The following is a 272,666-nucleotide window of genomic DNA, read 5'->3' on the forward strand; positions in this document are numbered from 1 at the left end:
AAATACAGTGGCACCCAAAAGTATTTGAACACTTAAGCCACAATCTATTGTTCAAATTAAGACACTTTTGGACAATTTCCAGTTGTCGAAGTTTGTGGAACATGTCCATGTTTGATGAAATACACCTGTGGTTACTCTGTTAGGACACTTGTGTGAACTTGAGGGGAACTGATTCCACACATCCACTAAAAATAACCTCGGGAGCAGCTGGTTAAAAGTAATAGCAAAAAAGTGAGGTTATTTCTGTAGCATCATTTGTTTGCAGATACCAGTCGGTTTGATATTTTGGTTTTAATACAATCAAATTCATTTTGAAGTGGAACTTAAGTGTTTAAATTATTTTTAGGCAGCACTGTATTTAAGGAATATATTTAACAAGTAATGCATTCAACAGCGTGTTTGTGTTTCTATGACTGTGGTAGTGCTGAGTGTGTGTGTGTGTGTGTGTGTGGGAAGGATGTGCTGATAGGACAGTTTGTCCTACTGTAACAGTTTGCTACAGACTGGACAACCCTGTAGGAAATACATAACTTGTACCACCTTGTGTCAGCAGTCCTGAGTAGCTTCAGAGTGGAACAACCGTAGATGTGTGTGTGTGTGTGTGGGCGGGTTTGGGTGTTTTACGAGGAATTTTTTTTAGGATACAAACTGGTAATTACAAGGGTATTATGCTATAAATGTGATTTATGAGGACATTTCTAGTGTCCTCATAATTCAAATCGCTGAAACAACATAATAAACAATGTTTATTTGAAAATGTAAAAATGCAGAACGTTTTTTTGTGAGGGTTAGGTTTAGGGGTTGGGTTAGGGGATATAATCTATAGTTCGTACAGTATAAAAATCATTATGTCTATGGAGAGTCCTCATAAGAATAGCCGCACCAACGTGTGTGTGTGTGTGTGTGTGTGTTGAAAGGCTTTCGAGTTAGACATGTCCATTTCAGAATGACACAACTATTCAGATCAGATCAGCTCACCAAAATGGCTGACACAACAACTCAAGTTATTCAGACTGCTTAAACTCCTCTGAAACTTGTGTGTGCATGTATTTCAAGCTGGTCTGTATTAATGAGAGAAATTACACAAGTTTTAGATGTCAGAAAAAAAAAAAAAAAAAAAAAGGATTTGCAAATTGGAGAAAAACACAAAGGTGTAATGAGTTCACCAAAAAATGAAAATGCTATCATCATTAACTCACCCTCATGCCATCCCAGATGTGTATTACTTTCATTCTTCTGCTGAACACAAATATTTTTAGAAGAATATTTCAGCTCTGTAGGTCCATACAATGCAAGTGAATGGGTACCAACATCTTGAAGCTAGAAAAAGCACATAGGGGTAAAGGCAGCACAAAAGTAATCCATAAGACTCCAGTGGTTAAATACATCTCTTCAAAAGCGATATTATTATTTTTTTACTATCAGTCTCCACTTTCACTTTCACATTCTTCTTCTTTTGTTTTTGGTGATTCGCATTCTTTGTGCATATCACCACCTACTGGGTAGGGAGGACAATTTATAGTAAAAAATTACTTAAATATTGATCTGTTTCTCACCCACACTTATAGCATTTCTGAAGATATGGATTTAACCACTGGAGTCACATGGATTACTTTTATGCTGCCTTTATGTGCATTTTGTTGCTTCAGAATGTTGGTACACATTAACTTGCATTGTATGGACCTACAGAGCTGAAATATTCCCACGAAGCATTGTGAATGATGTAATAAAATTAAAAATGATGGAAAAACATAAAACTATCTAAAGTTGTTGATTTTAAGTATATAATCAATATGTCCATATTATATTAAAAATATTGAGATATATGCAAATATATATAATTTGCATTGCATAATGGTATTAGCACAACCATGTCAGATCATATGCACTACACACCAGGCCACATTTCCAAAAGAGGTTACAAATGTTGAATTCACATGCTATAACTATGTGATTACATGTAATAGTGTATTAGTAGTTAGAATGTAGTAGTAATGTCAGTTACAATGGTTATTATCACAGATATTACACATTTCACCAGCCTGATCTCATGAAAATGACATGACTGTGGCAACGTTTTAACAAAATGATATTATGTGGTTCATAGAGCTGTTCAGCTTATAGTCCAAAAATCTGGAAGAGAATTCACCGATACTTGGACATTTTGTTCCACAACATAGATTACACATAGTCACATATCAAACATGAATTTAAAGCCATACTGAAAAAATAAAAATAAAGAAATAATTAGGTATGAAAGTGTGTAATTGATGTTGTAGAACAAAACGTCCACATATTGTCAAGTAATGTTTACCACAGACCTTATTTTACTCATAAGTTCAGAAACCCCATTATAAAAACCCATAGAAAAATCCAGAGTGAACCCAAGGCGAACTAGAACAGCTCTATTACACATATCAATGCAGTTTCAAGGTGAAATATCCACTGAGGGGCGCTAAAAGAGAGTTTAATGTTTTCCCAAAAAGATGAGGTTTTTAAGGTTAATGCTCTATGGAGTTTTAAATGAATAAAATGTACCTCCCTAACCTTAGACCTTTACCAGAAACATAACCAATGGTGTCATAAAAAGCAAATGCGAGATTATATTTTTTCTATTTTGAAATTAACAAAACCGACGTCCCTAACTTAAATGCTACATCTAAACCTTAACAGTAGTGTGATAAAAGCAAATATGAGGTGAACAAAACAGACATCCCTAACCTAAATCCGATACCTAAACCTTACCATGTCATAAAAGCAAATGTGAGATGAAAAACGCAACAACTAAAGCAACCACGTAATTTAGTGAAGACTGCAGCGATAACAAGGCATGTAAAAGTGATTTTGCTCAAATTTAGTTATAGTAACATTTTTACTATGAGATCAGGTTGCATTTCACCTTTAGGGTATCCAATGTCTTTGGAGAGAGATTCAGTTAGGCCTGGCTGGAACTCTGCTACTGATCCAAACAGTAACCCAAGATCGCAGAGACTGCAGATCCCCTGAACTTAGCAAAGGGTCACGACCTCTGAGAAAGCCCAGTGTGTGATGCCAACACCAAGAACTGTCACGTTTACAAAACAATGAGCAACATTTCTATGGCTCTATCACTCACACACACACTAATCTGCTGATGATAGACGACACGTTGCTATCAACACTCTGAGTCTATGCATGCACTGTGAGACAGCAAGGGTCACGGCTTGAGGAGTCATCTTACACACACTATGTCTGAATGAAAGTTTGTGATCCAGTGACTTTCCCCACATCTCTAATAGCCAGTGCAAAGTATAGATGCTTTATCAGTTAGGCTAATGCTGATGGGACATGAACAACACTAAATGTCCTTGTGCAATGTCAACACCCCTCCCTGTGATAGTCGCAAGCAAACATGTAGGCGGGCATGTGAGGAGAGGGCATATTTTCAGGAATAGCAACTGCATATGTCAAAAATATCAGACATTTTTCACAGAAATTTGTTTGTTAGAGGAACAGTTCACCCCAAAAATGAAAATTCTGTCAATTTTCTCACCCTCATATTGTTCCAAACTCATATGACTTTCTTTACTCTGTGGAACTCGAACGGAGATGTTAGGCAGAATATTAGCTTCAAACAATTCAAATTTAATTGCATCTTTTTTCATACAATGAAAGTGAATGGTGACTGAGGCCAACATTCTGTCTAAAATCTTCTTTTGTGTTCCACAGAGGAAAGAAAGTCATACAGGTTTGAGTGAGCAAATAATGATGAAATGGATCTTCATTTTAGAAGAAATATCCCTTCACAGAACATCGCCATGGATGCAGCACTCAGACTTTCCCACCGATGAAATGTGAGAATGAGACCACACCCTCAAAAATCAAACTCCCCAAGGTCTCTGTTATCGATTCTGTGCTCTCTGATGTGAGAATTGAGCTTGGCTGCCAATCAATAACAGGATCAGAGCTATAATACCCTTGTTAAATCATAAATGACAGGGAGTTAGGTCAAAATAAATAACCAAAAATTGCTTAGTAAATTAATTTATTTTGCTCATTTAACAGGGTCAAGCCTTGGTCACACTACACTTCACTCTCCATTCACTCACATTCAAACACATCTGAATGCAGGAGAACGCAAATGCAAGATCAAGCGAAAAAATATCACGATTGCAGCGGAATGTCACCATTAACCTCTTGGCTCAATACAAAGAAAACATTTATCAAATGAAAAGTTATTATACAATATATTTTAACATTACAGTGCCAACTAGAGCTCTGCGCATGCGTCAAGCATTAGGAAGTGTAATCCAGCTTGAAATCGTGATCACCAAGGAAACTGCTGTCAAGATGTACAGTGAGAAAGGAGTTACATTTTGGTGTTTGTCACCCAAGACCATACGGATCACTTCAGAAGACATTGATTAAACCACTGGAGTCTGAAAGATTACTTTTCACCATTCCTGATCCCCATTCACTTGCATTGTATGGAACTGCAGAGCTGAGATATTCTTCTAAAAATCTTTGTTTGTGTTCATTTTACGCAGTGGCGGATTTAGGCTTGGGCAACATGGGCAGCTGCCTAGGGCGACCACACAGAGAAGTGGGTGCCCTGAAGTCCACCAGCCATCTCGTGGAAGTTCCAGAATGACAAAAATATCTTAAATATCTTTAAAAATGTCTTAAAGCACCTTTAATGTCATGATACTCTTAGGCTTGCTGCTCAATTGACTTTCCGTGACCGCTGAAATTTTAAATGGGAAGCTTCCACGTTTTTTGATCACTCTTAAATGTGCATTTGTGCTATATGCAGACGCCGGTATGAAATTTATCCGCAAATATACACGCTCAAGTTGTTTGATGTTGTTAAATGCCATTTTATGTATATATTGTTGAATTATAAATCAAGAATAGAGATAAACCATCTTAAAAAGATCTATCATGCATCCTTAAAATATATCAAACTCAAAACGGTAAAAGTACATTGTAAATGTTCTATTTTTCTGCAGGATTAAATGGACTTCAAAACAATATAACTTAGAATAATGCAAGTACATAATGAAGTTTTTAGCCTAAAGGACCCTTTTGTGCCAAAGGGTTCTTACTTTTTAAATAGAACCTTTTTGGCTAAAAGGGTTCTTTGGAGTAGAGTAAAGAATCATTCTATGTAAAACCCCAATTAACCCCATTAAAGTGAGTTCTGGGTGGTTGCTGACTACCCCAAGTCAAAAGAGACTACCTCCAAGTCTCTGTGTCTATGATATTCTGATCCCTTGATGTAGATTGGGTAACTCCTTCAGTGTAAGCCTAAATGTTTTTTATTCTTCAAGCACCACAAATGAATGATTAAAATGCAAGTTTATTCCATATAATGTAAATAAAATGATAATAATTCCATAATTGTGTGAGCCTAATTTGGGGAGCTCAACATCTATGTATGTACCATTCACACAGTTCAATGGTCAGATAAATGAAACCCCTCAGCCTGCTCTTAATGCACAGTGATGCTCTACAACAGCAGAAGAAAAGCCCTCAGATATACACTGGTCAAGACTAGTCAAAAGCACTGCTGTAGCGTACAGATGTACAGACATCAGAGGAATTATCCTGTCAGTAAAGGCTCATTAAAGTTCAACTTGCTCCTGACACAGATCAAAGACCCAGTGAGTGACTGTGCTGGGCTGTTTACAATTTACGGCTCTCTACAGCGCGAATGAGCCAAAGACGTCTCTGGGGACGTAAACAATCTGGAACACACTAAAACACACCTCTTTAATAATAACCAAACTCTTTCTGCAGCTCTTTTTCTGTTCTCAAAAACCTCCCAGAAGCCTCCTGGGTGTGTGGCCCTTCCAGTAAAGAAGCAAGCTGCAAGCATCATTAGTTTGAAGCAGGCTAGTAAGTGCATTAAATTATTCACCCTCTACATTTCCCACCTCACATCCTTCTCTCCCCTAGCGTCACGTGAGCAGCACCGATGCAGTACATCAGGACAACACTTGTTCTTTTACACAGGTGTTGTGCCGATCTGACTCCCCGCCAGATTCTTATTCCCCGCTCCCTGATTGGTCCCTATCCCTAAAGCCCACCCCAACCCTAACCATAGTAGGAAGTCATTGGTCCATATCCCTAAAGACCACACTTACAATTACCTCTAACCATTACCATACTAGGGAGTCGAAAATCGGCATGACACCGGCAGTGTTTCTGCTGCAGAAAATGCTCTGCTCTATTAAAAAAATTAAATGTTTATCAGGAGTGAACTATTGATAAGTATTACAAAATTGATTGTCATGAAATCGTATTTACATGATGCTGGTGTAATCTAATGTAATCCGTCTTGTAGAATTCTTTCATGTGGTGACAGCCAACACAATAAGCTCTGCGCATTTCAAACATCATCATTCAGTGGAATGGGGAGGGGGAGGACGATGAGCCTTTGAATGTTGTTTTGCACAACAGAGGATGGTTTGATCACTCGGTTTGACTCGATCACTCTTAATATAGCTTAATAATATAGTATTAAATAAGTAATTACGGTATGTACAAGCATTGAATAGCGATATCTCTTTGCTCAAACACCAGCTAAAACTATTAAATGTTTAGTTCTTTCCTCTCAAAAAGGACGCACTCCCAAAAATGTGTGTAATCTAACTATCTGCAACAACAGCCGATGTAACTGCATCCCACGTTTATTCCTTAGTTTATTAATCCTTATAAAAAGTAAGTTGAGGCCCTATTCTGTGCAAAATCTGCTTTCAATATAAATACTCTTAAATGTGAACATGAGCACTGAAAAAAAAATATGTGCTGCTTCTGCTCTGTTTCTAGTTTGGTGTGCAACATATAGGCCATGTCATTAATTTGCTCTTCAGAGGCAGTTGGCCTGGTGCTGTCTTTACAGTGTTGTTCTTTCTGCTTGTGAGCTTTTGGACCTTCATCAATCTTTGAGAGCTTTTTAAAGGTATTCAACCATGCTACAAGTCAGGGAAACAGTCAGCTCATCTAACATACATGAGCTTAGCTGAGCAGGGTGTATGAGGAAGTACAGTATGTGTGTGAGAGAGATGAAAAGGAATTAACCGGAAAAAGTCCGGTTTAAAACATTGTATATGCAAGTATGTGAACGCAAATGCTTACAGATACTTAAGCTTGATTTCATATGTCATTGAGTTTTTAAAAGTGTCAGAAAAGAATTATTAAGACCTGAACCATACTCTGCAAAATTATGTAAATGCAAAAGCAAGCACTTCTTACTACTTTAGTTCCATTGCACATGTCGATGAGATCTGAAAATTGTCAGAACAGAATTCACATGACCTGAAACATACTCTACGCAAGTATGTGAATGCAAAACCTTTCTAGCTATTCAAGCTCATTTTTACATGTTGTTGAGTTCCGAAAGGTGTGAAAACGGTATTTGCAATGCCTGAAACATACTCTACGCAAATGTGTGAACGCAGACACATCTTGAAACTCAAGCTGGTTTTTACATCGTGGAGTTTCAAAAGGTGTCACATTGGAATTCAGAAAACCTGAAACATACTTTACAAAAGCCTGTGAACGCAAAAGCTTCTAGCTATTCAAGCTCAATTTCACGTTGTTGAGTCCCGAAAGGTGTCAAAATGGAATTTATTAGGCCTGAAACATACTCCACGTGAGTATGTGAATGCAGACGCATCTTGACACTCAAGCTGGTTTTCACATCGTGGAGTTGAGAGGTGTCAGAATGGAATTCAGAGGACCTGAAACATACTCTACAAAAGTGTGTGAAGACAAATGTTTCTAGCCACACAAGCTCGATTTCACACTTCAAGTTCCAAAATGTGTCAGAGGATAATTCAAAATGCCTGAAACATACTCTATGCAAGTATGTGAATGCAGACGCATCTTGACACTCAAGTTGGTTTTCACATCGTGGAGTTCCGAAAAGTGTCAGAATGGAATTCAGATGACCTGAAACATACTCTATGCAAGTGTGTGAAGGCAAATGCTTCAAGCTATGCAAGCTTGATTTCACACGTCGAGTTCGCGAATGTGCCAGAGTGCAATTCATAATGCCTGAAACATACTCAGTGCAAGTGAATGCAAACGTCTCTTGCCACTCAATCTCAATTTCATTCATTGCTGCATCCTGAAATGTGTCAGAATGAAATTCTTAATGCAAAACAAGTGCACGTTACAAACTGTCTTCTTCTATCATTGATTCTTGAGATAAGGGACAAACATGTCCTATGTACAGAAGTCCTCTTTATGTCAAGAAATTCATAATAATAAAAATACTAAAAAAAAAAAAAAAAGTTAAATCTAAAGGAAATGTGTATTTGTTACTTATATTTTTAAATAATTTCATTATTTTTATTCTTCTAAATGCATGCTCTATACTTGGAAGCACATGTAAATTAACCTGTCCTCAGCAAGATGTCACAATGTTAAACTGCCAAAGTGTTTACAAATGCAACAAATTCATAAATATAAATATCTACTGAAAGGTAGTGATCTGTAAGATATCAAACAATAGGTAAAGTAACATTTTTATTATATTTTCCATAAAAAAACTGCCTATCAAAGTGGTGTCCTCACTTTGCATCAACTCAGATTTATTTTTTATAATCCTGAATAAATCAGACAAGGTCATGGTCAGCTCTAACTCTGAGTACCCCTTTCCCACTTCCTGCTCATGGTAGATACAACAGTAGGACACATGGTCTGGTAATTTTTATATATTTCAAACAAACAATTTTTAAGTCTCTGCGGTCACAGCTTCGACATGTCAACACCGTCATCCCATTTTGATAATTTCTGTTAAGACTTGTGGAATAATTTTGACATTTTAGTTTAGGCTGTAGAGGAAGCTTCAACTGAGGAAAAAACCAAAATGGCTCCAGCTTACAATACCCTATGTTGCATCGCATCATGCAAGATCTTAACAGCAAGACTAAACCTCTGCAACTGATGCAATATCAGACCCTACAGAAATACAGAAAGAGAGACAGACAGAATTGAATGTTCTGTCTATTTATTCTATTTTATTGTACAGTATATTGTATTGATTACTATTACAGGTACCTTTTTCCCACAAGTCTCTTTTTTTGTGTGTGTACTAACGCTTTGGTAATATTGCATGCAAAACAAGCATGCCAATAAAGTACTAACAACTTCAAAAATTAATGCAATTAATGCGGTTTCTGTTTTTTCACTTCCTGAAACATTATTAATGTTTTCCCCCACTTCCTGTGGCTAAAATTGGCATATATAAATTTCCATGAAGTACATGCTCGACTCAACTGCACATCCTAGCACAGAAATTATTTTGTAGAGCAGTGCATGCATTGGTGTGTGTGCAGTGCATGCATATTCATTACCTATGTCATATGTCTCAGGCATAATAAACAAGAAGCGGATTTACTGTACAAAGAACAGAGACATCACCCTCAAGTGGTGAGCCAGGTGTGGGAGAGATACGGGCAAGATAATTTGTTATGACTTGCAGAATAATTTTGGCATTTTAGTTTAGGCTGTAGAGGCAGCTTTAACTGAGGGAAAAAAACAAAATGGCTAGTGTACAACACACGATTAAGCTGGAAAAATATTCAATTTTGTCAACTCCGTCAGAATTTTCAGAATAGTGTGAAGTGTATTTTATCACTTAATTCCTTTACTGAACACCATTTTTAGATAATTAAAGACAGTCTTGTTTGATAGATCAAATTAAAATAAGCAAGCTTTTAGTGTGTCTGATGGAGTTGACAGATATTACACTAAGATGTAAGTTATAAAGTGAATAAATGTCAATTTTCAGAAAAAAAGCGTTTTTATTATAACCTGTTCCCTTACATGGCTCGTTAGCTGAGACATCTGTCTACAAATATATCAATTTCAAATTAATATATTAAAAAATATAAACTCCGATTTTAAATGTTTTGTCCCTTATCTCAAGAATCAGTGCTATACTAGTGAATACAAAGGTTTGTGCCATTAAACCAGATATGTAGTTGACCTGAACGTAACTATTGCGTCCTGAGAACGGAGGTTTGTTACCAAAGTTACGCAAGAATGCATAAGTACAATGGAACTGCATGCTTGTAAAGCATTGGCCAAGAATATGTGTCTGTGTTGTTGTGTAGAGAATGCTAACACTTCACTATCACCAATTTTGTTTTAAATTACTGCATGTCGAAAGGGAAACTAATACCGTTGCATAAAACAGATATTAGAGAGAAAACTTTGTGGTGGTTGATATGATCTCTGACAATCAAACCGTAGCTGTCCTGAAGTAAACATTGAAACCTGGGAGGAAAAAGCCGATGACAGAAAAAGATAAACACTTAATTGGATCAAGTATTGTCTCTACATAAAAAGCATAACCCCTTTTTTTCAATTAATCATTTATTGACATCATAAAACAACTTTTTCCAGTTGTGTGTTTGGCCCTGTGCATGACATGGTAAGACTTGAACACATATACAGTATTTATCTTTCTTTCACATGGGTGAAGTCCCTCTGACCGTTATGAAGGAAGTGTCTGTATCGGAGTTGTGAGAATTATGCCCATCTGTAACAGTCAAACACCCTCCATGTTCTTCCCTAAGGTACACACATCATACACATACGGAATATATGTCTTCATCTGTCTAACACCCAGCCACGGGACACAGATAAATAAACATATAACACATCTCTGTTAAATCAACAATATAAATCTGACCTCTGAATCATGATACAAGTGGAAAAATAAACAAAATGAAATGTCCAAAACTATATTTTTCTTCTCTTTTAACTAGAGAATCAAGGTAAAACATTTGCTTTTAAATTAGTTGTGTTCTATTGGCATCCATACCATTTGCTTAAAGCGATTCATTTGTACATACAGTATATAAACAGTGTTTGATTTAGAGGGGGATGTAATGTGTCTCTTTGAGTCATATCATGGTTGACATACCTGACCTCAGGAATAACAGCATAGAAACACAATCTTTATTACTTGTGGGATCAACTGTAACAGTGTGCAGTAGAGCATTCCATTCAAAGTAAACACACACACACACACACACACACCAGGCCATCACCACATATAAACAAAACACATACTCTGTCCACTTAAATCCACACAAACGCATGCGGCACACTTAAACACACTTAAAGAGATTCACCCAAAAATGAAAATTCTGTCATCATCTTCTCACCTTCATGTTGTTCCAAACCTGTATGAATTTGTGGAACACTGACAGCTTTAGTCACCATTTACTTTCATATTCTTTTCTATTCCACAAAAAAAAAGTCAGTCATACAGGTTTTTTGAACAATATGAGGGTGAGTGTATAACGCCAGAATTGTATTTCTGGGTGAACTATCCTTTAAAGATCGCCTCTGTTTCAGTTTTATTACTTATTCTTATAACACACACGTACAATAATCTCAAGGATGTAGATTTCAGGATGTGTTTTGGGAAAAAGGAAGCACCATGATTTGATGACAGCTCTGCATCAATTACCTGCTTCACCCTCACAACAGCTTGTATAGGTGTCACATTGGTCCAATCTTACAGTAATGTGAAACCGACAAGGCCCACAGGCCAATGAGAGTTCTGGAGGGGGCGGAGTTTTGAGGGTGGGCATCACCACCTGAGTGTATAGAAGCAAGAAGAAATAGAGAAAATACTAGCAGAGAAAGAAGGAAGAGGGAAGAAAAGATCACACTGATAACAGCTGTATTGTGTGTCGTTGCAAAGTCTATTGGTCGGAGTTCTCTCACTCTCGGCACATAACGAGGGGTGAGAAAGGCATTCCAGGACAGCAGAGGAATTTCAGGGTGTACATTGCGTGTAAGGGCTGTAGTTCATGCATGACTCTAGGACAGAGGTTATGTTGGTAATGAGGGCTAAGAGTGTCTCAGAGGCTGCGGGGTATTATGGTGAAGGGTAAGATGGGGCAGCTGGCCTCCAGCTCCAGGGCAGTGAGGAAGCATTCGGTTGCTGCTGCGTCGTTGCCCTGCGCCTGCAGAACTTCACCCAGACTGTTCCACACGTCATGGGCTGTGCTGTTCACCTGCACCGCATCACGCAAGATCTTCTCGGCAAGACTAAACCTCTGCAACTGATGCAATATCAGACCCTACAGAAATACAGAAAGAGAGACAGACAGAATTGAATGTTCTGTCTATTTATTCTATTTTATTGTACAGTATATTGTATTGATTACTATTACAGGTACCTTTTTCCCACAAGTCTCTTTTTTTGTGTGTGTACTAACGCTTTGGTAATATTGCATGCAAAACAAGCATGCCAATAAAGTACTAACAACAACAAAAATTAATGCAATTAATACAGTTTCTGTTTTTCTCACTTCCTGAAAATTTACTAATGTTTTCCCCCACTTCCTGTGGCTAAAATTAGCATATATAAATTTCCATGAAATACACGCTCGACTCAACTGCACATCCTAGCACAGAAACTGATTTTGTACAGCAGTGCATGCTTATTCATTACCTATGTCTTATGTCCCAGGCATAATAAACAAGAAGCGGATTTACTGTACAAAGAACAGAGACATCACCCTCAAGTGGTGAGCCAGGTGTGGGAGAGATGCGGGCAAGCTGCTGTATCTCTTCGCACTGGTTCAGATGAAAGGGAGAGTATCGTTTTTGACAGTGCCTGAAAACGCTTAGAGAGTGCATGCGATGGACATTTTAACATATATTTAAATAAATAAAATAAGTGATGACTAACCAATTTCTTGCAATCTGTTGAAAAAAAGTATAAAGTAAATATATTTATGATTAAATCTATTTAATGTATGTTGTAATGTATCATGTACCATGATTTATCGCGATTAATGAAGTTACATTTTTTTTAATCGATTCACAGCCTTATACATATACATATACACACACACACACACACACACACACATATACATATATATATATATATATATATATATATATATATATATATATATATATATATATATATATACACATACACACACACACACACACATACATACATATGCACACTTATCAGCCACAACATTTAAACCACCTACCTAATATTGTGTAGGTCTTCCTCGTGCCACCAAAACAGCACCAACCTGCATCTCAGAATAGCATTCTGAGATGCTATTCTTCTCACCACAATTGTACAGAGCAGTTATCTGAGTTACCGTAGACTTTGTCAGTTCAAACCAATCTGGCCATTCTCTGTTGACCTCTCTCATCAACAAGAAGTTTCCGGGGGCCTGGGTAGCTCAGCGAGTATTGATGCTGACTACCACCCCTGGAGTCGTGAGTTCGAATCCAAGGTGTGCTGAGTGACTCCAGCCAGGTCTCCTAAGCAACCAAATTGGCCTGGTTGCAAGGGAGAGTAGAGTCACATGGGGTAACCTCCTCGTGATCACGATTAGTGGTTCTCACTCTCAACGGGGCACGTGGTAATTTGTGCGTGGGTCGCGGAGAGTAGCATGAGCCTCCACATGCGGAGTCTCTGCGGTGTCATGCACAACGAGCCACGTGATAAGATGCGCGGATTGACGGTCTCAGAAGCAGAGGCAACTGAGACTTGTCCTCTGCCACCCGGATTGAGGTGAGTAACCGCGCCACCACGAGGACCTACTAAGTAGTGGGAATTGGGCATTCCAGATTGGGAGAAAAGGGGATTAAAAAAAAAGGTGTTTCCATCCGCAGAACTGCCGCTTGGTGCCAGATGGGCTGGTTTGAGTATTTCTGTAACTGCTGATCTCCTGGAAATTTCACACACAACAGTCTCTAGAGTTTACTCCGAATGGTGCCAAAAACAAAAAACATCCAGGGAGCGGCAGTTCTGCGGATGGAAATGCCTTGTTGATGAGAGAGGTCAACAGAGAATGGCCAGACTGGTTTGAACTGATAAATTCTACGGTAACTCAGATAACTGTTCTGTACAATTGTGGTGAGAAGAATAGCATCTCAGAATGCTATTCTGAAATGCGGGTTGGTGCTGTTTTGGCGGCCCAAGGGAGACCTACACAATATTAGGCAGGTAGTTTTAATGTTATGGCTGATTGGTGTGTGTGTGTGTATATATATATATATATATATATATATATATATATATATATATATATATATATATATATATACACATATATATATATACACATACATACATACATACATACATACATACATAAACACACACACACACACACACATATATATATATATATATAAATAACAAAAACAGATTATAGTTAGAATGCAATAGAGTAGAGTGGATACATTTACGAATTATGATACATACATACTAAATATATACTATCACATTGTATTCCTATTCTATTGTATTTTATTTTGTCTCTTTCTTCCATTTCATTTCCTGTAATTATTTATTTACATCACTTTAATTTTCTGTATTGTCTATTTCAGTACTATAAATGATGTATACATTTCCACAACATTGCAAATGTTAATTATCATGCCAATAAAGCTTTGCTAACTCAAGAACCAAAGCAAGATGGGCAGGAATGCCAGATGCCAGTAAATATAATCAAGGTTGTAATTAATTTTGATCTTGTATGAGCAGCGTTTAATCTTGCTTAAAGGGTTCAGACAGAGTCCACTCTCCTACTGTTAGAACAGTGTCAGACACATAAACAGACACACACACACACAAAAGAAGGTCTGAGAGAGAGAGAGAGAAAGACAAGTTTGACAAAGACAGGGGTAATACTTCCCACTGCTGCTGCTGTCTAACTAAAGGGGAGTTCTTTTATAAGACATGACATTTCTGCTTACTATTAAGAGACACACACACAAAACCTGAGACCGCAGAACGTGATCACACTCAAACACACACATACACACTATCACACTCTCTCTCTCTGACAAGCTTATACATTCTGGACTCATTGTCTGCTATCTACTAACACTGGATGGAGGTCTCCTATCTTTCCCCCATCTCACTGTCACACACACACACGCTGGTGCAGCTATCCTTATGAGGACTCTCCACAGACAATGATTTTTATACTGTACGGACTATAGATTCTATCCCTTAACCCTCACAAAAAACGTTCTGCATTTTCACATTTTCAAAAAAACATAGTTTAATATGTAGTAGGCGATTTTAATTATGGGAACACTAGAAATGTCCTAATAAATCACATTTATAGCATAATACCCTTGTAATTACCACTTTGTAAGCTAAAAAACTGTGTGTGTTTACATGCTCACCAGTCTCTGCATGGTCTTGACGTGGGTGGGACTGATGGACAGCGCCTCTTCATACCAGCGCTTGGCCTCGTCCAGGTTCCCCCGTAGCTCTGCCACCTGACCCTTCATAAATAACACATTATGGGACATGGGGACCAGGTTGGCTGCTTCCTGTGTACACGCTGTCGCCTCCGCCGCCTTCCCCATTCCAATATACACCTCCGCTGTAGAGACAGAGATGATAAGAGATAAAGACGTGAAGGAGTGATAAAGAGGAAATATAGAAAGATTTATTGTTGGGGGTAACTGATCATATAGACGATTATCTGATCTGAAGTCAAACAGGAAATGAGATTCTCAAACAAGCTTTAAGGCTTATATCACACCTCAAAGCTCTAATGGTTTCTCTCAAATTCAGGTCATAAACAGCAATGAGCAAGTGATGACAGAGGGGGACTGATTGGAGACAAATGATGGAGGTGTCTCTTCCCTCTTCAGGTTTCAGCCAACAAACACAATCATCAACAAGGGAAAATGACTACTAAACGAGCTTCACTCTTGACACCTATTTAACCCTGCCAAGCTCTGCCAGGGTTTCCTTACTTGGCTTGGTGACAGGCAAGCCGATTAAAGAATAATTAGTCTTAACTGAGTTGACTGCATTATCCTGAGACAACAAATTAAAGCATCCACACAGTGAAATACAGAATTAGTGGTGGGTGTAATGATGCAAATTGTATTTCACAGTTTGAGTAATTTTATATCACAGTAACATTTTGTAAATTGATAAATTGTATATATCACAATACAGTTATTTTTTCTGGAAATTCAACCCCTAAATGTTTTATCTATTACATGTCTTCTTTTTAACTTAAATATTTCAAAAACTAAAAGGAACTTCATCTCATTTTATGTTTGGGCTGTATAACAAATCAATAATAATGGCATCATTATAAAAAGCTATACATTATTTAACACGAGTAACAAAAGACTAAAAACAGTAATAATAATCATAATACATTGTAAATATTCTAGTTACAATTACATTATAATACGCAACACGTCAAAACTAAATTGCTTCGATTATACTTAGTGCTGTCAGTCGATTAACATTTTTAAATCACGATTAATCGCATAATTGTTCGCGATTAATCGCAGATTTTGAAAGTGCTGAAATTTGACTCTAAATATACTTCTTTTCTTGTCACAATGCATTTATTTCCTTCTTAGGAGAGAAAACAAAACAAAATGTAACAATATAATGCTTTATTAAAATTTTCCAAACAAAGCCTTCCACAATATAAAGATAGAAATGCACTAAAATAACACCAATTTAAGTAATATTAAACATTTCCCAAAGTCTAAGTGGGAGTTTCACCTATTGAAAGAAATAATCCCCCCATAGGTTGCATTTTCATTACAATGAGCATTAAATCTCTTAAACTCTCATCCTCTACAATATCAATCTTCTGGTAGATTTTGGCTATACCCTTTGTTAAAGCAATCGTGAAGCCACGTTCAAGCGTTTTGGTGATAGTTAAGACTTGGCGTGCTTCTGTGGTAATTAAAATGCACCTTACTTGGGCTGAAAAATGCTTGACTGTCCCATCTGGGCTAGTTTTGTACAACAAATCGAGTCATGAGCTCCTTTAGTTATCATTTGATCACTGAAACAGCTGTTGTTGTGTGTGTTTGTGGTGTGTACGTTAGTGTAATGACTCCGGGCGGACACATCACAAAGGTTCCGCCCTTCTAACCAGTGTTTATGCTGTATTAACGGTAAATGCGTTAATCGCGATTAAGAAAAATGTATGCGATAAACCTTTTAAATTAACCGTATGCATTACCGTGTTAATTTTGAAAGCTCTAATTTGTAATTAATTAAGATGTCTATACTGGAAGTGATAATCTGTGCCACAGTATGCAGATTAGACTATGGTTTTCAGATTTTCTACTTCACACTGCAGATATACCATGGAATAAGCAGTACAGCAGAATCTCCACCTGTTGACACATTTCTACCATAACACACAATGTATACCATCATACTGCCCAGCCCAAACTGTAACTGTTTTGAAAATGCAATGAAATAAGCATAGGATCCGCATGGATATGTTTGGAAAAATGTGAAGCTTTGTCTGCAATCAGCATCTCCGTATAGGCAACGCAAAGTGCAAAAGCATCCAGTGTAATTTCACCCTTTAGATGTTGACATGTATTTTCCAAGACAATGGCAGCTATTAATAACAACATTGGTTCACTAAGGGTACAGTGAGGAACATTCTGTCTATTTTTAAAAATGGCTTGCTTTTACCAGTGAGCCAGTTATTTTACAACAACAGTATTTTTTTCCTTCATAATGTATAGCACAAAAAAACAAACAAACAGATGAACTTTTTTTTTTGTGAGTTGTTGCAACATGGACACGGTTGTGGGCATGAGGTTCAAATTAGGGTGGAAGGTATGGCATTTACCTGCATGAAGCCAGATCTGGGCGAGGGTCATCCAAGGGTGGAGGGGTCCCTGTTTTGGAGCGCTGCTCTGCAGGGAGGAAGCCACCTCGGACAGCGCCTGCTCCACCCGTGAGGCTGCAATGGAGGTGGCGTGGATGGAACCTGCAGTGGAAACACAGACAGTGAGCAATGACACATCCATTGGAGCTTCTCTCTATTTAGGGTTTGACTCTATATATCCACAACACACCACAGATTAGGGGTCATGTTTTTCAGGACTCTCTGACTGAAAATCACCAGATAGCTAAACTCTGTCCTCACATATTTAATACAGAGGGGCCGGCTCTGAAATTTCTTGATTCCATAGGGTTTGAAGGCTTCATGGAGACAAAGAAAAATGATTTCTCATCTCAATATTCAAGATTGCAGAAAAGTGGCCCTCCAGGTGCAGGGATGAGAACCTGAGCTTAATTTAAGAGATGAAATATCATACAGGCTTGAGGGTCTGAGACATTTTCTAGAATCTGAATGCATGAAAAAGATTCAGAAAACTAACATTGTGGACTCTGCTCTCTAAGTTTCAAAAATGTGGACAAAACTTGAAGGGTGCTTTCACACTTAGTTTGATTGCTTGGTCCAAACCAGAGTTTTATTTCTACCCTCTCCCCCTGCAGATTTAGTTTTATTGTATTATTTGGGTCTGAACTGCCGCACAATTTCGCCATCAATACGGCAACTATTTACCACTGTAACTAGGTAATGGCCTAGTAACAGGAGAAGACGCCAGTTTCACTGTGTTATTGAAGTTTTGTATATTGGATTTACAATCAAAACTTTACATGCACTGAATGTGCAAAGATGTGAAGACTGTTAAGCATCTGTCTGCCATGGGCTGACAAAAGATATTTGAAGAAATGTGAGTGGATAGATTTTGGGAAACAGTGTTCATACCAACCAAATGAAAATTTGACATCAGACAAACCCGGCTGTGCATCAAAAGCACTAGTGTGAAAGCACTCTTACACAAAACACATATGGATGTCCAGCACAAGTATGTTCATAGTAGATAGTGAGCATGTTTAAATGCACACCAATATGCTGATAACTTTTAAAAATTAGTTTATTCCAAAAATCTGACCACGCAAAAAAAAAAAACAAAGTAAACAATCACGTTCAGAACACTGGTGTACATTGGACAAGCTGGTAAAAATGCCGGTAAAGGTGCACTGCAAATTCAGGGTAACGGGCAAAAATCTACCATGTCAATCAGTTTATGCTAAAACGGATTTCCTTTATACAGTTTATAAGGTCATAAACAGTTTAAGGCATTTACACACACATCAGCTTATTAAGCATAAACGGTGTAAGATTGTGAATGAAGCTCTAATAAGTTTGAGGAAAGCAGCAGCAAATATGTAAAGGGTTAGTTTACCCAAAAATGAAAATCCTCTCATCATTTACTCACCCCCATGCCATCAAAGGTGTGTTTGACTTTCTTCTGCTGAACACAAACGAAGAATATCTCAGTTCTGTAGGTCCATACAATGCAAGTGAATGGTGATCAGGCCTTTGAAGCTCCAAAAAGTCAGCACAAACATAATCCATCAGACTTCAGTGGTTTAATCAATGTCTTCTGAAGCGATCCAGTTTGTTTTGGGTGAGAACAGACCAAAATGTAACTCCTTTTTCACCGTACATCTTGACAGCAGCCTCCTTGACAATCATGATTTCAAGCTCTTCCTATAGTGCCATCTAGCGCTCTGCGCATGCATCAAGCACTAGGAAGTGTAATCAAGCTTGAAATCACGATCGTGCCTAGAGACTATAATGGCAAGATGTACAGTAAAAAAAAGGAGTTATATTTTAGTCTGTTCTCACCCAAAACAAACCGGATCACTTCAGACGATATTGATTAAACCACTGGAGTCATATGGATTACTTTTATGCAGACTTTATCTCCTTTTTGGAGCTTCAGCGGCCTGATGACCATTCACTTGCATTGTATGGCCCTTCAGAACTGAGATATTGTTCTAAAAATATAAGTTTGTGTTAAGCAGAAGAAAAAAAGTCATACACGTCTTAAATGGCATGAGGGTGAGTAAATGATAAGAGAATTTTCATTTTTAGGTGAACTATCCCTTTAAACCTTGCATTTGAAGCACTGGCGGCAACATACAAATTTCAACCAGAGCAACAGACCAATGAAAATGTAGCATGTCTTCCTGTCTGAACTGTTTGAATACAACTGTATTCTAACAGGGGTGTAGATTCCAGGGGAGATAGGGGGAGGTAACCCCCACAATAATCAAAACAAGCAAGAACAATGCCCCATTATTTATACCATAATCAATGTAAACATGTATATGCTTCACGCTGCAACCCACTGAATATTCAAGCCAAATCTACACCCTTGTCTTCTAATAAAATTTACCAATATATTGTCCAGACTTGGCCTTAGTTCATTTTTAATTTGCCAGATTCAGGAGATGAACTGCAAAGAATGAACTAAAGACACCATACAAGTCTCCTGCACTGAGTGAACTGAAATGAAATTGCCCCCTGCGGTTCAGCAATCACATCTGTCTGGACATGTGGCTGCCCAGCAGAGCTCTAGTCAGGGCATCAGTGTGGTCATTAAAGTCTCTGAAGATCCTAATATGTTCCTCTGAACCCCGACAGAGTCTTCATGAGTCATAGGCTGACTTTATCGACCAGACCAGTGGGATATAAAACACATTCAACCTGAAATCGATCCATGTACATCCCAGTTTCTCTTTCTTTTCTCTTTAGCAATGAGCCTGTTGAGTCAAATCCATGGCTGCTGCTCCTATGTTTAGCGTTTCTATAGTGACTGTGGACAAAGGCATGGATCACTGGACTAAACACCAAGGCTATGAGTTTAAAAGGCTTCCAGGGGATCTCTTCCTGAATGTCATATACCATAGCCTTAAAAACCCATGCAGGCCACAAGAATGAACAAATATGAGCCATAAAATAAAACGTTTGGTACATGAGTGTTCCTCAACAATGGATTTTCAAGGTCATATAGAAGTCTTATACTATACTTATACTACTAGACCGATAATGGTTGACCCAGTTAATGTTTCACACAAACTACTAAAGTAAAGGAAACCATCAGGCAGGTGAGGGGTCACAGAGCTGGTGTCACTCTTTAGGCTGAGTTTCATGAGAAGTACTTTCTAGATAAAGACATTTTATTAAGAGCTCCAATTTTCTCTTAAGCACATGCGTGTACACACGCAAATTCAAACAGACCCTCATGATGCATCAGATCAGGCTGTAGGAAGAGCATGACTATGGAGCCCCATGCTAACAGTGGGAGGAGCTTTTAAGCATAATCACACAAACACAGAAAAGCAGATATGTTTTTAAAGAGACAGTACTCTTTTCACCAGAACCTAAATATTCAGTGTGCATTTATTTTTCCATACTTTTTCAAAACATATTTTATATGAACAAGCAATTAAGTTCATATAGATATGATTTTTACATTTCAGTGGTGTTTATAAATGCAAACATTGTTGCCACAAAGTTAGTATGTTTTGGGTGACAGTTAAAGTATTCTGGGTTGTTGTTATGTGGTTGCTTACTGGACCAAGTCTATGATATTCTGATCCCTAGATGTAGCTCCTCCAATAAAGTTCAAAGTCTATGAGATGTTTTCGCTGTATTGTCTGACAAGTAAAAATCGTTAGTCTGATTGCATAGAAAAGTAATAGCACACCTCTCCTCAACAAGCTGCACAATTTGAAGCATAATTAAAAGTCCATACCATAAACGGTGTGAGATGAGTTACAGTTCTGTTCCAATCCCTGATCCTAAATATAAACAACTGTAATTGTGATCTTTGCCTTGGATCAAAGATCAAGCCAAGACTTTCCCAGGCTAAGATTCATTTTGGACCTCATGTTCATCCTTCTTGCCTCTAAATGAGCACCTCTCAGTGAGATCTTGAAATCATTACAACGCTCCTGTACTCTGAAAAGTTTCATTGCTCTGTTAACAGAGCCCATACATGGAGGAGCTGCTAAACTTGAGACACTAAAGGAAATAAGAGCTTTTGGTCTATGCTCCAGAGACCTGGGTGCTATTCCATCAGATATCTCCCACTTTATATCAAGTGTCCTTAATGACAAATAATCAATATTTAAACAATATCTTGTTTACACGATCAGTAAAATTCCCTCCTTAAAACCCTTTTGGTTGATTTTACTCTTTGGATATAAAATGAAACCATAAACTTAAACATGGATTAAACGGCAGACTGTCAGATGGAATTAAAAAGGCTTATGTCTAATTTTGGATTAATGGATGAAAAATTAAAGTGCTTTTTAGACAAGGTCACTGCTTCCCTGAGGCAACAAATCTATTTAGATTTGATGCTGATAACAAGAGACAAGTAGCATCTGCCTATCCTTAACTATGAGTAATAGTAATAGTGATGCATGCATTAGCATGCACAACTAATGATTAATAGTAATAAGTCAGAATACAAACAGATCTGAAAGTGGGTTGTGTACACATTTTTTGTGTATTAAAGTGTCTGGATTTGTGCAGCTGTGTGTGTTACACCCCATTTGAAAGGCCTGGAACAACAATACTGTCTCTTTAATTATTAAGAACTGAGGCCAAACGAGTGCATTTACGTCTCTTTCCAGCACAAAGAGGCCTAGGAACACAAAACGCCAGGAGAGGACACACAAAAAGAGGGCAAAACAAAGGTAAGAGGTAACGCATCCACTAAACACACAATGTGGGAGTGTGTTAACAGACAAGGTGGTGGGTGCACTCTGCCAAGGGGAGAAGGCCAGCAGGGCAATGAAGCAAGTGTATGTATGTGTGCATAGAGGCAGAGCAATAACAGCAAGAGCTACTTACAAGCCCCAATAAAGGAGTCAAAACCATGAAAGAAAGCATCTGGAAGGTTGCCTTGAAAATCAAAAGAACAACATAAACACAAAAAAAGGGGGCAATTACTCACCAAAATTTTTAACAAAAATAACAACAACAGAAATTGTACTGAAAAAAAAAGAAAAAAAAAAGAAGATAAATATAACGCAAACCCTGATGGTAAATCCAGCTTAAGCTTGTAGCTGAATTTTGGAACAAGCTGGTCTAAACTGGTCATTAGCTGGCCCAAACTGGTAGCCAATAGGCTTCCAAGCTGGTTTTGGAAAATGGTGGCTGGTTGACCATGCAACAACCAGCTTAAACCAGCCAAGGACCAGCTTGGACCAGCCAATACTCAGTTTGAGCCAGTTTGAACCAGCCAGTGGCCAGTTTGGACCAGCCAATGACCAGTTTGGACCAGCCAATGATCAGTACAAACTAGTCAGTGACCAGTTTGGACCAGCTAAGTACCAGCCAATGACCAGCTTAGACCAGCTTGGACCAGCTTGGACCAGCTTTGTGCCAGTTTGAACCAGCCAGAGCCCAGTTTGTACAAGCTAATGGCCAGCTTAGACCAGCTTGAACCAGCCAAGGACCAGCCTGAACCAGCCAATAACCAGCTTTAACCAGCCAATGACTAGTTTGGACCAGTTCGAACCAACCAGTGCCCAGTTTTGACCAGCTGATAACCAGCTTGAACCAGCCAATGACCAGTTTGGACCAACCAATGACCAGTTCGGACCAACCAATGATCAGCTCAAACCAGCCAGTGACCAGTTTGGACCAGCTTGGGACCAGCCAATGACCAGCTTGAACCAGCAAGTGATCAGCTTGAACCAGCCAATGACCAGCTTGAACCAGCAAGTGATCAGCTTGAACCAGCAAGTGATCAGCTTGAAGCAGCCAATGACCAGCTTGAACCAGCCAATGACCAGCTTGAACCAGCAAGTGATCAGCTTGAACCAGCAAGTGATCAGCTTGAACCAGCAAGTGATCAGCTTGAACCAGCAAGTGATCAGCTTGAAGCAGCCAATGACCAGCTTGAAGCAGCCAATGACCAGCTTGGACCAGCTTAAAGCAGCCAATAACAAGCTTGGACCAGCTTAAAGCAGCCAATGACCAGCTTGGACCAGCCAATGACTAGCTTGGGCCATCTTAGACCAGTTAAAAACCAGCCTTCATATTGAAAAATAGAGCTAGCAGCTTAAGATGGATTTTCCATTGTGAAAAGAAAATTGCTTTTTGTCTCTTTATACCACAAACAAAAGATATTGAAGGATTTCGGTCCTGAGCATTGAGCAGGAAATGGCCTTGTAAACCTAGTATCTGTGATTCCCACGATCTGCAGACACAGACTGGCAGATGCCAAGTGTGAAACATTGTGTGTGTGCATGCATGTGTGTAAATAAAATGCTTTGAATCTACACACAGCATAGTGAGTAGTGTTACAGTAGTTGAGAACAGTGAATCAGATGCAGAACATTCAGGAAGACAGAGATAGCGAGTATTTACACTTGGTCAATTCATGCGTTTTACTGTTTGGACAGCTATTTGATCATGAATAGACCATGTGTACTTAAATGCCCTCTGGAAGCCCAAAGACAACAAAGAAAATGTGGCACATAACAGCTTTTGCCTTTTGTACCATAATCAGTGAAGCTATTTTTACTATTTTAGCCACCTCCTGTTCTTAGTTTTTATGTGCCACATCAAGTCCAGAAAAAAATGTGTTGCTCGGATTTGGATCTTCATAAAAGTGAACTTCATTATATATTTGCATATAACACTGGAATAGTAGATCACATTATGTGGCCAAGTGTAAATGGAATGTGTATAGCCAATTGGATAGCAATATGGTCGATTGAGACACAAGTGACTAAGTGTAAAATGTAGAGCGAGAAAAAGAGAGAGAAAGCCTTAGATGAGGAGAAAGATGGTATGAGTGAGTTTTAGAAGAACACATGAAATCTCCTGATGAACACACTTGTCTCTCTCTCTCTGAAGATAACATTGTGGTGGCTCAGTGCTGGATATGATCCGGGGTCTTAAACGGCTAGCTGATAGCAAGTGTCACTCTTTCTCTGTCTTTCATTTCCCCAGGAGCCTCTCAGTGGAGATTAAGAGCTTAGCGTCACTCTCACGGGCCACTGAATCCCTGAACCCACACCATCACAACACCATCACGTTATCCAGCCAGAGGCATTTAGAGTCTTAAAACAGCCCTGTACTCACTGAATGCCTCTTGCAGCTGATCTTAACCATAACTGGACAAATCATGGAAGTGGGAAGGCTACATTTACACCCTCCAGAGATCTTGATACCTGGACACAATTTTGAAAGTAGGCTATTTTTGAAGACTGCTCACTTTGCCCTCATCATGTTAGGGTCATGTCACAACTATCAACTGTTGTCGGTAAAAACTCACCACTGAGGGGTGATCAACTAACTAGTGCCTCTAATTTTTCTCAATGTCTCCTTGTCACATATTGCATTGGCCCATTTAAGCAACCAATTATAATGAAGCTTCATGTAATTCACTCAATCAAATATTTCTTCTTCTATAACTTCTGGACAAACTTCTCGGAGTACACTTTCAGCACACTTTTAACTACTAACAGTTATTAACTGTTTGTGGAGCTGTTTGTGCAAATGTATAATTACTGGGCTAACAGGCTTCCTTTATTTTGGCAAAAATTATCACAAAATGACATTTTTGTTCTGCTAAGGTGTTTGGTGATATTTCTCCTGTTTGCACACATCCCTGAAATACTTGACCAAGGAGAACTTGGCTAGTTGAAGAGTATTGATGATTGTTCACTTGAACAAGACATTATTTATTTATTTTACTCAACAAACTAAATGTAAAACGTTACCGGGTAGTATTAAACACTGGGTGTTTTAGTTTGTTCAGGAGAAAAATGTTCAGCTTTTTCCATTGTATAGATTAGGCTTTAATGTTCACCCACTGACAGACACAGATGCATGCATAATCTCCCTCAATATTTCGAAGGCTTATGTAAATGTGACCTGAAAACATCTGAAAAAATGTGTACAAATTGGTTATTGGGCTAATTAACATCACCACATTACCAGTGTTGGGTATAATCTGATTACAAAGTAATTTGTTACAGTAATCAAATTACTTTTTAAACTCTGAAAGTAGATGTAATTCATTGCATTTTAAATTCTTGTAATCAAATTACAGTTACTGACTTTCAATTAAGGTCATTACTTTTAAGTACATTACTTGGGTGACACATATCTCTAAAATAATATTATTTATGTTTTATACATTTAAAATATTAATTATGAACATATGTACATCAGTTAGCACTTTTGTGACAGCCGAGGCGCACATGACAGTGGACAAGCAGGAAATATAGAACTTGTTGAGCGGGAAAACAAACTTCTCTATCAAAAGTGTTTTAGACCACGTTTAAACCTGGTATTAAGATGTGTCTCGGGTGATCCTATCACATGTGGTCAGGTGAGACACATTGCTTTTCACCCCTCTTCGCTAAATGCGTCTCCTGTGACCAACTGTGTTCGGATTTGGAGGGGAGGGTCTATGATTTTCATGAAGACATACATCAGTGACTTTGTCAGTATGTTACTGCATGATTATAAATCAGCTTGTAAAATTTTCTGATTGGACGGTTATTTCCTATTAAAGCCGCTTGTAACCGGCAAAGTTTCAACTCTTATTGTAGTGTAATGATTGATTCATTGCTGCTGTACAGGACGGATTAGCGTTTACACCTGGAATGCGATGTGGTCACATGTGTTTTTATGATCTGATCACAAAACGTTATAGACCTCGTTTAAACCTGTGGAAAATAGGGTCTTTGAAAGCAAGTTAAAAGTAACCAGCAATGTGATTACTTTTTTCTGAAGTAATCAGCAAAGTAATTTGATTACAATTTTAAATAATTAATTAGTAACTTGAAGTGGATTACTTTCTTTGAGTAATGTACCCAACACTGCACATTACAAAGTTGGACTTGTCAGTGCTTGATGGTCTTTGAAGACTGAAGTCTTCAATAAGAGGCCTGCAAAGCTCATGCACTGTCTACAGCAGCAAACAAGTCACAAATCCCACTCAATAAAATTACACATAAATTGGGCTACTGGGCACGGGATTAGGGCAGAGCAGTGCGGTTAGTGGCAGGGGATTGGCTGGTGAGCAGAAGGTCATGCCAGATTATTGGCCGAACCCCCCCAACCCCAAAAAAAAACAACAACAAAAAAAACACAAGGTGCACAGTGCATTACTGGCTGAGGAGAAGTGCTGGCGGGGGGCGTGGTCACAGAAAGCATGGCTGCCGCGCCTCTGGGTGGATTCAGTCTTCGGTGGAGATGGAGAATAGAAGGATGGAAAAGGAAAGAGAGAAGAGACAAGTTCTGGCCCCGAAAGGGAGGAAGAGGTGTGAGAGCTAGAAATGAAAAAAAGGTGAGAACAAAGTGACTTTTGGGGAAACAAAGTACAGATAAATAATCTGGCCCAGTGAACACAAAAGGAAAGACAGAAGATAATGGAATGATAAAAGGAATAAATAACCAGAACTGTAATGCTGGAAAAGGGCAGGATAAGGGTACAAAGAGGACTGATGAATTACAGAGGCAGGACGACGTGTTTACTGTCCGCATACACAGCACAGAATCCTCCACCATCAGTGCTGTGCAAACACAGCAAATCACCACCTGGACTAATTTCAGCCCCTCTTTATCTAATTACCTTACTCAGTGCTCCAGATACTGGGAAAAATCCACTCGTAAATTTAGATGAAACAGAAATGACTCAAAGCAGTTTTTTACATAGTATTTGGTGAAGATCCACAGCTTGTTTGATTTCAAGGGATCATATCATACTTTATTTTTTTTTTTTTTTTTTTTTTAGGAATAATAGTAATAATAGTATTTATTCTATTTCCTCCTAACTAAATTACCACCACTGGGCAGGCAAGATGCAGCTTTGTTTAGATGGTCTTTTTGAACTGGGGAGAAAGTTTTGAGTTCTGAAAGTTACAGTATGTTTTCATAGCACATCAAACTCCTTTATTTCAAGAGATTAAAGAAAACTAGATTTTCCATGATATGACCCCTTTAAAGATTATAGCATAGAAAATGTAAAAACATAGACTGCATGACAAAGTACAGTATCTATAAAGGTCATTCATTGTAATTCTAGTTAAAGAAATATGCCAGGTTCAATTCAAGTTAAGCTCAATCGACAGCATTTGTGGCATGATGTTGATTACCACAAAAAAGAATTTTGATTCGTCCCTCCTTTTCTTTAAAAAAAGCAAAAATCAAGGTTACTGTGAGGCACTTACAATGGAAGTGGATGGGGCCAATTTTTGGAAGATTTAAAAGACAGAAATGTGAAGCTTATAATTTTATAAAAGCACTTACATAAATTATTCTGTTAAAACTGTAAAGTTGTTTAAATCGTGATTTTAATAGTCATTTTAGTTTTTTTTGTTGTTGGGATTTTTTCCCTTTTTCTCCCAATTTGGAATGCCCAATTCCCAATGTGCTTTTAAATCCTCATAGTCACGTAGTGATTCGCCTGAGTACGGGTGGCGGAGGACGAATCCCAGTTGCCTCCGCGTCTGAGATCGTCAACCCGCGCATCTTATCACATAGCTTGTTGAGTGCGTTGCCACGGAGACATAGCGCGTGTGGAGGCTTCACGCCATCCACGCTCAACTCACCACGCGCCCCACTGAGAATGAACCACATTATAGCGAACACGAGGAGGTTACCCTGTGTGACTCTACCCTCCCTAGCAACCGGGCCAATTTGGTTGCTTAGGAGACCTGGCTGGAGTCACTCAGCACGCCCTGGGATTCGAACTAGCGAACTCCAGTGGTGGTAGCCAGCATCTTTACCACTGAGCTACCCAGGCCCCCCCATTTTAGGGTTTGTTGAAATTAAGTCATCATGGCAACAAAGTTGTAAAATTAGCTATAACTTTCAACAGAAAGGTTAGTAAGTGATTTTATCACATTAAAACCAGGTTTACAAGCATATATTTTATGTCTTGTGGCTGTACTTTTGAAATAGTGAGTATTTTAATGTTTACGGATTGGCACCATTCACTTCCACTGTAAGTGCCTCACTGGAACCAAGATTTTTGAAAGAAGTTAAAATTAAGTTTTGTGGTAATCAATATTATGCCACAAATGCTGTAGATTGAGCTTAACTTGTATTGAACCCACAGTATTCCTTTAAGTGTGTATGTGAGAGAGAGAATGAGTGAGCGAGAGAGAGAGACATTTGGAGGAAATACAGATAAAATGACAATAAGCTAATGTCTGATGTCATACTAAAGTGAGGCAAAAAAGAAGTTTCCACAATAAATATAGAGATATAGAGAATGTGATGGTAGTATGCATGTAAGTGTGCTCACCTGTTTCTGGATCACTGAAGTCAGGTAGTGTCATGGCGCTCAGCTGGCGACGGTCAGCGATAGCTCTGTCTAACAGACTGCTCCCCCTCCCAGAATCACTACACACACACACACACACACACACACACGGTGCGGTTATCCTTATGAGGACTCTCCATAGACATAATGATTTTTAAACTGTACGAACTATAGATTCTATCCACTAACCCTTCCCCTAAACCAAACCCTCACAAAAAACTTTCTGCATGTTTGCATGTTTTTTTTTTTTTTTTTTTTTTTTTTTTTTTAGCGATTTGAATTATGGGGACACTAGAAATGTCCTCATAAACCACATTTATAACATAATACCCTTGTAATTATCAGTTTATAACCTAAAAAAGTCCTCGTAAACCACCCAAACCCGGCCACACACACACACAGCGCGCACACACCACGAACACACAGAATGATGAAACCCTCAGAAATTTCACATCTCACACAGTTAGACAGATCTCAAAATCTCATGACACACTACTGCAGCACACACATACAATGACAATGCTTCTGTAACTGACATTATTCTAAAAATAAAAAATAATGCCATAATGCAAGGGTGTTGTGGATGATTTGCTGGAGTGTAGCTATGCATTTGTGTTCTTAGTGTTTCTTTAGCATGTTGCTAAATGCCATTCTGATTTTAGGCAGAATGACAACCTCAATCATCATTCACTTTCATTGTATGGAAAAAAAGATGCAATAAAAGTGAATGGTGACTGAGTCTAAAATTCTGCCTTATATATACTTTTGGAAGAAAGAAATTCATACAGGTTTGGAATAACATGTGGGTGAAGAAATGACAGAATTTTCATTTTTGGATGAACTATCCCTTTAATAAAATACCAAGAAATCCAAGAGAAAAAAAATAAATAAAAAATAAATAAAAATAATAGATGGGTAGAAATACAGACACAGAGCTTAAAAAATGTATGATTTGGTTTCTGTTTCATTTGTTATACTGGACTAATTTCTCTGCCGCTCTTGTGTTTCAAGAAAACCCCTAATCACAGAAACGCTAAACCTGACACAGTCTCTTAAAAGCACACTGTCCATCCACTTCCCAGCAACAACACACCAGCTACCAAGCAGTCTGCTGAGAACTGTACTTCTATGGTGACTGAAAAGTAGATGTAGGAGGGGCTTCAGCAACCTCGGATGGAGTGGAAACTGCTCAAGGTCTGAGGAGGACTATGAATATGAGGGAGTGGAAGGGTTTAGGGAAGAAAGACCTGAGGGGTCCTGGCATATTGGCACTACCCAGGGTTTGGAGGGGGACTCTGAATATGAGGCAGTGGCGAGGTTTGGTAACCGTGTCCAGATGCTAATTGGTCTCTAGTGGGCTGTCACTGGGTTCTGAGTTCAGGACAGTTTGGCAGGAAAAGCTGGAGTGTTTTGACAGGAGGGGGCTGCTATTCAAGCCATTAGCACAAGAGAAAAAGAGAGAAAGCAGGACTGAATCCTGGTATGCTGCACTGGTACGAGCTGTGCTTTTATTTATTTTTAATGAATGTGTGGTGAGATCCTCACAGTCAGAGAGACATGCTGTGCCGTCTTATGTGTGATGGTGAGTGCAGACACTTGAGTTTCTAGCATTCATGTGTCAACAGCTGGAGCGTGTGTGTGTGTACCTGGGGTTGGTGAGGTTGTAACAGGACTTCCAGATCTGCAGCATGCGTTTGCAGGTGAGTAATGCCTCTTCGGGGCCTCGACATAACGTCTCCAACTTTACCTTTGTGAATAAAAGACTGCAGAGAGACAAAGAAAGGTTCAACTCAAACTTCTGTCTCATCTTCTCACATTATATTTTTCACCCAATCATCTCTCCTTTCTTCCTGAATATCTAATAAAGTGTTTTAAGAAACAGAGTGAAGTGAAGAGAGAAGAGTTGAGTTTATTGAACACAGATTAAGGTGAATCAGTCACTGGATTTTTATGGAAAATTGTAACCACTGTCGAGGAGATTCAGCGTTTTCTGCAAATAAATAGAATTAATAATTTCAAATAAACATCGACAGTGCTCATCACTAGATTTATCTCTTAATATATGATATAAATATATGAGCAATGAGAGATAAAAAAATGATAATATGAACACCAAGTTCAGATTTGAGGATATGTTCAGACTATGGCTGAAACGATTAGTCGACGTTATTGACAAAAATTTTCATTGTCGAATAGTTGTTTGATCTTAACGTAACATAAGATCATATGAAACTCTAATGATTGCACACAAGAGCAGCACTGCAGCTCACGCCTGACTGAGGAGAGGAAGAAAACACAGCTCACAGTTCAGACGCACTCTAAATTTTCCAAACAGCTTCAGGTGATGTAGATCGCAAAGTATGAGGGAATTATAATGCAAAAATACAAAATAAGTAAATACAGAAGCACTCTTGTTGTGGAATAAGCAGAGCCGGATCTGACGCTCAGCTTAAGCAAAACTTGCGTGTCGAGCATCTTTAAAGGAAACACCCCAGTGTTACATCTTTAATGCAGTTATATTTAATGCGTTATAGCTTTATTAAAGTTAAAATAAGGAAACTGGCATTTCTCTGTGCGGTCAGCGCCTCTTCTATGAGTTGCGCGAAGTGTCCCGATCTAAGGGTGAGAGATTGAAACTGCACCCAGCTGAGGTACACTCTGTTGCGGGGACGCTCATCCCTCGAGTGCGTGCACGCTTAATGCAGCTAGATTATAACGCGATGGCAATTTATTGAATCATAATATGTCACTGTGCATTTCTTATCGTGAAGAAAATTGGCAAAACGCAGTTTTATTAATAAGAGAGAGTTTGTTTTTTGGTGAGTTAAAGATGGATTGAAGTGAATAGAAAGGTGAGAGAGGGCAGTCTTCGCCCCATTATACACTGCAAAAAAATACATTTTTGATTAGTTTTTGTTTTGGCTTGTTTTCCAATATAAAAAACTCCTTTAAAACAACATACATTTACTTCAGCAGCTATAATGCAGAAGATTTTTTTTTTTATCTGAGAATGTTGAATATAATATTAAAAATACAAATATTTTAAAATATCTAAAAATCCTTTAAAAAAAGATGCATTCACCTGAGAAGTAGTATATAAGATATAAGACTTGCTTTTAGAGAATAGATCTTCAATATAAGTGTATTTTGTCTTTACTGCACTCACAGAAGTATAAACAAGTGGAAGAAAATACACTTATATACAAAATACACTTATAAGATACATTCTCTTAAAGCAAGTCTAAATATCTTATGTTACTTCTCAAGTAAATGTATCTTGTTTTAAGGATTTTTAGACAATTTTAAATGGAAAAAATACAAATACACTTGATAACAATAGGATTTTTTTTGTAGTGAAATTTTTATTAAACATAATAAAAAGTATTTTTTCCCTTTAATTCAGTGAATGTCATTTAGAGGTATTTTTAAAAGATGATTTTGTCCTCTTTATTGTTAGCAAGCATGTTTAATACAACCTTTTAAGTCGGGGCACAAGCTGAATAATCGGTTTAGAGCTAATTATTAATTATTGCAATAATCGCCCAAATAGTCGAATAATCGTTCTAATAATCATTAGATTAGTCGATTATCAAAATAATCGTTTGTTGCAGCCCTAGTACAGACTGCATTACATTACATTTCCATGTATTGCAGTGTATATTCATGTGCTGTATATTGCATTTTTGTGTGTAAATTGGTATTGGTAAATTGGTTTGAATAATTGGTGTAGTCTTGTATATTGTTCTGGGTGTTCTGTGTATCAGTGTTGTGTTGTGTTCTATAATGTGTCATGTAGTTGTGTTATATTGTCTGTGGTGCTGCATATCGTGTGTAAGTGTTGCATATTTGTAGTATATTGTGTGTTATATATTGTGTTTATGTATTTGTTGATTTTGTTCGATGTTGTGTATTTGTTATAATGTCTGATGTGTTGTATATCCTGTGTATGCATTGCATATTTGTTGTATATCGTGCGCTGAATTGTGTACTGAGTTTGTGTATTGTGTATTCGTGGTGCATTGTGTTTTATATTGGGTATACGTTGTGTTTTTGTGTTATACTGTCTGTTGTGTTGTATTGTGTTGAATATTGTACATGTTGTGTTGTATATTTGTGTGTGTTGCATATTTGTAGTATACTGTGTGTTGTATATTTTGTTTGTGTATTTGTGGTATGTTGTGTTTAATATTGTGTGTTAGTCTGTATACTTTGTGTCTTGTATATTGTTTCTGTGTTTTATACTATTGTATACAGTTTATGTATCATTGTTGTGTTCTATGTGTTGTGTATTTGTGTTATGTTTGTTGATTTTGTTCTATATTGTGTTTTTGTTATATTGTCTGTTGTGTTGTATATCGTGTGTATGTATTGCATATTTGTAGTATATCGTGCGCTGAATTGTGTAATGAGTTTATGTATTGTGTATTTGTGGTGCACTGCGTTTTATATTGTGTATACTTTATATTTTTGTGTTATATTGTCTGTTGTGTTACATGTATGTGTTGTATATTTTGTTTGTGTATTTGCGGTGTGTTTTGTTTAATGTTGTGTATGTGTTGTGTTGTACGTGTGTTATATTTAGTGCAAAATTCATTTAACGGCACTACTTTTTTTTAACGCCATTAACGCGTAATATAACCCTTTGAATAAACCGTAGTTCATGAGAAGCGAGTCAATTCGCGCAAACGTCACTAATGTCACATGCATTGCCGTCAGGAAAACAGATGGGAGACATTATGCTGAGACCTGTGGCAAGCATTTTATCAATGTAACATAGCAGTAGAACATGCCCGCAAAGGACAGATAGAGCTCCTAACACTGTAACATCATTGCAGCAGCAAGACAACTGCCATTTGAACACCAGCCTTGAACTGCGAGGCAAAAGTTGCGAGGTGCGGTGCGAGCACGAAGTGAAATTGTTAGCGCGAGGCGATCGTCTGTGTTCCACAACTGCTACTGGGTCCTTGAATAAAATATAATGTGCGAGTAAGGGCAGCTGGTTGAGTTTCTGGTGCCCCCCAGGGAGTTGGTACCCTACACAGACTGCGTAATATGCGTATAGGGAGCGGCGGTACTGATTACCGGCTAAAGGAAACCCTGCTGATGTCTCCAAGGTTATGTCACAGCATCTCTGTTTGATAGTGCACTAGCCAATGCTGAAGTTGTAGACATTGCTGGAACCCTTCAGGTAATCTACACTGTCATTAACCTATTTAATCCCACCGGGACTGTCAATTGTAAATGACAAACTTTTTTGCATGTTTGTCAAAACTCCATAAAAGAAGCAAATAAATCCTGTCATAATACACTTACAGCTACCATATTTTGTAAAAAAAAAATTTATTGAGTTTCTGTTGTTCAACTCTGTTGGTCGGGTAGGTTTTGTGTGAATGACTGAAAAATACATCTGGATGAAGCATATTTAGTCCACTCATGTTTATAAAGATATTGCGATTAATCACGATTAACTTGGTTGGCTTACTGTGACAAGATGGTACCTGCGTTTGTGGCTTGCCTTCTGCTGCCCTCTCTGTCTCTACCTCTGGCATTTGCTATCTTTTTGTTTATTTAACATTTGCACTTGTCAAATCCTCAGAAATCAATCCATAGTTTGCTTGTCTCATACCTTTACTTCATGCTCCAGTGAAGAGTTTTCTGCAGCATACTATGAAGTATGGGATTCTTCAGTAATGGAATCTACTCTACACAACTTGGATGCTGACAAACATCTCAGTTACTTCAACTCTACATGTGTCTCTATTCTGGACACCATTGCTCCATTGAAGCTTAAAAATAATAAGCCGGGGCCTGTTCCCTGGCATAATGACACGACACGTTCTCTCAGACAGGTTTGCAGACAAGCTGAGCACAAATGGAAAAAGGATAAACTTCAGGTTTCATATGAAATCAGGAGAAATTCTCTCACTATGTTCCAGAGGGCAGCTAAGGCTGCGAAGTGCAAATACCTCTCTGATCTGATTACAAAAAACTGTCATAAAACCCAAGTTCTTTTCTCCACCATTGACTCTGTGTTAAATCCCCTTGTAAAACTCTTTCCTGAGCCTTCTAAATCTCTTTGTGAAAGTTTTGGGAAGTTTTTCACAAATAAGATCACAGCTATAAGATCTCAGTTGTCTCATACTGAGTATACTTTGCCTGACACTCCTTTATACTCTTCTACATGGTCTGTGTTTGAGCCTGTTAATTTGTGCTCCTGTAAGGAAATTGTTGATCAGCCTGAGCCCACTCTAATGCCCCAGGATATCATTCCACTGTGTTTCCTCAAAAAAATTATGGATGCGATTGGCCCGGGTCTGTTATCAGTAATCAATAAGTGTTTATATACCGGTACATTTTAAACATGCTGTGGTGTCACCGTATCTTAAAAAACCAAATCTTGATCCTACATCCCTTTCTAATATTTGGCCTATCTCAAACCTGCCTTTTATTTAAAAAATCATAGAGAAAGTTGTACTGTTTCAATTACAATCTTTCTTGTCAAATAATTCTATCCATGAAGTTTTCCAGTCAGGTTTTAAAGCGTTACATAGCATTGAATCTGCTCTTTTAAGAGATCCATGGCTCTAGTCCTACTAGATCTAAGCACTGCATTTGATTTTGTTGACCATGACATACTCCTGTCTCGCCTGGAGACATGTGTGGGTCTTCGTGGAACTACATTAAAATGGTTTCACTCTTATTTGTCAAATAGGTGGTTTACTGTCCGTTTGGGGTATCATACTTCTTCCAACATACCTCTTGGTTGTGGTGTTCCGCAGGGATCAATTCTTGGTCCGGTGTTGTTTTCCCTGTATTTTCTCCCTCTGGTCTCTATTTTTGAAAAATGTGGAGTGTCTTTTCATTTATATGCCGACAACACCCAAATCTATCTTCCCTTACACCGTAACAATAAAAACTCACTTCAGCTGCTGTTAGACTGCCTAATCGAACTTAAACTATGGCTTTCAAGTAATTTTTTAAACCTTAACGAAAAGAAGTCTGAAATCATTTTGTTTGGCCCTAAGGAAAACAGTGTTTTTGATTATGATCTCGGCTCTCTTGCCTCATATAATACGCAGTGTGCCAGAAACCTGGGTGTCCTATTTGACAGCAGCCTAAAGTTTGATAAACAGATCACTGCTATTTTGAAACCGTAATCCATGCCTTTGTAACATCTTGGCTAGACTACTGTAACTCGCTGTATTACGGAGTCTCTCAGTATTCCATTTCTCGTCTGCAGCTAGTACAAAATGCAGCTGCTAGGCTTCTCAAAGGGAAGTGCAAATATGACCATATAACGCCTATTCTAATTTCTTTGCACTGGCTCCGTCAAGTATAGGATTGATTTTAAAATCTTATTATTTGTCTACAAAGCCCACAATAATCTGGCTCCTCAATACTTAACTGGTTTATTGCTCCCATACACTCCTCCTCGAACCCTAAGATCGTGTGACCATGGCCTACTCACTATCCCTGGAGCCAAACTTAAAAATCGAGATGATCACACCTTCGCTAACACTGGTCCGAAACTTTGGAATAGCCTTCCTCTTTATCTCAGACATGCTCCATCCATCTCTGCATTTAAATCTTCTCTTAAGACTTATTTATTTTTCCTGGCTTTTAACATTCCCTAACTATGTTATTTTGGGGTCTTTTATATTCATAATTGTTTATGGTTTGTCTATTTTGTTTTTCTTTTTTGTCGTTGTCTTAATTTATTCCTTTTATTCACTGTACAGCACTTTGGTCAACCTCGGTTGTTTTTAAATGTGCTTTATAAATAAACATTGATTGATTGATCTACAAAAAATTATACGATTAATCGCGATTAAATATTTTAATTGTTTGACAGCCCTAGTTATATTATGCATATTTGTGCAATATTATGTGTATGTGTGCATATTTGTACTATATTGTGTGTTGTGTTGTATATTGTATTTGTGTTTTGTGAATTGTGGTGCATGTTGTGTATTCTTGTGTGGGGTTTTAACTCTCCTCTAATGAGAGCGGACACATAAATCCAGTGCAGTTGTTTAGAAAAAACAAACAAACAAAAAAAACACCTGCATTTCACACTAATTTCTGCAGGCAGCCAATCTGCTCGCAGGCATATAGAGGCTTGAGTGCGTGCTGAGTCAATGTCCCACCATCAGTGCCACTGTCGAGAGTGCAGATGGGCATATCTATAATCAGATATAGCAGTGTGTGCAGAGATCCAGCCGGTTTGTGTGTGTAAAGCAGACACCATATATAGAGGTTGCTCTTCCACAGCTCACTACTGCAGCTGCTTACACTCCAAACTGAACTGAGATCAGTCTGAGCTTTTAACACACACTGCAGGCTCTGATGGCCATACTGATCTACGTTCAGCTTATTCTGAACGCTGACAGCAACATTATCATCAGCCGTGCTTTCATCTCAGCTGCACGCTACACCACTAGGACGCCCACACAACCACTGAATTAATCTAGTACTGTGTGTGCGTGTTGAATAAGGAGGGCTGGATGTTCTGGTGCATTTCCTTTCAAGGCAATGAAACAAAATGCATGAAGACACACACACACGCACGCACACACACACACGCACGCACACACACGCACGCACGCACACGCACGCACGCACACGCACGCACGCACACACACGCACGCACACACACGCACGCACACACGCACGCACACACGCACGCACACACACGCACGCACACACACACACACACGCACACACACACACGCACACACACATCTATACAGTATATGTGCACACACATTCTGGAATTCACAGAACTGGACAAACCAAAATCCCCCAAGACAAAGCAGGGTGAAAAAAAAGAGAGGCATAGGATATGGGGGAAGAAAGAAAAGCTGTTTTCTTTTTCTATTATGTAAGTGGCTGAAGCGCACAGCCTGAGGAGCGACAAAACAGAGTACACACACACAAACACAGATGGAGGGGACTCAAATCAAATGAGAATGGAATTTGCGTGGGGAGTGCTTCAAACATCCAACACGCGCGCTTCTTCTCACTGCTCTAATTGAAGATGCCAGCAGCAGATATCTACCCATCTATGCCAGCTGCTACAGCAAACACAAACATTCTCATTAGAGTGGGCACTGTGGCATGCCTCTAAATGTCTAAACACTGCCTGAAATTGTGTGTCTGTGTGTATGTGAGAGAGTGTCTTTAAAAATGCTGTTTACGAGAATATCACACCTTCTATGTGCATGTGTAAAATCGACCACTTCTGATTGGTTCTCTGATTCTTAAATAGTCTCCTCCCATTTATCTGATTGGCTGCTGACAACCCTCTTGACTCTGACCGTATTTGTGCACCTCTAATAACATAGTCCATGTGCGTAAAAAAACAACAACCAAATGAAAACTCAAGAGGTTGGATAGCATTTGTGACAGTGAGTGTGTGTGCTGGACTCACATGAAGTTCTCTGGGTATTCGCTGAGGGCCATCTCAATGATGTTGAGAGCATCGTGGTAGTGTTTCTGAGCAGACAGCAGCAAGGCCAGCAAGTGCAGAGAATGAACATCATCCCCCTGTAGTTGTAATGCCTGCCGTACATAACCCAGAGCCTCTGGAATCTACACACACACACACACACACACAAACACACACCAAACACACACAAACACACACCAAACACACACCAAACACACACCAACACACACACACACACACACACACACACACACAGAGTATAGTGGCTTTTATTAGATGAGTGTTTAAAACAGAATATAACGAGAGAGAGAGAGAGAGAGAGAGAGAGAGAGAGAGAGAGAGAGAATAATAGATCGACATTTGGGAACAGAGACAGAGAGGGACAACCCAAAAGGAAAGCCTGGTAAAGTATTAGGCACAGTTAAATGCTAAAGACAAAGCAAACTTTGTCTACAAATAAAAGTGAGATGTGGCCTGAATAAAATTAATTTTGCCATAAGCATCTTTCCACTGGCTGCTATAAGGTGTCACCAAGAACACAATAGATGTTGATTCTCCTACCTGTCGAGATACAGCCAGCTGCAGTGCCAGGTAGAAAACAGCCAGATGATCAGTGGGGGATAGACTCTGTGCCCTGTGAGATAGAGAGTGTGTTTCATTAGTGTTCTTAGTCTGTAGTCCACTAAACATTAAACTCTCTTACATACAGCACAATCATTCCCATCACCACGTATTATATGCCTCTCATTTAACAATGTTATTACAATGTTTAACAGTGAATGCTCAGAAGATCAGTGGATCTCAGACCTTCTTTTAGTTATGATTTACAGGTACCAAGAATAGATAGATAAGATAGATGATAGATAGAAAAAGAAAGACTTTAGACAGAGTCTGAAACTCACCTCTGAAAAGCATTCAGTGCTTTTTTCTGATACTCTTCCTGCATTCCTCGAAGAGATGCTGTACAGACAGAGAGACAGAGAAGTGAGATGATGGCAACAAAAAGAGAGTAAGACCTATAAAATTTCAGATACATTAAACCTTTTGGAAGCCGCAGAGTGCCGATTAAAAAAGAATGAAGAAATAAATGATCAATCTATTAAATAAAAAAAATAAAAACATGGAAAAATAAACCAAATTATAAATGGACAAATAAATAGACACATTTAAATGTTTTTTTCTAAAATCATGTTTAAAATTGTAATTGTATTTAACAAAACTGTGCATTAATAAATCACGTATTTAATTCATGTTTTAAATGCAATTAAATGTAACAATAAAATAGCACATTAATAAGTCATTTTTAAATGCACCTTTTAAATTGCGTTTTAAAAAAGCATTTGGCAATTGCTTTTCTTCATTCAATTGACAGTTGCTTTACTTTGGCTTTTCTTTTTCGTTTTACTTTGGCTTTTCTTTATCCATTTGACAATCAAGTTTAAAAATGCCATTGGACAGTTGACCCGTGGGACCAACCAGTGAACTTTCGACTCAGTTTTAAGACACACCCTCTCTCCCACGTCCCACTCGAAGGAGATGTAAGACGGTCCGTCATTGGACGGCTATTGAAAGAGGTTTACATGCACAATAAAGCCTGTGCAAAAGAAACGGATGAGAGGTGTATCAGAAGTTAATGGTCACTTGTATGAAGTTATACATGTGCCAAATTTTTGCATGCGCAAAATTATATTTTGAGCACACAAAAATGTTCTGTGCGTGCAAGATGATATTTTGAGTGTGCAAGATATTTTGTATGCGCTTGAACTCAATTTTGTAAAGCAAAGTATCTTCTTGCAAAGATTAATACATTTTTTTGTGTGCGCTCGGAACTTTAGGCTGCTCGTTTGCTTTTCCAACCGTATTCTGACAAATCCCACCTCCTAAGTCAGGACTGACTATTAGAAGCTGCTTACAAGCGCTCTGCGATTGGACAGTTGAAGTAGTTACAACAACCATGAACATCTCAGTGTAAATGTAGCAGAACAGCCAACAGGCACAATGCTCCAAGTTCAGTACACACTTTATATACTGTATGCAATTATCATTACAAAAGATATTTACCCCATGGATTATAGACATACCAGGAATACTGTAAGGCATAACTTACTGTAATGTAAGTTTTTCAAAATATAGTAGCCTGGGATCAATCTAATGTTAAATATAATTACAATTTTAAACGTGAATTAAATAAACACATTTAAATGTGTCTATTTGTCCATTTATAAATTGGTTTATTTCTTCATGTTTTTATTTTCAAATGAATAGATTGATCATTTATTTCTTCATTATTTATTAATTGGCACTCTGCGGCTTCTATAAAACCTTAAGGAGAAAGGGAATAGAGTATCAGTAAAGGGATTAAAGCTAGTGGTGCACCGATCAGGAAATTTGAGACCGATACCGATCTCCGATTTTTTAACACTAAGTGCCCTTTACCACACTTTTGCAAGTTATATGCTGCAGTTATACGTTTATGCCCCACACAGTAAAATTACAGTAACACTTTACACAAAGGTTCCATTTATTAACATTATTTTACAACATTAGTTACTCCTGTAGTAAACATGAACTAATGAACTTAATGTTAGTTACAACATATACTAATACATTTTTAAAATCAAAAGTTGTATTAGTTAATGCACATTAATGCACTATGAACTAACATGCACTAACAATGAACAATTGTATTTTTATTAACTAACATTATGATTAATAAATGCTGTCAAATATATATTGTTCATTGTTTGTTCATGATACCTAATGCATGTTAAAGAAATGAAACCTTTTTATTTAGTGCTACCAAAATTACATTAATAATGAATTGCTAACATTTATTTGTATTGAAAGCAGTTGTTAATACTTCTGTTGCCAATATCAATAGGTCATTGTGACATACGCAGTAAAAACCATGAGAGCATCACACACAGCAGAGATACTTTCAAAAATAAGAAAAATATATCCATTACAAGCTCTAAAACTGCTCCAGTGAGAAATAATTAATATCTATGATTTGTTTACTGTCTTTGGCATCTTGTTGTAACACAACAAAATCACTAATTATTAAGCAAATGCGTGAAGATGCGGTGACGTTATTGAAGGTTAAACAGTTACATTGATTTAAATTGGGATCCTCACAGAATAGCGCTGAGATGAGTGACTGATGAGATATTGAGAGCACATGGAGAGCCGCATGTTTGATTGACACCGAGAGCGCTCATGTTAAAGAGAGTAAAGATAAAAGCGCTCATGATTGCTCAATCAGTCTCTATCGCTCAACACAATGTCTGATTGTCACGACTCACGCTACATCGTGTGTACTCAGATTTGTATTTGCATGTTTAATATGTTGTTTAATTCATTTTTATACCCGTTAACAGCCTCTTTATCCTCTTCCTGCTCACTGTGCAGCGAGTCAGAATAACTACCATAATGACTCTAGAAAATGGGCAACTTCATATTCATACACATGTGATTCTTACACATTTTTAAAAACATAACAGCATATTCATCTGAGTAACAGCATGTCTGAAAATTTACATTTGTGAATGCTTACAATTTCCAACAATCCACCCTCCAGAGGCCACTCTGTCATGTATCAAGGGCTGAGAAAACGCACATTCATTAGAGTAGCGGTGTATGTGTGATTCCCTGTGTGCTGCAAAAAAAGATCGGCCCTGATTCTAGGCACAATTGGGCGATTGCCGGTCACGGATTTAATCGATCGGTGCACCCTGAATTAAAGCGATTATAGAGAGGGTATAGAGTGTTCTAGAAAGGGTATAGAGTGTGTTATAGAGGGCAGATAGAGAGAAAGAATTAGAGAAAGGGTATCGAGCATTATAATGGTATTATAAAGAGGGTTTAGAGCAAGGATAGTCAACTGGTGGCCCAATCACTTTTATCTGGCCTTCCTACTGATTTTGATAAAATTGCGTCGCAGTCTGAACATCCCAGCTCTCTGTGCACAAAACTCAGCGGTGAGTTTAACAAAACTCAGTCGCTCGTGCAACACCATCACGGTCATCAGAAGCGATCCTTCTTCCAGTTCCGGTCCAGAGCGTGAGTGTTTAAGCTTGTCTAGGCATAGTTCAATTACACACCTCTCCAAAACATGAACCAGCAACCTTTAGGTGAGCATATTTTATTGTGTCTTATTCAATCAAATGTAGCCTATTTATGCAAATTAACACATAGTGTTAAATGTGTTTAGTTTCATTAGTTGCAATGAAAAAGTTAGATATGAAAAAAGTTTGGCCTCCATCAAATTTTCATCTGGATAATCTGGCTCCCGCAAGAAAGTAGTTGAAAAGCCCTGTATAGCGTGTGTTATAGAAGGTAGAGTATTATGAAGGAATTACTAAAAGGGTATGTTATAGAAGGCAAAAAAGGGTATAGTGCATTAAAAAGAGATTAGAAATAAGGTATAGACTGTTTTTTAGAAGGTAAAGAAAGGTTTTAGAGCATGTTAGAAGTGTAAAAAAGGATATAGAGTGTGTTATAGAGGGGTAAAGAAATATTATAGTGTGTGTTATTAAGGGTAGAGAAAGAATATAGAGCATCATAATGGGATTACAGAGAGGGTATAGAGTGTGTTATACAAAGCACAAAAAGGGTATAGTGCATTATAAAAAGATTATAGAGATGGCATAGTGTGTGTTATACAAGGTAGAAAAAGGGTATAGAGAATTATAAAGTGATTATAGAGAGGGTATAGAATGTATTATAGAGGATACAGAAAGGACATAGAGTTTTATAAGTTTATATGTAGTGTGTCCTGCTTCAGATATACTTACCATCTGTGGCTTTCAGACTGTAGACCAGACCAATAGCAAGATACCCTTTTGCCCTGAATTCAGCCGCCTTCTCACCCATATCAATCACTATTTTAGCAAAGCACTCACCCTCTTCCAACTGAAATGCACAAAAACACATTCCATGTCATCACCACCTCACTGATCATGGATGGTCTGACAGTAGGGGATTTACAGAGCCGTAAACAGGTCAGTGTCAATTCTCTGGTTAAGCTTGCACATATTTCCCATGATTCCGGTTTCATTACCCAATGCAGGTTTCCAATACACAGCTTGACAGCCAGCAGAGGAATAGTGGGATCATCCGGCTTCAGTCTTATACACTCCTTCAGCACCTTCACTGCTCGAGCCGACTACACAAACACACACAGATGAAAATGTACAGGAAAAACACATACATATAGTATGTGTATACATATAGTTTGACGTTTCTTTTGTGATGGTTTAAGACTTGAATAGTTGGATTTGTCTACCTAGGTCACTGAATGAGATTGTGAATACTAGTGATGGGCAGGATGGTCAATTAGTTGACTAGTTGTCCAACAACCGACTAGCTGACTCCTAGATTAGCTCAATTCGTTTTTCAGCTTTATTTTAGCATAGATGCTTTAAACTGGATTTAACATAATTTAAGCAGAATTACAAGGCAACTACTGTCTGACTTGTAAGCAATATCCCCACTAGTATAAATAATCCAAAAGGCTAAGTTATTGAAACTATGATAGTTTTGTAGTAAAGGTTCTAGCTATCGAGTCAGTTATCCCCTTGAATTCCTGGATTTTGTCTGCGCTAATTTTTCTTAAACTTTTGGTCTGTGTACACATGCAGATGGATGTCTTTGGTCATTATAATACATCTTGCTGTGTTTTTAAGCATCTTGCACAATGAGCGTTGCAATTTCAAAACAGCATGTCAAGTTAAAAATAGGTCAATGTTTAAAAACGCACCTCCGTCAAACTGTTTTGAAACACCAGAAAATGTCTTGTGTGAATTTATGATATGAAAGTTGTTTGATCGGGGTCTTGTGGATCCTAATAATTCAGGACTTTCTTTAGACCATCTTGTTGACACATTGTACAGACAAACAAATGATTGTTTGATTTAAAAAAATTCAGTTTTGCACATCTCTAGTGGATACACAGGGGCCGAACTTATCACTGACCTTCCCAGCAGCCATCAGGGAGAGAGCGAGCTGGAACCAGAGATGGAACTCTTCAAAGGCAAACTTCATGGCCCTTTCGAGACACTGAGAAGAGGGGACATTAAAATAACCTCAGAAAAAAAACTGAAAACAATAGCTGTGATGCGCAACATACAAACACATACAATGGTCAAACACAGAGCCAGGCTGTCTCCAGTTGAATATTACCCATAATGCCACAGGGTTTCCAACATATCTCTGAGGCATTACAGTTAATCACACTAGCAGCTTAGCAGAGAGCATTTTTATTGAACAATTAAATCTATATAACAAACAGCCACACACACACACAACCCTGCAAAGGGCATGCACATTAAATATGGCAGACTCTTGGGGCCCTGTGCTTGCACATCTACAAAATCTGAATATAAAAGACACAGCCGAAAGGCCAGCATCAAAAAGTTATGCTGAGTCCAACATTAACAACAACAGCATGATCAACAGATGCTCACTGGAGAGAAAATCTGCACAGGTACACTAATTTAAACATCACACTACAAACCCGAGAGCAAAATATCTCTCCTCTTTGCCTGACTGTTATGCCTTAAACAGGTCATGCTTCTAAAAAAATTATTTAGGCTTGTCCATGGCTAAAAGTAAACTTTAAGTAAAAAATTATGAATAAAGCTGTATACTTTATGATTTGTCCAAATTTGTGACATTAAATCTTCTGCTAAAATACAGAATCTGGTTTAGTTCTTCTGTTAAAGTCTACAATGCAGTTCTGGTCTTGTTACCACAGCAACCACACCAGGAGGTATGAGTGGTGCTGCTGAGGGAGTATTCCTGTATGTTCCCATGGCGACAAGCGTGGGCGGGGTCTCACCTCTGAGAGCATCTCGTACTGTCCGCGACGGCCCAGCGCTATGGTCAACAGGTCGTACACCAGCGAGGCGCTCTGCAGACTGATCATACGGTCGTTATTGTGCTCGGGGATTCGGCTTAATACAGCATCTCTGTTAGCCTGTGATAGGTACACACAAATTACTACATACACACACATCTTGACAGATGAAATTACATTACTCTCAGATAGTATGCAACCAAAAATAGAACGCAAGCAATCAGATTAGATATCTGTATTCACTGACTTATAGAGGTGAGTGTTTGTTGAACGTGACACTAATATAAGTTGGATTTTGAAGTGGAAATCTAACATATGGATTGGTCAATTTTTTAACATGTAGCAGAGCGTTTATTGTGTTATGACATCTTATGTATTATTTACAGATATTTTTGTATTTTATGTTGATTTGAATTTATAATTAACAGTCATAATTGTTTACATTGACAACTGTTTGTTAAATAACTCAATTTATGTATTTGCCATAAATTGACTTTTGAATCTATTGACTTACAGCTAAAAGCATCTCATTATGATAGCCCTTTCATACTGAAGAAACTATGCCGACTCAGATCAAAGTTGCTTCATTTACATGTTCAAAATCCTGTACTAGCAATTTAAACACAGCAATTCAGAGAGTACTATGCTTACTTACCATAGATTCACTGATCAATAACAGGAGTAAGGCCTCCTCTGTGTTCTCCTGTGGACAAAACAAACTAGAGATGGAGAGAGAGAGAGAGAGAGAGAGAGAGAGAGAGAGAGAGAGAGAGAGAGAGAGGAGGGGGAGAGAGAGAACAGAGAGAGAGAGAGAGAGAACAGAGAGAAGAGAGAGAGAGAGAGGCCATCATTAATTTTTCCATCAACTATATCATAAGTGACAAATTTCCATGTGTGAAAAGCAGATCCTTGAAATGTTTAGCCTTGTTTACACCTGGTCTAAACAACACTTGGGGTGAGCTGTTCACAAGTGGTCAGCCGACCAAGATTGCGGTTTAAACCTGGTATGACCTCAAATGTGTTTTCTGTGACCACTCGTGTATTCATCAAGGGGAAGGTCTCTAATTTTGAGAATACCATAAACATGAATTTTTAAGTAGAATGCTACATACATTTTTTTTTTTTAAAAACAATTAGTTGATCAATTGTTTTAACCAAACTTCAATTGTACTTCACATTATCTGTGTAGCTAAATGTTGATATCAAGAATACCGAAAATATTCCACGCACATCTAGTTACATCATGTGCGCTTCTATGATGTAACTAGTTTTACATTACCAACACAGTAAAAGAGTAGTGGGATTTCTTATGGTGCTACAAAGCACCTATTGTTGCCAACAAAATCTGGAGATGAAATCAAAGTCAAATAATATTAAGATAAAATGCATGCATTCAAAGACACTGAATGAGCAATGCATCATTTCACCAAGTGTACTGATAAATTTACTACAATCTCCATAAAAAAACCTTCCCCCCAAAAGTTCTGTATATATATTCCAATTGTACGGCTGCTTTCTTTTAAAACAGTACATAGCTCGCAGTTTTAAACCCTTGTTTTGCTGCAATGACTGATGACCAGAGAAAAGGCAGTTTCTGGGAGGCATCTGGGTGTATTTGTGTTTGCACTACAAAATAGTGGACACATGGGCTTCCAAATGTGGTTTTAGTGATCACAAAATGTTTGGACCTCGTTTACACCTGTATGTAGTGCTGTCTGTTGACAACAGATGTTTACACCAGGTGTACAGTAAACTGGACTTAGAAATGCCATTGCACAGATGTGAATATAAAGAGAGACAGAAGGAGATGGAGAGAGGACAAACGGGCGTGTCCTACTTCTCTCCTGAGTAGATACGTGGGCGGCGGCTGAGGGCGTAGTCCTTGGTATGTGCAGTGTGTCTGAGCGGGTCGTCCAGGGGGGAGTGGTTAGGGGGGTCTTCCAGGGGGTTCCAGTAACTCTGTTCACACATGCCCCTCAGCAGGATCTCAGCAAGCTGCCTGGCAATAGTCTAAACAAACACAAACACATATGGCTGTAACTTATGAAATGATACCTTCAGATTCCATATAGGCCATGTAAACCCTGCAAAGTTTTGGGAGTTAAAACCACAATTACATGTGGAAGTGATGTGTGTACAGAATAGATTCCTTGTTCCCGAAATTGCAATGATTGGCATATATGTCATTCCAAACACGCAAGACATTCGCTCTTCAATGGAACACAAAAGGAGAAATTTTGAAGAGTATCAGGAAAAAGAAAGTCATGTGGTTTGGAACAACATGAGGGTGAGTAAACGATGACAGAAGTTTTATTTTTGGCTTTTCATATAAATTCGATCGTCACTTCCTGAACTTTTTGGGAGTGAATTTGGTTGTAGAATTGTGTTCATCACTCCCGTAAATAAACAAACCCTGTGTGTACAAAACGGCATTAAGCAATCAGAAGAGAAGTGACACAAATATTGAGCAGCGATGCGCACATGGCCAGACAGTGGGCCTTATTCATAAAACATGAGCGGAGCAAATTTGTGTGTAAATAGTTAGTAAAATTATTCTTAAATATGATGTTCCATTCAATTCAATGGGACAATTTATGTAAGAATGCAAAAAATAAATATTTGTTTTGCTCATGTTTCATGAATAATGCTTTACAATAAGATTGTATTTGTTAACATTAGTAAATGCATTAAGTATCATGAACTAGCAATAAACAATATTTTTTACATGTATTAATCTTTGTTAATGTTGACCCTTTAAGCTCTGAGGGTGTTTTTAAATATTTCCTGTTTCAGTGGCATACCTAAAATTAAAGGCTTATAACTCGACAAAAAAAACAAGGAGGGTCAAGTGTTTAGTATCATTGTAAAGAAGACTTTTCACATTTTTTAATGATATATTATGATAAATTCTAAGACTCTCAGCCTAAGAAACTGCTGAAAAAAAATCACAAAAAAAAAACTTGAGCCAATATTTGACTTTTTTCTTATTTTTCAGATTTGACATTATACATCTCTGGGTGTAAATAAGGTGGCTCTGAAAAACTGCTTTTGTTTTGTTCCCAATCATGTCAACTGTAACTGAGAAAAATGTTGTGTTGATTTAACAAAGCAATCAAAAGTTATACCATTACACAAATAATTTATCCTAGTGTTCAAAAATGTCTCCAAGTGTCCAAAAGCCTCTCCAAACAAATAGAACATAATAACTGTACATAAGAACTAATTACACATGCAAACATAACAATGACTAAAGGTTTGCATAGCATGCAGACATGATTTTAGTAATGAGATTTCACAAAACGAGAGCCATTTGACTCGATGAGTCTGCATCGAGTCTGTGTCATTTACTTGCCGCCATCTCCAGGTGGCCATATGTAACAGTCACCAATCACGTCTCTCTGCCCAAATATGGATGATCTGTGCACTGATATGGACCCAATCTGATTAGTTTAGCATTTCATGATGCTACATCATTTCTGATTACGTCATCTGATCCAGGAAAGCTAATTTAAACAAATAGGATGGTTATAATCTACTCATTGAGAGATTTCCAACGACATATGACACATGGCTATTTGATGAGTTTGATGTTTTTACCGATTACAATAATATGTCCAGTGCAAAATTTTTCCTAATTGATCAAAACGAAACACTTCTGATTTGTCCGCAAATTTCAAAGCACTTGTTCAGTTTTGGTCGTAATGCCTACATGCATGTAAAAATGGCACCTCGCTGGCCCAGTGGCGGAATCCAGCGAAGTGGTGAAGGTATTTGCGTGTTCGTCTTTTAGTGTGCGTGTGGCTGTAGCGTCATACTATTTGATTTAGTTAAGACAGAATCTGAATCCATTAATAATTTAATCTGATTCCAATTATATTAGACCTCGAATTTAGGTTGAGATTCCAATTGTTATTGATCATCAATTGAGATCTTATCTAGATTTGTATACTTGATTATTCTAGCTAATTCTATACTTTCACACTGCACTCGTTCATTTGGATTCTTGTTAGTAGAGTCTATGCACCGGCCGGGTTATACGTGATCAATCCACAAACTGGCCAGTTTTGGGACATTATCCAGAGGTAATTGACTAATACTATTCAGACAAGTTGCTCCCTGAATACTTTTATCTGAATAATAGTTTTTTTAAGTCCCCCTTGATCTGCATACACTTAATTAAAGGATTTTACCTTTCCTTTAGTGTGTAATATAGCTGTTTGTGCATGTAAAAGGTCTGCAAAGTTACAAAGCACAAAGCCCACGCCAAAGGGAGTAACTCTCTTCCACAGAAAACACTGCTCCTGAACTGCCTGAAATGCCTGGTTTGCAGTCCAGCCATTACTTCCGTGACTTAGCTATGTCTCTAGGAGATAGAACAGATGTGTAATACAACAATCTTTTTTTCTCAGAGATCATACATTTTCTCTTTGCCTCCCTGGGAAGTTCTGTCCTTTGAATACAAACACCTTGGCACCCGCTTTATGGAAAAGTAGAGCTCCTAAGCTTTTAAACAATACCTACTTTGTGTTGGTGGTCAAGACTGTAGTTATTAATATTTTGACTTTTTTTTTCTAGTGGGCCCGGCCCATCCGAGCCTAAAGGGTTAACTAACGCTAACATATACAACTTGTAATTTAAAAAATGTGTTAATATATTTTGAAATTAACATTAACCAAGATTAAAAATGCTGTAAAAGTATTGTTCATCGTTAGTTCATGTTAACTAATGTTAACAAATACAACCATATTGTAAAGTGTTACCACCCAATGTTCTATGAACACCAAAATACAAAGACACCCAGCTCACCATTCGAAGGTTCTGAGTGGTCCTGGTCTCAACGGCACGGAGAATCTCTCGGAAGCGGCCAACACCACGTGTCAGGTTGCTGCGGCAATGGGGAAATGGAGAGAAAAGAGATCCATTAATTACCATAATTCTGACGGCTGACATCAACAAATCTCACATTAACTCCACTCTTCTGTCATTCTTCTTTACACACACACACACACACACACACACACACACACACACACAAACCTCCAGGCCATGACAGAAATCCTCCATGATTAAATTAACTCTAGCATAAAGCACTCAAACTAAAGCAGTCACTTATCAGTGGACAGGAATTTATCAGGCCTGTAGGGCATTTCGACTACAGCGGCTCAGCATACAATGCAATAAAGCAATAAGCCACAAGAGGCCATGTAACAACACTGTTAAGGGGTGTGCTTCAGCATGACGTGAGTACCCTTACCCATGGTAAAATCACTGTAATGCACAGACTTGAATGCTAATTGCATTTCTATAATGGCAGCAAGAGCAATATGATAAAAGACACCAATGGTCAATAAATACTTTGATTACTAATAATAACCCAAATAAACTTCCACTAAGTAAAATAGTTCATTAAACTAAGTGTAGACTGTTTGAAGTTGCCAAGCAAAGTAGCAACTTAGCACATTCATATACAAAGTGTGGTCACAAGCGCATATTTATAGACATTTTACAACAGCTTAGAACACGGCGCATCCAATCAGAATTCAAAGTCGGAACTATCCGTTTCATAAGTCACCACCTACTATATGAATGGCGCACAGACTGTAAGTGTGTGTGTGTTTGTATGGTCATTCGTGTGAGGTAGTGCCTGTCAATGACTGGGGTCAATATCTCTATCAGACTGCAGTGTTCTCACACCTACTCACAAACTGAAAGCACACAAACACACACACACATCATGAACGAACAAGTGTGTATGTGTGTGAGATCGAAGAGAAAAGAGAACATAGCTCAAGGCTTTGGAAGTGTGAGGCATTACAGTGATGCACATGAATGTAGAGAGACTTGGAAGAGAAATAGCGTAGAAAGGGACAGAGCTAGCACATAAAATGATCCTTTTAAGCACAGTGTCAGAGTCAATATCAGTTCAAAGACTGTCACATGCATTTAACTGATTTTTTAGGGATGTCATAAAATATTTATATATTGATCATTGATCGGCACATTATTCATGGATATATTTTTTAGGCATCGATATATTAAAATTAGCCGACGTTTAAATTAGAAGCCTAATTTGCGTGCTTTCCAATTCACTCAGTTGGCCTCTGTTTAACAGTCTGGCGATAATTGCATTGGGAGACAACAAGAGGGTGATAAAACATTTACTGAAAGGAATAGTTCACCCAAAAATGAAAACTTGCTGATAATTTACTCACCCTCAGGCCATCCAAGATGTATCTGAGTTTCTTTCTTCATCAAAACAGAATTTAAGTCTTCTAGGATTTCATTTCAGGCCGCCTCCTCTAAAAAATGCAAGTGAATGTAATCCATTTTTTGACGGTCCAAAATACATATTTAGGGTGCATCAAAATAATCCACACGACTCCAGTCGACAAATAAAGTTCTTCTCAACCCAAACGATTTATAATTTTTAGAAACAAAACAATACTTGTATACTTTTTAACTACAAATGTTCGCTTCCGTACATCTCTGTGACGTGCGCTCATGAGAGGGATGACGTAAGCTCGTTGGTAAGGTCACGTGTCACGTGGAGGAGGAGTCAGGAAGCGCGTCATTGTTTACAAGAGGAACTTGCACAGAGCACAGACCAAGCACCGTTCACAAACCAAAACAGTCCAAAACAATTTCAAAACAATATAAAAGAAAAGAAAAAATAATTTCCAAATAATAGTAAAAAAAAAAAAAAATGTAAACAATGACGTGCTTCCTGACTCCTCCTCCATGTGACGCGTGACCTTACCAACAAGCTTACGTCATACCTCTCATGAGCGCACGTCACAGAGATGTACCGAAGCGAACATTTGTAGTTAAAAAGTATATAAGTATTGTTTTGTTTCTCAAAATAATCAATCGTTTGCGTTCAGAAGAACTTTATTTGTCGACTGGAGTCGTGTGGATTATTTTGATGCACCCTAAATATGTATTTTGGACCGTCAAAAAATGGAGTACATTCACTTGCATTGTTTAGAGGAGGCCTGAAATGAAATCCTAAAAGTCTTAAATTCTGTTTTGATGCTCCAGCCAGGTCTCCTAAGCAACCAAATTGGCCCAGTTGCTAGGGAGGGTAAAGTCACATGGGGTAACCTCCTCGTGATCGCTATAATGTGGTTTGTTCTCGGTGGGGTGCGTGGTGAGTTGAGCGTGGATGCCGCGATGGGTGGCGTGAAGCCTCCACACGCGCTATGTCTCCATGGCAACGCGCTCAACAAGCCACGTGATGAGATGCGCGGGTTGACGATCTCAGACGCGGAGGCAACTGGGATTCGTCCTCTGCCACCCGGACTGAGGCAAATCACTACGTGACCACGAGGACTTAAAAGCACATTGGGAATTGGCCATTCCAAATTGGAAAAAATTAAATAAAATATGTTTCGATGAAGAAAGAAACTCAGATACATCTTGGATGGCCTGAGGGTGAGTAAATTATCAACATATTTTCATTTTTGGGTGAACTATTCCTTGAAGCCAGTCATGGTCAGGAAAGGCACAGGTATCAGACACACATACACACAGGACGAGCTAATGCAGCGCAGCAGATAGCAGTCCAAAGTTACATGAATGAACAAAGTGACGTTGATGAGTTTGCAGGTTAGTGTATGAAACAACAAAAAGACATAATTGTAACTGAAAATATATTGTGTAGGCTATGGGAAAGATGCATATACACAATACATCATCCAGCAATGACTAGAGCAGTGTTTCCCAACCACTGTGAAAATTATCAAATTCCACAAAATAAATAAATGCATGAAAAAAATAATAATAATAATTTCAGGGATCCAAACTCCTCACCAAATACGCTGTTTTGAAACCATAATCGGTCACTTTTGTGATTGTGAAGAGCAATGATTAATGTGCAAAAGTGACTGATATTTATACGCGTTAAGGGTCTTTCACATGACTCGCGTCAGCGCTGCAGAATACATTAAAGTCTATGAAGTGAAGCCACTTTACACCAAAGTGTTTTTCACACACACGTTTTTGCTCCACCAAAAATGTCTTTGAGAGTACTAAGCAACAAGAAATATTTAAAAACTGTCCAAATTTGTGAAGAGACATTGAATGTCTCATAATTTCTTTTAATTAAATATTACCTTATCATTTACGAATATCAAGAGTCCCCAGTTATTGAACTAATTTAAATTCACCAAGAAAACGCTTTGACCTAAACATAAACGAGTCCTTTTATTACTTTCTGCTATCAAAGCAACTGCAAACTTTTTTCTCTCTTCCAAATACATGATTTCAATGTTTATTGTGCACACCTCCCGCTTTTTTACATGGCAAACTCGTAAAATCGCCCCTCTGTGACGCTTTCTGCAACTCTTGTCATGTGGAGGGCAATGCGGCGCTTGACGTCTCGACTCAACTCATGTGAAATGCGCTTTACAATGACAAAAGAACATTATTGAAACTTATTATTAGACTATTATTGTTGTCTTTTTGGATGAAATATAATGCTCAGACTGAAGGAAGACTATAGATCTGCTTTGTTCTTTTAATGCTTAAACACTATAAAGTCTCTTGGTAGACTTCGGTCATGAACGACTCAAAATGATTCACTGACTCAGTCATAGCACATAAGGTGCTCATTTGTCACCACCTAGTGACATTTCCAGAAGGGGTCACTGAACTAATCAGTTAATAAAATTGAACAAATTTGTGAAACAGAAGCAAGCCTCACCAAAATACTCTTTATTTTGCAGCTAATTCTGCACAATTGTAAACTTGAATAAACTTGAATCACTAAAATACCTGGAATTGGTGCTTTTAGCTTATTCTTTAAAAAAAAAATATCCCCAGAAAAACTTTTCATGGACCAGTGATAGTCTTACCTTTTTCGCCCCTCATGAGTTTGCATCCCTGTAATTTGTTTACAGAACATTATATTGCAAGAACAAATCTACACATTAGAAAAGAAGCAAATTTGTTGTTTTTTCATTACCTATTTAGCACTCTTGCCACCTGTGACCTCACACAGCGTAGCCTACCTATGTGATATTTTTTTTATTTTTTTTGCAAAGCCGAATTTCAAACATTACAAGTAAACACGCTACCAAAATGGACAGAAAACATGGACAAGTTCTTGAAAAGGAAAAATATTGACGATGGTTAGCCTATGTGGGATAGTGGGGTGCCGTAGATTTGTTTTAGTCGTAAAAAGTGTGCCGTGGCAGAAAAAAGTTTGGGAAACACTGGGCTAGAGTAAACCCCCTTTATTTTACCCTGCTGCTCACACCAAATTTGTTGAGAAGTATGTTTTAAAAGACAAAAAATATTGTGTATTGAGCAGCCTTATTTATATCAGAAAAAAACCCCGATATACTGTATATTGATAATCATCGGGAAAATCTTCTGATTATCGATGTGTGAAAAAGCCATCGATCCCAAGCCTATCGATTTTAAACCGATAAGATTCTCTCCGATTGAAAATGGTGCATTGACTAGCAACAGAATATCAGTACATCTATATTTACTTGAATTGTAAAAATAATCACTGTTTTGAAACATATCCCAGAAAACTGCCTGTTTTCCAATTGGTTGTACAAACGGATAGTCCCACCGCTGACTCACACCACTGGTCGAGCCATATTGCTAAATCGTGCTGTTTAGGCCGCTCAAACAAATAAAGTGATGATTGAAAGCGACACTCATAGCTGAAATCAATTAACAAACGGCTTATTTATAGTTGCATATTAAGGTGGGATACTATAAAAAAAAAATTACACACAAAAATACATACTTAACATTTAAAACCAGTCTACAGTGTTCTGACAGCACAAAGAGAGCAGAGAAGTGTACATACATATGTGATCCTCTAAAGTTAGTGTGTGGCGTGAGCTTTAAAGACGTGACTTTGAATCATTTATGGGCCCAACAGATTATAACCCACAATGCACCACTGCAGTGGTAATATTTCAGACTGATGCATTACAAGCACTGACAGATGCTCCACCTGCATCCACAAGGAAGATCCCTACCACACGCTTATTGCACAAAAAAATAATATCGGAGAGATTTTCAGAAACACAAGCTCACAATTGCATTTGTAAGAACATACATTTCACAGTAGTGGTGCCAACTGTTTTAAAAAGGCTGTAAAACAGATAAATGTCCAGTTAGTGGACACTTTGCAGTACACAAGCATGTTCTCTTCAACTCTGTCATTCTCCTCTCCTCTAAGCGAACTTAATTCGATGAAAGGAAGATCACTGACTGGATTGCCTATATTTTACTCCATATCTTTATATTCAGCAGACCTAATAAAGTAAACTAAATCAAATTTTGTCCCAAATGACATACTATACACTACGCTCTCACACTATACCCTCCTGAGACCCAAGCTTGACTGCTGTGTGCATTTTTAATTTCCTTTTTTGGTTTGTAACTGGCAGCCCCTAATAAACATGCAAAAAAAAAAAAAAAAAAAAAAAAAAAAACAGTATAATATATATATATATATATATATATATATATATATATATATATATATATATATATATATATATATAAAAATATATATATATTATAAATATATATATTTTTAGAGCAAATAGTTATCCTAAAAATGTATGTCCTCATATGGGGACAGAGGGTCTAAGTTGTGAAATTTTAAATAATACCAAGTAATAGAAAGTCAGATTATAATTGTTTTTTTTTTTTTATCAAATTGTTTATTATGTTTCCAGGAGTGTTGGTTATGCATGTTTTTAAGATGTTACAGACATTACAACTGATTTTCTGTAAAGCTGCTTAGGAACAATGTATACTGGCAAAAGCACAAAAAAACAACTACAAATAAAATTAATTGGTTTTTACTTTTATGTTACAGTGTTTTTTCTACTTTGGCAACAAAATCTCAATGTTCTCTCTTTGCACTGTTAAACAAACAAGTGATAGTCAGTGCTGAGGAATTTTACCAATCAGAAATTAGCATAAGTAATTAAAAAGTAATGGTCAGCATCTCCCAATCACTGACAACCATGTTAAAATAAAATTAAACATTATTTTGATTACCATTGTTCTGATTACCATTACCTCATGTCTACCAACCATGTTGAGTGGTCCAAACATCTTCTGTAGCCTGAAACAGGCTGTTTAACCCTTTACTGATCAATAAATTATGCATAGCGTATAGCAAAGACAAAACACACAGTCCAAGTAGAAGGACATGGGGTTGCACGAGGATACACTCTGCGATCTAATGTATGAATTTTCAGAGTGTAGTATCGTTTCAAATGCAACAATAACTTTTTTTTTTACTACAAGGAAGCATTCATTGTTTTTCAGCTGTTTAAAATGCATGTGTTGCCGCTAGCTTTAGCCAACGATAGCCAAACTCAGTCTAACACTTACTGTATATCTGAAATAATGTACATATTCACACTGTGTGGGGTGATGGTAAAGCATTCAACTCACATTTGCAAGATGCTTTCTACAATGAAGTTTCAGTAGTTTCCATATTCACCATTAATTATAATTGTTTTGTCAGGCCAGCATCACAGCCAGGTAATGCCACCCCTTCCGCTACGTAGGGAAGGCCTGCGACCGCTGAGTGCTTGAAGTATCCAACATTCCACACTCTTCCACAACAATATGGTGTACAATAGTGCAGAAGTATGCGATTTGGTACGCAGCTAGAAATTCCTTCACCACTGGGATCATCCTTAATTCTTAATTTTAATTTTGTACACAAGTTGTTCCTTCTTTAAACTTGTCACCAACACTATCTATCTAACATACAATAATGTTTTGTTAAAATTTGTGAATGAGTGATGGTCTTGGAATCATCAGTAAGAATGGGTTGAAAATAACAATTCAAACAATAATGTAGACATGACTGTCATGGAGTTACACATTACAGCTGTATAATTTCCAGCTATTACTGCAAATTATAAACTTTATTTTTGTAAAGAAAATATATTTTTTGTGACAGAGCCAGTGAAAAAGTTGACAGGGTAAGTAAAAATCAAGAAGTTCTGGTCAACAGAAAACATCCTTACTTTTGAGCCCTGGACACCCTTCTCTCTTTCTCTACCTTATTCTCTCTCAATGTGGAGCAGCTACTGTAAAAGCAAAGGCACTATTCTACATGAAAAGTGTTGAGGGATACATACGAGTAGTCATTATACACACAGCTCCAGGATGCAAAGGCCGCGGTGCAGGGGGAGAGTGTGACATCAAAACACACATAAGATGAGACACACACACACAAACACACACAGGCTGAGAACTAATGAAGGGTTAATGAAAAGACAGGCAGAAAGTTAGTGTACAGACAGAAAGCCCAGTGGATTCCAAAACTTCTGCTTTTGAAAAGAGGAGGGATGAACGGATAAATGGATATATATGAAACTTAGTCTGGACTGAACATATAAACAAACACACACAGAAATGCACTCACCCATTTTTGAAATGGATAACATGGGCCCTCTGAAGTCCAGTCTCAAGGAAGTAGCCCAGTTCTTGTTCCTGTGTGACTGGGCCGGGCTTTGGACTGCGGTTCTGAATGCCAGCACTGAGGGCCTAAAGACAAGACACGTCATCAATTAATATCGACAAAAGTTACTATAAAGATCTCAAACTTTCATAGCTTCCGATTCCTATTAATCATTCAGCAAATACAAACCACACCTTCAAAAGAAGCAGAATCACACTTGTTTGCTGCATTTACCAGAATACCTTGATGGATAAGATGGCACCGCAGATGGCTGCTTCAGTGTGGAGCTCTCTAGTGTTTTTGTTACTTTTGTTTGTTTGTCATATTTTTTGTCATTCTTTCCTGATCAGTTTTATCAAGGATGAACTGCTGAATATTCGGCAGAGCATACCTGATAATTTTTTGCTGGTGTTTGATTATTCGGACGTTTTATCTTATTTGGAGGCGTAGCGGTGCTCTACAAGCAATCCAAAAGACGCATGTGATGGAAGCGAGCCGGCGCTTGTGAAGCTTCGTCAACACAGCTTTAGGACTCCGCTGCAGAGTATTCATCTGGCGAATGTCCGCTCCCTCGCCAACAAAACGGATGAACTCCTTCTGCTCACTCAAAAAAATAAAGACTTTTATAACTCTGCTGCTCTGTGTTTCACAGAAACCTGGCTGAATGAAGCCATCCTATACAGCGCGTTTCATCTGCCGGGCTTCCAGCTGTTCAGAGCGGATTGCGTTGCAGAATCACCAGGGAAAACGAGAGGTTGTGGAACATGCTTTTACATCAACGAAAGTTGGTGTACAGATGTAACAGTGTTGAAGATGTGCTGTCCTAATTTAGAAGTGCTCATCAACTGTAAGCCTTTCTACTCGCCGTGGGAGTTTTCCTCGTTCATTCTGGTGAGTGTTTATATCCCGCCACAAGCATACATCAAAGCAGCGTTGCAACAGCTGGCTGATCACATCACAGACACGGAGCAACAACACCCGGACTCACTTTATTATTATTCTGGGACATTTTAATAAAGCTAACCTCACCCATGAACTGCCAAAATACAAACAACACATCACATGCCCCACCAGAGACAGAAATATACTGGATCACTGCCACACCACTGTAAAGGATGCATATTGCTCAGTCCCACATGCAGCTTAAGGATTCTCTAATCAATGTCTGGTTCATCTTCTCCCTACCTACAAGCAGAAACTAAAATCAGCTAAGCCTGTAGTAAAGACTGTAAATAGATGGGCCAATGAAGCAGAGCTGGAAGTACAAGCCTGCTTTGACTGCACTGATTAGAGTGTTTTTGAGGCTGCAGCCACAGACCTGGACGAGCTCACAGATACTGTGACATCATATGTCAGTTTCTGTGAGGATATGTGCATCCCTACTAGGACATTTTTATCATTCAATAACGATAAACCATGGTTTACAGGAAAACTCAGACAGCTTCGTTATGCCAAAGTGGATGCTTACAGAAGTGGGCATAAAATATTGTACAACCAGGCCAGGAACACACTGACTAAGGAAATCAGAGTGGCTAAAATAAGATACTCTGAAAAGCTGAAAAACCAGTTTTCAGCCAACGATCCTGCATCTGTGTGGAAAGGCCTAAAAAGCATCACCAAGTACAAGACACCTCCCCCTCACTCTGTAGGGAGTCAACTAATGGCTGATGAACTGAATGTGTTTTACTGCAGGTTTGAAAAGCCCAGTCTCACACCCCTCCCTCACTCTGATCTTCACTTCACACACAAACACCTCCAGGAACCCCCCTCCCGCTACTCAATCTGCACTTATGATCTGTGAGGAGGATGTGTGTCGGGTATTTTGGAAACAAATGACTAGGAAAGCTTCAGGCCCAGATGGTGTTTCACCTACCTGTTTGAAAGTCTGTGCTGACCAACTGGCCCCCATCTTCACACAGATCTTCAACAGATCACTGGAGCAATGTGAAATTCCCTGCTGCTTCAAATAATCCACCATCATTCCGGTCCCCCAAAAAATCCAAAATCACAGGACTAAAGACCTGTCGCTCTCACGTCTGTGGTCATGAAGTTGTTTGAGAAACTGATTTTGGCCTACCTGAAGGACATCACTGGACCCCTGTTGGACCCCCTTCAGTTTGCTTACCGAGCAAACAGGTCTGTAGATGATGCTGTCAATATGGGACTGCATTATATCCTGCAACAACTCGACAGACCTTATGCAAGGATCCTATTTGTGGACTTCAGTTCAGCCTTCAATACCATCATGCCTGATCTTCTCTCAACCAAACTGACCCAGCTCTCCATGCCCACCCCAATCTGTCAATGGATCACCAGCTTTCTGACAGATAGGCAGCAGCTAGTGAAACTGGGGAAACTCACATCCGGGACCCTCACTATTAGCACTGGTGCTCCTCAGGGATGCGTTCTCTCTCCACTGCTCTTCTCCCTGTACATGAATGGCTGCACTGCAAAAGACCCCACTGTCAAGCTCCTGAAGATGACACCACGGTCATCAGCCTCATCTGCAATGGTGACAAGTCTGCATACGGACGGGAGGTTGATCAGCTGGCTGTCTGGCACGGTCACAACAACCTTGAGCTGAACACGCTCAAAACAGTTGAGATGACAGTGGACTTCAGGAGAAATCCCCCCCCACCCCCCACCCCCCATCCTGAACAGCACTGTGGCAGCAGTGGAGTCATTCAGGTCCCTGGGCACTACCATCTCTCAGGAACTGAAGTGGGACATCTACATAGACTCTATTGTGAAGAAGGCTCAGCAGAGATCGTACTTCCTTCACCAGCTGAGGAAGTTCAACGTGCCAGAGGAGCTGCTGACACAGTTCTACTCGGCCATCATTGAGTCTGCCCTGTGTACATTTATAAATGTCTGGTTTGGTTCAGCCACCAAATCAGACAGAAGGAAACCACAGACCTCCATGACCTGTACATCTCCAGAGTGAGGAAATGTGCAGGTAGAATCACTCTGGACCCCACACACCCTGCCCACTCCCTCTATGAACTGTTGCCCTCTGGCCGGTGCTACAGAGCACTGAGCACCAGGACATCCAGGCACAAGAACAGTTTTTTCCCTCAGGCCATTTTCCTCATGAACAATTATACTGCCTCAGGACTCCCCCACAGTGCAATAATGTAAATACATATCTAATGTACATATGCAAATTCACATATTTAACTTAATAACTGTTCATACCCCTACCTTGCACATATATTACCACTTGCACATGTACATACATATGCCATTCTGTTATATGTACTATTATTTGTATGTCTATTTATACTCTTACCTTGTTTATATTCTGTGTCTCACTCTAATGTTCTGTGTGCACTTCTTTCTCCTATCACCCAAAAAAATTCCTTGTGTACGTGAGAACACTTGGCAATAAAGCTCATTTTGATTCTGATTCTGATACTAAACTAGCACTTTGAAGAGGATGTTGGTTTGGAGGGTGAGTTTCACCAACCTGAAGGTCAATTGTAAAACTTCAGCTGCACCCAAAAAATGCAGCATCAACACTGCAGCAGAACACCACCGTTGACTTTCTCCTTTCCTGCCATAACTCACTTTCTCTTTACTCTCCCTCCCCTTTCCACCAGCAGTAAATACCATGCTGGGGGAAGAAATTCACTCTGTGCGAGACTATTCTAAACTATTCTAAAGAGAGACAGAGTGAAATCATTCGACAGGAGAGAGAGACGGGTCTTGAGAATGTTCTAGGTGCGCAACAGACTTGTCTGTGATTGGTTATAATGCTCAACCACTGCAGCAACACATGTTAAATAGAAAATTTTGATGCGACATGAGTAGACCAACATGAACTTGACACTTTTCATAAAAAGCTAATTGTTGCAGCTCTAACTGTAATCTCGATTATTTATGTGATTATTGTGCAGCCATTTTTAAAGCTGCATTACAGAATTTTGGGCTCTCTAGCGACACATGTGGCTGAAACCTAAAATTGCAAGCAAATTGCGGACGGAATTTTACATGAGTTGTGTTTTGGCACTGCTCTTCTGGCAGATGCATATCATGGTTTGAGATCACCTGTTTGCCTGTGATCACTGAGATATTTAGCTCCAGAGCCGGAGTCATAACATGCTATTTTCATGTTGATATTACGTTATTTGTTAAAACATTTATAACCGAGATTACTTGCTTTGAGGATGAGAAACAACACTATTATTTACATATTTTAATATGATTATTAAAGTGATAAAGTGTTTTATCCACTACACATTAATGATTGTATTGTAATACACATGTCAATTTAAGAGGTGACTTGAAGACACTGAAGACACTTTATTTTTATATTACAGCCTCAGTGGACAATGCAAGTGAACCATAATACTACAATAGTAGGTCTATACACTGCAAACAATAAGACAAAAAGAGAATTCAATAATGATGGGGATGAAGTATAATTTACATGAAAATAATATGCAAAAATATTCATTAAAACAATTACAATAATTAATGGTTTCCTTAATCGTTTCTTTGGACTTAAAGTTATAAACGAGAGATGGTTACAAGCTAAATAAATAATTGTTTACATCACTGTGCTATAATTGGTACATTATAAACAACTTAAGATGAGTATACATTCATGGAGAACTACCTTGCACCTATAGTCACTTTTAGAGGCAATTTTAACACACTATCTGCTAAAAGGGATATGGAAAGTGACAACCATTGGGCATTTCTACAACTGGGGTAAAAGAAATAAGAATATAGTTGCAAGCAGCGATGACGGGCACAAGCACTACGGTGCCATCACCACCTGGTGGCTTAAGGAAAACAAAGCATGGGGGCTGCATGCATTTGACAGAGTAAATATAAGAGGACTTTTTCAAAGTCACACAAAGTGACACACTTCCTTCAGCCAGTTGGTGGAACTATGGCCGTGATCCACAATAGCCACATCAATGTGATCAGCCCGCAAGGACAAACATTTGGCTTAATCTTTATGTAAAATCACACCATGCATGCAGAAGATATGAGAATATTCCTTATTCCATTTTTTTGACGTTATTTTATCGCTTCGCCATGGCAACACTGTTCGATATATCAAAAATCCCTTCGCAATGTGGCATCGTCAATGTCTTGGCATGATGTCGCCCACATTTGGTACCTGTAACATGACATTCCTGGGAGGAGTATATCAAATTCCAGAGCATGCATTTTTCAAACAATCCAAAATGGCCAACTTCCTTTTGGGCAGAGCTTATGACTGTCAGCTTGATGAGATCTATATGTGTACAAAGTTTGGTGACTGTAGCTCAAAAGGGATGTGCTACAGAGCCCCCTGAACATGCTCATGTTCTAGGTGGTGCTGCAGAGCCCCCCCTGCATGACCCCCCCTGAAACTTTGCCAAGCCCTAATGGCCAACGACTCTGATGTGTGTGAAAACTTTCAAGAGTTTTCACGCATATTATGAACCCCAAAAGTACCAAAAACCTTGAAAAGAATAATAATAAAAAAAATAAAAATAATCCTTAGAAGAACAATAGAGCCTCGCACTTTCAGTGCTTGGGCCCTAAAAACAGCGGCACACGCGCATGCGCACACACCCACGCGCGCACACACCCACACCCCCGCCCACACCCACACACACACCCACACACATCTGACATCAACAGAGTGAAAAAACCTGGTTTTCATCAGCATCATATTCCTGTGCAGCAGGAAAGTCAAATTACCTTTTCAACCTCCTGAAGATAGAGCAGAGCGATGTCTCCAGACTTCTCATAACAAGTGATGATCTCCTGGTCTCTGTCTGCGTTACGATTGGAAAGTGATGGGGACGCTGCAGGCACCTTCTCCAGACAAAGACCTACGGACAAACAATAACAACAGAGAAATTACTTACACACGCCAACAGCACGAAAGGCTCATGAGGCTGTCCTAACGATCTGCTAGATTCACAGGGATATTCACATCTAAATTACTAAATAAATACAATACCTATACTAAAACCTGTTTGAAAATAATCAGTATTTTTGCAATTTGGTTTGGTGACACTATTGACACCGAAATTACACACTTCAGCTTTAAACTGAGCGAGATATGCTTCATTATTTTAACTTAATTAAAGTTTAGTTAGTTTCCTTTGTTTCTGGTGGACAGAGGAAATGAGACCCTGAAATATACATGTGCAAGAAACTCAAAGGCCTCAGACAAACCAGATAAGCTTTAAATGTTTTAGCATGAGCTGATATCTGTTCCACTGATGGATCCTTTTGCCTCGTCTGGGTCAGTTGAGAGCCAAGCAGTGCGGTAAAGACACAAGCGCAGCTCCTTAGAGATGTCACACAAGTTATAGCCAATCTTTGCCTTACTGGCTTCAGCTTCTTAAGCCACATCTTACATCCCTTATAGTATTAGAAAAACACGCCAGAACTGGTGCTCAGGTGGCCAGTGAAAGCCACGCAATTTATGTGCAACGAGGTGATGGTGAAGAATCTCTGATTAAAAGTGCACTGTGGAGTCACAGCAGAAGAGAGGAAGAGAATGATGCAGATAGAGGGATAGAGACACTGATTGAGATAATAATTAAAGGTGAAGGGTGTCATTTTTTTCTATGTTAAGTATGTAATTTTTAGCATCACAAAAGAGAAAAATAACTACACTAGATGTCAGAACAAACTTTAATGTTGGCTTGGCAAAGCCTCATCTGATTTGTTTCATCTGATTATGAACTTTATTTTTTGACAGTTGAAGTTTGAATCGTCATGGCTCGTTACAACATTCCTTTAATGCAAATCCATGGGATTTTTGGCATTTTGGATAATCCGCTACAGGAAAACTGCAAGAATGATCAGTTAGAAAAGATATAACCAGAGTCAGAACAGTCTGAAGGTCTGTGCCGAGTTTGGTGGATGTAGCTTAAAAGCTCTAGGAAGAGTTGTGTTAGAAATTTTGGTTTTGGCTTATGAGATTTTTTTTTAAAGTAAGGGACCCCCTTTCTAAAATATAAAAATAGCTATATATTTTCATGTATAAAGACACATTTATATTGTTTGAGAAAAATAAGCATAATATAATAAAGACAACATTTTGTTTATAAAATAAATATAATATATTGCCATTGTATTAAGGCTAAAGGTAATTATTAAAATATATCTTTTCCCGATGACCAGTGTGTTTGACCTGACGAAGACCCAATTTGGGTTGAAATGTTGTCAATAACTGGAACGTTTAGCAGTGTGCCAGCGTCTCTAGTCATTCTTATTAACTTGTAGCTGTGCACCTGCATCATTCTAGATGTGTGTATACTACCTCTAAACTTGTTGTAGTGTTAGAAATTAAAAGATTGAAGGCCTACTAGTATCAAGTATGCACACTATATGTCCAGGGACACATTGGTAACACGGGCACGAGACCACCAGGGCTTGAGTGACGATTTGCCGGTTCATGACATCAAAATCTCACTCCAGCCTGGTATCCAAAGTTGGCAACCCTGCTTTAGGCCAGAGGTACTCAATAGGCAGACTCTGTTCTGGATTCAGACTGAAGGATACTTCAATCCAGACCGCGATCTAAATCTTTGTGCTAGTTAAGTGATTGTGTAAGCATACGTGTATACATATAGTGCGTTCAGCACTAGAGAGAAATATTTCTCTCTAGAGCGGGATTAAAGCGCTTCGTTAATCAGCATGTTAGGAGCCTTTTTTAATAATGAACAAACAGACTTTTTATTTTATTTTGTGAAAAGTAATCAGAGATGTCATCATGGCATGGATGGCAAGGAAAACCTATTTATACTTAATTTGTTTTTATTTATTTTGGATTTTTCCCCTTTTTCCTCCCAATTTGGAATGCCCAATTCCCAATGTGCTTTTTAAGTCCTCGTGGTCGCGTAGTGACTCGCCTCAGTCCGGGTGGCGGAGGACGAATCCCAGCTGCCTCCGCGTCTGAGACTGTCAACCCGTGCATCTTATCACGTGGCTTGTTGAGCGCGTTGCCACGGAGACATAGCGCATGTGGAGGCTTCACGCCATCCACCGCGGCAACCACGCTCAACTCACCACACGCCCCACTGAGAACGAACCACTTTATAGCGACCACGAGGAGGTTACCACATGTGACTCTACCCTCCCTAGCAACAGGGCCAATTTGGTTGCTTAGGAGACCTGACTGGAGTCACTCAGCACACCCTGGGATTCGAACTAGCGAACTCCAGGGGTGGTAGCTATTTATACTTAAATTAAGCAAAAAGTATTTTAATGCTTCACTGCTGTTATGTAAATTGTTTGTTATTAGATTCTCACTTTCAATTCAGACTTTTACATTTTTATACATTTTCACTCAGGGGACACCCCTGAACCCCCATACAGTATTTTTTTATCCGTCAAAAGGCTTTCTATGTCCCATACACATACTATATATTCTGAATGTAAAATATTTACAAAGTACTATTGCTGCCAATGTGGCAAGTTCTAAAAACTATTCAAAAATATTTATTATATAATTTCATAGCCGTATGGCTACTGACACTATGTAAGCTACGTATTATTATCCGAACCTTTGCTGGGAAGGAAATATACAGACCAGACCTCTTGGAACTTTAATTGAGTACTCCTGTTTTAGGCTTTGGACAGATCATCCCACCCGAAACTCACACCATTCGTTGAACCAGTGTTGCTATGTCGGGCTGGTTGGGATGCTCAAACAAACAGAGCGATGTTTATTTTTTGTGTGCTGCTGCTAGAGGCACACAAATGACACACTGCACCTTTAAATAAAAGTTCAATGTCATGACTAAGGAGGGCAGAGGGCTTTTCACAATCTTGTTGTTCCACACTGATTCCCACATGGAAAAAGGAGAACACAAAAACAAAAAACAGATAGAGTGTGTGTGTATAAGCGTACAAGCTGTACATCTCCCGTGTATGCCTTATATAGACGTATACGGCACGCAAGACCTGAACTTAGTCTTGAAGGTCTAGAAAAGACACGTTCTTCTCTGTTCTGACACACATAAAATAACTGTCAGAGATCTGTCGCTCTCAGCCCAAAGTTTGCTATGTTGTTCTAAACATACACATATCCTCCCTTTACCTTTATAGGTTTAAGGCCCGTTATACTAGCCAGAACCAAGACAAGCCCCATTACTGCGAACAGGCTCTTTAATGACCTATATAACAGCCGCAGTAAATCTGACGCCTCAGGACAGGCTGTGATGAGCAGCTCACAGCAGCAAGAGGGAGATTTTCTCATTCATAATGAGAATTTAAAGGGGATAGTTCACCCAAAAATGAAAATTGTCAACATTTAGTCAATCCCATGTCATTCCAAACCCGTATGTTAGGCCAAATGTTCATTCTTAGTCACCATTCACTTTCATTACATGGAAAAGAGATGGAATTGAAGTTTATGGTGATAAAGGCTAACATTCTTCCTAACATCTGCTTTTGTGTTACAAAGAAGAAACAAAATCAAAATCATATAGTTTTGGAACGACATGAGGGTGAGTAAATGATGACATACGTTTTTAACATAAAGTGCCAAAGACACACGTGTATTTGTGTTTGTGTGTCGTATGTGAGGAGTGGTGGATGATTAGGATCAAGGCAGGAGGTCTCCTCATAAAGGCAGCTGTCAGTCACAGAGATGCTGCGAGCTGATTGGATGAGACAGGCTCATGTGCCACCATGCAGTTTTCCCCCAGAGCCTCACAGTACCGTCCGATCTGTCAGAACTCTGATCAAAAACCTCACACTGCAGTCTTGGCAAACACATCACTGTGCGTGGTGTTAAAAATGTGTGTGTGTGTGTGTGTGTGTGTGTGTGTGTGTGTGTGTTCACAGAGCACAGGAATTAGTTGCAAGCACTATTGCTCTGCAGAACACCGTGAGCGTTTAGTCAATGCTGCCACCCAAAGGTTGAAATGTTAACTGCAGAAGCACAAGAAGCATTTCTTTGCTCATCACAGTACAGCATCCTACCAGACAAGATCAACACAAGCCTCTGAATACAAACACATTTACGCTTTTGTTTTTTATAAGCATTAAGTGTGAGGTCAGTATAAGAGTGTTAGAATGATATTAGAATGAAGTGGAGGAAAATAAAAACACACATCTTTCTGAACTGAAGGTTTAGCTTTGCAGGAGCACAGCAGTACACTATGCTGTCCTGGTCAGGTGTGTTGATAGTAATGTTGTGCCTTAGCTCAGCTACGGTATATCGGAATTTGCACATTTTCACACTATGTATTGGATTTTTTAAATTGAGTGTTTTGAATCTTTCCACATACTATACTGTAGTAGGCATATTCAGACACGGGACTCACCTTTGGTAGCATAGGCCTCTGCAATCATGGAGAGTCTGTATACTGGAGCCCCTACCAGCTGCAGCTCGTCCAGATTAACACGGCCATACTGATTCAGTGCTTCCCTGTAATCACCCTCCACATAACACAGCTTAGCCAATATCAGACTGGCCTCCTGCATGTATTCAGGCTGAGAAAAAGAGGAAAGATAGCGCTATACACATGCACACACCACCACACACACATACTACAGAGACTCAAATATACACTCACTGAGCACTTTATTAGGAAGACCCGTACACCTACTTATTCATGTGATTATCTAATCAGCCAATCGTGTGACAGCAGTGCAATGCAGAAAATCATGTAGATACAGGTCAGGAGCTTCAGTTAATGTTCACATTAACCATAAGTATGGGGAAAAAATTTGATCTCAGTGATTTGGACCGTGGCATGATTGTCGGTGCTAGGCGGGCTGGTTTGAGTATTTCTGTAACTGCTGATGACCTGGGATTTTCATGCTCAACAGTCTCTAGAGTTTAGAATGGTGTCAAAAACAAAAAACATCCAGTGAGTGGCAGTTCTGCAGATGGAAATGCCTTGTTGATGAGAGAGGTCAACAGAGAATCGCCAAACTGGTTTGAGCTGACAGAAAGGCTACAGTAACTCAGGTAGCTACTCTGTACAATTGTAGTGAGCAGAATAGCATCTCAGAATGCACAACATGTTGAACCTTAAGGCGGATAAACTACAACAGCATTAGACCATGTCGGGAACTTTATTAGGACCATAGTGTTCCTAATAATGTGCTCAGTGAGTGTAGTTCCACATGCACAGCAAACATGCACACACAAACACATTCCATCTACTGCACAGTACAAAATAGCACTTATTGTTGCAACACAGAACAACACCAACTTATGGCACACCAAAACTCAAATAAGACAAATGTGTGATGTTTTACGAGATGAATAACCCCATTCATTTATTATTTACTTGATGTGACTAAGGACTTTTGAGTAATAATAATAATCTATTTTGACCAGTGTGACTATGGGTCAGATACACTGATGCAGTACAAAGGAGCAACACCTGTCTAACAGGCCCTGTCCAGCATTACCTTTAAGTTTCCCCGATCAAGTGCAACCGTCAGATGTTTCCGGACCTCCTGGAGGTGTGGCCAGGGTCCGCGAGGACTGGCTCCCGGCTTGATGGGGTTTTCCTTCAGGTACTGCTGGAGTTTGGCCTCCCCAAGCAGGAGTTCCCCAAGATCATCTATTTAAAAAACAAGTAGAAGTTCAGTCTTGCAACTGAATTCATTCTATAGACAAATCGTTTCACACTCACACCTACACAGCTAACAAACAGTGATTAGAAGGCAACAGGTCACACCACAGGACACATGTTCAATACTGAAATGTGGAATATGACTGTTCTCTACAGGGTTCATGTTGTATTTCATCAGAGTGGCACTCAGTAGAAGGTGGAACTCAAGCACAAACATTCATAAATGTATCACAGAATGGGTAAAAATGATATCTAAATACCTTAAATATGAAATATCATAATAAAGGAGTAGAGTTGTCAACCGAACATAACATCCCGAAATGTCAAATCCTGTTCAAACTTATGTTAAAAGCTGTATTTGTCCCAAAAATTCCTGATATGCTATTAACTGTATCTTATGTTTATAACCAAGTAAGCAATGGCCAATATACAAAACAAGGATAATGTTTAAGGTCCCTGTGAAATCAAAATTAAAGTTTTTCTGCTTTTAGTCCATATCTATTAGCTTTAAGATCATCTACGTACATGCTGACTTACTACTAAACGTTGACAAAATTTACAATCTGCAGTCTCTCTCTTCTGGCTAAAAAGACTCAGGAACATCCATGATGTCACATAGAGGTTTAGAAACCTTGTCCAATCAAATGCTTTCTAGAACGAGAATGCAGCCTCCCCCTACAACTGTTCAGCACGCCCGGATGTGTTTTAACTGGCGCTGATCATACCTTCTTAGGGCATAAGGGAGCAAAATCCATGTTGTAGGGTCGTTCCAAACAGATTTTTAATAAAGAATCGCTTAAAAACTGAGTTCTGACTGACTATTGTCACCTTTCAGCTATCTGAAGCACTCACAGTGGAGGGTTATTGTCTTCGTAGGGAATAGGACATAGGGGTGATCACGTCTGAATGGGATGCACCGATGTGGCAACGGGGTGCAAGGAAAGCTGGTGGAGTTTATTTATATTTTTTGTGCAGCTGTAGGTTTCTTGGGATGTCCAGCTCGAGTAAGAGTTCTTTATTCTAGTGTATTGTTATTCAAAACATGGACATATTATCTTTTACTCGCTTGTTTCTCATTCATCTGCATTGGACTTGCACAACGGGTCCAGCCTTGTCGTAAGCAAAGACCGCGATGTGCTGTGTGCGAGTTATGGATTAATGTTGTCAGTTAGATCATTGTTCGGTTCTTAAGTCTTTGGAAAAGCAGGCCGTTATTGAGATCACTTCTCAAGTTTCCCCGGTAAACGTCTCTGACATGAGCAGCATGGTGGAAAGGGGCATGTGTGTGTGTGTGGCTGTAAACTAATGCCTTTTGGCTATTTTTAAAAATGGGACGAGTCGTTCGACATGTCCTGCCCCACTTCCTGTTTCAGTAGGAAACACATAAAAATACCAAATTGAACTGTGCTCGTCAAGGCACTTTACTTTAAACCTAGCTCTGTGGTTCAGAAAACTTGAGCTGAAGGTAGCCATGCCAGTTTCTCACTGAGGGCATAACGACACACTGCTCTCAAGAAGAAAGCTCATTACATACACTATTCACTGCTGTAGTTTATCTTTCAAGGAATCTTAAATGTATCAGTAACAGTGTCACCTGCACATATCTGCACTGTCAAGATGTTACAGAGACTTTCACAGTGCAACAGAGAAAGGCCGAGTTGTGAATACAGAATTACATAAGGCCAATTCATAATTCAGTGTTGCACATTTGGACCTAAAGCTGAGCACATTCTTACTAGTCTTATTACACGCGCAACTTTGAGTACTGTCACGTGCACTTCAATCTGATTCCTCACGCGCGAATCTGGAGCCCTTAACGAGTCTGTATGAGAATAATCAATGATTCTTATTAATATATAGCTTTTAATGAACAGAGCCATATTGAAAGGTGGCCAGAGGCTATTAATCCACGCCTTTCTGAATGTTTGCTGGATTCAGTATAGTACAAAATGTCAGACATACTAAACCAACCTTTGTAAACGAGTCCTATAATCTGACATTACATTATCACAATAAATAATATAAAACAAACAGTTTTGCTTAATAAACACCCAGGCTTGATAAATAAAAGAATTATAGCCACAATGTAGATGAATGGGCACAAATCTGGAATCAGGAAGTGTGATGAGGAGAATATCTAAAGTTTAGCAACAACAGGACACTAAAATCACAATGTAAACACCCTGAAATCACACTATTCATTTGATGTAGCGTTTGAAGTATGGCTGAATGTGAAGGAATTCATCTGATACGTATTCTGACCACCAGGCCTGTCCGAGCTAACGCATTATCCCGTAGATTATTTACCGAAAAACAAACACACCGTTTGAGATGAGCTTCGCGGACAGCTGCCGCACAAGTTCTGGTATCTTGTCCCATTGTCCCTCTGATCGACAGCGCTCTATTTCAGTCTCTAATCGCGACCCGGACTTTCTGGCTGTCATCTTTCTGCCACCTTCAGACCAAAACACGACCCGGAGCCGCAGAACAGAAACATCAAATACCTAGATAGGACAACAGGGAAACGCTTCTGAACCACAATACTGAACGCTGATTGGCCAAACTCCTGTCATGTGACATGTCACAATCGTAGCATTTATTTTCTTTCATTTATATTTTGTGTATATTTACAACTATATTTCTATTTAATGTACCAACGGAGTAGTTGTACATTAATTAAACGTTTAAAACCCTTAGAAAAATGTATCTTTTTTGGACATTAGAGCGCCATCTCTAGTGCTCCAGATTGAATGAAGTCGCCCTTCTAGTTTGTTTGTAGTTCATCAGTCAGTGAGCGCGTTGCACTACATCATCCTATGCTGTTGGTGGCGCTGCATTAAACACACTATTGACATTTTGCAGCAGTGTGTTCCGGTCTGCGGCATATCGGTCATGAATGTGGAGAGAAGATTAAGTAATCGTAAATTTGAATTAATATAATATAGAAATATATTTAAGATTGATTTTCATAATAAAATATTTGCGTTTGCGGGCATAAGTGTTTTTCATCGTTGTTTTGCAAACGGTAGTGTAATTATTATTGACTTACATCTTATTGCTAGTGGCTGTCATGTTTTTTTTTTTTTTTTAAATGAATTAATTAATGTGTTTAAGTATGATAGTTAGTGTTTGGACATCTGGCTTGTAGGACAGGCATGAATGACATGTTGAACCATAATTATTTGTCTTAGTTCTTTACCATTTAAAAGGCAACAGAAGTCAAGGTCAATCAGATTTAACTGGTTAGAGCTCAGTGTTCTGGAGTTAAGCTACTTAAAGGGATAGTGCACCCAAAAATGAAAATTATCTCATCATTTACTCACCCTCATGATGTGCATGACTTTCTTCTGCTGAACACAAATTAAGATTTTTAGAAGAATATCTCATCTCTGTAGGTCCATACAATGCAAGCGCATGGTGACAAGACCTTTCAAGCTCCAAAAATCACATAAAAGCAGCAAAAAGTAGGTTACTTTTAGAATGTGAAAGCGGAGATTCATAGTAAAAAAGGACTTAATTATTGATCTGTTTCTCACCGACACCTATTATTGCTTCCAAAGACATAGATTTAACCACTGGAGTCACATGGATTACTTTTATGCTGCATTTATGTGATTTTTGGAACTTGAAAGGTCTGGTCACCATTCATTTGCATTGAAAGGACCTACAGAGTTGAAATATTCTTCTAAACATCTTCGTTTGTGTTCTGCAAAAGAAAGATACACATCTGGGATGGCATGAGGGGGAGTAAATGATGAGAGAATTTATATTTTTGGTAAATAATTTTTTTCAAATACTTTTAGTTTGTCACATTTTCAGGTGATTAAAGATGTAGTCTTCTATCTATGAGTGTAAACCCATGACATATTGATAATTATTATTCTTACCTCAAAATTCAAGTCTGACTTGTCCCAGAAAGTAACGTACACAGGCTTTTATTGCTTATATACAGTATATAGCTTATGTTTATCAATGCATTGAAATGTTACAGGTGGTTCAGACAGTACAGAACAGATACAGTTTATGCGTGCATCTTAGAACTCCAACTTAAAGGAATAGTTCAACCCAAAATAACATTTTGCCATCATTTAGGCTACTCTTTGTCATGTTGTTTCAAACTAGTATGACTTTATTTCTTATGTGGAACACAAAATGAGCTGTTAGGCAGAATGTTAACATGTTAGTAACTATTCACTTTCACAGCATTCTTTTTCAATATAATGAAAGTAAATGGTAATTTGAGGCTAACATTATGTCAAACATATCCTTCTGTGTTCCAAAGAAGAAAGTCATACTGGTTTGAAACACATGAGGGTGAGTTAATAACGACAGAATGTTCATTTTTGAGTGAACCATACCTGTAAGTTTGAGTAAGATTAACCCCATGACCTTTGTGAATAAGTGAAAAATATGTAGAATAGATGTGAATTCTTCTTAATTAGTTATCAATACATCTTTATATATATATATATATATATATATATATATATATATATATATATATATAGTGTGTGTGTGTGTGTGTGTGTGTGTGTGTACTTTTGTAATGTTTACTAACTAAGGATTGAGGTGATGTTGTATCTGAAATTTTTTTGTCTCATTTTTTCACAGAATCACACCCATAACCTGTTGCTGGCTGCAGGATGTTCTTGACTTTGGCGCTTTTTCGGAAGGGGATCCCAGGAAAGCAGTGGATTGGGAAGCATCGTCGGCCTCGTGCAGTCACCTGGCAGATGAAGCGGAATATGTTGGAACGCCTGGAGCAGGAAGCAGAGAATGAATACTGGATCAGCCGGCCGTTCATGACATTAGAGCAGGAGAGAGGCCATGCAGCACAGAGACGGGAGTGGATGTCGCTTCAAATCAAAGCTGCACGACAAGCCAAGTTCCCTGAACACAAATACATCGCAGACCAATTGAACCATTTGAACATCACCAAGAACTGGGCCAGCTAACCGGGGCACCAAAGATTGATGGTGCAGATCTCTGGCTTTTGAGAGGGAGCAGATAGGACTTTAATTTTCTGTTTGTGCAAGTTACCTTGGGCATCTGTATGTGATATTGGCTGTGTTTATAAATGATGTCTGATTAACACATTTACCTCCTCTCTTTATTCTGACTCATTCTGCAGTTTTAATACTCCATCTTGTAATGTTTTAGCTGTGTTTCATAGTTACTGTTGTGCTCAGAAGTTTGCATACCCTGGCAGAAATTGTGAAATTTTGGCATTGACAAACTGTTAAATCGATTTAACTCCCTTCCCATCAGATATATTTCTAATTTTTCTCAGCCGCCAGCGTAGAAAGACCCCCCACCCCAGCTGCAAGGAGCTATCCATCGACTGGCCTTCACAGCAGACTGGCCAGGGAACAGATGTTGATCTGTATGATTGAAACGGCTGCCATCAAATGCTGCCCCAATTTATTCCAGCCATCCCAGCTTGCATCACTGAGATGCGTCATTTTGGGACAAGCCTTTTTCGCACAGAGTGCCTGTTAAAGTTTACTCTATGTTGGATCTGCGAATCACCTTCACCCTGATTGTCAGGTTTTTTTTTTTTTGACTACTCTCACTTCATTGCCGGGATGGATGCAGAGATTGTCAGCCACCATTTACCAAAAGATCTACTGATCTTCAGCCCTAGCTGTAAGGGCTCTTAACGCCACTTCGCTCCTCACAGCATATCAGTCCATGGAGGAGATGGGCTGACAAATTGATGCGGGGGTGCCGGATACAGCATTGTGGGAAGAGATCTGCATCATTGCGGATCTCAACCTACATACATCAAGAGGGCTGTCCAGAGCTGCGGCCTCAGCATGGGTCTCGCTGTTGTGGGCGAACGGGCTATTTGGCTTGGTTTGTCTGGCCTGTCTGAGAAGGAGAAGACAGATTTCTTCTATGCCCCAGTGGATCTTTTTGGGGCTATGCAGCAGCAGTATGATTTGAGGAAAATGAATGGGGAAGCGTTCGAGACCTGCCTTCCCTGAAATTCCACTGCTCGCCCCTGCAGCCGTCACGTTCCAGGTTCACAACCCATTTTAAAGGTGGATAATCTGGTTTTAGAACCCAGACCAGGCCTCCCCCACCGCCCCAGCAGTCAGGGCAGGGAGGGGCACAGCTGAAACAGCCCCAGCCAAGAAGCAAGGCTTCTTTTGTGGCGGCAGCGGCCAAATATCATCTGTCTAACCCTCAGGGGAACAAGAAGAGATGGGCGACCTAACCAGTGTTCTTTTTCGGGACATGGAGTGTGTGAACAGCACTCGCAGAATATCTGTTCCACTCCTCCCTCAAGAAGTGAGTTTGTTTTCCGCCCCTCCAGCTAAGAGGACTCGGAAGGAGAATCAAACCATAAGTTTGTGTTACATGATTCATACACAAACAATTTAATGGGTGTGTTGGCACCAGTTTCCCCTGTGCCTCTCAGTTTGCATCTCCCCTCTCCACCCACAGGGTCAGAAAAGAGAGAGGAGGAATTTTGCACAAAAACGTGTGTGACAAAAATAAAAATCTCCACTGTGCATCCAGGCAGTGGGCCAAGGGCACAGCAGTGTGTGAAAATAAATCACAAAATAATACTGAACTCAGAGCTGCAATCCCCAGCTCCGCAGCTAGATGGTGCTGCAACACCATCAGTTAGCGAGCGCTTCAGCGGGCCCCTCTGTTCACGCAGAAAGTTGGTGCACGTGCACAGTTCATCCCTGGGTTTTACCTATGATAAAATGGGGTTATCAGCTGCAATTCGCTGTAAAACCACCTCTGTTCAACAGTGTGTCAATGTCAACAGCGGAGGGGGAGTTAGCTCAAATTTTAGAGGAGGAAATAGCCAATTTGCTGATTAAAAGATCAGTAAGGATTGTGACACTGGAGGACAGCCGTCAGGGCTTTTACACCAGGTATTTTTTCATCCCCAAGAGAGGAGGAGTTCTCCATCCCATTCAGGATTTGCGAAACCTCAACATATCCTGTCCAGGGGGAATCCTCTTTATGGACAATGGAGAATTCACCCTCAGGTGGTGAGTCAGCTGTGGGAGAGATACGGGCGAGCTGCAATAGATCTCTTCGCATTGCACAAAAATGCTCATTGCCCTCTGTTCTTCTCTCTGGCGAGAGACGGTGCTCTTATGGGCATGGATGCTCTAGTGCAGGGGTGTCAAACTAAGTTCCTGGAGGACCACAGCCCTGCAGAGTTTAGTTCCAGCCCTGCTCCAAAATGCCTCCTTGTAATTTTCAAGCACTCCTGAAGACCTTGATTAGCTGCTTCAGGTGGTTGGAGCTCAATTCTGTTGGACTGTGGCCCTCCAGGACCCGAGTTTGACACCCCTGCTCTAGTGCATCCTTGGCTAAACGCACTATTTTACGCGTTTCCTCTGCTGAGTCTGATCATTCCAACTCAAAGACTAAGAGAATATGGTCACTCCGTCATTCTGATCACCTCAAACTGGTCGGGGAAACTGTGGCTGGTGGAGATAATTAAACTTTTGTGTGCCCAGCCTTGACAGCTCCTGCTGCGCAGGGGGAAATATTTCACCCCGCCCCGGACCGAGAAGCTCTTTGGTCCTGGTCCATGAGAGGCTAAATTTGAGTGTCACGGGTTTACCCCCCATGGTGATTGAAACAATTAAGAGTGTGAGATCTGCTTCAATGTGCTCCGTGAATGATCGGAAATGGGCTGTGTTTGAGCAGTGGTGTGCACACAGACACATTGTTCCATTTTTATATTCAGTGGCAGATGCTTTGTGTTTTCTGCAGGAACTTTTAGATAAAGGCAGGGCCTTTTCTACTGTCAAGGTTTATCTCGGTGCCATATCGGCTTGTCATGTGGGAATAGACTTGAATACAGTGGGTCAACACCCGCTTGTTTGCAGTTTTATGAGGGTTGCAAGACATTTGAACAGGGTGTTAAAACCACTGGTTTCGTCATGGGATCTTTCCGTGGTCCTGAACGCGCTTTTTCAGCCTCCCTTTGAGCCAGTTCAAAGTATAGAATTAAAGCTCCTTTCGCTAAAGGCAGCTTTATTATTGGTCTTAACAACTGCAAAGCAGGTTAGTGAACTACATGCTTTGTCAGTTCATCACTCTTGTATGTGCTTTGCGTTGGATTTATCGAGAGTGTCTCTTAAAACGAATCCAGCCTTTGTGCCTAAGATGAGCGACTCTGCACTCAGCTGTAAGCTGGTGGATTTGCTAACTTTTCACCCGCCACCTTTTTCCACGCCAGAGGACGAGCGGCTTCACTGTTTGTGTCCAGTTTGTACTCTATGTTTGTACGTGGATAGAACAAAGGCATTGAGGAAGAGTAATCAGCTTTTTGTTTCTTGGGCTGATTCTTGTAAGGGCAGACCCATATCATGACAGTGCCTGTCTCATTGGGTAGTAGAGGCTTTGATATTAAGTTATAATAGACTGGGGCTGGGACCTACGGAGGGCTTGAGAGCTCATTCTACCAGAGACATGGCTACCTCATGGGCACTGTATATAGGCATTTCAGTCCAGAACATTTGTGCAGCTGCGAGTCAGGCATCACCCTCCCCATTCCCTCCTCCCTATCCATTCTTTGCAAATTGATTGGGTGGGTGTACATTGGACACTACAAGTTGGTTGCGGTCTGCTTCGGATAGCATATCTGCAATACGGGAGTTGGCTATATCCCATTGTGAGATACCAAACAAATATTAGAATGAGAAATTTGTTACTTGTGTAATCCCGGTTCTCTGATAACAGGAGTGAGGTATCTCACCACACTTCCCTCCTTGCAGTTGCATGGAGAAGAGATATGTGGAGAATGAAGTAGGCACCTATGACAGTGGTTTATATAGGGAGGTGGGACTCCCTCATCACTGCTGTGATTGGTCTGTCAGCTGGCAGACTGGGTGTTATTGGTGTTTCCAGGATTGACCACACCCGAGGTGTTACCCATAGTGAGATACCGAACTCCTGTAGAACCGGGGTTACGTGAGTAACCTAAAGTTTTCAATTTTTGAGGAAAAATAAGGTCTGTGGTCAACATTAGTTAATTGTGAATGTGCTTAACAGAACAGAAAAATTTAGTATCTAGCATGCAATTTGTAAGCAACATACTTTAAAACACACACACAAACACAAATATGGCGGCTTCAAAATTCACATTTGTGGTATGACTGTGTATAATTTGTGTTGTAGAGAAAAACGTCCTAGTATGTAATGTTTACCACAGACCTTGTCTTAACTCATAAATCCAAAACTGCCATTATGAAAGCACATAGGAATCCTGAGGGATCCAACGTGGCCCAAATGCTAATTTTCATCCGGGTGATTTGGACTACAAACAGAATAGCTCAATGTAGGTCTAACTTTCTGTGACTACAAGTTTCCATTATGCAGACAGGAAACGTGCCTTTTTGCACACTGTATTTGATGCTGTACACCAAACAGAATGGCAACACATTGTGTTTCATGCCATGTAGCACACAGGAGTTGTTTTAGTCTCGTACTAAATTCAGATAAATACTCAGGTATTCATATAGATTACTAAAAATACATTGTATGACATTAAAGAAAAGCACAATTAACTTTTTAATTCTTCAAGGATTTATGCTAGTTGCCCGCGTCATTACTCCAATGCACTAGAGGGCAGTGTATACATCTGGACAGCCGGGTCCACATTAAAAACTACACTTCCCATAAGTTATTGCTCACTTGGTCTCCATAACAGTCTTGTTGCTGTTGTTCAGTAGGTAGTCATGGATGAATGAAGAGTTTAACTGCTTTTCTCTTCATGTAGCCATTCCCAATAAACCACTCCGATTTGCTGGAATGAGCCAATATTCCTTTCATGTTCGCGGACTCTCGTCAATCTTCGCCAGGGTGAATAGATCAGTTTCGGCTCAGCTCTGTGCTGGATAATAGATTCTGTCCTCCAGCTCAGTGTAATCCAGTCTTTGTGGTTCCGTATCGTCTGAATCGTTGTGGTTCTGAAGCCGGTAAATAATGAGAGGGCAGCGGTGGATCAGCGGACCGGACCGGACACAGGCTGCTCGGAGTCTGATCGCAGGATTGATGGAGGAGATGCGCCTGTAACAGCATCGGGAGAATGATTTCAAGATATAGTCGACGGCCTGTATCTCACAGCATAGAGATGTGCGTATAGATCACACTCACCATTCACAAAACACAGGCTGTGTATCAAAACCTAGTGACCTGCTTACCAAGACAGCATTTTTGGGCCTGTGCTGCCTGTGGAGGTAGGAAGCTTACTAGGTTTTGAGGCACAGCCATATAGTGCGCATATGAGGCAGGTACATCTAATTCAGAGCACTCTGAACTGTGTTGCTAGTAAGAGCATTTTCAGTGCAGACACTGTCAGCATAATTCTCCACATGGCTGCATCACTAGATAGATATGTTGTTGGCTTGGTATACCTACTGGAATCTTACATTTTAGTACATATGCAGTTTTTCTGCCCTTTTACAAGAGAGACTTGCACCAGTAAGAAGTGGTCCTATCCTATGATCTTATGGATCCTCGTTCTGTCTCTCTTTGTCTCCTGGTTTTGGTGAATCGATAGCCGTGGGTTGTCTCGCAGCTGTCTGGACCAGCATCCTCTTCCAGAGGAGGCAGATGATGATACTGTGCATCCTCCCAGACTCCTGCATGATCTACAGGAGTATATGTCCTCATACAGCAGGTGAGTGACAAGTAGTAATCACATGTCTGTTATTACCAATTCTTTCTAATTATAAAATTGAAAGGTGTGTAAGCCATTTAAAAATATAGCGTTAAACCAACATGAAACATTTCAACTACTACACTATAAGAATGCACAAAATGATTGACAGGCAGAAAGCACATTAAAGTCTTCTGACTGGCTGATCAAAGAATGTGTCTGCGGCCAGCAGTCAAATTTTGGTCTGCTGTTTGCACAGTCTAGTGCTGTCACAGAGATTGGTGAGATATCTCAGTGATGACTTTCAGGGAGAAGGAACATTTTCTGTATAACATTCCATAAAGAATTCGCTTACAGCACCTTTAAGCAGGAGTTCAATTGGGATTTTGGAGAACCCTATGATATTGGGTAACCCTGTGATGGGGGGGATACTTGTACATGTTGTAACCATGGTGTATTGTAATGTTATAAAGTCACTGGAAATGTCCTAAAACACTAGTTATAGCAATATTTTGCCTTCCGTTCTCTTCTTTTTAAAGAAAGTCAAAAGATTTCCTTGAACTGTGCTCTTGGCCATTTGAAGGTGCGCAAAACTGATGAAAACTTGCATTACCTTAATATACAGCACTTTGGAAAATTCTATTCTTTTTGGCTAAACACAGTTAAAGTCTGCTATTTTTAATATATGTAGACAATTAAAAAAAAATTATTTGGGTGATTACTTATAAGTAATAAATGACACATTTGATCTAAAGGGGATGGTAAGGGTTGTTTTACAAGGAGGATTGCATCTTCTTGCATCCACCCCCTCAAATTGAGCCCTATGTACAAGGATATGTTAAAGGGATAGTTCAACCACAAATGCAAATTCACTCATCATTTACTCACCATCGTGCCACCCCAGATGTGTTTGACTTTCTTTCTTCTGCTGAACACAAACGGAGATTTTTAGAAGAATATTTCAGCTCTGTAGGTCCTCACAATGCAAGTGAATGGTGACCAGAACTTTAAAGGTCCAAAAGCACACTAAGGCAGCATAAAAATAATCCACACAACTCCAAAGGTTAAATCTATATCTTCAGAAGCGATATGCATGAAGAATGTGAATCGCCAAAAACAAAAGTATGTGAAAGTGAAAATGAAAGTGTAGATTGAGAGTAAAAAAGGACTTAAATATTGATCTGTTTCTCACCCAACACCTATCATATCGCTTCTGAAGATATGGATTTAAGTTAACCACTGAGTCATGTGGATTACTTTTATGCTGCCTTTATGCCCTTTTGGAGCTTCAAAATTTTGGTACCCATTTACATGCATTGTGATGACCTACAGAAATTAAATATTCTTCTACAAATCTTTGTTTGTGTTCTGCAGAAGAAAGAAAGTCATACATATCTGGGATGGCATGAGGGTGAGTAAATGATAAAAAAAAAAAATGCTATATATTAGCTATTCTGGAATTATTATTTTGGCTAAGGTTTCAGATCTAATGGAAACTGTTCTTTCTCTTATACAGAGGTTATTGTCATGGTGTGAATACAGAAGATATTGTTTTAATAGTCATGATGTTTGAATTGATGAAATTATGAATCTCTCTCTCTATAGATCTGAGCAGTCCTCCGCTACATCTGTCAGATCAGAATGTCAGACAGTCACCACAGATGACACAGCACAGTCCTGGTCTGGTATCCATAGTTACACTGGCACTGGCATCTCCACAGAACGCAGCTCTGTCTTCTCCTGGGGCTATGATGTGAGTGATAGAATGATGACAGCAAATGTAATGATGCTTAAGCTTCAACGCTGCTGAATATTTTGGAGTCTATGGAGTGAAGTGTCAGCATTGGCCCCAGCGAAGCATTGCACTTCCTCCAAGCATTGTAACGCGGGCCTCAAAGTTGAAATAATTTCAGCTTTGACCCTGTTGCTGCTGACCTTTTGACGTGTCAGACAATGATTACTGGCAGTGGTGTAACTACAGGCAGTGCAAGATGTGCAGCCGCACTGGGAACTGGGTTCTGTGATGGCCGACTGAAAGGGAACCATTAAAACGACCAAGGGGGGGCCATGATCTTTCACTTAAAACAGTTCACAGTCAGACATGATGACCAAATATGGGGAATAAAATTTCCCCTTTCTCTCTCTTCCTGTAGGAGTTTGATAAAGCTGCCTCTAGGCAGGTCCAGCAGATGTTTGAAGAGATTGATGAATTGTTGTATGAGAGGAAGGGAGAAACTCAGCTCAAAGGCCTGCAGGAAGAGTGTCATGAGTGGACATCGAGATTCCCTCACCTACGGTGCATACACTCACACGTGCTCAGAGCATAACAAACTGTGAAAGACGACTCCATATTTTCTGATTATTGAGCCTGTTTTGCATATCTGTGTGTAAAAGGATCCTTGGAACACAGCTGGTGTGTCCTACGGATGAAGGCTTCCAGTGGTATGCCACACCTGCTCACACACCCATCTCCTCCATCGGACAAAACAAAGAGAAAACAGCCAATGAGTGAGTTCAGTGTGTGTGTATGATCCTTAAAGGGATAGTTCACCAAAAAGAAAAATTCTGTCATCAAATACCCTCCCTCATGTTCCAAACCCCTGTGAATTTCTCTCTTCCATGGAACACAAAAGATGTAATGTTGAGTGTTAGGGACCGACAGCCTCAGTTGTTTACTTTCATTGAATGGAAAAGAGATGCAGTGCAAGTAAATGGTTGTCATTCTGCCTTGCATCATCTTTTGTGGTCCATGGAGGAAAGAAAGTCTTACGGATTTTGACCAACATGAGGTTGAGTAAATGATGACACATTTTCATATTTGAGTGAAATATTCCTTTAAAATTATTAGTGTTCTGAATAGCCTAATATTCATGCCTCTCTGTGTGTATGGCAGGTTGTGTGTGCAGGGTCAGAGAGCTGTTTTGTGTCGGCCCTCTGTGGAGGTGACCCACCCTAGTGCCACTCCCAGCTGTAACCATGGAGATGAGTTGCCCAGGGTTATCGAAGCCGAGGGGCTGATAGAAGAATATCTCGCCTTCGACTGCCGGGACTTGTGAGTGTGTGTGTGAGTGTGTGTGTGAGTGTGTGTGTGTGTGTGTGTGTGTGTGTGTGTGTGAATGTGTTAAAGATGTCTTCACATATGACAGATGGTGATATGTAGGTTGGTTTAGACTAGAGCATTATTAATATGCATCTGCCTGATATTTTTCCTTTTTTTTTCTAAAAGCTTCTTATTGATGAATGTGTGTGTGTGTGTGTGTGTGTGTGTGTGCGTGTGTCTAGGGATGAAGAGTGGGAACGTGAGTACATTAACAGAAGGCGGAGACACTGCCTGCCCCCTGTCTCGCCCTATCGCTGTCGTCGGGAGGTGGTGCTTGATCTACTTTTTGATGATGTGTGGCGTGAGCTTATTGGCTGGATGGAGGAGCTGGTACGCAGGCATTGGGAGGGTTTTGTGTCAGGTAGGATACATTTTCTGATTCTTGTTCAAATGGTATATTTTGAAATTATTTTGACTTATGTTTTACAATAACAAAATTAGAGATAATTGTTTAGGGACTAGAGGTCGACCGATTGTGGATTTTGCCGATACCGATTACTAAATTGGTGGGAAAGGCCGATAACCAAAAAGTCACATTTTTCTTTGCATGTCCTTGCTTCAATTTAGAACACATGATTATCTAATCAAAATAACAAAATATGCATTGAAATGAGGATAAAAATATGGATTAATATTAGGGCTGTCAATCGATTAAAATTTTTAATCAAATTAATTACATGGTATGCTGATTAATTAATCGCATACATAAATATTTGCTGAGAAAGCCCCTCAAATAACAATAATTGAATATATGATTAAATAATTATAAATAGTTATATTTAAATAATTATAAATAAAATATATATATTATTAAAAAAATACAGATAATTAAAATGCATGACATTATTTTGGCACACAAGTGAAGCATTAAACACAATACAAAAAGTGGCTGTAGAAGGCAATATATTGTTTATTTCCATATTATTGAACATAAGCCTATCATTGGCCAACAGTTCACAGCAATCCATTTTGCAATTTAATTCGTCAAACAATCTGAGATATATTATAAGAGCTTGTCTAAGGACATGTCAGTGTACACCTGCGTCAGAAGGACGCTTTTGGAGCGTCTCGGTTGCGTTGCGTTGCGTCATAAACATACTGTTTTTAGTTAAACGAAGTTTGAAACTTCGAAATTTTGAAAAACACATCTTGAGATCCCTCCCTTTGGATTTGCGCTCCATAAAGCTGTGTTTGTACGCAAGAACGTGTTCCCATCTTGGTAAGTGTGGTTCATTTTCTGTTTGTATAAGCTGCACGTTGCTTATCACTTACTGCCCCCTGGAGAAAACAGGTGGTACTCCAAGCTTGAATTGCTCATATGGAAGGAATATATCTTATTACGGTCCGGGGACATGAATAATTGCATCATTTTTATTAACGTGTTATTTTTTTAGATAATTAATCGCACTGAATCAACACGTTAAATCAACAGCCCTTATTAATACAGTATATTTTCAATGAAGGCATATTTAGATATAGCAAATCCACGAGGTGTCATCGATTGTTTTTATTTCACTTTTAGAGGCCTCTTTTATGCTGTACAACCAAGCCGTTCTGTAGTCTCCTCCAGCACTGGCCACAGAGGAACATGGAAGAATAAAAAAAAAAAAAAAGAAAATGATCTGCATATTTTTGCAGATAACTCATGACACTCTTCCTGCAGGCCTTTGAGCTGAGTTTCTCCCTTCCTCTCATACAACAATTCATCAATCTCTTCAAACATCTGCTGGACCTGCCTAGAGGCGGCTTTATCAAACTCCTACAGGAAGAGAGAGAGAGGGGAAATTTTATTCCCCATATTTGGTCATAAATAGGCACAGATTAAACTGTAAAACCGATATATCAGTCTACTTCTATTAGAGACACACTTTTCTACCAAGCAACTTGCTGTCAGCATTTGAGTATTATTATGATAATGTGACTTTGAGGTTAACAATGATGATATTGAATAAGAATCTCTCTCTGACCCTATCTTTGATCAGATGATGAGAAGAATGCCGTGGCCCTCAGCCCTGCATGCACTAACTCCCAGAATCCCTTTCTGCTCCTGTCCACCTTTTCAACGGTGCTTCCGCCGCTGTCCCAGAGCCGAACACAACAGCTCACAGCAAGCATGCAGGCACAGGTTAGTGAATTAGTGACATGAACAAGTTAGTGGGGCCAATTTTTGGAGAGTTTGAACACAGAAATGTGAAGCTTATAATTTTATCGAAGCACTTACATTAATTCTTCGGTTACACTTTAATTTACAGTGTCCTTGTTACAGTGTAATAACACAAGTAATTACTGAGATTATTACTAATTAACAACGTACTACTATAGGTTTAGGGTTAGTTGCTTGTATTATGCATAATTGACCATTATTACTAGAGCCAATACATGTAATATGTGTAACAAGGACACTGTAAAATAAAGTGTTCAAACTCATGTCTTATTTGAACGGAAAAGTTGTTTAAATCGTCGTTTTAGGGTTTACAGTGTTACGTCGTCATGGCAACGAAGTTGTAAAATTGGTTATAACTTTACACAGAAACGTTTAGCAAGTGATTGTATCACACTAATATCATGTTATCACACATATTGTTTACATTTTGTGGCAATACTTTTGAAACCGTGAGTATTTGAATCTTTACGGATTGGCCCCATTGACTTCCATTGTAAGTGCCTCACTGTAACCCAGATTTACGCTATTTGTTTGTATTTTTTTAAGAAAATGAGGGACTAGTCGAAATTGATTTTTGTGGTAATCAGCATTGTGCCACAAATACTGTCGATTGAGCTTAACTTGTATTGAACCCGGAATATTCCTTTAAATTCTACTGAAATCATCGGATTAACAAACCCAGGTAATGCAAAGGTAGCTCAGCTTCGTCCAGCATGTATACATGTTAATTGGATCGCAACTGGCGTCGATGTTGTGCGTATGCTTTGAAAGACAGAGGTGACGTATATTTAACAGTTCTTCAGCTGATGTCCTTCCTTCAGATATTCAATTACGCATTGTGTCATGTATACTTGGACAAACAGATGATGACTGTAGCTCAACTACGCAAAAATCAGCTGTAGCCCGATTATAAGTGCACATGTAAACATAGTGACTGACATATGGATAACAATCAACCCAGCCTGACCCATCAAGAATGATGTGTGCCTTCAGGCAGCTGGTCTGTTTATGTAGGCAGTTTTATGCTACCGGTAATGGACAGCTGCAAAGCGTCTTTGGTTAAAACAGAACAGGAGCTTGTAAACAAAGTGCACATGCTACAATTGACAAAGCATAGCTTTAAAAAAACTGCTCTCTTCTGCCTACATAGGCAGCTTCTTTTAAGGCAGCATCCTAACTGAAATGGAACCACCACACAAATAGTGCTCCTCATGTTAAGCAGAAAAATGACTCAATTCACGATTGATTCGAATAGACTTTGACATTAGCGTTGCTAAACTAACAAAGTGATACACCAATAAGCATAATTTTTTTTAAAACCGCATTATTATGACTCTAAGACATTACTATATTACAGCTTTTTCTGTTGAAGCATAATTTTCTGTAAAGCTGCTTTGAAATGATATGTGTTGTGAAAAGCACTATACAAATAAAAATGACTTGACTTAAAATTACACAAAAATACGTTTTTAATTAGACTTTTTATCTGCTTTTCAATATTTATAATTTTGGCCAAAACAAAGTTACTGTATTTTAGAAGGCCGCATGATGTTGCTGCCTATCTTTTGGAACAGCCTTAACATTGTGACCACGCCTATGTGTTGCCTATAAATGCTGTCTAGGTAGGCAGCTCACTGGGTTTTAGAATGGAGTTCTTGTATCATTCTCTTCCCATAATAATGAGCATGTACACAAAGGAGAAGGGACTGTCCAAGAAATGTATTTGTTGGAATGAAACCCATCATCTCTCATAATTTATTTTTGTGTAGATATAAGACTAGTTATTGTTGACAGAACATCACTGCTTTGCTTCCTCTCAGTCTTTACACATACTCACAAAATCAGAATGCAAAATGCTGTTTTTCACTGCTGTCGTCATTTGTCTTCAGCTTTTTTCCAGGCTTTCAGTTCATTAACCTTTTACCTCCTTTTTTCTGTTTTCCTCTCTGTCCCTGTTTCTGCCTTTCTTTCCCATCATCCATCTGTCATCTATATTCTACCTTTATTTATTTCTCTATATTTATGCTCTATCTTTCTATCTCTATTCCCTCCATTTTCTTCCCAAAGAGCTCAAAGTCATGGGGTTCAAATCACAAGTCAAGACGGAAATCCAAAAAGCAGAGAAATTCATCGACTGTATGTAACTCTCTCCTGATAATAACACTTAAACAGAGAGTTTTCTGTCCATTGAAAGGTTTCTCTCTCTTTCTCCCAAACTTGTCTTTGTTTTTTAACACACAAGACCACTTTTCTAACACCCTTTTATTCCGTCTGACTTTATTTCAAGCTTGTCTTTTTTATCTTGAGTGAAGATGTTATAATGCTTGTTTCCCACTCTCAGTTTTGTTTCTGTTCAATTTGTTTCTTTTCAGTGTCTTTTTTTTTCTTTTGCTTGTGTCTGTTTTACACATAATTGCATGCTGTATAGATGATGGATGTCAGATGTTGTGAATGCAGTCTCTGTTTGGAAAAAACCCCATTGTGATAATGCAGACATGCATTATATGAAAAAAAGTTTATTAAAGCCTTTCGGTCTTTTGTTTATTTTCCTCTCTTAACCTTTTTTTTTCTTTTCCTGTCCCTCTTTCTCTCTCCCTTTCTCTTTCTCCACTCAGTCCAGTCGGGTGCCTGTTGGGGCGGCTGTGACTCATCACAATCTCAATGACCTCATCATGATACATGGCATTCCATTGCAGCAAAGGAACCTGGGAACTCTGGACCGAATAACTCAGTATGAACACCATAGGAAAGACAGAAAGGATAAGCAAAAATATATACAAGCTTTACAGTTTATATTAAGCAACATTTATACTGAATTTCTAAAATGAATTCCTGTCATCATTTACTCACTCTCATATCGTTTCAAACCTGTATTCTTCTGTGGAACACAAAAGGAGATGTTAGGTAGAATGTTTCCACACAATGAAAGTGCATGGGGACTGCTGCTGATGAGCTCCAAAAAATGACAAAAAAGAAATTACATTAATTAATTATACAGTCTGTTTCTCACACAAAGCTATTATATGTCTTCAAAAGACTTGGAATATAGAGCATGAGTTATATGTGTATTATGCCACCTTTGTAAATTCTGGACCTTGACAGCACCGGTCCCCATTCAAGAAGAGCAGCGTAATGTTAGTGTAACAGAACAACATTAGGGTGAGTAAATGATTGAAACTATTAAAGAATTCTCATTTTTGGGTGAACTATCCATTTAAGGGTTTGTACTTTATTTTAATAGTCCTCTTTCTCTGATTTAGGGACTCTGAAGAGAAAGTGTCTCATCGTCCTGGCTCTAGTGCCCTTCCTGCCAGTAAACCTCGCCCTCGCCGTGCCCTGGAGCAGAGCACCTCCTCCTTAACCCGTCCTCCTCAGTCGGCACGGCGACGGAACCCGCCTCCTCGCACTCTGATGCCATTGACCTCCAGTGTAACGCAGCCCCTCACAACTGGGTCCATGGAAGAGGTGGTTAGAGGGACAAGATTGTAAGGGCTCCAGTTATATCAACTCTTTCTCTCTTGTGAAGCCCTTCCCTAGCAATAGTTTGTTTGTGGGTCAGGTTTTGCCTACATTAGCTGCATTTCCACTATCGGGCCAAATGAGGGCGTGCTAGTGCATGCCAGTGCCAGTTGTTTCCCACTGTCACTTCCGAGCTTCATCATGCCTCCTCGGGGCTTTCTCGGGCCAATGGCCTTTGGCCTGCTGATTACCTGTGGGCCAAACAAGGCAAACTGGGGAGTGAGGCGGGATCAGTGTCAAAGGCGGAGGTTCACTGAACTTGCCAGGTTGTGTATCCAGCACACAAATGTACAGGTTCAGGAAAAATTTAAAAATTGCGGGGACAGTACAAATCCATTCCATGGTTCAAGATCATGGATGGTGTGCTAGCACATGCTGCACACCGTCCCTCTGTTGGTGGAGAGACCACTCGGGACACCATGGCAGTTACAGTTGTTGAGTTATCAATGCTAACTTATGTTGCTAGCTAGCTAATGTTTACAATCTATATTCTAGATAACTTGATAACATGATACCTCAGCTTGAGCTTTCCTCTTACTTGTGAAATGAGTGGGGTTTGTGATGTTGGCACTTGGGCGGCGTATTAATGGCAGATTTTTAAAGCAACGCTGCGGGCTTATAGAGCGCAACAGTCTGGTTCCGGAAGTAAAAATCCTATTCATTTATCCCATAGACTAATTGATTTACAACGATAACTTATATACATTTAAAGCCATCCGTCTGCGTTATCTCAACTTCATTGTTTAAAAATTGTTTAACCATTACCCATGGTACAGCAGAGAAAGATCCACCAATCAGAGAACCGCGTCAAATGAAACCTGCGAAACGTGGCTCGGAGCGACCGCGGGCTCCCATGTCGCACTATGAATGACGTAATCAAGACGGTCTCCCTTCACCCTTAAACTACTTATATATTTGTACATATCGGGATATTTTGCAATAAATGTAAAATATATTTTCTATACTTATAATCAACAGCCTAAAATCTAATTCCATGACTGCTGTTTTGTTTTTTGTTTTTTTATTATGGAAAAGCAGCTATACTGAACAGATGTTTATTGTTCATTTAAATTGATTGTGTCATTATTATATCACATATTATGCATAGTCCATCGCGTTATAATGCAAAATAAACACCGAAATGAGATGATCGAATTTTTTCCAATTTGTCCGGTAAAATTTATCATTCCTGGACATGTTGGCCAGCACCAAAATTTCTTAGCAGTAAATCTGGTACGCGCACCCCAGGGGGTACGTAAGCAGGTTCCAGGGGGTATACTAAAAGAATTGGATTTTGTTATGTTGAACCTATAAAACAAAATGTATGGCTTAAAATAAAAAAAATAGGGAATAGGGATGGCTAAACATATTGATTTTCGATTAATCGTGATCTTCATTTAAACTCGATATGGATTCTTAAAACTCCAAGATGTCTTTTTTAAGCACTCAGATCCTTTCACTGCATGTTGAGACTAAAAGTTTGGTTCGACTCATTCTGTGTAATGTGTCCAAAGATGAGATCCATGCAATTTTTTGTCATTGAGAAGTCTCTTTTAACATCCTTTCTCTTCTTTACAGTCAGTTGTTGATCAAAAACAACAAAAAAATAAAATTTTTATTTTAATCACACATAGCACGGATGTGGCGAAGAAGCAATGCAACTCTCATTAATATGTGCTCAACACTTCAGTAGCGTTTTAGCACTTGTTCTACATATCAAAGTAAATACTTATAAATAGGACAAATTATACATGTAAACAATAAACTTAGCTTTTTAAAAATGTACAAATGCCATGTTTGCCTCCATTTGGAATTGCATGTGTTACATTGCATATATATATATATATATATATATATACACCGATCAGCCACAACATTAAAACCACTTGCCTAATATCGTGTAGGTCTCCCTCATGCCGCCAAAACAGCTATTCTGAGATACTATTCTTCTCACCACAATTGTACAGAGTGGTTATCTTGAGTTACTGTAGACTTTGAACCAGTCTGGCCATTCTCTGTTGACCTCTCTCATCAGCAAGGTGTTTCCATCCACAGAACTGCTGCTCACTGGATGTTTTTTGTTTTTGGCACCATTCTGAGTAAATTCTAGAGACAGTTGTACATGAAAATCCCAGGAGATCAGCAGTTACAGAAATACTCAAACCAGCCCATCTGGCACCTATTTGTATATGTACAGTATATATATATATATATATGCAATATAACACATGTAATTCTAAATGGAAGGAAAAAATGCCATTTGTACATTTTTAAAAAGCTAAGTTGTGACCAAAATGATAAAAAACAAATCATTAATACAATTTGAGAATTTCATTCATATGTAAGCAAAATGGACATTATAACTGAAATTGTCAATGGAAAATCCCCACAAAGATAGAAAAACAAACGTGTGTGTGTGTTTCAGGACAACAGCCAGCGATCGTTTGACTTCACCTACAATGCCTCTAAGCAGAAATACTCTCCTCCCACCTATTGGTACAGAAGACACAGAGCACACGCACTCTGGACAACACTTCCGTCTTATGCAGGTGCTTTAAACACAACACACACAGCCATACATTTGTTAGTGAAACATATTTGCGGTACTTGATCATGTCCAGACCTTCACAATGGGAAGATATGACACAAATGGTTTTACTGTGTGCGCGCATGGTCATATTTGTATGTGTATACTGTATATACACTTTGTGTATCTACATACATTTGTGAATGTATACCTATGTGTGTGTCTGTGTGTGTGCACAGAAACAGAGAGTCTCCTCGAGTCGTGCTCACAGTGCAGTGACTGACGAGGGTGTCAGTCTGCAGCCCAGAGACAAACTGCACCTGCTGGATGTGTTTTCCAGACCCAACACTACACACACATTTAGGGTGAATCTCTCTCACACATAAGACAGCACATCACAAGACTTTTAAATCTTCAGCAGACTCTGATATGTGTGGGTTTTTTTTATGTGTGTATTATTCATGGGAGTGTCTTGGTTGTTTTTCAGTCGGACACCCCTTATCGCCGTTCATTCATTGGTATAGACAACAATGGGCAGGGACGACCTGGCAGAGCATCTGCTGGCATAGGTTGGTGCATGCACACACAAATAACACTTCCTGAAAATGTACACTATAGATCTATGAAAACAGTGTGCCTTAGATATCACCCTCTATTCACTGTGTATGTGTGCAGATTCTCTGGGAATTGGTGTGACTGGAATCAGTTTGGGCATCAGCAGCAGCTCTTTCATAGACTCATTTTCCCATCATCCCCTCAGCCACTTCCCCATCGAGCATGGAGAGGAGCCTGATGCAAAAGCTATTCAACCACGTCAGTGAGAATCAGTTTTTTAATCAGCTGTTTTAATTAGTGATGGGCATTTCAAGTAAAACGAGTAATCAATTTGACATTTTTAAATATAATTTAAGTTTAACCTTAAACCTCTGAACCTGTTTTTCTTATGAAAAACTTAGCACAATGCATAAACAACAACATCTAATTCCAGAAATGGCAAAATAATAATGACATTTTAAATGTTTGGGTCAACTATTCCTGTAACAACATCATGCAGGATTATAATGGCAAGATTGAGGTGAGAGAAGCATTTTTTGTTGTTGACCATGGCAGGCAAATGCACAGAGGAAAGTCAAATTGTGAAATTAGAGTAGTGTTTTTACTAGTCAAATATTTAAACCTGAATGAGTACTCGATTAATCGTTTTAATCATTAATAAATAAAATGGTAATTGTTATCTCCTGAAGGAAATTTTAGTTATATATAGATGTAAGAAAGAAGTTGGATAGATGTAAAAAAATAAATAAAAATAAAATAAAAAAAGGAATATCAATACATTTGCCTTCCAAGCACTATAGTAAGACTCATGCATGGGCTTCTTAAATTCTATCTTCTCAGTACTAATGAATATTACATTTTTTTTTTTTTTTTAACGTTAAGAGTAATGATGAAGGGAGTGACATGGAGAAAGGAAGTTATTTATTATTCTGATTTATTGTCAATGTATTATTTAATATTTGATTAATCATTATCTACCATGCCCTAACTCAACTGTCTGAGTGCCAAAAGTCTAAACTTTCTCGGCCAGATCTCAAATTAAAAATTCCTTACAGACTTTTGAATAATTATAAAGCAATAACACTGGTTAATGTTAATTTCAACATATACATTTTTAAAATCAAAAGTTAAATGTATTAAAGGTATACATTAACATTAGGTAACGCTTTATGAAATAACTTAAACTAACAATGAACACTTATTCAAGTTATTATACTTCAACCAAGATTAATAAATGCTGTTAAAATATATTGTTCATTGTTTGTACATAATACCTTATGCATTTACTAATGTTAACAAATGGAATCTTATTGAAAAGTGTTACTTTACAACTTTGCAACTTGTGCACTGTATAACGGGTCATTTTGGTAGGAAAGCATCTGCTAAGAATATAATGTACCTCAGAAAGCATGTAATCAGTGTTCACACTTTTGTCTCTTTCTCTCTCCTTTTTAAAACGACTGGTCCCAGTGTCTGTTCCAGCACGCTCCCACAACCGAGGCAGTACGACGGCACGCAGTAGCAGACCAGGGCTTTAACACACACGCACACACTTTCTCTCCCCTCCCTCTTTGAACCAAACTCGCTTTTCTTCAGTACCGACAGACACTTTATATGCCTGCTGGACTTTTGTATGGCACGCCGTTTGGGCGTGGACTTTATTTATGAACCACAATTACTATTATAAGTAATATTGTTATTCATGTTGTTGTTTTAAATTTTCTAGAACCTTATTTTTGTATATTGGATTATTCAGCTTCATTTGGCTGCCAAATATCTATCTTTTACATCTGTAGATGTACTTACTGTACATGCTGTACTATGGAGTAACAACTTTTTGTTTTCCCTTAAGACGGCTCCATGAGGCCCACATGGAATTTCTATGCAGGTTCATAAAAGCAGGGTTTTCAGCACTATGAGCATCGTAAGTGTAGAAGATAACTTTTATTGCCTGAACGTTGCCTGTACTGGAGTGTTCAAGACTTCTTCAGCTCTAGGTATGACATATGAATTGCAAAAATTGCAAAAATGGGTTGTGGAAACTGCTGAAGATGATACTAGATTCTAAAATGAAGTTTCAGTCATCATGATGCAACTGCAACAACTCTATCCAGTGAAAACAAGTTAAGTTGTTAACATAGGCAATGCCTTTACACTGGTTATTTCATAGGTTTGTAAGAACTATTACATGGTTCTGAAGTTTGTACATGAAAACATCCTTGAAGATTCCGCATTTGGAACCCTGTTTACTGTAGGATACTGTAGCTTAACATTCTGATTCCGTAATCACGGAATGTGCAATAGTATAGTGTCATTTGCATTTGTTGAACAGGGTTCTATTGCAACACCAGAGCCTCAGTCTAGGAACATTATGACCTTGTTTTTCAGAGGAAAACAATACACATTGAAATTCTGGAACTACTCCTGCAATAAGAGGGCGAGCCAGTACAATAGTACAGGCTAAATATTGACCGTTGAAGAGAGGATTGAAAGTTTCAAGTTTATTATTTTTTTAAACTATTGGTTGTTCACAAAATTAGCCTTTGTGATTGAGCCTTAGTCCAATGAGCCATAAAGAGCATGCAGTGTTTGCCCTCGCGAGAAGGAATGGAACATGTATTATTATTGCATACAGGTCTATATACACTGTACAAATGTACACAGAAAACAGCAGAGTTCAGGGATCATTCAATTAATTACTGTAAAAATATTTTTGTCAACATGAGATGGACTGCACTGGAATAAAATAAGGAGGGTCTAATTATTAAAACTATCATGGCCATCTGGTTCCTTTGGTGCCTGGAAATTCTGACTGGTAAAATATTTTCTCGCACACCATTTTCCTGGCAGATATTGAATGTGGCTCTTACAGGTTTGTAATGTTTATGTGGCAGCTTCACCATAACAGCATTTTATTGAAATTGTATTAACTGTATTAACTGAGCATTTACATTTAGCATATTTGATTAATGTGTGAGTGAGTATTGCATTTTATCTACTTTTATAAATCTATATGGAGATAAAAGGAATATTCTGGGTTCAATACAAGTTCATCTCTATCGACAGCATTTGTGGCATAATGTTACCATTATGTTTTGTTTACCACAAAAATTAATTTAGACTTGTCTGTCCTTTTCTTTAAAAAACAAAAATCGAGCTTACAGTAAGAATTATTTTGTTGTGAAGTAAATATAGCAGAAAAGATGAAGTACTTTCTACTGAATGAGTTAAAGCGTAAACTTGAAAATATCAAGTAAATTCTACATTTGTACTCAATTCAAACATGTCAAAATTAATGCCCTAGCTTAAAAGTAAATATTATTTATGATTGTTTGTTATCTTTACAATGTGTCATCTTGGATTACTCCTAAAGTAGAAAACATTGTCATATTTATTTGCTAATTTGAGTAAATTTCACAGGAAAATTAAATAAGTAAATTTTACTTAACTTTTAAAAGCTGGTGTTCCCAGGGCTTGAATAATTAAAAAGCTTGCATGGTTTCACTGTTTGCAAGTTTATTTACACCATTTTTTATTGTTGATTTTGTTGTTACGTTTGGTAACTTCTTGTTTTGTTAAGTCTGAAGTTAATTTTATTTACTCAAAATTAACCATTCATGATAAAAAAAAATTATCTGTTGATTGTATCCATCATAGATGCAAGCACAGTTCTGGGTCTTGTTTCTATTGCCATTAAAGCGAGGTGATGTCTAACAGACTGGCAGCATACATTAAGCTTTCCTGTGGAAGGCTTCCGTGTGTCATGCGGTACAGCCTTTACTTAAATGTGGTCTGATAAATTGACTATTAATTTCTGCTTGGCAATTGCTTTCCTTTTTGTATACAATGGAAGGGAATGGGTCCAATCCGTAAATGATAAATAGCCACGTGGCCACAAGGCATAAACAATATGTGTGTTAACATTATTTTATTGTGATAACATCACTTAGTACTGTTTTCTGTGTAAAGTTAGATTAAATTTTACAAGCCATAATGACGTAACACCATAAATCCTAAAACGACTGTAAAAACTACAATTTAAACAACTTTAAAGCTCAAATAATACACAAGTTTTAACAGAATTAATGTAAATATACAATTATTGCTCCATTCACTTCCATTGTAAGTGCCTCACTGTAACCTTAAAGAAAAGGAGGGACAAGTTGATATGAACTTTTGTGGTAATCAACATTATGCCACAGATGTTGTCAGTTGAGCTTAACTTGTATTGAACCCTGAATATTCCTTTAACCAAGCTCAAAGGCACGTATTGTGAATGTACTGTAAAAGCCATTAGAGTCATACGTTTTTATTATCAGAGATATGGTCTCCTCAACAGCCACACTGAAGCGATTTCATAGGTAGATTGACTTGTTCTCGCCTACGTCATCTCTAAGATACCCCTGCCTCCAAGACAGACCCAACAACTCTTCGCTCAGCAAGGACAATCTACAGTTGCATAAGTTGTAGCCATAATTGAGTTCTAGAGGTTGTTTTGTCAATTGACTGAAATCGCAGTAGGCATTCTGCTGTCTGACTGCAGACCACAGAGTTTAATTGCTGCTGATATGAAGTTGGCAGGTTTCAAGAGCCATTACACTTCAATCAAGAATGCTCTGGTCTTTTAAACACTGATGCATATAGATTTTTTTCTTCTTCAAGTGGACATGTGAGGCGAGAATTTTAATTTTATATGTGCTGGATGGGAGTGAGTGTGTGTTTGTGTGAACCCAGTGCAGGTCGGTGGCTGCTCTCCGCAGACTGCTGTATCTAAGATTTCCCCTGAATGTTTACCTCTGTAACAGAAATGAGAATGGCAATTTAAAAATAAAGGTGATTAATTGAATGATATTGTCTTTGCCTTGTATCTTTGACATTGTGACACTGAATTAAAGAACACATTAGCTGATTCTGACATTGTCATCACAAAATTCTATGATGAACATCCTATTCTGTGATGTAATGTTGTTAAAAGGGAAAGGTCACTTTTAAAGCATAGTAACATCACTAATCTCACCATGGCCACACCAAGCATGTACAGGCTGGATGTTTTAAAAGCCTCCTGGCAGTGTACAATCAACCCCATATGCTGCCAAAGAAAACAAGGTGTTTCCTACCATTAGCTAAGTCAGGGCTAAATGTGATGTATAATTGTAAGTACTACAATAATCTCATTGTTTATACAGTAGGCCTATGTTAACAGTGATTTTTTTATTAACCGCTTTGGTGTTCGTTTTTGGACGTTCCGAAGCGCGCGCTATCGTGTGTAGTATCTCCAATCAGCTTATTAAAGTATCATGACAAACTTTTTTAATCCACGGCAGCTCCTATAACGAAACATTTACCAAAATGAACGTTAATTGGTTCTCCTGAGCCATCCAAAAATTTCCCAACGTTTGTTAGACTGTTGGACGGAAGAGGGAGCCACTTGAGCTATTTTAATGGAGACTGTGGCTAGTTCTTGGTAGGCTAATAGTCTATTTTTTTATTTGACCAAACTTGTTAAACATTTCCTCAACGTGTCTATTACTTTATTTGTATTATTCATTGTAAAGCTTTTCTATGGGCACATTGAAAGTGGTTTTGATAAAAATGTGTTAATTCAGTGTGCTACTTTCACATAACCTAACATCAATTCAGTTCATTTTAAATGAATAGTAATAGATTTTTTTGGTAAGTTCAAGTCCTCCAGGGAAGTTTTTACGATGTGGTGTGCGTTCAAGTGATTTTAGTCGGAACGGACCCATTTTGCAATATCATATTTCTTTTTCACTTACTAGCGAAGGCAGGAAGCTTTTTAAGGACCACACAAAATGACAAGCAAAGCCACACACTAGTTGTGAAATGAATGCTTTATCTATCCATTTTAACAATAAACCAGCTAAATGAGTCTTATTTTCTGGCAGGTTTTTAATCGTTATTCTTCATTAACAGTGCAAAAATGCATCCAAACTGAATTGCACAGTCAAAATCCTCAAATGGAACTAATTATTTCCAATTGCAGTTTGCTTACATGATTCTTATATGGTGCCTTCAAATCATTTCGGAATGATCGTATTTACGAGTTTAACGCGCATGAAGGCCACCACAAAATCGTAATTATGAGTAAAAACTCCGGATTTTCTTTGAGCCCGATTTGTGGGCGTGTCGATATTAGAAACATGGCGGAAGCAAATGGTTATTGGTAATAATTCAGTTTTACTTGAGGATTTTGACTGTGCAGTTTAGTTTGTATGCATTTTATTGTACTGTTAATTGGAGAATAACGACAACTTGCCAGAAAATAAGACTAGATTTAGCTGGTTAATGCACGGCAAGCATTTGCAACAAATACATTTCCCATCATTATATGTGGCCATGCAAGAATGATAAAATAGGTAGATAACGCATTCATTATACACCTAATGCGTAACTTTGCTATTGAACTTTGTTGCATTGGTGCCTTCACTAGTACGTGAAAAAGAAAGAAATATGAAATCGCAAAATGGGTTCGTTCTTTCCGACTATAATCACTTGAACGCACATCACATCGTATTTACGATTTCAGACATCGTAAGTACGAAATTCCCAAGAGGACTTGAATGCATGATAAAATCATCACGCCCAAAACTCAGAAAGTCAGGGCTCAAAGAAAGTCCACCGTTTCCCACTTGTAATTATGACTTTGTTGTGGCGTTCATGTGCACTTAACTTGTAAATACGATCATTCCGGCATGATTTGAATGCACCATTATTCAGTGTAGCGCCTTATTTAATTTTTGAAAGGAATGAAAACGAGGCTGTAAGGGATAGGCTTGCAGTCTCTTCAGTGACATTAACTGTAGGCCTAAATGTCCTAGATTACATCTAACTTTCAAAGCTTGTGTTTCTGGAGTTTTTTTGTCTTCTTAAAATAGTTTGGAAATATATATATTTATTTTCAATATTTCATCAGCGGAACGATCAAAAGCAATTTAACCGACAGTACAACCCATTGAACGGACAGTATGTGTATTCATCACACCCTCATTGCCATTTCTGTAAAAATTAAATATGGCGCTACTCTGAATAAGGGCTATGAATTTTTTTTTTTTTTTTTTTTTTTAAGGAATTTTTCAGCCATCACCCTTGATCAAAGTCAAAGCTTGACTTCAGATCATTTTACCGTCTGGTTGGTAACTGGGTTTTTATTAGCACGCTAAAGTGCATCGCAACAATCACATCAAAGACAATGAAGCAAAATGGTAAATTGTTTTTCCCTGCTGCATGCTTTAGCAGAGCATAATCAACACACACTGACTTCACACTACTCTTTCGCTACCCCTCTCTTTCTCTCTCTCTCTCCATCTCTCTTTTACCCACCCCTCCCTCACTCTCTGTGACTTTCTCTGATACTGGTGGCAGATTGAGAGATCTGATACACAGCTCTGCTTAGTGCTGGTCCTCAAACCCCCTGGCTGTTTTTCTTGCATATTTTGGCACAGTCTTCTTTTGTGTAAGAGATGAGGGAGATTCTCTGACACTCAGTACTGTATAATTAACAACAGAGACAGAATCACAGACATCAACAACAACACAAACATTAGTACAGCAACATTGTACAGTAAAGTCTTTGCTGATGTGAGCTGGATCTCACCTCTCTTGGTATCTGTGTTTATGAGTGTTGGCATATGTCTCAGTGATCTGAATGAGAATGTAGTCTTCCTTTAGTGTGTTTATATGTCAGTGGTCACATCTGACCTCCACTGCACCAGATTTTGGCCCCAACAGTTTCTTCTCTGGCCTTATCATGGCTTCCCTGTGGCTTAATGTCTCTTAATTGAGTCCTCCTCATGAGTAAGATGTTTTTGAGATGTCCCCCGTGTTCACTTAACATTCATTCCTGGTTCTCACCATCTTGCTGTGGTACTTAATTGGAAGTCCCCAGCGTCTCATAAGATAGACGTCAAACACATATACCACCCCTGGATCTAATCCACCAATCACAGCTGTTGTGACTGCCCGACGTGGGTTAAGCTCTTGGAAATACTTACAGAGGACTCTCTCATTGGCTGGTCGGGCCTCTGGGTCGAGGCAGCGGTCCGTAGAGCTGTGTCTGATGTCTTTTGCATCAGGTGGGATCTGCCTCCGATAAACACAATAGAGACTTCGCTCTTCTGTCCCCATCCAGGCAATCGTAATGGAGTTGCAGGTACGCAGCTTGTTAAAAGACTTAATTTGCAGAGTGGCAGGAAACACTGGTGCTGCTCGGCGGTGGTAAGCTGATGATGCCTGCATTTTGAGACAGAATTTGGACTTGTCTGAATCCCCTTTAGAGATTGAAGATGAGGAAGAGCCTGGAACCAATGCCTGAAGCTGGATGAGGTATGATGGGCCACCATGCAACCATATCTGGGCCAGCTGGTGTCCCACCTCCTCAGAAGACAGAACCCGTCCTTTAATGGAAATGGTGACCTTGACTTTACTAGTGTCATTGCAGGTGTGCAGGGTGAGAAGGCCATTCTGTTGCCACCCACGAGGCTTAAACTGGAACAACTGCTCCCCCTGTTGACTGCTTGCATCCCCGCTCAGGGTGACCCATTTGACTTGACCCTCTCGTAAGGATGTGACGGCTTGCCGAGCCTCCTCGTGTGTGCGGGCAAAGGTGCCAGTGTATGCCGCACTTGTGCCGTTAACCCTGTCCACCACAAACACATCAAAGTAGTATTGTGTCTCTGGAAGCAGGTCTGATACCGTGCACACACTTTCTACATCCCTGCACACACATCCAGGATCCTCAGGGTTGTCCCACAAAGATTCATGATCCACAAGGGCATCTGGCTGCTGCCACCACCAGTCTTTTAGTGTTGCCCACACAATCTCTTTGCCTTGTTTTTCTCTCCTCTCTCTTTTCTGTAAATTCTGTCTCTCCTTTCTGATCCCCTCACGAGCAGCGCAAAGACTTCGGTAGTTATGTTTGTGGTTAACTAAGACGCAGTATTCATGATATGGCCGACTACCATGGTGACCATCTTTAACAACAACAGATGAACTCGGAGACCAGCTCAAAGTGACACTGGTCATGCCCACCCCCAGCATGTGTACTCTAGGGTCAGATGGCAGCTCTGGGAAAGCACCTGAGGGACCAGGGCCTTCATGGAGGTACGCAGACACCTCGGTGTCCTGCTCATTTGATTTCAGCCGCAGGATGTAGATGGATGTTGGTGCGTAGATGGGACCGGTGTAGGTGTCTACAGCATTGCCGGTGTAAGTGTAAATCCTGACTTCTCTTCCAGATCCTCTCCACCAAACCTCAGGCATGCTCTTTTTTGAGCTCCCTGCAGAAAAGTAGCATTTCAAAAGATAGCTGTTTCAAGATCAAACTTCTTTAACAGACAACTCTAGTCAAAAGATGGCCTGAAACACATTTGGGTGGCATACGCACACACACACACACACACACACACAACCCTGTTTTTCATGCAAACCATCATTACTTTTGTTGGCACCCTTTTAGAGAGAACATTTGGTAATCAAAGTGAATAATTTAAAGGTGTAGATGGGGACCCCTGAGTTCACGGTCTAAATGATTTATATGTCATTTTATGACTTTATAATGCTGCTTTGCCTGCTAGACTAACACTTAGTTTCAGAACATGCGCATGAAAGCAAAGTGCAGAAAATGCAGTCACCATAAAACACCCAAAAACAGTAAGAGAAAAGTCATCAGAATTGTATTGGTATAGTTGGCCCAAAAAAAATTTATATTCTGCCATAATTTACTCATCCTCATGTTGTTTCAAGCCCATGTGATTTCCTTTCTTCTGGGGAACACAGAATATTTGGGACTGACAGGGACTGTATTATGCATCCTTTTATGATGCATAATACATACACACAAACTACACCAAACCAAGTAGTTGCCTATTAGAGATAGTTGCCTATGCATTTTTGCAATAAATGAGTTTTAAATGTACAGTATTTATTTATCCAGCATTTTGACCGAATTATAAATGTGAAAATAAATCATTTATTCATGACATTTATTTATGACGTTAAACATTTTTTTTTTTTAATCATTCGAAACAGGCTCTATTGCATATTCCTCCAGAATGTGCTTGCATGTGTTGTGTTTCATTGTTTCTGTTTGATTTTTATTTTTATTTTGCTCTATCAGGGAAACAGCCTGGAGATTTAAAGATAGATAAGAGGAGAATCTACTGGCCACAGAAGCCCTAAAGCAGCACAACAGCAGTTTTACACCTGCTAATTAAATCAGTGAGCCTCGAGCAACTGCTTCGTTTCTTCATTAGAGTCTCTGGAGGCATGTAACCTTCCGCCCTTTGGATACAAAACACCTGAGTTGTCTGTTAGCCCTGCTAAGGTCTATGCCCAGACTCCCCGAACACACATACACACATCTTCAGTATGTGTTTGCATGCATGCACAAATTAACCTTAAAACAGACAACAGCCAATTAATAAGTGTACATACGCACACACAAACTCACAGTGTGGTTTCTTAGGTGGTTTATCCTTTAGGGTCCGAACAGCCAAGCTCCATTCGATGGGCACTGCGCAGGGGCTCACTGTAACAGACATCAAATCTGCTCTCTTCTTTAATGTGAAATAAAGTCTGAAACACAGAGGGAATGTATGTATTAGACATTTCAAGGCTTCACAGATAAGTTTTTCTCTAATTGTTCATAAGAACTATAAAATGCAGTTCCATAAATTAAAGGGATAGTTCATCCAAAAATGTAAATTCCTTATTCATTATAGAATCACCCTCATGTTTTTCCAAACTCATGTTCTTTATTCCATGGAACACAAAAATAAAATTATGTTAGGCAGTATTTTAGTCTCAGTCACCGAACACTTTCATTGCATCTCTTTTCCATTTAATGAGTAAATGGTAACATTCTGCCAAATAGCTCCTTTTATTTTCCAGAGAAAACAAGAAAGTCATACGGGCTTGGGACAACATGAGGGAATGATGACAGAATTTTAATTGTTGGGTTAACTATCCCTTTAACCCTTTCATATGTACCGTCACACATATGTGTTTCTGCAACAGCCAGTTACGCTACAAGCTGCCAGATTCAAATCGGCTTTCGCGCTGACACAGGCTGCTGGTCAAGCGTCTGTTATTTAAATTCGCTCAAACAGTTACTCATACAGTCTTTTAAACCATTTTATTTTATATACATACATCCAACTCATCACCAAAGTACCACGATAAAAAGTTTACTTATACGCACAGTCAATTCATCAAACGCGATCTTCCTCCGATGCGTGCTGCCATGTTTGTTTACATTAGTAGGGGTTGTCATTCGTCAAAAAAACAGCTACTCAAAGAGACTTTTTAAGCACAAAATATGTTTATTTTATATAACAATCAGCCAACTTGTCACCAAAGTACCACAGTTCACAGCTTATATATGCACAGCCATCATATCTAAACATGATCTTCCCATGCATGCAGCCACATCTGCTGATTAGGTGTATATAATTATATACAGTTTTTTATGACAAGAATCAAAAAATTTTAATAAAAAAAAAGAAAGAAATACTTGCCCACACTCTGCCCCCCGCTGCACCAGCTGTGCAGTGTCACGTGCAAAAATAACTCACACCATGGGGCACTGCAGAGGAATTTAGACCCTACTCATGAAAAGGTTAATGATCTCCTGACACTGCAGCTTGTGTTTTTAACAATTAAAGGGCTTGTATCATGAGAAATCAAGTTTTCTTTCATTCTTTCTTTCTTTATTTTTAAATAAGAAAGTTTGTACTATGAAAACATAACTTTCTGACCTGAAAACTTTCTCCCTAGTTCAAAAATACCATCTGTTGATACTAATCTGCAAAAGCCGCTCATTCTGTCACAGTGAGGTAATAAGAAGGAAAGTAGTATAGAGGATTCCAACATTCCAAGGAGTGCATGAAGTTTATTTAACAATATCCCTGCTCATTTCAGTCTGACTTTAACAGTTTGTGCAGCATATTCCAGTGCGGATTGTTTTGTGAATTGGTTCAAATGTAATGCAGGCTTTGCAAAGAGGCTGTTTTTGAAGAATCCAGCAATGAAAACTATAACAGCAATCTCATCCCATGCCCATGTGTAAGCACAGCATGGTTACTCATTTCATATGCAAAGAGGGTGTTTATTTAGAAGTCTTAAAAGCACAGCAACAAAAACAGCTTGTTTAATTTTAATGGTCAAGAAGTGAAAAAGTTGTGAAAAAACAATTATGTAAACATTGTACTGTAAGTGGACCTCAGGGAAATGTACAATAATAAAAAAATGGTGATATTACCTTTACTTTATTATTTTAAATAAAGAGTCATGTGGGAATACTTGGTTGCTGTTGTTTGCAAAGGTAGTTTTGCTAATGAAGGAGAGGGGAAACAAAAGCAATGACTCTAGAATAACTAATCTCTGATAAGCTTCTATTGATCCATCACTGCTGTTTAGATATGCATCTCCACAAACCCTAATGTTTACAGATCACAGCTGATGCCAGGTGCACCATCACTGTAGCATGCTCTGCACAGACAGGAAATACATTCACTCCCCCTCTGCGAATAACATCACACTGGGCGGAATCTGGTGAACCTCCCTCGGTGAATTCTGGTAACACCAGCCATTTGGCAACCACCACTTCCTCTAACCTTGAAACCCTGCTTGTTTGGCTGCCTTCCGTCAGTGGTCTTTGAGATCTGTTCTGCATCTTCAACTGTTTCTCTGTATTATTTCTATGGAAATATCCCAACATCAGATTTAAGACTCAGCATTTGTTTAATGCAATTTGGATCTCTTATTTGCATGCCACTAGCTCAGCGACATAGCTCATTATCATAATATTGATTTAATTCTTCTGGTAATCAGGTTTAACTTTGACCTTGATGACAGAAATGAAGGGGTGCTAGTTTTAGTTTGAGGGATTATTGGCAATGTACAACTGATGCTGGCTTTTTCCTCTTTCTTTTCAGGAGTGTCCGCCCTTCACCCTTTTAATGTGTTTTAAGTTCGATTTTTCTGTGGATGATAGAATAACAATCTTGTAATTGATAAATTAATTTGATTTATGATTGGGTTCTCCTGCCCTGTGGCTGTGCATGAGAGACGGCTGCACATACAAACTCGCTGTATTCTTTTTTCTCTTTCTCCCTTTTTCTCTTTCTCGCACTCAGACTGAAGCCTGATACCACCCCTGTTATGGGTGAGGAAGCAGTTCTCACTGTGTGATTCTCACTGGCTAATGTTGCTAATGGAAAAAGAAAGCTGTAATTTTCGCTGCTTGAATCCAATGGGTTTGATATAGAGGAAACCGGGAAAACTGTGGCGTGATTTTAAGGCCATTAACAAGAATCAATTCGATAAGGAGAGAAATTACCCATCCCTTAAGACCCAATGAAATCTCTCGCCAAGCATAATTTCCATGATTTGCTACTTGCAATTGCTAGTTGGTGGCAGCTGATTTTGAATGGAGTGATGGTAGTGTAGTGGGCTAAAGCATAGAACTAGTAAGCAGAAGGTTGCTGTTTTGACCCCCACAGCCACCACCATTGTGTCCATGAGCAAGGCATTTAACTCCAGGTTGCTCAGGGGGGATTGTCCCTGTAATAATTGCACTATAAGTAGCTTTGGATAAAAGCTTCTGCAAAATGCATAAATGTAAATGGTATTAGAGAGATTCTCATTCTAGAGTGAATTTTATTGGACAAAATGAGTGAGTGCAAGATGAGTCATCAATATCTTTGGTCTATTTTTCCCAAAACTGTAAAGACTCAATTTTAAATGTCTCCTTGTTGAAAAAACTAGCTAAAATCGTAGTCTTAGTCTCTGTGACGAGGAGGAGGGTGTGGCCGGTCCGTGATGGAGCACAGCTGGTGCTGAATCAGCTGATCAGCAGGAGAGCGAGATAAAGGGCAGCCAGAGACTCTGGTTCGAAAGAGAGAGAGACGCATGCGGCCTCATTGCATTTATGTTGACTGTTCAGCCTTCTCCTTGCCCGTCCTTATACTGTTACAGTGATGCCGAAACCCGGGAGGGAGGAGGGATGCGCTGTCACGGAGTCCTCACCGCTGCCATCCGCCAGGGGAGCAGCTGTGGTGTCTGTCTGGGGATGGAGGGGTTGCTGCCGGCCACCGAGAGCCGGAGGAACCACGGCCGTCTGCTGAGAAGGGGAGGAGTGGTTCCATCCGCCAGGGGCCAGAGGACTCGCTGCCATCCGCCAGGGGAGGAGCGAGCTGGCTTCCGCCAAAGGGCGGAGGAGCGGTTATGGCAACAGTGTGTCCGGGAGCTGGCGAGCAAGTTCTTCTCTCTCTCTCTCCTCTCTCTTTCTCTGTGTCTCCGCTTGCCCTTTCCCTCTCCCCTCGTCTTTCCCTCTGGTTCGCAGGAGTTGGACCACCGGCTGACAAAACGGCCGGGGGGGGGGGGGTCAGCCCGGTGGTGCCCCGGCCTGAATCGGGCGGGGGAGGAGTGTGACGAGGAGGAGGGCATGGCTGGGCCATGATGGAGCACAGCCGGCACTGAATCAGCTGATCAGCAGGACAGCGAGAAAAGGGGCAGCTGGAGACACTGGTTCAAGAGAGAGAAAGACGCTCGTGGCCGCATTGCATGTGTGTCTGTGTTTGTTATGTTTGTTTTAAGTTCATTTATATCATTAAAGTTTATGTTGACTGTTCAGCCAGTTCCCGTCTCCTCCTTGCCCGTCCTTATACTGTCACAGTCTCCTACCCTGGTCAAGGCACATTTTAGCCGACACCAAACAACTCGATTTGGTCGAGGGTGTCACACTTTTGCTGAGATCTTACTCACTTTAGTCGGAGCTCTGTCACACTTGCCAATTCAGAATGGTAGAGGGGTGACAGACAGACCGACTCTCCAATTCCTTGTCATGTGGAGCTTGCCAAAATAATAAAAATACCACGTAAACATAAACAATTGTAATAGAGGGATTTAGGATGTGATCCATGGAGTAACTTTACCCTACGGATGTGTGATTGTGTATTTATTTCCTCTGGGCTTGCCGTGGAAAGCATATGTCCATATGCAGCTTTCAGTGATACAAATATTTAAAATATGTTCAATAAAAAGACTGTTCTGCCTCTGCTTTCTGATTTTAATAGTCATTTTAGTGTAGGAGAACCCCAGGAAAAACATTTGGTGGCACAATCACTATGAATAACAATCGGCATTGTTGATTATATGCAGTTGTGCGATAGCTGATGAAAGCATTCAAATTTAGAGCATGACGTCTGGTCAGTTCTTCAGTAAAAGAAGCTTATTGGTCACTTGACGAGACCACAAATGTCCTCCCGGCAACTGAACTATTTTTCTATTATGTTTGATGTAATTGCCCAGTTGCTGGAGCCATTAACGCAGCTCAGTCAGTCAAGGGATTCATGACCTACCGGCTGGCGATTATGTAAATGAAATTTAGGCCTGAAAATGGTTAGAAAATCGGCTAGTGTGATGCCAGCTTAAACCAACTGAGCACCAGCTTGGCCAGGCTAGGAGACCAGCTTCAATCAGCTAAGACCAGCAAGCTGGCTTAGGCTGATTTAAGTTGTGTTTATTTCTGTCAATTTTAGAAGAACACTAGAATATCAATGAACTCAACACTATCAGACAGAGTTTTGAGTAGATCTATCTCTTACATAATACCTGTTCTCTATGTTCCCATGGACTGTGTTTAATCCATTGTTGAGGAAGAATCCCCTAGAGGACAGCTATTAGTTTCCTGTGATTTTTGGATGAGTCTATTCCCTGCTAAGTGATACTGCAGTATTAGTAATCTCTCTGGAGGTCTAGAATGTTGCTTTAAACTCTTCCTCTCTACTCACTAGTCACAACTCCAGTGTGGATAGAAGCTGCAAAACACACCCAATCCAAACCTTTCCAGAGTTCTTTTCATTTTGTTTGCACTGTCCTGTATGTGCTTTCCTGTGATTGGTCCACTTGACTCACTTTAGTTGTGCCTGACTCTAACTGGTCAGTTTCTGTCATGTCTGCATTACCAGATTGAAGTGTGTAACTTTGTGATGTCAAAATATGTTCTACTATCCCAGTTTATTGTTCATTGACAACTATAAGTAAGCCATTTGTGAGTTTACCTCTCCAAAAAGTATAAATACTGAGCCTCCCAGGCTCTATCAAAACATTGATGTTTATATTTTGAGCAGCCCGCTCAGCTCCACCCATCCCTTTCAAGCTCAACCTATAGCGTGAGTTTGGGGCGTGGCTACTTGTAGTAAGCTGTTCAACCAAGAGAATATGAACATCCATGGCAATCGTGTCTAGGGTTAAAGAAATTAAGCTTCGCCAAAATTCGAAAACATGCTAAAAGACAGATACAGAGAACAGAGTAAAACCAGAGTGAACACTGGCATCGCATTTACAAGGTGGAGGACTTTAAGGGAATTTTGGAGACGTCAAACTCGCCAAGTTGCTTCTCGACAGGCAAGCTACACTCAAGGTATTGCCACACAAGTTAGCTCATTACTGTCGAGCTCCAGATAAATTCATAAAATACTCTGAATATGTATCGTTACGCTTACTGTTTACCAGAAGAACCATCCTACCTCATGTGCTGGATCCCCCGCACACCCAGCTGCCGTTCAATCCGACGATGATATCGATTCCTCTGCCAAGCTTTCTATCCGGTGTGTAAATGTTATAGTGGTCTTGTTTAATACGATGTTAAATGTTTATTACTTTTAATTTAGTATGGCCTATTTGTTTATAGGGAATCAGAGAGTGCAAATGGGTGTGATGAGTCTAAGGGTGTTGGCAAAGTTAGTTTGAAAGCATACTTTATTTTTGTAATTCTGTTTGGTGCCACTAGTAGCACAGAAATTACACAGTTCACCTTTAATAATATAATATTTTTCTCCCTCAGATGTGTGTGTATCTTTTACCTGCGAGCGCGTCCTTTAGGCAGATGTACTGGTGTGACCTTGTTCTCACCAAGCCATGTTGTGGGGTGTAATGGCACTTCATTTTCAGGTGCAAGGGCAAAGATGGCACCGGAGCCAGAAAAGAGGGCCACGGCCAGGCAGAAGCACCAATAGAGAGTCATCTTTATTCAGCAGAAATGGCCACTCACTTACACTTGTCTGGAAAACAGAGAATGCCATTTTAAAACATGAAAAAATATGTGAGTATACTGTATAAGTGGTTTTTGTCTCTTGATAGATATAGAATATTTCTGACTGAAAACCACAAGGGTGACATGATCAAAGAATGGGAATAGAGAACAAAGTTGCTTTTTAAAATATTTATAACTCTGAAAACTATGCCATTAAAACCACATTTGGTCCAGATTTTCACTGACATCTAAAAGCACACCCATAAAGTATACAAATGTAATTTTATGCAGCTTCTGTGGTCAGTTCTCCCTTTCATAAGGGCACTGTAGTGAAAAGCTCTGATTTATCTTGTCAGTCAGTCCTATCACCATCCATTTTGATTAAAAATGTGCCAAACTGCATCTTATGTAAGCTCCATGACAAATGAGGACATCTGGAAGTTTAAAAAGAACTGACAATTCAGCAAAATTTCGACTTTATCTTGTTTTACAAAGAGTAAATCCATATTTAAAACATCTTGTCCTTGATGTGAGAGTTGAAGATAAAACTGCAAACTGCTTAAATTAAGATTAAAATCTTATAAACCTGTCAAAAATTCTACTTTGAAGTGATTTGTGAAGCCTGAAGTGTTTAATTTAAGATATGCACTCGGGGCTGATGTGGTGGTAGATGACAGTGCTGTTATTTATCTCCCAAGGTGCTGACAAACTGGCTTGTGTGTTTCTACCGACATATCGCACAAAGGTTATTCATTATGGCTGACAAGCGAAGAAAAGTGCTATCAGTCAATTAGTTGATTCCCACACTCCATCTGTTATGAGGGCAAGAAGGGAGAGATAGAGGCTGGTGTGGAGATGACGGGAGAAAAAATGCGGGAGAGAAAGTTATCCTCATCCCAGCTGATGATTCATTGATAGCAGGAAACATTTGCTTTTATTCAGAGAGAATTATTTATATAAGCAAAGAAAATTTGCTATCCATGAACACTCAGGGATCTTTCAGTGCTCTGTGCTTTGACACTCCACACAGAATGCTCGCGCTGCGAGATGAGAACAGTCTCGAGTACCTCAGTAATGCATCGCAAACACTCTCATTTGAATATGACTTTATTTATAACAGGCGAATTCAAATTGCATGTGCGCTGAAATAGAAAGTTCTTTATTTTCTCTGTTGTTGAATCTGTCTCCTCTCATTATGTACGAATGGCAGGCTGCTTGGTGTTTTTAAAAACACTTCGAAAAAAGAACAAAACCGACCTAAACTGCACCTGGAGCTAATCCAAACACAGAGTGGAGCGGCTGTTATGGGGAGCTGAGGAAGTTTGGAGCTCTCAGATGTTCTCGCAGTGTTTATTTGCAGCTGATGAGCCCAGTGATGTGAGTTCACATCCCCGGGGAGAGAGAGGCAGTGATCAAAGCTGTCGTGCTGAAAAGTGGCCCCATAACAACACGCATGGTTGTCGCTCAGGAAACGTTGCACTGTAGATCAGATGACAGGCGCTCTCTCACACCCAATGTCTGCTCTGATTATAACTGCTCAACAGACCCTCATTAGAAACAGAAGATAGGGATGGAGGATGAAGAAGCAGGGGGTGGAAAAGATGCAAGGAAAGTGTGAAGAGAGAGTGATGGGAGCAGGAAAAGATCCAAGATGAAGACGTGAAGGATTAAGAAATGTGGAAAAAAGACAGTGAAGGTGAGAAAAAGAGGATCAGATGGGGAGAAAAGGAGAGAGGAGTGATGTAGGGAGGAGCCGAACATGGGCGTAGGAGGTGAGAGAGAGAGAGAGAGAGAGAGAGAGAGAGAGAGAGAGAGAGAGTCAGGAGGAGGAAGGGGTGGAAAGAACTGTAGAGGAAAAATGGAAGACTAAATTGACACATGCATGTAAATGGAGAGGAAGGGAGAGAAAGCATGCAGTAAAAAAAGCTTGATGGCTGGAGATAAAGCATCTGGGTGAATCTCTTGAAAACTGCATGTCTGGATCATATTTCACTCCAAAATTGAAAGAAAGAAACAAGAAAGTATAAATAGTTTTAAGGCAATCAAACCTTTATACATTTTATTACAAAAACTCTAAAGTAAAACATCCGGACACTTTAAAGGAATATTCCAGGTTCAATACAAGTTAAGCTCAATTGACAGCATTTGTGTTAAGAAAAAAATTATTTTGACTTGTCCCTCCTTTTCTTTAAAAAGGGCAAAAATATGGGTTACCGTGAGTAAGTGAATGGGGCCAATCTGTAAACATTAAAATACTAACTGTTTCTAAAGTATAGCCACAAGACATAAACAATGTACCTCACTGTAACCTTGATTTTTGCTTTTTTTTTTTTTTTAAAGAAAAGAAGAAACAAGTCAAAAATAATTTTTATGGTAATCAACATTATGCCACAAATGCTGTCGACTGAGTTTAACTGAATCCAGAATATTCCTTTAAGGGAAAATATGCTTAATTGTCATGAAAATAATGTCATAATGTAAAAAATATATAATCATACTTTCATTATTTTTAATGCAAAATACAATTTCTTTTTTTCTTTTTTTTTTTTCTTGTGATTTTGGCATGAAATATGTCCTGGACATATTTTCGTGAGATTCACCCGTCCATATGTTACTACAGTCAACTAACTGATCTGTATGTTCACTAAATCAAGAAATAAAATCACACCCAGTCTTTATTGCTCAGTCTCTGTGTTTACTGTGTCCAGCAAGCTTGTGTTACTGTACACACTTTCTCTCGCTCTCTCAATCTGTTCGAGAGCATGTTGATGGCGTTGGTGGCTGTGGTGTCATGTGACACATGCTCTTTGCAGGGGTACTGACTACTCCAAGGGGAGCCAGATATAAAGAGAGAAAGAGAAAAAAAGGGAGAGGTGGAAAAGAGAGAAGGAAAGACAGAAAAGAGCTGCAAACTTTAATTGTACAGAATGGAAACTGAGAACTCATGTAAAGATATGGGCCGTAGGGGGGTAAACAGAGAGAGAGATGGTGCTCAGACAAGGAGAAAAGGGGTTTAGTGAATGATTGATGGAGAGTATAGAAAGAAAGAGTGGTGAGGACAGACTAGAAATTATTGTGGTCATGTAGTTTACAAGATCTAATGGTCGACTTCAACAAGTCTATGAATGTTAATTTCTTGTCTCACTTTTCTGTTCTGTCTCTCTCTCTCATTCTCTAAATTCAGTTCAGAGAAGCAGTACCATCATAGGGCTGGGCGATATGTAAAAAATATTTTAGCGATAATCGCCTTAAAAAATATTGCGACATACATCGTCAACCCCCCTGCCGAGGGTCAGTGAATTTTTTGCTTTATTGATTTTGCATTTAAAATTTAATTAATTTATTGAAACATGAAAAACATAAACAAAAGATATTTCTAAATTCAAACTGCACTTTAAAACTTTTTTTTTTTTTTTTTACAGCAATGCCATAGAAGATCAATTTTTGAAGAACCTTTTTATAATCTAAATAAAAATGTTCCACTACAAAGCACCTTTTGTGGAATGGGAAGGTTCAAAAGATGTTAATTTCTTTTTTCCTCTTATGATGTTCTTCAAACAAAAGGACAAACATGAAAAAACAAGATTCAAAATTTCAGAAGTCAATCTAAAATTCTCTCTGACACCTCAATTGTAGCCTTTTCTATTATTTTGATTCAGTTTGAGTTTTATCAGTACTATTAGGAGTTTCTCAACCCTGTTTCATATTTCCCTGAAACTGTACCACCGTCCCAAACCACAGAGCATCTCACTGCTGTACTTATGGGCTATTTAGTGGTCAAACAGACATGGGTAATAGAGAGCCAGACGGAGAATAACAGCAACACAGACTGACTGAGAGAGAGAGAGAGAGAGAGAGAGAGAGAGAGAGAGAGAGGATGATAGCAGTCCCATAGTAAAGTAATGTGAAAAAACTGAAAGAAAGGTCTACCATACTGTTGACTGAATGACCTGCCATTCATCTGCCACTCTTGTAGTATCTTGTAGAATCTCTACTGACATGTAATCACAGATACGCAAACACACAATCGTATCTCCTTACCTCGGTCAGTGTTTAGGACTTCTCCTCTGTAGAAAGAAAGCAGTAGAGATGCAGAAGTGTAGAAGTAAGGGATCTGATGTCTTGTTCAGAGTCACAGAACTCCCCTGTCCTGCTAGAGGACAGAGTGAATGAAAGAAAAAAAGGAAGGCCCTCCCACCCTTCTCCTCTCCTCTTTCTCTCTTATCCTCTCTCTCTTCTCTCGTTTCCTCTCCTTTTCTCTCCTCTCTCCTCTCCCCCGACCCAGATCGGTGCAGTCTGATAACTGAGGCGCTAATCAAACAGACATATGTGCATGTGGAGTGTGTGTTGTCTGTGTGTGAGATAGAGGAGGAATAGATGGATGATGGAGAAAATGATGGAGAAAAGTGAGAGCTGTCATTGCATGTAGAAGACTGGGAGGTCTCTTGTTAAGAGGAGTGTGTGTCTCTGTCTGTGTGTCTGTAGAGTAATTGCAAAGAGAATTGGGGAGGGTGTTTGGAGACGTGTGTATGTGTGTGTGTGTGTGTGTGGGGGCGGGTTTGGGTGGTTTACGAGGACATTTTTTAGGTTACAAACTGGTAATTACAAGGGTATTATGCTATAAATGTGGTTTATGAAGACATTTCTAGTTTCCCCATAATTCAAATCACTTAAAAAAAAATACTAAACTATGTTTTTTGAAAATGTAAAAATGCAGAAAGTTTTTTGTGAGGGTTAGGTTTAGGGGTAGGGTTATGGTATAGAATCTGTAGTTCGTACAGTATAAAAATCATTATGTCCATGGAGAATCCTCATAAGGATAGCCGCACCAACGTATGTGTGTGTGTGTATGTTTGCTGAATATTACATTTGGATGTATTAATTACATTAGGGGACCTACACTAAACCCAAAGATCATTTTCCATTAATTCTCATAGATGTGTTCTTTAAACAGATATAATAAAAATGCTAACACTTTACAAAAAGGTTGTAGTAGTTAACATCAGTTAACACAGAAGTTAACATGAACTAACAATGAACAACACTTTTACAGCCTTTAGAAATCTTGGTTAATGTTCATTTCTACATATACAAATACATTTGTTTTACACTGTAAGCATGTTCATTGAACTTAAAAATTTTATGGAAACTGGTTGGCCTAAAAAGGTTTATTTGTCTGTGGTAAAAAAGTTGGGTTGACTCAACTGAACTTAGTTTTGTTATCTTTGCTTTTTCTCTTTGCTGGTTACACTGATATAAAAAGATATATATTTTTAAACTAAAGTAGTCTTTTTGAGACAACAGATAAAACAATTGAAAAGGTGTTTGATGTAAGGAATGTAGACTTAACCAGTTTTGTTCCAATAACATCAATAGAATTTACTTAAAGGTGCACTCAGTAATTTTATCCTCATAAAAAAAAGTTTAACTCCTAAAGACATAAATTGTAAATTTTGCAATATATGTAGGAAATCATGACCAATCACATTAAAATGAAGACTCATATCAGTAACCTTATAAAAGCTGTTTTATTCTAAATGGAGAGGGTCCGCACATGGGGGCTGCCATTTTAGAATCACATGACCAGATGAATACTACTCGCTTAATCTCAGTAACTGTCCTGTTATTTGACACTTTCACTCACTGATTAAAGAAACCATGGCTGACTGTGAATACTACATTTCTACAATGGCATCTCAAACTGAAACTATTGATTTTAAATTATGCTGCATCCAAGCCACTAAGTGTCAGTGTAAGTCCAAGATGACACAAAGACAAAAGTTACTGAGTAGACCTTTATTTTAAAAATATTTTAGTACTTTATCTGCATATTTTATGAGACGTACTCTGTACAGTCTTTGCCTCTTAAGTCATTAGCAAATTGAAAAGCGATCACAATCTGTGATAACTAGTAAAGAAGGCACATAGACCTCAACACTTGACATACACACCTCAGTAATGGTGACAATCAACAAACATTCATGAAGTAAAATGATGAGCTCTGAACATCATTACACAACTATTAACAAAGTGATGACAGAACAACAACATCAACAACAACAACAGGATAAGCCTATAACACTAGCACTGACCATAAAAATATATTCATACCGCAATGCTTGCTGGGATCTGGCAAATCAGTGACATTGTTCAATATTAAATAGTTTGTTTAGACAAATTTGTTGGCTAATTGGGACAGCATTTAAGGTGATATTGTTTGTCTAACATGTGTTTAGATTCAAAGTCATTTACATTTCTCAGTATCAAAGATTTTGCGATAGATGATGTGAAGTTAAGTATACAAACTGATTTAATAAGAATGGACTACAGCAACCCCAGATAAATTGATTGAATGGAAAAATTCCAGTAGAATGAGAGAAAACATTAAAATCATCCACCTAACCCAAAACACTAACGTGATGGAGGTAATATGTTAGTATTTCTTATTGTACATAATTTATTTGGGATAAAACAAAATAAGGGATAATTAAAAGTTGTATACATTAACATTAGATGGAATATATTATTTATTGGGTTTTTCCATTAGTGCATATTTTCCACAACTAGAATGTACATATTAGTTTGTTTGAAACAAAACCCCAAAACAATACTTAAGTTAAAAATATTTATGCTACATTTGCCCTGTTACGTGAGATAAATCAGATAGGCCTGTATTTATCATAAATATCAGCATTGAACATAAAGTCCTTCTACAGCAGACACCCAAAGCGTGGGTGTGTGTGCATTTGTGCGTGTGTATTGTTCTATAGGTCAAGTGCTCTTCACAGAGAGATTGAATATGTACATGTAACTGTAAGTGTTTTCCCGAACTCAACACTGTGCTTCTCTCCTTCACACAATGCTCTCCATCTTCCACCCCTCCTTCACATTCTGTCCATCCTCCACGCCAGAATGAAAAGAGCTATTTTCATTGTATGTGCGTGTGTGTGAATGTATTCTATGGGTGCTTCAGCCACGCCATTGAAGTAATGAGAACACTCCACCCATGTAGGCATTGTGTGTGTGTGTATGTGTGTGTACAGTGTGTCTAAATGTTTGTGACCCTAGATCCAGTAAGGCACTGCATCGCTCACAAATAAAACTAAAGCTCAGATGTTTTCTTGAACTCTTTGTTCACCATTTTCCTCTTTTCCTTGACCATCAGATATGCCCTGACTGTGAGAAGCAATTTTCCATGGCTGACCGCCATCGGTGGCTTTGGTGAAGATCAGGACAGCAGCTCAGCAGAGACGAAAGGAACCTGATATGACTGACAATCAGTCATCATCAGTCGGTCAACTCTGTGTTCTCCAAAACACACCAGCATCCTAATAAATGTAGAATGTGCTTGAAGGTCACAGTCATGCCAAATCCACTAATGTGGAAAAGGGAACTTCATCCTACGAAACCTTGAGAATGTATTTGATGTTGGCCTTGATCATTATATTTTCTTTTCTTTTGGCTTCAGTAACATTCTGGGTCTTGTTTCATCTAGAAATGTAAGCACAGCGTAGTTCTAGCGGGAAGACTAGCATCTGTACATCATCGCACCATTAGCTCGGTAACTCCTAGCCAATCACATGTAAGCCATTGCTTTATAAGTCTGCTCACAATCTATCACATTGCTATTTCAATGTGCTAACACGGCAACCTCCACCACCCCAGCACCACCAATTAAGTCCCGTCCTGCACGGGGGTAGGCTCCTTGCTCCTGCCTCCTATCTCCGGCAGGATATGATGGTTCCGAGTACAACTTTTTCGGACCGCCAAATGGGGCTTATGCCAAAGAGAGACATTACATTTCTGTTTTATATTCATTAAAATAAATGTCATCTTGAATTTCACTCAAGTCTGCGAGTCTTCCTGATAGAACTAAAATGTTAGCAGGGTATATGTAGGTTATAAGGCCTGGTCAATAGTGGTGAGACAAGTGAAACTTTTGCCCTTGGCTCAAAATTGTCTTCTTTCTATTCATCACTGGGGATGTTTTTTTAGTGGGTATATGTGGGAGAAAAGATAATTTAGCTTTATTCTAGAACTTCTTTATTCTTGCTGTCTACTAGGGTTGCCACGGTGTACAGTGTTACCAGTTTTACTCAGTACAAGGGACAACACCGGTGTGAAATTTTATACCGGGTAAAAAATGGGGAAACATTATGAATGGAACTTCCAATATCAATACAATAGCCTAACGAATAGAATAGCCTTAAATAAAGAATAGTTGCCTAATGAAGAGTTTGCGACCCCTGATAAATGAACCTAAATAATGCATTGAAAGCCAGATGTTCTTTACCAACGTATCTAATTGACAGAAGATGTTTATTTGCAGGTAGAGAATATAATGTGCATGGTGGGTAACTGTAAGACTTCTTGGATTCAGAATGACACAAGAAATGCTGTTAGACACACAGACACGTGCTTGAAGAAACACACTTTATTTATTTTTAAGAACAGATGACAGAAAAGCCAGTCTATGTGCACGTCTGACACGTTGTTTGTTCGGAGGCGTGCAGTCTCGTGGAACACGCGTATGTAAAGGGTTCTCACTCTTTCTTTGTTTCAGTCTCCTGAATTTTTTTTTGCAAGAATAGTATCATCTATATGAGAATGCTGCAAACGACCTTAGACCATCTTAGCTCAGGAGGTGCTCTGAGTTCCATTCGATTTATTTCCACAGAGCAGTTCGTTGTGAGCGCAACTCTGCGGCCTAAACATCTGTGATTAAATAATCACATAAAATAATACAAAAATACGTTTACCTCGAACCATGATTTAAATTTCAGTGATTATTATCATCATTATAATTATTATGTTTACATTTATAATTGTTTTTAGATCTTAATATGTGTTAGTAATTTTCCACCATTGTCATAGATGGATACTTGCGTGACGGTAAATGGAATGGTGGTTATATATGATTTTTTTTTTTTTTTTTACCACTTCATTATTTTAGTTGCTTGATCGTTTCATTTGAAATGCAATTTGAATTTAGAAATGTCTTTGGTTTAAGTTTTCATTTTTTTTTATATATATATAAATTAATTTAATTTTCCATGCAAAATCACTAAAGCAAGAATATTCACCGACCCCTCAGCCGGGAGGTTGATGATATAATTGGATATTGTGATTTTTTAAATATTTTTTGTTATAAAAATATCGTGAACATATTTCTTGCATATTGCCCAGCCCTAGGAGGGAACAAAACAAATTTATTCACACACATTCAAAGTCATTACCCTTCCGAAGCAGCTAAACTGGGTTCTGGGATGAAAGATAATAAAACACCAACATTAAACCCGCAACAACCCACAATAAGTGATATATATGCCTGGACAATGAAATACCCGACTGGTAGCCCATGATGGAGAGAATGCACGGATGAAGTAGGTTTGTTGCCAAAGAGATGTTGCCCTCTACAACTGTTGAAAAGGCATCTTTCAAAAAGTTGAACAACACACATTTTAATTGCACATTTAAATTTTTTTCAGTTTCATTTGAATTTTTTGTTAAAATAAATACAAAAATAAAGTTAAAAGTTTGAAATCAAGCTGCATTGCGTTATTGTGTAGGCTATTGCTTAACGAAAATTACCCCATAGTACCACTTGGCATCCAACCAGTGGTAATACCGGTGATAGTCAGTTTGAACGTGAACACTGCGCCGGTGTGAAAATTATGATATCGTGGCAAGTCTACTGTCTACTTCCTATATAAGCAGCTGCCTATGAAGGGAGCTTCCTAACTGGAATGGAACGTCTCTTAGTGACAACATAGAGAGTAACTCTGTGTGCCACCTAAATAGCACTCCTCGTGTGAAGTGCACAGGACACTCGACTCAAAATTGATTCCAGTAAAGTTGGATATAAGCATGGTCCTAAGGCCATACATTATGCAAATATGCGAACGCTAACCAGAGCGCTTGGCCAGCACATTGCCAATGCTTGGTCTGGCTGAACATACATAATGTGCATTCTTTCATTACTGTGGTAGTAAAAAACATCAGAACTCAAGGGGGCTATAGTTACCTTCAAAAGATTGTGCCATAAAACCGGATGTGTAAATATTCAGTTAAGTTGCTATAAATATATTCACTTTAACTTACCTGCTCTGCAGTATATCTTCAAACTGTTGCTCCATCATGACAGTAGTTGTGTTGAAAGAGAAAACTCACTGTAGAAGAGAACAGTTCACACTAATATCTGCTATAGTGCCCCTCATGGCCACGTTGATAATGTAAGGTGTACTTGCGTTGAGTTATAAATCGCGGCCTAATATGGAGTTATAATGCTGCCAAATGTACTACTACTGTACTTTTTTGTAAAAGTACCTAGTTTGCAGACCAATGAATAGGCTCTGTTTTAGGTGCAGTATGTAAGATTCAGAAACCTATTTTATTAGTGACACCTGTGGCCGTTAAATGAACTGCAGCCAGCTATCTGTTGCTCGTGCTCGTGCACACACTCCATAGGGACGCGAGTGAGTGAGAATTGACCAAAACAATGACGTAACGTACAAAGAGACTGAATGTGATTCACCAGCATCATGCTGACAAATGAGGTAGCATAATTAAAATTACACAGTTATGATTGTTTTACTACAAACTTTGAGACTAAACTAAAACTACTTATCAGCTAACATAGCATACTGATACACACATACAGCTACATACTACTGAACTATACCAGACAGTTTACTGTTGCACTGCATTGTTATGTTGCACTGTTGTATGTTTTGTATGTCATATGTTGTACTACGAATAAGAAACCAGCGTATTTGCTTAAATTGATCCTGTATACCTGACTTTTAGTATAAAGAGAAGATCGTTTAAATTATTTGAATGTTACGAAGCAAGGTAGTTTGCAGTTCGTCAGCATTAGCAGGTAAGATCAAGAGAAAGAGAAGAAGAGGAAGAGAAGCACTGAGGCAAGGCTCTCGGGAGCGCGCATAAATGTCACATCCTTTAGATTTTCCCGGCAAAAGCGACCCGCTTCCTTCACATGAAAATCAGTCCACAGGCTTTAATAGGCAACCTAGGAAGTCCGGGAAGAGCTCATTTTTTAAGTTGCGTTACAAGCCTTAAAAAAAAAAAAAAAGGAAAATTGTTACATATTGTACCTTTAACAGATGGGTCTACTATTGATAAATACCATTCTAAATATACCATATCTAACAACTAATATGACATTCTATGCATCTGTCATCTAGAGACCGACAGAGAAATCCAGGTTCTGGTTATGTTTTCCCTCCCAATAACGATGCATATCTGAGGTAGCATTTTCATTGGTCAGTCTTGGAGCCCATTCTGATTGGTTTATAACTTCTGACAACATTAAATCCAAGAGCCAAAAGCAGGCAATCTGAGAGCCAGTGCTCGGAGAGATTTGCAAGTGCACAGGACATATATTGAGCGCGCATACTCACTCTCTGAGCGCGAGCAGGAAGATTTCACAAAAGAGGAGTGTAAATTTGAGAGCGCACGTCCAGTTTTGTGCGAGAACAAAGGAAATCCGCCTGCGAGCGGAGAGATTTGCGCTCACACATTATATGGATGTGCTTTCGCATTACATGCATGCGCTCTCGACATTTGGCAGTATTATAACACCATATCTGGCACATTTTGGAATGCAATAATGTGCAAAAATCAAGCTTGCATAGCTAGAAGTGTCTGCGCTCATGTACTTGCTTATAGTATGTTTTGGCTTTAAGGTAACTACAACATACTCCTATGAGCATAAATGAGCAAAAACAGCTCATTAAATTTGACCATTTTAAATCAATACTTTAACATTTGAATTAAATAATGAATCAACATTGCAATGCATTACCCTCTTCACAAAAAATACATGCAATGCTGCCTAACATTTTGGTTATATATGGAACCTTTGCATCAGAAGCACACACATGATATCTAAGCTCTCTATGTTGGTAGCTCACTATTTTTTATATGTATTATGTCAATATTTCAGTTTTTATGTAATCTTCAGTATTTACTGTAGGAATGATCTATAGAAGGTCTATATTTTAAAGGGCCATGTTTTAATCGGGCCAGTGCTAAATCTTTTGGTGTTTTGAGGTGGGCCCCACTCCCCTGCCCCCCGCTGGTGAGCTGGGTGAGTGTTTTAAATGGGTCCGGCCCACTTCAAAATCCCTTTGAACTGCCTGAAGTCTGGCTCTCTCTGATACTGCTGGGGTTTTGAAGTTTTGATTTATAACTGATTAACCTTTTTGGAATTTGCCAAAAAAACTGAAACAGACACATATGTAGCTTTCCTTGCTCTGTCACTAACTGGTGCTTTGTGTTACTTTGTGTTATCTCATATAATCTCTCTCTCTCTCTCTCTCTCTCTCTTTCTCTCTCTGGATAGTTTTTTGATCACGCAGTTTTTCTTGTGTTCTTCTTAATAATTCATTCACCACATTTGCTGGATGCTTCCGCCTCAATACATCATGCATTTACACACACCTACAGCATATCTTTAATAATAGAATTTTCAAGTTTTATCAATTATTCATGACTGGTTAAAGTTTTTTTTTTTTTTTTTTTAATGCAGCCATTAAAGACTAGAGTGTATTAAATGTAATATCATTTCAGTTCAGTGATTATGATAATAAGACCCCTGTAGCTCAGGGCAAACTCCTGCATTACCTGACATAGAGAGGAGAGAAAGAATGACAGAAAGGAGAGAAAGATGTGATAGTTTTGTGTTATGGTGATTCGAATTTTAATAGCAGATGACAAACAGTTGCCCATCTGCCCATGCAATACCAAACTCTCCCCAGGGACCGAAAAAAGAGAGAAATAGAGATATGGAGAAGAGAAAATGCAGGTTATAGAAGAACACACTACAAAAATCCAGAAGGGTCAAAAAAATTAAGCCTTCTTTATCAAGATAAATTTACCTGCCAAGCTAAACTGCAGAAGATAATAAGACTTCATTTTCAGAGTGTGTATGTAAGTGCATTTTGTCTTGTGGTACTGGCATATTTGTTCAATGTCAGTTCGTATTACCAAAGCATTAACAGCTGAGCTATGCAGATAAAAGAGTGCAAAGGAAAACAGCATACATAAATTAATTTTAAAAAAAGGCAAAATATATGTGTTTTCATTTATTTTCTCTTGAACATGTTTAGAAGTTTTACTGGAAATCTATACAATGATCTTGAAAGCTAAATTAAAGATAAAATAAATTAAGATTTTATTTTCAGATTACATAAGATTTTTTTTTGCAATGTAAAATAATCTCATGTTTCCTTAGATGTGCTCCCAGTGTTGGCTGGATTACTAATGAAATATAATCTGATACTGATTACAAATTAAACAAGTAAAATTGTAATCAGTTATATAATATTTTAGTTTACACTTTACGGTAATCTATTCGGATTACTTTTAGATTACATATTGCAGGTTTTGATGACATTTTTCAATCTAATTTTAACTGAATTATGTAGAGTCCTTGAGCAATTCCTCCAAGACTGATAGGTAATGTAATCATATAGTCCTTAAAATAATATTGTTGCTCACATTTTTGAATATAACATAACCTCATAACAAGTACTTGATTTTTTTTGGTAATCTGATAATGTTATCCAGATTACATGTAGTCCATTCCCAACATTGTGTGCTCCTCTCAGTTTCTTAAACCAATCAACGTCACTTTTACTCAGCCTGACCTCCAGTGTCTGATGTCATGACTGCATCAGGTGACGGTGTTGCTATGATCTCTCGTCTGATGGGAGTTCACTCTATGACACATGTACATGATCTCATCCATACAGCATTTCCATTCTGTATGGATCTGTTATTTCTGCATCTGTGTCCGTTACAACAACAAGATATCTCTGTGTGTGGCCTTAGAGACACTGGAGATGTGACCCAAGAGGGGGTGTAAGGTTAAAACATGTGTGCATGTGTGTGTGTGCTCTTGTGGGATTAAGGCAGAGTATATGACAATGGAGCTGTTAATGAGGTAGTATGTGTGTGTGTCGCCCTGAAACAGTTATGGCTGATTGAGGGGGAGGATCCCCAGAGAGCTGAGTGGGGGTCTGGTTTGACCCCAGGGTGTGTGTCACCCCTCTAGACCTCTTTTTATTTAATTTTTACTGACGAAATAGCCCTCGCTCTCTCACTTATACGCACATTCATTAAATATCTCCCAAGCTTTCAAATATAACTGAAAATAGATCTATTATACTGCTTTTTATCTCCTTAAACACAGACAGGACTCATTCCCGAACACACCCTTAAGACACGTAGTCTCGTCTGAATGACAGCGTTAATTAGACGAACACGAACAACCGACCAAACTAGACATCTGAGAATTCTGTTATCATTTACTCAAGCTCATGTCATTCCAAACATGTCTTTCTTAGAACACAAAAGGAGAATTTTTAAGAATTTTGCTACACAAACTTAACCACTCTAAAGCTATTTTTGCTATTCACTCATAACGCAAATAAAGACTAAATCAATGGACTACTTTAATGGTGCTTTTTTTTTGTCCTCTTTGGAGCTTGACAGCCCTTGTTTACTATATGCTTTTATTGTATGGAAAAAAAAGAGTAGCACGAGTAGGGTTGGGAACTGAGAACCAGTTTTTATTCAGTACAGTTACATTTAAGAAAACAAATACTGGAACTGAATGATTGTAATGATTTTTGGTTCTGTTACCAGTTCTTGAATGTGTTTCTGCTGATGCAGACATTTGCAGTGTTTCCTGCAGTGCTTTTTAGTGACAACACTGACTCTGAATCGACTGATTGAAACAGTACAACCACTATAGTCCGATTCCCAAACAAATGACTCTTATGAGCTGGTTCTTTGAATATACAGTGTGAAACATACAGCATGATCAGTGTAGTTTGATTTCTGAATGAATGACTCTTATGAGCCAGTTCTTTTGAATCTACAGCATGAAACATAGAGCATGATCAGTGTAGTCCGATTCCCAAACAAATAATGACTCTTATGAGCCGATTCTTTTGAATCTACAGTGTGAAACATAGAGCATGATCAGTGTAGTCCGATTCCCAAACAAATAATGACTCTTATGAGCCGATTCTTTTGAATCTACAGTGTGAAACATAGAGCATGATCAATGTAGTCTGATTCCCAAACAAATGACTCTTATGATTTCTGTTACCAGTTCTTGAACGTGTATTCTGCTGATGCGGACATCATACTAAAATACCCTGTAGTGTTTCCTGCAGTGCTTTTTAGTGACAATGCTGACTCTGAATCGACTGAATGAAACACACAGTGTAACCAGTGTAGTCCAATTCCCAAACAAATGACTCTTATGAGCCGGTTCTTTGAATATACAGTGTGAAATGTACAGTATGATCAGTGTAGTTTGATTTCTGAATGAATTACTCTTATGAGCTGGTTCTTTTGAATCTACAGCACGAAACATACAGTGCGACCAGTGTAGTCCGATTCCTGAACAAATTACTCTTATGAGCCGGTTCTTTTGAATTTACAGTGTGAAACATACAGCGCGACCTGTGTAAATCGGTTCCCAAACAAATTATTCTTATGAGCCGGTTCTTTGAATATACAGTGTGAAACGTACAGTATGATCAGTGTAGTTTGATTTGTGAATGAATGACTCTTATGAGCCGGTTCTTTTTCTAAATCGGTTCCCAAACATATGACTCTTACAGCATGAAACATACAGCGCGACCAGTGTAATCTGGTTCCCAAACAAATGACCCTTATGAGCCGGTTCTTTTGAATCTACAGCACGAGACATACAGCGCGACCAGTGTTGTCTGATTTCCAAACAAATTACTCTTATGAGCCGGTTCTTTTGAATCTACAGCACAAAACGTACAGCTTGATCAATGTAGTTCGATTTCTGAACGAATTACTCTCATGAGCTGGTTCTTTTGAATCTACAGCATACAGTGAAACTTACAGTGAGATTAGTGCAGTGCAGTTCCAGAACAAATTACTATGAATTTTAATACATTTATCTCTGATTTGTTTTATTTTATTCTGATCCAAATCTGCTCGATTGAAATCTGAAATGATCTCATCATTTGACAACAGACTGCTGAGGGCAGTAAATGCAATAAAAATGCATTTCTTGTTTCCTGAACTGTTAAATTCTTACGATTCACATCCTTAAGCATGAGCATTCAGAACATCTCCTTTTTTGATCCACAGGAAAAAGAAAGTAATGAGTACATGATGAACAAATTTTTATTTATGGATTTATTTATTTTATTTATTCTTTTAACAACACAATATAAGCACACAGGCAAACACACCACACATTAATAGCAACTCACACAACACATAACTACACAATGTCACAACTAAACAGCATGTTAGATCAGGTTGCACAATGCTAAATATCAAACCACACCATAAACTAAAACAATGCAGAAAAGGCAGCCAGATGAGAACTAATTCTTGACTGAACTACAGCTGCGGGAAACCAAACCCACTTTAAAAGCTACAAATGTAATCAGATCTGATTACACCACAGTACTTCCTGGGCTCATATGTACATGGGAAAACTTGATCTACTAGTTTTCAAATGTTGAGAATCAAATTTTCACACTTTGGCTGCAATGATTGGAAGCATTTCATGTTTAAACAGTGATAGACATCAGTGATGTCCTGAAAAAGGATGTTACTTTGTGGTGAGATGCCATTTATTTACTCTCATGTTCTTTCTCTCTCTCATCTAACAATCACTTCCAATCCTATATTACACCCTTCTCCAACTCTTTCTTTCTCTCCCTCTCTCACACCCCATCCCCCTACATTCTCTCTCTCTTTTTCTGATTCATTTTTCATGCTTCAATCTATTTTTTCTCCTCCATTTGCAATGGTTTACAGTAACTTGTCCCCCTCCCCGTCCCGTTCTCTGAGAGCATTACGAGATTCTCTCTCTCTTTCTGTCCTTCTCTTTCTCTGCCATATTATCTATTCCTCTCATCCCTGCTCACGTAGTCTTTTATCTCTCTCATGGGTCATCCTTCTTTCTTTCTCTCTTTCTCCTATTAAACACAACCCCTCAATTAATCTCCTCTCCATCCCTCTGTTTAAGGTTATAGCGCAATCTCTCTCTCTCTCCCTCTCTTGCTGTCCCTCTCTGCAGTAATTACTTGTGTGATCCATGATACATGCCCTCTTTCCTTTTAAAAAGCAGGTTTTGTTGAGTTGCACCACACAATGGCATACACATACTTACGTAAAACAACAAAACAGCAACATAAATATTAGACTTTTATTATCAGAATCAGAATCAGAATTAGCTTTATTGCTAAGTATGCTTACACATACAAGGAATTTGTCTTGGTGACAGACATATATATATATATATATATATATATATATATATATATTCTATTTGTCTAAAGTTTCCCAAACTGGGTAGGCTAAGCATACCCCTGGTGGTACGTGAGGTGACAATGGGGGTTCGCGAATAAAATTCTGAGATTTTCCGTTCTTTAAATTTCATCACAGTGTAAAATATCATTCAAACCCAGTTCATGTACAGTGCATTCGGAAAGTATTCACAGCGCTTCACTTTTTCCACATTTTGTTATGTTACAGCCTTATTCCAAAATTGATTAAATTCATTATTTTCCTCAAAATTCTACAAACAATACCCCATAATGACAACGTGAAAGAAGTTTGTTTGAAATCTTTGCAAATTTATTAAAAATAAAAAACGAACAAATCACATGTACATAAGTATTCACAGCCTTTGCCATGACACTCAAAATTGAGCTCAGGTGCATCCTGTTTCCACTGATCATCCTTGAGATGTTTCTACAACTTGATTGGAGTCCACCTGTGGTAAATTCAATTGATTGGACATGATCTGGAAAGGCACACACCTGTCTATATAAGGTCACACAGTTAACAGTGCATATCAGAGCACAAACCAAGCCATGAAGTCCAAGGAATTGTCTGTAGACCTCCAAGACAGGATTGTATCGAGGCACAGATCTGGAGAAGGGTACAGAAAAATGTCTGCAGCATTGAAGGTCCCAATGAGCACAGTGGCCTCCATTATCCATAAATGGAAGAAGTTTGGAACCAGCAGGACTCTTCCTAGAGCTGGCCGCCTGGCCAAACTGAGCGATTGGGGGAGAAGGGCCTTAGTCAGGGAGGTGACCAAGAACCCGATGGTCACTCTGACAGAGCTCCAGCATTTCTCTGTGGAGAGAGGAGAACCTTCCAGAAGAACAACCATCTCTGCAGCACTCCACCAATCAGGCCTGTATGGTAGAGTGGCCAGACGGAAGCCAGTCCTCAGTAAAAGGCACATGACAGCCCACCTGGAGTTTGCCAAAAGGCACCTGAAGGACTCTCAGACCATGAGAAACAAAGATTGAACTCTTTGGCCTGAATGGCAAGCGTCATGCCTGGAGGAAACCAGGCACCGCTCATCACCTGGCCAATACCATCCCTACAGTGAAGCATGGTGGTGCCAGCATCATGCTGTGGGGATGTTTTTCAGCAGCAGGAACTGGGAGACTAGTCAGGATCGAGGGAAAGATGAATGCAGCAATGTACAGAGACATCCTTGATGAAAACCTGCTCCAGAGTGCTCTGGACCTCAGACTGGGGCGAAGGTTCATCTTCCAACAGGACAACGACCCTAAGCACACAGCCAAGATAACAAAGGAGTGGCTACGGGACAACTCTGTGAATGTCCTTGAGTGGCCCAGCCAGAGCCCAGACTTGAACCCGATTGAACATCTCTGGAGAGATCTGAAAATGGCTGTGCACTGACGCTCCCCATCCAACCTGATGGAGCTTGAGAGGTCCTGCAAAGAAGAATGGGAGAAACTGCCCAAAAATAGGTGTGCCAAGCTTGTAGCATCCTACTCAAAAAGACTTGAGGCTGTAACTGGTGCCAAAGGTGCTTCAACAAAGTATTGAGCAAAGGCTGTGAATACTTATGTACATGTGATTTTATTTTCGTTTTTTATTTTTAATAAATTTGCAAAGATTTCAAACAAACTTCTTTCACGTTGTCATTATGGGGTATTGTTTGTAGAATTTTGAGGAAAATAATGAATTTAATCCATTTTGGAATAAGGCTGTAACATAACAAAATGTGGAAAAAGTGAAGCGCTGTGAATACTTTCCGGATGCACTGTATTTCTCACTGGCAAAAATAATTTTGTGTGCCCTCTAGTGTAGAAACACCAAAATTGTTGTGTCATAAAGGTCAGATAAATATGCAATGAAATGAACCTATCTTTTAAAAATGTCAAATGTGACATAAAAAAGCACCTTGGCTTGAGCTGACCGCGCAATTGCACAGATACTTACCTGGGCATTGCCATACCTGCATACCGCGACGCGATGAGGAGGGAGTTTTCATGTTATGCAGTTATGTCATATCTAGCATACCCATATCAATCGGTAAGTCATTTATTCAATATGTATATGATTATTATACAGTAGCGGTTTTAAAAACCATGCAATTGCGTGGGGCCCCAGATGTCGAGGGGGGGAGGGCCCGTCCCGGTAGGAAAGCTCCACAAAAAAATGCTTGAGGGGTTTCATTATGTTCTGGGTACATGCGCAAATACACTGTTGTCAGGGCTCTTAGAGTGGTTCATATGTTAGAAGCCGCCGGGGTCGGGACAGGTGAGTTTTTGAAGTAGGGTTCGGGTTTGTAATTTATGAAAAAAAATATATACGACTATATAGGCCATCCGAACTTGTTTCACGCACACGCTCTCACTCACAGATACACACAAATGGATGAGTTACGGGCCGTTCAAACCGAACGTGTTTTTGCCAGCGTCTGCTCTGTTTTTCCATTGTTTTCCTGTATAAACGCGCTGGATGAATGTCCATACATGCTGCACCGCGTCTTGCTGTTTCTTCAGTGTCTCAGGGAGGAATGGCACATTTTTAGACACTGTGTCATGTTAATAAGAGCTTCAGGTTTCAAAAATGCATACCGAGACACCTACGTTCTGTTTCAGTCGTTGAACTGTGTCTAGATTGTTTTTTTTTTTTTTTTTTTTTAGCACAGGTGTCACAAAGATTTAACGTTCTGAACAAGTTCAGGTTGCAAAGAGGGGACTGTTACAATGTTTAACATTATTCCAGATTGTTCTGCATCAAGCAAAGTTTCAGCGCTTGATAAAAGGCAATATAAACTCCAGGTGAAAGTAAAGTAAATAAGACAGGAATATATTACTACTGTATACAACAAATCCTCAAAGTAATAATAATATTGTATCTTATTATAATGACAAACTGAAAAACAATATATAATTGTTAGGTTTTAATATTAATAAATAACAACTGAATTCCAAAATGTTACTGGGTGAAGTAGTAGGTTCTGCACACACACACACACACAATGTTTTGTAAAAATATATGTAGGTAAATATTGTTTTTTTATCATTGTATTGTGGAAAAACGAGAAAACGTATTAATTATCTTTAACAAGATTTTTATTTCATTAAACATTTTGAATGTACTTGGCTACAGTGGTTGATAGGATGAATTTAAAATTATGATTTAAAATACATTTTATGTAATTTTTTAAGCAAACATTTTCGAAATGGGGCCCCGGCTTGTTCGGATGCTTGGGGCCTCAGAAATCGTAAACCCGCCCCTGCTAATATAACATGTACAAAACATTTACAAATATAGCATGTTTAATATAAGGGAGATGTTTTACAATGATAATTGTGTTAAATATACATATTTTCAAAATGCCTTGTGTGAATGTTATCTATGCGTTAGAGAGGAGGTACACAAATGGACTTTGAATGTTTGGAGGGGTACGCCACTGTAAAAAGTTTGGGAACCACTGGTCTAATGCATATTAATTTTTATCTGACTTGAATTTGAATGTATATCTCTAATAAAATATAGCTTACAGTATGTGAATAATTCCCCATTGGTGGAATCAAATAATTTCAGATTCTGATAATCAGCGGTGGTCCGGATCAGGAATCTGTTCCATCAGTATTTAAAGAACAGCCGAAAACATGAGCACCCAGATAAAATGTCTAAATTCAAAGGTTATAGTCTGGGACAGGACACAGCTTTGGGGAGCCCATCTTCATGGCTGAGGTAGAGAGAAGAAGAATGGAGACAATGATTTGTAGCTGTGTGTCTGGAGGTTTACTTAAAGTAGCTATAGTTGGGGGACAAATTTGTCTCCAGAAGTTGTCATATCTGACAAAACCTTTCTGGAAAAACGATTCATATAAAAAAAAATAAGTCATTGATTCATTATTATAAAGATTATTAAAACTATTATAAAGATAAATAACATAAAAATAATTACAATCATTTTTATTATTAAAAAAAAAATAAAATAAAAATTCTTATGTAGAAGGTTTTTGACAAAAATTTTAATTAACCCTTTAAGCTCTGAAGGTGTTTTTAAAGACTTCCTGTTTCAGTGGCATGCCCAAAATGAGAGGCTTTTAACTCTACAAAAATATCCAAAGAGGGTCAATTGTTTGGTATCATTTTAAAGAAAGCTTTTAAAAAATTTGTATAATATAGATTATGGTAAATTATGAGACTCTCCTGAGAAATGGCTGAAATTCACCCCCCCCCCCAAGATAGCTCTGAAAAAACAGCTTTTATTTTGTTCCCAATCATGTCAACATCAACGGAGTACAATTTAGCAATCAAAGCAAATAAAAAGATATAGCATTACAAACATAATTAATCCAAGTGTTCAAAAGCCTCTCCAAACAAAGAAAATATAATAACTGTACGTAAGAACTAATTACACATGCAAATACAACAAGCACTAAAGGTATGCTCTCTCTCCAAAGCATGGAGGCATGAGTAACCAGATCTCATTCAGTTCCATTCTGTGTCATTTGAGCCATCATTGAGTCTGTATCATATACTTCACACTATCTCCTGGTGGTATATGTAATTAGAGTGAATGATCCTCTCTGCCCATATTTGGATGACTTCCACCTTTGGTTGCAGAGATCTGAATCCTAATATGATTGCTTTAGCGTTCCATGATGCTGGACCACATACTATATAATTTCCGAATATCTGTTCCAAGAAAGCAAACGTGTTTTTAGCCAGATAGCACTTTATATGCTCTGAGCACATTGTGCTTTGTGTAGATTATCGAATGATTCATGCATCTGATTATGTTGTATGTGTGCTCATTTTAGCGGGAATCCCCTCCTTTAAGTAATGGTATGTGATATGTTATGTTCTTCTTTTAAAATGTGGCTTATAAGCAACACCTGTTCACATGTAACATGTATGTCAAAGACAAATACTTATCTATAACTCACCATATTTTTGTCTGTGAGTAAAACAAATAGGCTGGATGTATTCTACTCTTTGAACGCTTGCCAATGACATATGACACATGGCTATTTGATCAGTTCGATGTTTTTACTGATTACAATCGTATGTATAGTGCAAAATTATCAATAAATTATCAAAACGGAACACTTCTGATTTGTCTCCAAATTTCAAAACACTTGTTCAGTTTTGGTCATAATGCCTACATGCATTGTAAAAGACAGCTTCTAAGCTTTAAAATGATACCTATTTTGTGTTGGTCAAGACTGTAGTTATTAATGTTTTGATAATATTTTTTTTTCTGTGCAGGCCAATCCGAGCTTAAAGGGTAAAAAAGATTTGCAAGCTGTGACAGTTTGCAGGAATGTTTTATGTTTATCTCAATTCTAAAAATGTAAAAAAGGTTTTCATTTAGAGGTAGGGTTTGGGTTAGTAAGTAGTATTTATAATTAGCTTTATATAAAAACAGTAGAAGTATATGGCATATTCTTATTTAGACAACTACATAAATATATGTGTGTAGGTGTGTATGTCTGTACACAATCCTATAGAAAATCTCATTTTCAGAAAAACAAACATAGACTTACACATGAAATCCTGAAACCAGCGTTCTGACCGATTAACAAGACAGGATGTCCACTCTCTCAGGGTCACCTTCTTATTCTTGTTCTTGTCACATGACCTGCGCACACACATTATATTTTAAATCTACAAGTGGACTTTCTTTGTCTCTCTCTCTCTCACTTTTGATTTGTATACTTCTCTCTCTCTTCTCTCTCTCTCTCTCTCTCTCTCTCTCTGCAGCTATCAGGCGTAGAGGACACTACTCACATTAGAAGAGTAGGCAGGCAATAAGCTTTCACAGCTCTGAATAAGAGAGAGAGATTGAGAGGATGAGTAAGAGAAGTGGATAGAGAGAGAGAGAGAGAGAGAGAGAGAGAGAGAGAGAGAGAGAGTGATGGAGGGGAGGATGACAACCTGAACGATATGTACAATAATCAGATTGATGTTGGGGAGGGTTTGCGGTAATATTATGCTAATACAGGGAAGGTCAGACAAAATCACAATAGCGACATTATTCTGTGTGTGTGTGTCTTACCAAGGGTTGGTGTCACTGTCTTTGTGTGTATGTGTGTCTTACTGGAAGAATCTTTGAGCGCAGTGCTCCAGTGGCATTCGCTTATAGTGTAGCTTTCTTAGATCTCTCCTGCTTAATTTCCCGTCCCTGTTGTGATCCAACAGAGCAAACCTTCTCTGAAAGAGAGACATTAAAGATAGATCTTAATGCTTTTAATACTGTATTTAAATATACACTATTACAAGTGTATATATGACACTTTAAAGCCTTTTTTTTTATATAATTAACATTATAAGGATCCTATTGAATAATTTAAAGATAATTATTGAGCAGATGATCCAGTTATATCTATTAATAGGAGTTCCCTCGCCTGAAGTTTCCTCTGGAGACATGCTTGGATCTGTACAAAACTGTCATCTTGACATAATTTTTTGTAAAGCAGCACATACACAACATTTAGCACAACAGCAACATGTGTCGTATGTTACTTGAGTTAATTTTTCAGTGTATTTATTTGTTAGTTTGTGATTAATTGCCATGCCAGCTTCCTATTTTCATGACAGAAACCAGGTTAAAATATAATAAAATGTATTGTGACTCTCTAAAACTGAATCTGGTCTATGCAGCTGCATGGTCTATGCAACATTTAATTTTGGTGAACCACCACTTTAAAAATTCTGGGGCACTGAAATATTACAGAAGTCCAAGAATAGCCCATATAATATTAATCTCCCTTGTTCTTATCACTTGAGTGCCAGTGCTGGAACATATGCTTAAGCTTGCAGTCTTCTGGTCCACAGTATGTGTTACCTGTGCGAGCTGGGTTCGTTGTGTGTGTGTAAGGCAGCTTTGTGAGGGTGCAGCTGGTGTGTATTTCTCTCCCATTCTGCTGAGCAGTAAAAACCAGTCCAACAAACGGTACGGGAACTGACCGAACTCTTCCTCAGAGCACTCTGCCTTGCTCACTAATGGAGAAACCACATCAGTGACATCTTTTAGACAACATCCTAGGATACACAAGAACATTCAGTAAAAAAACAATTGCTGACAATCAGAGTGCAACAGTCTGGTTTCGGAAGTAAAAATCCCATTAATTTTTTAATAGACGAATTGATATTAAATGATAACTTATAAATCTTTAAAGACCGACCTACCATGAGCTCCGAGGTTGTTCATCAATGGTATATGCCTTTGTTGAAGCAATCAGTCTGCATTATTTAAACTTCATTGTTTTAAAATCATGTTTAATAGCGGAATTCCAGGTAAACAACTACATTAACAATGATCCAGCATAGACAGATCCACCAAAAAGAGAAGCCCGCCAAACAAGTCCAGCAGAGAGCGCCCATGACACACTGTGAATGACGCAATCGAGTCGGTCTCCCTACACCCTCAAACCACATATATTTGAATATACACTATATTGCCAAAAGTATTCGCTCATCTGCCTTTAGACGCATATGAACTTAAGTGACATCCCATTCTTAATCCATAGGGTTTAATATGACGTCGGCCCACCCTTTGCAGCTATAACAGCTTCAACTCTTCTGGGAAGGCTTTCCACAAGGTTTAGGAGTGTGTTTATGGGAATTTTTGACCATTCTTACAGAAGCGCATTTGTGAGGTCAGACACTGATGTTGGACGAGAAGGCCTGGCTCGCAGTCTTTGCTCTAATTCATCCCAAAGGTGCTCTATCGGGTTGAGGTCAGGACTCTGTGCAGGCCAGTCAAGTTCTTCCACACCAAACTTGCTCATCCATGTCTTTATGGACCTTGCTTTGTGCACTGGTGTGCAGACATGTTGGAACAGGAAGGGGCCACCCCCAAACTGTTCCCACAAAGTTAGGAGCATGGAATTGTCCAAAATCTCTTGGTATGCTGAAGCATTCAGAGTTCCTTTCACTGGAATTAAGGGGCCAAGCCCAGCTCCTGAAAAACAACCCCACACCATAATCCCCCCTTCAACAAACTTCACAGTTGGCACAATGCAGTCAGACAAGTACCGTTCTCCTGGCAACCGCCAAACCCAGACTCGTCCATCAGATTGCCAGATGGAGAAGCGTGATTCGTCACTCCAGAGAACGCGTCTCCACTGCTCTAGAGTCCAGTGGCGGCGTGCTTTACACCACTGCATCCGACGCTTTGCATTGCACTTGGTGATGTATGGCTTGGATGCAGCTGCTCGGCCATGGAAACCCATTCCATGAAGCTCTCTACGCACTGTTCTTGAGCTAATCTGAAGGCCACATGAACTTTGGAGGTCTGTAGCGATTGACTCTGCAGAAAGTTGGCGACCTCTGCGCACTATGCGCCTCAGCATCCGCTGACCCCGCTCTGTCATTTTACGTGGCCTACCACTTCGTGGCTGAGTTGCTGTCATTCCCAATCGCTTCCACTTTGTTATAATTCCACTGACAGTTGACTGTGGAATATTTAGTAGCGAGGAAATTTCACGACTGGACTTGTTGCACAGGTGGCATCCTATCACAGTACCACGCTGGAATTCACTGAGCTCCTGAGAGCGGCCCATTCTTTCACAAATGTTTGTAGAAGCAGTCTGCATGCCTAGGTGCTTCATTTTATACACCTGTGGCCATGGAAGTGATTGGAACACCTGAATTCAATTATTTGGATGGGTGAGCGAATACTTTTGGCAATATAGTGTATCTGAAAATTTTGCAGTAAACTTAAAATATTGTAATGTCTCAATAAAGACAAGTGCAATGGTTTAATCACACACACAAGAATTTTTATTCCAGCACACAACACAGAATAAGCTTGGTAACACATAGCTCAACGAAGTACTAACTAATGGTGCTACACTTCTGCCAGAGGGTGAGAGAAAATGACAAGTACCCATAATGCACTGCAACATGAGCAGCCAATCAGAACTAGCAACAGTTAGACTGTGACGCTACACTGCTCCCCCCCAACAAACAGCCGTCTCGGCGTCTACAAACACTATTGCGTACAGAATAACACACATTAAACGGTTTCACTCTGAGGTTACCAATTCAATACCAATGGTATCACAAACATAGTCCTGCAGGGCATCCGCTGCTGCTGAGGACATCCCTCGTGGGCATCAGGCTCTTGAGTGGCAGGCAGGGAGGTTACTGGTGGCCTTGAGGTATCCCCTGCTTCCCCAATCACCAGCAGAGAGTCCCCTTCCCTGCTCTCACCAGAATGTTCCACTGCCAAGGGTTAGTACAGGGTGAGTCGGTCCCGATGAAGCACCACTGTCTGTTGTTTCTGTCCTACCATCCAAATCCAGTAGATGACATCAGAAACTTTAGCCAATACCTCGCAAGGGCCTCGCCAGTGACTGCAGAGCTTTGGAGAGTGGCCCTTTTTCCGTTCTGGGCAGTAAACCCAAACTTTGTTCCCAGGAGCAAAGTCCTTGTCATTGCTGCGGACATCGTACGCCCGCTTCTGTCTGGCCGTCGCACTCCCCTGCTGATCTCTTGTCTTTTGGTGGCCGCCGCAAGTAGTCCATCCTTGGTCCCCCTAGAATTTCTGGCTCAGGAGAGGGCCCAAACACTAAGTCGATCAGTGTCCAGAGTTCCCGGCCAAACATGAGAACAGCCAGGGTGCAACCTGTGGACACCTGGACTGCCGTCCGGTAGGACCACAGTACAAGGGGTAGGTGACGGTCCCAGTGACGCTGGTGATCGCTGGTCAGGATGGCCAGCTGGGTGGACAGGGTGAGGTTAAATTGCTTATTGCGGATGGAGAGGGGTAGTACGGGTCTTTCTGATCCCCAGGAGCCGAAAAACTTCTCCAAAGACCTCCGCCTCAAAGTTGCGTCCTTGGTCGCTGTGGACTTCCCCCGGTGCCCCGAACCAGCAGAACATTTCCTCCACAAACTTTTCTGCTGTCATTGGAGTGCTCTGGTCGGGTACCACATATGCCTCAGGCCACTTTGTGAAGTAGTACATGGCTACTAGAACGTAGCGATTCCCAGCCTCAGAGATCAGAAAGGGCCCCAGGATGTCGACCCCTACCCCCTCCATAGGCGCACCCACCAGGTAGTGCTGTAGAGGGGCGGGCGGTCATCATGTGGGACACTTCTGGGCTGTGCAGGCATCACAGCAGTGGACGTAATGCTCCATGTCCTGATGACATCCTGCTCAGTGAAACCGACTCCTCGGCTGTTTCAGGGTCTTTGCCACCCCAAAGTGTCTGGCCCCTACCGAGCCATGGACCATTCGCAGGGCCTGGGGTCTAAGAGAGTGAGGCACCAGCAGTTGCAATAGGTAGTTTCCCCCCTGGGTGCTTGCCACCGCCAGTACAGCAGACCACAATAGAGGGTGAGAGTGTCCCACTGCGAGTAATAGGCTTTCACTTCTGGTTCCAGTGCTGTCACCTCCTGCCACACATGTCGCTGTCCGGCTGCCAGCCATGCACGTAGCCTCATGAGGGTGGAGTTGGCCCCCTGCAGCTGCTGCAGCTCGTTATGTTCCAGGCCAGCCCAGTCGCCAACCTCTCTGTCAATCTGTCAAATGGTCATCTTCCACACCGCCTGCTCTCGCTCCTCCAGCCATCTGCAATAGCGGCAGTTGACAACCTCACATGAGCGGCAGGACAGAGCATCTGCATTCCTATGCTGACGGCCGGCTTGGTGCTGGATTTCAAAGTCATAATCCTGAAGGACCTCCAGCCACTGGGCCACTTGACCCTCCGGATTTTGAAAACTCAGCAGCCAGATAATGGAAGCATGGTCAGTCTGCAGCCGGAACCTTTGGCCATAGAGGTATGGCCGGAAGTGGCAGAGTGCCCGCACCACTGCCAACAACTCTCAACGGGTGATGCAATAGTTCCTCTCAGCTTAACTCAAGGCTTGGCTTAAGTAAGCAACGTATTCCCCGTTGTTGCCCACCTGAGACAATACTGCCCCCACATTGCTTGCATCAGTGTCAATGATGAATGGATGCCCTGGGTCAGGATATGCCAGCACTGGAGCCCCAGACAGAGCCTCCCGCAGCCAATGGAAGGCTTCCTCACAGGCGTCATCTTAACTAAAGGGGTGGCCTTTCTCTGTCAGCAGGTGCAGTGGACTTGCAATGGTGGCAAAGCTCTGCACAAATCGCTGGTATTAAGATGCCAGAACCAAGAAATTGTGCAGTTTGGTAGTGTCCTTTTTCATGGGCCAGTCCCATACTGCTGTCACCTTAGCCGGGTCAGTGGCTACTCCTGTGGCACTTGTTACATGCCCCAGAAAAACTGTTTCTCTGCGTTGCAAATGGCACTTCTTGGGGTTAAGGCACAGACTGGCTCGACGGATGGCAGCAAAAACTTCCTGAAAGTGTTGCAGAGCCCCTCCAAATTCTGGGCCATGTACTAACAAGTCATCCAAGTATACCACACAGCAGGGACGAGAGACACCCATCAGAACCCGCTCCATCAAGCGCTCAAAGGTGGCAGGGTTGTTGCAAAATCTAAATAGCATCACCCGGAACTGCCAAAGCCCTTGACCAATGGTAAAAGCAGTCTTGGGCTTTGCCTCTGGGGCCAGTTCCACCTACCAATACCCGCTTCGGAGGTCAAGGGAGCTGAACAAACTAGACAAGGCAATGTAATCCAGGGTGTTCTTCAATGCGGGGCAGTGGATAGGAGTCTTTCCTTGTGACTGCGTTGAGGCGTTGGTAGTCAACACAGAATTGCCAGGAGGAGTCCTTTTTTCTAACAAGCACATCGGGAGCTGCCCACGGACTATTTGACGGCTCAATGACTCCCGCCTTTTCCATCTCCAGGATCTTCTGCTCCTCTGCTGACTGCTTGGCCAGAGCCAGTCGGTGGGGCTGCAGGCATATGGGTGGAGCAGTGCCGTGTCAATTTCGTGTTTTATCAGCCCTGTCCGCCCACACTTCTCATCTCGTGCCACAAAGATGTCCTGGTTTTTGTCAAGCAGTTCCCAGAGCTGCTGAACTTGATTAGTGGTAAGTACTCCCCTGCTGCGCTGCCACAGTTCGTGGACAGCCTGGATGGTCTCTGCTGATGGGGTTTCCTGTTGCAACAAACTGCCAGTATGGGGCGGCACTTGTGGGGAGTATGGTCTGGACATCGAGAAGCGTAATTTCCTGGGGTGGCTCCCGGGTCTGCTGGCTGGTTGATTTCCTCCATAGGTGGGCCGGACACTCCAGCTGTTCTCCAATCCCTCTGTAAGGGCACAATGTCCATGCCTAATAAGAGATGAGTCCCTGCTACATCTACACATGCTCCACAGGGTGTCAGGAAGTCCAGCCCCATAATGCAGGCATCCTCAATGTTGGCCAACCAGAACTCATGGGTGATGTTATCGGTGCCCACAGTCACTTGCAGGAACTTCCTTTTCCTTATGGCTGTCCACTCCCTGGTCACAGTCCTCATCTGCATTGAGGTAGCTGACCAGCCAGGTGGTTGCAGTTCCATGGTCCCCGGCAGGACCCCAGGGCTGACGATGGAGATGGTGGATCCTGTGTCAATCACAGCTCAGCCAGGGTGGCCATCGAGGACACAGAGTACGTAGAAGCCCTGAGTGTGGCCCACCAGAGAGCACTTGCCATGGAGGAGAGTAGAAAGTGGTGGGAGCGGCAGTCCCTCCGCCCTGCCACCGACCTTTAGTTTTCCGACAGTCGAGAGATGTGGGGCCGGGGCGCAGGGGCAGGACAGTCAGGAGCCATGTATCCCATCTCTCCACAGTGGTAGCATGGTTCCCGCCTGGTAGACTGCCTCCTCCATCTCAGCAGGAGATGCTCTCAGCCCTTGGGGTAGCTGTTTCCACCCGACACACCTCCTCAGTGTCTCCACCATCAGCACATTCAGCCTGCCATACTCTTGCATGGAAGGCTGCTGACGCTCATGCTGTAAGAAAAACAGCCTCCACCCATTCCGTCTCTGCCAATGCTTGCGCCAGAGACTTTAAGGCAGTGAGGCAAACATGCTGCCACAGCTTTTCGGGAAGGAGGGGAGCTGCCCATGTCTCCATGGAATGCTTGAAGCCACGTGCTCACTTTCGTCCTTCGACAGGAGATCCTCCTCCTGGTCCGAGTAGGCAGCCACCTCGAAAGACACGGTTGAGCCGGCTGGTGGGCGTGTGTCACCCTCCGGGAAGTGGACGCTCCTCGTGCTGGCACCAGCCACTTCCCTCTGGCTCTAGTATTTTTACTCTGAAGAGGGCAGTAGCGACTAATTCTCATTGTCTGATGCCACATTGTAGCTCCTCAACAAGGCCTCCCAGATCCCGAAGTATTCGGTCTAAATTATCAAGAGACATTCCACTTCTGACACCAATTATAATGTTTCAATGAAGGCAAGTGCAATGGTTTAATCACACACAAGAGCTTTTATTCCAGCACACAACACATAACATGCTTGGAAACACTTTCTTCTTCTTCTTCTTCTTGTTTTTTTATTGGCGGTTCACATTCTTAGATTCTCAGCTCCTCCCTTTTTAGCTCCAAGCCCCTCATATCCCAGAGAGAGAGATAATATATATATATATATATATATATATATATATATATATATATATATATATATATATAAAAGGGGGCCTGTATTCTTTCAATCAGATTTGAACTTTTAAGAAACTGTAATAGTATATTACTTCCTATTGTTGGATTCATAATGTTCTTTAATGTTATTTGTTGCTCTCCTTTCTTCTGTAGTTCTTCTACTAATTTGTTTCTTTCTTCTGCATATTCTCTGCACTGTATTATTACATGTTCTACTGACTACTTAACCCCACACCAGCTGCATAACCCTGTTGGATGTTTTCCTATGAAATGCATTGTTGCATTTAACCCTGTATGCCCCGATCTGAGTCTTGATATAATACATTTTTCTTCCCCCTGATGTCCTTGCTCTACCGACCAATGGTTGTACTGATTATAAATGTCTTCTCTTTTCCTCATTATCCCAATAGTATTGCCACTTTTGCATTATTTTCTTTTTAATTATTGTTTCAATTTCTGATCTACTAAATGATATTTGCATGTCAATGTCTTCTTTCATCAATGCCTTTTTTTTTGTTGCCAATTTGTCTGCTTCTTCATTTCCTTTCACTCCTACATGAGAAGGTACCCATAAAAATTTTACTTTCCTGTTTGATTGTTGCATATTATATCAAATCTGGAGAATCTCCACCACTATATCTTGTCTACTATCAGAATATTGAGCGTCCAAACTTAATAATGCCGATCCTATGTCATTTATCTTTTGTATTGCAATCATAAATGCTAGTAATTCTCCTGTAAATACCGAAACGTGATCTGATTTCCTTTTTCCTTATGCTATTTTCAACTTTGGTGTGGTATAAGCAATTCCCACCTGTTCTTTTCCTGGATCTTTAGATGCATCTGTATAAACTTGAGTAAGACATATGATTTGGACAAAATCATTTTAAATCATTGGTATTTAGAATACAGTTACATTCAAAAATATTTTGATTACTGAAGAGATTACTTTGCATTTTATTGTCATTTGTTTCATTTAATATTTAGTCCTTTCAGATGGAAAACATTTATACATATAAATGATGTGATCCAAAGTGCATTTAAACAGCGGTGAAACACTTTCTTATGATGTGTTACATTCATACGAGCAGACAGAGAAGTAAGTTTGAAGTAAGTCTGGAGCAGAAGAAACAGAAATAAACCTTGTGTAAATTGTCAGCTTTATGCTAAGCTAAAATGCTATTTCTAGCCATTTTATATGCACATGTTACCAGGCACAATCATATTTATTTATCAAGAAAATTCACGTTCTTTTTTTTCTAGTAAGACGTTTGATATTAGGGCAAAAATCACATTCTTGATAATAATTTTTGTATTGTTTTCCTGTAAAAATATCTAAAAACCCTTAAAACAAGATCAGTTTGATTGATCTTGTTTTAGAAACAACACTGCATAAGATATTTAGATTTTTCAGAGAATGTATTTTTAACGTGTATATCGTCTTACTGTACTGGGAGAGTTTTTATAGTCTAAAAATCTACCAGTGCTGAAGAAGTAATCCAAAGTATTTAGAATATGTTACTGACCTTGAGTAATCTAATGGAATACATTTCACATTACATTTTACAGCATGTATTCTGTAATCTGTAGTGGAATACATTTCAAAAGTAACCCTCCCAACACTGGATGCAACTTTATACTACTTTAAATTCATTTCTTGTACTAAATCTTCAATAATCCAACCAAAGCTAGGTTCTTTTCCTTTTCCATGTTCCCAACATGCTTCTAACACCTTTTTGGTCAGGTGCTGATCTTTCTGACGTTTTAAATTATCCCAGTATGACATTATTAATTGCTTTCTTCTTATGTACATTGGCATCTCAGCTCCACCTGCAAAGCCAGAATTGGTAAATATGGATATACTCCACAATATATTTCATAATATATAGCTCACCCAAGCGCCTAACTAATGGTGCTACACTTCTGCCAGAGGATGAGAGAAAATGACAAGTACCCATAATGCACTGCAACATGAGCAGCCAATCAGAACTAGCAACAGTTAGACTGACGCTACAATATATTGTTTCTATACTTACAGTCAACAGCCTAAATTCAAAAGTTTTATATATTTCCATCTTTTTTTATTTGATTAGGTAATTCACAATGCTTCGTGGAATTGTAGTTCGTGCCCTCATGAAAGACATGAAGTACACAGTCTTTTACCTTTGTCATTTTGTCTGATTTTCAAATACTTTTTTACTTCAAATCAAAGTTTGTAATGTTGTGATTTACCTCGGCACTGGTTGGTTTGGTTCAACTCTTTTATGAACAATTTTATGAAAAGCCTAAGGAAAAAATGAATGGGAAAAATACTTGCAGAAGCCAGACAGCTGAAAAAGTATGCGGGCACTGTTGCGCTCTATCCCCCCAAATATCCAGATCATTTTTAATGCAGAAGTAAGCAAGTGGTCATATTTCCTGTGAATATAAAGAAAGAGGGAATTTTCTCTAACAAGAAAAGAGACAATAGTGCGTTTATTATTTTGCCAAGATGAAACAAGGTGAAGTTTTGGTGCAATAAAAGTTGAAGCAATAAAAGTTTGTCCATGCATGCTGAGTCAAGATTCTTGAGGCCTGTCAGTTTCAGTGTCTTGCTCATTCATTCATCCATTCATTGTTTTGATGGCATCGGTGAACTATTGCAATTCACAACCACAAAGTGCAGTAAAAGGTAAAACACTCAATGGCTTATACCGGAAGTGGTTCAAACTCAAGTTTGAAAATGGCCACGCCCAAATTTAGTTGAAAATAAGGTGGATAGGGGCCTGGGTAGCTCAGCGAGTAAAGACGCTGACTACAACCCCTGGAGTCGCGAGTTTGAGTGCTGAGTGACTCCAGCCAGGTCTCCTAAGCAACCAAGTTGGCCCAGTTGCTAGGGAGGGTAGAGTCACTTGGGGTAACCTTCTCGTGGTCGCTATAATGTGGTTCGCTCTCGGTGGGGCGCGTGGTGAGTTGTGCGTGGATGCCACGGAGAATAGCGTGAAGCCTCCACACGCGCGATGTCTCCGCGGTAACGCGCTCAACAAGCCACGTGATAAGATGCACGGATTGACAGTCTCAGACGCGGAGGCAACTGAGATTCATCCTCCGCCACACGGATTGAGGCGAGTCACTACGCCACCACGAGGACTTAAGAGTGCATTGGGAATTGGGCATTCCAAATTGGGGAGAAAAAGGGGAGAGAAAAGGTGGATAGACGGTTGTGATTTAGGCTTAAGAGAGGAAATAAAGATATTCTGAATAAGCTGAAAATTGAAAACCTTTCTAGGAAAAGTGATTTAGAAAGTAACTAAAAAGCAAAATAATTAGTATTGTGATTACCTTTGAGATGAAGTAATCAGTAAAGTAATCTGACTACATTTTTATGAGAAGTTATTAGTAATTTGTAGTGGATTACCTATTTTGAGTAATTTACCCAACACTGGTTGATACACAAGAGATTACAGGAGTCTTTAGGGGTGAATGTGCATATAAGTGTACAAAAATGTAAATAAATAAGAAGTTTGTGTGTATCCTACAGAAGCCGCAAAGTGCAAAACAAAACAACAAATCTAAAAACACAACGGCAAATCCGAAAACAAAAGAGCAAACCATAAAACACAACACCAAATCCAGAAACTAAACAACAAGTTAGAAAACACAACAGCAAATCAGAAAACACAACTGCAAGACAAAAAACACAACAGCTATTCAGTCAAAATGGAAAGGGTAGGTACCATAGCTTCTCACCTGATTGGCTGTGTGAATGAGATCTAGTCCTTTCTTCAGGATTGGTTCACTGATTATATCAAAATCCATGCCAAAAGGTCGGTAACTGAAAAACTAAATCATTTGGAGTGTTTTCTCTCTCGGGAAAACAGTAACAGGAAACTTTATAACACAGAGGGTAATAACAGCAAGCGGGAAAAGTTAGTTTTAGGTACGATGTTCATCTATGGTCTCATGGTTCATCTAGTGCGTAAGGGACCGTCTTAAAGTCGAAAAACTGCACTAAAACGTTGGTGGCGTTCAAGCATTCATTCAATTTACATGTTCTAACTAAAAAACACTGTTGTTTACATTTTTTAATAAAGGTTCCGGTTGCTGCCAATGGATAGATTTTCCATGTATATCTAATTATATGGATACAGTATTCAATTATTTAAAAAAAAAAAAAAAAAAAAAAAAAACACCACTAAAATTCATCAAGATGTCATTTTTACATTACAAAGGTTGTAGCAGGCTGCCAGTGGTGTGAATGACTAACATTTTTTATTGTTTTATTGTTATTATTATTATTTTAAAAAAATAATTAAATACTGTATATGTATAATTCCACATCCTGGGAAAATCTCACCCAGAGTAAATCAGCGTATCTAATAGCTTCCTTCTACAACCTTTACAATATGAAAATAATATCTTGGTAAAATTTCAGCCAATTTTTTTTTCTAAAATACTTGAACACTGTACTCATAATTGGAAATGCTGGCTTCAAATGTAGAAAGTGAGCCATCACACCCACAGTCTACTGTAACATTTAGAATGTGAAAATGCTTTTTTAATAACAGTGTTTGTTATGTTAGAATATGCAAGTCAATTGAATGAACACTTGGACACAGGCACTTTAGGGCAGTTTGTAGAATTTTTAGATGGTCACTTACACACCGTATATAAAAAGTTTTCCCATTTGCTGTTTTTGCTCTCTGTGTTATAAAGTGTCCCATTACTGTTTTACTGAGTGACAAACCACTCACAATTTCCAGTAATTGACCATTTGGAATGAATTTTGAAATAATTCAAAATTCTCTGCAAGTGGGAAGAGAACCAAGAAAGGACTAGGTTTTCTCCAGACAGCCAATCATGTGAGAAGCTATGGTACCTACCCTTTCCATTTCGACTGAATTGCTGTTGTGCTTTCTTTCTTGCGGTTGTGTTTTGGGATTTGCCGTTGTGTTTTATGATTTGTTGATGTGTTTCTGAATTGTTATTATGCTTTTGGATTTGCCATTGTGTTTTTGTTGTGTTGTTGTTTTGTTTTGCGCTTCACGGCCACCGTAGTACTCTTACCAAGACAAGCTCCACTATGTGCCTTGCCAATGCGTCGTTTTTTGCGGCAGGCCTCCCTGTGAAGCAGGCACTCGTTGCCGTACGTCTTCCCCAGAATGCTGCACACTGGTGCCCCCTGCCTGTAGCCAACAACAAGCACACACAAACTGGTGTATTAAATTAGTTTAAAAACTGTTTAACTACTTATTACAAGACTAATCATTTAATTGTTATTAATTAATTATAAGGTATTTAATTGCATATTTTATTACAGATACATGTAGGGGATACTGGGGTTAGTTGTCACATTTTTTTTTACATTTCTGTAAAGCCATTGCAAAAAATATTATATTAAAATTGTATTTTGGATGATAGAATTCAATATATATATATATATATATATATATATATAACTAAAATTGTATCACGATTTTATTCCACCTGAAATTTCAAAATAGTATATGTGGTGTATTCTAGTCCCTCTACAATATCTTTTCTTTGCCAGTGGCACTTTGTCTAAGTTCACTGTGACAGAGCTAAAACTCCAATGGTTTAATGTCTGGGCTGCAGGCCATAATGTGGTGAGTTTGATTCCAAGGAGTCTGTGAGGCATCTTACGTCATTATTCTGTTCCTAATCATGACTCTTTGGCTCACTGTCAGCAGTCTGGGAATAAAATGTCAGCTCAGGTGTCTTGGAAAAATTATACTCATTCAGAGTGGCTTACCGAGGGCAGGTCTGTGGACACACACATTTTGGGACAAGGAGGCCTCCTTCCTTCACTACTTGGCACCAGGAACCGATAGGACTGTTACATTTCAACAACTGACATAGTGATTCTAAAGAGAGAGAAAGAAAGAGGTGGGAGTAGATAGGGAGAGAGTGGAATTTTGAAAGGAGGAAGCAAATGTTTTTTTTATATTGAATTGTGAAAAATTATTAAGTAATTACAGTGGTGGCCAAAAATATTGGCACCCTTGGTAAATATAAGCAAAGAAGGCTGTGAAAAAAAACCTGCATTGTTCCTTTTGATCTTTCATTTTAAAAAAATCACAAAAATCTAACCTTTAATTGAAATAAAACAATTGAAACAGGGGAAATATCTCATTATTAAATAAATATTTTTTTCCAAAATGCATCGGCCATAATTATTGACACCCTTTTATTCAATACTTTGTGCAGCCTCCTTTTGCCAAGATTTCAGCTCTGAGTCTATAATCTATAATCTACTCTAATGCCTAATGAGGTTGGAGAACACATGCCAAGGGATCTGAGACCATTCCTCCATACAGAATCTCTCCAGATTCTTCAAATTCAGAGGTCCATGTTGGTGGACTCTCCTCTTCAGTTCCCCCCACTGGTTTTCTATGGGGTTCAGGTCAGGGGACTGCGATGGCTATGGCAGAACCTTGATTTTGTGGTCAGTGAACCATTTTTGTGTTGATTTTGATGTTTGTTGTGGATCATTGTCCTACTGGAAGATCCGACCATGGCCCATTTTAAGCTTTTTTGCAGAGGCAGTCAGCTTTAGATTTTCTGTCTGTTGGTATTTGATAGAGTCTGTGATGCCATGTATCTGAACAAGATGTCCAGGACCTCTGGCAGAAGAACAGCCCCACAACATTAAAGATCCAGCAACACATTTAACCGTGGGCATTGGGTACTTCTTCATCTCTGTGTGTACCAAACCCATCTCTGGTGTTTGCTGCCAAAAAGCTCTTTTTTTGTTTCATCTGACCACAGAACCCGGCTGCATCTGAAATTCCAGTAGTGTCTGGCAAACTGATGACGCTTGAGTTTGTTGTTGGATGAGAGCAGAGGCTTTTTTTCTTGAAACCCTCCAAAACAACTTGTGGTGATGTAGGTGATGTCTGATTTTTATTTTTTTATTTTATTTATTTTTTATTTTTTGACTTTCTGACCCCAAGACCCAACAAATTTCTGCAATTCTCCAGCTGTGATCCTTGGAGAATTTTTGGCCACTTGAACCATCCTCCTCACTGTGCGTGGAGACAATATAGACACACGTCCTCTTCCAGGTCGATTCTTAACATCTCCAGTTGATTGGAACTTGTTAATTATTGCCCTAATGGTGGAAATGGGTATTTTCAATGCTTAAGCTATTTTCTTATTGCCATTTTCCATTTTGTGAAGCTCAATAACCTTTTGCCGCACATCATAACTTTATTCTTTGGTCTTACCGATTGTGATTGATGATTAAGGGAATTTGACCTCATATTTATATCCCTGTGAAACAGGAAGTCATGGCTGAACAATTTCATGTTCCTAGTCACCCAGGTGCATCAAAAATGTAAAATATGAATGGGAATATACTTCAGATATATTTTACTCATAATAATTTCTAGGTGTGCCAATAATTGTGGCCAACATGTTTTGGTGAAAAATATTTATTTAATAATGAGATATTTCCCCTCTTTCAATTGTTTTACTTCAATTAAAGGTTAGATTTTTGTGTTTTTTTTTTTTTTTTTTTTTAATTTTTTTATGAAAGATCAAAAGGATAAACAATGCAGATTTTTTTTCACAGACTTCCTTGCTCATATACCAAGGGTGCCAATATTTTTGGCCATCGCTGTATGTGCAAAGGTATTGATAGACTGTATAAAGTGTGTTCAGCCTATCTCACCTGGATCTACTCTGCCCAGATATGGCCTCAGCTTCTCTTCAGCCTGCCTCTGTTTACGCTGGGCTCTTCCGCCCTTTCACAAACACACACACACAAATAAGTGTAAAGCAATAATGTCATGTGAAATGGTTCAAGAAAACAGGGACATTTTTATTAAAACAGTTAAAGGTACACTCAGTATTTTTATTTTTTTTTCATTTATGAAATATTGGACTTGCACTGACACCAAGGGGTGTGGATTTAGCATCATTCAAACGCAATAATTTTCCTTTACTGATGCCACCTAGAAATTCACCATTCACAGTCAGCCACGGTTAAAGGAATAGTACACCCCAAAATTAAAATTATCTCATCATTTACTCACTCTCACTCATCCCACATGTATGATTTTTTCTTCTGCAGAACACAAATTTAGATTATTACATTAAAACTCTGTAGATCCATACAATGCAAGTGAATGGTGACCAAAACGTTGAAGCTTCAAAAAAACTCATAAAGGCAGCATAAAAGTAATCCATATGACTCCAGTGGTTAAACCCATGTCTTATGAAGTTATCCAATAGGTTTTGGGTGAGAACAGACCCAAATATTATGGAGTTAGAATTGTTTCTAATTCAGAGACAAATGGAAAGAGATTCACAAATAGAAAGTTGGTTCATAAATAAACTGAATGTGATCCACAAATAAATGTAAGGAGTTTCACAAAAATGAAATTAATTCACAAATAAAAATAATGAGATTTACAAATATATGTTAGGAGTTTCACAAAAAAAAAGTGAATTCACAAGTAAATAAAATGAGATTTGCAAATAAAAAATTATTTACAAATATATTTTTTAACTCACAAACACAACTCTGTCCAGCATTCATTTGTGAAACATGCACATTTATTTGTGGATCACAAATAGGTGGACTCCACCCATTGTCTACTCAAGACAATCAGATAATGGCCACATTACTCAGACCATTAATCGTAGCACGTTCTATCTTCAATCAATCATGCTTCCTTTTACTATCAGGGTGGGACCAAAGTCACAGTACTCTCATGAGCATGGAATCAAGCACATACGGATAAGCTTCAAGGCCGCAAACTTTTAAGGAAACGGACGCAATCAGAGGAATACTGTGACTTAAGGTTCGTATTATTTTCTCTCAGTTATAAATGTGTAGTGTCTTGTTAAATGTCAACAGATGAAAACTGCCCATTTGTAGAGTGTCCTGATCATTAGCTTTATATCTAACCTGGCTGACTGTATGAGTCTGCTACTTTAATTTATCCAAGTTTCTCAACTGAAACTCCTAGCTACATAATGGAAAATGTATGTATGTGTTGTCAAAACCTTTACTCTTAATGTTACATGGCAGATCCAAACAGACACACTATTGGACACTACAAAAGATCAGTAGTACAGATAGTGCCTTTATAAAACATGAATCATATTAGATGATCTTAGGATCACAAACCATAAATGAATACCCGATATTACACAGATCTACAAGATCTGCTATACCGGTCAAAAGTTTCGAAACACGACTGAAATGTTTCTCGTGATCTTAAAATTTTTTTGATCCGAAGGCGTATGCTTAAATGTTTGAAATTAGTTTCGTAGACAAAAATATAATTGTGCCACCATATTAATTTATTTCATTATAAAACTAAAATTTAATTTAATAAATTTTGAATTTAATTAAAAAAAAAATTTTTTTTTTAAATTGATAACTTCCACCAAATAAAGAAAAGCAGCCAATAATGCCCAACATAGATGGGAACTCCTTCAATACTGTTTAAAAAGCATCCCAGGGTGATACCTCAAGAAGTTGGTTGAGAAAATGTCAAGAGTACATGTCTGCAAATTCTAGGCAAAGGGTGAGTACTTTGAAGATGCTAAAATATAACACAGTTTTGATTTATTTTGGATTTTGTTTAGTCACAGCATAATTCCCATATTTCCATTTATGTTATTCCATAGTTTTGATGACTTTACTATTATTCTAAAATGTGAAGAAAAAAAAAATAAGAAAAAAAAAATAATAATTATAATAAAGAATGTGTAAGTGTTTCAAAACTTTTGACCGGTAGTGTACATATAAATTCATTGAAGTAATATTTCAAAGGATTTATATTTTTAGCACTTAGTGTTATGGCAGACCAGTCCAATGTTTCTCGCAAGAAATAATATGTTAACCCTGTAAAACAACACGTTTCACTTATTTACTCAGGAAGTATATGGGCTGTAAGATACAGGGGGGCAATAATAATAATAATAGTAATAATAATAATAATAATAATAAAAGAGTTGCGAGGATACTGGAGAACTGGTGCACTCTGCTCCACATCACAAAAAGATGGAAACAGTTGTGCTACTGGTGGTAAGACATCACAAAGCTCCATGGCCCAATCTTGTTTGTGTAGCATGTTCTTTTCTATACAGTAATGGACTTGTTTTTAATGTGTAACTGTTATTTTTTCCAATCATTTGTGCAGAATGCTCTTACCCTGACTAGGAGTATCCGTCCCAGACTGATACAACACTATGATGTGGCAATGAGGATGTTCACGTACAACAAACTCCACAAGCACTCCAGTTGTAATGTTCAGTTCCAGTGTTTGTGTGTAAATACATGTACTCAAATGTATTGTCTTTTGTAGTTATGTACATGCATAACAACCTGTAATTTGTAACCAAAAATCATACCTTTTAGCCAACAGACTTGCTTTAAAGTGTAAAAATGCCTTGATAGAACTCAATATAAGATTTGTCAATTAAATGACAAAAAATTATTTGTCAAATGAGATGAGTCATCATTTATACTCATATTCATGTTGTTCCAAACCCAAACGACTGACTTTCTTCTGTGGGAGGAACTTAAAAGGAGATGTCAAGAATTATGATAGGGACTGACAGCCTCGCTTTCATTTCAGCCTCATTAGCAGCATCTACATTTTACAATTTATTCTCATATTCCACAGAAGAAACTAAATAGTACAGATTTTAAAAAAACATGAGGGTGAGTAAATGACAGAATTTTCATTTTTAAGTAAGTCAACCCAAAGACAATGTTACAGTTTATTTAAATTTTGTGTTGCACTTTCATTTCAAAATATGACATTGTAACTTAAAAGAAATCTTACATAACAGAAAAATAAAGAATCTCATATTACACATTATAAAAGGTGTCCTGTATTGCAGCTGGAAACACTGAGTTTTGGAGCAGGTGGGTCAAGTGCTCAAAGTTGATGGGCAGTACACAGGGGAAACATCTGAAAGAGATGGCAATAACCAATGAGTCAATTATCACTGTCAGAACATAATGCTGTATTTTATGAAGGGACCCCGTAATAGTACCTCCTAAAACATTCACATAAAAGTGCTAAAATGCTAAATTCTAATAAATATTACCATACAACTGCTTTTTATTAAATACATTAACATAATGTGAAACCAAATTATTGGCATAGCAGATCTTGTACACTATGTAATATAGGGTATTAATTTATGGTTTGTGCTCCTAAGATCATCTAATATGATTCATGTTTTATAAAGGCACTATCTGTACTACTGATCTTTAGTAGTGTCTAGTAGTGTGTCTGTTAGGATCTGCCATGTAACATTAAGAGTAAAGGCTTTGACGACACATACATACATTTTCTATTATGCAGCTAGGAGTTTCAGTCAAGAAACCTGGATAAATTAAAGTAGCAGACTCACACAGTCAGCCAGGTTAGATATAAAGCTAATGATCAGGACACTCTACAAACTGGCAATTTTTAGCTGTTGACATTTAACAAGGCACTACACATTTATAACTGAGAGAAAATAATACGAACCTTAAGTCACAGTATTCCTCTGATGGCGTCCGTTTCTTTAAAAGTTTGCGGCCTTGAAGCTTATCTGTACGTGCTTGATTCCATGCTCATGAGAGCACTGTGACTTTGGTCCCACCCTGATATTAAAACGAAGCGTGATTGGTTGAAGATAGAACATGCTACGATTGGTCCGAGTAATGTGGCAGTAATCTGATTGGCTTGAGTAGACGATGGGTGGAATCCACCTATTTGTGGATTGCCCGCAGCTCTCATGCAAGAAATGTTACAGAATTCACAAATGTGAACTGCCATCCACAAACGCACAGCAAGCGATCCACAAATAAATGTGCGTTTCACAAATGAATGCTGGACAGAGTTGTGTTTGTGAGTTAAATTTATATTTGTAAATCTCACTTTATTTATTTGTGAATTCATTTCATTTTTGTGAAACTCCTTACATTTATTTGCGGCTCTCATTCAATTTATTTGTGAACCAACTTTCTAATTGTGAATCTCTTTCCATTTGTCACTGAATTAGAAAAAATTCTAACTCCATAAAATATAACTCCCTTTTCACTATAAATATTGACAGCAGTCTCCTTGGCAATCATGAGCACATCAAGCACTAGGAAGTGTAATCGAGCTTGAAATATTTATCATGCCTAGAGACTGCAATGGCAAGATGTACAGTGAAAAAAAGTTATGTTTTGGTCTGTTCTCACTCAAAATAGATTAGATTGCATCAGTAGACTTGGATTAAACCACTGGAGTCATATGGATTACTTTTATGCTACCTTTATGTGTTTTTTGGAGCTTCAAAGTTTTAGTCACCATTCACTTGCATTGTATGGACCTACCAAGCTGAAATGTTCTTCCAAAAATCTTTGTTTGTGTTCTTCAGAAGAAAGAAAGTCATACACATCTGGGATGGCATGAGGGTGAACTATTCCTTTAATTTAATCCATGTGTGAAGTTAAGTGAGTAGTATTCGGCTGGTCATGTGATTCAAATATGGAAGCCCCCATGAGGAGACCCTACAAGAAGGTTACTGATATGACAAGAGTCACTTATGTGAGTGGTTATGATTTTACACATATGTTTCAAAAATACTATTCATTTCTTAAGGAGTAAAACTTTTTAATGAGGTCAGAAATTACTAAATGCACCTTTAATCTTGTAATTAATTTGACAAACAATAAACTATAAAGATACTAAACCTGTAACACTTATATATAAATATAATAAGATCAAATTCATTAACTCAAACGGACCAACTTTATATTAGGTGGCCTTAACTACTATGTACTTCACCATTTGATACAATGTACTTATTATGTACATACATGTTGTTACATTGTAATTACATTTAAAGTACTTGCATTTAGTTACATTTGTAGTTGCACTAATAACTTTATCCCTAACCCTAATCCAACCCTTTCCCCAAAACCTAACTCTAACCCCTAATCCTAACCCTACCCTTACTCCTAAACCTACCCATACTTCAATCTCAGTAGCAGCAAATGTGGGCATTTTGCAGAAAAACATGTAGTTACACAGTAAATACATAGTTTTGTATGTATTTAATGTTAGTACATAGTAGTTTAGGCCACCCAATATAAAGTGTGACCACACAAACTAATAACGAACAATACTTTTCCAGCATTAATTAATCTTGGTTAATGTTAATTTCTACTGATACTAATATTAATGCAAAAAATACTAATTATTTACATTAAAATTTTATGAACTAACATGAACAATAAACAATAGTATTTTGATAAACTGACATTGATCAAGAATAATAAATGCTGTAGAAATATAATTGTTCATGGTCAGTTCATGATAAACAATGCATTAACTAATATTAACTATCCTAGGTTCACTGCTGTTACATTAAATAGATTGCCAATACCAATGTTTATAGTAACAAAGAGCTGTAATATTTTTTTCAAATCAAATTTCTTGATTCCTTCTTTTTTTTTTTTTTATGTCTGAAATCTTGATGTGTTTTAGGATATCAGAGTGTTGCTGTACAGGTTTAGGGCTCGATGGATGAAAGTCATGTTGTTGTGACAGACTGAAATATTGACAGCATGTGTGCAGAAATATGGGGTTTAAAGAGAGAGAGAGAGAGAGAGAGAGAGAGAGAGAGAGAGAGAGAGAGAGACAGACAGAGAGAGACAGAGAGAGGGATAGGGAACATAAATTTTTTTAATAGTCTGTTAGTGCTTTGGTTCCCAACCCTGTTCCTGGAGGCCCCCCAACACTGCACATTTTGTATATCTCCCTTTTCTGAGTCTCCACTAACAAGCTGATGAGTTGAATCAGGTGTGTTTGATTAGGGAGATATCCAAAATGTGTAGTGTTGGGGCCTCCAGGAACAGGGTTGGAGCGATTACAGCACAGTAAGTGTGAAAGCTTTAAGAATTTTATTAGACTCTGCCTCACATGAAAGCCTCCATCTGAAACTACCTCATTTATAAACTTTACCTCCATCCATCTCTTTCACTACTACTGTAAATGGACTCTTTTGTCATGATATTATATTGACTTCTTTTGCTCTTTCATGACAACAAAGATCATACCAAACCCTGCCCTAAATCAGACAAACAAACTGTAATTCAGTGATGGTTTTTATTCCACTGAAAATACAATAATTTTACCACTAACCATTCTCACAATTTTTTTTTTCTGTGAAATAAATGTGCTTTGTGTGGTAACAACTAAATTCACTGGTTTGATTCAAGTCAAAAATATTATTAAACGTCTTAATCAACCTAAATAAATTAGTTTACACCAACAAAACTAATTTTAAGAGTTAAATCAAGTAGAAATTGCTCCTTAAAGTAACAATTGGAGGTTACTACTTTTTTATAGTGCAGTGTGGACTGACAGCTAAGTCATTATGCTTAATACAATATGAGCAAATGAACAAACACATTATCACCACTATAGACCACTTACCGTGACGACACCAAGGTGAAGGGTCATTGTCAAGAACAGCACATGACAGAGCAGGTGCATAGCTGCTGTGGCCGAGCTCGTGGAAGGACGTTTATGAGTCTGAAACATGCATTCAACAGGTGTGTATTTGCAGAGTTTCTCTCAATCATAGTTCTGTCTAAAATCTTACCCGGAATGCACCCACTTATCCTAAAAGATATATCACAGATGTGTGGGGGAAAAGTTTGTTTCTCTAAACTAAGAACTTCTCAGAATGAGAGCAAGGGAATTAAGAGTGTGTTTAAAATTTAATCAGTTTCCACCAGAAATTTAAAAAAATGTTCATCCTGAGTACATCCTAAGAGAGAACTATTTAATTTAATCAAGAAAACGCATAACTAATGAAAAATTGAGACAAGGCGTAAAGAAAATGCAACCTTCATGTTCAATGTTAAGATTTAATCATATCAACATAAAGTCAAAGTTTGAAAGATCATAATTATAAAAGTAGAGAAAACAGTCCTCAAAGCACAAACCTTGATCAAAGCTGATTCTGTCTGTTCGCTCTCTTCTTTAAATAACTCAAAGTGGTCTCAGTATTGTATATAAGCCCTGGAGTGCTCATTAGATGTGTGTGTATGTGTAGAATAGAGTGGCCCCATCACTGGGAAGTCATTACTGTATGTTACGGCTCTGAGCATATAGAGTTACGTTAACAGAGCAGTCGTGCATTGACAGAATCATTCTTTCATTCCTATGCTATTTCCTTTAAATGGTGTTGAAATTCTTACCAGAGCTTCTCTCTTATGATGTCTCTTTTCCTCTTTCTGTGCCTTTTTCTCTCTGCCTCCTTCCTCTTCTCTTTCTCTTGCTGTATTTTCACTGTAAGGCAGTCACATACCTTTCTTTTTCCCTTCCACCCCTGCCCCTCCTTCAAGTTGTCTTTTATCTCTATCTTCTCTCTTCTCTTTTATTTGATAATCTACTTTTACCGTCTCCTCTTACCTGGCCCTCCACTCCTCATTTCCTCTCCCGCCTTCTCTGGCTTCACCTGAGAAGTCTTTAATTAGCAATCCATTTACAGGATGGATGAGCACACACACACACACACACACACATACACACACACACACACACACACACACACACACACACACACACACACACACACCTCGACTCACACATGGACTTGAAAAACATCTAAAGACACTGTATAAACCTGAACTCTCTCTTTCTCTCTCTTTTCTCTCCTCCTACTCTGTACTGTGTTCTTCCATCTGTTTTGTTGGCCTGTAAATCTTTTTGTCTATGGAGCAATGCCAAACTCAATGAGAACCAGAACTCACTCACTCTCTATTCCTCTCTCTCACACATGCACATACATAAACACTCACTGGAGACTGATGAAATTGAGGGCACTGGGCCGGATGGCATGACTCAAAAACTATGCTTTGAAATTCTAAAACAAAAGGTTTTTCTAAACTGTTGCATTTATCATGTCTTATTTATCCACAAATCTTCATACAAAAACAAACTAAAGACAAGAGCCATGAAAACTTTTCATTTGTATGCTTACGTCTGCACAGAATTTTTTATTTTTTTATTTTGTGGTGAAGTAAATGTAGCAGAAAAGATTAAGTAATTTCTACATTGAATAAGTTAATTTAAGTGTGAACTTATTTCATATTAATATTAAGCAAATTCTGAATTTTACTCAATTCAAACGTGTAAAAATTAATGCTCTAGCTTTGAAGTAAATACTATTTATCATTGTTTGTTATCTTAAAATGTGTCATCATGTATCAATCCTACAGTATAAAACCTTGTCATATTTATTCGCTAAAATGAGTAAATTTCACAGGTAAATAAAATAAGTAACTTTTTGAAGTTGGTGTTCCCAGCATGCACCAGGCTTGAATAATTAATGAGCTTTTTGGTTTCACTGTTTGCAAGTTTATTCATGCCATTTTTATGGTTGATTTTGTTGTTATGTGTGGTAACTTCTTGTTTTGTGAAGTCTGAAGTTCAATTTCTACTCATAATTAGCCATTCATGATAAAAATAATAATAAAAAAAATGTATTGTTACTGTCATCGTGTTTTGAGCACCAAATATTTAGGTCTGTGTGCACAGCTTTTCATGGTACTATCACCAGTAATGCAAGGTCATGTTGTCCAGTTGACTACATAGCATGCATTAAGTTTCCTTGTGGAAAGCTTCCATATATCATGTGGTGCATCATTAAAGATGTGTTTATAAAGAAAGTTCAAAGTGTGAAATGTTCCAATAAAAAGAGTCGTGTCATGTACATCAGATTTTTAAGTAAACATTACTGTATTAACTTAAATGTTTAAGTTAAACGTACTCACTCGCTTTAATAAATATTATACCATTAAGTACATTTTACTTATTTTTATACCATTAAAATTTACTTAGATGAACAGTGTACAACTTGCGAAATAAAAAAGTAAGTAAATTAGCATTTTTTTTCAGTGTCTGTTAGTATGTGAAATGCTTTCACAGGTGTTGATGTGGCTATTTTGTGGAGATGTGGCAGTTGATGTGGCGTGGTGTAGTGGACTAAAGCACTGAACTAGTAAGCAAAAGGTTGTTGGCTCAATTCCCACAGCCACCTCCATTGTGTCCTTGAACCAGGCACTAAACTCCAGCTTGCTCCAGAGGGACTGTCCCTGTAATAAGGGCACTGTAAGTCACTTTGGATAAAAGCATCTGCCAAATGCATAAATGTAAATATTTTAAAGACCTCTGATTATACTCAAACACAAATACACACAGTAAATAATGACATCTGTGGTGTCCTGCAGCCTTAGGTCTCTGACCTTTTTAGCACTTTGACCTCTGGTGCTACAACATGAATCAGTTTGACAGGATAGTTTTTTTCCCATTCATCAGATTTGCTTTTGTTTTTGTCACATTAGTGGGAGAGCTCACACATGATGATTTATATGTTATGAGTTTAGTATAAACAGGAGACAAGCGCTCTCATTATGTACACACACACACACACACACACACACACACACACACACACACACACACACACACACGTCGGGGCCTCCCAGGAGCAGGATTGAGAAACACTGCGTTACAGCATAAGCTTCAGAAACAATTATATGATAGCGCCATCTGGTGTTTACTGTACAGTGTTAGGAACATTAAGTTGTGACAAGCGTCTTAGTGAGAGGAGTTTTCGATGATGTGTTTAACATTAGAGTAATAACTGGTTATTTGTTTCCAGAGAATTCTTCTGCTCATCGTATTTTTGCAAATAATGTTATGAATCAGTATGCGCTGTGGTTGAGTTTTAGTCAGGTTTTTGGCATGACAAATAACACTACATTTCTATTGCCAAAGTTGGCTGCATCTCTCTCTCTCTCAACTCTCTCTCTCTCTCTCTCTCTCTCTCTCTCTCTCTCTCTCTCTCTCTCTCTCAGACTGTCTGAAGTCTGAAATCTCTAAGGTTTCTGAGCAGATTAATTTTTAATAGCTAGAGCTGTTTTCCCTAGTCTATCGGGGAGGAAGAAAAACATGCTCTTTCTCCTCATCTGCATGTGTGTGTGTGTTAACGTTTTTTTATTTGTGAATGTGTGTCTCTCTGTGTATGTTTCTTATGTGCGTATAGTAGAGGAGAGCAGAGTACCTTATGCACATATGCACAAGTACAATGGAATGTGGATCCCTTGGTTTATACACACCAGGCACCACACTGTAAAACATAATAATAGTACAGACATCACCAATCAGCATAGACAGCAGGTATAAAGTATGACTGTGAAATGATTAGGGTTTAATTCAGGTTGTGGGGCTTATGACCTAAGAATTTAATAATTCATCCTGATTCTGTGTCCCAGAGTTCATCTGTAACAGTTTAAAATCAAAGTGATGCTCAGTTACAATCATTACTGACCTCTGCAACAGCCTAACCTTTACTGATATCCCATTTCACAAACACTACAGGTCACACATAAATAAACACATAAATATACACAGACAGACATACACATGCCCTCCTGACTGCACATATTTATCATTATCTAATCGTGTAAACACCATGGGCTGTCTCCCATCATGCATTGCTCTCTTGTACACACCAGGGTGTAACTTCCCCATCATAACCATGTCTAGAGAGGGGGGGATTTGTATTGAGCCCTCCCCCCCATCTGATGCCCCCTCCTGCATTGACGACAAGACGATCAGTGTTGACCCCCTAACATACAAGTGCCCCACCAAACATTGCATCCTAGTTCCGGCCCTGCCCCCCATCATTACTGAATCTAGGCCATTTTTTCATAATCTTCTTGCATTTACACCCATACATACTGGTCTGTTATGATCAGTGTTGGGTAAGTAGCTTAAAAATAGTAATCCACTACAAATGAATAATTATTTCTATAAAATTATAATCAGATTACTTTAATAATTCTGTCATTGAAAAAGTAATCACACTACTAATTACTTTACTTTTAAGTTACTTTCTAAAACACTTTTCCGTTCAACAAATTTAAAATAATGTCTATATTTCTTTCTTGTTCATTGTTACACACAAGTCATACACTATGTATTAGAAATAATAACCCTATAATGTACTTAAAAGTAATTAAATTAATTGAAAGTCAGTAACTGTAATCTGATTACAATAATTTAAAATGTAATGCATTACATTACTTTTTGACTTTTACAGTACAGTAAAATGACAGTTACTAATTACTTTGTAATTGGATTACACCCAACACTGGTTATGATTTTGTATTTATATTTAGATATTTAATATTAAATATATGTACAATAACAATAAAAATATCTGATTACATGTTTAATTTCTACTGACAAATATATAACACATATTTGCAATTCCACTTACAATAGTATTCTGTTGATTAGTGTAACTGCAAAAGGTATAAATATCCCATAAATATAGTAAGCACAGAGAACATTTTATTCTAGAGTTCCGTATCTGATGTCAGCACTGACATTCAATAGTTGTGTGTGCTCCTGGTGTTCTGAAATATTCCGTTTCTGAGATTTTCGGTTGCACTGGGTGGAGCATATATAAATATTCACGAGTTTCCTGTTTCATGTTAAAGCGACACTGAATATATGCACAATCTATAAATTGTTGTGAAAGGATAAAAAGTTAAGCTTAACTTCATTTGATGTTGAAAAGTAATTACCTTTCCAAAAACATAGTTTAGATGAATTGTAATCCAAGCAAGCACTAATACAGCATTGTGAGTAGCTATGTTTCCAAGGTTTTTTTTTTTTGTTTTTTTTTTGCGACAAAAGTTGTAGCGCATCAAAAAGTTTACCGATGTAGCTGATGGAAACGCAAATTATCGATAAAATTTCACAAGTGTTGACATAATATTTTTCCGTTTAACTCTAGCGCATAAACTCGAGTTTACTTTCAGAAAACGAACTTTTGAACATTTTAAATCTTTTAAATATTTTAAATCTAACCCTCTTTGCCTCGAATCGCATTTTCTTTATGTAAATTGCATTATGACACTAAAATCTGGGAGGCAAAAGGTACACAATTAGCGATACACACACATTTCTGTATGGAAACGGCTTATGGGCAGATTTATTTTGCGATAAACCAAAACTTATGCGACAAAGTGTTTTTTTAAGCATAACGTCATCACACAAACCATTTTTATCGATAAAAGGCCATTTGAACGGAAACAGGCAGAAGACGGCAAACTTCGCAAAAAATTCTTTTTACGCATTTTCACTTTGTCGATAACAAGTGTTGCCAACTATTTCTCATGAGAAGTCGCCAACGGCTCGCTGAAATGTCGCTAAAAGTAGCTAAATCACGTGATGACGTCATTTATTACGCAAGACGTCAAATGATTTGGCGTGAAGAGCTATGGCTTTAAGGGTGTAGAACAATTTATTATTATTATTATTATTATTATTATTATTATTATTATTATTATTATTATTATTATTATTATTATTATTATTATTATTATTATTATTATTATTATTATTATTATTATTTTGTTTTTTGTAATTAAACTGCATTATTGAACAAAATTATCCTAGCAATAATAGGCAGTGGTGAAGTGTTGGGGATTATTTTTTAATTTATTTTTAAACATGGATCTATGTGCCTTATAATGCCTCATGTGGAGCTGTTTTCGAGATAATATGTAATATATATATTATCGCGATACTGTGTTGGGCAGTGGTGGCTCAGTGGTTAACGGTCTGGGTTACTGATCAGAAGGTTGGGTGTTCAAGCTGCAGCACTGCCAAGATGCCACTGTTGGGTGCTTGAGCAGGGCCCTTGACCCTATCTGCTCCAGGGACTTTAACCCAAGCTTAGCTGGGATGTTTGAAAAAAAGAATTTCTCTGTATATTTGCGAATGTGTGATATATAATTATAAAAATGTATTATGTCACTATGACTTTTTGACAGTGACACCTCATCTGTTCATATCACTTATCTCTACACTTTATTAGAGATCAGGGGTTCATTTCCATGCTCTCTGTCTTTCTCTCTCGACCTGCTAAATAATTTCTCAATGCTCTTTTGTCGCTGAAGGCTGACTTTTCTTTTATAAAGGGAGAGCATGCACGTGAATTGAGGTTGAGGTTGTCACAACAAATACCAACACCACGTCAGCGCATCAGTCATTCGATTTATAGAACATCCGTACACACATAAAACCAACTCCTGATGGCATGCAGGTCAATTATATTACTTGAAACACAGGAGGGCGCTAGAACACCGAGAAAGGGGACACATCATTTACAATAGAGCTGATGTTTTTTATGTCGCCAGATGTGGAAGAACGTCGCTAAAGCAGACAACAAAAGTTGCTAAAGTCTAAAGTTGTCGCTAGTCTAGATGGCTCTTTTACTCGCTAAGGGGGTCAAAAAGTCGCTAAGTTGGCAACATTGAACAAAACAGCGCGAAAAGTGGACGGAAACTAGGTTAGTGTCGCTTTAACACGAAACAGGAAACTCATGAATATTCATGTATGCTCGGCCTAGTGCATCCGAAAATCTCAGATTTCAAAACACCAGCCACAGATAGCGCGCAGCACGTGTACGTACAGAGCGCGGCCTCCCGGCTTGCATCACGTCCTACGTCAGAGTCACACTTTTAGCGCGCGTGAGAGTGTGGTTGCTGCTGTCGCGCGGGGGTCGAGAGGTTGTTCGATAGCGCACGCTCCGCTGGTACATCAGCTCACCGGCCTGTTCAAGCTTTATAAACAAACTCGCTTTCATGTTCGCTACGAAATATTATATAACGCGTTTGTTTTGAAGCACTGAGTCGCAGTGAGCCAGGTGATGATGGACGTTCCGCGCTTCAGAAGAGGATGCTGGAATGAGTCGCGAACATCATGATGGAGTCTCACTTAAGTGCAGCATCAGTGTTATTCTGCTTTAGCGCGTTTAAACGCTGTGCTGTGCGATAATAGTGATTTATAATCGCTTTCCACACCCGTGAACATACCATGCAAACGCTGCACTTTTCGGTCCCAAAATAGAAATGTATGAATATCTTTTTTCGTTTTGTTTATAAACACGTTCATCTCTCCGTGTTGGTAGTAAATAGTTAAGAGGCTGGAATAATCGCGCCAGTCAAGAGGAATCTATTCATTTCTGTAGCATATTTTCTTTAAATGTGCATAACTTACTGTTTCACAGTGTAATATATGGTGAACTTTAAAATATACGTCTACATCAGCTGTGTTAAGTAAGAGTAAAGTTGATCTCTCAAAGTCTTGAGATCTTGACATTGACCTCATGGATAGGCACGAATGAGCTTCATCAAACAGGTGAGTCAAATCTAAAGCCATGCACATACAACTGTTTTGAAAGCTGATTCTGACTTATTGGGGGCTTATCGGTTCAAGGACTTTAAATGTTGAATATAAGAACTCAATTGTTAAGTTTGTTGTTATGGTTATTTCTGAGCAATCATGTATGTGATACAGGTGGCACATTGCACTCTATACAAGAGCTAATGTTTTTAACCATGAAGCCTTCTTTACAGTAAAGTTTGTGTGATTCTTAAATCTGTCTCAGTTTGTGTGGTTTGCCTTGTTCATTCTGTTCAGTTCAGATTCACATTGATGTTGACTGCTGTTTTAAGAACATAAATGACCTTTGCCCCCAGTTCGCAACTGCTCTTTACACTAGCGTCCAGCCAAGCTGAAGTCAGAACAGAGGAAAAATATGATTTACGCAACACAGAGAGCCTACAGGAAATGTGTGACTTAAGAGATGTCCACACATGTTCACCGGACCGTATCAAATATGTGTATTCAGAGCAACTTATGTAATTCAAAAGTAACACGCACATGAGATACGTAGTATTAAACATCAACGCTTGAGGGGCTTGGGTAGCTCAGCGAGTAAAGACGCTGACTACCACCCCTGGAGTCGTGAGTTCAAATCGCGAGGGCGTGCTGAGTGACTCCAGCCAGGTCTCCTGAGCAACCAAATTGGCCCGGTTGCTAGGGAGGGTAGAGTCACATGGGGTAACCTCCTCGTGGTCGCTATAATGTGGTTCGCTCTCGGTGGGGCACGTGGTGAGTTGTGCATGGATGCCGTGGAGAATAGCGTGAAGCCTCCACATGCACTGCGTCTCCACGGTAATGCGCTCAACAAGCCACATGATATGATGCGAGGATTGACAGTCTCAGACGCGGAGGCAGCTGAGATTCTTCCTCCGCCACCCGGATTGAGACGAGTCACTACGCCACCACGAGGACTTAGAGCGCATTAGGAATTGGGCATTCCAAACTGGGGAGAAAAAGGGGAGAAAAAAAACGTGTGTTGCATTCACATGAACTGTACAGTGCGTTTAATTTCAGCATTATTAAACTTGCCTGGAAGAATATCTGATATTTGAAGGGAAAATCCACGACAGAGGCTAGAGAGCATTTTCACTTCTTGAATGCCAAAGTGTCTGTGTGTGTTTTGCTTTCAGTTTGAAGTATATTATTTGTAGAATAATAACCACTAATAAGCAATCATTTACTACTGTCATGTACATGTGTTCTTGTCGCCTGTATCTGTCCCATGTGATGAAGTACACCAAGGCATTATGGGAGCATGTACTGTGGAGGAGGCCTAAAAAGACTTTGATCTCTGACAATATGACTTCCTTTATGTTCTTGTCTTTCCGTAACCAGCACTAGCCCTGCTTTCTACAACCACTCTGGAAATAACCAGCAATTACAGTCACAGTTTTTATGCTTTCAAGCGTAACATCACACTCATTAAGAAATGGTTTAGGCCTTTATTAGAAGTGCTTCACTGCATATATCACTGAATGCTCTACTCTATTTACATTAGGACAAGGGCAAATTGTTTATGTCAGCATTAGAGAGAGAGAAAGAGAGAAAGAAAGAAAGAGAATGTGCTAAATATTTCTTAATTTTCACATATTCTCTGTGTCTAGGCTGAATGTGAGTGAAAGCACATTTATCTGTCAGCTTGTCATCTGGCACTGGGGTGGGACACACCACCCACTTTACTTATAAACACACATACACATGTTGGTTTCACTATGTTAGTGAGTACATCTCATAAACGCAGTGGTTTTTATATGGAGGTAATGATTACCCTTAAAGGAAAATGAAAATTCTCTCATAATTTACTCACCCTCATGCTATCCCAGATGTGTATGACTTACTTTTTTCTGCAGAACACAAGCAAAGATTTTTGGAAGAATATTTCAACTCTGTAGGCCCATATAATGCAAGTGAATTATGACCAGACCTTTCAAGGTCCAAAAATCACATAAAGGCACCATAAAAGTAATCCATAAGACTCCAGTGGTTTAATATATGTCTTTTGAAGCAATGCAATCACGTTGGGTGAGAAACAGATCAATATTTCAATCCTTTTTTTTTTTTTTTTTTTTTACCATAAATCTCCGCTTTCACTTTCAGTGAAAAAAGGACTTAAACATTGATCTATTTCTCACCCACACCTATCATATTGCTTCTGAAGACCACTAGAGTAATATGGATTACTTTTATGCTGCATTTATTTAATTTTTGGAGCTTGAAATTTCTGGTCACCATTCACCTGCATTTTATGGAAGAAGGAAAGTCATATACATCTGGGAGGGCATTAGGGTGAGTAAATTATGAATTTTCATTTTTGGGTGAACGATCCCTTTAAAGTTTAAACCTAACCCTCACACAAACCGGTTGATATCAGTACCAAAACAAGAGTAATGAGACTTTTAAAGGAATAAGGAAGTTCTCTCAAAAATGATGATTCTGTCATTATTTACACACCCTCATGTTGTTGTTCTGCGGATCACAAAATAATATATTGTAAATAATGTCGTGGTTACTGATTTTTACACAATAGTAGTTGATAGTCACTCACTTAAAAAAAAAAAAACCCACCCAAAAGTGTCATAAATGTTTGCCAAGTGACTTGTGCGTCATATTCCACGTCTTCCGAAGACATATGATCACTACTTTATGAACAGACCGAAATTTACCAGTCATTATTCACCCTCAAAGCACAAACAAAACATGGCGACACAATAATATCAAACCACTTTGGTTCTTGTGTCATAAAGTTTAGTCACAAGATGTGCAAGAACCAATGAGGATGTTATTGACGTGTTGCCATATTTGATAACAGTTCATCATACAAAGTAATCGCATGCCTTCAGATGACTTGTGATATGACGCACAAGTCACATAAACCACTTTTTGACTCTCTTAGGTGTTTTTTTAAGCTTAAAAGTGAGTTTGGTATTAACTGCTATTGAATGGAAATCACTGAACGGAACATCCTTTAAAATATCTCCTTTTCTGTTCTGCAAAAAAAAAAAAGAAAGTCATATGTGTTTGTAATGACATGAGGGTGTGAAAATGAATTTTAATTTTGGGTTGAACTATTCCTTTAAATAGTAAGGTCACAAGAACAAATAAGCTATGGGAGGAATTTTATCATAGTTTAATAGAGGCGTGCAACTGGTGTTACATAGATATGCTGCCTACACACAACACACAGTGCCAGACACTTTTGGTGGCCAGCGAGCTCAGGAGCACTCTTAAGCATGAATATGCCCAACAGCTGCAAGACCACAGTTCTGCCACACATGCAAACCAGTGCAGTAAACAAGGGATTCCTGCACCTGTCAAGGACACACACACAGTCTATCGACACAAGTGCTAAGTGAGGAGTTTTAATTTAGGGACGGGGCTGGTTGGTGAGTTGGCTTTACACTGTCTAATCTGCATCTCTGATAATTCACGGTCATTTACCATGAGCAACAACTGACTGCTATGCAGTCTCCATAAGCTAAAAGACAATGACAAGGTGTGTACAGGTTTGGCAGGTGTACTTAAGAGAGCCACATTTTTTAAAAAGTCCTCACAAGCATAGTGAAACATGTCGATAACCGACTTGTGAGGACATTTAAAGTGGTCCTCACTAGTGTCAGATATCTCTAAATGGTGTTTAATAACAGCAGTATCTGTTAGGTAATCATCCTGAGACCTCACCGGTCTGTTGAGTTTGATTCCCTTATTGCATTACAGTGAGTGTAATGTGGTATAATGTGAAGTATCCAGGCAGCTAAATGTCTGTCCTTAGCGCCAGACAGCTGTTCTGTGTGGTAACTTTAGTTGTGTTAGGATGTTAGAGTGTGTATTTCTGTACACTTACACCATTGATAGTATAATTAATTACGCCAACATGATGTTTTTGGTCATTACATTTTGTAATCTTGAGATATTACCTGTAATGTATTAATATATTTGATATTTGATTTCATTCTGTTGATTTGTTTAGTTAGTGACATGATGCAGTAGTGTGTGGTATGTGTTTGTATGCGCTAGGATATCGCCCACACATAATGCTCTTTGGGTTTTTCCTCTAACAACTGTTATGACAGCAGTTTTGGCTCCCACAAACTTATTGCTAACATTAAACGTAGACACTGTCAATATCAGATTTTCTCCGTCTAAAGAAGTCTGTGAGTGTGTGTGCATGTGAGTTATTGTAGTAATCTTCTTGTGGAGGTGATTTTTATACATTTCATATTTATTCATACTGTACAAATAAGTTTTAAATGTTTTTGTAAACCCATTCTCATGCTGTCCAAACAATATTTAATGGCTACAATGCTTATTGTGTGTGCGCATGTGAGTTATTGTAGTAATCTTCTTGTGAAGGTGATTTTTATAGCTCTGTATATTTCGTAAACCCATCCTAATGCTGTCCAAACAATATTTAATGACTACAATGCTTATTTCTTGGTAGAATTTGAGTCATAATCGTAAAAAATACAGCTTTCAAGTGCTCCGTCAAACGTCTGGCTTATTCGTTCAACCAGCTGCTGAACTGTGTGCACAGGATTGTGGAATAACATAAACAGTGTAGGATACATCCAACCCGGTCTCATTACAAGTCGTTATAATAGTACGAGACTGTAAAATAGCAAGAAATTGTACGAGTTGGCTCGCACAAAAACATACAACTTTTACTCCCATAGAGAAAAATCAAATACAAAATATAGCTGCAAGCTGCAAGCAGCAATTAACGGGGTTCAAGCTTTTAGGGCCTTTAGGTACATATGCACCTAATATTAAGTGTTAATTAAACAGTCCATATGCACCTAAAACAAGTGCCTAAATTTTCAGAACCATCAGGTTAGGTAGCACAGAGATGTGGCCTTTTTGTTTTTTATTCCTGACTGTTATAGTGCCACCAAGAGGCAGAGGTGCAAAAAAATTTCATGTGTCCTCCGATTGACGTCCTATATACACTAAAATTTGGTGGTAATATCTCATTCCGTTAATATCTCGTGTCCTCAGAAGGACCCCATAGAAATGTGTACCCAGTTTGGTGATAATATCTCATTCCGTTCATGAGTTATAACCATTTAATCAAAAGTGCCACTCCCGCTACGTAGGTTTTGGCATACCATTTGAAGATGAATCAAAAGTTCAAAATTCCTTTGATAACTTTTCATATTGGGACTCTGCTAAATCTTTCTTCACTCATCGGGCTTGAACCCCTAATAATCCTTACAAATACAATAGGGTTTCTAGTAATTTGTGCTTGAACCCCTAATAATCCTAACAATTTCAATAGGTTTTAATTAATTAAATTAATTAAAGATTTTTAGAAGAATATCTCAGCTCTGTAGGTCCATATAATGTCCAAAGTGAATGGGTACCAAAACTTTGAAGCTTCAAAAGCACATAAACTGTAAACAGTAAACTGTAACAGAATTTTATCAATACAACTGTGGAAGAAAAACCCACGGATAGCACATACTCTCCTGTCGTGGGTATGTAAGCATTTTGGATTGAAAGACTTGCTTTGTTGTAGAGAAGACAAATTGTCATTGTAGTGTTTACCTCATTTCACAAGGCAATGAAGTGTCGTCAAACGATTTATTTATCTGTATAATTTTTTCAACAACAGAAGTACCCTATTTTGTTGTGGATGTCTCAATCCGGATACTGGATTTGCACTTTTCAGAGAGCTCAATACAATATTCAAATTATATTTTGGGTGCATTTGTGAGATAATAAATGTAATTGATTGTGTAAAATTTAGCATATAATATTGTAATATCGATCCCAGGCCCTTGAATCGAATTGAAATCGCATTGCAGCAGACTTTGAGGAATCGGCAAACATCAGATCGCAGACTAAGAGAATCAATATAAGATCGTATCGTGATGAATATTGTGATTTACACCCCTAAAAATCACGGCTGTGTACCACTACCACGGAAGAAAGAGAGACATCAGGGTTATTAACAAGTGTTCTTGTGATTTTTCCTAAGTTTAACCCTTAATCCAAACCTTAAACTTAATCATAAAATGTAACTCTAAAAAAACATGATTTTAATTGGAATATCACTGTTGTGTACCATGGAAGAAAGAAAACATTATGGCGTTTGGCATGAGATGAGGGAAGTTTATTACAGGTTAATGGTATTGTAGAAATAAATATGGAATAAGTAGGCAAATTTATTAACTGACGTACTGTGTACATTTGTGTTTGCATATACAGTACCTCCTTTTGCTGAACTGTGTTCAGCTGTGTAAACACATTTGCGCCTTTCTGCAGAGCATCTGTAGCACACACCTCTCCGAGTTAGACCATATCTGTATGAACAAACACCATAATTTCTGTCATCACATGCTCCTGTGTCCTGTCTGCTCTAAAAGGTGGATTCCTGTTTGTGAGTAATAATCTGATAATCTGAAATAATTTACTGTAAATGTTATCCTGTTGACATTAACTGTTGGCATTAGAATCATTTTAATGTTTCGATATGTTGCAGCATTGATCCGGTAGTGATTCAGCTTGTTTAAATTTACTGTAAGTATTTGGTTGCGTTATGTCATAGTCATATAAAAGTATAATTAATGATGGAGTCAGAGGAGCTTGTGGATTGTGTTTTTTACTATCATGAAGGATTAGAATAGAACATAGACTTAAAACAAGAAAAAAGAAAATGTTATCTTTCATTCAAACACCTTAAATGCCTGTAGAATTGAATTTGTCTCTCTGTGTGGGACACTGAAAGTGAGTGGGTTTTGGGAAAGGTGCTTAAGGTTTCAAAGTGATTGCCAAAGATTCTTGCCACAGCAACTTCACCTGATTGTTGAATGTTTTATCAGTTTCTGTCGTAATAATGCATATGTGACTAAACTGGGTGTTTGTATGAAGCAAGAACTCATTCATTTCTATCATTTCAACCACAAATTACATTTCTTTGGAAAACAAAAGGAGACTGTAGGCAGTATGTTTGCCTCAGTAACCATTCACTTTCATTGTATTCTCTTTCCCCATACAATACAAGTAAATGATCACTGCATTTTGCCAAACATCTCTTTTTGTATTCCACAGAAGAAAAAAGTCACACAGGTTTGAAACAACATGAGGGCGAGTTCTGTAAATGATGACAGGAATTTAATTTATTGGTGAACTATCACTTTAACTAAATCAGGGTCTCCTCCTGTTCAGTCCAGATTGATGTCAGGTAGTAAAAAAAGACATTTAAATCGACCTTTTGCATATCAGCCTTGGCCAGGATGGTGTTTCCATGTGGAACAGACTTGACCTCATATTAAGGCACATTAATATTGTTTGAAACCACATTATTTAACCTCTGATTCTAAGGCACCTTCTGGTATGATTTAGTTTATCGTAAAGCTTAAAATACTGTTAAATCCTCCAGAATATGTAGAAATCACTTCATAGATATAAGAAGTTATAGCATAGTTGTTTGTCTGTAGAGATGAGTCATTGAACATGGCCACCATGAATACTTTTTCTGCATTTGCATCTCTTGATCTCTCTGTATCTTTGTTTCTTTTTAAATGGCATCATGTCCTTATGAACCGGATCATAATATTCTTATTCTCTTATGCTTCTGAATGATAAGCAGCTTGTAAAGAAATGCTGAGTCATGTAATTGCAAACGCTGTTATTTTCTTGCTCTTGTTAATTAAAAGGACATTTTGCAATAATGCATGGATCGTTCGGCTGGAAGATAATATTTAAAAAACAGTAAGGTGAAGTTCAGTTCAGAATTGTTCAATTAGAGGCTGTAAATCCATTTTCACCAACAAATTCTTTTCAGTCTCTTTGTACTTTCAGTATTTAGGCTCTAAGCTCATGGTGATCAGATGACAGACTCTGTTAGGTACTATGCAGGATAAGGTTATCCTTCTGAACTTAAATCTACATGTTTCTTTTGGCACTTTTCCACTGCAGTTTAGTGCCGCCTCAACATGGGTGGGATTATAGGCTGATCGTCAAAGTTGCGCTGCCTCTACTGCCGTGACATCATCTTAAATGCGACACAAACATTACTGACCATAAACAATAACACGACCGCTAGCTGTTAGCTACTAGCTCATTGTGCTGCATAAAGCAGTTGTTGCATAGTGATTTTACACAAGTGTAACAGTTAAATTGGCCTGGTTGTTTTAGAAGCAAGCTTTCCAGTAGCTGGTCAACTAAATAAAGTGAAGCTTTCAAGCAGAATATAGAGTTAACATACCATCAACAGGGCACTCTCCCTCCCATTGCTCGCCAGTCTATTGCCATAGATAGCGTCCATTTGGTCAAACCACTTCCACTTTCTTCTGTTTGAACCACTGCGGCTGTTGTGGTCCTTGATGGTTCTGTAGTCACTTTTACGTTTTTTTTTTTTTTTTACTTTTCCCTACACTGTTGGTAGGTCTGTTGGTAGCCGTGTGGGGCCAACAGAAGAGACACTTCCTGAAAGACTTTTCGTTTAGCGTCGTTTCGTTCGTCGCTAACGAGAGGAACGTCTGTACCTCGTTTATTGACCACAGTGTGGTTTTGCGCACAGCCATTTCTTTTTACTATTCGAAAGTCGCGTGAACAAATGATATTGCTATCGCTGTTGCTAACTTTAAAACTAGCGGGTTGATGTGCCGTGTCGCAAATGCAGTGACGCTGGTAGTGACGATTCAGTCTGACCAATCAGTGATCTGCAGGGTTTTGATGTCACATTTAGTATCGGCTGGCTCGCTTGGAACCTCGACCGAGGTGGTACTAAAAAAACTACCAGGTACCAGGTACTATCCACAGTGGAAAACCCCAAAAAAGTGAGCAGAGTCAGTCGAGTTGTACCGTGCAGTGGAAAAGCCCCATTTGATGGTAATCACAGTTAATCGCAATGTAGTGTACACCTATTCCAACAGTCCACCCCACTGTGATTGCTTTCAAGGATCAGCTGTCATCCTGGTCTTTGTTGTGTTTAATAAGCTGGTCAAGACTAGAGCCTTTCAGAGTTCCTGCTCTTTTATTATTTGCTATTATGAGGTCATATTTTGGAATAGATGTTTTGAGAGAACCAACAAAGCTTATTTTTGAGGTTGAAAGTTCATTAAGCAGCAGAACATTTTGGAAAGTAGCGCAACAGAAAGAGTTTAGCTGAAATCAAACTAAATACTGCATATTTTCCAGTCTACATTGAAAAGCCATTCATAAAACTTAGTGATTCTACAAGGTTTATAAAATATTGTTAAAATGGGACACTATCCAGTACATCCAATCTCTGCAGAGAATTACCTCTAGCGCCATTTGATGTAACATCATACTAATGATTTACAGTCACTGTCAGTCAGTTGTCTGTATGTGGGAGTGTTAGCACTGCTAACCCTCGGCTACATACAGCTGCGGTCTGTTCGGTTTCTCATCCGCTGCCTGTGCTAGTGCTACATTGATTTATGTGAAAAGTACTGCTGAGGTCTAACTAGAATCACTGTGTTCTGTTATTGCTCATAAGAGACTCTGGTTTGAAAGTTCCTAGCAGATGTGAGGTTCAAGTACAGATCTTTGGAGTGCTGATAATTAGTAACTTTACTTTATGGAGAAAGTCTTCACTCACTGAGCACTTTATTAGGTACACCTGTACACCTACATATTCATGCGATTAACTAATCAGCCAATCGTGTGGCAGCAGTGCAGTGCATAAAATCAGGCAGATATGGGTCAGGAGCTTCAGTTAATGTTCTCATCAACCATCAGAATGGGGAAAAAATGTTGACCGTGGCATGATTGTTGGTGCCAGATGGGCTGGTTTGAGTATTTCTGTAACTGCTGATCGCCTGGGATTTTCACGCACAACAGTCTCTAGAATTTACTCAGAATGGTGCCAAAAACAAAAAACATCCAGTGAGTGGCAGTTCTGTGGACAGAAATGCCTTGTTGATGAGAGAGGTCAACGGAGAATGGCCAGACTAGTTTGAGCTGACAGAAAGGCTATGGTAACTCAGATAACCACTCTGTTCAATTGTAGTGAGCAGAATAGCATCTCAGAATGCACAACACATCGAACCTTGAGGTGGATGGGTTACAACAGCATTAGACCATGTTGGGAACTTTATTAAGACCACAGTGTTCTCAATAAAGTGCTCAGTGAGTGAATATTTAATGTAATTCAGGGTAGGCAGCAGATTTATTGTGAAAAACAAAAATAAACCAATCAATGTCTGCAGACCCTGTTTGAAATCACAGTTTTCCTTTATGTGGTTGAAGTACACTACCGGTCAAATGTTTTTAAACTCATTCTTTATTATAATTTTCAAAACTATGGAATAACATAAATGGAACTATGGGAATTATGTTGTGACTAAACAAAATCCAAAATAAATCAAAACTGTGTTATATTTTAGCATCTTCAGAGTAGTCACCCTTTGCCTAGAATTTGCAGACATGTACTCTTGAAATTTCCTAAACCAACTTCTTGAGGTATCACCCTGGGATGCTTTTAAACAGTATTGAAGGAGTTCCCATCTATATGCTGGGCACTTATTGGCTGCTTTTCTTTATTATTTGGTCCAAGTCATCAATTTCAAAAACATTTTCTTTTTAATTACAGTTTTGTTTTATAGGGAAATAAATTAATATGGTGGCACAATTATATTTTTGTCTACAAAACTAATTTCAAACATTTAAGCATATGCCTTCAGATCAAAAGATTTTTAAGATCATGAGAATATTTCAGTCAAGTGTTTCAAAAATTTTGACCGGTAGTTTATATTTTATATTTACATTTATTTTTCTTGTGTGTGGCGGATAGTGGTTTTCTTAGTTATTTAGTTTAGTTTCTTAGTGCTGTAAATAAGAAACACCCTTCCATTTCACTAGTGCCACCTTTGAAATGAAACATTATCCTAGATTGCTGTGGTTCACACAATCAACACAAACTTTCCTAAATTTGAAAGACTTTCACTTTGACATGCAAATTAGATATGGTTAGATGTGTAAAGAACCTGACATTAATTCTGATTTTGGATATATTTTATTTTCCTTTATAGTATTCTTTGGTCTTCCATCTCTACTTCATTATGCACCAATCAAATATTAATAGACTCTGAGTGCCAAATGTGATCTTCCAGACTCAAATGTGTGTGTATGTTTGGGTGTCTGATCAGAATATGTCTGGATCTTGTACATTGCATAGGAGAGACTTACATTTAAATAATTGGTCTATCCCAGGGGTCGGCAACCTATGGCACATGTGCCAGCATTGGCACGCAGAGGGGTAATCACTGGCACGCCAGCAGTTGCGAGAGAGGAATAGACTATTTTATTTATATAAATTCCGCACATGCATTCCAATCTACATCTTGATGTAATCCTTCCTCGTGATCACGCAGCGTGTTTTTATGAGCTGAATGGGAGGCTAAACAAAAGGTTAAAATGTGACGAGACTGCAGTATACCCAAAAGACTCGTGCAGCGCGTGCAAGCCATTTGCGCATCACGAGCAGGTAGCGCTTCACTTTCTGTTAATCGCACAAATAAACGTGCCAGCTTTGCTTCAGTCAGACAGCCTACATTCCATGTTTCATTAGTTTCTTTTTGCTTTCAGAACAATGCGTAATGCAGTAAGAAAAACACCACTATTAATCCTTGAGATTTCCAACCCAGCATACAGGTACACCCTCCTTAAACCATGGACATTCAAAATTACATTAAACGATTAAAAGAGAAAACATAAAGCCACATGGTGGGGTTCAAAAATCTGAGACTATTCAAAATATAAATTAAACCTGGAAATAAAGTTTTAGGATTTGCAGGTGCGATTAATTGAAAAGGGCTAAATAGTTGATCGGCGTGTGATGCGCGAATGGCTTGCACGCGCAGTGTGAGTCTCGTCACACTTTATCAACTACATCAAGTATGTAGATTGGAATGCAGGTGCGAAAAACATCATATAAATCAAATAGCCTGCTCCTTTCTTGCTGTTGCTTGCGTGATAGTGATTAAATGATTACAGTGACATAATATAAGAAATATTTAATATTCCACACAATTTCGTGATCAGTCATCAAATAAGCAAATTTGTGACATTAACTTTAACTCATAACACAAAAGGACAGGTTTTCTTTTATTAAAGCACTTTAGATGCTCTGAAAATTCACATGCAGGATCATAATTATATCATAATCATCGGGTTTTGCACAAAAGTTTCAACCAACTTGGTGTTTGGTTGTCGGCCCAGCCATTGACCAGGAAAATAAAAAATGGCGCTCCATGTCAAGAAGGTTGCCGACCCCTGGTCTATTCTTTTGTTGTATATCAGAAACACAAGCAGAAAGTAGTACTGTTAAAATCTCAGGATTGGTAATGCCGAATGGAAAACACATTTGTTCACTATTATCTGTGTTGAGGTGGACTGTAATGCATTTAATCCAGCCCTCCAGCAGGTCTGCCTTATCTCAATAAGCTGCTCTCAATGACAAATCCTTACCTGTACACGCCTGAAGCCAGCTCAGCACCAGATTGAAAGGAAACCAATGTCAGACAGCAGCTTACCATCTATCATGTGCTCTGGAAGACTTTTAGCAGACGCTGAGACTCTTTAAATGGGTAAGTCTGTTTTGGAAACAGCAGTCAAGTGTTTCTTGCCATTCAGGAACTGGATTGTGAGTGTTTTTGCTACTTAGCACCTCTTAGTTAGCTCAGATTTCAGAATGACAAAATGATTAAATAAACTCCTTTGATAAAATTTCAGCCACCAAACATTTAGCTAAAAAGGCCATAAAACACCATTTTCAGTTTTCAGGTGAAAGAGAAAATAGGCCAAAAATCTTGGCCAAAAACATGAAAGGAAACCACTGAAATCTGATAATAGAAACTGTTATGGAGAAAATTCAGCATCCAGTTTTAATCATAGTTAAAGTAAACACGTGCTGATTTGGACATCTGGCCCCAAAAGAACTTGCGTTTGATTAAACATGCACATCAGCTCTATGATTTCTTCACATCATAATAAAGTGTCAAAAAAGCATTAAACTAAACTGAAGTGATAGTACTAAAGTGTCCAGCAAACGTGTCTTGTGTGGTGCTGGGACTTCAGAGTCTTGTTTGTTATATACGGTGGCGATTCAGTACAGAGTCTAAAGTCAGAGAGCAAGATGACCACGTCTAATTGATTTAATGTCTGGCAGTGACATGCTGTGTACACATTATGTTTACTCTCTAGCCTGCTAAGACAAGCTACATCAGGAAATTGGTCAGGCTTGAAAAAGCCATTATTCTTCCCTCCCATCTCAATGAGCCTTTTCCTTTTGCACAAATAGGCCTAATTCAGGGTACCCTGATTGACCCAGAAGTATTAAATAGTACAACCCATTATACAGACCGTTTGTCTGTCCCTCTCAACCCCGTCTAATCCATACTGCACACAAAAATGGCAAGTACTTTCTTGACTCTCTGGCTTTGTTCAACTTTCAAGAGTTGGAGTGCACCAGTCTTGCTCCAAACAGTTTGTATGTTGTATGTTTTTAGTAAAAGGCAGATACAATGAGCGGTTTTGGGGAAAAAATAGCCTAAATATTTGATTTGCCAAAGTTTGCCAGGTTAGTGGCAACACATTTTTGAAAGATACTCAGAGACACTTATAGCAGCAAGAAAACTAGATATCCATGAGCCAGTTTGAATAGTCTGCATTGTTTTTTCTGTCTGTGAAACAATTCGTATTTTATTAGCAACTTTTGTACAAAATTTGGAAATTTGGACACATTTCTGCATTTTAGTGTGTTTTCTTTAGAGCTGGTTGTGGGCTATGGAGTTATTTGAGGTTTTTTCCACGTTCTATCAACTATTCCAAAATTAACCGCCACCCAACAACATGTAAAGACAACACAAACTGTGATTGGTCTCTTCCTGTCTAAGTTTCTTGGCCAAAATAAGCTGTAATGTGGACCAGATTTAAAGCTGATAGACGAAAGTCTCGCTTGTGTGATTTTGTGCTATAACAGTTGCTCACACACAAACAATGGTCTCTTCTTTTAGTTGTTCTAATTCCGGTCTGTGAGTGATTTTGCTGGCATTGGTGGTGGATGCTGGAAATGCTTTGTCATTAGTGGCTAATAGCAACAACAAATGAGATCTATGTTTGCCAATAGTGTATCTGAAGAAAAGTAGAGTGTTTCTGGTCAGACCTAAATGTTCAATCAGATCCATTTAAAATCACATTTAGACATCACATCAAATTCTCTTTTGTTTGATCTGAAGTGACTTGCCTTATTTCCTTAGTTCTACCTAAAACTCCGCCCATTGTCTTTTTTATAAGTCAAATAGCAGCTTGCTGGTGTGCGTGGGTGATGACTGTTTTGATGACTTCTTTGCTTGAGTGAGTGGGTTTTGTGTAGGAAGGGGCCAGTTGACAGATGGTCTGGGGAGGTTTCAAAGTAACCCCATCTATGACATATTCTGACTCCAGACTTTGTTGATAACCCTCTTCTGTCTTCTGAATATGTGTTCTGTATTTATGCAGATTTGGGCAGTAGTTTATTTAACATTAGGTGATAAAGATAGTTGTTTAGATGCTTTATTAGACATATTTTTGACTCGTAGAGATTTACAGTGGCCCCAATAAGTATTTGGAGACCTAAGACACACTTAAAATGTCAAAACTTTGCATTAGATAACATCATATCAAGTGGTATCTGCAAACAAATGATGTTAGACCTTTATTATTATTATTATTATTATTATTTTTATTTTTATAACTAATATGGCTTTTAACCAAGTAGTCCCAAGGTCATTTGTAGTGAATGTATGAAGGTTCCCTCAAGTTCACACAGGTGTCCTAGCAGAGTAACCACAGGTGTGGTTAACTATGGACATTAACTATGGGCATGTTCCACCAAAGTTTAACAGCCAGAAAGTGTTAATTCTAAACTGTATATTTATTGTTTTATCATTTAAACCTAACAAACCTATTATTATTATTATCATTTTTTTTTTTTTTAAATGTTCTGCTTGATAAGTGTACTTCTGCTATCTTTAAAATTAATGCCACTTGGTTTGTCATTTTGTCTAATTGCATTTAAATATAATGAAATTACATTCTACATTTTTAAGTGTGGCTTAAACATCCAAATACTTTTTTGGGGCCACTGTATTTGGCCCTATACATCTACTGAAAAATAGAGGTGTGTGTTTTTCACCATTGAAATTGTGACTGTGATGTGTGTAACAGCCTCACTAGCTGTGTTGTTGGGTAAAGAGGCTTTGGCAGGGTGTGTTGTGGCTGACCTGATTTGGCAGAATGAAGAGGATTATAAAGCCTGACAGAGTCTCTCTTTATTTCTCTCCTCCTCCATCCATCCATTCGGCTCTTGTGACTGCTGGTATAATCTCCCATCACAGAATGTGGGTCAGTGTGTGAATAAAGGTTGCTGTATTCATCCCTCTTTCCCCCCCTCTTCCTCCCCTTTCTTTCATGCACACTCCATTTGTGTGTTGCTGTCTAAGATATTTTCTTAAACTGTTAAACAGGCAGGTAAAGGTGGAGGGGAAAAAATATATATATATTTCAAAGTATTATGATTGTATATCTGTTCAATGGCTGAAGTAAAGCAGGATTTTTAGCACAAGTTCAATGAAAATGAATAAAAGCAACATTATCACACAGGAAGCTGGCATGTTGTTTCCGAGAGTTCCGGTACCTTAGGCTCCAGTGTGTTTACCTTCCCTTGTGCCTAGACCAGAGGCGTGCTGCATCAGCAGCGTGAGAGACCTGGGTTCGGGATCCCATATTGAAACCATGAAGTAATCACGATCGCATAATCAGTGACTAGCACGATTTGGAGGTTGCATTTTTCCCATTAACATTACATTGTTACTCCACTAAAGGTTAAGTTTAGGTTTGGGTTGGGGGTTTACTGTACTACATCCTGGACAGCTAAAAACAACTCTTTACAATGCCCCTCTGTGGACATTTCACCCAGAAAATGGAGCTCACACGTGCCCATACGCCCAAAAACACTTCCTGCTTCGGCCACTGGGGGTGGTGATTCACATTTCAGTAAGCACAGACCGATATCTGTGCATAAAGAATCAATATAATCCCATTATGATCCAGACATTCATATAATATCATATCTCCAGGTCCCTGCAAATTCTAACCTCTAGCTGGTACAGGTTTAAAACGGGGCAATACTGTTTACTGATGACACTATCTTTACACATATTACCATGTCCTTTAGAAAGAGACTCACGAAAAAGAATGAACTACTAAAACAAAACTATAAAACTATAAAAGTGGATTAGGACAGAATGAAGTAGGGCAACACTGAGGCGCCATTCATCTGGGCAAGATTTGGCTTTTTGCCCTAAGCCTTTCTCTCTCTCGCATTTATTTTTTTCGGTTTCCTTTTAGTTTTTCTGCCCATGACATCATTCACAGAAAAACAAATCAATAGAGAAGGAGAGTGAGTGGATGCAAGTTGCACACAAGATGCACAGATGGGAAATAAAACTCTCCTTTCTTTCTTAGATCTCTGCTACCTGTCCTGGCCACTGCCACTTTCATGACATGTATGCCTCCTATTTAGAACATAAATGTGTAAATTTAAATTTCCAAATAGGAATGACTTTTTAACATCTGGTGTGCTTTCTGCCATGTAATCACATTCTGTCTATGGCACACTCAGTCCTCGACCTTAAAGTTAATGAGGTTCATTCCTGTTCATCCCTTTAAACACACCCCTAATTTAGCTGTGCTGTCACATTTCAAGGCACTTTCCAAGCAGATCATTTCATGGTGGCTAAAAAATAAAATAAAAATAGTAAACAAGGATTTTTCCATTTACACATTTCAGGAAAACCTGCTTCATCTTTGTCACGCTCTAGGTTTAGCCTTGCAGGGTTTTTCCTGGCTCAAAATGAGGCAGAGGTGGTACCATCCTGATCATGTGCACACATACACTTGTATCATGCCTTCCACTGGCTGAAGCAAACACTTACAAGTAACATATTTTAGGTGTTCTAATAATTAGATGATTGAAGAAAATGACAATTATCAACTTGTAGCATATTTAATTCAAAAAGCTAACCTGTTCAACATTAAATTAATTAAATACAACATAACAGCTAATGTGTTCATTTATAGTTAACAAACAGCAAACCTGATTAACCTCTTAAACCGATAATAAGATAATCTCTGATCTCATGTATGTGGGTGGGTATGGTGGGAAGGGACAATGTGTTTTACAGCTTGGATTGGACTGATCGCTTAGATTGACAGGTCTTGATTTACCATGCGCACAACTGAAACAGTGCTGGATCTTATTACTTGTTACTTATTCTATGTAATTATGTTTCTGGTATATTGTGGCATCAGTAAAACCCTCAGATCACTTGTTTGGAGAGTTTTTTGGACTTTTGATAAAAAAGTAACTTCCTTTGAGATGACAATAAATTTCTTTGCCCAGATACAGTTGACATGATTGCAGTCATCATGTCAAGCATGAATAATTAACAAAATGAATAAATAAACTGCATGACTTTCTCAGCAGTGTTGTAACATAAGAGCCTCCAATCATGAGCAAAATCTATTTTCTTCAAATTTTGAAAGGTATTCTGTCAAATAATACCATGCAATTGATCCTAGCTTGCTTTTTGTAGAGTTATAAGCCCTTACATTTATGTATGCCACTTAGACGCAAACTCGCTTAAAGTAATCTCTGATGCTACGACAAGCCATATCTGCAAAGATGAAAGCATTACACTAATGGGATGTAACATTAATTTAGGGAAACTTTTTAAGAAATTGAATGTACTTGAATGCAAAAGAAACAATATTCACTTGAATACCTGAATATTCACCAATTCATAAAGAGACAATTATCTTTAGCATTCACTATTTCTACATATACTGTCTCTGCTGTCAGTAACTGTAATATGATGACTGATTAAATGATACTATAAATATGAACTAAAACCATGTAGGTGGCGGCATGTCTTAATGAGTGAGTTATTGAATCATTCATTAAACCGATTCATTCAGGAACGAAACACCACTGTTCTTCTTTGTTTTGAACTATTTGTGCTTATATCATATTAATGACTGAAGTCTGATTACACTATTCAGCACAAACTGTGCAACAATATGTGAGCAAGATGTACATGTTTGCATTTTTGAGTCACTGAAACAAGGCCATGAAACACATAATAGATTTTGTAGACTCAAGTTTACGCTCACAAAATTAACTTTTGTGAGACACTTTTTGTGTTAGAAAGGCCGTATCGGATCACGCTCTTCTTCTGAGGTAAATTCACAGCACGTCTTCTTCCAAAAACGATAATGAGCTCAAACGGGAAAGACTGTACCTCTCGTTGGTTTCATTCGGATTACACAATCAGAGAATATTTGTTTTCGATTTAAATTGGTTCATCTAAAAGTAGACAATTCAAGCTTTCTATAGACCAGGGGTCGGGAACCTATGGCTTGTGAGCCACTTCCACCATTCACCAACACATGATCATTTAAAACTTTCTAGAGATAATTTACCAACAAAAAGTGTGGGTGCGATTGCAAAGCTTGAAGTCAATGACAGTGTTTTGGTTTCCTTCCGAATTTGTCATACAGCCTACTCCTGGTGAACAAGGTTTGAAATGAACACCCGACAAATGCGGATTTTTCATGCGGAGTATTTTGCTGATGTAACAGCCACTGTGGAAGGCGACCTGTAGGCTAAGAGTGATATATTACAAGAAATTAGACACAAAGACGCGCATTTGATGAAACGTGATTATATTTTGAAGAACAGACGAAAGGAAAGCCGCCAGTGCACGACTGATTTGATGTGTGTGCAGTAAGCTCCGCTTTTCACAACTGCAATGAAAGCGCTTCTCCTAGACACGCACATGCATAGAGTTCTGAGCCTCTTTTCCCAATAACTATTGATCTGTTAAGAGCATTTTCTGATTTTATGAATGTTCATTATTTTTTTTATGTGCACCCAGGGTGTGATATAGCACCCGCAAAATGCGACGAGGCTCAATCCAGTTCGCGAGCTCCTTGTCCAAATGTATTTCATATGCGAGTAATTTTGCTCATCTACCCACAACAAGTGGGTGACCTGTAAGACATCTCGGAGTGACACATGACAAGAAATGCTGTTAGTCAAAAAGACGCGCTTGAAGAAACACACTTTATTATATTTTTAAGAACAGACAAAAGAAAAGCCGTCAGTGCTCGTGTCTGATTCGCCGTTTGTTCAGATGTGTGCAACGGGACCCTGTCTCGTGGATCAAGCGTATGTAAAAGTTATCACTCCTTTTTCTCTGTTTCATTCGACTGAAAACTGTTTGGAAGAATAATGTAATCTATGAGAATGCCGCAAATTATCTCTGATCATCTCGTGAGGTGCTGTGAGTTTAGTTTGCTTTATTTCCACGGAGCAGTTCGTTCATACACATTGTGAACGCAACTCTGCAGGTTCAGTAATATATATATATATCTTTGTATTAAAGAAACAAAGACGAAAGTGATTATATCATATAAAGTAATACAAGACACGATCACCTTGAACCTAAAATTGAGTTCTATTTATTTTCTTTAGGCAGCATAAACTGTATTACCAAAACGCATTACAAACACATTCGATAAGAACACACATTTGGCAGCATTTTTTGGGAACACAAGGGAATTTATTAGGCTTATTTATTATGATGATTATTATAGTTATCTTTACATTTATAATTGTCTTTAGTTCTTAATTTGTAGGCTATACGTAATTTTTCACCTGTTGTAATACTTGCCTGATTGCAAATGGGGCTGTTGGAGAAATGTTTGGATTTGGGGAGGTGGTTATATATAAGATTTTTTTAATCACTTTGTTATTTTAATTGCTTTTTTCATTTAATTTAAAGTGCAATTTGAATTTAGAAATGTCTTTTAAGTTTTTTGTGTTTCAATAAATTCATTTAAGTTTTAAAGCAAAATCAATAAAGCAAAAATATTCACCGACCTTGGGGGTTGACCATATAAACGGATATCACGATATTTTAAATGCGATTATCATTAAAATATTTTTTACATATTGCCCAGCCCAAAAGGGAAGTTACATTTTTCATGAACAATTGTAAAATGAAGTAATTTTATGGAGACCCGCACAAACTTGTGTACTCAATTCCATATTGCAACATATTACCAATTAATTTTTGCAGATTTCTTTGTTTTTTAGTAGTCTATGGGCAATATAAACATTTTATTTTATTGAAAAATGTTGCTTTTGAAAATAGTAAATTATTTGTTTGTGGTATGGCTCTTTTGAAAAAAATGCATCAACCAAAAATTAAAAAATTGGCTCCTTAGTGAAAAAAGGTTCCCGACCCCTGCTATAGACATATTTCTCATGTCTGCAAGGCAAGTATACGCTGAGTTTCAGTTCATTTTCGTGACGCGCTCCAGACAGCACATCCTGTGTGATTTCTTTATTTTTCAAAACCACAGCGTTTTGCTGTTATTGTGAGTGTTCACAAATAAAAGTAAACCCTTTATAGTTTCGAATGATGTCTTACTCTTATCTGTATGAGTATTTCTTTCTGCTGTTATCAGGGAAAAAGTCAGGTGATCGCGCCGGTGCCTCCGGTGACCACAGAGGATTGACTATGTTATGTTATCAATATAAAAAAAACAACTCAAACAGGAGCAATTCAGATTTTGAATTTTGGGGGCATTTCCGACCCTGCACGACACTATTTTGAGCCAGCGCCTGATTAGCTTGCCTGTTGTCAAGCTTAATGGAGGGCTATTGCCTAAATTCTGCTGGCTCTATGGAGATTTTTTTAATAGTGGTATTAGCAGTGGCAAACAATATCGAAGTTTAGGGCAAACATAATCCTTACCTGGCTGTCACAAATGAAGGCTGGTCAGGTAGACTTCGATGTTGTGTGGAGGCTGTGACAAAGAATGTCAAAGAGGGGGAGGGGCAGGGGCTCGTGTGGTCTTGCAGAATTACAACTTAAATGCAGATGTCGGGGCACACGTTTAATTGAGAATTGATGCCAAGGGCCAAATTTAAATAAAAACTAAAATATAAATTGAAATTACTTGCAAAAAGGGCACCTATCTAGTGAAAGAGGGTGGGTGCTTGAGCACCACTTGGGGTCTGTCTGTGCATGTGACTGTCTGCCTGAGTTTCTTCGACATTCGGAGGCAGCACGAAATTTGACGGAGGCGGCCACCTCAGAATTCTCTATGCAGGAAAAACCCTGCCTTGCCTCTTGTATGTCTATTGTTTCATAATACTGGATCTGGTATTGATGTAAATTCTGAAAGCTTTGTTTTTGAGTTATAAAATAGTGTTGTGTGGGTTTGTTTTTGGTGTAATCTGTAAAACAGGGGTTATACTACAGGACAACAAAGGAAGGAAGAAAATAAGGAGTAAATGTTTCAAATGACGGATTAAATCAGCTTCCTGTACTGAATAGAGCCCATTATGTTAAACCCCCCCTCCCCCCGTTTCTTCCTCTCACTCTCTTACATAAAGTACACACTCACACAGTATAACTGAATATATTGTTTCTGGTACACTTTACTTACCTTAGACATAGGGTTGGTTATTGATACAGATTTCCCAATTCGATTAGATTACGATTCATTTGTGTTATATTATTTATTCTGAATTATTATTCCATCAATAAATATGATGTCTTAAAATTACATGTATTATGTTGCACATACATTTATATTTTTTTATATGTTTATTGTATACATGTATAATGTGTACTATTTCAAGCATTCTCTGTTTCTACAATGAAAAATGTTTCCAGTTTTCCAGGAAACTTTACAATTATTGATTATTATTTGTTTCATTCTGATTTGCTTACAAGACACATTTTTCAGGCAGAAAAACTTGGGAATTTGAATAGAAGCATTTGTTAATGTGGCGGAATGACCCGCCCCTCCCTCCTGTCATCCTCGCCCAACCTCTTAGGGCAGTCCTTCAGCCAGACTCCCGACAGGAGTTGGGCAGGAGAAGAGGCGCATAATTAATAAGCCTTGTTGGGGCAGCGTTTGATGAGGCTCACCTGAATTGGATGGAGCCTCATCAACAATGCCATTCTTGGGGTGCTGGTTCATATTCTCCATGTGTGCACACACTGGCATCCTCGCAGGCCCGGGATCAGAGCGTGGAGTGTTAAGCCGAGATAGATGCGTCGCCGGACCCGCTCCTCGCACCGCCGGTGTGAGTTAGTTGTGTCACTGGGGAGAACAGCATGTGCTGCGGTCGACGGGTTAGAGGCCGGGCCGCTTTCCTCTCTCACCTGCCGTGGCCCTGGGAAGACAGGCCGCCAGCAATGGACACTCCATGGACACACCCTTGACCTTCACTGAGCCCCGTTGCACAGCGAGGATGCCAGATCCCCTTTTGTTTTTGACACAACCCCCCTGGACACTATTTGCTCCATTTTTGGACATTTTATGTTTATTATTTTTTCCAAAAAATGCTTCTCCGAGGCTTGATGCCACACTGTGTCTGTCTCTTGCTCACCCCACCACAGTTAGTACATTTCAAATTAAACTGCATTTGTAAGCTAATTGATTTGCTGATTGTGCACAATGTTTCTATTTTGAGTTGAAGTGTATAGTTAATCATGTTGATTATCAATCATCACTAACAATCAGTTTTCTCTTTCTTTGTGTCTCTCTCTCTCACTAGATCTCTCTTTCTTGTGTTCATCCATGACTCTACTGTTTTCTGATGGAACACAAGGTCCTCAATAAGCCCTCCATGGTGTCCAGACTGCCCAAATTTGGTTCCCGTCCTGCCAATGGAATCCCTTCCTCCCTTCCCAATGGTACAGCTCAGACTGTGCCCACACAAGAGGGCAAGGGTATTTCTTCCCCTGCAAAGCCAAATGGAGTGGTCAGAGCCTCCTCCTTTTCCATGAAATGGAAGAAGGAGAATAGTGGGCCAAAGGACCCTTCAAGCCCGGATGAGGGCACTCCTCCGGAAGAAAAGAAGGAAGTTCGCTCCTCTCGTTCTCCAGGGAATAGGGAGTTAAAAAGCCCTTCTACTCCCTCAACCAAAGTGCGGAGGGCTGCTGCCTCTTTATCCACTGGAAGCCCTAATCCCATGCCCAAATCCCCAAAGTCCACCCCGAGTCCCAAAGCAAAGCCCAAAAACTCTCAGATCATGACACCCGCCAACAGCCAGGACACATCCCAAAAAAGCCAGTCTAAGCCAACACAAAATGGGACGCCACCTGTGGGGTCATCAACTGGACGTACAGTCTCTTTAGTGCCCCAGCAACCGAGAGCAAACACTGGCTCTACTCGAAGCAGCTCCAAAGACAGCCTGTCCCAGTCAAACGACAGCCTCTTACGACAACCCCTTGCGTTGGACCCTATGGTGCGTTCCCAGAGCTTCACCCATTTCAAACAACTGCCCTCGCCAACCAACACACCCATGACGCGGTCCTTCTCTTTCAACAAGGCTGTGGAGCTAGCAAAACCGCTAGCTAATACACAGCTACGCCCACCAAGAACACTTGGACTCAAATCGACCCAGAGCCTTGTGCTTGGGTTGGGGGGATTGGGATTTGGAAAGGGGCTGTCAGACCGACTCCCTGCTGCAAGTCCTACCTCAGAGGCCCTAACACCGCCTAATAGCATAAAACGGCCTCTTCTACCTAACTCTGTGTTGACAAAGCCCTCGATACTTGCTTATAGGCTAAATCGACCAGTTGCTGCCAAACCACAGTGCCCTCTAGTGGTTGGGAGGACTTCTACAGAGAGTGAAGTTATAACCCCACCTCTCACTCCAGAGCTACCCCACTGTACCACAAAAAGTGTAAGTGTCTGACCTTGTGTAAATAATGCTGTTTTAGTAGAGTTTGGTACTATTCTTTTGGTGCCTATACAAAATATAAAGTGTTAAACATGTTCAAATTACAATTAAATATATATATATTTTTTTTTTGAAAAGGCATCAGCTCCCACGGTTTTACAAGAGGGGCCTTTTACAGAACAGGGGCTGGATGGGAACCTCCGTTTCACTACAGAGAGACCCGAGGACAAGTCTCTCTCCTCTACACCTTCCCTGGAGAGGAATGACACTAGTGAGGAGTTCCTTGATGACTTCGACCACCTAGGAGACCAATCACAGCATGGCATTGCACATAATAAAATTCCTAGGGCCATGTCCACGCAGACACGCCTTCAGAGCTTCTTAAGTGAGACCATGGATTGGGCTGGGATTGGTCTGGCAGGTATAGCTATACAGTATATTATGACTAGGCTAGAACAATATATTACATTTTTACAGTATATTTACAAATAATTTTGGTGGTGATATAAAACTAAGCAACATCATAATTAAAGTGATGATTTTAATGGCCATTTTATTGGACCATTAAGTTTCGTAAAGATATCTCATTAGACTAGTTTCACGATTATACTTTGACTGGCAAAGATATTTTAATAGAATCTCTGATTTAAACATTTGATTCAAGCAAAAATGCCATTAGAGTTGTTAAAGTTGTTAAACTTTGATATTTTATTCACGGTTGCTTCGCTTTATTTCCAGACATTCCAGCGTTGTTGCTGTTTTGTTTCCTTTGAATTTGCATCGCAACCTGAAAGGAAATTGCGGTGCAATAGTGGGGTTTCCCTCTTACGTAAAACCCCGGGATTCCCTCAGTGTAAAAGTGCATATACTCGAATTTGAGGGACCGACTATTTTACATTGGTGTGTATAAATGGGTATAGTTTGTAGTGTATGTGCTTTTATCCACTGTACTCCCAGAAATGTTTAATTCTTTCCACTGTGTTAACTTGTTGTTGCGCTCCATCCTATGACGTTTGTTATCCGGGCTGTTCCCGCACATGTGCACTCTTCAAACACCCATCAGAACGCCACTTATGTGTTTTCCTGAGCACTTTAGCCACGTTCTCTGGAAAGAACCTGGATGTGTTTAACCGCTTTCTCTTAATCCCTATAAAAATAAACGGCGTAAAGAAAATCGGCATTCTCGTTTACATGCCGTTTCAGAACACCGCTTTCTGCAAAAACCTTGGAATAAACGGTTTTCTTAAGTACATGTAAACGTGGTCAATGTGGAAAATTTTTGAACTACACTGCCTGGCCAAAAAAAAGGTGCCGATGGATTTAAATAAGCAGATACTTAAGAGCCAATGATTGGATCATTATTGCAGTGATTCATATATTTCAGCTGACATCAATTCTTTTAACCCTAACTGATGTAGTGTGTAACTTCTCATTTCTTAACCCTCAGGGGTCGATGGCACCGGCGCGTCCTGCTGGATTTTTTCCTCATAACAGCGGAAACAACTTAAAATACTCCATCATTTTTGGGCATACAGATAAGTGTAAGACATCATTAGAAACTATAAAGGGTCTACTTTTATTTGTGTACACTCACAATAACAACAAAGCTTGTGCTTTTGTAAAATAAAGAAAATAAACAGGGTGCGCTTTCAGCCGTCTCTGTCTCCGCGAGCATCTTTCTGAAACACGTCACAAAAATGAACTGAAACTCTGCGAATACTTATCAAACAAACATGAAACATATGTCTAAAGAAAGCTTCAAATTTAAAACAAATATTCTCCTGCAATGTAATCTGTATGAAACAAAGCGATATACAATTTCTCCTGGCTCAGCTAATTATCGCAAATGTGATCGCACCCACCAGAGCCCGCTTTTTTTTTCAGTAATGTGCTGAGGCGATCAATGCAAATGGTAAACGCCCCCAACACTGCCTTAAAAAACATCAAGTTCATCATCAGATTCATCCACTTTCCTGCGCGTTTGGAAGATGGCACGCTACACAGGTGAGGAAGAGTTCACATTTTCCTCAGAAGAAGAGCGGGACTCCGATGAACGTTTGCATTTTGAAGAGCGACTTGATCCAGCTGAGAATACAATTTCGGATGAGTAAGTCATTTAGTTTTACTTGCATATTAGTTGACATGCTGTTTTATATAAACATAGACATATTTTACTAGTTAGACTATTTCCAGACTTGCCAGCCGGTATTGAGAGTATTGAAATTTGAAATATGTCCTAATAGGCAAGTTTTATTTACATTTAAATGTTGTTTCGGCTAAAGCAGGTATTTAAATTGTATGCTGTATGATATAAATATGATATGTAATATGATATAAAAATAATGAAGTAATGATGCTGAAAATTCAGCTTTGATCACAGGAATAAATTGCAATTTACAATATATTCAAATAGAAAAAGTTATTTTAAATTGTAAAAATATTTCACATTATCACTGTTTTTGCTGTATTTTGGGTCAAATAAATGCAGCCTTGGTGAGCTGAAGAAACTTCTTTTAAAAACTTTTTAAAATCTTACCGATCTAAAACTTTTAAACGGTAGTGTAGGTCTAAAGTTTTTAAGTAAAGTCTTTATGTAAAGAAAATGTATAGTCAGATTACTTTTAACTTAAACTTGATTTTGTGAATAAGCTACAAACAATACATTCAATCATTAAGTCTCCTCACATTCATTCTCTCTCAGGGGAGGGGTCTTTGTCTCCTCAGGTGTGAATCACATCAGTATTCATGATCATCCACGCCTCCTCGCATATGGCCTTTCTAACACTAAAAGTGTCTTACAGAAGTTAAATGACTATTTTGTTTTGAATGAATGAGTGATCAGGATGGTTTTCACATCATTTTGTAGCAAAAACTCTAGGCTATAAGATCCAGTTCTCAAAAGTCTTGTGAACAAATGTTTAGTATGTGTTATATGGCCTTATTTCAGTGACTTAAATTTTTGTTTTTTCAAAAACCATACATAAACGATATTTTTTCAAAAATACAAACATGTACATACATGTTGCTCACATATTATTGTAGCCTAATTTGTGCTGAATACAGTGTTATCAGACTTTAGCCATTAATATGTTTTTAAGCAACTGAAAAAAGCACAAATGTCAAGGCATGTCAAAATTTCTCCAGGGCCCAAAACACCCTCAGACCCCAGAGGGTTAAACAACCATGTCGGAAGACGTATCCCGTGGTCGTAGAAAAGATGTTACTGTGTTTTAGTAAATTATTGGCCTGCAGCAAGCAAAGAAAACAACTAAGGACATTGCTAAAATCACTGGAATTGGGTAAAGAACTGTCCAACGCCTTACTAAAACCTGGAAGGATAGTGGTGAACTGTCAGCTTCATGGAAGAAATGTGGACAGAAAAAAATCTTGAATGATTGTGATCAGAGATCACTAAAACACTTGAAGTCACATTAAAAAATCGCCAGTAGAACTCATGGCTATGTTAAATAGTGAAAGTAAGAGCATTTCCACATGCACAATGTGACGAGAAGTTACAGGATTGGGACTAAACAGCTGTGTGGCCACAAGAAAGCCACTTGTTAGTAAGGCTAATCGGAAAAAACAACTTCAGTTTGCTAGAGAGCATAAAGATTGGACTGTGGAGCAATGGAAAAAGGTAATGTGGTCTGATCATTCCAGATTTACCGTATTCCAAAGCAGTCTGCCAAAAATTAATGCAACTCTGGATGGAAATAAATGTTGTGACGTTGCATAAGGTTGTCGAAACAATGTCACGATGAAGGTGCCCTGTAAATCAAAGCTAAAGCCGTCCAATTAAATACTAGAGTATGTGAATTTTTTTTTGGCCAGGCAGTGTATAACCTTAACTAAATTATACGTGCAATTAAAATTTTGAATCCACTTGGCAACAATATCTGTTGATGGTTAAAATGGTGCTTCCTGTCACTGAAAAAAAATGAATATATATTGAATATCGTAAAAAGAATGAACGATTTTGAGAGAGAACTTTTTAGCTATGTCGCCCATTTCTTATATATTGTTATGTCTACTATTCTTGTATTTATGAGACAAATGGTACTCTGTATTGATATTTGTTTTTCCGTTTGTGAAAATCATACAGTGTTTTTACTATTTGAAGAAGATAAAATAAAATGGCATACCGTTGTTAACTCAGTAGAATACAATTGTTAATGTTTGTCTGATCTCCACACCTTTCACTGAGTGTTTGACCCTTGCACCTCTGTTCGCAGGTGGTAAGGCAGATTTGAAGTGTGGACTGCCCCGTGTGCCGCCTCTTATGTCCCCAGATGTGGATCGTCATGCAGCCTCCTCGCTGGAGCTCTCCCCCTCTAACAGCTCGGGAGGAACATACATGTGGGATGAGGAGGGTATGGAACCACTTGGGCACAACACACACTTACACTGCTGCAGCAGCTACGAGTCAGACCTCAACAGCATAGTGAGTACACACACCCACACAAACACATGTCCTCCCACAATGATTTTTCAGGTCAAGGTTTATTGTCATTGATCTCCTACTGTGTAAAAGTAGCATGGCTGTATCAGACTCAGCATGACATTGCATAGTAAATGCATTGATGGACATGGGAGCAAGATTAGACCCATGTAAAAAATTATATTAATTGCTTTCTGAATCAACCCTGTTACTGTGTACTGTGGTAAAGTAATGGTATCAGATGTACTGTGGCGATACTGTGGTAAAGTAATGGTACCAGATGGTAATACCACGGTCTTTTATATTGCTATATTCATGTACATGGTATTTACAGTACATGGAACTTCATAGAACACAATGGTGCTACCATGGTACATATCCTCAAAAAACATGGTATTGCAATGCACATGTCCAACCATAACAGGTTATTATCTTAGTAACTTGTCCAAAAAAAAAAAAAAAGGTAATACTTTTTTATTAGTGAAGATGGGTTCAGTGTCTTAATGGTGCTGTAAGTGTTATTTTGTATTAAATGCCATGCGAAAAATGTCCTTATTACCTGTCCGATATCATTGAAATAGATGCCATGAAATTTCTCCCGTCTTTTGTTTATCCAATCAGAAGATTTCTGCCTGTCAGTCATTGTGTGCATTCAAAGGGCAGCACATATATGCTTGTGTAAGTGCTGGTACGGTGTCCTGCTCCTGTGAAATGCTTGTGGTTGGATGGCGAAATGCTCTGGGAGGCCCCTAGCCCTCTATCTGCTACAATACAAAGGTCTCCTAAGTGTGCCTGTGCTTGAGCATGTGTCTTTGGAGTGCGGGGTTTTTGAAAGAGGTGCGTGGCTAATTCAACATCTGATTCAAAGTCTGGCGGAAGTTCCAGAACGGCTCAAATTGCTTACAGCACCCTTAATGAAAGACACAATGGTGATTGCTCATGGATCACCTCTTACAGGATTTGAACCTACAACCTATCGACTACAGGCTCAGATCTTTAACCACACCTAAGCTACTCTCACATTATGCAATTATAATGCAACTATATGACAACCTTAAGCCTTTATGTGAATTTTTATTAATGTTACTACTTTGATATCATATCCAAAGAAAAAAAAACATGTCAATACCATGGTACGTTTTGGTACTTTTCTATTAGTCTCACTTAATGGCACAATGGTTATAGCTCATGGATAACCCCTTTCAGGATTAGATCGAACCTCCTACCTTTTGGTTAACAGCCCAGATGTTTAACCACACCTAAGCTACTATCTCATTATGCAACTTAAAATGCAACTGTATGACAACATTAAAGGTGCTGTGATAAAAAAAAATAAAAAAATGTCATGCAGAAAACATCCCTATTTCCTGTCACATATCACTGAAATCTGCTGCCATGAAATATCACACCTGTCTCTGTAACAGCAATAGGCTCTGTAAACAGCTGGGAAAAAATGATCACAGGTTGCGGTCAGATTCTTTGTTTAGCCCATCAGATGACTTGGAAGCACTTTCTGTCAGTTTTTCTGCGCCAGCGTTCCCACGTGTCCCGGAAATTTTGCAGTGCAGTTTTCCAGTCATGGAAAAGGAGAAAATACTTAAATGTCCTGGATAATAATAATTTGTGTATAATGAAACTGTTTGACTGTGATGCTAACAAGTTTTGTGTTACATGTACAAAAACAAAATAACGATTGGGATGGTTGTCAAATACACAAATTTGTATTTTTTTGTCACTGCCAGCAGCTGTGCATTGTGAAACAACAGGTGTGTTCGAGTTCGACTGTGCTTTGCTTTACTGATCAGTGAGATTTGCTGGTTGCAGTCGGGGGAGGAGTTGAAAAGAGAGCAGCCAACCCGGACACTTTGCTCTTTCCGTCATCTGCTGAACCTACACCTGTCACGGAAGATCGCGCGATGTTTGCAGAAAGAGTGGATTTCAGATTGACAGATGCTTGAATTTTACACAAAATAATCAGAACATTGTTTATTTGAAAGGTATTCGTGCTGCTTAATACAGTGCCTGCTGTGTGTATAAGAAAGTCCAATAAAAGCCTTTATTATTTTAATATCAATAAAGGAGTCAGTATTTTTAATCATTTTTAATTTTTTTTAAAAAAATTTTATGAATAAACATGATATTACTATAATAAACATAATATAACATGATATAAACATGATGTAAAGTTATAAAAACATGGATTTGTAAGTTTAGCCAAACAGCAGGTGTCAGAATAAACACCTTGGTTATGGGATACTACTAAACTACTCTTATATCTGCCATAGACTGACATAGCAGAAGTAGTAAGAGATGTATGTAGTATGTGCCATTGCGAACGTAGCCCATGAAACTCGTGTAACCGTTGTAACGTTGTGAGTCTAGCCAGTCGTGAATAAGCTGTGTTGTCATTCAGAGCTTGTGCAGCTGCTCTGGAGGAACTGCGACTGCTCTTGAATCACTCTCGCGGTACTCTGATGGTATACGTCACGGTGAAGCGGCGGTGGCGCCGTTTCAAGTCGGACAAAATTTCTAACCGACATGCAATCCTTCAGGTCAGGCACCGATCAGTCTGCGCAGTGCTGCATGAAGTCGAACACACCTAACATCAGTGGCTGACTCATGAACGAGTCAGGAAGTGTCAAGGACTTTGACATATTTGGGATGAAAATGAATGTTTGAATGCACAATTAATCAAATTAAAATCACAATATGTCCTAGTGTCATTATTAAACCACAAAATGCTGCAATTTAATTGAGTAAATATATAATCTGCATGTACTGCGTGCTTCAAAAGTGAATGTGTGAAGCCGGCCGCTCATAACTAAAAACACAGCATCATGAACATCACGTGTTTGTGTAGTAAATGACATAGAGTAGAGCATTCTGAAGCATGAGAGCACATACAGGCTATATATTTATTTAATTAGATCACAGCTTTTTGGGTTTAATAATCACACTGGGCCATGTAGCGATCTGCTTATCTGGAGGTGAGAAACTACTGTCAAAAACACAAATGCCAAAATAAAAGCTTGATTTAAATGGATGCGTGAAAAGGCAAAAAAATAAAGAAATACTTTAATTTATTAGTACTGTATAGATATGTAATGTTTAGTGTAATTAAATAATAATAATAATAAAGCAATATCTCACATCTGTGATCTGTTGTGCAGCACTTCATTTGATAAAAATATCTCTAGTGTTGTTTCAGATTAATTTGTTAAAAAAAATAATGCATTATGTATGAAAAATGAACTATTTTCATTTGATGAAAGTTTAAATGAATTCATTTGATGAAACACCATTTTGATAATACATTTTAAACTGTCAAATACAGATTTCAGAAAAAATAACCATCCAATAACCACAATATACATATTATGTGTTTTCGCTTAAATATTACACCTGTTGGGCACATAAAATGTCCTGGAAAATTGTGCCTTGAAAAGAGAGGGAACCCTGCGTTCACAAGGCAGCCCATATAGGGGTAAAAGGAAGCTGACAGCATCAGTTTGAGAGTTGTTCATTTGTCACATGAGAATGGCATTTTGCTACCATTGCTTTTGACAACTAGCGTTCTATGTCCATTACTGTGCTCTTTCCCAATATGTGGGTGTTCATAATCTTTCTTATGCTGTGTGTGTCTGTGTGTGTGTGTATACTCTTGTGTTATGAGTTTCTGTGTGAGAGACCTCTCATCTCTGATCCTGCTAATTATCTCCTTGTTAATTAGAGATTAGCCTCTGTGGCTCTGACTCGTGACTCAGCAGGATTCTGATTCCAGGCTCAGTCTTTCATAACGGAGGTCCTGTTCTATCTCAGCTGCTTCCGAGGCCCCTGATGGGATGGGAATGTGGAACGGTGCAACTTAACATTCCACCTTTTGATTCCACCTTTTGATCCCAGAGAAGCCAGCTGAGACATTGTTACCATTTTTCTGATTTCTTTTGTTCGGTCTGATTGGTTCTGTGGAATGTAGAGAGATTGTAAGGCAGGATTTGAAACGGTAACTAGATTTGAGTTCCAGCCTTCTCTTGTATTGGATACACACAGATACAGACCTGCTGACTTGACTCTGACTTTAGACTTTACATTATGTAATCAGGATAAATATAAATTAATTTAAAGGTGGCTGAGTCATTGCTATCGTTCTTGTGTGGGTGCTTGGCTTTATGGAGAGGAGGGGTTCAGTTTACCTAATTGGATGTGCTTCAGGTTGAATTTGGCTTGGGGTGACATCTGGTGGTGTTCTGTAGTACTGCAAGAAATTGAACATCCTGCGTGTGTTTCTTGCTAAAGCAGCTCTTTTATTATTGCTCACACTTGGGGGTTAGGGGTTTGAACAGCACTGTTTATGCTACAGAAAAGACTGATGCCGCAAATCATGTCGTATTTTTAGAATAAGTGTGCTATTACTTTTCTATTTTCCGATGTACTTTTTTTTTTTTATTAACAATAAAACAGGTGAAAATAAATCCCCCAGTCTTGCATTGAAGGCACCCGAGGCCTTTCTCGGGATTAGGGACCGGATTTACAAAACATTCTTAAAGGAATATTCCGGGTTCAATCAAATTTAAGCTAAATCGACAGCATTTATGGCATAATATTGATTACCACAAAAATTAATTTTGACTTGCCCCTCTTTTTCTTTTATAAAAAGCAAAAATCTGGATTCCAGGTAAGTTAGGCACTTACAATGTAAGTGAATGGGGCCAGTCCGTAAACGTTAAAATACACACTGTTTAAAAAGTATAGCCACAAGATGTAAACAATATATGTGTTAACATGATTTTAGTGTGAAAAAAATCACTTGCTAACCTTTTCTGTTTAAAGTTATAGCCAATTTTACATCTTTGTTGTCATGACGATGTAATGTAAACAAACCCTAAAAAGACTGTAAAAAGCTTCACATTTCCACCTTTAAACTCTCCATAAACTGGCCCCAATCACTTCCATTGTAAGTGCCTAACTCTGACCTTGATTTTTGCTTTGTATTATTATTATTTCTTTTAAGAAAACAAGGGGTCAAAATTACGTTTTATGGTAATCAATATTATGCCACAAATTCTTTTGATAAAACTTGTGTTGAACTCGGAATATTCCTTTAAAAATAAAATTCTTCTTAATTAACTACTATTTTCTTATTTTCTAACTTTGACCTAAGAAAAAAAGTACATATTTTTTATTTCCAAAAGGACTTCTTCAGAATGTTCATTTCTTTTTTTTTTTCTTAAACTGTCAACTTTTACAGCTAGATACATTCTTTAGCATTTGTCCTTTATCCAGCCCCAGAAGAGACTTGGCGGGTGGACATTTTTGACTTGGACCAGGAAGCAATGCCTAAGCAACCAACCAGAAGTCCCTAGCAACAACATAGCAGTGAGCTGAATGTAAAAATCTAATTCTAAATTACAATTCTTAACGTATTTACTAAAATTGTGTAGAGAAACTTTGCAAAAGCAGACCTTCATGGAAGTGTCTTCACTAGACTTGAGATTGTTGCCTTTTTCACCCATCGATAATTAGAAAATTTTTCAGATGATTATTGATATACAGAAATTCTGGATTTTTTCAAATATAAATTGGGCTACCTGTTGCACAATAGTCTGTGTTTTCAAACATACATTGGTAAAGTGTGAGTGGCAGGGTAAATTAAAGGGGGTTGCACACCGGACGTGTCTGACAGATGACATGGTGCATTCAAAAATTAAAAATAATTATTTTCTATTGGTACATACACAGCGTTGTCTCACCTTCTCTCGAGGCTGCTTTAAAATCTGTTGTGCCACGGAGCGTAACTTGAACAGTTTTCCATTAAATTTGACCCAGATCATTATCAGACGGCAAACATTATTTACTCTAGCCATCAGTGGATGATATATTGTATATTTCATATAGCCTACACAATGTATTTTCAGTTACAAGTGTGTCTTTTTGTGGTTTGACAGCTTAAATGAAACCTCCTTAAACAAATACAGAGAAAATACATAATTTTTAATTGTTCAGTTTGTGTAGTTAATTCAGTTTCATACACTAACCTGCAAACTCATCAATGTCACTTTCATTCTTGAAGAAGTACAAAAACCTTTGTAACTTTTTTGTGTATGCATCCTGTGCAAGGAGCTCTAAAATACCCATCATATGCTGTGATACCTATGCCTTACGACCTTCTTCAGTAAATGTTATATCACCCCGTTGTGGTCTCCCAACGCTATTATGCCAGACATTAAGCAGAAGCCCAACTGAGTGAATTGGAAAGCATGCAAATTACGCTTCTAATTTAAATGTAGGTTAATGTTAATATACTGGCGGAGAGAAGTTTGGAATAATGTACAGATTTTGCTCTTATGGAAAGAAAAAGTGGCATTCAGCTGATCACAATGTATAGTCAGGACATAAATAACGTGACAAATTACTATTACAATTTGGAAAAAATAATTTCAGAACTTCTTAAACTACTTCAAAGAGTTCTCATCAAAAATCCTCCACGTGCAGCAATGACAGCTTTGCAGATCCTTGATATTCTAGCTGTCAGTTTGTCCAGATACCCAGGTGACATTTCACCCCCCACTTCCTGTAGCACTTGCCATAGATGTGGCTGTCTTGTCGGGCACTTCTCACTCACCTTACAGTCTAGCTGATCCCACAAAAGCTCAATGGGGTTAAGATCCATAATACTCTTTTTCAATTATCTGTTGTCCAATGTCTGTGTTTCTTTGCCCACGCTAACCTTTTCTTTTTGTTTTTCTGTTGCAAAAGTGGCTTTTTCTTTGCAATTCTTCCCATAAGGCCTGCACCCCTGAGTCTTCTCTTTACTGTTGAACATGAAACTGGTGTTGAGCAGGTAAAATTCAATGAAGCTGTCAGCTGAGGACATGTGAGGTGTCTATTTCTCAAACTGGAGACTCTGATGTACTTATCCTCTTGTTTAGTTGTACATCTGGCCTTCCTCTTCTCTTTCTGTCCTTGTTAGAGCCAGTTGTCCTTTGTCTTTGAAGACTGTAGTGTACACCTTTGTATGAATTCTTCGGTTTTTTGGGCAATTTCAAGCATTGTATAGCCTTCATTCCTCAAAACAATGATTGACTGACGAGTTTCTAGAGAAAGCTGTTTCTGTTTTTGCCAATTTTGACCTCAAGACATGCCAGTCTATTGCATACTTTGGCATCTCAAAAACAAACACAAAGACAATGTTAAGTTTAATTTAATCAACTAAATAGCTTTCAACTGTGTTTGATATAATGACAGGTGATTTTTCTAGTACCCAATAAGCAATTTAGCATGATTACTCAAGGATAAGGTGTTGGAGTGATGGCTGCTGGAAATGGGGCCTGTCTAGGTTTGATTAAAAATGACTTTTTTCAGATAGTGATGGTGCTATTTTTTTTACATCAGTAATGTCCTAACAATACTTTGTGATCAGTTGAATACCCCTTTGGTAAATTAAAGTACTAATTTCCTTCTGAAACAGCAAATTCTTCATTATTCCAAACTTTTGGCCACCAATGTGTATCGATTCCTCAATAATATATCGATAAAACAACATACCAATCAATAATCGATATATCAATGTTTTATGACATGTCTAGTGTTCACTAAACCTAGTGTTATCCTGTTAAACCAGTGGCTTGCCTCACACATGCCCAGTAATTGAATGATTAACAGCAGGGGATCTCCTCTAGATTCCTCAGCTGTGTCTTTAGTTTGAGTCCTGTGATCTAACTGAGGTTGAAATAGAGCATGGGTTTATTTGGATCTGATCTGATCTTACACTCAGTGGGTGATATAACGTCAAACTTTGTCTGCAGCTTGAAACAAAAAACATTTAAAGAAAGAGAGACGAGAGAACTATTGAAAAGTTTTGTTATTTAACTTTCCAATAAAACACTGAAACTAGGACAGAGAGAGTGAGACATAGAAATTGTTGCTGGAAAGATAGAGGGATTAAGAGTAGAGTTGGTGCAAACATTACTAAACAAGCCCAGAGGGTGTGTGTGATAAGCTGTCCTGCCCTAGAGGATTCTGTGTAAAAATTACTTATATTTTTGCAAACATATGTGCAAAACCATTGGGAAAATCTCAGTTGGATTTTGTCATGATGGTTAGCTATTGCTAATAATAGATATGATGATTATTATGTTAAACTCTGCACAGTATACACTGTAAGATGTTCTCGTGACAAATTGGAAAAACATGCTGCAAAAGAAATTTGGCAGTGTTGAAATCGTACAACTACATACTATACTTTAGGCCACTAGGGGACAGTATAGATTCAACAAACATAAGAAACATTTTCAGAATCTCCCTGTTTCTGTCCTTCTCAACTCTTCTCTCTCTTTCTCTCCTTCCATCATGTATAGTACTTGCGTGTTTAAGTGTTTAATCCCTTGGTTGACTTAAGACTTCAAAGCGCATCCCCTGTTAGGCTCATTTAAGAGTTTATTTGTTCTAAATATAGTCTGTCTTACAGGAGGCATTTACAGGCCAATTCATTAGTGGCTAAATGAGGTAGATGCATAAGCCTTTGTTTTCAAGACAGTAAGTAATTCTGGAACATGTCTTTTATCTGACTCTGTTTCAATATTAATTAGAAGAGAGTTGTGGTGTATTGTTTTCTCTTTATTATCTGCTGGGATTGCTAAATGTAAACATGATTTGTATAATTTATTATAAATATTTCACCCCTGGTTTATTGACTCTCGTATTTAGTTTAATCTCTTTGAGACCTGCTATTCCTAATTGTATCGAGAGCCTTTTCACACATGCACACACATTCTCAGAGGTTGTGTTTTGTCTTTGAGTGTTTGGCTCAGTTGTGTGTGGCACTGCAAGTATGAAATTGGATCTAATGCACATATTCAAGATGACAGGAACATGAACTAAGCGATGGAAAACAGTTTTCTCTCAGGCAGTGATGAAGGACAGACATTTATTGTACAGACATAATGCATGATACTAATACATGTGGGCATAAATCTCAACAGAGTAAGTGTGTTATGTTTATGACTATGAATCTGTTCTGAAGGGGTTGATACAAGTCTGTCCTGTCCTGTATTGTAAAGGTCAAAGGTCAGTTGAAGGCAGTGTGTACTGGGGAAAGAGATTAGAGGTCTACACGGGCCTTAAAATGAAACCCGACCCGCACCCTACCCGGCCCGAATGATACCATCAGATTATAAGCCTGAACCCGAAATCGCTCACTAGCTTTATAATTTCTTGTAGCAAGTACTGTTGCAATAGGCTATATTTATGCAAACATATAGGCAACATTCGTAACAGTATTGAAACAGTAAACATACAGTTTTAACAAGGCACAGCAGCCCCTCAGTACCCTAGAGCAAAACGGGAAAAAAAGCATTGACTTAACATTTATTCACTGAAACCTTGCTTGGCGCAGAACAATCTGGAATAATAGTTTGGTAGGCCTGTTTAATTTTTTCAGTAATTACAAACCCGAACCCGACCCGAACCCGAAGTCCTACTTGAAAAACTGACCCTGTCGGGTTGCAGACCTCTAAAGGAGATCTAAACTGTACAGGTTATTTAATCAATCATGAAAAAATATGAAACATTTAATAATAATTTTCATTAAGTAAAATAACATCAGTAGTTGATGTACAGTGTGTTCAGATATGAATATTGAAAAATGTAGGAATCAAAGTTTAATGACATTTTAACTCTAGGGCATTTTTGGGCTGCCACCTGCAATTATTCACAATCAAATTTAAAAAGCTCGCCATTTACTGTACACAAACTGTGGACTTATTGCCAAAAATTGGTCTTATTTATTCGTACATAATACTGTGTATGTTTACTGATTATTAATGTGGAATAGAATAATACAAATTTTTTTTTTTTGTTGTCCTTATTTTTAAGCATATCATTCTTGTTCTCTTAACACCACACCCCTCCAAGAAATCTTATTTTATTCCACTAGATGGCAACAAGTACTATATATATATAAAAAAATAATTTTTCCTCTCACCTTCTGTCACAATCTGAAATGTAGGTGGCACTCTTATTGCATTTAAGCCTTCACAGATGTGCTTGTCCATAGACATTCAGTCTAATTTTCAGTTCATGCACCACCCCCATTGTTTCTTCGAATATCTCAGACTCTGAGTGGACTAGAAGCTCAATCTAGGTTTCATTAGAAAGCTGAGTTTCTGACACATTTTATCATCAATAGTTGATAGCATATACTTCCGATGATTCGTTTTGCATGCCTTTCCTGCTGGACTGCATATTTTGTTCTGGACATCTAAGATATAACATTGGATTATTCACACAAGCAAGCACACAGACTGCTAATTTTTTGGAAAACTGCTTAAGGTAAAAGCAGATATAACGTTTTTAGCTATTTGGGGCTCACAGCAGCAGTGATCTGCGCATAAAAGAGATGTTTGTATTTGATGTCTTACAATTTATCATATTTCACTTTGTGATTCTTTTGAAAATCTTTCAAACTGTGGTATTAGGGCAACAAAATATTTCGCATTGCTGAGAATGAGAGCTTTCATTTGATACATGATTTGTCTATTTAAATGGTTTTTGAAAGCCTTTTATATTCATATTAATATTTCTATCACATGACGTCTAGATGGCACTGATTTGCAACACAAATGTTTTCAGGCCTTATTTTGTTATTTTATGTAACATAAATGCAGAAGTGATGGTAATCTATGAAAAGTTCACATGCTAACCTTTCAAAAGATACCCCATATACCTGACTTATGTATTCAGAGACCAATATTTTAAGCGTAAACTTTTTTCGAGACATAGCAACCCCTTTTTGGACCTGCTGGCGGAGTTGAAAGGTTAAATAATAATAAGCTTTTTATCTTTATAAATAAAATGTTTGTTAATGTTAGGCAATACAGTGTGTAGTTATTAAGTTATTAGAAAAGGTTTCTGCAATGTGTAAGCAATAAGCTTCCTGCCTCTCTTCCTGTACAAAAAACATTTTTTCTTTGCAACTGCACCTTTTTAATGGAGAATTATATGATATGATATGATATTATATTATATTATATAAATAAAACTATTACAGAATAGATCAGCAATCAATGCATTTTGATTGATTAATTATTAATCTAAATCACCACCGAAAGCTTGGCTTTGTTGCTAAGTATATCTTTAGGCATCCAAGTAATTTTGTCTTGTATGTAGTATGATTCAGGAATTCAAACACATTTCTTTTGATCTCCCCCAAATATGATGTTACATTCCCGAGCACACCACTCAGATTGCGTGAAATGTGATCAGGATTTTGGGCTTGTCCGACAAGAACTTTCTTAAATGTTATCAGAAGTTCTGTCTGTATCGGTTCAGCTCTAAAGGGACCTTTAATCCGATTTTACCAGCTGATACTTCCAGTCCTGTGTGTATGGGCTGCGGTATTCTGGCTCTTTCTGCACAGAAGGAGAGTGCTGATGGAGCTCGGCTTGCATGTCTAAGATTCTGCCCGGTGCAGTGAAATGTAATTTCCTCTAAAGTAACCTGCCGTAACTAAGCCCCTTTATACCTGGAGAGAGTCAGAGAGAGAGAGTCAGAGAGAGAGAGAGAGAGAGAGAGACCCGAGAGACTGTGTGTGTGTGTGTATGTGTATGTGTGTGTGTAGGTAAAGAATATGAACTAAGGTTTCTTTAAATACACTTTTTAAACACTTGTTAGGCAGAGTGTGTGCTGGAGAGAGGCCTGTTTCTATTTAAGTAGATATAATTACAGTTGAAGTCAGAAGTTTACATACACTTAGGTTGAAATCATTCAAATTCATTTTTTAACCACTCCACAGATTTCATATTAGCAAACTATAGTTTTGGCAAGTCGTTTTGGACATCTGCTTTGTGCATACAAGTAATTTTTCCAACAATTGTTTACAGACAGATTGTTTCACTTTTAATTGACTATATCACAATTCCAGTGGGACAGAAGTTTATATACACTAAGTTAACTGTGCCTTTAAGCAGCTTTATAAAATTCCAGAAAATGATGTCAAGCCTTTAGCCAATTTGCCAATTAGCTTCTGATTTGGAGTCATTTGGAGATGTACCTATGGATGTATTTTAAGGCATACCTTCAATCTCAGTACCTCTTTGCTTGACAACATGGGAAAATCAAAAGAAATCAGACCTCAGACAAAAATAATTGTGGACGTCCACTTCATACTTAGGAGCAATTTCAAAATGCCTGAAGGTAACATGTTCATCTGTACAAACAATAGTCCGCAAGTATAAACACCATGAGACCACACAGCCGTCATACAGCTCAGGATGGAGATGCATTCTGTCTCCTAGAGATTAACGTAGTTTGGTGCGAAAAGTGCAAATCAATCCCAGAACAACAGCAAAGGACCTTGTAAAGATGCTGGAGGAAACAGGTAGACAAGTATCTATATTCACAGTAAAATGAGTCCTATATCGACATAACCTGAAAGGCTGCTCAGCAAGGAAGAAGCCACTGCTCTAAAACCGCCATAAAAAAGCCAGACTACAGTTTGCAAGTGCACATGGGGACAAATAACTTGCTTTTTGGAGAAATGTCCTCTGGTCTGATGAAACAGAAATTGAACTGTTTGGCCATAATGACCATTGTTATGTTTGGAGGAAAAAGTGTGAGGCTTGCAAGCCGAAGAACACCATCCCAACCATGAAGCATGGGGGTGGCAGCATCATATTGTGGGGGTGCTTTGCTGCAGGAGGTACTGGTGCACTTCACTGTGATAGGTTTAGGTTTGTGGGCAATGGAAGAGTCATGAGGCAACGAACTGTCTGTGTGAGTATTTTATTACTCTTCAGCGTCACACAAAAACTTTAACAAAAAGGGCACTTAGTGGCCAAATATACACACAAACGAGTCTTTGATAATCTGGCAGGCACATCCAGCCACAACTCTCTCTGCTGTCTCTCCCCTTTACACTGACACTCTGGCGTGCCTTATCAGGTCTCCCTCCGCCATCACTATAATGAGAGGCAGGTGTTAATCACGACCCAGGTGACGAGCTTTACTGCTCTCCCTCTCCCTCAGACAAACACATGACCACGCCCCCCATGCCACATTCACAAAATAGATGGCATCATGAGGAAAAAAAATTAATTTGATATTAAATTAAATATAAAAATATTTTGAAGCAACATCTCAAGACACATCAGCCAAGAAGTTAAAGCTCAGTCTCAAATGGTTCTTCCAAATGGACAATGACCCCAAGCATACCTCCAAAGTTGAGGCAAAATGGCCTATGGACAACAAGGTCAAGGTATTGGAGTGGCCATCACAAGGCCCTGACCTCAATCCGATAGAATTTTTTTTTTGGCAGAACTGAAAAAGCGTGTGTGAGCAAGGAGGCCTACAAACTTGACTCAGTTACACCAGTTCTGTCTGGAGGAATGGGACAAAATTCCAGCAACTTATTGTGAGAAGCTTGTGAAAGGCTACCCAAAACGTTTGACCCAAGTTTAACAATATAAAGGCAATGCTACCAAATACTAACAAAGTGTATGTAAACTTCTGACCCACTGGGAATGTGATGAAAGAAATAAAAGCTGAAATAAATCATTCTCTCTACTATTATTCTGACATTTCACATTCTTTTTTTTTTTTTTTTCTCCCCTTTTCCCCCCAATTTGGAATGCCCATTTCACAATGTGCTTCAAGTCCTCATGATGCCGTAGTGACCCGCCTCAATCCGGGTGGCGGAGGATGAATCTCAGTTGCTTCCGCGTCTGAGACCGACAATCCGTGCATCTTATCACGTGGCTTGTTGAGCGTGTTACCGCAGAGACGTAGCGCATGTGGAGGCCCACACCATTCTCCACGGCATCCACGCACAACTCGCCACGTGCCCCACCGAGAGCGAGAACCACACATTATAGCAACCACGAGGAGGTTACCCCATGTGACTCTACCCTCCCTAGCAACTGGGCCAATTTGGTTGCTTAGGAGACCTGGCTGGAGTCACTCAGCACGCCCTGGATTTGAACTCGTGACACCAGGGAGGGTAGTCAGCATCAATACTCGCGGAGCTACCCAGGCCCCGCGCTTTTGCATTTTCAAATTATCAACTGGTTAGAAAAGTCACCATTTTGATTGAAGCTCCTAGTCTTGAAAAGACCTCCCTGAAAAAACTGTAAACAATATATTATTTTTTTCTGTTCACATAGCGTCCACTGTTTCTCTTCTTGGCCAATGACTTCTGCCTGATCTTTCTTAGTCATACATTCTTGGAGTGATTACAACTGTTCATTATTTACCACAAATGTCTTTCATGCAAAATACTGAATGTGGCCTCTCTCAACTTATCTCTCTCTCTTTGTTTTGTCATTTCTCATGCTCAGGACATTCTGAACAACTTGGATAACACTGCGTCATGTGACCTGGAAGAAGATGACCTCATTCTTGATGTGGATCTGCCAGAAGACGGAGCCTTGCACAGTGGTTAGTGCGCATAAACACACACACTCACACACACACACACACACACACACACACACACACACACACACACACATACTATGGAACGTTCAATAGAATTTCTTAATTAAGATCTTTTTCTCTGTTGTTTCAGTAAATGTCTTAATAAATAGACTTTCTGAATCCTCACTACTGTTTTCTCAAACTTGTGGATCTTTTTAAATAATAACTAAATGAATGCCTCTCTTATTCTGTTCAGAAGCAGTACAGGACTTTACCAGCAACTACTTACCTTTATAATTACAATACACTTCTTTATGAATCTGTAATCTAATCACCTGGAATCTAACTCATTTTCCATTTGATGTCTGTTTACATAGACAGTGAGAGCTGATTTAATCATTATGCTGATTGATCACATCCAAAGTCAGGTGATGGTCACCACTTTGAATGTGTATGACTTTCATTTGAATGGCTGTGTCAGAGTTTCCATCTCAGTGTTTATCTTTATTTTTAAGTAATTAAACATAATGAATATACTGTATTTGTGATGATTTATAGTGCATAATGGCATATTTGACTTATTTCTGTTGTGTGGAATGTAAATTGTTACAGTGATCTAACACAGCTGGCTAACACACAAAACAACAGGATTAGCTGCTATTGAAGACACCACTACTAAACTAATGGTAGTCTGAATAAAAGGTCAGGTCACACAAAACTGAAAAGTCTGTCATTATTTACTCACCGCCATGTCGTTCAAAACCCATATGACTTCTGTGGGACACAAAAGGAGATTTTAGGGACAGCCCTAGTCACCATTCACATTCATTGTATGGGAAAGAAGTCATAAAGGTGTGGAATGACATGAGGGTGGTAAATGATGACAGAATTTTCATTTTGGGTGAAGCAAACCTTTTAATGAAGGAAAGTGGTATGAATCATCTGAGTGATTCTCAAAAGAAGAATAAGGTTGGTTTTGGAAGTGAAGGTCTTGGTGTTGAGGTCATTTTATGTTTTCTTCGGTCTAATGCCCAAAGTATACTTCGGTTAGACGCAAACGCTAAGCGTCTGCTGCATACAGGACACGCGATGGAAATGTAGTTATCAGCAGAGTGCTCGAGCACTGAACGTGTGTGGCCTGGTTTTTTTTAGCTGTGCTTCCTCTGAACAGTTGAGCCGTTGCTGACCTGAAGAAGTGCTAGAAGATGTTATTGTCTCTAAACAACAGGAGAACAACAACAGTGGGTGTGCACATCAAGAATGTGTGTGGGGAGGTCAGGAGATACCAGCATTTGTACAGTATAACTCGTCTGAAGAAGTATAAAGACATCTTTATGTGTCTAATCTCCTGAAGAGAAACAGTATCTCATAGCAGTCGTAGCTCTTATGCGCCATCCGCCTGTGTATGCGCGCAGTCAAATGAAGCATGCTTGTACGTTCGACTGTACACAGACGCTAAACTTTCGCATTAAACCCGAAGTATACTTTGGGCTTAAGGGTGTAATTGAGTGTGAAAATGATGTCACAGGTTTTGCACAGGGTGGTTATGTGTTCTGCAGTTCCAGAGTCTTGGAGGCAGAGAGAAATTACATGCAGTACCTGAGATCTACGTGTACCAACAAAGAAGTCCTAATACAATACACTTTAAAGATGGCATTTGAGTAAATCTGTATAGAAGAAGACCATGGAAACACAAACCCTTCCTTAACAGGACTGTACCAGTTAGGCCCAAAAAGTTTGTTTTGTGTTAAAGAGAGAGTTCACCCATAAATAAAAGTTCTGTCATCATTTACTCACCCTTATGTTATTCCAAGCCAATATGACTTTCTTTCTTCCGTGAAACACAAAAGGAGATGTTATAAGGAGAATGTTATAGACTGACTGCCTCAGCCACCATTCACTTGCACTTGTTAAATAAGAATTACTTATTGCTGTAATTCTGCCTAACATTTCCTTAGATCTCCTAAGAAAATCATGTGGGATAGGAACAACATGAGGGTGAGTGACTGATGGCAAAGGGATGGAATTTTCATTTTTGGGTGCACTATACCTTTAAGATATGTTTATTTGTGCATATTTCTGGTTATTGTTTGTTTTTGTGTTTTGTCTGGTTTACTTTCAGTATTTTGGCATGCACCACCAGAGCAGGAATGTTCGTGTAATTTGTATGTGGTATGTATGTATGTATGGATGTGTGTGTGTGTGTGTGTGTGTGTGTGTGTGTGTGTGTGTGTGTGTTGTATTTATAGCCCTGGGCACCATGTCCTACAGTCATATGAGGAGGGTACAGAGTCAGAAAGTGCCTAGAGGAGGGAATAGATAACTTCAGACCCCCTCCCCCTTTCTCCCCTCCCTCTCTGTCTCTCCTTCCCTTCTTCATTCTTTCATTGCTCGATCTGTCCGCTTGGTTGGCAGGAAGGCCTGCTGTTTTGACGCTGATTCTCATGACCAGTGGGAGGCTATGCCTGAGGGCTGTGCCGACCCAGGCGAGAAAACCACTGCCTGGCCGCCAGCAAGTCCAGCTCCCCTTCTCTACTAAAGGCCCCAGGACTCAAGGATTGCAGCTGTGTGTCGCTGTGTGTGTGTGTGTTTGTGTGTCTGATTCTGGTCAGAGCTCCCAGGGAGTTCCCAGAACTCAAACACACACACTTTCCAACAGGGCGGAAAAGTTACTGGATTTACAGCTTCTCGGAAAGTCGGAGAGAGTTTGACAGAAAACTTGTAAAAAAGTTTTCTACATTCTTTTTTGGAGTTCTACTTTGCACTTTAGAAGATTCCATTGCTCCGAGAATTTTTGTCTGGCTGGATTTAAAGTTTAGTGCTTTTTAAAAAATGTGAACTTATTGTTTTTCCTTTGGACATGTCATTCTAAACAGACCATCTCTACTCTTAGTTTTAAGGTTGTTTGTATTCTTGTGTGAGTTTTGGTCTGTTTTTAAAGCTGTTTCTTGGAGCTCTTGCACAGAATAGGCTGCAAGGACAAGAGGAATGTAGCAGGTCTGTTTTGGAATATCTTAGATTTCTGTCTGTACTGCTTGCTATCATATTCTGTGGTATGTGAGACACATAGAAAGAGATTGAGAGAAAAGTTTAGAAAGGTGGTGGGTGGGAGACAGAGAGTGTGTGTATGTGTGTGAGATTGTATATGCCTCAAGAGTGTGTGAATGTGAGTCTGCCCTGATATCTTGCCTCAGGCAGTATGAGTGCTTTGTATCTAAACTCTAAGAGACCACAATTTAGAAGGACACTGCACAACCTTCCAGAGAAAAATGACCTTCTTACCAAGAAGTGTTTGTGTCTGTGTCTGAGTGTGGTTAGGAGACTAACAGAATGTGGAAATAGCATTTAGAAGTGAATTGGCTTGTGGGTGTTTTTTCATTGTTTTTGTTTATTTGTCATTGACTGGTGTTGACCCCTCTGTGTATGCAGATGGAATGGCCCACTTTGAGCGCTCTGAGAGGGGGGGCCGGCCAACTCAGTGGAGGAGAAGACAGCAGAGATGGAGTGGAACGGATCATGCTCGCAATGACAACAGGTTAAAGCTAAAAGTGGATAAAAGTGTTAACAATGAACTTCAGCCACTCATTCATAATTTTTTAATCCTTCAGAATTATTACTCTTATTGTTACATATAAACAAACTGGAAATATTTAAAAATAATATTACTGTTATTACCTCACTATGGCTCTTTAGTTACATTATGTTGTCATCAAACTCTTTTATTTGAAGAGTTAAAGCTGAAACCTGTAACTTTACATTTTCTCAAACTCTAAACACTATGTCTCTATATGGCACAATAAATATTCCTCTGTTTGTTTTGAGCGACCTGTTTAGCCCGACACAACAATAACTTGGAGAGTTGGGGGTGGGACAATCTGTTTGTTCAGCTGCAGATGGGGGCATATACAGAATGCTGGTTGAAAGCACTAACACTGTTTATTTTTGCAAATTTTGTTCAGTGGTGCTAGTAGCACAGAAATTACACACTTAAAATAGAAATGAGATTTACACATGCTACCTTTTAGTAAAAGTTACTTAAACTTGGGCGGGTGAACAATAATAATTTAGTAATTATTATATTATTTAGTCATTAAATAATTCATAATTTAGCCTAATCCTTATACACACTCTCACTCTGATAGGCTGGTTGGGTTGCATTACGATGGGTGTCCTACAGGCCATCGGACTCTCCATCATGAAGTTCAGCATGACAGTCACACGGTGGCGCTAGATGACCTCACTCTCAAGCACATGGTTGAGGACTGCTCATCTGTTAAATCACAGCTGCTCAAACTCAAGAGTCTACTGCAGGTACAGCTGGGCAGCTGAGAATACATACACATACACAGCTGCTGGCATCTGAGCAGCTTTTAATGTGTGTGTGTGTGTGGGTGTGAACAAAATAAACAGGAAAATAGATAAAAATGAGTTCTAAACATGAGAGAAGTGCCTCTAGAATATGTAGTTTGTGTGTTTTTATTCAGATGGATGATGGAGATATTTCTCCAGAGAGTGTGGAATCCAGCGAAGACGACAGCAAAGGCCGGCAGGTCCGTAAAATCCCATAAACACCAACATGTAGACACTTTCTTATCCACATACGCACCATAGAGTTCCTGCAGCTCAAGTGGTAGAGTATGGTGCTTGCAACACCAAGGTCAGGGATTCCATTCCCAGGTAACGCATACTAAAAAAAAGTAATCTTGAATGCACTGCAAGTTGCTTTGGATGGAAGTGTCTGCCAAATGAATAAATGTATTTTTATATAAAGCTAGTTATAATTACTATAGGCTAATCCAACCCTTCCTCTAATAGATAACGTATGCAACAGAAAAACAAGCAAACATTGTTTTTCTGAAAGGAATAGTTCACCCAAAAATGAAAATTTGCTGATAATTTACTCTCGGGCCATCCACGATCTTCTTTCTTCGTCAGAACAGGATTTTAGATTTTTAGGAAAGTATCACAGGTTTTTAGCTTCATCCAATGCAAGTGAATGGACACCAATTTTTGACTGTCCAAAAAGCATATTTAGGCAGCATGTAATCCACATGACTCCCGCCGATCAAGGAATGTCTTCTGAAGTTAATCGATACGTTTGTGTGAAAAACAAATCTCTAATTAAAATGTTTTTAACTTGAAATCGGCGCTTCCGCCAGCTATCTGTAGCTGTTTGAATTGACATAACTCTCGTGTGAAGTACGTTCCTCTGTTGTAAACAGAGTGGAACTTCTGAATTCTCGCGTGAACACGCCAACGTGATGACGTCACACGATAGTGATGTGAGGCATTCAGTGTTTTCAGGAAGCAATTTTAATTAGCGATTTGTTTTTCACACAAACGTATCGATTCACTTCAGAAGACATTACTTGATCAGCGGGAGTCGTGTGGATTACTTTGATGCTGACTAAGTGTGCGTTTTGGACCATCAAAGATTGGTGTCCATTCACTTGCATTGGATGACACTAAAAACCTGGGATACATTCCTAAAAATCTTAAATCCTGTTCTGATGAAGAAAGAAGGTCATATACTGTACATCTTGGGTGGCCTGAGGGTGAGTATATGATCAGCAAATTTTCATTTTTGGGTGAATAGTCCTTTAATGAAGACGTCCCCAAATGTTCCCAAAGGGGAGGTTCTGACATGCAGTAATTATCTAACTTCTGGGGACAAATTTGTCCTCAAATTATAGCTAAGTAATTAAATCCCCCCCCCCCCCACACACACACACACACACACACACACACACTCACATGTATTATTTATATGTTTTTTATTATATGTGGAGGTGTTTAATATTATTTGTATGTGTGGTTAATATCTGTTTTTCTGTCTGTGTGTCTCTCTAATGTTATTTGTGTGTAAGATGGAGGAGCTGATGAAGGAAGTGGCACGTCTCAGGGAAGAGCTGATAAATAAAGATAAAATTATCACTCGACTCACGCATCAACAACAATCTGTGAGCCATCAGCAGTCCAAACACATTCACATTCACCCTCACTTTGACGATTTTGTAACAATTGAAAATACATAATACATGTGTGGTTTAACAGAGCCTGCAGCGTCTGTGTGTGATATTTTAGCCAATGCGAACTCCTTTTCTGCCTGAATTTAGTCTTGTGTAACCAGTCCTTAGACGAAATGTCCACATTGCAAGAACTGCCCATTTAGAAAGAAAAAAAAGCATTTGACTACCATGCTAACTGACCAACAACAGTTCATTTAGTTTATATACAGTTCTGCTTGTGGATATTTTGTTAAATTGCTACTAAACAAAACACTGAATATCTTTTAATGACTTTTATGACGCAAACCTGGCAAATCCATTAAACATTTCATCCTCAGAAGCGCGTGTTGCATCAACCTAGTGTCTTGTAAACACCTGTAAAGAAGAAAAAACTTGTGTGCTCGTACTCCCAGAAGTTGCCTAAAGTCAGCCAGTTAGATTAGAGCTTGCCAGATCAAGAAAGTACTTTTCAGATTTGTGTGCAGTATGTAACAGACGGTAAGTGAATGAACTGTAGGTGGTGCCTTTCTGAGGCTGAGACTATCATAAATGAGACAGTACCTCTATTACTATTTGAACAAACCAGTTTGTGCTACAGACACGAATGGCACCTTAAATTGTTCAACTCATTAAGTAGAGGTGCTATTACTTTGCTAAGCTGTCAGATTTTCACCTGGCTGACAATAAAACCTGTGAAAAATCTCATGGACTTGCATTGAAGGAGAGACCCGAGCCATATATAGGGAGCAGAAAATCATAGTGACTTGGGAGTGGGCTGTTTTCACATTGGCCATAAACAACTGCCCAAAATACCCTTAAAAACCACCTTGCATCACCATAGCAACCACACAGTAACTAACACTCTTTCTCTCTCTCAGCCGGTGAGATGTCATTGTCAAAAGCAGAAGTTGGTGGTCAAAGGTGAGAGAAGAACACATCATGATAAATCCACTCAGACGGTGTGGCGGCCGCCCCATCATCACCATGCTGTGAGTCCTTTCTCTTTATCTGGCTAGCAGCATGCATGTCAAAATGATCGCATCAATATGACACTCTAAAGTCACCCAAAATGTCATTGTAGTGAGTATATGTTTGTGTTTCTGATGAGCTGTCTCCCACTCTCTCATTTTCTGTTTCCCCTGCAACTCTTAAAGCATTTAGAGGTGGCTAGTTGTTTACAAAAGAAAGAAGCAAATGTGTTGTCAGGGCTGACAAATCAGACAACACATTCCTTCTGTTCTTTTCCTTTCCTCCATCCTCAGTTGCTTTCATTTTTCATGGTGAAATAGAATGTTGGCCTCGCGGGACAACCTGAGCTGAGACTCGTTTGCTGAGGTGCCGATTTGGCCAATTTGCGGCTGCTAGTGGAAAACGGGCATCTACTACAAAGTACAGAATGATTGTCATCTCCTATTTAAGTGAAGCAGCACAGCACTCACCTAGGTGGCTTAGCTTTCAGAGCCTCAGCCTGGGCTGTTCACAAGGGACGTGTTCTTATTGAAGACCGGCACACAATCACTAAAGCTAACAGCACACAGCGAAAGACCAGAGTCAAGAGAGATTAGAGGGAGGAGAGAGATGAAAGGAGGTACGAGAGATGGATGAGGAGAATTTGAAAGTGGAAATGAGCAAGAAAGGGAAATGGAGTTGTTGGGGACGGAGGAAAACGAGGTTCACACTGATGTTCTGCGTATGGTAGAGTTTGAAAATTAAGATTTTTTTTTTTATAAACTGCAGAACATCTTTACTAAAGCTTTTTAAGTGACTGTTCAAAGTTAAACTTTGCTTAACGTTATCATTAAATGAAGAGTTATTGCCGATTATTATAAGTAATGTCATCAAAGCAGCAAACAAAAGAGGAATTTGTGGAATGTTTAATTTTTGTTTAATGTGTTGTGGGTTTATCTATCTTTAAAAATGCTCATATCTATAATGTGATTTATGCAAATAGGACATGTTCGTGGACCAACATCCTTTGTAAAGTTCCAGGAATATTGTCAGGGCTTGGTAAAAATATAGATTTTTTAATTAATTATGATTTTTATTTGAATGTTCACAATTCGTTCACAATTCTTTATTATCTGATTATTCTTAAAATCCCAAGATCGATCTTTTAATTTTACTTAAAAAATGTATTTTAGTTTTGGTTTTGTCGATTGTCGATATTTAACCCAAAAATGAAAATTCTCTCATCATTTACTCACCCTCATGCCATCCCAGATGAGTATAAGTTTCTTTCTTCTGCTGAATACAAAAAATATTTCTGCTCTTTAGGTCCATACAATGCAAGTGAATGGTGACCAGACACTTCAAGCTCCAAAAATCACATAAAGGCTGCATAAAAGTGGTGTGGTGGTGGTGTAGTGGACTAAAGCACTGAACTGGTAAGCAGAAAGTTGTTTGTTCAATCCCCACAGCCACCACCATTGTGTCCTTGAGCAAGGCACTTAACTCCAGGTTGCTCCAGGGGGATTGTCCCTGTAATCAGGGCATTGTAAGTCACTTTGGATAAAAGCATCTGCCAAATGTATAAATGTAAATGTAAATAAAAGTAATCCAAACGACTCACAGTGGTTTAATATACAGTATGTCTTCTGAAATGATGCAAGAACTTTGGGTGAGAAACAGATTAATATTCCAATCCTTTTTTACTATAAATATCCACTTTCACTTTCAGAATGTGAAAGTGGAGATTTATTGTTAAAAAAAAAAAAAGAGAGAGAATTTAAATATTGATCTGTTTCCCACCCACACCTATTATTATTATATCACTTCTAAAGATATGGATTTAACCACTGGTGTCATATGAATTACTTTTATGCTGCCTTTATGTGATTTTTGGAGGTTTAAAGGTCTGGTCACCATTCACTTGCATTGTATGGACCTAAAGACCAGAAATATACTCCTAAAAATCTTTGTTTGAGTTCTGCAGAAGAAAGAAAGTCATATACATCTGGGATGGGATGAGGGTGAATAAATGATCAAAAATGTTCAATTTTGGGTGAACTATCCCTATAAATAAATAGCAGTTGAACAGCACAGTTTGGGCCCTATTTTAATTAATATTTTCGTACCAAGTTAGAAGGTTCCCTGTATAATTTACAGCATAAACTGCTTTCATATGTAAGCAGAATGGACATTATAACTGAAATAGACCCAAATAAATCAGAATTAATAAAACAGTATCAAAATCTCTATCAAAACGAGAGCTTGTGAATCTTTTGCATCAAAATGGGAAATCTCTATTGATGCCAGGCTCTTTCCCAAATACTAAACCATAAAATCAGAGGGCAGTAATTGTTTGAAATCAATAGTATTTCAGGCCTTAACCCAATCCTTAAAGCTAACACTAAACCTACCCCTGAAATCACATGTTGAGCACAACGTCTCATGTTAATTTGAAGGATTATATGAATATGCTACCTCACAAATTTCGTTTGATGAAGGTAAACAAATCTAATTTTCTGTCCATTATTGATAGACTCGAGCATGAGACTCACCTTTGCCTCAGTGTTAAACGTGTAACCCCCAAAAGAACATGTAATGCAGTATATCACAGGACTGCAATACCACTCTCTCTTTCTCTCTGGGCATTAGATTAACATTGCGTTGATTTAGTTTTATTGGCCTTATCTCAGAAAGTTCCCTAAGGTGCACCTAAATGATATTTAATCATTAAATGTTAAGGTTTGTATGTTTAAGAGCATTATGGGTGAGGTTCAGTAAGTATTGGATGGGAAAGGTACATATATACTACTTTAAAACACCATGTTGATAGCCCTGATTGCTTTATCTTTTATATATATATATATATATATATATATATATATATTTCCCCAGTGTATGTAAATGCATTGTGCATGAGTAGTTTACAAGCAAGGTGAAGTGTCATCCGTAAGATACATACATACACTGTGCGTTTGCAAGGAATGTTGTGTGCTCAGGGCATTAATAGCATGCCTTTTGTGTATTGTGTATTTGGAATAGTGTTGTGTTTAGTTCTCTTGCATGCTTGCATCCATGTTGATGGATCTTCGCTGATATTTAAGTCTGATATTCAGACATTTGTTCTCTGAAGAGAGGATGTGTGTGATGTGCTTGCAAACAAGTCTTTCCTTCTAAACTGTGTGTTTGTCTAGGTTTACTGAGGTTCCTTTTCTGCACGTGTGTGTATGTGGGCTGTGTGTCGTGTGTGCGTGTGTCACGGTTTCTCTGTGTGTGTGTTGCAGGCTGTACCCACTCCTCCTCTCCTCTCTCCCTGGCAGTGCCAGTACCAGGCTGCACCTCGTGCCGGCATGCCTCAACGCCGACAAAGTGAGTCATTAACCCCTGACCTCTGACCCTGTTACCTTGGCAAAGTGCTCAGCTTTTTTTCTGCGTCTCTCTGTCTTTCTCTGTTTCTGCTGTTTCTACCAGTCTCTTTGAAATGCTACTGTTGTTTTGTTCCTAAAACCTAGTTAGCAGCTTCATAGGCCATCATAGGCACACTCTTAAAGTGATGGCTGTTTCAAAAGGTATTTGCTGCCTCTTGAGACTAGATTCTATGGCAGCATCATAAGGCTGTCAACAGGCCTTTAGAAATTATGAATTATGTTTGAATTATATTTGAGTTATAATCATATTTTGAATTATATTTGGATTTTAGAGAAAAAAGCTACTAGACTTAAAGGACTAGTTCACACAAAAACGATAATTCTCTCATCATTTACTTTTATTACTTTATTTCTTCTGTGGAATTTTGGGATGGATGGAGATATGATTTGTTTATATCCATGCAATGCAAGTCAATGGGGTCCAACTCTTTCATGCTCCAAAAAGGAAATACAGTACATGTGAGTAAATGCTTCAAAAAGGATATAAGGGTGAGTCAATGATGAGAGAATTATAATTTTTGGGTGAAGTATTCCTATAAATTATCACCAGATTTTTAAATTGACTCTGTCTGCTAAGTCCACAAGCAATGGATAAATATAAACCAAAGCACGTTGTTATATTGTTTATTGGAAAAGAACATTTCTGGCTGTTGACAAAAGTGCATTCCAGTTTAAACCAAAGAGCATAGAATTATTAAATCAAAAGATTAAGCCAGTTCATATTCTCAAATATGTAAATGAGAAAAGAAGCACTTTAGTATACATTTCTATGTTACTGGTGGTACCATGTAAGGTAGTAATATTCTCAGATTCTCTTATCACCTGTACTTAAATCGATTGCGAGTTGAGTCTCCTGTGCACTTTTCGAGAGGAGCGCTGTTTACGTGGTGCACAGAGTTGCTGCCTATATAGAGCATTCCAAATCAGTCACTTATTAGGCTCCATTTCAGTTATGATGCTGCCATAGAAGACAGCTGCCTATGTAGGCAGGAGGCAGCTAAATAGGTTTCAGAACAGACCCATTGTCTCCTTATAGGCTTATAAACATGTAAACAATATTCAGTTACATCAGGGAGTGAGTCAGGGCTAAGTAGGATATCAGTTCTGTCTAATGAGAGAGTGTAAAAGAGAGAGAGAGAGAGGGGATGGGGAGATTTTATGTGGGAGTGAGAGAGAGATGGAAAAGTCCAGGGGGGTATGAAGGGTTAGACAGAAAGTAAGCAGTTCCCTGCTGGAAAAGCTTTGAAGTGTCTGTCGGGTCTAGGTGGGTCACTGCATCCATTAATCTGTGTGAGGGTTTTTGTGTGTGGACAAATCGTGCTGTGAAGCCTGTCTTTAGGTATGTTTTGTTCAGGGAGTTTGGGTAAACATCTCAGTGCACAAGAGCGGTCAGTCAAAGAGCCAATACACATTGTTGAATCAGTGTAAACACATGCAGCTGTAATGGATTGTGTGTGTGTGTGAGGGAGAGAGAGATATTCTGTAGAGAGTAACAATTCTTCAGTAGAACAAGAAGAAATGTGTGTATTTGTTTATTTTTATTAATTTATTTTCTTGGCTGTGAAATTCATTGAATGTTCTAGACTGCCATGGCAAAATTATATTTTGTAGAGAGAGTCAGAATGGGAAAATGTGGTGGAAAAGTTATCTAGGGTAAAAGTGTGTTTTATACTGATGTGTTTTAAGATGGCATGTTTTTGTTGAGGTCTGTCTTCTCTGTATATTTGTTGTATAAAATATTATACATATATACTGTGTATATGTATGTATATGTATATGTATATGTATATATATATATATATATATATATATATATATATATATATATATATATATATAAATGTATGTATGTATATATATGTATGTATGTATGTATGTATGTGTATGTATGTATGTATGTGTATAGATATATATATATATATATATATATATATATATATATATATATATGAATATATATATATGAATTGCAGTTGTATTTTCCTTAGTCTTTTGGCAGTCTTTATGGTTTGGTTTTGCATTAGGGTGATTCTCACGAAACCTGTCAATAAATTGACCTGCTACTTTTTTACTCCAAAATCAAAGAATCAAATAAGAAGTTACATTTTGGATATGGAAAATGAAGCCTATTTTTAGGGTCATTTAGATTTTTTACATTGTGAGATTATTTTCATGAGCTCTGCACATTTTACCCCTGTCATTACCACAATGTGAAAAAAATCTTGTCTTGACCAACACAAAATAAGTATCATTTTAAAGCTTAGAAGCTGTCCTTTACAATGCATGCAGGCATTGTGACCAAAACTGAACAAGTGCTTTAAAATTTGCAGACAAATCAGAAGTGCTCCGTTTTGACAAGTTATTAATTTTGCAGTGCACATAATATTGTAATTGGTAAAACATCAAACTGATCAAAAAGCCATGTGTCATATGTCGTTGGAAAGCTGTCAAAGAGTAGCATACAAAAATATAGCGAGTAATAGCTGAATACATGTTTTTGACATACATGTTACTTGTAAACAGGTGTTGCTTATATGCCACGTTTTCACTTATATCTTCACAAAAAATAAACAGAACATAAAATATCACAAACCATTACTTAGAAGAGGCGATTATCTTTGTAACAAGCATAATCGGATGCGTAGATCATTAGATAATACAGACAAAGCACAATGTCCACACAGCACGTAAAGTGCTATCTGGCTAAAAACTATGGCATACGAAATGCGACAAATGTGGTCAATGGTAATACAATAATTGATTATGGTAAATAATTTAAATAATGATTATCAATTAATCAAACGCATAACCATTACCTCTGTTAATCATCAAATAATGATTATCAATTATCTAAAGTATAACCATTACCCTCAAGTTTTTGCATTTAGATAATCATACCCTCATGTTTAACCATCAAGCCGTTGTCCCGTCTCTATTATAATCAACCACTGAATTATCACTCGTTGTATTATCACCTTGTGGCTATACAAATTAGATGGGCGTGCTTCAGTGAGGCACATTCAATTTCATTGCTTTGCGGGCTGTTGCATGCTACAATAAAATGATTGTGAATGTAAACATGATGTGAGCAAACAACCGAGAATAATACATACTACACACTTGGAGGAGTTCGTTCCAGCTCTTTTTTTGCTTCTCGCCGCAGCTGCACTATTCAGTTGGAAGCCATGTCCTTTCTCCAAGCACACTGAATTTAAATACTTTGGAGGGATTCGTGCTCTCACATGTTTTCAAGGCCAACAAGACCTGGGGGGTATTCCAGAAAGCAGGTTAAGCGACTTACCCGGGTTAGTTTGTTCAGAGTAAGTGGATAACCTCAACTTTTGGTTCCAAAAACTGAGGTAAATTTCAGGGTATGTTAGTAGCCATAGCAACTTACTCTCTGAACATAACCTGCTCTGGAGTAGGTTATGTTCCAGAGTTAGTTTATTTCAGGTAGATGTCAGTAAGTTTCAGAGGTTGTCAAGGCATGCGTGCCCTTTTGATTGCGACACAGTGGGTGTGGAAACTCAAATTACGCACATTATACTTTTAAAGCATTATTATGGTAAAATGCAATCTTTACCTCACAAATCTTCTTCTCCCCAGCATTTCCAGTCTCACACCGCAGATTTGCATTCAAAAGTGAACAAATTGTGTACATTGTGCTTTTTCTTTTAATGAGAAGTTTTTTATACTGTAATATTTTTTTACGTAGAACACATTATCTGAAAATATAAATGAGACATGCTGTCATTTAGACGAGGATCATACAGTGGCCTCCTTTAGCTGGTGGTCAAGTGATTCAGTGAAAAGATGTATCTTTCTGATGCTCAGCCTCCTCTACTCCATTAGAAGCTGTATATGGTCCTTCTCTAAATTACATGTTTAATCTGCCTTTCAATATGGACCTTTTACAGTTTCCTTTACAACTAGGAAGAGATGAGTTACTTTTCTGTAATATTGAGATTACGAACATTTATAATGTATAATCAGACACATGATCTTCAGTTAAAACAACATAATTTCATTCAGTACCAAGTTGTTGAAGGTAGATGGGCCCTCTACATTGGAATGCACGGCCATTGCCTTTTAGGGGAGAAGACAACAAACAAGTTTTATTGCCACACCAAATAAGAAAAGGACATAATGGTCACATAACTCTGTGGGCGTCCCATCATTCTCCACCTTTTTTTACAGCAGATCTTCGTCTTAAGTGTCTATAATCATGTGTGTCCTACTGATAAACATTACATTCAATCTATGAAAAATGATGACAACAGTGGGAGATCCTACAATTGAAAAAGCGTCCATTAAAATACAGTGACACCATCAGCAACTGTGGGAAATTAAAGGTGATATGATTCTAAGTTTTTAGAAATGGCAAATCTTAAACTGGGTACATCAAATGGTATTAAAAATAAAGGAAATGCATTCAGTTCACATGACAAAATAAAATAAAAGGAGCATGCACAGAGCATGATAAATACCAGTAAAATGAATCTTAAAATAAAATATATAGTTAACCTATAGTCTGTTATATAACGGTCGACATTAATGTAGGCGAGAGAGGTCTAATATTAATGTTGAATTAATCTTTTACATGTACGATAAAACTTTATAGTTTTATTAATATAAAATTCATGCAATGATTCAGTGTATTTTCTGTCAAACAAACTCTTCAGTCCTAAAACAATGAAGCTCCTATCGCTATTAAAAGTGAATATGAAGTAATGCTCATTTGCAGTCATTAAAACTTCATATTCTGCGTCACTGAAATATGCAGCGCCTTTCTTTTTGGCGTCTGTTTCCATGGCGACTCGAGAATTCTGCGATCTGCTGAGAATGCGTTTCTTAGTTCACCGTGAACACGCACTAACTCTGAGTTTCAAACTCATGGTTGAGTGAACTCACCCCGCGCAGGTGTTCTGGAACCCACATACCGCGAGTAAGCAAGAGTTCAGGGTTTATGTCATGGTAAGTTAACCTTGCTTTCTGGAATACCCCTCAGGCTAGTGTTGTCAAAATTACCGGTACTTTGGTACCAAGTCAGTACTAAAATAAAAAAGATGTAACAATACCAGTGATTCTACAGTACCGGTAGTACTGAGCACCGACTTATTTCGGTACATGCACACTGTTTTACTGACACACGGCTGCTTTAAAATGCTCACACGCTTATTTGAGCATGTGCTCTGTTACTCCTTTTACACTGAAATGCACAACTAATCAAATTAAAATCATGATATGTCCTAGTGTGATTATTAAACCGCAAAATGCTGCAATCTTATTCTGTATGAGCACAAGCTTTAAATGAATGTGTGAAGCTGACTGCTCATACACTGGAAACTCCACAGACTATGAGAATCATTTGCGTTGTATAAGAGATGACAGAGCAGAGCACTAATCTACTCTGAAGCGTTATTTTTATATAATTTATATAATTAAATCACAGCATTTGCACTTTAACGATCACACTGGACCATGTAGTGAACTGTTTTTCTGGAGAAGTTAAACTTCCGTCAAAAATATATGTCAAAATAAAAGCACGATTCATAATAAAAGCTAAATGCCTGAAATTGAAGAAATGACAACAGAAATATATTATAACTGTATAGTAAAATGTAATCCTCACTGTAGAAATAATATAATTCTTATTATTGTCATAATAATAAATAATGACTAATGAATAATGATTGTAACAATAAAAAAAATTAAGCAATATATCACAAGCAAGAGTGCTTTTATACTGAAAAAAATTCTATGGTATGTTGATAAGTAATTGTTCTGTTTTTTTACTTGTTATACATTTTTAAAAGTTTAAGAAATTTTTTTGATTAGACACCATTTTGATAATTAAATTAAACTTTAAAACATGGAATTCTGGAAAAACAATAAAAAAGAAGGAAAAAAGGATTTAGGGAAAAAATAAAACAGATTTCAACAGGGCCCTGCTTAAAAATAAACAAGTGTTAGAAACACTAAGGAAACATGCATATCTTTTAATTTATTATTTACATTGAAATTTAACTTTAGGCTAAAGGAGCGTGTTCAATACTACATTATCATATTAGCATATTTTTTCTGTTGTATCAAAATTGGTATCGAGAACTGTGAAATTTCACTGGTATCAGTACCGACTACTGACATTTTGGTACCATGACAACACTCAGGCATCATCGACATCTGTTGTCTTTGCAAAATAATGCTATTTCCAGACAAATCTAATTGAGCGTTCATCTTATTCATATAGCAACCAATGAAATTGAATGTGCCACACCGAAGTATGCCCATCTATTTTGCAATGCCACAAGGTGATAATACAACGAGTGATAATACAATGGTTGATTATAATAGAGACGGGACAACGGCTTGTTGGTTAAACGTGAGGGTATGATTATCGTAAGGGAAAAACTTTAGGGTAATGGTTATACGTTTTATTTAATTGATAATCATTATTCAATGATTTACCATTATCAATTATTGTATTACCATTAACCACATTTGTCACATTTCGTATGCCATAAAAAGTTAGCTTTCCTGGATCAGGTGACTTAATCGAAAATTATGTAGTACGCTGTCCTGCATCATGGAACGCTAAACCAATCGTATTAGGACTCAGATCACTGAGGTGTAAGTTATTCAAAAATGGGCAAAGAGGATCATTCACTCTAATTACATATGCCACCAGGAGATAGCGCCAAGTACATGACACAGACTCGTTGGCTCAAATGACACAGAATGGAACTGAATGAGATCTCGGTACTCATATCTGCATGCTTTGGAGAGAGAGCATACCTTTTATCATTGTTGTATAATGTGTAATTAGTTCTTATGTACAATTAGATTTTCTATTTGTTTGAAGAGGCTTTTGGACACTTGAAGATGTTTCTAGACACTAGAATAAATCATTTTTGTAACGCTATAACTTTTGATTGCTTTGTCATATCAACACAAAATACAGGTGACATGATTGGGAACAAAACAGAAGCAGTTTTTCAGAGCTACCTTATTTACACCCTGAGATATATAATGTTATATCATAAAAATAAGAAAAAAGTAAGCTTTGGCTCAATTTTTGTGAATTTTCGGCAGTTTCTTGGGCTAAGAGTCTCAGAATGTATCATAATCTAGATAACAAGAAAACAAATAACAAAAAAAAAAAATTGAAAAGTTTTCTCATTTTTCTCAAAGTTTTCATTTTCTCTGTGCAAAGTTTAATTTCATATTTTTTATATTGATCATCAGAGGGTTTATGTGAGTCACCCATAACAGTGCAGGGTTTATGTTTAAAACTGAGGAGTTTTGTTAGAATAGAACTGTGATGTAATAAGTGTGTGTGCGCGCGCGTGCTTGAGGTTTTATGTTGTAAGCACTGTAGTTCAAATAGATGTCAGACTGTGTATGCCTCAATAGACTTGACTCTCTCTTGGCCTTTCCTCTCTCTTTCTCCTCACCCTTGTCCTCATATTTACTGGTGCATCCTTTCTATCTTTGCTTCCTCTTCTCCTGTTCCTCACTCTCAGTCCATTGCCTCTCTCTTTCCTCTTACTATTTCCTGATTGAATGACCATGTACTCTGTGTTGTTTCTCCCCCTCTGCCTATCCCATAATGCCCCTTGAACAGGGGTGGAGCATCTTTTACATTACTTCCGTGACACAGCGTGGTACAGTAACAGCTATTCAGAGCTTCACCCTTTGCATGGTCATGTCATGTCATGTGTGTGACCAGTTCATGTTTGCTTTGATGCATCTCTGCATGTCAGGAATGAGAGTCTGATTTTTGTTTTAACGACCCCATAAAATCAGAATTGGAGTTTTGTGACCTTATGTCCATGTGTGTTAGCTTTAAGGCTGTCTTTATGCCTAAATATTGACAAAATGTACTTTTAGCAAGATATGCACATTTTAACATTTGCAGTCTTTTCTAGGAAAACGGATCAAAAATGTTGATGACTCATCTTGCACTACACAGATTTTTGTCCTATCAAATGCTCTCTAGAATGAGAACATCCCTCCATCAAATACAGAGCTCATGGCTGTGATGTAACTTAAGCTTATTGGCTATTTTAAAATGTGGATGAGCCCTTCTATATGTCTTGCCCAAATGTCCTGTTTCAACAGGAAATGAGTCAACACAGGAAAGAAAACTGTGCTCATCAAGTCACTTTGCGGGGTCTTTAAAGCATTGATTCAATTCTCTCACACGCACACACAAAAACAAAATAAACATAGCTGACATGTCTTTTTTCTCTCTTTGCCAATTTTATGCCCAAACCACCTGTTTTGCGTCCAATTGTTTCTTATGCTGTGGGTATGTTACATCTGTCTTTGCTCTGATGGAGCTTCAGTGTTTACTGGTGCATTCAGAAAGAATCCCTACTTCTCTCAGCCCACTCCCAGAGACTATACAAACAATCATCAGTCTGCATATGTGGACCGGGGTTCAAACATTAAACACACACATACATTCACTGATCAGCCACAACATTAAAACCACTGACAGGTGAAGTGAATAACATTTATCTCGTTACAGTGGCACCTGTCAAGGGTTGGGATATATTAGGCAGCAGGTGAACAGTCAGTTCTTGAATTTCATGTGTTGGAAGCAAGAAAAATGGGCAAGCGTAAGGATCTGAGCGACTTTGACCAGGGCCAAATTGTGATGGCTAGACTACTGGGTCAGAGCATCTCCAAAACAGCAGGACTTGTGGGGTGTTCCTGGTATGCAATGGTTAGTACCTACCAAAAGTCATCCAAGGAAGGACAACCGGTGAACCGGCGACTGGGTCATGGGTGCCTAAGGCTTATTGATGCGTGTGGGTAGCGAAGGCTAGCCTGTCTGGTCCAATCCCACAGAAGAGCTATTGTAGCACAAATTCCTGAAAAATGTAATGCTGGCCATGATAGGAAGGTGTCAGAACACACAGTGCATCACAGCTTGCTGCATAATGGGCTGCGTAGCCACAGACAAGTCAGAGTGCCCATGTTGACCCCTGTCCACCGCCGAAAGCACTTAGAATGGGCACGTGAGCGTCAGAACTGGACAATGGAGCAATGGAAGAAGGTGGCCTGGTCTGATGAATCATGTTTTCTTTTAGATCATGTAGACTGTGATCTAATGGTGCATCGTTTACCTGGGGAAGAGATGGCAGCAGGATGCACTATGGGAAGAAGGCTGGCCGGCCGGCGGAGGCAGTGTGATGCTCTGGGCAATGTTCTGCTGGGAAACCTTGGGTCCTGGCATTCATGTGGATGTTACGTTGACACGTACCACCTACCTAAAGATTGTTGCATACCACGTACACTCCTTCATGGCAACAGTATTCCCTGATGGCAGTGGCCTCTTTCGCAGGATAATGCAAAAATTATTCAGGAATGGTTTGAGGAACATGACAAAGAGTTCAAGGTGTTGACTTGACCTCCAAATTCCCCAGATCTCAATCTGCTTGACCAAAAAGTCAGATCCATGGAGGTCCCACCTCGCAACTTACAGGACTTAAAGGATCTGCTGCTAACGTCTTGGTGCCAGATACCACAGGACACCTTCAGAGGTCTTGTGGAGTCCATGCCTCGATGGGTCAGAGCTGTTCACGTAGGCACGAGGGGGACCTATATGAAATTAGGCAGTTGGTTTTATTGTTGTGGCTGATTGGTGGATAAGCAGGAAATTAGCCACAGTGCAAATGTCCTTGGTCCTGTGACAGCACAAGGAGATGCTGAAGAGTTTTAAAGCTTTAGAAGACAATTAAAATAAAATAATCCGATAACTCCTCAGGGATTTATAATATTACCTCTTCTACAAACCAAAGATATTAAAAACTCCTTTATTATTTAAATGGCCTCATTTAATCATGGAAACCCAACAGAATGACAATTGACTGAATTAGAGAATTTAGCAAAAGTGTGATGAAGGTTATCTTGTCCCTTCTCCTCTCCATTGCTTTTGGCATTTTACTAGCTAAAATCAGGCTCTTTTTAATAGTGTCATAATATCTAAATGAAAGTGTAATCTGTAGTCCTCACTGCATTGGCAAGATGTTATTAATATCCATCAGATGTTTATAACAAAACAGTTTAAGACCTCTAACTTCTAACCTCTGGCAAACTTTGGACTCAAACCCCAAATACAGAGCAGCAGCCAACAGCACACTGTTTGTTTTGCGCATGAAAGTTTGCTTTACATTGCTTTCTTTTCTGTTTTTTATTTTTTTATTTTTTTTTTATTGTTTGTAAATGGTGCTGCATGTGCAGGTGTGATGATTTCTCAGTTGAAGAAAAAAGCAAAAAGCTGATTGGATGAGCCACATTTGACTTCAGTATAGCCTGCATACACACTTCTTTATTTGGACATCAAACAAATTCTGTATTAATTCTGTAAAAGCAAATTGCCGTGTTGTTTGGCAACCCTAAAAACCCTACAGGTAGAATAATGAGCTGCATTATTCTCCAGATTAATTGTTTATCGTATTTAAAATATTTATAGAACATTGGTGTATTTAATCATAATGATGTTTTGTATATAAAGCAGTAAGCCACTTAAGGCCGTATATTACTGTGATTTTACCACTTCTGATGGGATTTAAGGCGTCCCACTTTTTTTTCCAGTCGTTTTAGGGTTTGTTGACATTACATAGTCATGGCAACAAAGGTTTAAAAATAGCTATAACTTTACACAGAAAAGGTTAGTAAGGGATTTTATCACACTAAAATCATGTTAACATGCATATTGTTTATGTCTTGCGGCTATACTTTTGAAATAGTATTGGCCCCATTCACGTCCATTGTAAGTGTCTCACTGGAACCCAGATATGTGCTTTTTCTAAAGAAAAGTAGAGGCAAGTCACAACTAATTTTTGTGGTAATCAATAGTATGCCACAAATGTTGTCAGTTGAGCTTAACTTGATTTGAACTGTGAATATTCCTTTAAGCCCCGTTTCAACTGCGTCAGTGCCTAATGCATTATATCATTAACAAGATCGACGATCTATGAATATATTAATTAATCTCACTCAGAATGCCAACAATTTCTGACTTGTTCTACACATCATTTTTTTTTTTTTTTTTTTTTTTTTTATTGATATCCATATACAGTATTTGGTTACAGACAAATCATTTAGAACAGTGAAACCACTCAACTTCTCCATTTTGCATGCACTCAACTCCAGTATTTCACAGGAGACGGATGCCGTGAGCTCCACCAAACCACTCCCATTGGTTGTTGCTGAATTGTGCTGCTCATTTGCATAAAGATAAACTTTTCTCAACTTTGTTGTGTCGCTGGACACTCCCACATCTGGTTGCCAACTTGTCACTTGTGTCGCTGGAAGTTGCCAGCTCTCATTTAAAATTCATGAGTTCAGTTCCTTGCGGTGTGAATGGGGCTTTTAAGCCCTCACAGGGTTTAAAAGGTCATTGTCTCTGGGACTCTTATGTTCTCACTAAGAGAGTGAAAGAGACAGAGATAAATGCATTATGAATGTTAAGGCACCCCAGAGACTTCATGATGTCATGCAGAGGAAGTTACTGTCTGCACTCTCACACAACTACAGTCACTGACAACCCACCTTCAACCCATAAAGGCAACCTGTACCGGCACACACATACACTCCAGCTCCAGAACCAACTCCCACTATAGCCCCTTACTGTCCAGGTAACCAGGTAACAACAAGGTAAATTACAGGAAAATCACTGGGTTGCCTTTACTGGTAAATGTACCATATGTGCTGTTCACACATACCATCAATATGGAAATTTAGCTATAGGTAAGGATACAACTTCTCATTAAGGGAAAATGCCTGAGCAAACTTTTCCAGCATTTTCAAGAGGGTTGTGTTCACACATGAAAATTTCTGGAAAAGGCTGTATGTGTGAAAAGGGGTACTGACTCTTTTACCCCTGTCTACCTGTATTACACTCTTTGTTTACTCTTAGAATAATGTGCCGTTAGTGATGAAGCACCATGTTTTTTTGTTTAGTTTTTTTGGTATTTTTGCCCGCATTCGTTCTCCAGCAGTGATTCAAAATGTAATTCCTTCCTCTCTCTCTCATCCTGACACTTTCTCTCAGCCCTGCAGTTTGCTGCCTGTTCGGCGGTGACTGGACATGATATAAAACTGTTTTGTGATGGTATCTGGAGGTAATATACACATTGCAAATGTTCTCTGACTGAATCAAAATGCTAGGTGCTGAATGAAACTACAGATTGCCAGTAGGGGGTGCTGTGGTTTCAGTACAGCTCCAGGCTCCTTCAGCGTAAATGGCCCATGAAAGAGAGAGAGAGAGAGAGAGAGAGAGAGAGCGAGCACATCTCTTATCCTGTCTGTCATGGTGCTCAGTTGTGTTTTGTGCAGAGTGTGCTGTGTTCACTGAAATTCAGTAGTAGACATGTTCATCTGCCCAGCACCTGTTAAGTTACTACATAGTCTGTCAAACTTGACCGCCAATAGCAGAACAGACCTCACTGATCTCATCACATCCTGATTGGTCTGGTTAGTCAAAGCCGCAGTGCTGTGATACCACCTTGATTATGGTAATGAACAATGTTGTCTTATGTCTTCTACAGCCTCAAATACTTCAGCCCATCAGCCACATCCCCAACGAGCCCCTCATCCAGGGAAGACTAGTAAGAACAGTCCCCACCGGGGTCCCCAGTGATGCCTGCACTGTAGTACAGAGATCGCCTGCGTCCTGTCCTGCATCCTGTACTCGTATAGTACCTTCTCCTGCTCTGAACACTACTAGAGGCCCTCACATGGATTCGAGATCTCTGCCTGATCCAGAGGAGTTGAGCCAGTTGCTTAGCACCCACCTTCGCATCCAAGACAACCACAAGAGCGACTCACATGGCACTGGAGAACAGATTATGAGACCAACCCAAGACAACCTCCAAAACAAACTGCAAACCCCTCACCCCCTGTCCTTCTTCAGCCCTCGTGTCCTGCAGCCTCCCCATCTACACGAACGGATAACTCTCCCTGCTCTGCCTCTAGAGGGAGGTAGAGGGGTGAACCCAAAGCCTGGACCCACATTGAACCACAAGGTCAAGCTGCTTCCTCCTCCAACCAGAGGTTTACCATGCTTCAGTGCCAGGAACCACGTCAGTTCTTGGGGATTCATGCCCCAACTCTGGCCTCCATTGGTCAGGAGAGATTCTGACCCCATCGAAGGGGTGGCTGACCCAGGAATCTTGCTTGAGCACAAAGCTTCGGTACCGCTCAGTGTCTCCACAAGACTTGCAAAGCCAAAGATCAACTGAGCATAAGCTGCAGCCATAGAGACAGATTAGGCTACCTCCCTGAACGCATGCAGACACGCACAGCTTGCACTAAAGAGTGTTTTTTTAGTGGCTAAACTCACAGGACAAAGTTGAATAAAAACTTTTAAGCTAAACAAAGCAGCTAAGCTATTGCATCTAACTATGCAACAAAACAGCTATGTGTCACAATCAGTGCTTCTGTTCCACAAAACTGCTCTTTCACTCATAGGTCATCTTATTTCATTCCATAACCACTGAGAATCCTTTCACTCACAGTAACATAGTATTTGATACAAAGGCCTGCAATGCACAAAAGAGAAAAGACAGCAAAGGAGAGAAGAAATATTGAAAATTAGCAATGGAAAGCAGTAGAAAAGTCTTTATTTTTACATGATATTCATCAAGGTCATAATTGATGTGAGAGAAGTGTCATAGATTGCCTGTGGAGCACATTTTAGGCTCTCAGCGTCTTGATATTTCCCCATGCGGCATGCCCTCTGGCCACCTGCAGAGATTCGGCTCTCACATTATGTGGTTTTATGACATTTACATCACCAATCTTCTGGGGTTTGACTGAGAAAACACAAATTATTGTCTACGTGTCCTAGAGCTCCTCTGAAAGATCAAAAGTGTTATATCACATGACCCAGTGTACTTGTCTCTTTTTAGTTACAGTATTTTTAGTTACTGAATTTATCTGTTTGTCGTGTACTACTTGTGTCATTCCACAACCTTGTCTGAATTCTCCACATAAACTCAAAGAAAAAGTCCAAGAGGCAAAATTGTTTTACTTTTTGCTCCAGGTTCATCATTCTTTTTCTAACATCTTGCATTTCCGTTCAGCATAGTCTCTTTGGCCTTTAGACCCATGGATTTGGCAGGAGGGTGCACAAACTGTCAGTGCTTCCTTGATTTTCACCTTTGGCATAAGTCGTGATCAGCAGATTTTAATTTTAATTAGGATCATGCCACCTATATTAATAAGGTTCTTTTTCTTGATTATGGATCATGGCATGCTTGAAGCGGAAACTTGTAATTTTTTTCCTCTCCAGAAGTGGCATAACAATTATAATGCTTCTTAATTATTTATACATTATAAAGATGTTTACAGTTAAAATGCCTTTGTTAAGCTACTCGCTGCTGCAGGATGGATCTAAAGAGCTTTTCTTGCCTTCTCTTTGGTGTAGACTTGGAGGTACTCTTGCAAAGACAACTTAGTAAAGGCTTAGACTGTAACCTCAAGTTTTGGAAAAAGTATATAGAGCTAATATATGAAATAATTGTACAATTTTCAGTTCAACCACAGATGTCAAACTGTTGGCATTTTTTCTGGCTGTGCAAGCAGTGATGATTCATTTTATTTTTTTAAATAGCAAGGATTCAATACCTGGTATTGTATTCACTGATGTTGATGGTAAGGTGCTAAGTGATGATTTTAGGGTTTTGCACATCAAATGTCTAATGTTGAGACTAATTGGAAAGTTTGACCTGTGCCAAGTTTTAATTGGTTCAATTATTTCTCAGGTGACCACAGTAGGTGTTTTTTTTGATGGGGGGAGGTCAGATTGCAGTTTCAAAACTGTCTTAATTCCTACAGAACACAGCTTGTGTCTTTGTTTTCTGTTGATCTGAGATTAAGGTTGTTGGTCTTATCTGGTTTTCTTCAGAGAAAGGCTTTACATTCTCAAGATTTCATAAATGTGTTAAGTTTCATACTCCTACCCCAGATGGTCTTGAGTTTGAGGTTTTGAGCTTGTGGCATACCTTGATACTTAATATAGTTAGTTCTGAAAACATGCACAATGTAAAACACAAAAATAATACACAAAGATCCACTGCATGGACATCTGTACTTATCTGTTCTGTGATTTTGTAAACAAGAACCCACTGTGTGTGTGTATATCGATATATGGGTAAAAATTTACAATAAAGTTCATTTCGTTAACATTAGCTAATGCATCAGGTATCATGAACTAACAATGAACAATATTGTTTTTTCCAGAATTTATTCATCTTTTTTAATGATAGTTCATAAAAATCAATGTATTTATTGTTAGTTCATGTTTGCTTATAGTGCATTAACTGATGTACAACTTTTGATTCAAAAAAATTATTACTATGTTGAAATTAACATTTAAGATTAATAAATGCTATACAGGTATTGTTCATTGTTAGTTCATGTTCATTCATGTTACTGTATATACTAATGTTAAAAAATTGAACTTTATTGTAAAGTGTTACCAGTGCTATAACTGTGACATACAGTTTTCCCTGAATGTAAGGAGTCATACCTCATGGACATTTTTCTAAAGCAAAATTGATTTACTGCCATTTTCCCACCATTCAATGGGCTGTGGGTGCTAAAACAGTCCCTCTCATGGGCCACATACTTCAAGACACCCAAAACAGAGATGGTCAACCGTGTCTAAAACCACCTAAGGAAAATCAATGAAACGGGGATAAGTGTGTCTGTGTGTGTTTCTCTGTCTCACCCAACTGTGTGGTTCTTCCAAGCAGCAAATCAATGGAGGGCTTGTTTTGTAATGCTTTGGAGACTGTTTGTTTGTATTTCTCTCTCTCTTGGTGTCTGTGCACATGTGCAAGAGGAGAAGGGTCCCATGTAATGTGGTGTAGTCTTGCTTATTGAAAGTTGCAGAAGTGCATTGATTCTGTCTGCTGCGATCAGAGGTGAATTGCTCATGTCAATAAGGTGCCAGTTTACAGCTTGGCTCATCGTGTTTTTCCTTTGCCTGTTAATGAGACTCAAATAAAAATCATTTTAACTGACATACTGTAATTAAATATTGAGCTGGAGTTTTATGAGACATGCCAACAAAAATTTTGGGGAACTATGCATTGTGGCATTTCTTATGTGTTATAATAGTGTCAGATATGTTATAGATGCTTTATAAATGTCAGGCTTATACATCCTATTCTGTTCTCACAATAAAGACATTTTCATTCAAGTTGAAGTAGAACTGCAAAGTTAACCAAACCATTAAAACAGTTGTAGTACAAAAATAAATGAACTCGTATTGTGTAAAATACAGCTATGACTTGCTGCCCATGTGTGAATACCTTCCTGTGGGATTCTTTTCACCTAGAAAATACCCTTAGAGCATGCAACTTAAAAAAAATATCCATGAAAAATAAACACTTGCCATGAAATTCTTTTTTTTTTTTTTTTATCTCCCATTTCTCCTCCATATAGTTCATGTCATGCCATGTTTTTCACCTGTTGTTACTGAGAGTGTGCAGTTTTGTGAAATAACTACCATACTCCATTAGCTTAATGAAAACAACAGTTGCCAACCTGTGTGTGTGTGTGGACAGAAAAGATGTTTACTAACATGACCGAATTCAAGCACTTTAAATGACCTGTTTTAACCTCCAGACAGGAGAAGACTGTGGTCTTTTTGACCTGGATAGATGCTGATTGATGTCTGTTTGATTGTTTAAACGTCCTTTATTTGGCTGTTTATGTGTTTTGATGATCTCTCCCTGTGTGCCCTATTCCAGTGGAAGGTTTGAGACTTTAATAAAGTGAAAGAAAAATATTCAAGCTGTTGAAGTGGTTTTGTGCTTTCTCTGTGTGAATCTGAGACATTCGCTCACCATGATTTTTTGCAGATCCCTCTTACAATATTTTACATTCAGCAGTATTTTTCTGCAGATTCTAATACATCACTTTCGGGATAGTTTATGCCTCTTACCCTGTTGATTAACTGTAAATCTACACATTGTGCAAGGAATTGCCCAATATTCTCAGAGTTTGTCCTGAACACTGTGTTAATAAACAGCCTTGCGAATATAAACAATAAGAGCTGATCAACATGTCCTGAAGAATTTTTATTTTTCTACATACATAAAGAGAAATAAAAGTGTTCCGCCAGGTTCCTGGAGCAATTTAGAAACTGAGACAAGCCGCAGTTAATATTTGTTCCTAAAAGAATAGTTCTAAAAAGGAAACTTCTGCAATTGTCTAGGCAAGGCAAGTTTATTTGTATGGTAATTCAAAGTGTTTTACTTATGCATGATAAAGAGAAATCAAAGACACAAGTGGAATTTGTAAGGTATAATTTGAGAATGCACAGATTTTCAGTCCAGCCTGAAATGTCGCTGTTGTCAGAGCACATCTAAAATCAGAAGTCTTTTTCCAAGTGTGGTTGGCATACTAGCTAAACACTGTCTCACTGTTTACTCATCCTTGTGTCATAACTTCCTTTATTCTGTGGAACACGAACAAACACTGCTCTAACTATATACTGTAACAACGCATAAAGTGACCAGAGGCTGTCAAAACAGCACTATAAAAGAAGTCCTAATGAAGTATACACTATATGTCAAGTGTTCTGAAGCCCTATGACAGCTTTCTGTGAGAAACAGACTGAAATTTAAGTTGTTGTTACCTGAAAATCTTTCCCTTTAGCTCTCAAATTTAATTTGCTCATGTGCATATTCAAACTTGTGTGAAGACACGTCACACCAGGTTTGACGGCATTGGTTCATGTAACCGAACTTGATGCTGGAAATGATCACAAAGTGTTAATTTTTGGGTGAACTATTCCTTTAAATAAGAAATAAAGCAAGAAATTAGAATAGCGATGTTCTATTGAGAGTAACAAGATCAAAGATTCTCGCTGTTCTCAGCAAACACTACCATTTAACATTTTGAAATAAGAAATTAGCTTTTTAAAAGAAACTGATACTTTTTTCACCAACAATGCATTTCATAGATTAAAAAATTTCAGTAAAGACATTTACGATGTTAAATGTCTATTTCTCTTTCAAATAAATGCTTTTCTTCAAATGTTCTGTTAAAGAATCCTCCACTTGTAGCAGTGACTTCACTGTTGCAGATTAAACTGGTGTTTGGTGTGTACTCTTTAATGAAGCTGCCAGCTGTGGACTTGTGAGATGTGTTTCTTAAACTAGAGACTCTGTTGCACTTATCCTCTTGTTGTTCTACAGCAGGTGCTTCCACTTCTCTCTCGGTCCAGTTTGCAGTCTTTAAAACAGTAGTGAACATTCAGGCATATAACAGCCTTCATCTCTCAACAGAACAATAAACCATTGAATTTATATACAGTATATATACACTACTGGTCAAAAGTTTTGAAACACTTACTCATTCTTTATTATAATTATTTTTTCACTTTTTAGAATAATAGTAAAGTCATCAAAACTATGGAATAACATAAATGGAACTATGGGAATTATGTTGTGACTGAAGATGCTAAAATATATTATTTTGGATTTTGTTTAGAGTAAAAGCCTTTGCCTAGATTTTGCAGAAACTCAGCAAAAAAGAAACGGCCCTTTTTGAGGACACTGTATTTTAAAGATAATTTTGTAAAAATCCAAATAACTTTACAGATCTTTATTGTAAAGGGTTTAAACAATGTTTTCCATGCTTGTTCAATGAACCATAAACAATTAATGAACATGCACTTGTGGAACAGTCGTTAAGACACTAACAGCTTACAGACGGTAGGCAATTAATGTCACAGTTATAAAAAGTTAGGACACTAAAGAGACCTTTCTACTGACTCTGAAAAACACCAAAAGAAAGATGCACAGGGTCCTTGCTCATCTGCGTGAACGTGCCTTAGGCATGCTGCATGGAGGCATGAGGACTGCAGATGTGGCCAGGGCAATAAATTGCAATGTCCGTACTGTGAGACGCCTTAGACAGTGCTACAGGGAGACGGAAAGGACAGCGGATCGTCCTTGCAGTGGCAGACCACGTGTAACAACACCACAGGATCGGTACATCAGAATATCACACCTGCGGGACAGGTACAGGATGGCAGCAACAACTGCCTGAATTACACCAGGAATGTACAATCCCTCCATCAGTGATCAGACTGTCCGCAATAGGCTGAGAGAGGCTGGACTGAGGGCTTGTAGGCCTGTTGTAAGGCAGGTCCTTACCAGACATCACCGGCAACAATGTTGCCTATGGGCACAAACCCACCTTCGCTGGACCAGACAGAACTGGCAAAAAGTGCTCTTCACTGACGAGTCGTGGTTTTGTCTCACCAGGGGTGATGGTCAGAGTCGTGTTTATCGTCGAAGGAATGTGTGTTACACTGAGGCCTGTACTCTGGAGTGGGATTGATTTGGAGGTGGAGGGTCCATCATGGTCTGGGGTGGTGGGTCACAGCATCATTGGACTGAGCTTGTTGTCATTGCAGGCAATCTCAACACTGTGCGTTACAGGGAAGACATCCTCCTCCCTCACGTGGTACCCTTCCTGCAGGCTCATCCTGACATGACCCTCCAGCATGACAATGCCACCAGCTATACTGCTCGTTCTGTGCATGATTTCCTGCAAGACAGGAATGTCAGTGTTCTGCCATGGCCAGCGAAGAGCCCAGATCTCAATCCCATTGAGCACGTCTGGGACCTGTTGGATCGGAGGGTGAGGGCTAGGGCCATTCCCCCCAGAAATGTCTGGGAACTTGCAAGTGCCTTGGTGGAAGAGTGGGATAACATCTCACAGCAAGAACTGGCAAATCTGGTGCAGTCCATGAGGAGGAGATACACTGCAGTACTTAATGCAGCTGGTGGCCACACCAGATCTTAGTAGCTGAATCTTTTTATGTTCATACAAATATTTACACAGGTTAAGTTTGCTGAAAGTAAAAGCAGTTGAAAGTGAGAGGACGTTTCTCTTTTTGCTGAGTTTATATATATATATATATATATATATATATATATATATTTTTTTTTTTTTATTTTATTTTTTTTTTAGAATGTCAAATGTCAAAATAATAGTAGAGAGAATGATTTATTTCAGCTTTTATTTCTTTCATCATATTCCCAGTGGGTCAGAAGTTTACATACACTTTGTTAGTATTTGGTAGCATTGCCTTTAAATTGTTTAACTTGTGACAAACATTTTGGGTAGCCTTCCACAAGATTCTCACAATAAGTTGCTGGAATTTTGGCCCGTTCCTCCAGACAGAACTGGTGTAACTGAGTCAGGTTTGTAGGCCTTCTTGCTCGCACATGCCATTTTGCCACAGCTTTGGAGGTATGCTTGGGGTCATTGTCCATTTGGAAGACCCATTTGTGACCAAACTTTAACTTCATTATATCCACAACATTTTCCTTCTTCATGATGCCATCTATTTTGTGAAGTGCAGCAGTCCCTCCTGCAGCAAAGCACCCCCACAACATGATGCTGCCACTACCATGCTTCATGGTTGAGATGGTGTTCTTCAGCTTGCAAACCTCACCCTTTTTCCTCCAAACATAACAATGGTCATTATGGCCAAATAGTAAAATTTTTGTTTCATTAGACCAGAGGATATTTCTCCAAAAAGTAAGATCTTTGTCCCCATGTGCACTTGCGAACTGTAGTCTGGCTTTTTTTATGGTGGTTTTGGAGCAGTGGCTTGTTCCTTGCTGAGCAGATATAGGACTCGTTTTACTGTGGATATAGATACTTGTCTACCTGTTTCCTCCAGCATCTTCACAAGGTCCTTTGCTGTTGTTCTGGGATTGATGTGCACTTTTCTCACCAAACTACGTTCATCTCTAGGAGACAGAATGTGTCTCCTTCCTGAGCGGTATGATGGCTGCGTGGTCCCATGGTGTTTATACTTGCATACTATTGTTTGTACAGATGAACTTGGTACCTTAAGGCATTTGGAAATTTCTCCCAAGGATGAACCAGACTTGTGGAGGTCCACAATTTTTTTTCTGAGGTCTTGGCTGATTTCTTTTTATTTTCCCATGATGTCAAGCAAAGAGGGACTGAGTTTGAAGGTAGGCCTTAAAATATATCCACAGGTACACCTTTAATTCAGTACACCTCCTATCAGAAGTTAATTGGCTAATTGTCTAAAGTCTTGACATCATTTTCTGGAATTTTCCAAGCTGCTCAAAGGCACAGTTAACTTCTGTCCCACTGGAATTGTGATATAGTCAATTAAAAGTGAAACAATCTGTCTGTATACAATTGTTGGAAAAATTACTTGTGTCATGCACAAAGTAGATGTCCTAAACGACTTGCCAAAACTATTGTTTGCTAATATGAAATCTGTGGAGTGGTTAAAAAATGAGTTTTAATGACTTCAACCTAAGTGTATGTAAACTTCTGACTTCAACTGTATAATGATGTAGAGAGAAAAGAAAATATATTTTACAGGTGTACTTTTAGTCTAATACTTTATTTTAATTTTATATTACTGTAATTATACATATTATATACTCCCGTCTACTGAGGTACTATAACTGAGGGAATTAACATTACTTGCGTTTGAACGTCATATTTTCAGGCAAATTTGCGTCATTTTTTTGACAAATTGCAAAGAATTGTGGGTTGTGAGTGTCCACGAAGGATACACCTCATGCATCCTCCGAATTCCTGTGAAAGAAGGTCACATTCAAAGGCTGCATTCGGAGTGTCCTACTCGTTTTTCTGAAACGAGACAGCCTCGATGACGTATGCGGCCAACAAATGCGACCTCTGGAGGATGCAGCCTTTGAAACGAGAAACAGACATGGCACTGTTTTGACATGGGGCGGAGTTTCGAGTCTGACGACATCACATGGGGTGTGGTTTATTCACGAGGTCAAGGAGCATGTGCAGTTTACATGCACCATGATGCCCGCTAACTTCAAAACAAGCAGACGCGATCAGCAGAAAAATGTTACTGTGATTTAAGGTTAGTCTAATTTTCTCTTCACTTAATGTTAAAAGGGTGAGAGTCCTGGTTACATTGCTGTTGTGCTTCATGTAGCTTTTTAGCTAGTATCACTGGCCTGTCGTTTGATGTTACAGTCTGCTATCTTCATCTTAACTAGGTTTTTAAAAACTCTTATTTACATAATGGGAAATACGTGTTTGTGTCATCAAAGCCTTGATTATAGTTCTTAATGTTACCTGTCTGATAAAAACTTATGATTCAGTGTAAGCAGCTGTTCATTTGTGCAACATAACAATCTTTATGTCTTGTTTTTAAATGTTATTAATATATAATAGAAGAGCCTTTATGAAATATGAAAGAACATATACCATAAATTAATACTCTAAATTAGAGTTTGTGCAAGAATTGGGTTTCACATTTGTTAATGTATTTAATAAAACACATTATCTTTAGTATATTATATTTATATTTAGTATTCCTTAGTACTTTTGTTTGTTATGGCAGACCAGTCTTATATTACACTCATAAAATACTATTTTATGTTCAGTGATGACTGATTTATTGGTTCCGCTGTGAACTGACCATCAACTTTGAGCACTTGACTCACCTGCTCCCAAACTCTGTGTTTCCAACTCCAATACAGGATACATTTTTAAAAGTGTAACATAAGATCAGTAATTCTTCTCTGTGTGGTTGTCAGACTTTTTAGTAATATTTCCATGTCTTCAAATGAAAGTGCAATAAAACTTGACAAAATTAGCAACACTGCCTTCTTTTGGCTACTTTAAAGGATTAGTGCCCTCAAAAATTAAAATTCTGTCATTGTCATCTGGAGCTCTGGCATTTTGTGTTTGGTCATTTCAGTTGTCTGGGACTGATGCCTCTAGTCAGCGCAAGAGCATTCTGTTCAAATAACAATAATTAAATTATGCGTAAAGTCCACTCCTTAATGTTACACAAAGAAACAAGACTGTGGCCATGAAGCATTGTAATGCCTCATCAGTACACAAAAGCCGCACAACTGTTTTCATCATATTGTGATAAGGAGCAGGGAGCACCATTTCTCCAATATACTCTAAATTCTTTGGTTTTCTTGTACCTCACAGCCATATACAGTACTTCCTCAGTAAATAACTGGAATACACATTGTTTACAGGTTAATATAAGTATTCCTCATGAGTATCATTGGATTGGTCTGCCACAAAAACATACAAAAGTGCTAAAGAAAATAAAATAATGCTGTAAAATTATACTGCTGTTCTTCTGCATTAATGCCTTGTTTTTTTATTAATAAATTGTAAAAACAAGACAAAGATTGTTATTTTTTGTTGTGTTATGTTGCACTTAAATTAACAGCTTCTTACACTGAATCATATGTTTTAATTAGTAACAGTAAGAACTGTAATCAAGGCTGATGACACAAACATGTATTTCCCATTATGTAACTTTTTAAAAACCTAGTTAAGGTAAAAATAGCAGACTGTAACATCAAATGACACAGGCCAGTGATATTAGCTAAAAAAGCTACATGAAGCACAAAAGCATTGTAACCAGGATTTTCACACTAAAAATGAGCTTTTTTTCAGCTTTTAACATTAATTATTCTTGGTTAGAAATGAGAGAAAATGAGACAAACCTTAAATCACAGTGACATTTTTCTGTTGATCATGTCCACTTGTTTTGAAGTTAGCAGGCATCTTGGTGCATGTAAACTGCGCATGCTCCTTGACCTAGTGAATAAGCCACACCCCATGTGTTAGACTCGAATCTCTGCCCTCTGTCAAAACAATGCCACATAATCAAGCTCAAAGGGAAAGAGGAACCCCGAACATTAAAAGGAGCATCGCAAATAAAAAAATACTTTCCATGAAGTGAAACTCAAAGAAAAAGGTTTGCAAAAGAATTGATGCTAAAAGTCTGTTGCTGATTAAAAAAATGATCTCAATTCTTGGGTTTCGTTTACAACATACATTGTTTTTTGCAATTAAACACAACTTTGTCTTTTGCAATTCTTTATTTTTTTGCAAATATATAAGGCATCATATTGACTCCATAGATTTCTTAAGTATTATGTTTTCTTAGTAGACTTGAGTAATGGCTGCTTAAAATGGGGCTTTGCCATCACAGGTGAAAATTGAAAAAATAAATAAAAAAATTGCCTTGCAAAAAAGAGATTTCAGAAGACCTACGATCAAGAATTGTTGCTTTGCATAAAGCTGGAAAGGGTTACAAAGTTATCTCGAAGAGCATATATTAATTTATCCACAGTTAGACAAATTGTGTATAAATAGAGATGATTTAGTACTGTGGCTACTTTCCCTAGAAATGGCCGTCCAGCCATGATGACTCAAAGGGCACACCACAGAATGCTCAATGAGGTAAAAAAGAACCCTAGAGTGACAGCTAAATACTTGAAGGAATCATTGGAACTGGGTAACATCTCTGTTTATGAGTCTACTTTATGGAAAACATTAAACAGCCATGGTGTCAATGGCAGGACACCACGAAAGAAGCCGCTGCTTTCCAACAAAAACATTTCTGCATGTCTGAAGTTAGCCAAAGACCCCCTTGACACTCCACAACACTACTGGGATAATGTTTTGTGGACTGATGAAACTATGGTTGAACTGTTTGGAAAGAACACGCAGCACTACGTATGCTGTAAAAAGGGCACCACATACCAGCATGAAAACATCATCCCAGTGGTGAAGTACGGTGGAGGGAGCATCATGATTTGGGGCTGCTTTGCTGCTTCGGGGCCTGGACCACTTGCCATCATCGAGGGAAAATTGAATTCCCTATAATCCCAATAATGTCAGGGTTGCTGTGCACCAGCTGAACCTCAGTAGAAGTTGGGTGATGTAGCAGGACAATATCCCTAAACATTGAAGAACATGCACTACAGAATGGCTTCAAAAAAAGTAAATCCAACTTTTGGAGTGGCCCAGTCAGAGCCCAGAACTTAACCCAATAGAGATGCTATGGAATGACCTCAAGAGAGCCATTCACACCAGGCAACCTAAGAATATTGCTGAGCTGAAGCAGTTTAGTAAGGAAGAATTGTCCAAAATTCCTTCTGAATGTTGTGCAGGTCTAATCCACAGCTACCGGGAATGCTTGGTTGAGGTTATTGCTGCCAAAGGAGGGTCGACCAGTTATTAAATCCAAGGGTCTACTTCCTTTTTCCAAAGCACAGTGAATGTTTAATGGGATGTGTTCGGTAAAGACATGAAAGATTATAATTATTTGTGTGTTGTTAGCTTAAGCACATTGCGCTTTGTCAATACTTGTGACTTTGATGAAGATGAGATCACATTTTATGACCGATTAATGCAGAAAACCAGCTAATTCCAAAGGATTCACATACTTTTACTTCCCACTGTATACAGTATATACACTCACCAACCATTTCATTAGGTATACCTGTACACAGGGCCGGTCAACCCATTAGGCAACATAGGCGAGCACCTAGGGCAGCATCGCTTCGGGGCGCCGATCTACTGAGCCAATAAATATGTTCAAACTATTTCGAACAAAATGCGGCATGTGTGTTCCGATGACGTGTTGTGGCGCCCCCCACAGAACAAACAGACCGTGTACTATAATGCCATACTACTCTTACTGTTTCTGTTATACCTGTGTTTGCCACAAAAAAAAACAGTTAGAGTAGTATGGCTAGTATGCCATTGTGAACACGGCCATAGACTCATGAGTGTGGGGCTCGTGAATTGAAGTGATGCCTGACGCATGAATTAATTAGTCTTTTGAGTTGGTTTTTCTCAATGAATTTGTCTAACTTGCGGGCTTAGTCTTACCTTAGCAAACCTGCAGCTGCTTTCAATAATTTGCCAGTGATGAAGATCATGTGCGAGTGCAGCCTGTGAACGATTGTCTACTGCAGGTAAAGATACTTTCTAAATAAAAGTGTCTCAAAACACTTACATTGCATGAAAGCACTTAAAAGTACCAAAAACAAACCAAATACCATGTTGTTTGGAGTAGCCTTCCATATAAATACCATGATATAGGCCTACTGTATATAATAAAAATACCAATGTTTTACCATATTGTACCATCATTGTACAATGATACTGCTACAGCAGGCTTTTGATAAAGGTAACTTTGATAAACTTCATCTTGTTCTGTGTAATGTGAAATGTGACTATGTTTTTAGTCTATTTATTAATGCTACACAACATATATATAGGCTACTAAAGAAAATGTTCAAATGATGCTCCTAAAATCACCAGAAATGAATGCGTTGGTGCTTTTTTTGCAAAATTAATAAATAAAATAAATAATTTTACCCCCCCCCCCCCCCAACATCATAGTACAATAGATTGTGTACTTGATGGGCCCCAGACTCCCCAGTAATGATGAAAGTCTATAAATGTGCCTGCTGTGAAATACACTGTTCAATATGCATAGATCTTTAGGGCAGTGTGCCTTAGACCACTTGACTTGGTTTATGTGCACTTTACATTAAAGTTATTCCTATATATAGTGATACCCATTTATGATGCCTACTTAAGAAGCCATAACAAGCACTTGCATATTTCTTCCCAACATTGTTATAATTCATGTTTTGCTAGTTTGTGTTTATACACATTGTGAGGGTGTGTGGGGGTGTGTGTGTGTGTGTGTGTGTGTTGGTACTGGAGGGTCTCGCTTAGGGTGCCAAATGGGGTAGGACCTGTACACCTGCTTTTTCATGTGATTATGTAATTAGCCAATCGTGTGGCAGCAGTGCAATGCATAAAATCATGCAGATACGGGCCAGGAGCTTCAATTAATGTTCACATCAACCATCAGAATGGGGGGAAAATGTGATCTCAGTGATTTTGACTGTGGTATGATTGTTGATAAGAGAGGTCAATGGAGAATGGCCAGACTGGTTTTGCACTGCAGAAAGTAACTAAGATAACCACTCTGTATAATTGTAGTAAGCAGAATAGCATCTCAGAATGCACAACATGTCAATCCTTGAGGTGGATGGGCTACAACACATCGGGCACTTTATTAGGACCATAATGTGTTCATTATAGTGTACTCAGTGAGTATATATATATATATATATATATATATATATATATATATATATATATATATATATATATATATATATTTAAGCAATATCACACGAGCAAGAGTGCGATATGGCCCTACATCAACACTGCTGTGATTTGGCCGCAGGCACAAAGCCGCAGGACGAGTGCCGTAGGTATTTTGTGGTAGCCGGTGCGCAAGAGTCTTTCACTATAGAAACCGCAATCTCCTCTGCCATTTTAAACAGCACGTCATCTCCAATGTGGAAACTCCAGTAAGCGCCTTGAGTTGTGTAATTAATCGGTCTGTTGTGTCTCTCAGCTGTGATGAGCCTTAATGCTGAAGTTTTTCGTTTAAAGCCATTTAAATCTATTTCCTAGCTTTAGTAGTGTAGTAGTAATACGAGCGATCACGGAAAGCTGTTGTATATAAAAACTGGCTGACGCGGATTCACTTCACATCACCTGGCTCATATTACACACAAAAATGATCTTTTGCCACCACCTGCTGGCTAACATATGTAATGTAAAAAAATAAATAAAATGAGTAGCTCTTAACACATATAGAGTAGCTCTTACACTTTAGTTTAGAATGGCATGAACTCAAGCGGAGTGATACACACAGCGTCCGTGTGCTGATGGTGTGAGACCATCAGTGCTCATGGAACGTCTCTCGTCCAATCTGATTCGAGGACCAGAACTAACTGTTGTGTATATGTATATATATATAAAACACAGCAATAATAATTTACAGTATTACTGATTTTGAATTGTATTTTTAATCAATAAACAGAAGCATCAGTTTTTTTCAACACTTCACACTTTTGCTATACTTTTGAGTGGTTAGGTACATCCATCCTCACTCTGGCAATCGTTGTGTGAAAATGTGTTGAAAGGCAGAGATCTGGCAATGCCAAGGCGCTGTCGAGGACACATCCTCTCCTCTCGGTGCACTGAAGAGTAGATGCTGTGCTGTCCATTCCCTGCAGCAGTTCAGGGCTAAATGCAAGTGGTTTTGACATACAGGCTGAATTTGTGTTCCGCAGGGAACTGACTCTGAAATGCCCCGTTGTGAAAGTTAGAGACTTTTTATATATTTTTGCTCTTTTTCAATCCTTTATGTAAAGTTTTTCTTTTGATCTAAAGGGAAGTTTAGGTGAGGCCTGCTCAAGTTAGATTGGGGTGCTCGGTCAGCCAGTAGGAACATTTAGATGTGCGTTTGAAGTGTATTTGGCTTTGAAGTCCAGTGTCAGAGGTTTAACTCCAACCAGGACACTGATTGCTATTGTGGCACAAAGAGGAATTGAATCTATGACTTATCTGGTGTCTTGCCAACCTAAGTGTTGACCTTTGACCAGATCTTCCCCACCAATTATGTTTTCTAACTGTAATCTAGAGGACAAGATAGTAAATGGGAAGCTTTTCCATTCAGCCAGTGCTGAATGACACTCTGTAATGGTCTCCGGGTAAATTGGAATGTGTGTGTGAGAGAGAGACAAAAAGAAGTAAGAGAGATTGGAGACTGCGGTGTGAAAAGAATCATTAATTACATAATTGTTTCTATGATTATCCAGACCCCCAGAACATGTTTGTTTTTCTGCAGTTCATTTGTTTATTTCAGACAAAAACAAAGGCACTGTCAGATTCTTACTCCCCTATAAACTCGACAAAATGGAAGGCTTGGAAAATGGAAGCGAGAAATAAAGAATAACACTGAGCCATATCTCTCTGTTCACACAACAGCAGAATACGGATGTCAGTTCTGTTTTGGAGTGCTAAAAAACATTATATTCACACCAGAGCAGTCTCATGATGAAGAGGTCTTCATAATGACTTTTTGCTTGCATCATGAAAACATCTTTGTCAATCCATTTTCACCTTAGTTTAGAAGATTCCGCCATAGGCTCACGTTTAATCGCAATATGTTTAATTATATTCTATTATGGTGCTCCTCAGGGATGCATTCTCTCTCCACTGCTCTTCTCCCTGTACACAAATGACTGAACTGCAAAGGACCCCACTGTCAAGCTCCGGAAGTTTGCAGATGACTCCACGGTCATCGGCCTCATCCGTGACGGTGACGAGTCTGCATACAGACAGGAGGTTGATCAGCTGGCTGTCTGGTGCGGTCACAACAACCTTGAGCTGAACACACTCAAAGCAGTGGAGATGATAGTGGACTTCAGGAGAATATTTGCTTGTCACAATCGCTCACAAGACACCCGAGAAATGTAAGCACAGCGTAGTTCTAGCTGGAAGACTAGCAGCTGTACATCATCGCACCATTAGCTAGGTAACTCCTAGCCAAGCACATGTAAGCCACTGGTTTATAAGTTTGCTCACAATCTATCACATTGCTGTTTCAGTGTGCTAACACGGCAACCTACACCACCCCACCATTACCAGTCGAGTCCTGTCCTGCATGGGAGTAGGCTCCTCGCCCCTGCCTCCTATCTCCGGTAGGATATGACGGTTCGGAGTACAACTTCTTCAGACCGCCAGACGGGGCTTATGCCAAAGAGAGACATTACATTTCTGTTTTATATTCATCAAATAAATGTCATCTTAAATTTCACTCAAGTCTGCGAGTCTTCCTGATAGAACTTGAAATCACTGACATCAAAGCTGACACCACTTGTTGAGGCGAAAGTATAGGTCTCTGCAGAACAATAATGGGCATTTCCCAATCTGTGGGTGTTTTCAAACCGAAATGGGCAGTTTTCAACTCTCCAATAAAAGTGGGGAATCTCAATGTAGTAATCAGTGGGCGTTTCCAAATCAGGATGGCATTTCTCAACTATCCAGTGAAAGTAGGGAACCTCAATGTAGTAGGCAAATCGTGTTAAGCGGTTGAAAATGGCCTCTGATTAGGAAATGGCCATTATTGTTCTGCAGAGACACAAGGTTCGTTGCGGTGGCAATTTTGAATGTTTAAATGAGCGCGAGTCAAGATCTAACTGTTACGGCAGATTGGGATGCTGATTGTTGCAAAAAAGACTTACATTTAGATCTGTTCCTCACACAAGCCCTCAAACACCGCCTCGGAAGATCCAAAATACAGTGCACAAATAGCATGGATTTTTTTTTATGATAATTTGCATGGTGCTTTTCTCATTTTTTGAGCTGCAATTAGGACATTCTGAAAATTACTGTGTAGCCTCAAGGGCCTCACTCTTAATTTTTATTGTAATTCACACACACACAAATATATATGTATTGTGTGTGACATATTTACTTTTTTCCGTGTTTCCTGCTGCTGGTGCGGAGAGTTTGTGATTGTTGCTGTCTGAATTTCGGAGTTTGCTGTTTTTTCATAACAGAACTGTCAATAAATGTGTCTGTTTCCGCTACTCTCTCACCCCTCTCGCATCTTTTATTGCATTTTATTTTTAAACACCCATCCACTGATGTACAGATGCAATCTTGTTTTATTAAAATAAAAATTTATATTTGGCCGAATTAGAATCCAAAACCTCTAAAAACGAAAGGCAAACAGTTACCACTAGATCAAACAGTCATGTTTTTAATCAGAGTGCTGATCTATGTATTCATCTGCTGACTAACAAAATCCCAAGACTGATAGTGACAGATGTAGAAATGAAATTTCCATGTTATGTGAAATATTTATTTGGGTGCTTGAATCGGTCATTAAGAATGACTGTTGATCAAAACAGTTAATTTAAAAGAATGTTTTACTGTGCATAACATAATTAATATTCATGAGTTTTGTAGCACTGCCCCCCACAGAACAATTTTCTGTACAGTTTATTTTTATTTAGACATAACTTTGTTAATCTTCGCTTTCAAATGGGTTATTCCAGCTGTTACATAGGTGGTAGGCCTTCATGACTTTATTAGCAGAATAACATAGGATATGCATGCACTTTCCATCCATGGGTACACTTAACAAATGTGGTGAAGATTAGTCCAGATTGCCAGTTCTAAGAAGCATAGGAACATTTAGAACTTGTTGATGTGTTTAACAGACAATGTCTTGGTGCTCTGGAGATATACATTTTGTTACTTAGTTTTCATTATGCAAAAATATATATATTTTTTAATGTTGGCAAATCAGTAGCAAAATGGTTACTATGTTGTTCCTGTGGAAATGCAGTTGTTCGTGGACATTTTTAATTTGATAGTGACTCCAATTAATGAACTAGTACTTGTTGCAATGAAGCTTGGTACCTTAATCCATAAGAACTACTCATGGGTGGCTTGCTTTGGTGTTGCCACCCCTCATAGTCTGCATGCCACCCCATAAAACATTTTTTCTAGATCTGCCCCTGGCAATACAGAAAGCTACCGTAAACACTCTGGAAAATGGACACCTCACATTTCATGCACATTTGATTGGCTGTTTATAAATATATTTTGGATTTCAAGGGTGGCATAGCGCTGCTCTAGAGTCTGATACCTTGAGTTTCTCTCTTGCTTGTGAAATGGGTGAGGTGTGTGACGTTGGCACCAATAAGGGCAGGATTTAGGGCAACGCTGTGGGGCTATTGGCCCGATGGTGGGATTTACAGTGTTATTATAGTTTTGGATTTTTTTATTTAGTTTTTATTTCTATTTTATATTCAATTTGTTATTCCAAATTAGTTTTAGTTTTCATTAGTTTTCACAGTTTTTCTGTGAGTTTTAGTTTAGTTTCCATTTTCTCAGTTTCAGTTTAGTTAGTTTTTATTTTAGTTTTAGTAAGCTGAACGTTTACTGGTATCATTTAAAAAGTCTAACATCATTACATTTCTCAGGGCAGTCTTGTGTTATCTCTATCTGGATGTATTATAATGTTTAATTTGGATTGTAAATGTTGCAATTTTATAATACAGGGTGAATATGGGTAAAGTGACAAAGGACATTTAAACTTGATCCCCACTGTATCCATATGAATTTCCTTAAATCATAATAAATCATTACTAAACTAATCTTTGGGAAGTAAACAATTAAAGGGATAGTTCACCCAAACATGAAAATTCTCTCATCATTTACTCACCCTCATGCCATCCCAGATGTGTATGACTTTCTTTCATCTGCAGAACACAAATGAAAATTTTTAGAAGAATATTTCAGCTCTGTAGGTCCATACAATGCAAGTGAATGGTGGACAGAAATTGAAGCTCCAAACATCACATAAAGGCAGCATAAAAGTAAAACATAAGACTCCAGTGGTAAAATCCATATCTTCAGAAGTGAAATGATAGGTGTGGGTGAGAAACAGATACATTTTTTAAGTCTTTTTTACTGTAAATCTTGACATCAGCAGTCTCCTTGGCGATCATGATTTCAAGCTTAATTACACTTTCTAGCACCATCTAGCACTCTGCGAACTCTATTAGGAAGTGTAATCGAGCTTGAAATCATGATCGTTCCTGTAGACTGCAATTGCAAGATGTACAGTGAAAAAGGAGTTACATTTTGGTCTGTTCTTACCCAAAACCGATTAGATTACTTCAGAAGACATGAATTAAACCACTTATGGACTACTATATACTGCCTTTATGTGCTTTATGGAGCTTCAAAGCTTTGGACCCTGTTGACTTGCGTTGTATGGACATACAGAGCTGAAATATTCTTCTAATATTTTTGTTTGTGTTCAACAGAAGAAAGAAAGTCATACACATTTGGAATGGCATGAGGGGTCAGTAAATGATGAGATTATATACATTTTTGGGTAAGCTATCTCTTTAACTTTTAAATTGATGATTTTACTTTAGGATGTGTGGCAGAGCTCATTTCATGACCACCGGTTGGAAAAGCAATGGTAAAGAAAAAAAAGAAAATTTGAGGTGTAATGCTTGTAAATATTACATTATGATTTATGATGTAAAAGTGTATAAGAAAATATAAAAATTAATTCCAAATACTTTGTAGATATTTTCTAGAGAATAATTTTTCCTCTGTCCCACTTTACTGCTTAAAAAATCTGGGATTTGGTAAAAAGAGGGTCTTCAAAGGTTGCACTTCCCAGTATTAAGCATTTCTTCATTTTTACTTTTGACTAAAGTAGAAAACATCCTAAGCTTTCATCAAAGGTGTAATGTTAGGTTATGTGTGTTTGGATCATAATTAAAAGTGTCAAGAAATGGAACATTTCCAAATGTGTCCCACTTTGCCCATATTCAAACTAGTATATCAAAAACTAAAATGAATTTGAGACCATTTTTATTTTTATTTTAGTTAGTTTTGGAGTTATAAAAAAGTATTTTAGTTTAGTTTCAGTTTTTTCCTATAATTTCAGTTTTTATTTTTATTTTAGTTAACGAAAATGTTTTTATTTAGTTTTAGTTTCAGTTTTCGTTTTCATTAATTATAATAACATGGGTGGGAATGCAGATCTATTTAGTCTCGCAGCTCAAGGCCCAAGGCGATTTGCCCCTGGCTGATCAGTTGATGGCCCTGGCTTGCACTGGCCCGATAGTGGAAAAGCAGCTAATGGGCCAATAATCAATAAATAATTAAAGCAACAAGTAAATGATGATGTAGCCTTGGGTAAAGTATTGAAATCCTCAGAAATTAGTTGAATATGGCATCAGTGACATTTAAAATATGGGTGATGTTTTGGTGATGCAGGCAATGGACCAAAGAGAATGTTTTGGTGGCACAGACAGAAAGTGACTACAGGGATGTATTGTTATAATAGTGTGTTGTTTACACACAGTTTAGTTAAAAATGAAAATGATCTCTTGATCCCTTAAATGTTCTCAACCCCACATTTTGAGAGTGTGTTTGGTTAACCTATTCTGTGTGACCAGAAATGCATTGAACAAAGTTGTCACGTGTGTTAGCCAGTCTGCACTGTCTCATATGTGTTTGTTTTTTTCACCTCTCTCTCTCTCCATATCGAAGTTTCTTTTCCAGGCTTGGAGTTCATTTTACACTGTCCACTAAAGGTGCATAGCTATGCACGGTGATGTAAAGAAAGAAAAGAAAAACATCACACACTTTATGGGTCTAATCTCCAACTGTGTGAAAGGTGGAGGCTGTGTATTACTTAAGAGTTTCAGGCTTGTGTAAAATGTACCCAGTGGGATGATTTTATGGACTTTCTGTAGGTTTTTAAGATGTGAAATAAATTAGTCTTCAGCAGAGAGCAGAGTGATAAATAAGCTTGTTCCTGTAGGGATGAATGTACAAAAATCTGGTGTTTGTCTGCTTGCAAGAATGGTATCAACCACTCAGAAGTGTGCACACTCAAACCTCCACTCTTCATCCTTATGCAATCAGTGGAGTGAGCTCTCATCTCTGCATTAATTGGCCATTGAAGAAGGTTTCATTGTCCTTCAAGATAAAACAGAAAAAACACTTAGGTCAGAGGGAGAGATGTCAACATGAAAAAGAACTTTGGTTTTTAGCATTGTGAACATAAAATAAACAGACAAATGGCAAATGTTGGGGAAGCTACTCAAAAGCAATTTAAAGTAGTGAAACTCAATCTGCCATTGAAAAATGGCTGAAAAAAGTAGATCAAACTACTAAAAAAAAAAAAATGAAGAATAAGGAAAAAAAAGCATCAAATGACATTGAAGCTACATTACTTAGGCTGGTAATATCTTTTTAAATATATAACTGTCCAATAATATAATTTATAATTTAATCAGAGTCGTATTTCTGGCAAAAAATCAGTGAGGGTTTTTGATTTAAATAACCCAATAATTTCAATTAAATAAAGGCAGATAAATTGACACTCAATAAAAAAAGAAAAAAGAAAAGAAACTAGTATAAAAACCCCTTAGAAAACCTGGAAAAACATGTTCAATTTAACGTAATATTTCACTATATAAATAAGAACTAAAATGCTGCACAAAAGTCCGGTTAATTGTTATTTGAATCTGTTCATTAACACAAACTACCTGAATTGTTGACTTCTGTGGCATTGCACCAGGTAGCCCTGCCCACTGTGAACTCTCATTGGTCCAAAATCCTGCTTCTCATAACTATACATTAAGCATCAAATATGTTCTGATAGGCTGTGATTGTGCCACGTAGCATGCCGGTTTTGTGGTCATTGTGACGTACAAAACAAAAAAGCTCTTTGCGCAATACAGTATGACAAAAACAGTGATTTAGCATTTTGTCATGTAACAATCCAACGTTGGAAAAAGCATCTACTGTCACTGATAAATGTAAAGTTAGTGGTGTTGCTAATTTAAGTTAGTTATTCCAAAACAATGCAACTGAAAGCATCTTTTATGTTTGATATTTCCAGGCATTTATCCAGTCTTCAAAATGATGGACATTTTTAAAGGATTTTGTCTAATATTCTAGAAATATTGTAAGTAGTCATCAAGCAAATGCAAGTAGTAATTTATTATAATAACAGCCATTGCCACAATACACCATCCAACTTCACTTACGTATGAAAAATACATATTGTAAGACAGATGGAACTAAAGTTGTTTGCTTCAAGTCTCAAGGTCGAAACCAAGGAATTTAAAACAAAAACAGCTCTCATCTTACAACCTAAAAAAGGCTGTGTGTTGGTGTGCTGTTTGTTCTCTGCTTAATAAATCAATGTGCCACTGCTCAGACTTGCGTCTTTATTTCTTAGTATAGTTCCTGTTGCATCCATTTTTAAAGGGTGTTTTGTCTGATTAATCCTTGTCTAATCAACTGTCATTGTAAAAGGCCATGCTTGAAACCGTGTTTGATTAAAAATGTATGAGCTTTTGTCCATCAGTTACTGTTCAATTCATATTTAAGTGGCTGTGAACTCATGTTAAAATATTAGAAAACAATATGGATGATCAGCAAGATAATAAAAAAAAAACAAAAAACATGATTTTTATATTTGTATTTTTTTAAAGCTACAGAAGACTTTTTTTTTTTATGTTACTTAGCTTTTGTTGTAAGTGGGTTGCTTAATCCTAAATAATAATAATAATAATAAATGTTTTCAAATTTTTAGATTAATCAACAAATAGTTGTATTTGTCCAATTGCAAAAATCTTCTTAAGAAAGGTTTTTTTCCCCCTTAAGGAAAGAACATGGACAAGTGCTGCGTACTGTATATAAGATTTATATTGCTATGGGTATCATTTTGGTTTAAAATGATTGGCAGACACACTCAAAAAAATATTTTTGCCTATTTTTAAGATTTACGCATTTCAAATTGAAGCATTTCTTAAACTAAATGACATTAATAAAACTTAAAATATGTATTTTTTTTTTAAGTATTTTTTTTAATTTTTTTTTTTAAGATTTCTCAGTTCAGTTTTATGGAATTCTGTTATAAAATTGAAATGCGTAAATCTTAAAATATATTTTTTTTAAATGAGATATTTGAGTGCATCTAGTGTGGGGTGAAAAACTAATTCAAGTAAGAGCACAACTGAACATCCTCAGCAATTTAATTTGACAAGGATATATCTGAATCAGTGACACTATAATAATACACAGGTTACTCCAGACATAGTTTACCATTCATCATTTAAACTCATGGATATTAAGAAGAGACAGAGGATAATCTCATTGTCCTTGCTGGAATGAGATTATTGGCTGAACGGATGAAGTTTATCCCCGCTTGCTACTTTTGAGGGCTCTGTCAATTTAAGAGACAGACAGTCACCATCCGGTTGTTCGCTAAGGGATGGATTCTGCTGTAGGCAAAATGAATTGAAAAATATATATATATCAGAAAGCCTCCAAGAACAGGTGTAATCTGCTGCCTCTGTGCTCTCCTCCACCCTATTCATTCTTCCATTTACATCTCTCTATACTTCTAGAGGTCTGATTCGATTTTATTTACCAAGCAAGCAAGTAGAGAAAACGGTGTAGCATGAAAGCATTGTTTTAATCAAACTTGACATCCAAGTTTTCTTATAACCCTCTTAAAAGAATTTTGGATATTCAATCAAGTCCTCCTCTGTAACCGCAACAACAAAATTTGAAGAGTTTTTCCATGGGAGCAGAATGGAATGAAGATAGAAAACAATTTACTCAGCCTGAAACAGAAAATAAACCATAATAGCTAACAAACTGCCAGAGTTACATATATAAAGGTTATATTGAATGTATGTATAATTAAGTCTTTTGTCTTATACTTGACAATCAGAGACGAAAGTTACAGTTCATATGAGGTTCAACCTGATAACAAGACTCGACATCAGACAACAAGAGGGACATCAGTCAAATCTACAGTGTTCAACAACACCTACACAGTTAAATGCACAGAGAGTTTAATTGAATTATATAGGGGAAGTGTAACACATTTTACTGTGAATAAAAAAATGGTCTGTTTTATTCTCTGCGGAATACCTCCTAAAATTAGTTTTAAATATATTTGATTAAATTGGTGACTGCATGGTGTGTATAAAAATGTGTGGGTTTGGGTTAATTATTTAAAATAACTGTTGCTGGAAACCTATATACAATGCTATATGGTTTGCAACACTGTAAATATTTTAAGAGCTCTTTTTTATTAACTGTCCTCAAACTGTACAGCACTTTTCTGTGTCAATTTCAAAGAAACTACAATACAGGTTGTGGTTCTCCTTTGGCAAAGTAATTTTTTTGTCATTTTCTTACCATATATTCATTGGAAGAAATTAAATGTATAGTTTCCGAAACAGTTCCCATACAGACTGACCAATACACAAACAGAATTTTAAATTGATACAATATAGACATAAAATTTTAGCTAGCGTCCTATCCAACACTTTATTTTAGAAAGGAAACGGCTGTAATCAAATTTGGTTACTCATCCCATAACTATTTATGCAGTAAAATTAACTGATGAATGTTAATAACCTGTAATACACTTTTCTTGTCTCATTCTAAACAGCAGTTTTTTCTTTCTTTCGTGGTAGACAAAAGTTATTTTCCTATTAAAAACATGGTTAGATTTAGAGTTTGGTTACGGTGTTAGACTTCATGGTAAGTTTAGGTTTGGGGGTTGGTTTAGGGGTTAAACTTAGGGAAAATGTCTTGTTCAAAACCCTGATGTTTCTCTGTCTTCTGTGGTACAAAACAGTAATTTTCCAATTAAAAACATTAGACTTTATGGCTAGTTTTAGTTTTGGGTTAGAGGTTAAACTTCGTAATAACATTGTTCGTTGGTTCATTGATTTTCCTCTATGTGAGTAAAAGTTGTACATTTTTGTATGAGCCAACTCGTAAGATGGAACCCAAAAACATATACGGTTATGTAAATGCCTTTAACATTGTTCCTTTATTGGGGTAAATTATTTAAAGGAATAGTTCTTCCCAAAATGATAATTCTCTCACCATTTACACACCCTTATGCTGTCTCAAACTCGTATGACTTTATTTCTTCTGTGAAACACAAATTAAAATATTTTGATGTTATGATGTGAATATATCCATACAATGCAAGTCAATGGGGATTCCTCAATACGATTCCTTTTTCGCTATAAATCTTGAGATTGCAATCTTATAGCTCTGCACATGTACACCTGCTCTGCACATGTGTCAAGCGCGAGGGAGTCTAATCGAGCTTCAAATCATGATCGTGCCTATAGGAGACTGCAGATGGCAAAAATGATAATTAGTGAGTAAAGGGCGAGTAAATGATGAGAGAATTAAATTTTGGGAGAACTATTCCTTTAAGGAAAACCCGAAAGGCAAACCTACGTTTACTCCAATTTTGCTCTGCATGTACTCTATACATCAGGAAAATCTGGTAATTTTGAAATCACATGTAATTATGGTTCCCTATCTGTCACTCACTCGACGTTGTGTCGATGTAGTGACACTAAGGGTCACTCTTGGGAGCCCGAGACACCTCTGGTCTTTGATAAAAGGCCAATGAAAATTGGCGAGTGGTATTTGCATGCCACTCCCGCGGACATACGGGTATAAAAGGAGCTGGTATGCAACCACTCATTCAGATTTTCTCTTCGGAGCCGAACGGTCATGCTCACTGAGCTGAATTCCCACGACTGTTCATTCACCTCTGCTGGATCTGATGGCGCATTTCAGCGGCTTCTCCCTCCTCTGCACTGGTGCACTGCAGAGAATGCCCCTGGGCTCTTCGGCAGAAATAAAAGAGTATATTTCTCTAAAAGAGTATATTTCTCTAAAAGAGCGGCACACACGGAACGTCTTTTTAAAGATGCATCTTTTTAAAGATGTCTTTCCTTTGTGTGTTATTCCTGGTTGCACTCGTTATCTCTTGCCTTCTGATGGTCACGATCACTGTCTTTCGTGTCTGGGCACTGCTCACGTGGAGACAGCGTTCGTGGATGGGTCATGTACTCATTGCGAGAACATGTCCATGGCAACGATGCGGTCGCGGCTTACCTTCGTAAGAAAGCAAGCCACCCCAGAGGCTCCCCGCCTCGGTCCTTCTACCCACAGGTATGAGGCCAACGTGGCTAGCACTGGGGGCGATTTGGGGACCCCAATGGGACCACCTCCACCGGGTATCCCTCCCACGGACCTCCCATTCCGCAGCACGCTCGTCTGCCCCTATCGGGCTTCCGGATGAGTCCGCCGGCTGGTTTCATGGCGAGTTCGACCTCTTATTCGGAGCCCGCGAAAGTGATGAGCTCTTGAGCGCAGCATCGGAGAGTGGGCTCGTCCAATCGGATGCGGAAGCCTCAGCTGGGCTCCTCCCTTCGGGTGCGGTCGCCCAGTCACAGACTGACGCGGAGATGACAACATGATTTCCCGGGCAGCCGCGAGCGTTGGGTTAGAGTGGAACCCTCCGCTCTCCTCTGAACCCTCGCGGCTTGATGATTGGTTCCTGGGCTCGCGGCGCTGCTCAAAGCCACGCCCCGCCCCCGTTCCTTTCTTCCCGGAAGTGCATGAAGAGCTGACAAAGTCGTGGGAGGCACTTTTTACTGCCCGGTCCCGATCTTTCAGCTTCCCTGCCCTCACTACCCTCGATGGTGGGGCGGCCAAGGGCTATTCGGCAATCCACCTATGCCCGTAGAGCGCTGCCACCTGGTGCAGGTGCCCAAAGCTCCCATCCAAGGCCAGTAGGTTTATGTCGTCTCTGACGGCCAAGGCCTACAGCGCCGCTGGACAAGCCGCCTCCGCCCTGCGTGCCATGGCTCATTGTGATCTCACCATGCCAGCTGTCACATATTCCCTGTTTTTGTGTTGACTTTTATGTTGAAATTCTTGTTTAGTTCCTGTCTCTTGTTAGTTTGTAGTCCTTTTGTAGTTTCATTTTATGATTGGTTTTCCCCTGATTGTTTCCACAGGTGTTCCTTGTTCCCTTGTTTGCCCCCATGTATTTAAGCCCTTGTTTTCCCCTGGTTTCTTTGTCAGTCTTCACATGTGTCTTGGTTTTCCATGTTTTTGTTGGAAACAAATTGAGTTACTTTTGTTATTTTTGGTTTCCATTAAAAGCTGCATTTAGATCCTCATTCCACGTCTGCCTCGTTACAGAAAGACTGACCATCCGAAATGGATCTAGCAGCATGCTTTGTCAAGTTGAGCCAAGCAAACTTACCAATTAGAGAATACTCTCGTCTGTTTAGCACTGTTGCCAGATACATGGGATTTACCAATTCCCACTTGAAGTTCTTATATCAGATCGGTCTCCTAGCTCACAAGTGGAGGGAATTGCCGGAGACCGGTGATTACACTTGGGAGGAATATGTGGAGTTAATTTTAGAGACATTCGCTTCAGAGGAACCTCCTCTCTTAACCCCGGTTCCGGTTTCCGAGTCTTCCACACCTCAGGCTGTTCCATGTCATGTCACAGCAACGCCTCAGCCTGCTCCACGCCATGCCGCAGCTATGCCTGAGTCTGCTCCACGCCATGCCACAGCTACGCCTGAGTCTGCTCCATGCCATGTTTAAGTCTACTTAAACCACCAAGTTTAAGTCTACTCCATGCCATACCACAACCCAGCCTCCCACGGCCCTTGTTTCCAAGTTAAATTATCTACCACTTATGTCGGTGCGTAGGGTCACGAAGACCCTTCCTCACAGCTTGTCAGTACTCATGCCTGCCACGCCTGCCACGGCCAACGAGCCAGAAGCCTCGTCCGTCCCAGTGCCAGCGTTGCCAGCGTTGCCAGCCTCGTCCGTCCCAGAGCCATCGTTGCCAGCCTCGTCCATCCCAGAGCCAGCGTTGTCAACTTCGGCCATCCGGAGGAGGAGAAGGAGAAGAAAAGTTTCTGTTCCCAAGTCTCCTCCCATGCCCACAACCACAGAGGTCGTTCCCGAGTCTCTGCCTATGCCCACGACTACAGAGGTCGTTCCCAAGTCTCCGCTCATGCCCATGACCACGGAGGTCGTTTCCCAGTCTCTGCCCATGCCCACGACCACAGAGGTCATTTCCCATTCATGCAGGACTCTTTGTCTCGAGCCTGCCATGGCTCCGCCCCTCGAGCCTGCCACGGCTCTGCCCCCAGACTATTTCCCCAGTGGCTCCACCCCCAGAGCCTATTTCCCTAGCGGCCCCGCCCCCAGAGCCTATTTCCCCAGCGGCTCCACCCCCAGAGCATGTTACTCCAGTGGTTCCGCCCGCTCCCCCAGAGACTCCTCCTACAGTCTCCTCCTACCTGACCCTGTCTCGGTCACCTGGCCGTCTGCCTGATCTGCTCTGGTCTCCTGGCCGTCTGCCTGATCTGCTCTGGTCTCTCTGGCCGTCCGCCTGATCTGCCCTGATCTCTCTGGTCTCCTGGCCATCTGCCTGATCTGCTCTGGTCTCCTGGCCGTCCGCCTGGTCTGCTCTGGTCTCCCTGGCCTCCTGGCCACCCGCCTAATCTGCTCTGGTCTACTTGGTCCTCCAAGCCTTCAGCGTCGATCTGGCTCTCCATCACTCCAGCTCCGCCTTGGTTTCAAACCTCCCTTACTTGTTCCTCTGCTTCCCTTTCCCCTTGTGCCCCCCTGAACTACCTGTTTTCCCCATACTCTATGGACTATTTGTTTTTGTTTTTTGGAGCGTCTGGAATCCGCTCCTTAAAAGAGGTCTCTGTCACATATTCCCTGTTTTTGTGTTGACTTATGTTGAAATTCTTGTTTAGTTCCAGGTTTCCTGTTAGTTTGTAGTCCTTTTGTAGTTCCATTTTATGATTGGTTTTCCCCTGATTGTTTCCACAGGTGTTCCTCATTCCCTTGTTTGCCCCCATGTATTTAAGCCCTTGTTTTCCCCTTGTTTCTTTGTCAGTCTTCACATGTGTTGTCTTGTTCTGTGCTTGGTTTCCCGTGTTTTTGTTTCATTCTATTCTGAGTTACTTTTGTTTATTTTTGGTATCCAGTAAAAGCTGCATTTAGATCCTCATTCCACGTCTGCCTCGTTACACCAGCCCCCATGAGGCAGCTAAATAAAACAGCTTTTTAGATATGACTGTGAATATATATATATATATATATATATATATATATATATATATATATATATATATATATATATATATATGAAACTAATATATATTAATTCATAAACTAATATATATTTTAAACATACTGTATTTTACAGAGTTGATATTTATTCTTTAGGGGTAAACATTGTAATGAGAGGAAAAAATTGGTATACCTTTTAAGTGTCTATTTTGGTATATAGCTTAAATCACAGCATAAGGAAATACATTTAACATTTTTTAGGTTTTGATAAATTGCTAGTGTATGACTAGGTAACTTTTGTTCATAAAGTCATACAGTAGATTTCCTCCCCCTTACAGAAGAGGCTGCAAACATTTTTTCAAGGCCTCTAGTCTGGAGAATTTATCACTGCTATTGACCTGAAGAAGTGCATGCAGCATAAGGGCATCTTTAGGGGAAATCTTCAAACAGCATGTTGGTGCCTCTAATGAACATAGAGTGACAGAGAGAAAGAAACAGGATCACAGTCAACCAGGAAACACAACTGCAAAGTGCACCATAAGTAAGACCTCCATCATTTTTATAAACCACTGAACCCCCAACCAGCCAATAAAGAGTGCAGAAATAATAGAGACAGAGACAAGTGTACCCTCCAAACACAGTTCTCTTCTGAGCCCTGTATAATCGAACACTTGGCCTCCAGTTAGCAGCTTTAGTTGCAGGATTGAGAGTGGGAGATCAAACGACAGGCAGGGTATCCTCAAGTGCGACAGAAACGGGACTTAGATGCTGAGAAAGTCTGTGAGTCCCTGAGTGCTTCTGAAGAGATCAATAATATAGTTTATAATAGACTTTACACAAGTCCAGGTTTTGTGATAATGACAGGCTACTTTTTTGTAAAGCTTTACTTTGCACAAGAGTGCAGTCAGAGTATAATCCATCTCATAGGAATATTTCAGCTCCTTGCCAAGTGTGAGGGCCATTTTTCATTTGTGTGCGTCCATACTGTGCATTTAATAGACAAGAGCGTGTTAGCAGAATGCATAATTGATGCTGTTTAAACATTCACTGCTTTTAGTGGAAGTGTGTGTAAATAAATACATTTATTAAATCCGTTTTTCTGCTGCATTAACCTCACTTGACTATATGTACTTGTTAAAAGTGTTGCTTGTGAACATTTGGTTTAGGCAAATTAAGTGAAATATGTAGTGGCAAAACACCCATTGCATTTTACATTAAGGTTTAAAGGTTCACAAATGGGTATAAAGACATTTTATTGCAACTGATATGCATCAAACACTACTCAAAATAGCAGAGAATACAGTCCACAGTGAGCTATTAGCTTAAATAGTAATACTATAGATCTTCAAATGATAAAATCACTCACATTAAAAGTCAAACAAAATAATCAAACTGCCACTGCCTGTTGTAGTATTTTTAACAAATGGCAAAATCGTAATTTATGTGCAAAACCGATAATAAAAACCTGCCTGGGCATTTTCATAAGGCAGCGAATGCTAGAATTGTCATGTGCATAAAGTTACACTGCTGTGGGTTATTAACCTCTTTGGGATGATTTTTAAATGGTTTGGCATTTAACTTGTGGAATTATTGTCAGCACTACAGAACAAAATGGAAAAACATTGGCTTACCGTTTTTCGAGTGTTGAAACTTGGCTAGGTAAAAAAAAAAAAAAAAATATGGAATTTGTCAGGTGAAAAACAATCTGGAAGTGTACAAGTGTACCAAGTCATGCAGCACAATGAATGAAACAGAATGCAGGTGTCTCGAGATGCATTTATAAATATTGGAGTTCTTTTATAACTTCACACAGTGTCTAAAAAATGCGTCTGTCCTGGGCGAGAGGCTGAAAAAAGAAGAAGAGCAGTGTTTACATGGACAAATATATTTGGGAAATCAGTGCTGGAAAAATGTGTGTGAATACCCCCAAACCGACCCGTACCTGTGTGGTGAACATCAGTTAAGATGGCATTCCAGGGACCAGTTTATGGTAGGGCCCCTCTCTAACTGCCAGTGTGGAAGAAGATGACCTCACTGTGATTGGATCCTTGGGGAATGAACATAAACAAATGTTCAGCAACATCAGATAAGATGCTAAGACAACTGCCAGACACCTCTTACAGGCCTGAAAGGGGGACCTTCTGCACCCACCAAACTCATTCCTAAGGTTTAAGCAAGAAATGCCATAAATTCCTTTAGGACCTCCCGGATGCAGCAGCAGTGGAGGGCCACAGAGATCTATTCACAGAGATCTATTCTTTCATCAGAAAGGGGTAAATATGTCCCCCGGGTAGACACACCCTTGTCCTGTGTTTCCAACTCGACGGGGAAGGAGACATTAGCAGACACACCACGTCCTGAGTTTCTGACCTGACGAGGAAAGAGGCTACAAGATAGTTGAGGTTAAGCTTTTGCGAGCAAAACCTTTTATATTACTTTATTGCTATATTGCTGCACTCTAGCTGAAAAAGGGCCCCAGCATTGAGGGACCTTATCTGACCCTTATGGACCCTCCCAGTCCACAAAGTACCTCTGCATCGGCAGACATTGCCTGTCCCACATGGCTCCTCAGTGACGCAGCCAGCCTGCAAAGGACCCTGTGAAGATTCAACTGACCCAGCTGCCCAGTCCACTCTTTAAGGACCCACTTGGCGCAACCTAAGTTCAGCATCCTCCAAACCAGAGTGGCAAGGACTACTGGATCACAACTCTGCGCCCTTCCCACTGCACGCTACCTGCATCGCCAGTAGAAGACGTTTCAACTGCTGGACTGATCACCTGACTGTGTGGAACGTAAATATAAACTTACCAAACCTCTTTCTAGAGACCTAGAGAATGCAGCATATGTTTTTCTAATTTGCTTAGATAACAGTTATCTGGGGTCAGCTTGTTACAAATAATAGGTATATTATTTGTTTAATGATAAATAAGCATTATTTATCACCATTTTGCCTGAGCCATTAGGTTTTTTCCCATACAATTCTCTCCCATTGCTACATTCAGTTTAACAGCATTGCATTTATCCACTCTGTGTTCAAATCATTTATTTGTTTTATTGTTTAATTCAGTACTTTCCTTTTTGGTTATTGGTTTATTATCCTTTAGCAGTGCATATTCATTTTTTTTTGGGGGGGGGGGGGATTTTTCCCCTTTTTCTCCCAATTTGGAATGCCCAATTCCCAATGCGCTCTAAGTCATCGTGGTCGCATAGTGATTCACCTCAGTCCGGGTGGTGGAGGACGAATCCCAGTTGCCTCCACGTCTGAGACAGTCAACCCACGCATCTTATCACGTGGCTTGTTGAGCGTGTTGCCACAGAGACATAGCACGTGTGGAGGCTTCACGCCATCCACTGTGGCAACCATGCTCAATTCACCACGCACCCCACCGAGAACAAACCACATTATAGCGACCACGAGGAGGTTACCCCATGTGACTCTACCCTCCCTAGCAACCGGGCCAATTTGGTTGCGTATTTTACCACTGAGCTACCCAGGCCCCCATTATTAGCATTATTAATCGTTGTGGTATTTACTCTTGCATATCTATTGTTAATAAATTTCATTCATTTGATTGCAACTGTGTCTTCATTGTGTTGATGATCAAAGACTCTACTAGTTGTCCAGACTCTCACAAATCCTTCAGATAAATCAGCTGACCAACTCCCTCTAGTTTACATTCATTCTAAATTATCGAACAGCTCTTTTGGGAGTGTTCTTAAATTGTTAAGATAGTATTCTTAACTGGTGCCCCTTATTGAAAAGGGGGAGGGGTCATCTGATACACTCATAACCACACCTTGTGTGACATGTGATCGGTAATCACCACTTCATCGGTGAATTGAGTAAAAATCACTACACCTGGCTCAAAATCTGAAGGTTGGGCTTAGGTGGGTTGTAGACCTCTATTGACATTGTAGAATAACCAAATAGTGATTTTGGCATTCGAATAGCGCATCGAACAACCAAACAGTTAACCGAATAAAAACTGTCTGTGCACATCCCTAATATTTACATTGCAAACAAGCTAGCAAAAACATTTGGTCTGTAGTTAGCAGTTTACTAACTAGCCTAAAACAGTTGCATTAGCTAGCTAGCTAAGCTTAGATAATAATAATAATAATAATAAAACATTTAAAGATAACATTAGACACAAAGTATTCAGTTAAAATTTTGCATTTGAAAAATGTAATAGAGCTGTTCAGCCATGATGTCAATTTGTAGACAAACTGGGAAGGCTAATTCGCCATGGGTTCCCCCGGAATTTTCCTATGGGTTTTTATAATGGGGTTTTTCAATGTATTAATAATATAAGGTCTGTGGTAAACATTACTTCAAATCAAATCAAATCCCTTGATTGTCACTCAACCATATACACAAGTGCAACAGTGGGTGAAAATCTTGGGTGCAGTTCCAAGCAAGATAATGATAATTACAATAAACAGCTGATTTACACATAACAAAGTTTACACATCTTTTTACACAACACAATATACACCTAATAATATACAATATACAGTATACACAAATAAGAAGACTGTATACAATAAAAATACGATGCTGCGATACTGCCTGCCTGATGGTAGCAGTGAGAGCAGCCCATGGCTTGGGTGGCTGGAGTCTCTGATGACCCTCCAAGCTTTTTACATACACCACCTGGTATAGATGTCGTAAAGGGAGAGAAGCTCACCTCCGTTGATGTGTCTGGCAGTTCGTACCACCCTTTGCAGGACTTTGCAGTTGAGGGCTGTGCTGTTGCCGTACCAGGCAGTGATGCAGCCAGTCAGGATGCTCTCTACAGTGCTGGTGTAGAACCGTATGAGGATATGGTGGTTCGTTCCAAACTTCCTCAGCTGTCTCAGGAAGAAGAGGCGCCGGTGGGCCTTCTTCACAATGGCCTCAGTGTGGACGGACCATGTGAGTTCCTCAGTGATGTGGACACCGAGGAACTTGAAGATGCTGATTCTCTCCACCAGTGCTCCATTGATGGTGATGGGGCTGTGTTCTCTGTCTTTTCTCCTGAAGTCCACCACAAGCTCCTTGGTCTTACTGACGTTGAGGAAGAGGTTGTGCTCCTGACACCAGCATGTCTGAGTGTGCACCTCCTCTCTTTAGGCTGTTTCATCATTGTCAGTGATCAGACCTACCACCGTTGTGTCATCAGCTAACTTAATGATGGCATTGGGGCTATGTGTTGCCACACAGTCATGTGTGTACAGGGAATACAGGAGTGGGCTGAGAACACAGCCCTGCGGGGCTCAAGTGCTGAGGGTTAGTGATGAGGAGATGTTGCTGCCCATTCTAACCACCTGGTGTCTGCTTGACAGGAAGTCAAGGATCCAGCTGCACAGCGAGCTGTTTAAGCCCAGACCCCAGAGTTTCACATCAAGCTTGGAGGGCACTATGGTGTTGAATGCTGAGCTGTAATCTACAAACAGCATTCTCACATATGTGTTCCTTTTTTCCAGGTGGGAGAGAGAAGTATGTAGTGTAAGTGCAATGGCATCATCACTTGAAGATACTTGGATGTTTTTTCTACAAATATCACAGAGTCATACCTCAAAAATTACTTAATAAGGACTGCAACTACCACAAGCATATAAGTATACGTGCCTGATGAAATGGAAAACCATTCTGGTCTTTCTCTAGCAACTTTATATTTATCTGCATACTTAAAAAAAAAAACAAAAAAAAAACATGGTGGCTTCAAAATTCACATTTGGGGTATGACTGTGTGTAATTTATGTTTGTAGAACAAAACATCCAAGTATCTTCAAGTAATTTTTACCACATACCTTATTTTACTTATAAATCCAAAACTGCCATTATAACAACCTAAAGGAAAATCCAGAGGGAACCCATGGCTCGAAAATGCTAATTCTCTTCCGGGTTTTTGGACTACAACCAACAGCTCTATAAAGTCAGCGAGCTCATTAGCTAGCTAAGTGAACTGAATCAGAGACCTCCTCCTCCTAACCATCCCTCTGCTCCATCATGCCTATTTTTCAAATCAACATGATCACACAGGAAGTCGGCATGTTGTTTCCGAGAGTTCCAGTATGCTGACTCAATGACAAGCAGCATCTCCTATCAGACGTTTTTTACTTTGGCTCCAGTGTGTTTACCTTCCCTTGTGGTACGACCAGAAGCATGCTGCATCAGCAGCGTGAGACCTGGGTTTGGATCCTGCATTGTGACCAGGAAGTAATCACATTTGCATAATCACTGACAAGTGCGATTCAGAGGTTGCATTTTCCCTAATTTTTTCAGCAGTTTCAGCTAAAGAAAATCCAAACTACTGGTTTCCGATTTCACTGTGAGATCAGTCTGTTCAAATATGCCCGTCTCCCAGTTTCAACTTGTCCCACCTTGATTTGATCAATAGTTGACCTCAAGGAAATTTGACACTCTTTCTTTCAGTCTCTCTCAGATAGATATATTTTTTATTTTGCTGATACAGAAAACATAGGGAACACAACAAATATCCACAGATTTTGACATTAGCTGCTCAATTTTTTTCTTGTATCTAAAATATCTTCATACTCTCAGATGAAGGTTGTTAAAGTGTTCAAGTTATATAAGTGAACGAGAGACAGACACCACAGCTACTCTCAGACTCCCTGTGCAGAGATTCAACCTTTTGAGAAACACCAAAAATAACCAACCGCTGAGTTCCACTCCTCTCTTATCATTTAACACAAACCAAATCCATGACAGACTGTCAACTCACCAGTGAGTCCAAGCCCTGTCACCCATTTATGAGTCAGAGCCACTGAGCCGCCCTGTGCTGTGATGGAGAAACATCCTCTTCCTCCAACCCCTCAGGACCCAGAAAGGCTCAGGTGTTGACTGACTACCATGACAGAGTCTCATTTTGGGCATCGGTTAACAGAGAGAGCTGCAGGTTCGCTTCCTATATACCCCACACTAAGACATGACTAATCGATATTGCACTCTGTATGCGGCTTCTCCTGCCTCCTGTAATGGGCATTTATAGGTGATGGGGTCCGTCACTAAATCCAGATGGCCTTGGAGCATACTGACTGCCATCAGCACACAGCCCTGTGTTGTAAATGGTGCTCTAATGGTGTGGCTGTGCTGATGTGATGCTCATATTTTTTATTAAAGTAATCTAATTTATGTAACATGTTCTGAAAGGGAATATCTGCTCCTGCAGAATATTCTTCCCCTTACCAAGTAAAACTTTGTGGTTTTGTTTGTTTTCAAATGTCTTTTCAAACTTTTATTTTATCACTTCATATTTGAAACCATTTTGTATAGATACATACAGTATATTGACTTATATAGACTTCAATTTGCACATTACAGAGGATCGGGGAAAAATGTGGAATGTCCAATAAATATCTGATAAATCAAAATAATAATGGACAGATTCATGATGATGCTGTGAATAAAGTGAATAAGCTATACAGCAATTAAATGATATACGGGGGATTTTTGTCTGAGAGAAATTAAATGACTTGTTTAGATATTTCCTCCAGTAATCCAGTCCATTTCGCAGGGTTTCAGACATTAGCCCAACAGAGAAAAGAAACCATATGATTAGATTACATAACATCATTAGTTTTTTGTCACCACAAATGCCATATATTACTCAGAAATCCCTTAAAACTCCATTAGATTTTAAAAGTATAAATACTTATAATATTATGGACACAGTTTTCCAGTTGTTATGGTTACTAAAATCTGGTTGTTTAATTATGTTTTTTTGTCATTCAATCTTTCAGTAATACTGTTTCTTCAGAGCAGTAGTAATCACACAGGCTTGAAAATTTGCTCCAATTTTAAGAGAAAAAGAAGTAAGAAAGAAAAGAAGGAAAGTAAGGAAGGAAGGCAGGAAGAGAGAGGAAAGAAGAAAAGACGGAAGGATGGACGGAAGAAACAGACATATGGTAGTTAGGAAGGAAAAATGGATGGATGGACAGATGAAAGATAAGAAGAAAGGATGATAGAAGGAAGGACAGATGGACAGATGGATGAAAAGAAGGAAGGTAGAGGAAGGACAAACAGAAGAAAAAGGAAGGAAGGAAGAAAGAGGAGAGGACAGATGGATGAAAGGAAGGAATGTAGAAGGAAGGACATGAATGGAAGAAAAGGAAGGAAGAGAGGAGAGAAGGATGAATGGATGGACAGATGGAAGTTAGGAAGGAAAGATGGATGGACAGACAGATGACAGAAAAAGGAAGATAAAAGGAAGGACAGATGGATGGAAGAAAGGAAGGAAGAAGGAGAGAATGACAGATGGACGAACGGAAGGAAGGTAGAAGGAAGGACAAATAAATGAAAGGAAGGAAGGAAGAGAGAAGGATGGATGGAAGGACAGATGGAAGTTAGGAAGGAAAGATGGATGAACAGAGAGATGACAGAAAAGAAGGAAGGTCAGATAGATGAACAAAAGGAAGGAAGAGGAGAGAAAGACAGACGGACAAAAGGAAGTTAGGAAGGTAGAAGGAAGATGAATGGAAGGAAGGAAGAAAAGAAGGAAGGAAGAGAGAGGAGAGATGGATGGAGGGACAGATGGAAGTTAGGAAGGAAAGATGGATGGACAGAACAAAGGAAGATAGAAGGAAGGACAGATGGATGGACAAAAGGAAGGAAGGAAAGAAAGGAAGGAAGAAGGAGGAGGAACGAATGACAGATGGATGGATGGACAAATGGAAGGAAGGAAGGCAGAAGGAAGGACAGACTAAGGAAGAGAGGAGAGAAGGACAGATGGACGGATGGACGAACGGAAGGAAGGTAGAATGAAGGACAAATAAATGAAAGGAAGGAAGGAAGGAAAAGAGAAGGATTGATGGACAGACAGATGGAAGTTAGGAAGAAAAGATGGATGAACAGACAGATGACAGAAAAGAAGGAAGGACAGATTGATGGCCAAAAGAAGGAAGAGGAGAGAAGGACAGATGGACAGATGGACAAAAGGAAGGTAGGAAGGTAGAAGGAAGATGAATGGAAGAAAGGAAGGAAGGAAAGAAGAAAGGAAGGAAGAGAGAGGAGAGAAGGATGGATGGACGGACAGATGGAAGTTAGGAAGGAAAGATGGATGGACAGACAGATGACAGAAAAAAGGAAGATAGAAGGAAGGACAGATGGATGGACGTAAGGAAGTAAGGAAGGAAAGAAAGGAAGGAAGAAGGAGGAGGAGAGAATGACAGATGGATGGACGTAAGGAAGTAAGGAAGGAAAGAAAGGAAGGAAGAAGGAGGAGGAGAGAATGACAGATGGATGGATGCACAATAGGAAGAAAGGAAGGAAGGAAGGCAGAAGGAAGGACAGACTAAGGAAGAGAGAGGAGAGAAGGACAAACGGACAGATGGACGAACGGAAGGAAGGTAGAAGGAAGGACAAATAAATGAAAGGAAGGAAGGAAGGAAGAGAGGAGAGAAGAATGGATGGAAGGATGGATGGTCAGATAGATGGAAGTTAGGAAGGAAAGATGGATGAACAGAAAAGAAGGAAGGACAGATAGATGAAAGGAAGGAAGGAAGAGAGAGAAAGACAGATGGATTGATGGACAAAAGGAAGGTAGGAAGGTAGAAGGAAGGACAGATGAACTGAAAGAAAAGAAAGGCAGGAACAAAGGAAGGAAGAGGAGAGAAGGACAGATGGACAGATGAAAAATAGGAAGTTACCGACGAATGGAAGGAAAATGATGGAAGGAAGAAAGAAAGAAGAAAGGAAGGAAGAGAGAGGAGAGAAGAAAAGACAGAAGGACGGATGGAAGGACAGACAACGGACAGATGGATGAATGGATGAAAGTAAGCAAGGAAGTTAGAATGAAGGACAGATGGATGGATGAAAGTAAGCAAGAAAGGAAAGAAGGTAGAAGGAAGGACAGAGGAATGGAAGGGAAAGGAGGGAGGGAGGGAGAGAGAGAGAGGAAGGAAGGAAGGAAGGAAAATGGACGGATGGACGAAAGTAAGCAAGGAAGGAAGGAATGAAAAGGAGGGAAGAGAGAGGAGAGAAGGAAATCAGAAGAATTGACGGACGAACTGACAGATGGAAGATAGAAAGGTAAGATGGATGGATGGACAGACTAAAGAAAAGAAGGAATAAATATAGAAGGAAGGACAGATGAACAGACGGAAGGAAAGAAGGTTGCAGCTGATATCTTAAACACTCTGCCTGATTTTCCATGTAATTTTCTGTACTTTAAGAGAACCCTGGCTCTATAACAACTGTTCCAGTATGCATTTTAATCTTTAATGCCTTATAAAAGCATCGAGAAAGTGTTTAAACACCCTTTAAAACTGCAAATGATCAGAATGTTTAATTCAATAAAGAGGCATGTGAAAATTCACTCACTTGGTTTTAGACACAGTAAAAGTGTCTTAATATGACTTGAATTCAAGTGAACCTGAGCACAAAAACACACCCACACCCTCCATTCAATCCCAGTGGGGTGGATGAAAGTAAATGAATGTGGTCTGAGGTTTGTCTGTCAGATATGAATATGCCCGGTCCTTCCAGGTGTCATCTCCTTCATCATCCCAGTGGAGAGCTCCCCTTTCTGGGGCAGAGCTGCTCCAGGGGATGCCCACCTCCAGGAAAGGAAGAAAGAATGTAGGGAGATTCCATGCTGTGCTACACTGGCTCTGTGACAGTATTTAGATTAAATCCTCTCAGACATACCCTACTGGAGTGCTAAGGAGGATTAAATATATACACTGTGACTATAAGGTTTGCACTGTTTTCAGTACTTATTCCAGTGATTTTATATATTTTTTTTTTGGCTCAATTTCTCAGACAATTAATGTTTTCAAGTCTGCACGTGTAATGTAATTTTCTAAAGTAATTTACTACATGGATCTGCTGAGGTATGATTGGAAGCAAATGGGTTTATTTTGGTTTAGTATATCTGAAGTTTTTTTAATGTACTGTATAATTTTTTTTAGTTGAAATAGACAAATCTAAAAGTAAAACTAGTTGTAAAAGGGTTAATGGGACATGAAAGTTTATAAACATGCATGTATTTTTCAAGTGATGAATAAGCATATTTCAGGCCTTTTATTGATGAATATGCATGCTTTAGACATCTTGGTCACAGTAGCTCAGAGCAGTGGGGGATGGATGACTTCTTCAGTGGACCAGGTGCTCCTGGGGTGTGCCTGATTGAAAAAGCTGATCGAGCCTCTGGCAACTATACAGGTCGAAAAGCTCGAAAAAACTTCTCTAACCTTGCTTTACAGCAAAAGACACAACTTTTTTTTTATTTTTTAAATTTTTTTTTTATTACATTTCTCTCAGTTTTAGACTTCACATGGATGAGGACACTTTTAAACACTTTTTGTCTTGTTTTCCAGTAATATTTTCTAAACATCGTAAAACAAGATTAATTTACTTAAAACAATATAAATTTAGGACTAATTAATGTAATTAGTAATAATAATCCACATTATAAAACATTTACCATTGTTTTGCATAAACCTCACTATACTTAAAAAAACAAACAAATTTGCTTAACACAAGAAAAGATCTTGTTTTATAGATGTTAAGATATTTTTACTGGAGTAAAAAAAATATAATTATTATTATTATTTTGCAGTGTAATGGTGAAATGGTTTAAATCACTTTTCTTTGGCTATTTTATTTGACACTGAAAAATGTAATGCAGTATGAAGTGTGCTTAAGTGGCTTAGAGATGTTAGTCATGCTTAAAGAGATACTTTTAAGTGTGTCAGATCAGTATCAAGACTTGATTTTGTACATAAACACTTGAGGCACACAAGTAGCCTCTTAAAAGAGTAAAATGTTTAAAATCATCAAAAAAAAAAAAAATAAAATATTTATCTGAAGTATAAACTGAAGCATATTTGGCATAGTTTACAGATGAAGTCAATGCTATATTGGTAAATGAGGTGTGGAATCATTAAAAAATTAGACACATTCTCTCCTGCCATCGTGAAGAGGAAATAGAAACATTTTTGTGACTTCCCACACACCAGAGAAAGTGTGACAAGATATGTTGTCCTCACATTAAATTCATGGCGCTGTGTAATAGAAAGAGAGAGAGAGTGTGTGTGTGAGTGTGTTTGTAATTCTATATGTTTGTGCCTCTGTGGCTTTATGGCTTGTATAGTATTGTTTAGTATTCTATCATGCCTGCAGTGTCCAGCACTTTTATTGTCCGGCTGCTATTACTGCAGGCTCTAAAGGAACAAGATCAATGCAGAGCCACAAACATTTTGATGCCAAAGTTTAACAAAGCCATTGCAACACACTTTTGATCTGTCTTTTTTGAAGTATTATTATAGTATTTCTGAATTCCCCTTTTAACCCTTCGAGGATCTAGAAATCTCTACAGTATTTGAGGGAGCCTTCCTATAGTTACACAAAATAAAAACAGGCCATTTCGGGAATGTCTTAGGATTTGTAAAGAGTCCATTAGTAATCGGCATCCAGTCAATATTAAAGGCTACACTGAACAGTTCAACATTTTTAAAGGCAGCCACAGGACTGGACAGGACAGAATTATGTTCTAAGAATCTAGGAGAGTGCTGAGCTTATAATAATCAGAGGTGGGTAGTGTAGCCAAAAACTGTACTCAAGTAAAAGTACAATTACTTAAAAAATAAATAAATAAATAAATGACTCAAGTAGAAGTAAAAGTACTATCATAAATAATTACTTGAGTAAGAGTAAGAAAGTATCCAATTAAAAGAGTACTTAAGTAGTGAGTAACTCGTTACTTTCAAAAATGACACAATAGATGTTATCTACCCTATATCCCATTACATAATACACATTTAACATGTATTACAGAATTGTTATTATTATTATTATTATTACTATTGGAAATTCTGTCATCATTCACCATCATGTTGTTCCAAACCCATATGACTTTCTTTCTTCCATGCAACACTAAGTAGATATTAGACAGAATGTTTGCCTGAGTCACTGTTTACTTTTAGTGAATGTGTTTTTTTTTTTTCTCCATATTTTGAAAGTGAATGGTGACTGAGACTGTCAGTCCCTAACATTCTGTCTAACATATGTTGTGTTCCACAGAATACAGCCTTCTGTCCCATGGATTTGGAACAACATGATGGTAGGGAAATGATGACATAATATTAAATTATGGCTGAGCTATCACTTTAAAGGGATAGTTCACCTAAAAATTAAAAATGATCTCATCATTTACTCACCCTCATGTCATCGCAGATGTGTATGACTTCCTTTCTTCTGCAGAACACAATTTATGATTTTTAGAAGAATATTTCAGCTCTGTAGGTCAGTACAATGCAAGTGAATGGGTGCCAAAATGTTGATGCTCCAAAAAGCACATAAAGGCAGCATAAAAGTAATCCAAAAAGACTCCAGTAGTTAAATCCATATCTTCAGAAGTGATATAATGTGGGTGAGAAACAAATCAATATTTGTCATTTTTTGCTAGACATTCTTCTCCCTGCACAGCAGGGGGTGATATGCAGAGAAGAATGTGAATCACCAAAAACAAAAGAAGAAGAATGTGAAAGTGATCTGTTTCTCTGTTTCTCATCCACACATTCTCATATCACATCGCTTCTGAAGATATTGAGTTAACCACTGGAGTCTTATGGATTATTTTATGTTGACTTATTTGATTTGTTTTTAGCTTTAAAATGTTGGCACCCATTCATTTGCATTTTATGGACCTTCAGAGCTGAAATATTTCTCTAAAAATCTTCATTTGTGTTCAGCAGATGAAAGAAAGTCATACACATCTGGGATGGCATGAGGGTGAGCAAATGAGAGAATTTTCATTTTTGGGTGAACAATCACTTGTAGGACTCTTGTCAGATCTGGATGAATTTGTAAATAAGAAGAGAGGTTCGGAAACCTTTCCAATTACAGTAAAAACTGTATATATAATGCTGAAATATAAACCAAAGCAAGATCATGTTTTATTAATGCCTGCTTTCGCTATTTCATAGCTTTTAAAGTCCACGTGGATTCTTATTTCAGTGTAGTTACTGTTTTTAGTGTTGAAATAATCTAGATAATTAGTTCTGTACAGCAGTACCGCTGCTCTCTTAACGCAGAGTACACAGCCTGGGTACGGCACCAACCCCGGTCGTGGAACACTTGCTGTTTCTGAAACCGCTCCCTATCCATTATATAGTAAGGTGACCAGATTTCTGAAATGAAACGGGGACATTTCAAGTTCAGTGGTCAATAGGTCATTGAAATTTCATGTTACTTATTAAAAAAGGGGACAAATCAGATTTTATGTATTTTGACCATGGTGAATGTGGTAATATGCTAAACTATGCACTGTAAGAAATAAGTTTGGTTTAACTTAAAAAAGTAAGTAACCTGGTTCCCTTAAAATTTTGAGTTCATTTAAAATAAAATGTAATAATACTATAAAATAAATAAATAATAATTTAAATAAAAAGGTCTGGTAAATAACAGTTAGTGGAATAATTATTTTATTTTATTTTATTTTTCTACATTATATCAGTGCATTGCCATTGTGCCATTAGTTTCCTCAATAAAAACACAAATTCTTCTGTTATCTGAACACATTAGTGAATCTAAGTTGATTTGGCAAAAAATATAAAGTTAACAAATCATGGAAATAATTTTTACAGTGTGGTATATCATGCTCTATTGAATACTGTAGCCTTTGTTTCAATTAAATTCAAACAAAAGTTGAGATAAAGTTGATTATTTTAGTGGTCTAATAATAATAATAATTATAATTAAAATACTATTTTACCTAATTGTTTGCGTATCTCATATGGACCTGTTTTTCCTAATTATCACATTGAGGGAAGACGAATGAATTGAAGCTGCTATAGCAAGCAGCCCCCTCTGTTGGTCAAAATAAACAGCACACGGTAGGCTTTGCTGCTCAGGCTAAGTTTTTTACCATGTAATATAATTCACTATGCGAGCTGTTTTGAATGCTCTGAAAAAATGGGGACATTTCTGGGGACAGCTCCAGTTGGGGACAGATCAGCAAAAACCGGGACTGTCCCCGAAAAATGGGGAAGTTTGGTCACCCTATTATATAGTGCACTATTTTGGGTGTCTGCCATTTTGTAGGAGTGTCTGAATTCTGAGTGAGCCACTCGTTCCCTACTTTTGTTCACTCATTCTTACCCACAATGCACTCTAATTTTGAGTGTTCATTTGATGTACACTCGACGACGGTTAATTGCCTTTTATTTGCACCCATACACTGGTATAAATAAAGGTAGATGCTATTTACACCCCAGTGCAAATAGTGGCAAATATTATTTGCACCCCTAATTCAATATTCTAAAGAAAGTGTAAAATATTGCAGCCTCAATGACAAGGTGCTAACTTAAAACTTCCCATGGATGCCTTGCATGTCTGTCCCCAATTTGATCAATTTCCTGGTCAAAGTTGTCAATTTCCCAGTGCCTGTTTATCTTAGAGTGAAGCGTCTAGGTTCCCAAACTTTTTCTTTCCAGAAGACAGCTCTTATCTGTTAAA

The 272,666-nt window shown here is 38.7% G+C and overlaps 6 protein-coding genes across 14 annotated transcripts; 3 read left to right on the forward strand and 3 right to left on the reverse strand.

Moving 5' to 3' along the window:
* Nucleotides 1-10,352: 10,352 nt before the first annotated feature.
* On the reverse strand, nt 10,353-71,780 carry LOC127455283 (tetratricopeptide repeat protein 7B-like). 4 transcript variants are annotated; one of them, XM_051723032.1, is made up of 22 exons: nt 71,605-71,777; nt 69,115-69,269; nt 68,016-68,184; nt 63,424-63,557; nt 57,688-57,809; nt 50,073-50,151; nt 47,104-47,276; nt 45,922-45,985; nt 45,249-45,386; nt 44,384-44,467; nt 43,470-43,574; nt 43,204-43,321; nt 39,313-39,370; nt 38,972-39,044; nt 38,393-38,553; nt 30,609-30,725; nt 28,941-29,042; nt 26,805-26,965; nt 22,521-22,571; nt 17,643-17,783; nt 15,190-15,392; nt 10,353-12,092 (listed from the first exon to the last, which is right to left on the reverse strand). In XM_051723032.1, the coding sequence occupies exons 1-22, from the start codon at nt 71,723-71,725 to the stop codon at nt 11,871-11,873; spliced, it is 2,751 nt and encodes a 916-aa protein (XP_051578992.1). In that variant the 5' UTR covers nt 71,726-71,777; the 3' UTR covers nt 10,353-11,870. The 4 variants fall into 4 exon arrangements, with proteins under 4 accessions (XP_051578992.1, XP_051578989.1, XP_051578990.1 ...); XM_051723029.1 differs by lacking the exon at nt 26,805-26,965 and having other exon boundaries at nt 28,945-29,042; nt 71,605-71,776; XM_051723030.1 differs by lacking the exons at nt 22,521-22,571; nt 26,805-26,965 and having other exon boundaries at nt 28,945-29,042; nt 71,605-71,775.
* Nucleotides 71,781-72,133: 353 nt separating this feature from the next.
* Nucleotides 72,134-74,373, forward strand: LOC127455291 (ribosomal protein 63, mitochondrial-like). 2 transcript variants are annotated; one of them, XM_051723048.1, is made up of 2 exons: nt 72,134-72,195; nt 73,893-74,373. In XM_051723048.1, the coding sequence occupies exon 2, from the start codon at nt 73,925-73,927 to the stop codon at nt 74,234-74,236; it is 312 nt and encodes a 103-aa protein (XP_051579008.1). In that variant the 5' UTR covers nt 72,134-72,195; nt 73,893-73,924; the 3' UTR covers nt 74,237-74,373. The 2 variants fall into 2 exon arrangements, with proteins under 2 accessions (XP_051579008.1, XP_051579007.1); XM_051723047.1 differs by having other exon boundaries at nt 72,142-72,306.
* Nucleotides 74,374-78,956: 4,583 nt separating this feature from the next.
* Nucleotides 78,957-97,023, forward strand: LOC127455285 (protein FAM149B1-like). Of its 4 annotated transcripts, none has more exons than XM_051723038.1 (16): nt 78,957-79,397; nt 79,825-79,944; nt 81,529-81,676; nt 82,077-82,219; nt 82,318-82,431; nt 82,817-82,975; nt 83,206-83,384; nt 85,006-85,148; nt 87,255-87,323; nt 87,803-87,930; nt 88,445-88,672; nt 91,132-91,255; nt 91,473-91,598; nt 91,721-91,802; nt 91,909-92,046; nt 93,259-97,023. In XM_051723038.1, exons 1-16 carry the CDS (start codon nt 79,351-79,353, stop codon nt 93,324-93,326), a joined length of 2,016 nt encoding a protein of 671 aa, XP_051578998.1. In that variant the 5' UTR covers nt 78,957-79,350; the 3' UTR covers nt 93,327-97,023. The 4 variants fall into 4 exon arrangements, with proteins under 4 accessions (XP_051578998.1, XP_051578999.1, XP_051579000.1 ...); XM_051723039.1 differs by having other exon boundaries at nt 87,803-87,918; nt 88,448-88,672; nt 93,259-97,021; XM_051723040.1 differs by lacking the exon at nt 87,255-87,323 and having other exon boundaries at nt 93,259-97,019.
* A 332-nt stretch (nt 97,024-97,355) lies between these two features.
* Nucleotides 97,356-113,245, reverse strand: LOC127455286 (protein NDNF-like). Its single transcript, XM_051723042.1, has 4 exons — nt 112,886-113,245; nt 108,675-108,872; nt 102,257-102,381; nt 97,356-101,084 (listed from the first exon to the last, which is right to left on the reverse strand). Exons 2-4 carry the CDS (start codon nt 108,833-108,835, stop codon nt 99,637-99,639), a joined length of 1,734 nt encoding a protein of 577 aa, XP_051579002.1. The 5' UTR covers nt 108,836-108,872; nt 112,886-113,245; the 3' UTR covers nt 97,356-99,636.
* A 16,067-nt stretch (nt 113,246-129,312) lies between these two features.
* On the reverse strand, nt 129,313-155,278 carry LOC127455288 (SPARC-like protein 1). Its single transcript, XM_051723043.1, has 10 exons — nt 155,134-155,278; nt 154,920-155,010; nt 154,150-154,248; nt 147,378-147,450; nt 145,458-145,569; nt 144,752-144,870; nt 133,020-133,174; nt 132,273-132,385; nt 131,719-131,813; nt 129,313-129,908 (listed from the first exon to the last, which is right to left on the reverse strand). The coding sequence occupies exons 3-10, from the start codon at nt 154,207-154,209 to the stop codon at nt 129,856-129,858; spliced, it is 780 nt and encodes a 259-aa protein (XP_051579003.1). The 5' UTR covers nt 154,210-154,248; nt 154,920-155,010; nt 155,134-155,278; the 3' UTR covers nt 129,313-129,855.
* Nucleotides 155,279-160,960: 5,682 nt separating this feature from the next.
* On the forward strand, nt 160,961-231,792 carry LOC127455281 (serine-rich coiled-coil domain-containing protein 2-like). 2 transcript variants are annotated; one of them, XM_051723028.1, is made up of 12 exons: nt 160,961-161,943; nt 184,619-185,752; nt 185,888-186,170; nt 189,982-190,190; nt 204,518-204,617; nt 208,026-208,131; nt 208,739-208,907; nt 209,081-209,146; nt 210,464-210,556; nt 211,483-211,593; nt 214,834-214,918; nt 227,541-227,776. In XM_051723028.1, exons 2-12 carry the CDS (start codon nt 184,661-184,663, stop codon nt 227,630-227,632), a joined length of 2,406 nt encoding a protein of 801 aa, XP_051578988.1. In that variant the 5' UTR covers nt 160,961-161,943; nt 184,619-184,660; the 3' UTR covers nt 227,633-227,776. The 2 variants fall into 2 exon arrangements, with proteins under 2 accessions (XP_051578988.1, XP_051578987.1); XM_051723027.1 differs by lacking the exon at nt 214,834-214,918 and having other exon boundaries at nt 227,541-231,792.
* Nucleotides 231,793-272,666: the final 40,874 nt, after the last annotated feature.

The sequence above is a fragment of the Myxocyprinus asiaticus genome, chromosome 17 (assembly GCF_019703515.2).
Source record: "Myxocyprinus asiaticus isolate MX2 ecotype Aquarium Trade chromosome 17, UBuf_Myxa_2, whole genome shotgun sequence".
In the NCBI taxonomy this organism is placed as follows: Eukaryota; Metazoa; Chordata; class Actinopteri; order Cypriniformes; family Catostomidae; genus Myxocyprinus; species Myxocyprinus asiaticus.

Coding starts and splice junctions, on each gene's coding strand:
- LOC127455288 (XM_051723043.1), bottom strand. CDS start 154,209: ATGCACCTGCTCTGTCATGTGCTGTTCTTGACAATGACCCTTCACCTT. Junction 144,871..145,457: donor TGTCCACAGACCTGCCCTCG/GTAAGCCACTCT, acceptor TGTTGGCTACAG/GCAGGGGGCACCAGTGTGCA. Junction 131,814..132,272: donor TGCGCTCAAAGATTCTTCCA/GTAAGACACACA, acceptor GTGTGTGCGCAG/GTCATGTGACAAGAACAAGA.
- LOC127455283 (XM_051723032.1), bottom strand. CDS start 71,725: ATGACAGCCAGAAAGTCCGGGTCGCGATTAGAGACTGAAATAGAGCGC. Junction 43,575..44,383: donor CCCTGATGGCTGCTGGGAAG/GTCAGTGATAAG, acceptor GTGTTTGTGTAG/TCGGCTCGAGCAGTGAAGGT. Junction 15,393..17,642: donor CCAGATCTGGCTTCATGCAG/GTAAATGCCATA, acceptor CTGTCTCTACAG/CGGAGGTGTATATTGGAATG.
- LOC127455285 (XM_051723038.1), top strand. CDS start 79,351: ATGATTTCAAGATATAGTCGACGGCCTGTATCTCACAGCATAGAGAT. Junction 83,385..85,005: donor TTGGGAGGGTTTTGTGTCAG/GTAGGATACATT, acceptor ATCTTTGATCAG/ATGATGAGAAGAATGCCGTG. Junction 91,803..91,908: donor CAGAGCATCTGCTGGCATAG/GTTGGTGCATGC, acceptor GTATGTGTGCAG/ATTCTCTGGGAATTGGTGTG.
- LOC127455281 (XM_051723027.1), top strand. CDS start 184,661: ATGGAACACAAGGTCCTCAATAAGCCCTCCATGGTGTCCAGACTGCCC. Junction 204,618..208,025: donor AGACGGAGCCTTGCACAGTG/GTTAGTGCGCAT, acceptor CTGTGTATGCAG/ATGGAATGGCCCACTTTGAG. Junction 208,132..208,738: donor CATGCTCGCAATGACAACAG/GTTAAAGCTAAA, acceptor TCACTCTGATAG/GCTGGTTGGGTTGCATTACG.
- LOC127455286 (XM_051723042.1), bottom strand. CDS start 108,835: ATGACTCTCTATTGGTGCTTCTGCCTGGCCGTGGCCCTCTTTTCTGGC. Junction 102,382..108,674: donor CCTAAAGGACGCGCTCGCAG/GTAAAAGATACA, acceptor TCTGTGTTTCAG/ACTTTATTTCACATTAAAGA. Junction 101,085..102,256: donor ACCACCTAAGAAACCACACT/GTGAGTTTGTGT, acceptor ACTTTTCTGCAG/GGAGCTCAAAAAAGAGCATG.
- LOC127455291 (XM_051723048.1), top strand. CDS start 73,925: ATGTTCTTGACTTTGGCGCTTTTTCGGAAGGGGATCCCAGGAAAGCAG.